Here is a 279,727-nt window from a genome sequence, read left to right as displayed (position 1 = left end):
CTTCTTTGGTGCTGGAGCAGGTGGGACTGAGGCCTAAAGGAGGGATGTCCCTTAAAAGCCAGGCCTGGGGGTGAACGAGGGAGCGGAATGTGCAAACACGGTGTCTTCTCTTCCGTGCCCATCAGGGCGGCTTTTGCTGCTGCAAAGTTTCATGGCGAGTCGTGTGGAAACAGCAAACCGCACACACGCGCAGAGCAAGAAATGCGCTCGGGGTGGCTTTGTGTGTCTAATAGGACCTGCCGGCCTCTAGCTCCGCTCTTGTGCCCTTTGTGAGGTTGGGACTGAACGAATCAACCATGTTTTGCTTGCGCGTGAGAAGAGAAATTCCTTGGCTCAGGTGAGTTTGTGGGTTGAGTTTTTCCAGCTGGGCGTGTGCACTGCTGCTCTGACTTCGGGATGGTTTATTCCCAGAGCTAAATCACTCCTCCAGCCGTAGTTTTTGCCAGCTGGCAGTGTTGCTCTTTAGCCACAGAAAAACAAGCTATAGAGACAAAGAGCTGGAAGCCTCTGCTCTTTGCTCCTTCGTTGCCTGTTGGCCTCAGCTTAAATCAAAGTTAATCTCAGTTTCTGCAGAGCCCTTGGTCAGGGAACGACCAAGCACTGTTGGGTGCTCCTGGAAAATTGCCATAACAGCATCACACCACTAACAGACAGTAAGGTGCGGGGGGGGGAGCCATATGTGGCCCCCCCCCCCCCCCGCATGCTGGGAAGCGGCCCCCAAGGCTCTGGGCTTCCTCCCCCAGTATCAGGGAGCCAGTGCTGACAATCCAGCCCTGTGCCCATCCCACCCACGCCCCCAGCCCACTCCTGCACCCTCCCGCCCACACCCCATGCCTGTTTCCTGGCAGCCCCCTCCCATACACTGAACCTCTCATTTTTTGGAGCTTATGAGCGGGCCACAAAATCTAGTAGCCCAGGCCTCCCAGGCACTGGTGTGCGAGGGGATTGTGGGGGCTGTGCTTTCCGCTTCTCAGTTGGGAGCGACATCAGCAAGGTGTTGGGTTTCTAAAATTTTTTTCACGTCTCACCTTTGTGCGACTGATTTTTCTGTGGGACTCCCAGCCACTCCCCCTGCCCGGCTTTTGCAAGCGACCAGAGGCTCCCAGCGCCAATCGCGGCCCCGCCTCCCAGATGGGAGCCTCTGGCTGCGTGCAGAAGCCAGGCAGGGGAGTGACTCCCGCCCCCGCCCCGCCCGGTTTCTGCTCACAACTAAAGGGAGTGCCTGCTGGGGGCGCGGCCCGAAGGACTCCGGCTGTGGCCAGTGGCTGCTGCCCCTCTCCCCCCCCCGCCAGCTCTGCTCTCCCCCCTTCCTCCCGTCTAGCCCCGTCCCCCTCCCAGCTGGTTCTCTCCCCCCCTGCCCCCGGCCCGCCCACGATCAAGTGTCTCCATTTTTTTGGCGGGATCTACCTGGCAACCCCACCTGTAGGTACCATGTACCCCTGGTGGGGGAAGGAGACTTTGTGTGCTCCCCCAGGCCAATCGGGGGCTGGGGATGGAGGAGCACGTGAAGAGTCTTACACCCCCCCTTCCCTACCCTGCCAGGGGTATGCAATGCCTAGAAGGAACCCCCTGCTGTTTTGAACAGCTGGTGGCTCCCTCTAGGTGCCGCGCACCCATGGCTGGAGGAAGAGGCTTCACACGCTTCCCCACCCCCGGGTCTCAATTGACCTGGGGCCAGGGGTGGGACAGGATGGCCGCAGGCCAGATCAAAGAGCTTGGTGGGCTGGATTCAATCTTACCCAAGCCTGTACTACATGTTGAAGCTCTCCAATCCGGCACTCTCTGGTCCGGCAACATCCGTGGTCTGGCATGATTTATGTGAGCCAGATGTCCACTTATCCTGGGTGTGGCCAAGTTTCCCACGGTCCCATAAAGTTTGTTTACAGCCACCAGTCCTGGCTCTCCGGGTTCTGTGCTGTGATTTAGCTCCAATTCACCCCTAAATGTCTTCTAAGAGCCCAGCGAGCCATGGAAGTGTTGGTCATGCTGCTAGACAATATTGACCGTACGTGGTTCTCTGGTTCAGCACTGGTGAGGTCCTGAGGGTGCCAGATTACAGAGGTTCAACCTGTACCACTATGTGGTTTCTGTTGTTATCACCCTCTTGTCCTGTATCCTCGCTGGTACGTAAGTTTGCTGGGCTTGCTGAGGAATTGCTACATGTGAGCGTGAGCGAGAGTTTCTTAATCTTGGTTTAACAAACTGTTACCTGGAGGAAGCTGTGTTAGTTTCTATAAGCAGCTCCCGCTGCGGCCATGGTGGCGTCTGAAAGCGTGAGCCTCTGGTGAAAACTGATGAGATGCGAACCAGCCTTTGTGGGGGTGACCGGGGCTCCCGTGCCCCTGGACTGTAAATCTGTCCGAGAAAACCCTCCTTGGACAGTTTGCTCCCTGGGGATATTAAACACTCAGCCTGCTACCGAGCCAGCTCCGTGCCCAGCGGAAAGCAGGGAGCAGGTGCGGGGAGTGGATGGCTTAGTGGTCTGTATGGCATTGAGGATAAGAATCGAGGCGGGTCGCTGTGACGTTGGTGTGCTCCGGCAGGCTGGCTTTTCCTTCTGGCCTGGCAGCACTGAGTCCCTGCTGTCCAAACAGGACTTAGTACCCAGAGTGGGAAGCCGCATGAGCCCCATTCCATAGACAGGGGAAGCAATTGGTTCACAGTGACACTGATTTAGTGTCATAGCTCAGGGGAGAACCCAGGAGTCCGGGCTGCCTCAGCCCCCCACTCAATGCATTGGCATAACCCATAGAATTAAAATTCCCTAAGGAGTTTGTGGGGAGGATACTTAATTTGCCCCCCTTCCACAGGAAAGAACCTCCGGCCCATCCACAAGCAGCTGAGCAGTGCAGGTTGGAGACAGTGCTGCCTCAAATCTTTCCCATCCCTGTGTGGAATACATTTATCACTGTGCACTGAGCCATGGGTGAATGTGCACCACCAGTAGATACCGAAACCTAGCTCTGGGTGCTCTGCTAATCAGCTGGGCAGCATTGGACTCTCCCGAACGGCCCCACAAGTGCCCAGCTTACAGGGACCAGGGGTGGGAGCCACGTGTCATGGAGTTCCATGTGCTGGGTGCGGGTTGCCCAGATCTGCTGGGAAAGGCCTTGGTTCCTTCCCGCTGCTTGCTGAGACCAGGCTCCGTGGCAGGAGCACGTGGCAGTGTCTGGAAGGGGAGGGCCCGGCACGCTGCTGCTGTGCCGTCTGCACTATGCGCAGCCGCTATGTATGCTGCCAGGCTGGCTCAGGTAGAGTCACCTGCAGGCTCCAGGGAGCCCGCAACACCCTGCTCCTCTCCTAACCCCCCATGCAGAAGAGAGCCGCCTGTCTCCTTTCTCCCATGCACCGTGTCTGAGCAGCTGACGTGTCAGGGGCCGGAGGGAACCGCCGCGGCCCGGTGCCTTCGGACTGACGCTCCCTTCCCCTTTCCAGAAGTCCCAGTTTGTGCAGTTCGCTGACGTCTTCCCCCTGAAGGAGTTTGGCTACAAGCCGGAGCCGGAGCAGTACCTGCAGGTGGTCGGCTGGATCGAGGTGGTGGCCGGGGCTCTCCTGGCCTTTGGGCCCCAGCTCCTGCAGGAGATCAGCAACTTCGTGCTCACCATCGTCATGATTGGTAGGTGCTGGCCGCCAGGCTCCTGTGGGGAGCTGGCCAGCGGGGCTTGTGCCGGGGAGTTCCCCAGCCCTGCTACCCTCACCTCTCCCCGCCCCTCCTATCAGGGTGCGCTGGCTTGCACTGGGGAAGCCCCCAAATTGATCTTTTTCTCCTCCCCATCCTCCAGAGCGCTCTGGGCAAAGGGTGTGGATTCCCTTTGGAGCGTGTCTGGTGGGCGGTGCCCTCTCCCTCCCCGGGTGCAAGATCTCACACTGTCCCCAGCCCCTGCAAAGTCAGGCTCTGCCTACTTGATTCCTGCTGCATGCCCAAGTGGTGCCCTGGCCTAGATGTGGCCTATTGACCCTGCTGCAAGATGCCCAGTGTCCAGAGCCAGGGACAGTAAAGGTCAGTGAGGTCCCAGAACTTGGCAGGTTGATTGTTCCCTGCTCGAGGCTTCCAGGGGCTTTGCCCAGCTGCAGGAACGGGGGCTCCCACTAAGGCCTGCCTGGCTACTCAGCCTCGATTTTCCATCCCCCGGGGGAGGCTTGAGAGCTGCCCTCCATCATCTTCCCAGTCACGCCTGTCGGCCAGCTCTCAAGCCTCCCCCGGCTCTCGGTGGTTACTAGGGATGTAAGCGTGCGGCTGTTTCAACGAACAGCCGATGAGCACGAGCCTGGCGGTTACCCAAACGGCAATACGGCTGCACGGGACTCCCAGGGAGCCCAGCTGCTGCCCTGCGCTGCTGCCTCTGATACAGAGGCAGCTGCGTGGGGCAGCAGGCAGGAGCTGGTACTTGCAGGGAACTGGCTTAAAAGCTGGCTCCTGGCCTGCACTGGCTCCAGGGAGGCCGTCTGCCACCCCGTGCTGCTGCTTTTGTGTCAGCTGGCTCCCCGGAAGCAGGGTGGCAGGCAGGAGCGTAAGATCCCACTCCACTCTGCCCCGTCTAGCTCAGCCCTGTGGCCAGCACTGAGCGGTTTTACTGCTGCTGCTTTGACCAGGCCAGCGGTTTAAAGCCACGTTTGGATTCCTTTGACCCTTGCTCCATGCCATCCCACTCGGGGGTGGGGTTGGGGCCATCTGCTCTGGGGAAGGGCAGCGGGGGCTTTACGTTCCCTCCGGGGTTCTGGAATCAGCTCCGCCCCCTCTCGCATAAATTAGCACATCCCCTGGGGCTCCTCTAAATTTACCGCCTCCCGTGGGCTGCTCCCCCAGCCCAGAATAGCTGCCCCTTCCTCCCCGCTGCAGGGTGAGCCTAGCAGAGCCGTGGGGCAGGCAGCATCCTATGCAGTGACCCTCCCCCCGCTATTCCGCGGAGGCTGCAGCATCAGGAGCGTTGGCTCTAAGGCCGCCTGGGGAGCCGCCGCCCGCGGAGTCCCCTCTCTCTAGCTGAGCCAGGGATGTTCCAGGGATAATTCAGAGCTCATGCAGTCGGTGATCATAGAATCATAGAATACTAGGACTGGAAGGGACCTCGAGGGGTCATCGAGTCCAGTCCCCTGCCCTCATGGCAGGACCAAATTCTGTCTAGATCATCCCTGATAGACATTTATCTAACCTGCTCTTAAATATCTCCAGAGATGGGGATTCCACAACCTCCCTGGGCAATTTATTCCAGTGTTTCACCACCCTGACAGGCAGGAAGTTTTTCCCTAACGTCCAACCTAAACCTCCCTTGCTGCAGTTTAAGCCCCTTGCTTCTTGTTCTAATGCCTGGTGGCTGCAGGTGTTTGCTGTCGCCAGCTGCCCCAGCGCCGCCCAGCATGGCGGGGGAGGATGTGCCACGAGGGCAGAGCCTGTGAACCTGTGTCCCTCCCTCCCCTGCTGCCCTGCTCCCAGCATCCTTGTCCGTAGGCAGCCGGGGCTGCTTCCCCGAGGGGAGTGTTGAGTGCGGCTGCCCAGGGGGAGTTCCAGTGGTTGGGTGCCCCAGTGGCGCTTGACATGAGAGTGAGACGTGGGGGGGCTAATGGAGAGACCCATGGCGATAAATCCTTGGCCAGGCCCTGTGAAACCTCAGCCTGCCCAGACTGGAGTGGGGCCTGGCCCCTTGGGGTTCAGGGGCTCCAAAATTTTCCACCCCCTGAAGAAAACCCTCTGCGCCCAACCCAGGGAGGTGCCGCCTGCCTGAGACAGTAGCTCCTAGGTATGAACTGCCCCTCTCCATCTCGTAGGGCAGGAGTGGGCAATAATTTTTAATGTGGGGGGGGGGATGACTCCAAGATTTTGGCAAGTGGTCAAGGGCTGCACTTCTATGGGAGGGGGTGTGGGGTCTGGGATGGAGGTTGGGGGAGGAGACCGAGGTGCAGGAGAGGGTGTGGGGTCTAAGAGGGAGTTTGGGTGCAGGAGGGAGTAGGGGCTTGGGGTGCAGGGCTCAGGAGAGGATAAGGATGCAGATGAGGATTCTGGCCTGGGAGAGGAACTCGGGGGGGAGGGCAGAGTCTGGGAGGGAGTTGTGACTTGGGAGAAGAGGGGGAAAGGGGTTCAGAGGATTTTGGTGGTGGTCTGGGGCAGGTAGTTGGGGGGAGAAAGGGGGTGGGGTGCCAGAGGCAGGCTCTGGCTGGGAGGTGCTGACCTAGGTGGCTCCCAGCCAGCAGCCCTGCAGGAACCTGAGGCAGGCAGGCTGCTGCAGTTTGTGGCTTGTGGGCTGCCTGCTCCACGTGGCTCTGCTCCGGGAGGCTTCACATGGTGTCCCTGCCTCCAGCACAATTTCTCAGCTCCTGTTGGCTAGAAACTGGCCAGTGAGAGCGGAGAGATTTTGCTGGGGGCAGAACAGCGCACAGAGCCTCCCGCCTCCCTCCTCAACATCCAGAGCAGAGAGAAGCCAACTGTTTAACGCATGAGCTGCTCTGTGCCAAAGGGTCCTGGCGGGGTAACCCGAGGCTTGGCAGGCTGGATTCAGCCCGCTGGCCGCCTCCTGCCCACCCCATCATAGGGTCTGTTGACTCTGAAGTGTAATGACAACAGTTGGAAGCCATGTGGCCCCCTTGTGGCTCTGAAGTTTCTTCCCCTGACTCTTCCCTGGCATGTTTCTTTCTCTGTCTCCCCCCAGGTGCCATCTACACCCTGCTGGTGCTGAAGGAGCCCTTGGCCATGTGTGCACCGGCCACGGTCTGCCTAGGCCTCCTGCTGCTGCTCAACATCCGAGGAAAGGGAGGCAGGGCCAAGTCCAAGTTTGAGTGACTGGCGCGAAGTGGGGGCGCTGGGGCGACAGAACATGACGTCCTGCCCCAAACAAAGTGGGGCTCGGAGGTGGCTCCCTGCCAATGAACTCGCAGCTTGTACGCCCCGCAAACGCCACAGCTCCTGGCGAGGGACCAGCAGGCCCTGCTGGGGGAACGGGCCCAGGGCTGACTAATCTAGTGGGGAGAGGGAGGGGGGAAGGGGTTGGGGTACCCGCTGCTGCTGTGTGCAGAGCTGCTGCCCGGCTGGAAGCTTGGCTCAGAGGAGGGGAAGTTTCTCCAGGCTTTGAAGACGGTCCCGTCCTGACCCGCCAGCGGGTAACTGGGGTGGGGGGCATGGTGCTGTGACCTCAGCGGGGGAAGCTCTGGGGTCTGCCCCACATGGGGCACAGCAGCGTGAGTTCCCACAAGGATCCCCCTCCTGCATGACAAGGGGAAGGGGAGGGGCCCAAGTTCCCCTGGCCTAGCAAGCCCTTCACCTCTGTCACACTATGTTGGTGGGGAGTCCCCCTGGGAACCGAGCTGAGACCCAGCAAACTCACCTCGCGTCCAGACCGCTCCAGGCTGGATTTGAACCGCGGACCCTAGCGCCGCCCTGGCTCTAATCCCCATCTTGGCCCCGTGGGGCGCGTAGTGGGGATCTCCGCCGCTCTCATTCCGCGGGAGACGCAGGCAGCTTGGGTTGGCGGGGGAACAGCGGAGGTGGATGCAGACTTTGGCTCCTGGCCAGGGGAGTGACACGGACGAATTCCGGGCAGCGGGGACGAAGGAGGAATCTTCCGACCCTGCAACCTCCTGGCTGCTCAGAGCCATGGGAGATGCAGCCTCAGTCTTGGGAGGTGCCGGGAGGCTACGGATCTTGTTGTCTCTGGGTTCTCCGGGGTGGGTATCTTGGGCGCTCTCCTCCTAGACACCTGTGACTCCCGCCCCGGATCCTCCTCCATCCAGGTCAGCCCCAGACCTGCACTCAGGTACATCGGCCATATGTCCTGCCCTCTTCATTCTCCAGGCCTTCTGGGGCAGACCTGCAGGGTCCCCATGCGCTCCCCTCATCCCTGGGCTCCTTCCTTGGGCTGCTAGACTTCCAGTGATTCCCACCTTGCCTTTTTCCTGCTACCCAAACCTGCTTCTCCAATGAGGCCCCATCCTGCGCCCAGCCGAGAGCAGACACGGTGCATTGGGAGCTGGATATGGCACCGGCCTGGGAAGCTCTGCAGGGGCTTGGGGGCTGCCCGCTTGCTCTGTGGCTAAGCATTGCATGGTGGTGTCTGCCCCTTGGAGCTGTCTGGCCAGGCTGCAGGGGAGGAGGTGGTCTGATTCTGCTTGGTGGGGGGCTGCATGGTGCTGATTTTTAAATAAACCCTCTATTTCCACCATGCTGGCTCTTCTCCTGCCCCTCGGGCTCTTCTGCCAATGCATGGGGTCGGCACGATGGACTGCGTCAGCCTCGCCCCTGGGGCACGGGAGAGGTGCTGGCGGTGGGGTGCTGAGACCCACAGCCCATGTGGGCAAGGTGTGTGGATGAGCTGGGTGTCTAGGGAGACTCCCTGAGCATGCCCTGGAGGGGCAGCGGGGTGCCTGCCTGCTGATCTAGCTGTGTCCTGGGCTGGGTGCAGGTGGGGCTGGCAGGAAGGGGGTAGCTAGGCTGAGCTTGCCCATAGGAGGTGGCAGGCATGAAGGGAGCCCAGCGCGTCGTGCCTGGTTGTGCCATCCCCTGCTGCTTTGGGCTGAGATCTGTAACGGACATACCTAGGGGTTCCGTGTGCCTTGACCTAGCCTGGCATCGGCATGAGGGTGTAGTACCCGTCTAGGGGCACATGCCCGTGCTCCAGAGAGACGGTCTAATTGGTAGGCAAAAAACGAGGCAGGACCCTTCTCCATCACCCCGTAAGGGCCCCTGGAAGGCGACTGAGGAGGAACACCGGAACTTCCACCCGTGGCCATGGGCATGGCGGAAGGATTTTTACTGCAACACCCAAACCTTGATCCGTGATGTGAATTCCTGCTCTGTCTCTTCTCCCCCCCGCCCCCGAAGTGTGGGTCTTTCCACCCCCCCATGGTCATTTCTGCTTTTCCCTTGGCTTTTCACATGGGTCAGCAAGATGAGAGCCCCCCCCCCCCAGTTCTGCTCATCTGGAGGAAGCAGGGGGACTTGATTGGGGGCAAAATCTGTATTTCCTCCAGCTGTGTACCCTGCCACTCCTCTCAGGAACATCTGCACTTGACAAAACACTGACTCGAGATTGACCAGAATGCCCCATTTCCTGCCCGGCCTGGAGGGCTGTTTAGCAGCATGAGATTCTCCCCCATCTTTACCTGCTAGAAAGAGACTTGGATCAGGTTGGATTGTTTTGCATCATCCTTCAAGCCCAGTTTCAAAGCGTTTTGCCTTCCAGTCCTTTTGGGGGCATCAGCCCCTAGCCTGTGGTGTCTGCCGTGTTACGTGGCCAAAGTCTCCATCATATACAGCCCCAAAGCCCTTGCAGCCTAGTTCACTTGCAAGTGGGGAGTCCAGACTAGTCTGGACCGGTTATGCCACCCCCCCTTGCTTTGGGATGAGGGGGCATCATTTGCCTTTACTCTGGGCATGCTCAGTGCAGCTGTGTTGGTGTTGGCACCAGCAACTGGGGATGTCCCTGGTTAACGGATTGGAGTGATGTGTTCTGGTTCATTGGTGGGCGGGGGGGGGAAGGGCTGCTCTGGCTTGGCTGGATGTACCACACTGAACAATGGGCTGGGGGTGCCCCAGCCAGGCCCACCTCACTGTGAGTGGGGGTACTCCAGCCTGGCCAGGCATGCTGTACTGTAAGTGGGGGGAGGGTGCCCCAGCCCGGCCAGGCCCACTGCACCATGAATGGGGGTGCCCCAGGCCCGGCCAGGCCCACTGCACCATGAATGGGGGTGCCCCAGGCCCGGCCAGGCCCACTGCACCATGAGTGGGGGTGCCCCAGGCCTGGCTAGGCCCACTGCACCATGAGTGGGGGTGCCCCAGGCCTGGCTAGGCCCACTGCACCATGAATGGGGGTGCCCCAGGCCTGGCTAGGCCCACTGCACCATGAGTGGGGGTGCCCCAGGCCTGGCCAGGCCCACTGCACCATGAGTGGGGGTGCCCCAGGCCTGGCCAGGGCAGCCACCACCCACAGCACACCCAGCCCATGGTGCGGCTGGGCCTGAGCAGCCCCCTGCCTGTGGGATACTGTGTAAGCGGTTAACTGGTGAAACGTAACATGTAACCAGTTAACCTATTAAAGGGGCTGTTCTATCCCTACTAGGGGCACATCCCCATGTGCCAGAGACACGGCAGTTCTATGGATAGCTGGTCCTAGTGGGTCACCAGCAACATTCCCTCTCAATCTTTTCCATCCATGTGCAGAATAAATGTTTCTCTGTGCACTGAGGCATGTGCACCACCGGTAGACACTAAAACCTTGTAATGGGTGCTCTGCTAATCAGCCAGGCGGCATTAGACTCTCTCTTGAGAGGCTGCATGAGCGCCCAGCTTTCAGGGAACACTGGTCGCCAGTGATCAGCTCCAGGCACAGTGGTCTCCTTTGCCCTTTAGCAGGGCAGGGAGGATCTGGCCACGTGGTGGGGTGCAGTGCTGGCCTGCAAAGGGCGACTGCAGTGGGTGCCCGCTGGGCATGGATCACGCAGGCCTTGTGCCTCGAGGGCAATATCTCCTGCCACTCTTACTGCAAGGAGGCACCTACAGAAGATTCTGCTGCAGCAGGGATGGGTTTGGGGGAACCTCCTCCCAAAACCTAGGGCTTTTCTGCTTAGAAAAGAGGAGACTAAGGAGGGATATGAAAGGTCTATAAAATCATGATGTGTGGAAAAAGTGAATAAGGAAAAGTGATTTACTTGTTCTCACAATACAAGAACTAGGGGTCAGCCAATGAAATTAATAGGCAGCAGGTTTAAAACAAAAAAGGAAGTTTTTCTTCCCTCAGCGCACAGTCAACCTGTGGAACTCCTTGCCAAAGGATGTGGTAAAGGCTAGGACTTTAACAGGGTTCAAAAAAGAGCTAGATAGATTCATGGAGGTTAGGTCCATCAATGGCTATTAGCCAGGATGGGTAGGAATGGTGTCCCTAGCCTCTGTTTGTCTGGGAATGGGTGACGGGAGGGATCACGTGAGGATTCCCTGTTGTGTTCCCTCCCTCTGGGGCATCTGGCATTGGCCACTGTCGGCAGACCGGATACTGGGCTAGATGGAGCCTTGGCCTGACCCAGTCTGGCCATTCATATGTTCTAGCCGCTTGCTGCCTGAGCTTGGTCTGGCAGGCAAGGACACTAGTGGGAGCTGTTGAAGTCCCTGGAGCAGGCAACGTGCCCCCCCAGTGTCACTTCACCTGCCCTGACAGCTCCCCGGGCCTGACTGCCAGGGATTCAGGCTGTGACAGGTGGCTGTGGCCCAGGATCCTGACGGGAGGGGGAGGACTGTTCATGTTGCAGCTGCCAGGCTGGGGTGATTCTCACGGAGTCCAGGCCTTTGGGGGACGCCTGAAGCTCAGGGCTCCCTGCTGGCTCCCTGCCAACCTTCATTTGTAACACTCAGCGTTTCCCCCCAGCCTCTGTGGCTCCTGCTTTTACCGGGGCAGGATTCACCTTCCCTGCTCGCCTGGTGTTTGCCGGCTTCCAGCAGGACGGCTCCAGGGGCTGGTGCCCTCGGTGTGGGGCAGAGATGGGCCAGGCTTCCCCACTGTGCCCCAGAGCAGGGCCTTGCTTGGGAGCTGAGAGCCAGGTTCAGCCTCTGGTGAACCAGTTCGCCCCTTGCTGGTGGGCCCAGTTGCCAAGGGCTGCATGGCCTCCACAGCTCCCTGCTTGGCCCTCGGAGGGCAGGGGAGCAGCACGTTGGCAAGTGGATCTGTGCTGCTTGCCTGACTTGGGGGGCAAAGGGCTCAGTCTGATCTGGCAGGGCCCTACTTCCCCCGGCAGGAGCCTTCCCAGCAGCCACCCCTGCTGTTTCCAGCACAGAAGACGAGACCCCCCATGGGGAGCGGAAGATCAGAGAGAAATCAGCCTGCAGGAAGATGGGAGGTGAGGCACAGAGCTACGGAGGAGCAGGCAGCAAGCTGGAGCCTCTGAGATATGGGCCAGGCCAACTGTGGCGGGGCCAGGAGTGAGCTCCGAGCACCCTGCACCCGGAGGTCTGAGATGGCTCAGGCTTAGAGCTTAGATCTGAGCACAACTCAGATGTGCTGGACCAGAGAAGCCTGGACAGAGGCGCTCTCTGGTATTGATCCGACTCCTTCGGGCTTGTCTTTGAGGGCAGGTGCTTTGGCAAGGAAACACACACACTCGCTCGCTCACTCACTCACTAGCACACACGTTCACAGCGCTTCAGACTGAGATTATAGGCCCTGATTCTCCATTGCCCAGCATGGGTGCGGAAAGCAACTCAGAATCGCGGCACTCGCTTTGCACCAGCTGCACGAGGATGGAGAATCAAGTCCAGAGGATTTGCCAGCCACGCTCAGACAGGCAGACGTGTCCACCTAACTTCTGAGACCTCAGAGGAGGAGGAAATCCCTGTAATGCCCCCGATTTGCTGAATTGGATGGATTCCTTCCTGACCCCTACAGCTTACACCATGGAGCCTGGGATTTAATGACTACCATCACCCTACCTTGCAGAGGTACAAAAGATGGGCCAAATCCTCTCCACCTATTGACCATGTGAAATGCCTGCTGGAGTCTGTGGGACTGAGTGTGCTCAAGATTGGGTCTGGGGTTAGTGACCCAGCCTTGGCATTTGCTCGAAGACCTCCTGCAGCAGGGAGTTCCACAGATAGATTAGGCGCTGCATGAGAAAGCACAGGGTTCATCTGTGGTTCACCTTGATGCTCATGTGTCTGAGTTGCCAGCACCACCTCATAGGCCCGCGAACTGCTTGGCAAGTTGCTGCTTGGTCTGGTTTTTGCTGATGATCCAAAGAAATGATTGATTCCCCCATCTCTAGCGTCTGTAAGTGGGGCCAGATGGAGACCACACGACAGTCTGAGGGCCAGAGGTGTTGAAACTAGGGATGCTGGGGGAGCTGCCGCACCCCTGGCTTACAGTGCTGTCCGTCATACCCAGGGTTTACAGTTGGGTTCAGCATCCCCACTATAGACGCTATTCCAGCCCACCAGCTTGGGGCGCCAATTGGCACATCAGAGTCTCTTGCTCTTTGTCTCAGAGAGTGGAGAATTCATGCTTGGGAAAGTCGTGGGCAGGACAACCTCTGAGAACCTTTGCATCCGCCCCTGCCCCACGCACAGGGAGCCTGGTTCTGAGACCGGGCAGGGGGATACAAAAGGGGACACTCTCCACAGGCCTACTGAAGCACTTACTCCGGAATCCCCTGGCCTGGGGGTATTGCAGCCGGATCTCTGATCTCTGGAGAACGGCACCGGCCGATTCCCCAGCTCTGGGCGTTTTGCTCCTGCTGAAAGTCTCCGCGAACCCCAGGCTGAGAGGACAAACCGGTGCTGGGAGCACGGTGCATCAGTGAACAGCGAGGGCTCTTCTTGGTGTGGTTTTGCTTTGATTATTCAGCTGCAAAAAGGATCGGGAAGGAAGGAAGGAAGTCCCTGGGTGCACAGTCTCCCTGTCGCTGCAGAGAGACCCCCAACATCCTCATCACAGACCCCCAGAGCCAGCAGGGACAGGGATCTCCCCCAGCAGGGATTCCATTCTTCCAGCTCCCAGGCTATGTCTAGTCTGCAGGCTTCTTTCGGAAGAAGTTTTTCCAGAAGAGAGCGTCTACCCAGCCAAAGCGCAACGAAAAAGCGATGTGCTTTTTCGAAAGAGAGCGTCCACACTGATTGGACGGGCTCTCGCATTTCCCTTGTGATTACTGAGGATGGAGAGGCCACCCGGGCACCTGTGCTTTTTCCTGGAGGCCTCTTCTTTCGAAAAAACACTCTTCTGCGTCCACGCATGTCTTTTTCCGAAAAAGGCTTCTTCCTCATGGAATGAGGTTTACTGCCGTTGGAAAAACCCCTCTGTCGAAAAAAAGCAATAGCAGTGGGGACATAAGTATTGTTTTCCTGGAAAAACAACTGTTTTTCTGGAAAAACTGTGCAGTGTAGACATACCTCCAGGGAGAGTGGAAGGGACACGTGGAGACTGGACCACTGGTGGAAATGGAGGTCCTATTGAATGGGTGCTGGCCAATACTTTGTCCTGTGTGTTACGCTTCTCCTTATGGCTGCAAAGAAACCCCTGCAAAAGGTGGCTCATACAGGGCTGTGTGCTTGAGTCTGCAGACAGACTGAAACTCCCAAGAGGGGTGTGTGAGCATCGATCTTCATGGCACATTGACTCTGAAGCCTAATGATGACTGTAAACAAACACCAACAGGCTTTCCACCTGCAGCAGGCCCGGTATGGGGTCTAGGCACACATCTGTGTGGCTTTTGGGTGCACACACCCATAGCTGGGAAAGGGCCCACAGGTCCCCAAAGGAAACTATCTAAGAATGTATTTCTTCCTTCCCAGCCAAACATCTCAAAGCACTTTGTTAGCATTAATTAACTAAACTGTGCAGGCCTCATTGCTCAGAGGGGAGGAAACAGAAGCACCCAGAGGGAGAAATGACTCACCAGTGGTCAGGCTGCAAGCCTGGGAACACAACCCCCCTGGTTTCCTGAATCCACAGTCCTGTTCAAGCACAGGCAGATCAAGTGCTGCACGCACACCTCCCGGGAACGTGTGAACCAAACACAGAGCGAGACCTGAGAGGAACAGAAACTCCAGCTTTGATCTCCCTGCCCCGCTCGTTCTGGAGACCTGGCAAGTTGGGAAAACTTTGCCCGCATGGAGCTGTCATGCTCCCCCATCCATTCCCTGAGCTGCCTAACAAGTTGTGAGCTGCTCTGATTCTCTGAATACAAGCTAGTTCTTGCCCTGAGGGCTCTCCCATTGCTTCCCTCTGCAGCAGCCCCGGGAGCCGGGTTCTCCAGGATTCCTGCTCATGTTTCCCTAGGTTCAGAGCCTGCGGCTTCACACCCCTCAGGCCATGATCCCCACTGCCCCCTTCCTGTGGGAAACACGTACTTCAGCTCACGGGATCGCTGGAGGTGTAACTGAGCAGGAGCTGGAAGGGGATACGGCATTGGTGAGACCCACATTGCAGCCAGTTCTGGGCATCACATTTTAAAAAGGCTGCTGAAAAATTGGCAAAGGGGCAGAGAAGAGCCACCAAAGTTATTTGTGGGCTGGGAAAAAATCCCCTGCAGTGAGATATTGAAAGGAGCTGGCGTGGTGACTTGATCGCGGTGCGCCAATAACCGCCCAGGGAGAAAACGCGGGCTCAGGTGGAGCAAGACCAGGTGGTGGGGAGCAACAGCCACATCCCTCTCCCGGGACTCATGTCTATTGCACAGGGAGGGGGGTGCTCGCCGCATGCACCGGCGCTGGAAGCTTTTCCCTAAGTCGTACCCGGAGGGGAGCCGGCTCAGGTGCCCCCTGGAGTGGTGTGCAGGTGCTATACTGGGCACCATCGGCCCCTTCCACCCTCAGCTCCTTCTTGCCGCCAGTAACGGTGCTTGGAACCTGCTTGTCTCAGCGTCCGCTGTCGTGCGCTTCCCTAGTTGGACTTTGGCTTTCCCTGTGAATAGTTTCTATTGTTAGTCACGTTTCCTGTTCCAGCCAACGTTTCCTGTGCTTCCCGGTGGGTACCCCCCCCCCCCCGAGTTTGCAGTACTCCCGTGTGGCCCCTTGGGTGTTTACCACTAGTATGTCGGGGGTAGCTGCCCACCTCGGACGACAAGGGGTGCAGACCCACCCTTACCGGGACGATTGGCAGGTCAAGGGAGACTCCTACTCCAGCGTCTGCCTGCATGTGGATCTTCTGCTCCGCCTCGGCCTCTTGATAAATGCAGGAAAGTCACAGTTAGAGCCAGTTCAATGCATAGAGTTTATAGGAGCAGTGCTGGACTTGCCTGGGTCTGCCTCCCCCATGGACTGAGCCCAGGGCCGGCCCTACCATGAGGCGAACTGAAGCGGCCATCTCAGGTGCCAGACTGTGAGGGAGGGGAGGCGCTACTAGGACCTGGAGTGTAGAAACTTGTGTCTGCTGCGGGCGTGTGTGTGTTCTCTGCTCTAGATGCACAGAGATGGGGGAGGGCTGTGCTGGAGGAAGGAGGGCTCAAGAGACCTTTGAAAGTTTTGGCTCAAGTGAGGGCATCATGGGAGTCGCTCATTTCCCAAGGCGAGCGTTGTCCTGCGGCAGTCTGGGGTGGAGGTCGGGCTGGTTGCACTCCGGCCCTGCCCCAGTCCTAGCCGGTGGTGCTAGCCCCGTGCAGCTGAGCAGAGACATGAGCACTGTGATTTGCATGGTGCATCCTGCCTGAGTGGCTGGCCCGCTGCCAGCAATTTGCCACCTAGGCAAACTAGAAACTTCACCCCTGCAAGAGAAAGGGTGTCAGGGGGCACCTGGATTCTGTTTCGCTGCTGCCTCAGTTTCCCCACTGGTAAATGACACTAGTGCAATGGGGCTCTCGGCAGAGGTGGGGGAGCTGCAAGTGTTAACATCTCCAAGTTCCGACCCCCGCTTTTCCAGCCCCGATCCTGCAGCGAGTGCTCTGTGGTCAGATTCCTGTCCAGGCCCGTGCCGAGCCGAGCGTGCACCCTCAGCTGCCACATTGCTCAGTCAGTCTGGCCCAGAGAGCAGGGAATGAAAGGGCCCATTATCCCTGCAGGGTCACGCTCGGCTGATTCATCGCAGCCGCCACCGTGCTTTCCTGCTGAGCTAAGCACCGTGGGCGGGGGGCCAGGTCAGGGAACCCCGAGCCCCCTTCACCTCCCCACGTGGCCCCCGGGTGCTTTGTGCTCTGGACTCTCTGCCGGAGCTGTTAGGTCCCATTGTTCCCACCTGCACCCCACGCAGCGCGTGTGTGGGGGGGGGGGCTGACATGGGACAAGGCTGAGCCATCTCTGGGAGCCAGGGCTGTCCCCCCACTTACTGCTGGACTCCTGGGGCTTGGGGAAGCCATAGAAGGGCTTTTCCTCTCCGAGTCCCCTTTTACAAACATGCACAGGTGCCAGGCCCTGCCCTGCCTCCAGCTGCCGCCCCGTCCCCTGCCACCCCAGGCAGCTTAACCCTTGACAGAGAGCGCGAGAGCCGGCGCGCAGGGCCTCCTGCAGATCAGATGCGCCACGCCGCCTGGCTGGACTCCTTCAAGCCTCCCTGAGGCCCGGCTCAGACAGCGACGTGCAGCAGGGCTGGGGACGCTGCCGAGCCGCACTCGCAGGGTAAGCCACCCGCTTGGAGCGGCCTTTCCAGCCCAGGAACCTGGGTGTGATGCTCACACCTCTCCCCTCCCCCCTGCAAAGACAGCTCACTGGAGGGAGCAGCAGAACTAGGCAGGAAAGGGTGACTTGCTGGGGTAGGGGCCAGCCAGTTTTCTCCCCTCTTCCAAGAGGAGTGACTGGCCGAGGACTTTAGCAGGGCAGGGAGTGGGAGCTTCCATATCACACCAGGAGGGGGGGACCCAGGTTTTTTCCCCTACTTGGAAAAAAAAGTTGGCTGCCGCTCCCTAGCTGCAGTGGCCTCTACACTAGCCGCGGAGCAGGGGATGGCCTGGAACGACAGAGCCCTGTTATTCTCAGAGATGGGGGAGTCCTGGGACGACCGTGGGTCCCTGATGGACCATGCACCATGGGCTGGGTCTGTCGTTCAGCTGTGACAAACGGGGCTTTGGCTCCGCACCGCAGAAGACAGCGGGGTAGCGCTGTGTAAGAGTGCGCTTTGGCATGTGTATCCTCAGTGCGCTGGAGGTGGGGAAGGATATTTTATCTGTCTTTTAATTGGCCAATCACTTTGCTGCTCTGTGCCTCAGTTTCCCTGTCCATTCAAGAGGGATACTGATTGATCGCCTTTGTAAAGGGTTTTGAGAGCTACTGGTATTGAGCCTAATATAAGAACTTGGCCGCACTGTGAGGATCTAGAATCCCGCGTCAGTGCCACTGCTGCTTAGTAATCCCTTGAAAGAGAAAGCTTCCATGGGCCAAATCTTGTGATGTTCTCAAACTCCCTGCTCTGCCCTGCAGCTTGGGAACCAAGCGGATGTGTGGAACATCGCCTAGCACATGCTATGTTGTCATGAGTTTTAAGAACAGCTTTTCAAGGGCTCTACACCTGCCGGTGCGGCCGGGTTTTCCCCACGGCTGCTGCATCTAGCGTTCCTTCGTCACGCTGATCTGTCCAAATCAGCCTCATCTGGAAGTGCTGAGCTCCCCAAAACCCTGCCCTGAAACCTTGTGAAAATCAGGACCTGGGGCAATGCGCTCTCTAATCGTTTCCATCTGTGTGTGGATTTTTTCATCCATGTGTGGAATAATTGTATGTGCACCAAAGCATGCGTGAATGTGCACCACCCGTAGGAACAAAAGCTATCTGGGGGCACTCTGCTCATCAGCTGAGCGGCATTGAACTCTCTCCTGAATGGCTGCACAAGCAGCCGGCTCACAGGGAACACTGGCCTGGGGGGAGAACCTTCACTGTTGGGAGTGGAAGTTAGGACTTAGAGTCAGGGCCTTGGTGGCTAAATACTGACCCTTAAGGGAGTGGGGGCAATGACTGTGGTGCTGGTTAATGTGCAAGGGTCAAGGCAGCCTGGGGCGACCTTAAGATCCCCTCTCTGTAACACGGCGCGTTTCTGTGGCTGTGCGGAACAGCTCCCCACCGTTGGTTTGAGTCTCTTGAGGAAATCAGTCGTGTTTTGTGGTTGTTTGTCAGCAAAGGCAGCACCTCAGTCTCCTAGCTCCTTGCAAGGTTGTGACACTCGTGCTTGGCAGGCGAGGTGTGTCTGGGTTGAGGCTGCCTCTCTCCTCTCTCCCTGACTTCCACTCTTTACCTGTCCAAGCAGCAGAACAAATCAGACGGGCAGAGTCAGTGGGTAAGAACCAAACCGATTTTCTTGCCGCTCAGTCGCTTGGGGGCTCTTGGCAGCATCTCTGGGGCTTTGCCCTGCCACTTGTGGGTCTGCCAAGGGAAGTGTGTGTGTGGGCGGGGGGGGGGTCTGCATGGCACCCAGCCTGCAGAGCCAGCTCCTGGCTGCCCCATCCCCTTTGGCGGTGGGGGGAGCAGAGCATACCCACCTATTTTGTCCCTGCAAATTCAGAGCCGGCAGATGGAGCAGGGGCTGTGAGCAGCAGCTTCCCACGTTCCTGCCTCAGATGGGCCATGGCTAGCCAGCTTTTCGTGTGCCTGGCCTCCTTGCTGAGACTGCTGACGAGGGGCCCAGCTAGGGTCCGGTGAGCGTGTGCTGTGGGGAGGCAGGAAACCTTTTGGGGGAGGGGGGTCAGGCCGTCCTAGAGCTGTGCCAGCTTGAGGCAGCGTCGCAGGGGCCGTGATTCACCCGCAAGCTTCAGGGTTCGACCCGATTGCCGGCAGGGGTCAGGCAGGAATTCCCACCTCCCTGCTCTGAGCCCTGAACTAGCGGCCTTGGCTGGAGGCTGGCCCCTCTCCGGAGCAGGGCAGTCACTGCTGATCTGTGATGCCCGTTCCTTCCCGGTGGGCGCGTAGCCTGCTGTGCGTTGGTTCCCCGCCCGGGGTGGAGCAGGTGGCTCGCTGCAGTGCAAGGCGAGTGTGCACAGCAGGTGAACCGGCCATTGCCGGGCTGAGAGAGGCCGGGTTTGACCGGGCTGGGGTGGGGCAGCCGCATTTCCTGACAGGAGCTGGGCGGCAGGGACATTCCGACGGGCGCAGACACGCGGCTGTGGCAGGCGGGCTAAGCCCCTGCAGCTGCGCGCTGGAGCCAGGGCAGCATCCCTGAGGAAGCAGCTAAGTCTCGGCCGCGGCCCGGGCGGCAGCTGTGCCTCTGACTCATGGCAGGGGCTGGGTAAATCTCCCAGGAAATCCCTCTCTCCGGCTGCCCGCAGGGGCTGGGGAGATAAAGCCAGGCTAAATCTGGCTTCCTTTGCCTCTGCGCTCGGGTTCTCCTTTGGCCCAGGGAATGGCAGAAGCTGCCACAGTAGCTCTGTGGGCGGCTGGAAATCTCTGCAGGGGACCAAGGGTTCATCGGTTCCTTCCTCCCCAGCCATGCACTGGTGCTGCACGGCCACTGGCACCAGCAGCTGAGCCATGAGGCCTCCACAGGGCAGGGGAAGTACTGACGAGCGGGCGTCTGTCCAGGGAGCCACTGCTGGGCGAGGGCCCTCCATTGGGCCCCGGGGCGGGGGGAGAGGGGAGGAGAGGAATTTGAAAAGGGTGGGGAGGTTAGACTGCATAGAAAGCCCCGGACCTGGCTGCTCATGTCTGGGACACATGACCCTGGTCATTGTCGGTGGACAGGACACTGAGCTAGATGGACCTAGGTCTGACCCCGTCTGGCCGCTCTTAACCACATCCCTGAGCCTGCTCTGACTGAGCAAGGTGCTGCCATGTCGCTTCCTGCACTGGTCCAGGGAAAGGACTGAGGCTGGGGCGTGCCCGAGAGAGAGACCTGCCGGCGTTGGGAAGGAAAAAAAAATCCAGCGCCCATTGCTGCCGCTGGCATCTTCCTCCAAACCTGCTGCAGGTAAAACCTGGCGTTGATTTCCCGTGGGGACTCCAGTGGGGCTGAGGAGGCCTAGATGCAGTGGGGATGGGCACGCTGTAACGGTGACTTGGCAGCCAGGTGTGTGGAGAGAGATGGAGGGATGGCTGGATGGAAGGGAGCGGAGACCGACTATCCCTTCCAACCACGGCTTTCGGGAGCACCGTCGGTCTGCCTTTGGGGGAGCAGCGGGGAGGGGAGAAGGAAGCCCCGGGCTGAGACGTTAACGGCCAACCAGTCTGTCAGGGCTGTGGTTTGAGGTTAGGGTTCTCTGGTGAGTAACCTGGAGCTCGGTGGATGCTGAAGAGCAGTGAGTCATGTAGAGAGTGGCTTACGCGCTGAGGAGGGGCGTGCGGCGTGAGGGCCCGCGCTGCTGTTCTGTGAGCTGGGTCCCAGCTCAGACGCAGGCTCCTCCTCACCTGTCCCTGAATGAGTCGTCTCCGGGGTCCTTTCGAGCGTGGCGCCCTGCTGCCTGTGCCCCTCCAGCCTCACAGGGCCCCCAGGGGCACCAGGCCGGGTAAGTGCTGCCCTTCTCCGGACCCTGCTGCCCTGCAGGCGTGGGAGGCGGGGCGGGAGGGATCAGCGAGTCCCCGGGGAGGCTGGATTGGGGGAGGAGGCAGAGATGCTGCCTGCTGAGTGCGGAGAGATGGCAGGGCCCGTGGGGGGGCAGGAACAACGTGTACGGTGGGGGTACCGAGAGAACCAAACGGGGACCCTGTGAACCACGTCAAGCTCTAGTTCCAGTCCCTGTGCTCACTTGTCCTGGGGGTGGAGGATGGGGCCGGAGGAGAGTCCAGCTCTCTGGTCAGCAGGAAGCAGAAGAGCAGAGCGAGCGTTTTCCTGTCCCCTGGGCGCAGTTCCAAGGGCCTGGCTGGCCCAGGAGTCAGCAATGGGGCTGGACGCCCCCAGCCAGGGCCAGTTCGTGTCTGTGTCCTCCATCGCTGGGCGCTGAGGTCGGCAAGGACGGGTGGGGTCTAACCCCCAGCCCCAAAAGATCATGGCCGACCTCCCTTCGCCTGTTACCATCCCCTGCTTGCGCTGCAGCCAGGGGGAGCAGGAGCCGGGGCTCTGGTTGGGCTGGGAGCTGCAGGCTGGGAAGGGATTTTCTCAGCACTTTGTTCAGAAGAGCATCGGAACGGCCAGACTGGGTCAGCCCAAAGGTCCAGCGAGCCCAGTGTGCCAATCTGACTGGGGGGAGGTGCTGCCTGGCCACGAATACCGTGATCAGTTAGACCCTGAGACCCGCCAGACGGATACCTGGGAAAGAATTCGCTTAGTAACTCAGAGCCAGGTCCCCCGATGGGGGGAGGGGCGGGAAAGGGCAGGGGCATTTCACTGGGGCTCGGAGATTCAAAGGGGCCCAGAGTTCCAGTCACCCATCTGCAGCCTGAGCCCCGGGCCTCTTGGAATTGCCCCCGGAGCGCTGCTCCGTGCGGCTCTGTCCGGCTCCACACCTTCCACCTGAGGCCTCGCCCCTTCTGGGGAGCACGGAGCCGGCTCCCCCGCCCCCTGCCTCAGGGCCCGCTGTGGCTGTCGGCCCCGCTGCTCAGAGCCCTCCCCATGGTGTGGGGCATGGGGGGTGCTGCAGCACCCCCAGACTCCTGGCTGCTGTCCCGCATGCTGGGGACTCTGCTGCCATCCCCACCTGCTGGGGTCCCGGCTGCAGCCCCCACACCAGCTGGCTCTGCTGCCAGCCCCACACCCCAGGGTCCCGGCTGCTGGCCCTGCACACTGCTGCTTTGCTCCTGGCCTCAGCTGGGGGTCAGGGGGTGGGGGAGTGGACAAGGGTGAAGGGGCTGCATTCCGGAACGTCCACTCTTAAAAATGTCCCCAGAACATCAGTCCTCTGATGAAGGTTAGAAACCTTTGCCTCATTTCAAGCCTAAACTTGCTGATGAACAGTTTATATCCATTTGTCCTGGGGTCCAGATGGCACTCAGTTGAAATAACTTCTGTCCCTCCCTGGTATTTATCCCTCTGATGTATTAATAGAGGAATCATAGCTCCCCTTAGCCTTCTTTGGGTTAGGCTAAACAGGCCAAGCTCTTTGAGTCACCTCTCATAGGGTAGCTTTTCATTCCACAGATTGTCCTGCACCTGTTCCAGTCTGAATTCATCTTTCTTAAACATGGGAGACCAGAACTCCATGCAGTATTCCCTGTGAGGTCTCAGCAGTGCCCTGTGTAATGGTGCTAACATTTCCCCATCTCTACTGGAAATACCTTGCCAGATGCACCCCAAAGCTGCGTTAGCCTTTTTTCGGGCCACATCCCATTGATGGCTCAGTCTTCCTGTGATCAAGCAATACATCCAGGTCTCTCTCTGCTTCTATCGCATCCAACTGATACGTTCCCAGCTTAGAGCAAAAATTCTTGCTGTTAGTCCCTAAGGCTGTGTCTTTACCTGGGGGAAGACTTCTGTGATTTATCTTCTGGAGTTCGATTTAGTGGGTCTAGTAAAGGCCTGCTAAATCGAACTCAGAGAGTGCTCCTGTCAGCTGCCCGTGCTCCTGCTCCTGCAAGGAGTACAGGAAGCTCATGGGAGTGTTTGATCCCGTTGGCCTCCTGCAGTGGGGGTGGTGAGAAAAACCTCTAATTAATTAATTAATTAATATAATTAACATAGCTAGAGTTGTATCTTAATTCAACCTTCTCCTTTAGTGTAGACCTGGCTTGAGTGTATGACCTTGCATTATTAAATATCATCCCATTTCTACTACTCTAGTTTACGAGGTCATCCAGATCTTGTATGACATTCTGGTCCTCCTCTGTACCAGCCATACCTCCCAACTTTGTGTCATCTGCAAATTTTGTTAGCATTGATCTACTCCCACCTTTTGTGCCAAAGTCAATAACAGAACTGTTAAATCAACTCGGTTCGAAGACTGGTCTCTGAGGGTACGTCTAAACTACATGCCTCTGTCGGCAGAGGCATGTAAATTTGTTTGTTCAGCAAAGGTAAATGAAGCCGCGATTTAAATGATCGTGGCTTCTTTTACATTTACATGGCTGCCATGCTGAGCCGACCACCAGCTGATCAGCTGTTTGTCGGCTCGCCGCTAGTCTGGACGTTCCCCCTGTCGACATCAAAGCCCTTTGTCGGCAGCCCCGGTAAACCTCATTCCACGAGGAATAACGGGGCTGCCGACAAAGGGCTTTGATGTCGACAGGGGGAACGTCCAGACTAGCGGCGAGCCGACAAACAGCTGATCAGCAGTTTGTCGGCTCAGCGCGGCAGCCATGTAAATGTAAATGAAGCCGAGATCATTTAAATCGCGGCTTCATTTACCTTTGCTGATCTGTCTAATCTACATGCCTCTGCCGACAGAGACATGTAGTCTAGACACAGCCTGAGGCTCTCCATTAGGAACATCTTCCAGCCTGACAATTCACCTTTCCGTACGCCCTGTTGTATTCTCTCTTTAGCCAGTTCCTCATCCACCTTTCAGTTCGCATGTTCCGCTCCCTCTTCGCCAGTTTAACTGATCATTTCTCACATGGAACTGTGTCAAATGCTTTGCTAAAATCCTGGCAGATCTACTGCATTTCCTTTGTCTAAAAAACAGTTATCTCAAAGAAAGAGACAGTATCTTTGTTATCACCTCTGGAGCACAACAGCTACAGAAAATCACTCTAGAATCTCTTTCTATCATGTAGATTACATTTTGCAGTTCAACAAGCTTGGAACAGATCATTTAACTTTAGGAAACGTCCGAACAGCCCTTTCTTAATCACCTGTTAATCACTCTAAATATATACGAGGAAGTGGTTTTGCCCACTGAAGCTCATGATACTGAATATATATTTTGGTTTGTTTCTTAAGGTGCCACAGGACTAATAATTGGTTTTAAAGTTACAGACTAACACGGCTCTCTTCATTGTATTCCTTTATTATATATGGTCATGCCAATTCTCTTTCAGAATATGATCTGAAGAAGTGGGTCTGGCCCACAAAAACTCATCACCTAATAAACTGTCTTGTTAGTCTTTAAAGGGCTACATATTTTTTCCTTTTGTTTTACCAAGGTCAGACTAACACTGCTACCTCTCTATTACTATTCTACGGCTATCCCTCTGAGCCTTGGTCTACACCAGTGGTCCCCAACCTTTCGGGGCTGCCAGGCCAGCGGGGGTGGCATTACACATGCACCAGGCCCCCGGGGCGGGGGCTGCGCATGCGCCAGGTGCGCGGGGCCCGGGGCTCAAGAATGGGTCAGGCCGGCCCTGGTCAGTAGGTGGGTGCATATAAATGCCCCGGCGAGCACCGTGATGGGGACCACTGGTCTACACTTATTTCAAAATAAGTGGAGCGTCCACACTACCAAGCCTATAATTTTGAAATAATGGGTTGGTTATGTAGAAATCTGTACTCCTGCTTTTCTTGGGGAATAAGCTTATTTCAAAATAGTTATTTCGGGCACAGTTATTTCTAATTTAGTTATTTCAAAAGAATTTCCTAGTGTAGACGTGCCCTGAGACTGTAAAGCACTCTGTTTATAAACAGAATCCTGCCTACCTGCCTTTGGGTGCAAGCTAGGAGCCCACAGTAAGCCAGGCTGCCGGCATGAGGTTTGCAGTTTGTGTGTGTGGGGGAGAACACCCCCTCTGAAACCCCAAACTCCACCGATGGCTGTGGCACTGGTGTTTGTTCTCAAACTTTGCTGTGCGTTCAGGGCATAGATGCTAGGTGGATGAGTGGAGGAGTGTGTGTGGGGATGAATGGAAAGAGAGAGAGAGAAGGGATATTTGGGGAGGGATGAATGCAGAGGAGGGTGGCCAGCAGGAGGGCTGTGGAGAGAGATCTCAAGCTTGGCTGCGTCTAGATTGGCATGATTTCCCGGAAATGCTTTTAATGGAAAAGTTTTCCGTTAAAAGCACTTTCGGAACAGAGCGTCTAGATTGGAACGGACGCTTTTCCACAAAAGCACTTTTTGCAGAAAAGCGTCCGTGCCAATCTAGATGCGCTTTTCCGCAAAAAAGCCCCGATCGCCATTTTTGCCATCGGGGCTTTTTTGCGGAAAACAAATCTGAGCTGTCTACACTGGCCCGTTTGTGCAAAAGTTTTGCACAAAAGGGACTTTTGCCTGAACGGGAGCAGAATAGTATTTCTGCAAGAAGCGCTGATTTCTTACAGTAGATCGTCAGTGCTTTTGCGGAAATTCAAGCGGCCAGTGTAGACAGCTGGCAAGTTTTTCCGGAAAAGCGGCTGATTTTCCAGAAAAACTGGCCAGTCTAGACACAGCCAAGGGGTATTTATGGAGCTGGCTGGCTAGATGAACTGAGGGGAGGGATGGATGGGGAGATCGACAGGTGGAGATGTGGGGAGGGATAGATAGAACTTCTCTGGAGTTTGAGGGGGTCAAGCTGGGTTCCCCCTACCCAGCAAGGTGTGCTGGGGCCTGGTTGACAACACAGCTTTTGAAGGCCTCCTAATCAGTGTTCGCTCTTTCTTCGCCCCCAGCTCAGGACTCTGTACCCCCGCCAGGCACACGGCCCGTCCCATCCCGCTAACTCTGCCCCCTCTTGTCTTCCAGCGGGGCCGAGATGAACAACTGGACGGCCGGGCTGGAGACGATGGAGGTGACGGTGGCACCGGTGGGCCCCACCCCTGGGGCGTGTGAGTGGAGCGACCCAGTGCAGTTTGTGCTGGTGCCTCTGGTGTACTGCGTGGTGCTCTGTGTGGGGTTGCCTGGCAACCTGGTGGCCCTGCTGGCCTTCCTGCAGAATGGCCAGGTGAGGAAGGCCATCCGCATCTACCTCATCAACCTCACGCTGGCCGACATCCTCTTCAACCTCACCCTGCCCCTCTGGATCCCCTATTACCTGGCCGGGGGGCACTGGGCCCCCCCTGAGCCTGTCTGCCGCCTGACCGGGGCGGCCTACTACATGGCCACCTACAGTGCCATCGCCTTCATGACCCTCATCAGCTTCAATCGCTACTGCACCGTCCGGGTGGTCAGGCTGGACCTGGCCCTGAACCAGCGCCGCGGGGCCATAGCAGCCTGCCTGGGGGTCTGGCTTCTCTGCTTGGGCTGCGCCATCCCCAGCTTGGCAACTCAGCAGACCCGAGCGGGTTCTCGGGGCACCAAGTGCTTTGAGCAGTACGCGGAGCACAGGTTCTACGCCTACGCCATGGTGGGCTTCTTCGTGGCCTCCTTCCTGGTGGTGCTGGGCGCCTACGCATCCATCATGAGGTCGCTCTCGGCCGCCGCCACCGCCTCCCACGGCAGCCATCGCCGGCTGGCCCGGGCCATGGTGCTGGGCATGCTGCTGGTGTTTGTGGTCTGCGTGGCCCCCTATCACCTCACTCTGGTCCCCTGGGTGACCAGCCAGACACACATCCCTGGCTGCAGCCCACCCTCCTCCCTGGACATCCTGCACACCTTGAGCGTGGCCCTGCTGAGCCTCAACAGCTGCATTGACCCGCTGATCTACTGCTTCTCCATCAAATGCTTCCGGGCTGATCTGTGGCAGTTGGCGTGCAGGGTTGTCCGCTGCCTCCCGCTGCCCCCCTCCCCGCTGGAGAGGACCGTCCCCAACGTCCGGTCCTCCTCCTTCACCTCCTCCTAGAAGGGCTCGTGGCTGAGCTCGGCTCCCTTTCCACAGCATCGCCCGTGGGCGCTGCTCCCCCCTCGCGCCGGCCTCCAGCATCTCGTTGTGAGAGTCTGAACTCGCCTCCAGAGCTCTGCCAGGCAGACGTGTGAAGTCACCTGGGAACTGCCCTGCCCTCGTGTGATGGGAAGGAGACCACCTGCCCCGTGGGAGCTCCCCATGGTAGGAGGCTGGCGGGAGCAATGTCACTGATGAATTTGAGCTCACCTGCCCGGATCCTCTCCAGCCCACCTGGATTCACTTGCTGCCTCCCCCTACCCCCAGGAGACCCCGCAGTGTTTCTCTGGGACATGAACCTACCAGGACTTCTAGTGACCCCATCACAGCATCTCCAGCCTCAGGGCTGGGCTCATGGGGACTTGAACTCTAGCAATAATTAGTGCCTGGCCCTTCTGATGGGCACGTGTCCCGGAGGCCTCCACCAGGCTGGGAGTGGCTAGAAAGGATGCCTGTCTTCGGGCCAGGCCCCCTTTTTAGAATCATAGAATCAGAATACTAGGACTGGAAGGGCCCTCGAGAGGTCATCGAGTCCAGTCCCCTGCCCCCATGGCAGGACCAAATACTGCCTAGACCATCCCTGATAGACATTTATCTAACCTACTCTTAAATATCTCCAGAGATGGGGATTCCACAACCTCCCTGGGCAATTTATTCCAGTGTTTAACCACCCTGACAATTAGGAACTTTTTCCTAACATCCAACCTAAACCTCCCTTGCTGCAGTTTAAGCCCATTGCTTCTTGTCCTATCCTCAGAGGTCAAGATGAACAAGTTTTCTCCCTCCTCCTTATGACACCCTTTTAGATACCTGAAAATGGCTATCGTGTCCCCCCTCAGTCTTCTCTTTTCTAAACTAAACAAACCCAATTCTTTCAGCCTTCCTTCATAGGTCATGTTCTCTAGACCTTTAATCATTCTTGTTGCTCTTCTCTGGACCCTCTCCAATTTCTCCACATCTTTCTTGAAATGCGGTGCCCAGAACTGGACACAATACTCCAATTGGGGCCTAACCAGCGCAGAGTAGAGCGGAAGAATGACTCCTCGTGTCTTGCTCACAACACCCCTGTGAATGCCTCCCAGAATCATGTTTGCTTTCTTTGCAACAGCATCACACTGCTGACTCATATTCAGCCTGTGGTCCACTATAACCCCTAGATCCCTTTCTGCCATACTCCTTCCTAGACAGTTGCTTCCCATTATGTGTGTGTGAAACTGATTGTTCCTTCCTAAGTGGAGCACTTTACATTTGTCTTTATTAAACTTCATCCTGTTTACCTCAGACCATTTCTTTATCATCTGCAAATTTAATAAGCGTACTTCCTATGCCAATATCTAAATCGTTGATGAAGACATTGAACAGAGCCGGTCCCAAAACAGACCCCTGCGGAACCCCACTTGTTATGCCTTTCCAGCAGGATTGTGAACCATTAACAACTACTCTCTGAGTATGGTTATCCAGCCAGTTAGAAGGGACAAGGCTGCTTGGGAGGGGGCCACGTGAATTTGTGCATAAGCTTCATTTTCTCTGCCAAATTCTTCGCCTCGTCTCCTGGCTTGGTGAGGGTGGAACATTGTGCTGCTGCCGGCTCCTGGAAGGGGTGGGTGGCCAGTCTGCTCTCTCCAGGGCCTGCTGACATGGGGTCTGCCATAGTGATGCTGGCCTTTTAAGAGGGACGAGGCCTGTGCACCTGTGTCTGGCCACTTGCTCCTCAATGAGGCTTAAATAGGGTGGAGACCAGGTGAGCGGGAGTCCTAAGAGCTGCCTGGGACAAACAAGGGAAGGAGCAGGTGAGAGCTGGGGGAAGGGGGAGAATCAGATTGCTGCAGGCTCTAGGAGCAGGGGGGACTGCCTAGAAGCAGAGCTCCCTGTAAGCTAGGTGCTTGTGTGGCCACTCAGGAGAGATTCCAATGCCGCCTGCTGATTGGCAGAGCGCCCACAGCTGGGTTGGTTGCTTCTATTGGTGGTGCACATTTGCATAAGCCTTGGTGCACATTAAAAAATTGATTCTGCACATGGGTGGAAAAGATTAGAGGGAACATTGCCTGGAGGCCAGCAGGGGGATGAGAAGGTTCTCAGCAGTGGGGCTGTGAGTAGGCCAAAGAGCCATGGGGCAGTCATGCTCAAATGGCTGGCCAGGCGAGTGAGGCCCTGCAGCAGGGGCGGAAAGGCACTGGGGAGCGAGCGCTTTCAGGAAGGGATCCTGGAAGTGATGTTGCTGTGGAGGGGAGTGGAAAACCAACATGCCCTGGTGGGCTTTACTACGGGAACAGGGAAAAGGTTTCCCCATGAGGGGCCTTGCAGACGAGTGCACGTGTCCATGAATAAATTCTGCTCGAGGTGGCTTCATTTGTAGCAGACAGTGAGAGAGACTGTGCTTTTTTTCGGTGGCTGGGCTGAGGAGAAACTGAGGCAGGTGCCCCTCAGGCAGGCTGCCTTTTTATAGGTCACTATAAGGTTCTCTCCAATGCATCTCTCCCCCCCCCCCCCCCGGCAGCAACAGTCCTGCAGCGAATGCCAGGAGCCCTGTGGGCACTGTTGCATGGTGTCAACTGTGCTGAGTGGGGGGAGCTATCCATGGGGCACCCTCCCCCAGTAATTGGGGTGGGTAGTTCCCTGAACATGACTCCAAACTAACGGGCAGGGACTGATCCCTATGACCGTAGTCATGAGTGGGCAGGGAGCCGTGCGGTTTGCTGCACAGAGGGGGAGACTTTTGTAGCAGCATTGGGGACGGTTACCCAGGGCAGGGCACTGGGAAAGAGCAAAGCCCTCTCTATGTATAATGGCTGCCCCCTCCCCCCCCCCCGGCTGGCCAGCTAACTCCCTGGCTCTGCGGCTGCACCCGTGTGTCTAATAATCACTGGGTGTCTGATCTCTCCACCCCCGACTTTTTTATTCCAGCCTCAGTAGGTGGATGTTAAACATCCTTGTGGCACATCTTGTACCAGCAGGCAGGGCTGCCTTGGAGTCCTCCGTGGGGTTTTCCTTTCCTCCGGTCCTGCCGTATTGCCTGGCTGCTGCCCTCCACCCCAGAGGTGGCCGCTTTTCAGAGCGTGGCTCGTGCACACGGGTGGTGAGGTGCTTTGGGATCCTTCTGGCTGAAAGTGGGCCAGAGCTCACTGCGCGTGTGAACTGGGAGAACCCACGGTGCATGTCTATTTGTCTGGACTATGTCAGGCCCACTGACCAGGGTGTAGTGAGGGAGCAAAACAAGTCCGCTGGGGCTGAATTAGGTGCAATTTGGCCACTACTGTGTTTCAAAGCAAAACGAAAAGCCAGCCCCTCGGTGTGTCTGAGCTGTGTGCATATGCACAATCACACACTCCTACATGGTAAAACCCACCAGGAGCTTCTAATCTGCCCTCCTGTCTAGCATAGGCCCAGGCCTGAATTAATTCCTGGTGTAACTCAAGAAGGTCTTTGAGGGGTGTGCATTCCCAGCACTGGGCCAGGAGGATGGAGAGAGGCTGTTCACAGTAGTGACAGATGGTAGAACAAGGAGCAATGGTCTCAAGTTGTGGTGGGAGAGGTCCAGGTTGGATATTAGGAAAAACTATTTCCCTAGGAGGGTGGTGAAGCACTGGAATGGCTTACCTAGGGAAGTAGTGGAGTCTCCATCCCTAGAGGTGTTTAAGTCTCGGCTTGACAAAGCCCTGGCTGGGTTGATTTAGTTGGAATTGGTCCTGCCTAGAGCAGGGGGCTGGACTTGATGACCTTCTGAGGTCTCTTCCAGTTCTATGATTCTATGATCCTGTGGGCGGAGGAAGTCCCGCCCTCCAGCTGCACTTGGCATGCTCCAAGGTCTGGGGCAGTATAAAAGGGAGCAGCCCAGGTCAGTCTGGGCTGGGTGTAGGAGAGGAAGGATCCACTGGAGGAGCTTTAGAGCAGGGGTTCCCAACCTGGGGTATGTGTACCTCTGGGGGGTACAAGAAGCTTGTCAAGGGGGTATGGGGAATATGTGGTAAATAACTTGATTATCCTAATTGAAATATTCCAAAATAGTAGTGTTAGTGAAAAAAGTTGTGGATTCTAGAGTCTAGAATTTATTTCCTTTCCTATTGAATAGGGGGTATGGGAAGGTTTACTAAAAGCCGAGGGGGGAATGGGGACTGAAAAAGGTTGGAGAACCCTTGCTCTAGAGGGAGGCCAGCCAGAAGCCCAGATGCTAGGAGCCGGAGACCTGGTGGAGCTGCAGGAGGGGACTGGTGCTGTGGAGCCTAATGACCTAGAAACTATGGGGATCACCCCAGTGCTAGAAGTGGTCGGAAGTGATCCAGGGAGGGTGCGTGAGTGGTATCTCCAAAGCGAGTGAGCTCAGCGTGTTGCAATGAGATTCTCTGCTGAGTGACTGGTGGATCATTTCCCCCACTGATAGGGCCCTGAGTTGGGGGTCTGGTGGAGTAGGGTGGGCCTGATCTTTTCCTCCCCCCACCCCCGGCCGAGGCTGCTGCCCCAAACCCCTGTGACTCTAGCCATTAGGATGCACTGCCCTGAACCCTGGGGCTGTGTTATAGACTGTAGCCATTGGGCTGCACTGCCTCAGGATGGGGCGTACTCACCATGTGACAAGATCTTTTAGAAAAATGTCCCATCTGGTTTTCAGAGGTGCCTGGGATGGAAATTCCACCCCAATCCGTGAGTGTAGTTCTGATGGGGAGTTGCCCTCGTTGTGAAAAATGTGTGTTTCCTTCCAGCTTGAATTTGTTCTAGCTTCAGTTCCCAGCCCTTGGACTGGGATGGACATGTGTCTTTGATGTGCCTATGTGCACGTGCGTGTCTTCATGCACATCTGTGCTGTGTGTCACTGGCCAGGTGACGTGTGTTTCTTGCGGTGTGCAATCAAACACCCCCCCCTTCCCCCGCCCCCGTCTCTGTGTCTCTCTCTGCACTTGCATAGGCGCGCGAGTCAGAGCTGTGGTTTTTTTGGCCTAACGGTCACTCCTAGAATCTGTTTCTCCCTGTCTAAATGGGGCTGCGTGTCATGCAAATGTTTTCGCTTCCTCCTTCTCTCCCTCGCTGAGCCACCTTGGCCTAGCCAGGTCCGGATGCACAAACCTGCCCCTGCGCATGAGCCTGTTTACAGACAGCAGCCCTGCCACGCTCTCGGCATGATCACTCCCCCCCCGCCCCCCGTGCACGTTCCCAAGGTCCTACCGCCGGCTGGTGAGGTGGGGCCGTCCAGGTCACCTGGATCCCTGCAGCCGTACCTTGGAACCTGCTTCGCCTGTCCGCTGTGCTCTAGCAATGCCAGGCCCTGCCCCAGGGTGAGTCAGGCCCATGGGGCACTTCAAACATGCCCAGTTGCTTGCTCCCAGCATATCCTTCTCTCTGTGGAGCTCCATGTGTGGCTGGGGGCATTTGCAGATTCCCCTCAAAGGAGAAGCTACTTGCATGGTGACCCCCCTCCCCTCCTGTGGCATGTCTATTTGTCTGGACTATGCCAGGCCCACTGACCAGGGTGTAGTGAGGGAGCAAAACAGGGGAGAGACCCCCCTTGCCAAGGAAGATTGGGGGGGGGGAATTCTCTCTGCCCTGCCTGCTCCTGGGCTGGTACCTCTGACTACTGCTAGGGGGCGTGCTAGTGCAGGCTAGCAGCTGATTGAGTGGTGGTGCAGAGTTGGGGGATGGTATAAAAAGGGGGGCCCTGCCAGTCTCAATTGCCCCACAAGGGGGCAGTTTCTCTGGCTCAGCGGGAACGCGGACAAGCCAAGCTGCTGGGGGAAGAGCAAGAGAAGCCCTCAGGCTGTCACCTCTGGAGCGCTTACCACTGGCTGGGGCAGAGGGTGGGGGGCAGGGAGCAGTGCAGAACCCCCTAGGAAGGGCAGCTTCCCTTGAGGAGGGTCCGATCCCTTCTGCAGCCACCTGTGGCCGTGCCTGCGGCAGGTGCAGCGAGCCGGGCTCTGCCCTGAACTCAGACGCCCCAATGTGGGGCAGCCCCCTGCAGACTGACACCGGCCAGGCTGGTGTTTTCCCTTAAAGCCCCAGCTCCTGGAGGCCCGTGACCGCTCCAGCATTTGCAGGGGCTGGCGGTAGAGAAGCCGGAGAGAAGGCTCAGATGCCAGGAGGCCAAGTGCCCCTCACTGCCTGCGGTGGCTTTAAAACTCCGGCGGCCAGGGGCCTGGTTTCTAACCGCAGGCGGCTGGCAGCCCCGGGGGTAGAGGTGACCTTGAGCCCTGGAGAAGGCAGGCGGGGAGCAGAGAGGGCAGTTATACACCTGTGCGCCCCCAGAGGGCAGCAGCACACCTGCATAGAGAGATCCATTGATCATTAATAAATAACTCTCAGCTAGCCGATGTGGGGCTGCTCGCCTGGGGGCTGGACTCGCTCAGCCAGGGGAGCCTGCCCCGGCTACCATGATCCTCAGCTGCTACCGGCCCCACACCAGCACGGGTGAGTGGCTGCATCAGCCGCATCAGGAGGGGGTGCTGCCTCCTACCTGGCACTCAGGGCTCCTGCAGGCCAGGGTGACTCCCGCACCCATGGCAGCTGCAAAGGCAGAGCCGGGAGTCCCAGCCCAGCCTTGGAACTGGAAGAAATTCAGCGGGATGGCCTAGGCCCAGCGGCTCACAGCAGCAGGACGTCGCCGGCCTCGCTCGGGGATGCTGCTCACGGCTCCAGAGGCTGGGCTGGGGGTCGGCCACAGCTGGTCTCAGCATTCCAGTCACACGGCAGGCTAGATCCGTCCTATCTACAGAGCCTGCGGCCCACCCCCAGTGCTGAGTGACACAGCTGGAGAGCCCAGCCCTGCACCACAGATGGGCAGAGGGAAAGCCGGAGACGGGGACCGGCTCTGGTTGCTGCTGAGACGAGGTGTCCTGACTCTTTATAAGCCTCTGGCTCGAATCGCTCTAACCATGTGATGCCTTGCCTCTCCCACTGCAGGAATAGAACCCAGGGGTCTGATGGGATCCATGGGGCGTGGTGGGGGGCTGCTGATCCTGGACGGGCTCCGTGCAGGGTCTGGCGTGGTGGGGGGCTACTGATCCCAGACAGGATCCGGGCAGGGCCTGGCCAGTGAGGCTCTGATCTTTGCGAGGGATGTTGGACGCTAGCAGTGTGAGATGTGCCAAGGGAGTTTTTAGGGACCAGACCCTCAAAGGCAGGGCTGGGGAACCTTTTATGGGCTGGGGGCCACTGACCCCCAGGAAAATTAGTTGGGGGCCACACACAAGGGAAAAGCAAAAAAACTCCATCCCCACACAACAAACCCTCATGGGCATGGCCCCCGACTGAGAAGGAGAAAAATGCTCCCCATGTTCCTCTCAACCCAGCTAGTAGATTTTGTGTGTTCCTGCCCTGCAGGGGGCTGCGGGAGGAGTGGAGGGCCAGTGCGGGCTCCCCAATGCTGGGGGGGGGGGGAGCCCAAAGCTTCAAGGACTGGATTTAGGCAAGCCAGGGGCCACTTCAGGCCCCTGGACCTTAGGTTCCCCACCCCCGTTCAAAGGTCTGTGGGCACCTCACGTCTATTGAAAAGAAGGGGGGTTGGGCACCTACATACCACTGGGGTCTACGAGCGGGTGTGGTGAGGAGTGTGGCCTTGGGCAGCCTGGGGCTTTGCAGCCATCTGCAGCGAGAGATGCTAGCAGCACGTCTTCTGTGGGCTCGTGCAGCCCCCAGCCACGGCTGCCAGGTGTTGCCGTGACAGACAGACAGACACACAGGATCAGGAGGGTTAGCCAGCATCCTGGGGACTAAGGGGTTAACTATGTCCCTTACCTAAACCAGCTGGCAGGCAGCCCATACGAATGTAGGTAGGAATTCTAACTGGGACAAAGGAATTGTAGGGTTTTGCCTTCCTTTGTCTCTGGGTAGTTTCTCTCCAGCTATTGCAGGGGACAGGCTGTCTCCCTCTAAGAAAATACTCTTCACAGTCTGTAAGTAGGATAAAGTTTAGATAAATCCGTTAGGTTTTATTGATTTATGGTTTAGGAAATAGGACCTCGTGTCTGTGCATTTAAAAAAATGGGTTTTGCTCTGCTTTGTAATTAAATTCCTGGCCCATGGTAAATTTCTCCTCCATTAGTATATTATTTTGTTACTGTTCCATCTAGTCACGATGCTTGCAACAGGAATCTTGTGGTGATAAGTTCTTTCTGTTTTCTTTTTATTAACCTGGGATTGGTTCATTGTTGTGTCCTGGGTTGTACTTTAGGGGTGAGATTTCTAAGTAGTCTCTCCCTGGTTGCTTTATTAATAGTGGGGTGGCGGGGTGGCAGCGGCGTTTTATTCCCAAAATCTATGGTGTTAAGATGTTGGGGGGAAGTTTTATACCAAAGCCTGGTAGATGAGGTTTTGGGGTATTTTTGCTGGCCCCCACTTCTGCATTTATTGCGCCAGAGTGGGGAAGGAGCCATGACAGGGAAGAACCTGCCTAGTGCCGGGAAGTGGAGACGATCTGGGGACGTGAAATTCACCAGGGCTAAGCCTGGCCTGGTGTGTGTTGGCCTGAATAGAGTCTCAGGTGCCTGTCTCCTTGCCCTATCTCGGAACCCGTCAGCCTGCTGGCTCGAGCGACTGCCGCCAGCCAGGACTCATCACTGCAGCTTGTCAAGGGCCCCAAGTGGAGCTTTGTCCTTTGCACGGGGAAGTGGCTGTGACAGGTGGCTGATGAGGCGAGTGGTTTGACTCTCCCGGCGGTGCCAGGCTCGCGGTGCAAGTTAATTGCCAGGCCGGCCAGGGCCCAGCCGGCTGGCTCTGCAGAGGGGTTGCTCCCACAGGCAGGGAGCCGGTCGCAGCGGGGGCTAGGCTCAGCTATTTCCCTGCCCTCCTGCCAGCGGCTGGCACGTGGGGCGCAGCTGCCGATGCCTGCCCCTGGAGCCAGGCCAGGTGCTGAGCGCGCCACGTGCAAGCCGCTGGCGTGCTGCGTGTTCTGTGCTTAATAAGTGTCAGGCAACAGCGGCTTCCCAAGCGGCAGACGCCAGGCAATGCTGGCTGGAGCCAAGGGTTGGGCCGGCAGGTGCAGGACCCCTCCGTCCTGACCCACGGCCCCCTGCTAGGGTACGCAGGACTGCTGTCGCTGGGGCTGAGGGGGCGAGGAGCAGGGCTCCCTCTATCTTCACTGGCCTGGCAGCGGGAAAGGAGCTTGCGGGTGGCAGGGCAGTGCCATACCATCATCTCCTAGAGCTGGAAGGGACCTCGAGAGGGCATCGAGTCCAGCCCCCTGCCCTCACAGCAGGACCAAGCACCATCCCTGGCAGATTTCATCCTCAGGGATTGAACTCACAACCCTGGGTTTAGCAGGCCAGTGCTCAAACGGCTGCGTGAGGAGGAGCTGGCACGTGGACAACCCTGGCCGTTTCTCGGGCCTCCCTAACCCCCCCTCCTGCTGAAGAGCCGTTTGAAATGCAGGGGCTAATGAGCCCATTAGAGTCACCGGGGAGACTTTCTGGGGAGCACCAGCAGTTAGAAGCACCAGCACCAGCGCAGGGATGGCAGGCCAGGCGCATCCTTTGCAAACCGCCCCCATCCCCTGCTGTCTCAGAGCGTGCGTGTGCCCTTTGACCCTGGGGGGTGGGGACTCTCTTGGGAGGGCTTAATTAATTGGTGCTTCGGAATACATTAAACGGCAACGCGAAGGGAAGGAAAAGTGGAGATGCCCGGAGTTTTCTGTCTCTGTGGCTTGTCGCCATTTCACCCCTCTGCTTCTCCATCGGTCATCACCACACCCCCTTCTTCTAGCCGTCCACCCTTAGACAGGGAGGGGTTTGAAGGGCGCATCACTGTTTTTCAAAGGAACTTATCCCCATAGAATCTGGGTCCCTCAGACTTTATGCTCACCCCCTATGAGGGCTCTTATATAGTTAGGAAATTGAGGCACCAAGTGGCTAAGTGACTATGCCAAGGTCACACACTGAGTCGGTGGCAGAGCAGGGCAAAAGATTGCAGCTAGAGAGCTCTTCCCTGTCCAGCTGGCTGCCCCCCATGCAAAGGCCCTAAAGTCAGGGGTGATGTTCATGGCCACAGTGTGAGCACCTGCTCTGAGCTCCTGCTCAGCACAGGCCAGCAACCCTCTGCTTGTGGGTCCTGCCCAAAGCCCAGGACCCATGGGCAGGCTGGACTGTAGCTTCTAGCTGCAGGTGAGCAGAGGGAGGTTTTAATGTGGGCCTCCTTCACTCCTGTTCTTTTGGGTTAGCGTTTTCCCATGGCTGTTTTCCCCCCTCTTGGAAAACAGACCTTACCAACACGCTGTCTCCGATTCCGCCTCTGTATCCGTGGTACCACAGCCTCGCTCCTTCCCCAGAGCTGGCTGCATTTCAGCTACGCTGGGAAGTTGTACCGTGCATCAAGCCTTTTGTAGGACGGCCATATTTCCCTATTCCACATACGGGACACCAAGGTGGCAGGGGGGCTGCTGGTGCTTGGGGCTTTAGCTCAAAAGGGGGGGCTGTGCTTGGGGCTTCAGCCCTGCAGTGGGGGTGGGGAGAAGAAACCACCACTGCTTGGGGTTCTAGACCCACAGCGGAGGAGCCGCTGGCACACGGGGCTCCAGCGGTTGAAGCTCTGAGTGCCGGCGGCTTCCCCCCCCCCCCCACTTTGCTGCAGGGGAAATACGGGACGATGAGTCTGCTTTTCTTCTTTTTTTTTTAAGTTGGGATTCTGGGAACAGACCTTCAATGTGGGACGATCCTGGGAAAAACGGGACGGAAGGGCAGGCTTGCTGTGTCAGACAACGGAGCGTTCACGCTGCCTTAATTAATGAGCATCATGGCTTGTTCACCTGCCCTGTGGAGGATTTCAATCGGGTTAATTTCCATCGGGTATTACCAAAAAAACCCACCAACCCCAAACCCAGCCCCCTTGCTTCTTTTGACTTTTGGACAGAGAGCCAGGGTTATTTTTAATACAGCCGAGGAAGGGGAATAAGAAAAGCCCGGAGCCGTAAATAAAACAAGTCCCTCTTTGCCCAGTAGGCACGCAGAATGACCAATAACCCAGTGATGCCCCAGCTAGCGCTGCATGCGTCAAACCAGCCATCTTCCCAGCTGCCTGCCAAACCCTTTCCTGCTGCAGGCACCGGCTCTCCGAGGCCCCTTCCTCCAGTGTTGGCGCTTCACATGCCCTTTGGCTCAAGGCGGCTGAGGGGCTAATGGCCGGTGGGCTTGTCCTGGGACTGGCGGGAGATCCCTAGCATTGCCAGTTTGGGGCTGGGCCGGTGCCGGTTTATACCCATTTTGCATCTCTAGTATCTGCCCAGGCTCCAGGAATTGATTCAGGAGGGGGGCTCTCTGTGGAGTGCTAATTAATAAGCATCATGACTTATTCCGCCTGCCCCATGGAGGATTTCAATTGGATATTACACAAACAAAACCAAACACAAAACCCAACCAACCAGACAAAAGAAACCCAGCCCCCTCGCTTCGTTAGAATTTTGAATGGCGAGCCAGGAGCCAGAGGAGTGCTAATGCCTGCTAAATATTTCAGCCAGCGCAGAGAAAGGAGCCGGCGGGGGAAGGGGTGACGCGGCTCTGGCCCCTGCCGTGCAGCCGTCGGAAAGGGAGTTTGCACCCAGCCTGGCCGGGGCCTGGAGCTGTGGGAGCGACGTGCAGCAAACAACAGACCTGGGGGCTGTGTGACCTGGCTCCGGAGCCACATCCCGCCTCAGCTTCCCAGGCCAGTGGGGGAAGGATAATTGCCCAGAGCAGCCGTCCGGCAGGACGTCCTCCCAGTCACTGGCGGGAGGCAAAGCCCCAGGGGTGTGCTGGCTCTGAGCAACCCTCTGAGTCCTTGGTTGCTCATCAGAGGGTCTCTGAGCTGGAATCCGGAGGAGAAGGTGGGTCTGGGTCCCCCTACCATCCACTGGGGCCGTGTTCTAGTCAGGGCAGTGGATTTGAAGATCTCCTGGGAGGGGCTTTGACAGCCCGGAAAGGGGAAAACACACGGGCCTGGCCAGACGGGATGCGGGATGGGCCAATGAGTCACGGAAGGGGATGTGGGACCTGGAAGGGGCTGGCACTCAGAGCAGCCAGAAGGAGGCGCCCTAGCACTGAGTGACTCCCGTGATGCTCCCCCTATTATGACTTGGTGACCCCCATGTGGCCAGAGCCCTAGACTGGCCTTGACCTCCCAAGGAAAATGCCAACCCCTGGCAAGATGCTGAATAGCCTTGTGCTGGCCAGGGCAGGGGGCCCTGCTCTGACCTTCCCCCGGCACTGCCCTGCCCGTTCCCCCTGCTCCGAGGGCTGGATGATGGGGTCGGGTTTCCAGGCGGAGCTGAAGGAAGGGGCTCTATAGCCTGCCTCACCTGCGCTTTGCCACTGGGCCGGCCTTCCCTTTGACAGCTGCTGCATCCGTCTGGGGTTCATTCGAGGCAGCCCCGCTGTCAGCTGGCAGGCGGAGCCATGGGGCAAGGGATGGGTGTGACGTAGTCGGGGGTACCTTGCTGGTTGCTATGTTGGGCAGTGGGTTGTGAGTGACCTCTGCTGTCTGTAGCATGGCCCAGCAGGGCAGGGGATGAGTCATTATGCAAAGAGGGTCTCTCAACCTGTCTGACCAGCTGCCCCCCCAGGGAGAGAAACAAAGGAAGGTGGAATGCTGCCCCTGGCTGGGGGACAGGGCTGGAAAAGAGTTTGTTAGTTTCGGTCTGGGAAGCAGGGAAGAAGGAGCTAGGGAGGGGGCTGGGATTGTAGGGCCCAGCCATCCCCCATCTCAAGGGAGGGCACTGAGGCCTTCTAGCCCCAGTTCCTGGAACCAGATCACACCTGTGCTGTGCTGTATCCTGGAGAAGCAATAAACTCCCTCTATTCTACTGGCTGGTGGAGTCTGTTCGTGCCACTACGGGGGTGCAGGAGACGGGAAAACCCTGATGTGCCATCACAATGGGACCTACGGGACGGGCTTTCAGTGGCCAGAGATGAAGATGCCTGTGCCATAACTCCGGGGGAACAAAGACCTCATCTGCCAGCCGGCCAGAGCCTCTTTAATTCAGCAGATTATCAGGACTTGCCCTCTCTCTTGGCCCTGGGGTTGGGCTCCTTGTGTCTGCTAAGGCCCCGCTCTGGTGGGATGTGTGAAAAGCCAGGGCGTGTCCCTGCAGGGCTGCATGCAGCACTAGCCAGCCCCTGCACTGCCTCTCTCAGCTGGGCCTGGTGAAGGCCAGAGCCGGGAGGTCTCCTCCCTTCCCTTTTGAGCCCCTGCCCCGGCCCACGTATCCTGCGAGGGCAACTGCTGGCCTGGTTAGAATCAGGAGAACTAAGAAGTGACCCGCACAGGAAAGGCTGCAAAGCGACGTAGCGCCGATCGCCTCGGATCCTGGCAAGGCCTGTCTGTGGAGGACGTGCTTTACGGAGGACGTATGGAAATTGCCTCTCCTGTGTGCTGTGCTGGGGAGGGGCCTTCCTGGCCCAATGTCAGAGCAGCCCTGGAGCTGCTCTAACTCGTGCTCTGCTCCAAGGGCCCTTGGGAAGCTGAGGATAACCGTAATGCCAGGCAATCCAGCCCCATCCCTACGCCAGAGGCCGGGAGCAGAACTGAGGCACAATCCATCAGCTCGGGAGCCCCAAGGGGTTGCTTGCACCCCACTTCGAGGCCTCTTAATGTTGCCAGGATAAGTGAAATCGGACTGAGAGTGGTTGACTTCCACAGGCCCCTGGTTCTGTGCCAGTGGGAGGGGAGCTGGGGCAGTAGAGCTGGGTGCTTTGGGCAGGTGTTGGGTGCAGACACCCGGAGTGACCTGCCTGTGGAAGTTGCTGGCTGCTGAAAAGTCAAGATTTAGTTTGGTGCCTAAGCGGGAAACGGGCTCTCTGAAAAATCTAGCCCTACGATCCTGGGCCACAGCTGCCCAGGCTGGTGTCAGGACTAGACCCGCAGGGCCAGCGAGCTGCCGGTTTGAGTGTTGCAAATGTGCAAGAAGCCCAGCCAAGTGGCGGGATGAAGGGTTTGTACTTTGCAACGTGGCTCAGCCTGCCCAGGGGGCTGGCTCCGGACCTTTGACCCCTCCATGCTCTGGCCTTTGCACCGTGTCATCTTCTCTGCCCACCCGCTTCCTGCTGACCTCGCGATCGGCTCCATTCCATGGCTCACCCAGCGAGGCGGGGGGTGGCCGCCCCTTGCTCACTCTCCCTGTCGGCCGCATCCAGGGGTTAATGTCGGTCACCTGCGGTGCCCCCCAGTACGCGCCATCAATTGGTAATGAGGTTTGAACACAGCTGCCTGGAAGCAGCTTGCGTAGCTGCCTTGATAGCGTATGAATTTTTAAATGCACAGATTCAAATTGAATTCTAATGCATGTAACTCCTGTAGGACCGGCTTGGAATGTCTCCCTCCAGTCCCCTGCGTGGTTACCACGGCCCCTCCTTGGTAACCGGGACTCCTCCAGCCCCCGATTGGGAAGCGGCAGCGGCGGGAGAGCAGCTGGGGGGTTGTAATCCAGCTCCTGTCCAAAACTTCTTGCCGGAGGACACCAGAACTGCTAACCTCAGGCACTCAAAACCCAGGACTCTCCCCGCTTCCGCCCCAAATCAGGAGAGTTTACAAACCAATCACTTGTTTTGAATTCTTTATAAATTAAAAAGGAACCACGTTTTCCTTTTTACTGTCCCCAGGGGCTGGAAAATGCAAGGTGGGTGTCTCATAGGACCCCATGACTCCAGGAGCTGGGGGGTTTGGAAAAGTGCCAGCTAGCCGGAGACTTACCAAAAATGGCCGGAGTCGGCAATGCTGGGGGTATAATGTAAATCACAAGTCACGTAAAGGTGCAGCCCTGAATGGCAGCGCCAGTTTGGTGCACGGCAAAGCAAACCACCATGTGCTAAATTGTGGTTGGGACACGCCCAGTTCTCCCTTTTGGCCTTCTATCCCTTCCCCACAGCAGAGGCAGGCTTGTGCATCAGGCAGGGGGTGGAGCTGCTCCGGGCCTTTAAGCTTGTCCCTTTGCCTCTGAGCTAAGTGCCCCCTGCAGATTGAGCAGTGCCCACTGGTGGTGCAATGACGAAATGCTGCTCACAACCAAGGACACAGATTTTTGCAGTGTGATCACCCCTCTTCTTTCTCGTGCACTTGGCTCGGCTCACATTTGACTGGCCATCATTAGGGTTCAGAGTTATCCCCTGGCCGAGTCAAAAAAGAGAGGAGTTAATTGTTGTTGCAGGCTGGCATTGCTCTGTTCCAGGCTGTCTGCTCCCTTACCCCTGGGCATAGTTTGAAGGTTCTGAGCTGCTGTCAGCATGTGAGAAAGGGAGCGGATCAGGACCAGCCCTTATGCTGTGATGCATCCGTGCTCCCCCAAAGGCCTAGGGGGGCATTGATACAAGTGAAGGCTGCCCTAGATGATGGCAGGGTGCTACACTGGCTCCCTGAATCCCCCTGTTCCTGCTTCCCATTTATAGCAACGGTGCAGCCCCTCCAGCATGAGAGAGGTGGGCGATGACTTTGCACAGCCGGCTACCATGGGGCAGGCTGCAGGGCAGCAGGAAACCCAGCTCCAGACCATGGGCAAGCTCTTATGCCCAGGGAGGAGAGTGCCAGGGCGACCCGGGCAGCTGGCACCGTGCGGCCAGCGGGCACACCCACATGCCCTGAAGAGGTGGGAGGGTTGGACGTAGCTTTCCTGTTGCCCACGCTCCTTTGCCAAAGCAGCCCCAGGTCTCCGCAGGGACCCGGCTCTGCCAGGCAGCCTGTGTGTAAAGATGTGGCGCAGGTTTAAATAGCAATAAATCCATGTTGCAAGCTGAGGGGTGGTAGCGGGGAGTGCTGCACCCGGGCTAGAGAGGGGAGGGGAAATCTCGCCCCCAGGGGGTCTGTCTCCTGGCAGACTGGGCAGTGAACCTTTCCAATAACCCAAGGGTGGAGTTGGGGTGTGTGCGGGGGCGGGGGGGGGGGGTCATGGGAAGGGGAGAGAAAACAGAGCCAGGGAAGGAAAAGGAGGGCGGGGGAGGCAGCGCGGCCTTGCAGTTAACTTATGGGGCCTGATCTAATGGCAAAACCCCCCTGTCCTGGGGCGTGTAGGGCAGCGATTGCTCCTGGAAGTGCTGCCGGCTGTGCCCCGAGCGGGCCAGCGGACCGAGCCTCCTCCCGGGGACGCGGCAGGTGTGTCTAGGTGGAGGGTGAAAATCGCGTCCGTAGGTGGATGGAAGCAAAGGTCGAGGTCGGTCCGTCCGTCCTTGCAGAGGGCAGGCGCATCACGCAGCCCACAAGGGAGAGGGGAGTCAGGTGCCCGGGGGAGAGGCAGGGCATGGGGGGGGGCACTCCAGCTCCTGCCCGAGAGACGGCTGTGATGCTGCACAGGCTTAGACAGCCTGGGGAAGGGGGGAGCGGGGAGGATTCTTGGCTTCCCCCATTGGCTCACTTAGGCGAATCCCTGCGCCCCCCGTGCCTCAGTTTCCCTGCCTGCACACGCGCGGCTGTCCGCTTTACATCCGCCTCCGTGGCCGGCCATGCGGGGCTCCGCAGCGGCTCATGTTTGCGGCGACGGATGCGGATCCGAACGGGGGGGGGGGGGTCCTAACCGTGCCACGGGCCCTTCGTGAGGGGCGCTGAGCTCCCCGGGCAACGAGCCCAGCTGCCGACACGGGGACGGTCGCTTGGGCCCGGCTCTGCCGCGGGGGGGGGGGGGGGGAAGCCCCCGGAGAGGCTCCCGGCGCTGGCTCGGGTTGCAGCTGGCGGCTTGGCAGGGAGACGAGCCCCCAGCGGGTAAGAAATCCCAGCGCCGCGGAGCTGGGTTTGCTCGGAGCGCCGCGTGGGTGTCTCTCTCCCGGCCTCTGCTGTAAATTACCTGCCGCTGGCCGGTGGTTAAGAATGCGTGGAAATGCGGGGATGCGCTTTCTTAAAAACCAGCTCCAGGCAGCTTGGCCAGCCAGGGGCTCCGGTGCCGAGCTCCCTCCCTTTAGACGGGCTTTGCGTGGGATGCCAGGAAACTCCCCCCTGGTGTGGGCGGACCCTTCCTCACCCTCCGGAGAGCAGGCCCCGCTCAAGCGGAGCTGCCCCACTGCAGGTTAGCTGGAGGGGCTGAGCGTGGGACTTTCAGCAGCCCAGCACACACCGCTGCCCTGGGAGCCAGCCGAGCCACCCTCTTAGCAGCAGTAGTAGGTTGTTACCCTCCCGTCGAGCAGCTTCTAGGTGGGGATGCCACACACCTTTGGCCCCTGTCTGACACCCACACGGCCTGGCTCACACGCGGAGGCACGGAGGAGTAACTCACACCGGGCATCAGAGCCAGAAGCAGAACCCAGGCGTCCTGGCTCACAGCGGCGGCAGCTCTAACCACTAGAGGCCACTGCTTCTCTCCTGTGAGCTTCCTCCGCCTCGTGTCCCAGGTGCTTGCTTGATTCCAGTGCGCCGGGCTTCCCAGGCTGCGGGGAGGGAGGGCCCAGAGGATGGAGAGGCAGGGAGCAGCGCGGAATGGGGGGCGTCTCCTACACGGTGAAGCTCCATCTCCCCTTGCACATAAGGCGCTGAGATTAGCAGGGGCTGGTTAGAGGCCTCTGCTCACAGAGCCTGAGGCGGCCGCTGAAGCTGGCTCTCCTCTCTGCTGCTGTAGAGTCCAGCGGGTCTTTCTCTCCGGCCTCTCTGCCTCTTCCCAAGCAGCCATCTCCCCTCCCTTCTGAAAGCAGGTCTCCTTCCTGAGAAACCTGCCCTACAGCCAGGAGCTAAGTCGCTACTGTGCTACTGCAGAGACCAAGTCAGAGTCTCTCATCCCCCTCCCCCCGTTATTCAGCTGGGGAAACTGAGGCACTGGGCAGGAAGCTGCTTGCCCTACAGCCCGGAGCTAGGTCACTGCTGTGCTACTGCAGAGACTAAGTCAGAGTCTCTCATCCCCCTCCCCCCCGTTATTCAGCTGGGGAAACTGAGGCACTGGGCAGGAAGCTGCTTGCCCTACAGCCCGGAGCAAGGTCACTGATGTGCTACTGCAGAGACTAAAAGTCAGAGTCTCTCATTCCCCCTACCTTATTCAGCTGGGGAAACTGAGGCACTGGGCAGGAAGCTGCTTGCCCTACAGCCGGGAGCTAGGTCACTGCTGTGCTACTGCAGAGACTAAAAGTCAGAGTCTCTCATTTTCCCCACACCCTGTTCGGCTGGGGAAACTGAGGCGCTGGGCAGGAAGCTTTGTGAGAGAGGCCTTGTGATGAGGTGAGCATACCCTGGACAGGAAGGGTTAAAACCCTGCGGGCAGAGGAAGTCATGCCCCTCCACTCGGACTGGGCATGCGCCAAGGGCTGGAGCAGTATAAAAGGGAGCAGCTCAGCTCAGTCTGGCCTGGATGTGGGAGGAGAAGGATCTGCTGCAGGAGCTCCAGAGAGACCCCAGCCAGAGAGCGGGGAGACTGCATTGAGCTGCCAGTGCTGGAGGAACCCCAGGTGGTGCTGTGGAACTACTGACTCTAGCCATTGGGCTGTGCTGTCCTGTATCCAAGGGCTGGTGTTACTGCCCCGGCCTGTAGACCTCAATGCCACAGGGCAACAGACAGAGATCACTGATGACCTGACAGCTGAACAGGCGACATCTACACCCCTTGGTATCTGCACCCCATGGGACGGGGGAGCGCAGGCACCGTGACCGGCCTCTTCATTGCAGCTGAGGCCGTGACCTCTCAGAGCCCAGCTTCTGCAGCAGGATGTTTGGAGCGTGGACCTGGCTCGTGCCCAGATGAGAGCAGGCTCCGGCACTGTTCTCGCAGCCACGAATGCTCCAGCAGGCACAGGCCTGGACTCGGTTCTGGCCAGGCTGGTGGGTCTGTCTCAGCCCGTGTGGCTGTGACCAGCTGCAGAACCGTTCCAGGAATGGCTCCAGCTGCCCAAGCATGGCACGGCGCTGGGAGCCTCGCTGGGCCACAGACTCCCTCCATGGAGAGCCTGGACCTCAGGCCAGGCCAGGCCAGGCCAGTGTTCACCAGGAGCCCAGCAGGTAGGGTTCTGAGCCCCGGCATGCAGCTCTCTGCCCCGGGAAGAGAGGGATGGCTCTTTGCCCAGGAGCTGGGGCAGGGGGAGACTTAGCAACTGGGAGAGGCTAGATTGGGGGGGGGGGAGGAAATGTCTACATTACAGAGGGGTTTTTTTTGCGAAAACGGCTGTTTTTTCAAAAAAAATCTTCAATTACGTCCACTCTGCAATCGTGTTCTTCCGAAAGAAAATCGAGAGAACAGAGGGGGTTTTCCGACATTGGCAATCCTCTTTCTACGAGGAAGAAGCCTTTATCCGCAAGAGCTCTTTTGGGAAAAGGCGTGTGTGGACGGGGAAGAGGGGGATCTTATAAAAGAAGAGGAAAGAGCACAGATGCCCCGGTGTCAACGCTGTTCATAGTAATCACAGCTGACATGTGAGATCGTGTCCATTCAGTGTGGACGCTCTCTTTCAGAAGATTTTTTTGGAAGATTTTCCGGAAAAGCTCCTTCCAAAACAAACCTGCCGTCTTGATGTAGCCAGGGACATGCCCAGAGCAAAGGCAGTTGTGGGGTCCCCTCGCCGAATTCATTTGAACCCCACCAGGGGAGAGACCTGGAGACGGACCTGCAGGAGGCAGCCTTGTCCTGCCCTGCCTGGAGTGATGACCCGATGAGGCCCTAATGGGTCTCTTCCGTTCCGTTGCTAATTTCTGTGATTGTCTCCAGGAGCGAATGTGTCCTAGTGCTGGCCCCGGCTGCCGGGAATTTATCTTCAGCTGACGGGCCACCTCCTCCGTCTCCCAGGATAACGGATGAGGCGCTGGAGCCCTGGGACTGTGCCAGGTGGTAGGTTGCAGTTAGCACAAGAGCTGATGATTTAGGATGAAGTTGGTTCAATTTCCACATGCTCGGGCTGCCGCAGGGGGCGGGTGTGGGCCCAGCAGAGCCTAATAGTGCCCCTGGGAATTTCCTGCCCATCCCCCTGTGCCGAAAGCAGCGAGCAGGGGCTCCAGCGCTTTGCTTTCCCCCTGATGTGCTCTGAGGGTTGTGAGGGAGGATTCCTGCCCTGCCCTGCCCTGCCCTGCCCCAGACTCCAGTGGGCCAGTTCCTTCCCTGCAGAGAGCTGGGCTGGGAGGCCTTGGGCTCCAGGCTCCTGCCCTTCATCTCTGCAGATGTAAATTTCAAGCTTAAGGTAGGTAACCAAGTTTCAGAGGTAGCTGTGGTTAGTCTGGTTCAGCAAAACCAATAAGGAGTCCGGTGGCGCCTTAAAGACCAGGGTGGGCAAAATACAGCCCACAGGCTGGTTTTGGCCCACCAAACCCCTGGGATCCGGCCTACAGGCCAAGCAGCAGCCTCAGGCAGGCTCCCTGCACACCACTCAAAGCAGCTGGCTGTGGGGGCCATGTGCTTCTCTGAACATCATGCTTGTGGGGAAGGGGGGAGGGAGAAGCTTTGCATGCTGCTCCTGCCCCCAGCACAGTCTTGCAGCTCCTATTGGCCGGAAATTGGCCAATGGGAGCTGCCTGGGCCACGTTTGCAGGGCAGGCCGTGTGCAAAGTACCTTCTCCCCGCCCCCAGGTTCACAGCATGCACAGACGTAAGTGGCCCCCAAAGCTTTGAGTGGCGTGTGGGGGCATGGAAGGCATGGTGCCTATCAGAGCCCACCTCTGGCATCCCAACCCTCTCCCTGCCCTTCTGCACCCCTTCCTCACATAACTCAAACCTTCTGCACATCTTTTCCTGCACCCATACCCCTGCCCAGACCCTGCACCCAAATCTGTTTCCTCTCCACCCTAGGTCACAACCCCCTCACAGATTCTAAACCCTCTCGCTCATCCTTCAGGTCAGAATCCTCTCCTTTACCCTTACCCATACCCCTTCCCAGACCTTGCATCACTTCCTGTACTCCAATCCCTCGCCCCAGGTCACAACCCCCTCCTTCACCCAAACTCCCTCCCAGATCCCACACCCCCTTTGGTACCTCGGTTCCCTACCCCAGGCTCCCTTCTGCACCCAACCTATATCCCAGCCCCCCCCATAGAAAAGCGTGGCCCTTGACCACTTACCAAATTCTTGGTGTGGCCTCCCCATCAAAAATGATTGCCCACCCCTGTCACATTACCGAATTGGAGGGAAGCAGCCAGATCGCTGCTGCACCCCTAGGTGGGGGTGCTGGCCCCAGAAATTGGTATGAAAGGGAGCCATGTGGGGTATTGAATGGGAGCTTATTGTTTGTTAATCTTATGTACGCTATTTATGTGAGTATATAATGTCTGTGTGTGTAGATGGGAATCTGTAATCTGTGTGGAAGCTGAATAATTCTCTGAATGTGGTTAAGCATGGCTATGGACAGGCTGAGTAGCAAAGCCCTGTGGAACAATGGCTCTCAATAGGCTATGGACACACCCAAAGAATGGGATTTGTCACCTGAGGGCAGCCAGCAGGGAACATAGAGATTGGCCTCTGACCAGGTGACTTGCTGCATACAAGAAGAGGCCAGGAAGGAGGTATAAAGAGGCCATGTGGTCGATGCCATTTTGTTCTCAGCTCAGCACTTCATCCCAGAGGCAGCATTGCAGGGATTGAAGAGTCCGGAAGACCTGTGGACCCATCCTGATCTTAGGATGTGCAAATAGAACTTTTAAACCAGCAGCTGTAACATCTCTGCTAGAGCCTGCATCGAAGACTGGGAGATTCGGTGCATGTAACGTACTGTACTTTAATAACCTTACTCTCAAGCTTTTCTTTCCTGTAATAATAAACCTTTAGATATAGATTCTAAAGGATTGGCCCAGTGTGATTTGTGGGTAAGGTCCAGAGGGTAAATTGACCAGGGATCTGTGGCTGGTTTCTTGGAACCGGACAGAACTTGTTCGGGGTAGGTGGGATTGGGTGCTAGGACCCCCCACCTGTGTATGAGGCCCGGGGCCATCTGGGGCACGGATATTGCTGGGGTGTCGGAGGGGTTTTGCTCGGGAGGCTTCAGGCAGGTTGCTGAAGCGCTCTGTGGGACTGGTTTGTGGCCTGTGTGGAGAGGTCACCAGTCGGGGGCTGTAAGTAGCCCTGGATTCAAGCAGTTTGCCCTGAGCGGACGCCCTCAGCTGTGCCCAGACATGGCCCGATCCGTCACAACCCCATTAAAGACTAACCATTTTATGATGGCATAAGCTTTTGTGAGTGGCAACTCAATTCAGCAGATGCAAGAAGGGAAAGAAAATGACACCGATCGTAGGAGCACAGAGATGGGAGTGTTCCATCAGAGCTAATTTGGATGTGGCTAAGAAGGGGAGAACACCTAAAGGGGAAAATGACTTATGGTAATGAGCAAGCCATTCCCAGGTTCTGTTCAGAGCCATTCTGAAGAGGGTCAGATTTGCACATGAATTCCCGCTTAGCAATTGCACATTGCAGCCTGGTTTTGAAGGGGTTGTGGGTTTTTTGTTTCTGCTTAAGGATGGCAACTTTCAAGGGTGCCCTGGAAGGCTGAAACATTCTCCCCCTGGGTTTTGCATGTTACCATTCTTGACGTCTGATGTGTCCTTTCATTCTGCCGCACAGACAGTGCGGTTTGCCCGATGGACATGGCAGAGGGGCATTGCTGGCACGTGAGGGCAGATACCACGTTAGTCAATGGGCAGGTGAAGGCGCTTTTGATGGCATGGCTGGTGTGGCTAGGCCCTGTGATGGTGCCACTCGGGTAGATGTGTGGACAGAGTTGGCCGTGGAGCTTGTTGTAAGACTGGTCCCCAGAAGAGTGTGTCTGTTGTGGGGGGGGGGGGGGGGTTGGGTTTCTGAGTCTCTCCAGGCTGCAGTGGCCAGAGCTGGATGGGCTGGAGAGAGGCCAGGCCTAGCACATGAGGAGGAGGGACTGAGGGGAATCAATAGAGAGGGGAATGGGGGGGGGCAGAGTGTGGTGAGTGAAGCCCTTCATGGGCCCCAGCCTGCCCTGCACCCATCGCAGGGTGGAATTGGAGGGGTCCTTACCCAAAAAGGAGTTGCGGGGGGAAGGTCACAAGGGGTGTGTGTGTGTGACTGCACTGCTACCCTTACTTCTGCATTGCTGCTCACACCAGTGCTACCTTCAGAACTGGGCTGCTGGACAGCGGCAGCTGCTGGCGAGGAGCCCAGCTCTGAAGGCTGAGACAGAGCCAGCAGCCGCACAGAAACAAGGGTGCCATGGTACGGTCTGGCCACTCTGACTTTGGTATTGCTGCTGGCTGCCTTCAGAGCTCGGTACCCAGCCCACAGCTGCTGCTCTCTGGCTGCCCAGCTCTGAGGTCTGCACAGAAGTAAGGGTGGCACTGCCATGACCTCCCTGCCAGTCCCTTTTGGGTCAGGCCCCCCAATCTGAGAAACACTGGTCTCCCCCTTGAACTCTGTCCTGCCCAGGGGAAAACCCACATGAGACTAGATGTCCTGCTCTGTGATGTATTTTTCATGCTTGTGCATTTGGGAGGGCCCTAACTATTATCAATGGGTAACAGAGCCCTGAATTGAACCCCGATCTCTTGATCCCAGCCTGGTGACCAAAGACTGATCCCACCCCCAGGGTCTTAGATCCTTTTATGCCTTCAGTGGCCATAGAGGGGAGAGGAACCCTGGGTTAGTGGTTCGGAACTCAGGTCTCCTGCGTTTCAGCTCTGATGCTGGGTTGCATGACCAGGGGCAGGCCCCCCACTTCCCTGAGCTCAGGGGAGGCAGTTGCCAGGGAGGCCCAGCAGTGAAAGGGTTAAGAGGCAGTGACTCTGCCCCCAAGGCAGGGGGATGGGCTTTGACTTGGGGGCTGCCGGTGGGAGGTCTCAGGCCATTCTGTGAATTACGGGCATGATCCAGACCATGGAGCCGCACACGCTGAGCTGGAAGAAAAGCAAATAGGCCAGGACCCTCCTGTGCCGGGAAGCTACCTCAGTTTCGAGCATTCTTCTGATAACCAGCTCGCCCAGTACTTACAAGTGGCCCCAAACCGGGACACATGGCACTCAGGAAGCGACCCTACAATAACAAACCTGCATGCAAAGCAACCTCTGCAATAACACGCCAGCTTGCACAGCCATCACCAGTGACTCTATCGCAAGCCATTGTGCCTAACACGCACGAGTGAGCCTCCACTACGCCACGGTGCGTGGGGGACAGGGCGAAAACCCAAGGCAAAGGCAGCTGGTTAGAGGATTCCGTTTCTGCATGGTTTACGCTAAACGCCAGCAAGTGGAAGGAGAAATGATTTGGACAGTTCCTGGCCGAGCCCCTATTAAAGTCATCATGCCACCACCGGCGAGAGCACGACTTTCCTCCGCTTCCCCGGGGGGGAACAGCGGCTGCACAGCTCGGCCTATTATCACAGCAACAATAGGTCTTCAGTGCTCCGAAAGCAACCCAATAAGACAGCAAAAGCCCAGTCGAAGGGCATGCGCCAATCCGCGTGCGCCTCCTCTCCTGGGCATGCAGGGAGGCGTTCACCAGCTTATTATTTTATTGCACTTCTCACTCGCGTGGGGCCGTAATCACTATTATTAGTGAATTAAGCTGCGGAGGGTGAGGGGTTTGATGTGTGAAGGGCAGAAAGGAATCTCCGGCCTGTGCCGCAGGCTCTGCACTGATCTGGGAGACAGCAGAAGGAATAGTTATTGCCTAGTCCTGTGGCAGGGCCAATTATGTTTCCCGCTCCTGGGCTATTCCCCGCTCGCTTTGTCAAGGGCTAGGAGTTACAGGTGATGCTCAGCAGGCTGCAGATATCTCCCGGGCAAGGTTAGTTATTGCTCCTCTCCGAGCATGAGCCGTGTGACCGAGCAAACCATGCCAGCGTCTCGGGAGCCTGCAGGCTTCAGAGCACATGCCCCTAGGAGGCGAGCTACGGCGGCCTTACGGTGACGATCACCCCTAGACGGAGGGAGGCGCAGACTCCCCAAGCCAGCAGTAAGCCAGGATGGGTCTGGAGCTCCCAGGAGGTAGGTATGACCCTTGAATGGAAGATGATGTCGTGTGATGAAACTTCCAGGAATACGTCCAGGCGAAATTGGCAGCTTTCCCGTGTCATAGCAGTGAGCGCGCACTATGGAGTGTCACCCCAGACAGGGGAGGAGGGTGAGGGGTGAGGGGAGAGCGGAGATAATCTCTCGCCACTGCCTTGGGGTGATGGCTTTGAAATACTTGAATGAGGCCACTGGGTTGGGGAAGTTGGCTCATTGGGGTGGGGGAAGGAGTCACGGGTACCTCTGTGAAATATGTCTCAGACACCATTACATGCATCCTCACACAAGCCCTTGGCCATTTGCACATAGGCCTGTGCACGCACATGCATTTGCACAGTCACACCTACACTAGGGTGCAGTTACACACCCGTGCCTGCACCTTTGCAGACATGTTCCTCCCATGCACTTGTGCCCTGGACAAAGTGGGTGGGGGGTTGCCCACAAAAGCTCCTGCCCAAATAAATCTGAGTCTTTAAAGTGCCCCCAGACTCCTTGTTGTTTTTGTGGACAAGGGTGGGAGCCCTCACACCCCCTCCTGCTGCCTCGTAAGTGCAAATATTCGGGATGTGCCCACGTGGGCACATGTACCCCATAGTGCAAATGTTCACGTGGGCACATGCACTGGTGTACATGTTGGCACATGCACCTCATATGTGCAAATGTTCAGGGATGTGCCCACATGGGCACACGCACACTACTTTCATGGCAGCCCTGTGCAAAGGCTTCTCCCAGCAAAGGGTGCACAGGGAACAGCATGCAGCCACGCAGGCCTCTGTGCACCCACCTGCAGGCAGGGGAAATCTCTTTGTGGGACAGAGTCAGCCTGGGTGGGGTCCTGCTCTGGAAGGAAGGATCTGGCACCTAGCTGGCTCATGGCTGGCCATGCTGGGAGTGGGGGGGGGGGGGGGGGGAGGCAAGGCCTTCTCTGCCTCACCCCACTTACGCACTATTGCCTTTGCTGTGCCCATCACTGCTCCAGGCTGCCCCCTAGAGACTGGCTTCCCGGGCCAGACGCAGGTGAGGGGTGAGATGAGTTTGGAAGCCTCAGCCTTGGTCCTGGCAGAACATCCCCTCCCCCTCCCCCTCCCAGCTGGTGGCATCAGAAGAGCTGGGGGCGGGGAGGCAGGCTGGATGAGCCGGGGTGTCAGGATCGGGGCACCCCCCTACCCCGCCCCTCCTCCCCCAGGGGCCGGGCTTAGCCTGGCGCTGCCCGAGCTCCTTAGCCGGGGCGGGGGGCTGCCCCCGAGCGCGCGCACGGCCCCCCCCGCCCGGCGGCTTCCATTCTCCTAGCGCGCGGCGAGGGGGGGTCCCCCGCCCGGTCCCCCGCCCCTTGGCAGCGGGGCTGGCGAGGAGCCCGCCGGCCGTGGGGCGGCCCCGACATGCAGCGGCTGGAGCCATTTTGCATCTTCCCCGCCTGCCCCCGCGGGGCGGCGCAGCCCGGGCTGCCCCGGGAGGGCCGCTGGCGCGTCTGCCTGGGCTGCGCTCCCCGCCCCCGGTTCCCGGGAATCCACCTCCGCATCTTCCCCGCCGCCGCTCCCTGGGTGTCAGGCGGTAAAGGCGGCCCCGGCGTCTCGCTGCGATTAACCCCCTAGCTCCGCAGTGCGGGGCTGGCGAGGGAACCTCCAGCCTCGCCCCCTCCCCCGCCGGGCTCCGCTCCGGCCGGGGCGCCGGGCTCCAGCGCAGCCTCGCGGGAGGGGAGCCGCGGCGGGCGCGTTCCTCGGGGGGCGCCGCCGCCAGAAGCGAGGCCGCCGGCGGAGCGAGGCTGGCGGGAGGATGTAGCTGCGAGGCGCGGCTCCCCGGCACGGTAAGCGACGCGGGGCCATTGTTGGCTGCGGGTGGGCTGCGGGTGGGGGAGCGGGGGGGGGGGCTTCGTTGCCAGCCGTGGGGGCGGGGATGCAGGTGGGTGGCCAAGATCAACAGTTAGTCGCCGGCTTGGCCAGGGCTCGACCCTCCCGGGGCGCGGGCTGCGGCGGACTTTGCGCTCCGGGGCGCGCCTGGGCCTCGCTCCTGCTGGGGCCCAGGCTGGTGGGGGGGCCCCCCTCCCTCTCGGGGCTACCGGCTCAGCAACCCGGCCGCCGGCTGGGTCGGAGGGGCGAGCGGACCCGGGCTCCTTCTCCGCCTCCTCGCCAAACTTCGCGGCGCGCTGGTTCCGCGGAGCCGGGCCCGGCTGCGGCGGGGTCCAGCAGCAGACGCCCCTGGCAAGCGGGGAAGCTGGAGGGGCAGGATCGTGCCCGCGGAGGGAGGGGGGGGGATAGGACCCCTGCGGGCAGCCCTGCTCTGGCTTTTGCGGGGGGGGGGGGTTACTTGGGTCTCCCCGAGCCGCAGAAACTTGCAGGTCAGGGGTGGGGCTGGGCTCGTTCCGCTGCCTCCTGGGGAGGGACGAGACCCCCCCCCCAGCTTGAAGCCGAGAGCAGGACACGCCTCCCCCCGCCAGTCCCCCGGGGTTGCGGGGCCGGCTGTCCCCGCGCGTTGGGCTGGGCGTGTGGAGGCGGCAGGAATCCAGCTTCTAACACGGGGCCGCTGGAGCCAGCGCGCAGCGCAACCTTGGCCCGCTCCGCTGGGAATTCCCCGGCCACTGTTCCCTGGCTCCCCTGGGGCCCGCTTCTCGCCCTTCGCCGCCCGGGCTTCCTGCCTCTGTGGCCACTTGGCAGCTCCCCCCGGTGACTGCCCGACTCTCGCGGGGGCTGAGGCCCTGGGGGGTTGGCTTGGAGCGAGGGCTGCCCAGCGGTGGGCAAAGCCGGGCCTGGCACCGGTATCCTGCCCCGCAGCTCCAGCCTTGGCAGCAGGCAGGGTGAGAGGCCGTTGTGGAAAACGTGGGTCCGTGCCTCGGTTTCCCCACGTGTCCAACAGGGATGGTGACACGCGCTGCCCCTCCCCACAGTGAGGCTGCGTGGATCCATGTGTGCGGTGCTCTGAGACCTGCCCACCCAGCGAGTCCCAAAGCTGGTCCTCAAAGCAGGAACACGGGGCCCAGAGCTTGTGAGCGGCTGTGCATGGGGCGGGTGCACCGATTGCCCTGGCCAGGCTGCTGTGACGAAGCTGGCAGGGACCCCGTGGGCGTGGGTTTTGTGGGACCAATTCGCTGCTTTGCCTAGCTTTACTGCAGGGCAGGGGGGTTGTTGGAAAGAGCAAAATCTGGGAATCTGCGTTCCTCTGCCGACTTCACTGCTGAGTCACAGCGTGGAGAGCAGAATCGGGCCCAGGCCTCCCAGCTGTTGTTTGAAAGCTCATTCTCCTCCCTAAATCCAACCGTCTCCCCGCCAAGGGGCCTGGTGATGGGCGATAGTGGAGCTCCGTCTTCCATCCCAGCCCCGGTGGAAGGGGGAGTCTTCCTCTGTGGATTTACACTGGAGCAGGATCAGGCCCGAACTGTAGAGCTGGCTAAAAAGGTGCCATGTGGTAACGTCCGCCAGTCTGGGCCATCTGCAGGGTTTGAATCGGGGACCGCTGGCCCTGCAGTGCAGATCTGCTTTAGGGGAGTTACAAGAGTAGCTCCATCAGCGACTAGCAGAAGTAGGGCTGTTACCCCCTAGCAGCCAGGCCCATGGAGAGGGATGGGTTACATGTACACGCCAAAGGCGGGGCATGGAGATTTTGCATAAGGTAAAATCCTATGGATTTGAGTGTGGATTCCTTTAGAATGTGATGTAGTTTATAACGCCAAGCCCCACCAAGGTGTCTCTGGGAGCCCGAGGGAGGCTGGATTCTGCTGGTGTGAATCTGGATTGATTCCGGAATGGTTACTGCTGGGTAAATGAGAGCAAGAGCTTGCTGGTAAAGTGTGGCTTCCTTCAGAATGTGATGATGGGGGTTAGACGTGGCCTCGTGGTGCTGTCTCGTGGCCACCCCACCCCAGACAGCTGCCCGGCCTCTGTTGATGGCTGTCAGGCGGGCTGTGCAGTTCCTCGATGGGAATTCTTGGAGGCAGGGTAGGGGGTTGACAGACATTGCAAAGCGGCTGGGGGAATTTTGCTGGGAGTAACGTGGTTAGCCGGTGATGGGGAGATTTCATTCCCTTGCTGGGCTCCCTCGGAATTAACCTCAGGCTGCGTTGACTTGGCTGTGGATGGCTCTGTTGCGACATCCCCTTTCCACGTGGGACAGCTCCCAAATCCTCTCGAGAACCATGGACTCCGATGGGGAGACTGATGCTCAATGTAACTCTTTGCCGTGTTTTAGGGCAAGGAGACCGTGCTGCCCGGCCGAGATTTGCTGCTGGCAGGTGTGGTGGCTTTTGGAAGCATGGATGTATTCTCAGGGGCTGTATCTGTTCTCGGCGGGTTTATTGCTGCTATCTAATCCCTGAGCACAAGGCTCACGATTGGGGGGAGGAAAATATGGCTGGGTGGATGGTCATTTATAACGCCAAGCCCCACCAAGATGTCCCTGGGAGCCCGAGAGAGGCTGGATTCTGCTGGTGTGAATCTGGATTGATTCCCAGGTGTAAATGAGAGCAGGAGCTTGCTGGTAAAGTGTGGATTCCTTTAGGAAAGAGATGTCACTTCCTGTCTCTCTTGCTCTCCTTCTCATCCCCAGCCCAAGTGCTTGTAAGTGTTCTCCTGGAAACGCTGCCGTGTGTGCTCCCAGCAGCCCGGTGCTGGAGGAGGCTCCCCCGTAGGCGGCTGAGGGATCTCTCGTTTGAGGGAGGCGATCTCGCTGCGAGGAGCCGCACACAATAGCGTGGCCGATGCACTCAGAGGAGGGGTTGGCAGCAGATCAGCCTTTCCGATGCATTTATCACAGCGCCTGCGGTTCCCGTTTCAGCAGGCGTGTAACCACCAGAAATAAACAGCCACCGGCGGATCCACAGAGCAGCTGAATTCCTGAAACGGGCAGCTGGCCCGGGGCGGGCGCTGCCAGAGTTTGTCTCCATGGGGAGAGGTCCAGTTAGACTCTTCAGGCTTTTGCCCCAGCTAGGAGACTTCTGGGCTTTGTGCCCCTGTCCCTGCTCACTCCGTCCTCCCTCCCTCCCCCGTCCTCCCTCGCTTTCACCAGGCAGGGGTGCTGGCTCTGGTCTTGGATTAAGGGATTTGGCATGCGAGAGGGGCTCTGAGCTGAGCCTGGGGCAGGCAGTTGAGGTGCCAGAGGTGCAGGTTTGAGGTGCAGCTCTGGGAGGCCAGGTGGATGCAGGGGTGCTCAGGACTAGGGCAGGGGCTTAGGGTGCAGGAGGGGGTTCATGACTGGGGCAGGGGTTCAGGATGTGGGCTCCCGCAGGGCCCTGCTTCCCTTGGGTGGCTCCTGGGTGGTGGTGACCAGCACTTCCCCTCCTTGCTGGGCTCTTAGAAGACATTGAGGGGTAAATTTGAGCTAAATCACAGTGAGCCACAGCTGGTGGCTGTCGACAAACTTTATGGGACTGCGGGGAAACTTGGCCACACCCAGGATAAGAGGACATGTGAGTAACTCAGATCACCCCGGCCCTGGCCCTGCACCACCCCCGAAAGCAGCCAGCAAACTCCATCCCAAGTCCTGTTGTGTCCCCCCTCGCTCTGTGGAGATAGGATACAGGGTGGGAGAGGAGTCACCTTGACATCAGCACCCCCTCCTCTCCCTTCCCGTCCCTGCCCAGCAAACAGGAGGTTCCCAGGGGGGCAGCTCCAAGGCAAAGGGCAGGAGTTGCACAGCAGTAGAGGAAGGGGCAGCTGAAGTGCAGGCACTGGATAGCCTCTTGGCCAAACCGGTCAGGATCACCTGTCAGAGGATCTGAGATCTACCAGTCGATCCCGATCGACTGGTTGGTGGCCACTGATCTAGACCCTAGGGGGCAGGCGTCCCTTTGGCATGGCAGCAAGGAGGCCTTCATAGACTGTCCAGCTTCAGGAGAAAGAGGGAGTCCCCATAGGGGGGTGATGGAGAATTTTCAGGGCCGAAGATGGGCTCAGGTCTAGCATTAGGGGGCCACGGTTGAGGTGGTGAAACCACCATTGCAGCCTGTTCCCTTGTTGCTGAGAGAGGCCAAGTCCTGGATGGACCAAGGTGAGGCCACCTCAACGTTTCAGGAAGGGGACTGAGAGTCCCAGCTGGAGGCTGAGGTATGAGGTCGAACCTCTCTGGCCTGACACCCTCGGGACCTGACGGGTGCTGAACCAGAGAACTTGCTGAACCACGGGAGGTCAATACTGTCTAGCAGCAGGACCAGCACTTCCCCTGCTTGCTGGGCTCTGAGAAGACATTGAGGGGTGAATTAGAGCTAAATCACAGTGCGCCACAGCTGGTGGCTGTCATCACACTCTATGGGACTGCAGGAGAGCTTGGCCACACCCAGGAGAAGAGGACATCTGAGTAACTCAAATCATGCCGGACCACGGATGTTACCAGACCAGAGAGTGCCGGGCGAGAGGTTCAACCTGTAGTGGGAAGCTTGCCCTGCGGCTGCACCAACTCTGCGGATAATCAAAGGGCTTAAATCACCTCCAATCTTTGGTCAGCACTAAACTCCTAGCTGCACTGCTCTGCAGGTAGCTTAGGCCTGGCAGTGACCCAAGCATGTGGGTTGTTGCCAGGGCTGTGAATGCAAGCGATCCAGTGCACTAGGCTATTCGTTAATATTTGTTGTTGGGAGCGTGGGGGGATATTTTGGGAGTATAAGGTTGGGCTAGAAAAGGAATGTTTTGGGGCTCATGCTGTGAACGAGCATTGGTACCCGTGCTGTGAACATGAGTCTCATACCTCGACATACATCTGTGATGGGAGAGGGTCTTTCTAAGGAACACCCTTCCCCTCTATGCTGCCCACGGGTTTTATCAGGGTCTAGTCTCATTGTGAGGATAGAAGCAGAGAATACCGGATCTAAGGTTGAATTGAAAAGTCCCACTGCTGCTTGTGTGGCTGTGATCAACTGCAGCACAGAGCCACCCTCTTGCCCTACAAAATATAAATTAAACTGCATTTTTGAAAGCTACCCTAAAGTTTAACTGATCTATAGTTTGCACAGTTTTGGATCTGGGGTTCAGCTTTTGCCAGTGCTTGGAGGTGCCTGTGTCTAGAATTTGTATTTGGGCCCATCAAGATTTATTGGGGGGAGATTTGGGCTGGAATATCACTGGCACAGAATCACATTCAGTTTCAAGTACTTCAAGTCCAAATATTCCACTTAGAGCTAAGGTCTATAACGAACTGAACCAACTCCTGGATCTGCACAGCTGGGCAATTTGGATCCATATCCAGGTTTTGCACATGGCCCTTATCTCTCTTACAATAAGCTGAACAAAACATCTGGATCCAGTCTACCCTGATTTTTTTTTGGGGGGGGGGGGAATCTGGAGCCAAATTTTGCTCTTGAACCTTATTGCCACAATAGGCCAAACAAACCAAAGCTTTGGAACTGAACAAAATGAGGGATTTGGACACTGATCCAGATGGTGTGACTTAAGCCCGTCACTGTCCAAGCAACACCAGGATTCCCCTTAAAAGCTCTCAAAGCATCAAACCTAACACAGGGCTAAATATTAGGCCCAAAAAGTTATTACTTCTGCTGTGGCACTGGGAGCATGGAGGTCCCCACTGCAGTCCTAGGTGTTTGTTCCAGGAATCTGGTGATGAATAATTAAAGTTGCATTGCTTAGAAGGATACAGAAAGCTAAGACTACTCCCCCCTATTGCTGCTTTAATTTAAAAAATGCTCACAAGCCATAGCTTGCATTAAGGCCCTACGCCAGTGGTCCCTAACCTTTTGGGGTTGCCGGGCGCATGGGGGTGGGACCACGCCTGCTCCATGCACCCAGTGGTGGGGGCCCCACCTGTGCCACACGGCTGGGGCCGTCACCACACCTGTGCTGCGTGCCCAGGGTGAGGGCCGTGCATGTGCGGTGCCCCTGCAGCCCAAGGCGTAAGATTGGCTTGGGCTGGTCCTGGTCACTCGGCGGGTGCACATAAATGCCCCGGCGGGTGCCATGGCACCCGTGGGCACCGCGTTGGGGACCACTACCCTACGCTCTTTGGGTCAGATCCCCCAGTGGTGTAAATTGGCTTAGCTCCATTGAAATCAAGACTAGTTGGCTGGTTTCTCTTCTTCATAACCTGTCTTGCTAAGGTCTAGAGGTTTCTGCCATCCTATAGAGTGCAACAGGGTTAATCGTCAAACAGTGGGCTGATGTCCTGCAAAAAGGCCATAAAATTGCTCCTTGAAAGGTGGGCTAGGGGGCAGTGTTCCCTGTAAGCTGAGCGCTGGGCTGCTGCCCAGGAGAGATTCACATGCCACCCAGCTGATTGACCGAATGCCCACAGCTGACCACAGCCAGCAGCATTTCTATTGGTGGTGCACATCTGCACATGCCTTGGTGCACAGAACAAAAATTATCCCACACATAGATGGCAACACTTAGAGGGAACGTTGCTAGGGAGCATCCATACAAGTAGAGCAATTCCATTCTGCTATCTGTGCAGCACATAGGAACGAATCTCAAGCGGAACAGTCTTAGCAGGAGTGACTGGGGAAGGTTTTGCCAGTTACACTAGGGAGGTGTATAAATAGTTCACCTTGCTCTCCATTCATTCTGGTGGTGGTTCAAGGAGAACGTGCCCCAGGTGGCGCTCAACGAGCTGCCTGGTGCAGGACACAGTGGCCCCTCAGATGCCGGCATATCAGTCTGTTTCCAGGGTGACGTAATGCCGTTTTAAAAATACCTTTCCTAGGGAAATTACAAATGCCCCATCCCCCACAATGGAAAGGCCCCCAGAGCCAGAGCTATTTCATTGAGCAAAATAAGAATGAAATGTCCATGGGGCTTGAACCGCAGCCCAGCTTAGGGATGGGAGAATTCCTCGTCCAAGTGAGCATGAAATGCCCTGGACCCAGCGGGAGGATCAGGCTTCTGCCCATGTTAATGTATTTCACGGTGAAGGCAATGGGTGGGTTCCATTCCTGGCATCTTGCTGGGCGTGTTTGTAAAGCACTGGGTCTCAGGAAAGCTGGGTTCTGTTCCCGCCCTGCCAGACCCCCTGGGGGCCCCGGGCTGACATGCTTCCCCCTCTGTGCTCATCTCCCTGCCTGTGAATTGTTTCCCCATGCGTGGCGCTCAAGCTGGGTTTCCTCATCTCTTCCTTGACACCCCCACCCTGCAAACAACATGCCCATCCTTGTGCTGCTGCCACCTTGCTACCACCCTGCCTCATTTGGCCTGTGCTTAGCTATGACTGTGTCTCTGCTGCTCCCTGCGGGCTCTCGAGGGGTGCTGGAGTTTGGCTGGGCTGGGGCTCAGGAGATTTGTGTCCTATTCCTGGCTCTGCTACTGACCTGTGACCTGTGGGTAGGTCACTTTCCCTTTCAGTGCCTCAGTTTCCCCTCTCCTCCTCGGTTGGTAAGCTCTCTGAGGCAGGGACTGTCTCACAAGGTGTGTCTGCAGTGCCCAGCACAGAGGGGTCCTGATCTCAGTTGGGGCCCTTATGGCCAGGTGTGCCATTTCAAGAGGGCCAGAGGTTGAGGGGTGGGGGCAGGGGGGACCCAGCTGTGCATACTGGGACACTGCTTGCTTTTCTTCTCCTTGCCAACCGGGAGTGAGAGGAATGCAGACAGGCTGCATGCTTTCCCCTCGCTCCCTGGTAGAGAAATCATAGAACTAGAAGGGGCCTCGAGAGGTCATTGAGTCTAGTTCCCTGCTCTCGCAGCAGGCCCAAGCACCAAGCAGACCAACTGGAAGGGGGAAGAAGAGCAAGCAGTATCCAGATACACGTGGAGGTAGCCTCCCCCACCGCCTTCTCCGTCAGGGCCCCCCTTATCTCTCCTGCCTGGGGCTGCCGGCTTTTGGGCTTAGGGCATATCTACACTGCATGCTAAGTCCAGACTCCGACTCAGGTGTGAGCCCAAGTCCCTGTGCCATCCACACACAAATCAGTCTGATTCGGGTCCGCCACCCCTCAGGAGCCAGGTCCTCTGCCCTGGCGGGGTGGGGGTGGTGGATCGCAGCCCAAGTCTTGCTGCAACACAGGTCCAAGCCCTGGTACTTTGCAGTGTGGATGCAGATCAAGCTGCAGACGGATTCAGGTTTGCACAGGGCAGTAGGGGCATGTTCACAAGGCTCTGAGAGCCAGGTTTACAATGCAGCATGGACACCCCAGTGTGGGCTTTGGCAGCTGTGCCTGTCCTGGGCTTTGGATGCAGCGTAGACACACCCCGAGGCTCTAATAGGTAGCAGTCAACCTGTGGAACTCCTTGCCAGAGGATGTTGTGAAGACCAGGACTTTACCCGAGTTCAAAAAAGAACTCAATAAATCCATGGCGGAGAGGTCTATCAATACTTATTAGCCAGGATGGGCAGGAATGGTGTCCCAAGCCTCTGTCTGTCAGAGGCTGGGAATGGATGACAGGAGAGGGATCACATGAGGATTACCTGTTCTGTTCACTCCCTCTGGAGCATTTGCTATTGGCCACTGTCAGCAGACAGGATATTGGGCTAGATGGACTTTTGGTCTGACTGAGTATGGCCATTCTTATGTTCTACCATAACACAAATAATAAATTGGAGTGACTCTTGCTTCTGCTCCTTCCACTGGAACGAAAAGAAAATCCCTATTAGCTCTGAGCAGTGTGGGGTCTCTGGAACACAGCTGGGTCCTGATGTCATGGAACAGAGGACCGTGGTGTGTGTCTGTCTCTCTAAAACACACACAGTCTCTCTCTCTCTTTCTAATACCAAGGCTGAGAGATTTGACAATAGGGATGAGTCACCTTATTGCAAAGGCCTCCTGGCTGCTGTGCTGAGTGTGCTCAGGGCTTGGCAGTGGAAGAGAGGAATCCTTGCGATCCGCATTCTCAGATCCGCGCAGCTGAAACAGCCTCCCGTCTCCAGCGTGTGGCTTCCTCCCACGGTTTCCTAGGGATTCCTCCGCTGCCGGGGTCCCTCAGGACAGCTCAGGCTGAGCACTAGCAGCCAGTGCTGGGAGCTGAGGCAGGCCTAGGCCCTGTGACAGGGATGGGCTGCTGCCACAAAGCGTTGGCCGCGTGGAACTCGCAGGGAGCCCTGCTTTTTACGAGTCGTGGGGGGAGAGGTGGTGCGCCCCTAGGGCCCAGGCCTTTGCAAGGTGGGCTGGAATGCTGCAGCATCACATCGTCCCCCCCCTAAATCTACACCCCTCCTTGTCCCCTGTGCTCTCCTGCCCGGCTCTCTGGTCACACTGTCTCCCCCGGCTCCCCCCGTTCTCCTGCTTTGCCCTCTCCCATCTTCCCTTCCCGGCCCATGAGCTCTCCCCCAGAGTGCCATGAAATTGACAAGAGAGCACTTGGTTGTCAAAGCTGCTGACTCTGAGCTTGCGGCTCCCCTGGATTGATGCTCTTGCTCAGGCTCTGCCCCCCTCCCCTCCCTTTCTGCTGGGAGCAAGCCAAGAAGATCCCGAGCTCGCCAGGAGCGCGTGAGCACAGGGCATGAAGTCTGTGCTTCCTCCCACCTCCTTTCCCTGCCGCTCCTCTCCTGCCAGCCGCACCAGCCTCCTTTGAAGCAGAGTGCAAGTGACGGATCGTTTCGCTGCAGCTTGGAGTACAGATCGCTGTGCCGGTTAGCCTGACCTGGCGTTCGGAGAGAGAGATAGCGGGGTGGGGGTGGGGATGGGGATGGGGATGGGGGTGACTTAATCATTCCCAGGCCAGTACGGTGTCTGTGTGTGTGCAGGGTCTGATCAAACCACATGGCCCAGCAGGTACGTTGGCTCAGTGGGGTACACGGTGGGAAAGCAAATGCACACTGGATTAAGGAGAATGAATTCATACAATTATTCATGTATATAAGGGCAGGGCAGATCTGTGTCTCCCCCACGACTGCTAGAGGGCAGAGTATCTGTGGATGAACATTGGCATCTATTTAAACTCCCCTAAAACCTTCTATAAATCCTAATTAGATGTGTCACATTTCTCTTCCCACCCCTCAAAGGCTGGAATTGGAATGAGAAATGACGTGGTTTCTAATCCGCCGCAGAATTCCTGTTTCTCTGGGCTTTGTAATTCTCCCCTTTCAGACCTTGCTTACCGCACAAGTACGCTTCATGGCTCCAGAAAATTAATACCCCTGCATCTCTAGCAATAATCCTGGGGAAGCCCTACAATAACAAAGCAGCGGGGGCCAGCCAAGCACTCCTGAGCCGCAGGGAAAGGGCAAAGTGGGAAGGAGAGGCAGAGCTTGGGAGTCTGTTCCTAGCTGTCATTGGCGTCTCTGGGACCTTGGTGAGTTATAGAAGTGGGATATTCAGAGTTGCTGAAGCCAGTGGGAGGAGCCACTGCTCAGAATCAATGTTCGCTCTAATGTGTGTCCCTTCGTGTGCAGAATAAATTTTGTTGTGTGTGCCAAGGCAAGCCCCAAAGTGCACCACCAGTAGAAACACATGCTGCCAGCTGGCGCGCTCTGCTGATCAGTTGGGTGGCATTGGAGTCTCTCGTGGGTGGCTGCCCAAGTGCTCAGCTTACTGGGAATGCTGCTCAGGACCTTTGAAAATCAGGCCACTTGACCTTCTGTGCCTCAGTTGGCCCCTCCTGACAAGGGCGCGAAGGAGACCAGGTGCACCGCGAGGGGCCGCTGATGCCTGTCCGCCTCTCTGAGCAGCTCCACAGAGGGGCTTTGTTCATAGGGTTTGATTTTTATATCGCTCACAGCTGTCGAGTTGCACTTGAAAAGGCATTTGCAGGCAGGTGCCCAGGGTAATCAGACATGCCGGTCGATGCGCAGACCGATACACCGACAAATGACCTCCGTGGCGGGTGGCTTTTTTCCTTGCTAAGAGCACGGAAGGTGCCATTGGGCCCACTGGTGACGGGTGCAGCATGGAAATTCCCACCCAGGAAGTGTGTGGGTGAGGTGACATCGATGCTACTAGTCCTGGTGGCATGGCCCTGTCAGGGCACGGGCAGTCCTGCGCACAGGTTGTGCATGGGGCTGTGTGCTTTAAGGAGGGGGCTGACCCACAGGTGTAATGTGAAAGGATACAGTCCCACGAAAGCCCTCTGCATGGCAAGGAATGTAACTCCGTCGGTGCAAACCCACTTTGGCTAGGCTGCTCCTCAGAGCACTGTCCACTACGGGGTTTGAACCTGGGACCTCTGGATCCCAACACAAGAGATGCTTCTGCCTTAGCTTTGGAATCTGGCCCTGTTAGCCAAAGCCTGCGGCAGCTCATGAACCTCATGGACTGAGGAACTGCAGTTAGATTCCCCTTCGTGGTCCAGCAAGGGCACCCACTTTAGGGTCCTCGGCTGTCCCCTTTCTTGTCCAGACCCCTGTCGCTCTCACTCCTCATCAGGGTCTTTCTCCACGCTGCACAGTTCCCTGCCTGCATTGGCCATGTGGAATAAGAGACCATCCCTGTCCCATGCAGCTTGCAAAACATCTGCCGTTTGATCTCTTTGAAGTCTGGTGAAAAGCATTTGACTGTCTAGGAAGGGGTACGGCAGAAAGGGATCTAGGGGTTATAGTGGACCACAAGCTGAATATGAGTCAGCAGTGTGATGCTGTTGCAAAGAAAGCAAACATGATTCTGGGAGGCATTCACAGGTGTGTTGTGAGCAAGACACGAGGAGTCGTTCTTCCGCTCCACTCTGCACTGGTTAGGCCTCAGTTGGAGTATTGTGTCCAGTTCTGGGCACCACATTTCAAGAAAGATGTGGAGAAATTGGAGAGGGTCCAGAGAAGAGCAACAAGAATGATTAAAGGTCTAGAGAACATGACCTGTGAGGGAAGGCTGAAAGAATTGGGTTTGTTTAGTTTAGAAAAGAGAAGATTGAGGGGGGACATGATAGCAGTTTTCAGGTATCTAAAAGGGTGTCATAAGGAGGAGGGAAAAAACTTGTTTATCTTGGCCTCTGAGGATAGAACAAGAAGCAATGGGCTTAAACTGCAGCAAGGGAGGTTTAGGTTGGACATTAGGAAAAAGTTCCTAATTGTCAGGGTGGTGAAACACTGGAATAAATTGCCCAGGGAGGTTGTGGAATCTCCCTCTGTGGAGATATTTAAGGGTAGGTTAGATAAATGTCTATCAGGGATGGTCTAGATAGTACTTGGTCCTGCCGTGAGGGCAGGGGACTGGACTCAATGACCTCTCGAGGTTCCTTCCAGTCCTAGTATTCTATGATAAGTTACCACCAATGTTCCTGCTAAGATGCCCCCATCTGTGTGGAATACATTTTGTTCTGTACACCAAGGCATGTGCAGATGTGCACCACCAATATAAACATATGCTGCTGGCTATGGTCAGCTGTGGGCACTCTGCCAATCAGGTGGGCAGCATGTGACTCTCTCCTGGGTGGCTGCCCAGGCGCTCAGCTTACAGGGAACATCGTGAAGACCGGCTCTGTTATTTTATTATTTAAATGCATCTCATAATTTTAAAACCAGTCTCATGATTCTTGGAGCACTCCGGGTTGGCAGTATGCTGTGAAGGTACATCAAATAACAGTGTAATACTGGGTGTGTGCATGTGGGCGCATAAGCAAAATTAAAAATGTGGCCACCTGTTGAGTTTCAGCCTACAGCTATTAACTGACTGTTTTAACACCATGACTGTAATGAACTGCTCATTCCCAACCTCTAGGTATTAGCTGACCTAGTCTGGCTCTTCTCATGGGAAGGGTCCTGTATTTACCGTGCAGGGAAACAAGACACAATTAACCCGTGGAACTCACTGCAGCAGGAGATCATGGACTGAACCTATAGGAGATTTGACAGTACTAGTATTATTTGTGTTATGATAACATCCCAGTGTGCCAGGTGCTGCACAAATGTATAACAGAGACAGTCCCTACTGGGAAGACCTTACCATCTGGTATGTGAGTTCAGTTTTATAGCAGAACCGGTTCACAAGGACACACAATATTATTCCCCCCTCTTTTTTTTATTTCAAGGTTAGATTGTTGCCTATGAGTTAGAGTAAGGGGCAGGCCCTCAGGACTCTTGTGTTGTGTTCCTAGTTCTGACAATAGGTGATTTGGGAGAAGGCTGTGCCTCAGTTTCCCCATTGGTACCAAGGGAGAGTTAGGACTGACCCAGCTTGTGAAGGGATTTTGCAGGACCTAATTAACAGTGGTGATAGCCCATGTTGTGGCCATTTGGGCATAAGCAGAAAGTGCAGTTTTTGGCTTGGTTTGACCAGGGAGTACCACTGCCAGGGGAGCGTTCTGTGGGGTTTGTCTCCTTGCTGTATTGCAACATAAGAACGGCCGTACTGGGTCAGACCAAAGGTCCATCTAGCCCAGTTTCTAGTTTTCCAACAGTGGCCAAAGCCAGGTGCCCCCAGAGGGAGTGAACAGAACAGGGAATCCCCAAGTGATCCATCCCGTGTCACCCATTCCCAGCTTCTGACAGGGGCTAGGGACACCATCTCTGCCCATCCTGGCTAATAGCCATTGATAGATCCCTCCTCCATGAATTTATCTATCTCTTTTTTTGAACTTTGTTATAGTCCTGGCCTTCACAACATCCTCTGGCAAGGAGTTCCACAGGTTGACTGTGCGTTGTATGAAGAAATACATTTGGTTTGTTTGAAATCTGCTACCATTTAATTTCATGTGGTGACCACTAGTTCTTGTGTTATGGGAAGGAGTAAAATAACTCTTCTTTATTCACTTTTCCCACACCTGTCATGATTTGATAGACAGCAGCAGCCTGTGCTGACCTTCAAGATATAAATGGGGATCCAAACTCCAGCTCTGTCTAAGGGGCCACTCCAGCCTCCCAGCTTGAGGGTTTGAAATTCAGCTCCAAATCTGAGCTTCTCTGCACTTCAAAGGGCCTGGCAAGGCACCAGCTTGGCTTACATCTGTGGAGGCTTGTAAGCAGGAGCAAGACCCAACCTGCTGTTCAGAGTTAGACGTTCCCAGATAGAGGTTCAAGCTGAGAGATTGGCACTGAACTCGTGAAGATCGGGGCTTTTGGTTGTCACCATGGCTGTTAGTATCACAGTAGTGCTGAAGGGCGCCTGGAATAAGCAGGGCCAAAAACGACAGTGCCTGATGGAGGGGAAACTGAGGCACAGAGAGTGAAATGACTTGCCCAAGGTGTCCCAGAAGCTCAGTGGCAGAGCAGGGAATAGAATCTGCATCTTCTGAGTCCTAGGCAAGTGCTCTACTAGCCTATGCTGCCTCTCCAGCTGAGACATGCTGATGATTTTTTCCCCCCAAATTAAAGCCAGTCTCCTAGAGCAATGATGGGCAAGCTAGGCTAGTGAGTGAGCTGCATGAGTAGCCCCCTTTCATCGCAGTGGGCTGCAAGGCTGTTGTAACTAAGATGATCTGCAAGGAGAGGGTAGTTTTGCTAACTGAGCTTGCATACCTAGAATTTGCAGGGGGTGCCGACCGAACCGTAACAGCGCTTTGCCTGGGATGTAAAGGGTTAAACAGTTACTTGCTAAGCATCAGCCTTACCAGCAGGCTTACTGGGATAACTGGTTAAGCCGCGGTCGAGCTGGAGCAACCCCGTGCCTGTGGTGTGGGCCCGTTCCTGCCTGGATGGGCCCACCATGCTGTGGGCGGCGTGGGCTGCTCCAGCCTGGCTGGGCCCTCCGCCCACGGGGTCCTGCTGAACTGGCTGTAATGTTCATCCAGTTAACTTTTGAACTGGGGTTTTACATCCCTCGCTCTCGCTGTCAATAGTGCGTGCGCTCCGCACGCGCCTGGCCTCGTGCGCTCCGCACGCGCCTGGCCTCGTGCGCTCCGCACGCGCCTGGCCTCGTGCGTGCTGGCTTCAGGCACGTGCCACTTTAGTAATACCAGTAGGGAAAAACCAACCCGGGCGGAAGCCGGCAGGGTCTGGCAACCCTGTGTGTGGGCAACGGTAAATAAAACATCTTCCAGGCCGCACCTAGAACCCCGATGGGCCGTGTGTGGCCTTTGGGCCGCAGGTCGCCCGCCACTGTCCCAGAGCTACTTACATGGCTTATTTGATCTCCAAACTGCTGAGTGCCTGAAGCTCCCCCCAGCCCTCTGTGGAATTGGTGGGGAGCACGTCCCCTGTCCCGGAGGTGCTGAGGATGGGAAGGAGCGCTCTGCCGCCAGGCAGCCAGCTGTGAATAACACCGGACTCCTCTTGCTGCCGCAGAGGCGCTCGCCTCTTAGCAGCTCTGTCTCCCTTGCAGCCAGCCGGCTAAGTGGGCTCCGGTGTGCTTTAATCACAGCACAACAGCCAGCCGTTTCGACCGTGGTTCAGGGAGATTAGCCTGGAACCCTCTGACGGGGCAGCTGCCAATGCGCACGCTGCCCTGCCTCTGGCTGTTAACTAATGCCCAGTCTGCCATGGAAGGGCTGCTGCTGGTGAAGCGGCAGAGCTGAGGTATTAGGGAAATCCAGGGCTATCCTCTTCCGCCTCTGCCCTGGAGGGGCTGGGAACAAAGTGCATAGGGGTGGGGGCTCTGGATTAACCCCCCCTCATCCTGCAGGGGTGTGGTTTGTATCTCTTTCCGATGCCAGGCTTGGCGGCCCAACGCGCTCTCTAATCTTTTCCATCCACGTGCAGAATAATTTTATGGGCACCGAAGCATGTGTGCATGTGCACCACCCGTAGACACACACAGCCTAGTGGTGGGCGCTCTACTAATCAGCTGGGCGGCATTGGAATCTCTCCTGAGTGGCTGCACAGTTGGTGCTTTCAAACCGTGCAGCCCCCTGTACCTGTAATGGTGCGACGCACCCTCACCAGGAGGTGGGAGTAGTGGCTGGTGATCAGCCCGTCTTGTACCGCAGGAGGAGGGGAACCTGCTGGTGATAGCCGAGGTTGGGCTTTGCTTTGGTGGTGCTTTGAGCGATGGCGGGACCTCAGCTTGGAGGAACTCAGGGGCTGGGAATGGGGTAGGAACTCCACCAAAGTCTCTCCCCCCACCCTTGGTTCAGGGAAGGTGATGGCACCTTGGCAGGGGGCCAAGCCTGTAGTTCCAGCTGGGTCCGGAGGAGAAAACGAAGCTCAGGAAGGACGTGCTGAGCTGAGGCTCCAGGAGCGTGAGCTGCAGGAGACCAAGGGCCATGAGCGGGTGTGGTGTGCCTACGTGTGCATCGCTGCCCTCTACTGGCTGGCATCAGAACTGCTCCACTGTGCTTCATGGGCCCTGTACTGCTCAGGGAGTCTCCTTCAGCTCCAGAGGCAGGGGGAGTGCTTTTGGCACCGGAGGAGCTGAGTTCTGGTCTAAGTGCACACGGCTGTTGGCCGTGCTCTGACTCTAGAGCAGGGTAGAAGCCGGGCTGCCAGGGAGGAAGCGGTGCGGCTGAATGGAGCACTGCCTGCTTCTGGCAGCTGAGAGTGGGGTGGACGAAAGCCTTTAGAACCATGGTACCCAGAGCGCAGTCCCTCGGGGTGCCAGCAAGGCAGGTGGGGAGGTGCCCAGGAGGGTGGTGGCACAGAGACCCTGGCCTATTACAAAGCGGGGAGAGCAGCTTTTAACAAAGTGACAGCTGGGTGTCCCCTCTACAAAGGATGTTAAAAGGACTCCTCGGCCCATGGCTGCTCCCTGCAGGCGCCCCGCCTCGTCCACATGTCAGGAGAGGGAGCCCGTGGGGCTGGAGTTGGAACAGTGCCAATGAGCCACTAACCCAATTCCTGGGCGGGGGGACCAGGGAGCCGCAGGGCTCTGCTGTGCTGCAGCCAATTCCACTGTTCCCTTGCAGCACATTTAAAAGATTCAGGCTTGTAAATTACAGCTCCCTGGGAAACTTGGCTGGCGGTGCCGTGTTGGACATGTGTCCGCCCGCCCGTCTGTCTGTCTAACAACACATGTGGGTATAAGAGCTGAGCAGCGTTGTGTAGAGAACTCACCAGAACTGTGAGCGTGTGGGGGGGCGGATTGGCTCTGAGTTTCTCCATGTGGAAGTTACAGCGTGGCTCTATTTGTGAACGGAGCTGTGAAGAGCGAGAGATTTCTCTGCCTGGGAGCGGCTGTTGCTGACTCTTGTCTGCTGGCTCTTGTAGGAGCAGGAGGCTGTGGTATCCTGCAGTGATGGGGCTCCCAAACATTTGGGGTGCTGTGGGTTGCTACTCCAAGCTTCCCCCCTTTAAAAGGGGTGTTGGTATCCCCCCCCCCGGTTCCATGGAACAGGCTGGGTTATAACCCTTGAAAACCATGGATCTCTGTGCATTGTTGCTATTGGGGTCCGGGAGATGCTCCTGCCTACATTTAAAAGATCCCCCCCCCCCCACCAGCCTACAGGGAGGCTCCACAGAGCCTTGAACTCCAAATAATTCCAGGGCACAAATCAAATTTAAAACAGGGCCGGGTGTGAAGGTCAAAGAGCTAAAACAAGGACCTGGATGCGGACACTGAGCAGAGAGCTCGGGGACAGCGGCCGCCGCCCAGTGGAACGCCGCCCGGATGCGCGAGCGGATACAGGAGCAGAAATAGGCCCTACAGTCGCAGGCCCCTCTCTCCGCCAGCCTCTGCTCCTGGTCTTATGTGGCCACAGGCAGGAGAAGGGTGGCGAGGGGCGGCCCTGCGACTTTGCGGGGCCACGGCTGGGGGGGCGCAAGTCAAGAGGTGAGGGGAGAAGTGCAGCCAGACGCTCAGCGGCAGGTTCCGGAGGAGTCGGAAGAGGGGCTGTCACGTGGAGGACTCGCGATAAACGTGCGCCGGGGCCTCCCTCACGCTGCAGAAGGGGCAAATGTCGGGAGCAGGGTGAACCGCACCAAGCACCCGCCCGTGCTCACCGCGCTGTGGGCGATTCTCCAGCTAATATCCCTGGCGGGTGGTGTCACGGCTCACAGGTCGGGCCCGCACTCGGCCCCTCGGGGAGCCCACTCCAGTCCAGCGGCAGTGAGACAGCCCTGGGGGGGTCCCCTCCCTCTGGACCCCCGGGGTCTCCACTCCTAGAGGGAATAGCACAGCCCTGTTCTCTAGCCCAGAGTGACTCAGCCAGCACCAAACAGGAGGGTCTATTGAGCTTTGAACACAGCAAAGGATCCCTCAGGCCTGTAGGCCCAGGCCCTCAGCCCCACACGTCAGTCCCCCTGCAGCTGGGTGAGTCCTGCCTGCTCGGCTCTCTGTCCTGAACAGCCCCACAGTCTCCCAGCAGAGCCTCCAATATCCCCCAGCAACAGCCCCTCCCCAGCCCTCTGTCTTCTCTCTAGGTATCCGGGTCGCCTGGGCCTCTCTCTTCTCCGCCTCCCCTCTCCTCGGTCCAGTGTTCTCCACCCAGTTGCCTGAGGTCCCCCTCTGCAGCCCATTGTCTGTCATCTGCCCGGAACCGGTTGTGTCCTCTGAGCAGGGCCGGGGTCGCCAGGACTCCTGGGCTCCAGTTCTGGGCTGTTCTCTGACAGAACGAACTCCCCCTCCCTTGTCAATGAAACCCGTAACATCCGGGCACTGAGTGCCCCCCTCTGCATGCAGCCCCCCCCCCTTTGAATCCTCAGAACTCCCCAGTTCCTCACAAATGGCACCTCTGGGTGTTGCAAGGCAAGGGAAAGGGCTGTTTTGTGGGGAAGGCACCGGTTTGGGAGCCAGGAGATCTGGGTTCCATGCCCGGTTCTGCCACAGGCACTCTGGATGGCCATGGGCAAATCACTCCATCTCTCTGCCTCATCCTCCTCCCCCCCCCACTATGGTGGGGATAACGTTCCTGTCTGTGCCTGCCGGCTCTGGGCAGATTATAAACTCTGTTTCCGTACAGTGGCCAGCACAAAGGGGACTTGATCTCTGTAGGGGCCTCGAAGTGCTGGTGGGATACGAAGCTAACCCTGTCTGTGCAGCGAGGTCTCCAAAGGGGTCATGGCTTTGCATTTCCAGGTCCAGCTTTTATGTATTTTTCATTGTGGAAGGTGATTGGCCATTCCCAGCTGAGCAAGGGGAAACCCCCATTCGTAAGGCTGCCTTACCAGAGCCCGTTGGTCTTTGTTCTGGGGGAAAAATCCTGCCTCGCTCTGAGCTCACGATCCCAAACTCTGCACTCCAGAGGCACGCTGCCAGGACCCTAGTGCGCCTTCTTGAAAGGGTTGACCGGTGCCACGCGGACACAGAAAGCCGTTGCCCGGAGGCTGTGATCTGGGGCTGTTGGCAATTAAGTGTCTTCACCCCTGGGGACGGGCCGATGAAGTCCCCGGAACAGCCTCGGAGCCTGCACTTGGCTGCTTGTGTCATTGACGGCACAGCCCTGAATTACTTAAGGAGATTTACAGCTCTCGCTGCTAACGGTGCTTCATCGACTCTCCTCCGCTGCGTTATGGAGCGTATGTAAGAGCACCGGGCCCCCGTGGGACAGGCCTGTGGGGTTCGGTGTGGCTGGCTGGGGCGTGATCCGTGCTCTGTGGGGGGCTGGGCACTGGGGTGCCAGGCAGACGTGGCTGTCTTGTGAAGGTCATCGGGAAAGGGCAGTGCAGGATGGGGAAACGGGCTGGAGGAGGAGAGAGGGGTGTGTGTGTGGGGGGGGTGGGGGGAGGCGCTGGGATCTGAGGGGCTTGCTAGAGGCAAGTTGGACAGGGTGGGGTGGAGGGTGGAGGCAGTCCCTATGAATGAGACCGGGGTGAGAGCGGTCCCTGAGGGACAGACATTGCTGGGCTACCATCAGCTGGAGTGGCCTGTGCAGCTGAGCTTGGCACGAGGAGGTAGATGGACAGACAGACAGAGCCTACCCCGGAGGGGGATGGGTGAGCTCTTCCACTAGGCCCCCCTCAGGTCTGTGCTCTATGCTTGCAAGTGTGGGGGGAATTCTGGGTTTCTTTGCCCCCAAATTCAGGGAAGCAACAAAATCTCCCACTTGGTTTTTGGCTGGCTCGGGGCTTGGGGTAGATCAGTGCGAAGAGGGCTCCCGTTCTGACTAGGGAGGTTAAATATTGGTTAATCCAATAGTCGATTAACCTCATGAATTCTTATCGGTTATTCGACTAGTCTATAGTCCCCGGGGGTGCGGCCGGCAGCCAGGGCGCTCTGGCCCCGCTCCCCTCCCCTGCCACTCCGCGCTGCTGCCTCTGTATCCGAGATGGCAGCACAGGGGTGTCAGGTGGAGGCTGGTCTGTGAAGGGAGCCAGTTTAAAAACCAGCTCCTCTTGCAGACCAGCTGCCTGTCGCCCTGCGCTGCTCCCTCTGATGCAGAGACAGCAGCGTGGGGTGGCAGCAGCCCCTGTCTGGGGCGGTCTGAGCTCCCAGACTTGGCATGAGCCAGAGCTGAGCCGCGCTGCCTGGCTCCAATACACTGGACACGCAGAGCGGCAGCAGGGGCAGGTCCTGGACCCGGCACGAGCCAAAACTGAGGCAGGCTGCTGGCCAGCCTGCAAAAAAATGTACTGCCGGGAGGGAAGGGGAAGTGCGTGTGGTCTATAGCATTAACCAGTCCGCTCCACTATCCCATCCCTATTCCCTACCTCGCCTCTTTCTGCTCCGGGCTGGAGGGGACGGTGCCCAGCCAGCCGCTGAGTGGGAGCTGGCGGGGTCCAGGCTGCATATGCAGCCTTGCCCAGTAAATCCTTCAGCCGCTGCCGCTCTCCCCGTCCTCTGAGATGCAGGTGGCTGGCGTGGGTGCAGCTCCGCGATGGAATTGGCGCAGCCCGCGGGTCACCCCCTGTCTTTAGAGGAGCGAGTGGTACTAGATAAGGAGATGGTCTTGTGGTAAAGGCACATGGGCATTTGGGATATCGGGGTCCATTCCTGGCTCTGCTGCTGTGAACTGGGACAAGTCACTTAGCGCACCTTTGTGCCTCAGTTTACCCAATGGTGACAGCCTCCTGGCAGCACTCTTCTTGGGTTTGGCTTCATGTGGCCAAGCCATGCTCCTCGTTCTGGGCTCCATGTGGGGCAAGTGCACGAGCAAGCTGATCTGTAGGCGGTGTGTGCTTACCGGGACCTGTCTGACTGTGCTGGGACCCCTGGCAGCCGAGAGTACAAAAGAGCCACGCAAGAGTCAGTCCAGGTGACGCAGCTAAGCCACGAAGGAGCCGGGGGATGTTAATTCCACCCTCCCTTCTCCGCTGTTCTCCTGCTTTCTCTTTGCCTGGGTTAAATTATTTAGCAGACCCTGCTCTGGCAGGAAGGGCTGCAGGCAGATGTAGGCACGAAAAGAGAATTCAATTTAAAAGGATTCCTCCTCTTCCTCCTCTCTTCTGCACCCCATCCCCGCTGGCCAGGGGCCATGCCAGGTAACCAGGGAATTCGGAGCGTAAGTGCGTTTAATTTGGGGACATTTCCTGTTTCTCAGATTTATCAAGGCTGTTGCCCAGGGCCATGGAAACGTGTACAGCTTGGACTAACGAGCCCCGGGCCATGCTTACCAAATGGGGGACTCTGTCCTGGGAAGCAGTGACCCAGGAAAAGATTTGGGGATCGTGGCGGATAATCAGTGGGATATGAGTTCTCTGCGCGACACTGGAGCGAAAAAGTTGGAATTTAGAAGGCATGTTGTCATCCTGGGTGGCTGGCGGGTGGGAGGGGGGTCCTGCGGAAAGGTTTGTGTTAAGCGGGGTGGGCCCCCGGCCAAAACGTCTGTCAACCACAGCGCTAAGTTTTTCCATCCTCATGTAGAATATATTTAGTTTTGTGCACCCTGCCATGTGCCGCGGGGCTCCACCAGCAGAAACCCACGCTGCCGGCTGTGGGCCCTCTGCTGATCACTGGGTGGCATCAGAATTTCTCCTGGGTGGCTGCCTGAGCACTCCGCTTACAGGGAACGCCGCACCCACGGGTGCTTCCGATGCCCGATTCCTGAAGGCTGTTTGGGGAACTTGCGGGGCGAAGGATTCTAGGCCTCTCTTGGGCAGACAGCTGGGCTAAGTCACGGGCAAGTTGCAGCCTCGCTGACAAGATTGCTAAGTAAAGCACCCTTCTCTTCCCGCCACCCCCACAAACCTCTCTGCACGTGCCGTGCCGATCCGGCCCGCTGTGGTGACCCGGCGTGACTAAGGGCTGAGGCTGCCACCATCTCCCTGCCTGGCGGGTCCCTGTGGGGCAGTGTGGGTTTTATTCCTGCAGATTAAAAGGAAAGGTCTCGGCATTTCTTAACACAATACAGGGTTTTTTTCTCAGTGCTTCCCTGCACTTCATCTCCCCTGGGCTGTGAGAATATTAACATGGGCTGGATTCGCTGGGTTAGGGAAAGCTAGCAGCCTCGGCCGGGGCGTGGGGTTGTGCTGGGTGTTGCTGTGTGATGAGTGTGTATGTGAGCATGGGTACCCATCTCTGTTTCTCTCTGTGCACGCGTGGGCTTGGGTGTGTCTCTGTGGCCGGGAGCATGGGCACCCCCCCTTTCTCTGTATGTGTACACGTGTGCGCGCTGTGCTTGTGCGGGGCGTGTGTGAGTCGGAGTGGGATGGTGTGCGTGGCTGCGTGTGTGCACGTCTGTGGGGGTGTGTGTGTGCATGCTGTGTTTGTGTGCCTCTGTGTGTGTTCATGTGCGTGTCCTCAACTCCGTGTGCCGCGACATTGATCGAGTCGGGGTTGGTCCTGCTTTGGGCAGGGGGCTGGACTCAATGACTCCTGGGGTCTCTTCCAGCCCTGGGATTCTAGAATTCGAAGCCCAGGGATGTGTGACTGTCGCTGCCGTGGTGGGGACATGTGTGACGGGGTGAGTGCTGGCTGTGTGGGGGTGTGATGACACGTGAGTGGCTGTGCCCGCGCTTGTGTGTAGGTGTGACCGTACTGTGAGTGGGTGCGAGCCGGCGTGTGGGTCTGATTCCGTGTGATTAGCTGCTTGTTGAGGAGGGGGCACGTACCTCCGAGAGGCGGGGTGGCGGAGACGCCGGCCGGGGGGGTGGAACAGACATCTCAGCCCGGCGAGGCAGGAGCTGCTCACGGAGCCTGCTCCTTTTTCATCCTGTCTCGTGTTCGGCATTGGGCCCTGCGGGATTCCCCTCCCCCCTCACAGTCCGAGGGCTGTCCGCCCCTTGCCACTGGCCAGTGGATAAATTGGCACTGCCGGCCGCTTGCCGGGCACAGCTGCTCCGCTTCCTGCTCGGCGTGGAAAGCCCAGGGGATGCCACCGGAAGAAAGCGAATTCTCTCTCCTCCCACCCGCCTTCCTGCGCCGAGCGGAGACGATCAACTTTATGGCTCATTGGCACATTCCGAGTGAGTGGAGAGCCGCCGTGCGCTGGCTTAGGAGCGCAGCGTGCAGGCCCGGGCGAGACGCTGGCCGGGTATCGCCGGGGGCACGCAGGGAACTAGGGGGTGGTGGTGGGGTGCTGCACAGCACACCGTGGGCCTCGAGCCTGAGCTGGAAGGGCCACTCCTCCCATGGCCCAGGCTCCCCTCCGCCATCTGGGATTGTCATTTACGACACCTGGCCGATAGGACGTTGACTGATCGGACACAGCTGTGCTGGACTTGCCTGTCCTGGCTGAATCCACCAGCCGGCCGATGGCAGGATTTGGACTTAACCCTTCCATGCCTGGCCCCTGAGAGTGTCGCGCCTCTGTTCTGGCAGGGAGAGATCCGCTTGCAGCAGGGGGGGACCCACCATGCTGTTGCTGGCCAATGCTTGTGTGTCGCCGAGCCAGGGCGAGTCCCCAGCTGGCAGCTCCCAATGGTTGTGTCCTCCCATGAGCATGCATGGTGCGGTGGCACCCCCAGCGCACGTGCCCAGATGCAGCCTGGCATGCCTGGTAAATGCACTGGGTGAACGGGAGAAAGGGGAACCTGTGGCTCACTAAATCCACCGCACATCCCCTTGGCAGGACTCAGAGAAGGCTCCAGATCTGAGGCTAGGACCAAGCTGGCCAGGGAGATGAGGATCAGAGGACAAGGCTGAAGGTGCCTAAAGCATCAGGGAGGGCCTGAGGGGCAGCTGGGAGGTTTCCTGCCAGACTCAGCCCTCCCCCCCACCCCCCAAATAAGCTGCGGGTAGCAGTGTCCTGCCCATGGCACTGGGTGAACAAGTGTGAGCTTGGGTGTGCAAGAGAAGGAAATGGCTTTGGAGAGAAATATGCCCAGACGGGGTGCGTGCGAGGAAATGACCATGGCCAGGCTTTTTTGGGCGTCTGAGTGTGCACCATTGTAAGTGATGGGGGACATCTCTCCTTTGCAGCCCGGTCCATGGTGCACAAGAGTGAGCTGGTGTGTGCACACGTGTGTGTGTGTGTGTGAGCACGTGGGGACCAGGTTGCCCTGGGAACTCGCTCTCACGTGCCGGTCTGCCTGCTGATGCAAAGTCTTTGCAGATCTTCCTCCTTTGCCCATGGCGGCACGGGGCAGATGGGCTGTGTTCATCTCAGCCTCATCACAAGCTTGCGAGGGCTGGATGCCCCCGGCAGGGAGAGGGGGACCTTGTTCTGAAACTCTCTCTCTCTTGTGAAGCTTGATGGAGCCCCTGAATCAGCAAAGCAGGGCCCTCGTGTGACCTATGGGTCAGCACCTGTTCCAGGCCCCCAGGCCACACAGAATGTAGGTCGGTTACAGCAACAGCTGTGGCCCTGGGCCTTTGGCTTAAGCTGTGTGGAGGCTCACGCTGCAGGTCTCCAGGGTCAGCCAGATGGAAGCTGTCACTTGCCGTCTATAGGGCTTAATTCTAGTCTCTTCGGTGCACCCCGCCTCCCGTCATTCACCTGCAGGAATGGATTTGCCCTTCCAAGGCAAGTCAGTATCCTCAGTGCCCCCATTTTGCATCTGGGACACTGAGGCACAGGGATGGAAGCCACTGCCCAAGGTCACCACGCTGCTGGCAGGGCGGGGAATTGAAGGCAGGCGTCCAGAGGACCCGGCTGGTGCCTCAGCCCCAAGGCCACCCCTCCTCGTGTAACACGAGAGGGGACCTGCCCACTGTGCCCTGCTTCCACTGAGAACTAGCCTGGGATTTGAGATCGCGGTGCCTCCTCGCAGCTTCCCTGCCTGGGACTTTCAAGCTAAGCACCGTTTCCCCCGCCCGCCACCTTTGCACCTTCCTGGGCCTGTCTGTGGCATGTGGCGTACGGGCCCTGGGGGCATGGCCAGGGAGTGGGGGTGGAATATGCTCATGCGCATGGGGACGGTGGATTGTGCTTTCTGAGGTCAGCCTCCCCCCTCTCTCCCCGCCTACAGGGGCTGGGAGCAGCCTGAGCGCTGTCCATGGTGCTGAACAGAGAGGCCTGCTTGTTGGTCTGCTGGGTGAGGCAATTTCTCTTCTTGGTCAGTTTCTCCTTGGCTACTGCCAATGAGGTTGAGTCCGATTCAACGCCCACTGCAGTCTGTGCAAGACTGCTCTGGGTTTCGGGCCTCAACTCACGGTGCTCGGCCTTGCTGCTGAGCACCGTCCAACTGTGGCTCGCCAAGCGCTTTGCTCATTAAGCCTCTCCCCCACGGTTCAGATGACGATGCTGATTATCCCCATTTTATAGCTGGATTGACTGAGGTACAAAGTTATCGAGATCTGCTCAAGATTTTGCAGGAATCTCTGTTCTCACCGGAGGGGGGGGGGGTGAACCCCAGGAGACCTGACTCCTCTACTCCAGCCCAGTCTTAGATGTGTTTCCAGAAAGCAGCACCTGCGAGATGGCAGTGAGGACCCCAGGAGCGGAAGGATGCTTAGCTCTGCCCCTCCTCACATGCCCTTTGTGGCTGCAGGGGGTGGCAGGAGAGTCTGTCGCATGGCTTTCAGGGCTGTGAGCAGCACCCCCCGCTCCACCAAATGCCACCTCGCCACCGCGTAAGCCCTTGTAGCTGCTCTAGCTCCAGGCAGGGTTGACAGGGAGGGCAGCTGACCTTTAAAACAGGCTAACATCAAACAGCCTGCCTGCCTGGCCGTATGTACTGATGCGGCCGGCTCAGCTCTGTGCTGTTAATGACCTGATTCGATGGAGCTGACAGGGAGAAGGAGCAGCACAGCGTGACTCACCAGAGAGCGTGAGCCGGGGAAGCGTGCGAGGCAGCGCAGAGACACGGTCAGGAGGAGACGAAATATTGATGGGCAGGTAGAGAAGCCACCAGCCCCTCCGTTGCTTTCCTGGGGCCCGCTACCAGGGCAGCCTCCGCTTACAGCAGAGGAAGGAGGAGGGGTCGGGAGCCTGGCTGAAGAGGTGCAGAGCAGCGGACGGACAAGGGGGCCCGGGTGATGTGGGGCCACAAAGGGTCCTGTTGATGGTCACTTGTCAAGCTTGGGGCTGTCCAGAGAGAGTGTCCAGCGAGAGCCGGGTCCTGCTTGGTCAGTTGGAACCAGGGCTGATGGTGTGGTCCATCTCCACTAGGAGCTGGCACTGAGGTGGCTTTGTCTAGTGCAGATGGGCTTCGAAGGCGGCGAGGGAGGGCAAAGGCCTGAGACGGGAGGCTGGAGGGATGGGTGGTAGAGTTGCCAACCATCCAGCATTGGCCTGGAGTCTCCTGGTGACTGTTGAAAGCCACCCTGCAGCCCTGACTCGGATATTTTACAGAAAGGACCTTACAGCCTATTGAAGGTGGGGGGACCTCTCCCAGAAGAGCTTTGGTCAGGGATGGCAACCCTGATGGGGGCTTTGCTGAGGTGCTAAAAAGCTCAGGGCTCTAAGCTCTCCTTGCCCCGCTCCCAGGGTACGTCTAAACTACATGCCTCCGTCGACGGAGGCATGTAGATTAGCCAGATCGGCAGAGGGAAATGAAGCCGCAATTAAAATAATCGCGGCTTCATTTAAATTTAAATGGCTGCCCCGCTCTCCCCATCAGCTGTTTGTCGGCAGATCGGGGCAGTCTGGACGCGCTGCGCCGACAAAGAAGCCTTTCTTGATCGGCACAGGTATGCCTCGTGAAACCAGGTTTACCTGTGCCGATCAAGAAAGGCTTCTTTGTCGACGCGGCGCATCCAGACTGCCCCGATCTGCCGACAAACAGCTGATTGGCAGAGCGGGGCAGCCATTTAAATTTAAATGAAGCCGCGATTATTTTAATCACGGCTTCATTTCCCTCTGCCGATCTGGCTAATCTACATGCCTCCGTCGATGGAGGCATGTAGTTTAGACGTACCCCCATTGTCCTAGTATTGTTCCCAGGCTCTGGGAGGCTGAGTTGTTGGGAAGCCCCTGGAGGGGGAAAGGGACCGACTCAACATTTGGATCCGGCTTCTGGTTTCCATTTCTCCTACCTGCACTCCACACACTTGTCCCCCCCCCCCCGGGAGCGCTGCATGGACTGCACAGCCTCGTTAGATCTTCGCAGGGCTGCTGGCAATGACATGCCAAGCCCTGCCGGCGAGGCTGCAGGAAAGTGTCTGATTAGGGGGCCACGTGCCTCCTCAGAGTGCAATCAAATATGCTAATGGGATCCTAGGGAGGCTGGCGACAGCTATTAATAGTTGTGTCTGTGGCTGCATGAACTCGAGTCTCTTTCTTGGAAAGGCCATGCTAGGGCGGGGAGGTAGACAGTACGGAGGTGGCTTTGTACATGCCCTGCGTGGATGGACACCAGTGTGGCATGTCCCATTACTGCTGCCTCCCAGTCTCTGCCCTTATGCACATGCGGAGTATAGTTGTAAAAGGGCTAACTCTTTGGAGACCAGTTGGTCTCCAACCTTTTGACTCCCAGATTTCCAGCCGGGAGGGGGGGCACCCCAAGGGGCCAGAGCCATGACTCTAGACCCCTGAATCTGGAAATAGCACTGATGGATAATTCATGGGCATTGCAGCATCTTTCCTTGGGGATGCACTAGCATCATAACAAGGGTCAGCTGCCCTCATGGGAGAAGAATTTCTCAGCCACATGTGGCTGTGTAGCCGGTGAAGGGAGCATGACCCTGTTTTTTGGGCATCTTACAAAAATGGTGGGCATAAAAGTTGAAAAAAATGAAGGACCCCCACCCCCATAAGAGCCAGGTTTTCCAAAATGTAAGCTGAGGAATTTGCATTTAAAATGAAGAGGGGTTAGGGTTCCGAACGGTGCTTATACAATTGCATGCCTGCGTTCTTTGAAAACACAGCCTCGTTATCTGATATTTTCTCTTCTCACCCCCCCCCCACCCCAACTGTAATGATGTAAAATGACCATCAGTTAAAATTCATGCGTCCAGTATCGGCCGACTCTGGTTCAGCATTTAGGCACGTTGGGCCCCTGTGACCCAGAGATGGAAACCGGCCCCCCAGCCAGAGCAAAAAGAACACTCGTGTCTTTAGAACGCCGACCTACCCGGCTGTCATCCGTGGATTTCCGCCTGTTACTCTGCGCTGTGAACGCCTGTGACAGTGAGGAGGGTGGGAACGGAGCCTCGCAGTGCGTCGTTGTGATGGAGCCTGACTACAGCCCTGCTAATGAAGGTCAAAAGCTTAATTCTCCCGTCGCCTTTGGTTTTTTTAATAGGAGTCTTTTAAGCAATTATCACTGCAGAGAAAAAAGGGCGTGTTTGGCTGAAGAGCGATAACCTGGTGACACGTGGATTGCACAGACTTGCCTTCCGTCGCTCTGCTTTGCTGTGCTGCGTGTAGCATGCTCTGATCTGGCAGACCCCGACAATTCATTTGGAAGAGGGGGTCTTAGGGCTGAGGGGTGAGCGTGGCTTCCCTCTGATCTCCCCCAACTCTTCTTTTCTTTTCTTTTCTTTTCTTTTCTTTTCTTTTCTTTTCTTTTCTTTTCTTTTCTTTTCTTTTCTTTTCTTTTCTTTTCTTTTCTTTTCTTCCCTCTCCTCCATCCTCCTGTGCTGTTTTCCTTCTGTCTTGCTCACTGCCTCTCCAATAAAACATCATGCTGGTTACCAGTGAGACAGTTAAACCTCTTCTCCCGCAGGGTTCCTTCTACATTTTTTTCCACCCACGTGTGGAATAAATTTTATGTGCACAGAGGCATGTGCAGGTGTGTACCACACCATTCTGCCAGTTGTGGGCACTCTGCTAATCAGCCGGGTGGCACCTGAATTTCTCCTGGGTGGCTGCCCAAGTGTTCAGGTGACAGGGAACGCTGCTCATCCATGATTGGGCTGGCAGGGAGGGGAAGCATGGAGCCCATAAGGTGCTGGGGTGGCTCTTTAGCGTTTCCTCTCACCCCTTCCACCACAAGGGCTATGGGAGTTCTCCAACAATTGCTCTTTTGCAGCAAGCAATCATAGAATAATAGGACTGGAAGGGACCTCGAGAGGTCATCGAGTCCAGCCCCCCGCCCTCAAGGCAGGACCAAGCTCCGTCTACACCATCCCTGACAGATGTCTATCTAACCTGTTCTTAAATATCTCCAGAGAGGGAGATTCCACCACCTCCCTTGGCAATTTATTCCAATATTTGACCACCCTGACAGTTAAGAATTTTTTCCTAATGTCCAATCTAAACCTCCCCTGCTGCACTTTAAGCCCATTACTCCTTGTCCTGTCCTCAGTAACCAAGAGGAACAAATTTTCTCCTTCCTCCTTGTGACACCCTTTTAGGTATTTGAAAACCGCTATCATGTCCCCCCTTAATCTTCTTTTTTCCAAACTAAACAAGCCCAGTTCATGAAGCCTGGCTTCATAGGTCATGTTCTCTAAACCTTTAATCATTCTCGTCGCTCTTCTCTGTACCCTTTCCAGTTTCTCCACATCTTTCTTGAAATGTGGCACCCAGAACTGGACACAGTACTCCAGCTGAGGCCTAACTGGTGCAGAGTTAGAAGCAATGGCCCAATTCCTGCTCAGGCCTGGGGCTAGCTGTGATTCACCCTAGAGTCTTCTGTGCTGTTTGGCTGCTTTGTTCCTGGGTAAGACACATGAGGAGAGAGGCAGGCCTGGCGCTGACCCTGAGAAAGAGACTAAAGGCCTGGACCAAAGCTCACTGAAATCAACGGAAAGACTGTTGCTGATGGTGGCTCAGGTCCCGTGAGAAGCTCTGAATGCCAACTGCACTATGTCCCCGCTGGAGAAGTTCCCCCAGGGGTCAAGTAGCTAATGTCATCGTCCCTCCAAGTTCTTGCATGAGGAGCCCGTCCCAACCCCCTGGGCAAATGGCTCTCTCAGGATCTGGTTCTCTCTTTGCTAACAAGGGGCCGGATGGGGCCCCCAACTTGCCTGGATCTGGCCCTGAAGCTTGGGGCTCCTCTCCAGCATTGGGTGGCCCCCAACAGATTTTTCTGTGGGACAGCAGCCCCCAACTCCAAAAAGTGGGCCCCCAACGCCTGCTTCCTGGGGGGTCACTTTGTTTTCCCAGCTCGGAGGGCATGTGGTGTGTTTTTTTTTTGTTTTTTTGCTCAATCAACATTTTTCCGTCCCACAGGGTTACAAATTAAAAAAGGTTGAGCATCACTGCTTTAGAGTATGGCACTCAAGAGCTCTGGATCTGAGACAAGAGGTGCTGAAATACCAGCTGCGGGAACGGCTCCATGACAGATGTAGCAGCTTCCATGTCAGGTCCTGCTTCAGCCTTTGCAGGCTGGTGCGTTCTGATTTTTCATTGTGAAACGACTTTTCAAAGTGAAAGGATTTGTTTGGAGAGTCACGACGTCTTTAAGGAGTTATTTTTTTAAAAGGTCAAAATCAGAAGAAAATGTCAATATTAGTAAAGTGGAATGTTCTGATTGGCCTAAAAGAAGGACAAAAAATCAGGGTTTTGTTTTGCAGGGATTTTTTGATTTTTATTCCATTTTAGCACAGAAAACTTTGGAAACTGTGGCATTTGCTCTGAAATGGAAGATCTGGTGCCCAGCCAGCTTATAAACAGAGTCCTTCTGTCGGCAGGTTTCTAGGTTTCACTCATTTTACAAGCACTAAAATTACTTGACTCTCTTTTTTTTTTAAGGTTAGAATAAGGCCGAAGACAACGGTAACTAATTATTCAAACTCTGAAACTGGAATAATTAGCCTAATTACCAGTCTCAGGTGATGTCTTATTCCGTCTGATAACAGACCAAGGAAGGCAAAAATTAATGAACCCATCAGCCTGACTTTTGTAGATTGACCCTGGTTTCATGCAAAGTTTAGGTATATTTAGCATATGTCAGTTCCACTTAAGTTATTCTTTAGGGGTGAAATTCACCAAAAATATTATGCTCCACGTGATCACTCAAAATCATTCAGTGAGGCTAAAATGAAGCCTGTTTTTCTTTGTTGCTAGCTCCTGTGTTTCATAATAGTTTGGATCCAGATTTTTCAAAGGGCTTGTAGTGGTGGTGAGCATGCCTGTGCAAAACCACTGCATCTGTGCATGCAAATGGTGCACACGCAGAAGCAGTTTTGCGCACAGTGCACCATTGGGTGACTAGCACGTGCCGTCATCTGCTTTGGCTTCTATTTAGGGACTCTCACGGTTCAGGGAGAGAGGCTTGCATGTAACAAGGGCACAAATTAGGAGCGTCTCTAAGACAAATGCATCTGTTAAAGCAAAAGGCAAAGGTGCTGTCCAAGGCATGATGGGAATTCGGTGTTCAACTGCTACCCCTTCCCAAGGGCACCTCACTTTTGTGCCTGTGAAAGTCTTCCCCTAGCTTCCCTCGCTGTCTCTGGCACAGAAATCAGGGCTGCTGCTGGAGGATACCGTAGCGATTGTCAAAGGTGGCTCAGGGTTGTAATTGTTAGATGGAAGAGGGAAGTGACTGGAGAGGGGGGAGGGAGGCTGGGAAGGAGGTTTGTGTTAAATAAAACATTGGGGCAGTCGGAGCAGGTGGCAGTCAAGGTGAGGTGCTGGGCCTTTAAGGTTACTATGGCGATGGTGGGGTGCCATGTGCTGAGAAGCCCTTTCCAGCTGGCAGGCGCGGGGGTGCGTTGGCAAGGGGGGGGGGGCTCCCCGGGGAGGCCAGAGCGGAGGGGCGAGGGCAGCGCGGCGAGGACCCCACGCACCACAGGCTGGACAGCTGGCTTGCAGGGAGGGCCCCTTGCCATCTGCCCTGGGGAGCAGGATCAAAACTGGGCGTGGAGCGGGGCCCTTGGCAGGCCCGTGGACAGTACCACTGGGCCCCAGGGCAGAATGGTCAAGGCACAAGCTACAGCCTCACGGACACAGTCTGCCGGCGTTCAGGTGCGGCTGCGCCTGTGCTGGCTGGTGCCCAGCGGGGTGCTGGGCGCGCTCTTCTGGCCCAGCCAGGGCTTCCCATGCCCACCCATAGGGTTGCCAGTGGTCTAACTGGGCAAACCCAAAGACCCTGGCTCCTCCCCTTTTCTGAGGCCCCACCCCCACTTGCTCTGCCCCCTCCCTCCATCGCTCGCTGTCCCTGGCCCTCAGTCACCTGGGGAGGATTGGAGTGCGGGTGGGTGTGCGGTGCGGGCTCTGGGAGGGAGTTTGGGTGTGGGGTGCAGACTCTGGGCTGGGGCAGGGGATAGGATGTTCGGGGGTGCAGGCTGGGACGGGGATTAGGGTGTGGGATGGGGTTAGAGGGTGGGTCTGGGGTGCAGACTCTGGGCTGGGGTTCAGAGTGTGGATGGGTGTGGGGTGCAGACTCTTGGTAGGGAAAGGGCTTGGGGGTGAGTGTGGTGTGCAGGCTCTGCTGGGTGGGGGATTAGGGGGTGGGTGCAGTGTGCAGGCGCTGTGCTGGGCGGGGGGTTAAGGGGTGGGTGCAGTGTGCAGGCGCTGTGCTGGGCAGGGGTGGGGGGGTGCAGGGTGCAGGCGCTGTGCTAGGAGGGTGCAGGCCCTGTGCTAGGAGGGGGCTAGGAGGTGGGTGGGGGTGCAGGCGCTGTGCTAGGAGGGGGCTTAGGGGGTGGGTGCGAGGTGCAGGTGCTGTGCTGGGGGGGGGGGTTTAGGGGGATGTGCCAGGCAGAACAGGTAGGAGAGCAAGTCTCCTAAGGGAAGGGCTGGGTGGCTGGGCTGCATTAGGCTGCGCCCTATGAGGGTCTTGGGGGAAAAGATCCAGGGAGGCTTTCCCGTTCCCCTGCCCCTCTTCGCCCCCCAACATTGATCCACCAGCGCCACTCAGGGCCTGTTGCTTCTCTTCATGCCAGATCCGCTCGCGAGGGTGGGTTGTGAATGTGCCCCTGCTGGCGCCGCGCACTGCGGGTCTGTGTGACCTGGGGCTGGTCCCTCTCTCAACGCACGCCCATGCCCCTGCACAGCCCGTTGGGGTGACGGGGTCTTCACCAGTGGGGGATCCCGGTTGTCGCAGCGACACGGTCAGGCGATATAAAACCCTGGACTTGGTCTGTGCTATCCAGGCTGAGTTTCAGGCCGGCTGCGTGGCCCAGTGGTTAGGGCTTTACACTGGAACTTAGCAGCTCTGGCGCCTCTGCTGCTGTGAGACCACAGGCTAGTTACTTCCCATCTCTGTGTGTCAACGTGCCCTCCCGGAACGTGTCTCTTTAGATGCTGCAAACTGTTCAGGGGAGCAGCTGCCTCTCGTTAGGCGTATGTACAGCACCTAACGCAATGGAGCATCCGGCAGACACACAGATGCTGCAGATAACAAGCCGAGCTCTATGCAGAACGGCTCCTCTGTTTTGCCTCCCCCTTATCAGTTCTCCAGCCACTGTTTTGAAGACTCCTGCTCCTCCAGGCCTTGCCGTAGGGGCTCAGAATTTTAGGGGGAGAGTTCTGGGGTGAGCTCAGGTCGTCTTTGATCTTCCCAAGAAAGCCCATTTGGCTTTGGCCTCATTGTAAATCACTAAGTCCCCGTGTGCCTCCTGCATTTGGCTTGTTTCCATCCTATCCCGATGACACTGGGGGTGAACTGGGCCCGGTCCCCTCCCCTTTGGTTTTTCCTCCCCCCTCCCTTTCCTGGTGTCCCACCGTGAGTAACGTGCCTCCGGGCTCTGTCACTAATTAGGGCGCGTGATGGCGCATCCGGGGCCCCGACCCTGCCCCCAGAAGTGACTCTCCACCACTGTCGCATAGAAGGTTTTATTGGCTCAGAGATACAGCGCAGCAGGGGCGCAAGGTTGACATCCTTAGTCCTCGTGCGGGGGAGGGGCTTCACCCCCTTCCTCAGTCTAAAAACATCCTCCCTTCGCCCAGCCCAGCCCAGACTGACTCAACTCCCAGCAGCTGGTCCCTTAGCCCCCAGGTAGCCACGCCCCTGGCTTTGTTCTGATAGCCTCCACCTAGCCTAGGGGACCATCCCCCGCTGGGCACTGCACACAGACACACACGGTCTCTGCAGACCAGCATAGGGCAGTGGGGGTCACACCCAGCAGGACACATCAACCAGTAAATGCAAAACTAGAGAGGCTCCAGGCCCACAAGAGTGGACAACCCCCCACCCCCACTGTGTCACAGGGCGGCCCAGGCTATGTGGTGCCAGGGTCTGGAGAGCATCTATAGGAGTGGAGCATCCTTTTCTTGTGCTGGGACACTGTCACGGAGGGGAGGCGCTCACTGGAAGGTCCTGCCTCTGCTCACTGTTGCACAAGGATGGAGAGTGGGCTCGGGTTCACTAGGGACTTTGGCACGAGCCGTTTCGGCAGTGCCCAGGAGGCAGAAGCTGGACTGGAGAGGGTCCTGGATTGGAGGGCAGGGACTCTGGAGAGTGACCCTAGATGGCATGGTGGTAGAGCTTTGAAATGAAGGGAAGCTGGTGGTGGTGGTGGTGCTGGTGGTGGGGGGGTGTTGGAGCGATGGCGAGTTACAGGAAGTGTCATCCAGGGTGGGGCTATTTACACTCGGAGAGATTAACAAACACAGTAGCGACGTCTAGACTGGCATTATTTTCCAGAAATGCTTTTGACAGAAAAGTTTTCCGTTAAAAGCATTTGCGGAACAGAGCGTCTAGATTGGCATGGACGCTTTTCCGTAAAAGCACGTTTTGCGGAATAGCATCCGTGCCAATCTAGATGCACTTTTCCGCAAAAAAGCCCCGATCGCCATTTTTGCGATCGGGGCTTTTTTGCGGAAAACAAATCTGAGCTGTCTACACTGGCCCTTTTGCTCAAAAGCTTTGCACAAAAGGGACTTTGGCCCGCATGGGAGAAGCACAGTATTTCCAGAAGAAGCACTGATTTCAGACAGTAGGAAGTCAGTGCTTTTGCGGAAATTCAAGCGGCCAGTGTAGACAGCTGGCAAGTTTTTCCAGAAAAGCAGCTGATTTTCCGGAAAAACTGGCCAGTCTAGACACAGCCAGTCAGTCTTGTGCGGGCCAAGTCGGAGGTGAGCGAGAGGCTGGGGAGAAGGGCAGAGGCTGGGCGTGAGGGGGGGGAGTAGAAGACGAGATGCGATAGGGTCACCAGAGCAGGGGAAGGGGTTAGAGGACGGCAGATGAGAAACTTCTACATCCATGACTGGTGATGTGGCACCGGGCACCAGAAGGGTGTGTCTAAAAGTGTCTCAGTACAAAATAGGAATAACCCCACCATGGAGAACATGATCAATACAGGGGCATTTCTCATGGGTGAGAGTAGAGGGTGAAGCCTTTTGGTAGTAAATAGGCATTATAATCAGGGGCCGCCCGTCCATATAGGCAAACTAGGCGGTCGCCTAGGGCGCCAAGTTAAATGGGGCCCCAAGTTCAAGTTAAATGGTGGCACAATATCGTTGAGGGCTTGGGGGTAGGGGCGCCGATTGCATGGTTTGCCTAGGGCGCCAGTTGCTGGCAGCTAGTCTAGGGCCGCTCCTGAATAACGAACTGGCTGATGCATGTGTGGTGCACAGTGGTGTGGTAGGGGATGGATGGACACACACTGCCCTCTACTGGGTGGAACCTGAACTGCTCCTGTGTGTCAGAGACCTTACACTGCCAGCAGATATTCGCTGTTAGCTTTGATGGTCAGGGTCATTGCTGTTGGAGCTGGACGCTTGCTGTTCTGTCCCTGCTGTTGCTGCGAAGTCCCCAGGGTCCGTGCCGTGGGACAGCGTCGACGGTTGAGGTGGTTGTGGGCGTGTTGGAGAAGTCGCCGCTGGGTGTTTTCATCCTCTAAGAGCTGTCACTCAGAGAGCTCTCCAGGGAACGCCGGGGGTTCCCCCTTTCACTCCTCTGCCAGCTGCTTTGGTGCGGGCCTGTGGGTGTTGGGGGAGGGCCCACCTCTGGCTGTAGCTCTGGAGCCTTGGAGGCTATTTCAGAGGATTTGACATGCACTTTTAATTCTTACTGTTGAAAATATTTCTCCAGGCAGGTTGTTCTCGAGGTGACTGAGGTCAGGGAGGTGTCAGCTGGAAACCACTGCTCTGCCACAGCGCTGGGCTATTTCCATGGGAAAAGTGTACCCTGAACACCCCTCCGGCTGACTGTTCCCTGCACACGCAGCACACTGTTCCACACATGTGCCCGCACGCTCTGTGTACACCCACCTTCCCACCCACCGCAGACACGTGCATGCCACAGGCTGCACTGCTGTTCTCTTGTACCTACAGTCACACATGTGCCATGTCCTGTGTACACGGATCACGGAACACTGCGTTGATGTCCATGTCTGCTTTCCTTCACATGCATTCCCAGGCCACCTGTGTGTGCCCAGCTCGTACGTTCGTTGCGCTGTGTACACATCACATGTGCAAGTCTGGATTGTCATACATATATACCCATGTTGTGTGCGGTGGCTCTTGCTTGCCCACACCCCATGTACGTGCCACACAGACAAGATGTGCAGACATGTATGTGCAGATGCCTGCGCTGTGAGCACATACATACCATACCATAGTGCACACACGTGCACTATCATCTTACACCGGGGTGGGGAACTTTTTGCGGGGTCGGGGGCTACTGACCCATAGAAAAACCAGTCCGGGGCTGTACACAAGTGAGAAGTGGGGGGGGGGAACCCCCTCACTGTGACTCCCATCTGAGAAGGAGAAAGACACTCCCTACATTCCCCTTGCACACCAGAGCGTAGGGTGCCCCAGCCTAGTAGAGTTTGTGTGCTCCCACCCCCAGGAAGGCAGCAGTGGGGCTGGCGCACCAGCATGGTCTTTCCAATGCTGGGGGAGAGTCCTGAGTACGTCAAGGGCCACATCCAGCCCCCGGGCCTGAGGTTCCCCGCCCCTGCCTTACGCACATGCATCTCTCTCACAGTCATGTGTAAATGATGTACATGCACGCACAATCTATGTACTAACATGTACATATCACACGCACGCTTCCTTCCAAGCACATGTTGATAACACACATGTTGTTGCACATGCCTCCTCCCTCATCAGACACTTAGCTACATGTACTGTATCACCCTTCCGCACATGCTCACTGGTGATTCTCCGGCTAGCTGGGTCCACAGGGCCTCATGCAGCAACACTGAGGCAGTAAGACATTATCTGTCATGGGCCAGGCAGGCTTGGCACAGCCCAAGCATTTTAGCGACTTCTCTGAGCTTTTTGACTTTTAATGAAGTAAATCCTATAAAAAGCTGCGTGTGCCCTAAATGCCTAATGCTGCATGAAAGCCTCTCCAGCGAGGGCAAGCTCCCACCTTTTAGTGGAACAACTCTTGTCTCAATATTTAATGGCCTTGCCAGTTTGCTGGTCCCACCTGGGCTACGTTGCTTCGAAAGCCGTGGAGAAGCAGGTAAGAATTTCTCCACACCCCATGTAACTGCAGCCGCACGACACATTGACTTGCGCGGATGGAGAAGTGCTGAGTAGAGCTAGGGTGGGGGGAGGGAGGGCAGGAGAAGGCCGTGGATAAATTTTAATGCATTTGCAATCATTTCCCCCCATTTTTACAGCTTTCCTCAACGGCTTATCAGCCTCCAATCTCATTAAATCAGGCAAATTGAAGCATCTGATATTTTATGGAGATTAAGGCGCATGCATAGACTCTGTAATTATCAGGAAGGCTGTATTTACAATACCTTGTTGCTAGTAAACAAAAATAACTTCGGATCAGAGCGTCAGTGAGGGCCAATCCATCCACCTATAGCGCTCTGGCAAGTGCGGCGAAGGGGATAAGCCGCAGCGACACTCAAACGCGTGCGCACAGGGGAGCGCCGGATGGACACTTGCGTTCCCTGCTCGGCGGATTGGCCTTTAGAAAGCCATAGGGCTGGGGAGATTTCAGGGATGCCGCACAGGTTGGGACGGTTCCATGTTGTGCACCAGTTTGCAGAGGTCAGCTCCAAGGGGTCAGGGGAGAGGCAGGGAGATGGGGACTCTGGGCAGCAAATATTTGACGGGGGTACGGCTGGTCTCAGCATGGCAGGCTGCCTCTTGGCCCAAGCAGAGAGGCAGCCCAGGGAAGCTACTGATCTTAACAGGCAGCGCTCCACCTTCCAGCTCAGTGGGTTTCAGCAGCCCACAGCCAGCTGGGGTTTCACCTGCAACCCCACTCTCTGTCCCCCACCCCCACATGTCTCTCGCACTGGGGCACTGGAGCCCTATGCTTACCTGCTCCTCCCCCTCCCTCCCAGAGATGAACAGCTGATTCTCAGGATTCCAGCTCTGAGAGGGAGGGGGAGTGTGAATCGGGTGATTCGTGGCTCTTCCGAAAGTGCTGGGAAGGAGGGGGAAGGTGTAGGAAGTGTGGGGATCTGGTGCCCTAGTGCATGAGGGGTGTGTGGGAGGGGGCAGCCAGGGGGTCTGTGGGCTGCAGGTTGCCTACCATGGCTCTAACTGTACCTCCTCCCAGCACTTCTGTGTTGGCTTATGGACAGGTGTGTCGCTGGATCAGGGTACCTACATGTCTTCCCTCCCCAGGCTCCCACTGTCCCTGAGGGAATGTGTAGTAGCTCTGAATACCCAAGTTGGGTGCACTGCACATTGGGAGGAAAACAGTGGATGTTAATGATCTTGGCCATTGTGTCTGACCTGTGGCCGAGCTCTCCTCACTGATGAAACCTGCTTTCAGGATCTGCTCTTCCGTGCCTCCCTTTCAGAGCCTTCTGGCCAGATCTTCTGCAGGTGTGAGAGAGGCGGTTCCACTGACGTCATAGGAGTGTTGCTGATTTACACCGGATGAGGCTCGGGCCTCAGTCTCTGTGGATGGAAAGCTGGTGTTTATTCGTGCAAACATTTGAGCAACTATTTCATTTTTCCCACTTTGGTTATTTTTTCACACACTTCAAAGCTCTACCATTCGCTGATGAATGAACTTTGTTTTATTGCTGGTTCACGCCGTTAGAGTGAGTGTATTGCAATAGTAGAGGCCAAATCCGTACACTGATTTACACCAGCTATCTCCGTTCCTGTCAATGAAGCTCTGATTTACATCTGCTGAGGATCAGGCCCTAGATAGTTCATTGACTGATACTTAGGGCCAGATGCTTAGTAGGTGTAAAACAGCATAGCTGCTTTGACCTCAGAGGAATGATGCCAGCTGAATTTGGGTCCTTTGTGTCACTGGCGTGTGTGCTGCACTGTGTAGCCACAGGTAACTCAGAACAATTATTTTAAAATCTTGTTTTGTTTTTAGGTTTTCCGGCTATGAATTTATGAGCCACAGTTTGATTTCCCCCCCCAGCAATTCCTTGCCATTTGCAGCCACGCTTTTGCACTGGCTGCAGAGGCTAGTCCTTGTAGTCAGGTGTCTGATCACCTGCTAATGCTGACAAATCTCTGGTAGTACATGCCACCAGGTGCCAGCAATGCCCCTCTGCCATGGATATTGGCCAGACTGGACAGTCTCTGTGCCAAAGGATAAATGGAAGCAAATCAGACCTCAGATATGGTAACACACAGAAACTGGTAGGGGAACATTTTAACCTGCCTGGGTATTCAATCATGGATTTAAAAGTAGCTATTCTGCTACAAAGGAATCCTATCAGCATATTAGAGAGAGAGACTGGAGTTCATTTGCATGTTTGATGCTGTCTCCCTAGGCTTGATTAAAGATATTAACTGGTTAACACACTACAAAGACATTTTTTCCTGCCTTTGACATTCACATTTCACAGCAATAGCTATGAATGAGACACACCCAGCCTACTTAATTAGCTTCATTAACAAGGGACCTACAAGTGATAGGTAACTGTTTGCTGTTATATACGTTTTGGAGTCTGTATTTCCACTCCAACGCATCTGATGAAGTGGGTTTTACTCATGAAAGCTTATGTTAGTCTCTAAGGTGACACAGGACTGCTTGTTTTTAAATCTCCGAGCTGTTTAGACATTGGAGTTCTCCATTTGTTATTGTGGACACAGCAATGCAAGGAAAAGGATTTATAAATGTACCGAATAACTCCTCCAAAAGTAAAAGCGACGAGGAGTCCTGTGGCACCTTATAGACTAACTGAAGTGGGGCATAAGCTTTCGTGGGCAAAGACCCACTTCGTCAGATGCATCTGACGAAGTGGGTCTTTGCCCACGAAAGCTTATGCTCCTACACTTCAGTTAGTCTATAAGGTGCCACAGGACTCCTCGTCGCTTTTGCAGATTCAGACTAACACGGCTACCCCTCTGATACTCCTCCAAAAGTAGAAGCTGCTCTGGGGATGGAGAGGTAGTGAAGCCTAATGGCTTGAGCTAGACTGGGTCTCAGGAAAACTGGATTCTGTACACAGCTCTGCTGCTGGCTTCCTGGGTGACCTTGGGTGAGTCACCTTCCTGCTCCATGACCCCATCTTTAAAAAAGGGGATGTGACGTAGTGGGGGGGTACCTTGCTGGTTTCTATGCTGGGGCTGTGGGTGACCCCACTGGCTGCTGTCTGTAGCACGGCCCAGCAGGACAGGGGATGAATCACTAGGCAAGGGTCTCTCAACCTGTCTGACCAGCTACCCCCCAGGGAGAGAAACAAAGGAAGGTGGAATGCCGCCCCGGGCTGGGGGGCAGGGCTGGAGGAGAGTTAGTTTTCTGTCTGGGATCATGGAGGAAGCAGCCTAGGCAACAGGCTGGGATTTAGGGGCCCAGGCTCCCCCATCTCAAGGGGGGCTGAGGCATCCTAGGCCTTCCCTGTAACCAGATTACATCTGTGCTGTGCTGTATCCCGGAGAAGCAATAAACTCCCTCTATTCTACTGGCTTGTGGAGTCTGTCCGTGCCATTACGGGGATGCAGGAGACGGGAAAACCCCAACATGCCATCACAGGGGCTAATAAGTCTGACATCCTTTTGTGAAGTGATTTGAGATCTATGGATGACAAGCACTAAAATAAGAGCTGGTGGTGTTCTCAGTAACTGGAAAATCTGGCCCTAACTTCATGTAATACAAATAACAGTAGTAATTACCATCCTCCAGGCTTTTCATCCATCTCCGATCAAAGACATAGCTGTCTCATTATCCTTACTTTCCAGATGGGGAAACTGAGGCAGGGGAGTGATTTGTCCTGGTCACACAAGGAACCGGAGGTAGTGCTGGGACTTGCTTTCTGGTCACCCTCTGCTAGGAGAGCATCCAGCTGCCATGGCCTTTGGGGCGATGGAAATCGAGATGGCCTTGGCAGCACTGCAGACCCTCCGCTGGGGCAGATCAGCGTGGCTGCATTGACTTCAGTGGGGTGACAGCTTTTTACGCCAGCGTGCTGGGCTTGTGCTGCCTCTGTTCGTTCCCTGGCTGGATTCCTGCCACAGCCGCTGTATTCCTGACCCCTCTAGCGTCGGGTATCTTCTTTACCATGGGCAATGAGCTCCATTTGTGCTGGCATTGTCCTCTCCCCGCTAATGGAATCTGCATGCATGACTCAGCTGACACAATGCACCGGCTATTGTGCAGCAGCTGCAGTGCTCAGAATAATGGGCTGCATGTCTTTTCCCGGCTCGAGAAGGAGACCTTTATTATTGCCTCCTTTATCTACCAGCTCCACACGGTGACATGCTAGAGGAAGGGCTCAGTGAGGAGCATTGGAATGCAACTCGCAGCTTCTCCACCCTGGCGGGCAGCTGCCTAGGTCTGGGAAAGGCCCCGTAGGGGTGGATATTGCTCAGTACCGGTTTACTCAGGGCACCAGAAACCATAGAGCTGGCACTAGCTCCCCCTTCTGGCTTGGAAGTGGGAACACAGGCGCCTAGAAAGGGTGGCGAGAGGAATATTTTGCGTGTTTGTGGTACTTCAGCATAGCTGCTTGTGTGTGCGCAAGCCCATTCCTACGTGGCTGCCTGCATAAGAGGATATATAGGCATGGCCACAGATGCACAGGCTACCCTTATACACACACACAAGGCGGCATGGATGCAGTCTCACCCTTGTGCGGGCACACGCACGAGGAATGAGCACAAGAGCAGGCTTGTGTGCATCCTTGCACGGCATTTGGGTCCTAACAACACTTGGCCCTTTTCTGTTGCCCTCGGTCTGAAAGTGATTTGCAAACATCCCTACGCGGAGCGGCCCAGCTCTCCGAAGAAGCAGGGAGATAACGCTCCACAGGTGAGGAGAGAGATGCCCTGTGCACCCCTCCAGGCAGGTTGGCTCCCCCTTCATGTGCGTCTCTGTCATGGGCCCTGGAGGGGAGCCGTGCGTGGCCGTGGTTGATGGCTGTACTTGGAGGGCGGGGGGAGATGGAGCTTTACGTCCGGAGTGGTTGACTTTTACTCCCTTTCTTCTTGTGTGGTTATCTCTGGGAATGGCGCTGATGGTTCCCAGAAGGGAGGGTGCCCAGGTAGGATGGTAAGGTGGTTGGTTGGTGGAGACACTGAAGTAGTACAGCATTAGGGAAGCATGTTGGTGTGACCAGGGCCCCCTGGGGATGGAGTCTGCACACCCACAGCGAGACAGACTCACGAGGCAGACAGACGGCGTGAGCGGTGTGTGTGTGTGGGAGACCTGTGGCACACTGAGGTGAGGCGATTTGCCCAGGAGTCATGCAGTAGAGCAGAGGATAGTCCCAGGCCGTTGCTCTACCCACTAGGACGCACTGCCCCTCAAGCGACATTGCATCGCCCCGTTTAAAGCCGACGGGCCAGACGCCTTGCTAGCGCAGATCAGCCGCACTGATGTCGGTGGAGCTCAGCTGCCGAGAAGTTGCCCCGCTGTATTATTTTGAAGTGATCCCCTTTTCCTGGGCCGTGAGGCTGCAGTTGCAGCAGCTGCTGACTCTCTCTGTAGCCCTCCTTCCCGGGAGCTATTGATCTGAGCATTGGTTCTGAAAGCCGGTGATGGAGAGCAGGGACCTGCCCCTGCTGAGCCCCCCTCCCCACCTCCACCGCTGCCTCTTCCTGCAGCAAGAAGCCAGCGGGGGTGGGGGGACTTGTCTGTGGTTACGGCAAAGAGCAATATCTGGGTGGAGAAAGGAGAGCCAGGAAGAGAAAAGCCGCCAGGCAGCAACTGGCTCTGGATGGGCTCGCTGGGTTGATTTCTCAGCTCTTAGGAGAAGCAGTAAAATGTAAATGACAGGGACTGGCATGCCTTCCCCCGAGCAGCGCCGGCGCTTGCTTTGAGGAGCTGCGTGCGGCTGCCAGCTAACCCTGTGTGTGTGTGTGTGTGGGGGGGGGATCAGAGGGGACCCCTTTGCCAGCATCTCTCCCCTGCTCTTTGGTCTGGCTTTGTGGCTCAGGGCACGTGACTGGAAGGTGGTGGATTGGAAGGGTTTGGGTCTAGGCAGCTGGGCGTGGCAGGCAGAGAACTGCCACTATGGGCCTACAAGAGCCCGAGCAGGAGAGGAAAGGCACGGCCGAGCTTAGGGCACCCATCTGGGACCGGGGTCCGTTCCCGGCTCTGCGGCAGATTCCCTGGGTGACGCTGGATGGACCACTGAGGCGGGCGTGAGACTTCACATCTTGCTCCGCCTTGCTAGGCCGCTCGTGTCCTGAACACGGTCGTTAAGCCGGCCTACTCCCCATGTGGATGGGGCTAGGCCTCTGCGGGGAGAGGCGGATTACTGACATTGAGAGAATCCCCCTTCCCCCGCCGCTGTTGACTTTGCACAACCATGCTTCGGTGGCACAGCCGTGATGCTGTAGCACCCAGGGTGTAGAAGTGGCATGGGTCTTTGTGTGCCTCAGTTTCTCCCCCATCATATGGGGAGGAGAGCAGGGGGCTCTGAGGGTAACTCTGTTGAGGAGCGTGAGAGGCACAGGGACTGCAGGGTTAGGTGCCAGAGAAGCTCCTTGCATAGCTGGTGAGCTCCCTCTTCCATTGAAGTGAGGGGGTTTTTGCCTGAACTGGGTCCACACATATTTCCTCTGCCATCTCCTGCTGTCCCGAACCACACGGCACGATCCAGGCCTCCCATATGGTTAGACTCTGACAGAGGCTGGGGATCTGCATGTGGCTTTTTAATGCGTCTCCTGCAGCTCTTTGCAGCTCACTGTATTGCAACCAATATTCCCTCTCATTTTTTCCCCATCCGTGTGCAGAATAAATTTTGTTCTGTGCACCAAGGCACACGTAGATGTGCACCACCAGTAGAAACACATGTTGCGGGTGCTCTGCTAATCAGCTGGGTGGCATTGGGAGGCCACCCAGGAGAGATTTAAGTGCTCGATTTTCAGGGAACCTTGCTCCCCCATCAAGTGGCATCTGGGGATGGGGGGAGGCTGTGATGGCTCAGTCCTGGCTCTGCGTGTCTCTTGAATACAGTGCTGGGGGTATGTGGGGTGAGCTCTAGGCTGCCCCTGCTCCCTTTCCTCCGGGCTGGACTGCCATGGGGGGTGCGCATGCATTTGTTTTGGAAGTGGTTGGAGGAGAAAAGGCTCCAGCTGGAAGCCACTCAGGTAATGGACTTACAAGGAACCATGCTTTGAAAACGCTGCATCCAGCTCCACAGAGTCTGTCTGTCTAGATTATAGCTCCGGCTGGGAGCGGACGAGCAATCGGATTCACATCCAGGGAGCAGCATGGGGGCCGTTCTTTACCTCGGCCTCTCCATCCGCCTCCTCCTCTCCTCGCCCTGGGAAGCCGAGCAGTAACTCAGTCAATGAGACCACGGTGTGCCCTGCCACTCCCCAGGCCCGAGGCTTGCGCAGGCCGGCTCTGCTGGGCCCAGAGCAGCGCTATGGCAACGCAGCTGCAGCCATGGATTAAGAGGCGAGGGGGGGGGGGAGTGAGGGAGAGGTGTTTTTCCTTGGTGCTGCCTGGGTGCAGTGGGAGGCTATTTTTGTTGGACGCTTGGGGTTGGAAGGGCAGGGTGTGGCTGTGGGCTGGGATAGTGGTGAATAACCGGGGGCGGGGGGAAGGGTTGGGGGCAGGGCAGGATTGGGGGCATCAGTGAAACTCTGTGTGTGTGTGTGTGTGTGTGTGTGTGTGTGTGTGTGTGTGTGTGTGTGTGTGTGTGTGGAGCAGGAGCTAATGTGATGGGTTGGATCGCAGAAATCCCCTTGGGGTTGTCCTCCCCCTCCCCCCCATGTGCTGATCAAGCCACTGTTGCCCACCTTCCTGCCCTGTGGGGCTCCCCACCCCCTGCTTGCTGGGTCAGAAGCTCTGGTCTCCCCCAGCCACGGCACAGCATTGGGATAACCACTCCTCAGCAGAGAGACACAGACTCTGGACCAGCTCGGGGAGGGCTCAGTTAGACGGTTTCAGTCCCCAGGAACCCAACCCCCAAAGGAACCAACCCCCCCAAATAAATCCATCTTACTCCGTGTAAAAGTTTGCACAGAGAAAGCTCATTAGGTCAGCCCCCTTTATCAATGAAAGAGAGAGATGCACAACTTCCCCCCGCCCCCACCCCGGGTAACAATTATTTACACTGGGCTTAAAAATACAAAAGTGTTTTAAGTATAAAAAGTAGGATTGAAGTGGTTGCAAGTGAAAACAGTCAGATCAAAGTAAACTACTCAGGTAAAATAAACAAAATACGGCAGCTACTCCTAATCCACTAACTTGTTTCATGTGAATTTTTATCCTAAACAGTTGTTCTAAACATCTCTCTTCACAAGTTAAACAGTCTCCTACTTGGATCTGCTCCTTCCCTCTGTTCAGTCATAGATATTTCCAACACGCAACTTAGCGGGGGTAAGGGAGGGTGTCCTGGCATCTGGCAACAGCTCCCATTGTTTGCTTTCCCACCTTTATATCCCTTTTGCCTAAGGTGGGAATTCTCAGTTCAAAAGTCCCATCTTGAGTAGAAAAGTACCAGATCCAAAATGGACAGGTGTCCTGGCCACATGTCCTGGCATGACCAACCACAATCCAAGGCTTACAGGACAACCAGAACCATTCACTAATTGTTGACTTGATCACCAAGCCATTAAGTTTCCGGCGCATCATCATCTTCATATTTCTAACTGCACATGCCAGAAAGATGTATGCACAAAAATAGGATATACAGATCCAACAGATTGGAACTTAAAAATCGATAGGTTATATGAGGTATTTTTTCAAAAGTGTCTTTGAGTCGCACATATTCATAAGCCAATTTTTATAAAGCAGAGAGTGGGGGACAGACGCGTGACAACTATGGGCTGGGAGAGCACTGTGTGTGGCTACTACCATGGGAGCTGGGTATGCAGGTCAGGATTAGGGGCATCAGTGAAACACTTTGTGTGTGGGGGGGGAGGGGAGGGGGTATAACTGGGATAGCCAGGGATGGGCTGGTTGAGACTGCTAATCTTGGGGCTGCAATAACAGGCATGCAGGCTGAGGGTCCAGAGCGAGGTGCAGCAGCAGAGACTGTGTTTGCACATAATCATTGCAAGCAACCACCCCAACTGCAATGACACAAATGCAAATTATAGAGGAAGTGGGAAGAGACAGGAGACTCCATGCCATACACTCACGGCGGGGACTGAGACACATCTCTCTGGGTGGGGAAATAGCTCCTTGCCCCTCTCCAGAAAGAGAGAAGAAATTTCCTGTGTGCCTAAGAAAATGAAATCAGGGAAGAGCAGAGAGTGGCTGCTTCTAGGGGGGGAGGGTGGCTGGGAAAAAAAGGGGAGCTGACCCACTCTGAGGCCCCACTCTAATCCTGGGGCAGACAGAGCCTGTGTCAGTTTATGGTTTGATACACGCGGCCAAAGAGGCGAGAGGCTGGCAGGGGCTGTAGAGATGCCAGGCTGAATGGAGCTGGGCGTTTGGCCAGGAGCTGGGATTGTCTTGTATATTGACCTATGCTCAGGCTATGGCAGTCAGATGCTCCCGGCTGCCAGCCAAAGGGCAGGGGTGGCACTGGGGAGCTGGGCACAGCCTGAGAGGGGCACACCTGTTTGGCATGCTTATGACCCAGTGAGTAGCTAATAGTCTGAGTGCTGGGGGTGGGGAGGTAGCAGGGACAGGACAGGATGGAGGTTGTAGCTGGTATCTGATCCCCCTACCTCCACCAGTGTGATATGTTCAGCTGCTTGCCCTTCCCTTGGGGCTTTCCTGGAGGACTGGAGAGGCAGGTGGAGAGGCCCACCCACCCAGTGCATGGAGACAGAGTTGTGGTTGTCCACTGGCAGCACCCTGCAAGCTCTCATGATAGAGACCCATTGGCATGCCCACACGACCCGGTCGGAGCCATTCCTGTGGTGCCAGGCAGGCCTGACTCCCGGAAGCCAGAGGGCTAGAGTCAGGTGCTGTCCAGGGTGCTGATTGGAGACACCTGCTTGGAGCATGGCTCTAGCAGCAGCAAGTGGTTCCTCAGTAGCAAGTTAATCAGAGGATTTCAGAGGCCAGTGGTGGGCTAGTCAGGCCTCCAGGCTTTGGCTGGGCAGTGCTGTCTGGGGCCTACCTTGGCTGCAGGGGTGCAGGCCCTGCCAGGTCCAAGGATCGCTGTCCTGAGCTGATGCTGCCACCTTGGCCATGCAGTTGAGCTTTGCAGCTGGTACCGGGTGGGGGATGCAATGAGCCTTGTGCAAGCAGGGAGCCCCCTGCCTAGAGGGGGGCAGGCTCAGGAGAAAGGCTCTCTGGAGTCCATGCCCTACACTGTAACTGCCTAACAAGGCAGCAGCTGCGTTACAGGGTCGGTTTGCTTTAGCGGCCACGGGGGAGGGAGGGCTCTTTGGAAGCACAGCTTGATTGCATCTTAGCAAGACAGGAACACAGCAAAGGCTGGAACCCAGGGGTCCTAATTCCCAATGCCCTGCTTTAACTGCAAGACCATGCACCCTTCCAAAGCTGGGACTGGAGTCCTGGTGCCAGTCTCCCGCATTACCCACTAGCCCATAGCATTGGCTTTTAAATGATTCGATGCATGCAGGCAAGTTTCCCTAACTGCCCCATGTTCTGCTGTAACATTAAACACCTGGCTATGGTGAGATGCAAAATGGCTCTCGTGTTAAGCCTTTGCACCTGTTTCAGGGCTGTCCTTCCCCTTCAGGGCACCTGGCTGCTGCCCCATCTGAGCTAAGGGCTCTTCCCCCTGTTGTTCATCCTGACATTGATTTTCTCTCTCTCCACTCCCTTACAGCTTCCCAAAGGTAAGCTTCACTGCCCCCTACAGGTCTTTGGAGGGGAACGGGATTCCCTGCTCAGCCATGGGGGTAGTTCCCAGAGGGAGCTTGGAGCACAATGATGAATGAAACCCCATCCCTATAGGAAGAGGCCCCATCCCTGGGCTGCTATCTGCAGCAGAGGCAGCCTGGAATCCTAAAGGAACAAGCAACCTAGTGGCTCTCTGGTTGGAGGCCATGGGGACAGGCATGGGGAGGTGAAGGTGTCTGATGGAGTGGAAGAAGGTCTCTTCCCCCTGGGGCTGCTATGTACATTGGTTTGAATCCATCTCACTTCCTTCTTTTTGCTTCAGTCATTGCTAAACCATGCGTCGGGGAGTGGGGCAAAGTTTCTACCGGGTAAGATCTAGTATCATTTTCTTGGAGCAGGTTGGTTACGCTACCCTTCTGGGACCACACCAGGGAATATTACATATTGGCTGAGATTACAACTCACCGCAGTCCATCACATGGTTCCCAGAAAGCCATTAGACTCAAAAGGGAGATGACTGTCTAGGAAGGGTAATGCGGAACGGGATCTGGAGGTCATAGTGGACCACAAGCTAAATATGAGTCAATGACGTGACACTTGCAAAAAAAAAAGCAAACCTGATTCTGGGGTGCATGAACAGGAGTGTTGTGAGCAAGACACGAGAAGTCATTCTTCCACGCTGTGCTGATTAGGCCTCACTTGGGCTACATCTAGACTGGTATGATTTTCCGCTAATGCTTTTAACGGAAAAGTTTTCCATTAAAAGCATTTGTGGAAAAGAGCATCTAGATTGGCACGGACGCTTTTCCGCAAAAGTACTTTTTGCGGAAAAGTGTCCGTGCCAATCTAGACGCGCTTTTCCACAAAAAAGCCCTGATCACCATTTTCACGATTGGGGCTTTTTTGCGCAAAACAAATCTGAGCTGTCTACACTGGCCCTTTTGCGCAAAAGCTTTGCGCAAAAGGACTTTTGCCTGAACGGGAGCAGCGTAGTATTTCTGCAAGAAGCACTGATTTCAGACAGTAGGAAGTCAGTGTTCTTGCGGAAATTCAAGCGGCCAGTGTAGACAGCTGGCAAGTTTTTCCGCAAAAGAAGGTGCTTTTGCGGAAAAACTTGCCAGTCTAGACATAGCCTTGGAGTATTGTGTCCAGTTCTGGCCACCACATTTCAAGGAAGAGGTGTAGAAATTGGAGAAGGTGCAGAGAAGAGAAACAAAAATGATGAAAGGTCTAGAGAACATGAGCTGTGAGGGAAGACTGAAAGAATTGGGTTTGTTAAGTCTGAAAAGAGAAGACTGAGAAGGGACACGAGAGCAGCTTTTAAGTATCTAAGAGGATGTTACAAGGAGGCAGAAAAATGGTTCTCCTTGGCCTCTGATGACAGGACAAGAAGCAATGGGCTTAAACTGCCGCAAGGGAGGTTTAGGTTGGACATTACGAAAAACTTCCTGTCAGGATGGTTAAGCACTAGAATAAATTGCTAGGGGGGTTGTGGAATCTCCATCTTTGAAGATATGTAAGAGCACCGTCAGGGATGATCGATGGTGCTTGGTTCTGCCGTGAGGGCAGGGGGCTGGATGCGACCTCTCCGCTTCTAGTGTTCTATGATGAACAGACCGCAGGAGAGCCGGACTCACTCCTCTCTAGGTCACAACTACTTTGCACGTGTGATTTCAAGTCCAGCAGAGTGCGCAGCAGGGGGGACCTGACGGTTTCTCCGGCCTGGGCTCTGCAAGCCGGATGCGGCACGTGTGCAGTAAGGTGAGTTGGTCCAGGGCGGCATGTGTCTGCATCAAAACGATGACTGTCCACCTTTTGGTTGATTGGCACTCCGTGCAGCCAATCAGCTCTGTGTGACTCTGGAACGGCAGGGCAAACAGTGGTGCTGGAGGGGCATCAGGAGAAGTGGGGCTGGGGAGGGTAGCCTGAAGTCGGGACATCTGGGAGGACTGGGGGCACCGCTCCCCAGAGCTGTGTGTGGGGATCCCAGGACTGGACTAACAAGAGCAGCTTGCAGAGCTCAGTGCACCAGGGGCCAAGGCCTGGGAATGTGGGTACCTGTGTGGGGGAAGGGTGTGACAGACCCGAGCAGCTACAGCACGCATGGGGGGTAATAATTCATGTGCCCTGGCCTGTTCCCGCTGGGCTGCGGGGGACGAGCCTTGATATAAATATCTCTTTGCTCGGCACACGACCTACTTTCCAGACAATAACGCGAGCCTCCCCCTCCCGCCCTCGTCTTCCTCCTTCCGCCCCCACCTACTCTCCGTGCGGGGTGCCTGCGGCCTGCTCCGGCTCACCGCAGCCTGGCTGCCCAGCTGCAAACCGCAGCCTCATATCTCTCCCTTTCAAGCAGCTGGCGTGGAGCCCGGGGGCACGCTGGTCCTGGGCTCTCCGGCCTCCCGCTCCCGGGCTGCTGTCTGCAGCAGAGGCAGCTTGGAGCAACGCAGCCCCACAAGCCACCTGGCTCTGGCCGGGAGGAGCTGGGCTAGGGTATGCCCAAGGCACGTGCTCTTATCGAGCCTGTGTGGGGGTGGAGCATTCCCAACAGGCTGCTGGTTCTAGTCCTGGGGCAGGCCATGTCTTCCATGGGTCTGGCAGGGAGGGCCCCTGGCCGGTGCGATGGGACTGTGGGTGACCTTTCCCTACCTGCTGTAGATGGGGCAATGCACCTTCCTGGGGCAGAAAAGGCCGAGAGCCTTGAGGGTGGCTGGATCTCCGCTTTGGCAAAGGTGTCTCTAGGGCAGGTGGGAAACCTAATGCCCGGGGGCTGGATGTGGCCGCCAGCTTGCCTGGATCCAGACCCCGAAGTTCAGGGCCCCCATCCACCTCCCCCCCACCTCCTGTGCTGTGGGGTTGGAGCGCACAAAATCAACTAGGCTGGGCCCCCCTAGGCTCTGGTGTGTGAGGCGAATGTGGGGAGGGTCTGTCTTCTCCTCGTCATGGGCCACGCCTGGGAGGCTTCAGGCTTTATTTTATTTTATTTTATTTTTATTTTATTTGTTTTGCTTCTCACTTGTGTGTGGCCCCCGGCTGATTTATCGGGGCCAGCAGCCCCTGACCCATAAAAGGTCCCTGCCCCTGCTCTGGGGCTTCACTTGTCCGGTGGCGGGTGAGGCAGAAGTGACTTTCTCGGGGGGAGGGGCAGCACCATGCTGCCTCACCCATCCATCTGCAGAGCCTGCTGCTGACTGCCCACACGTCTCAGAGGCACGGGGCGCGTGGGGCTGCTGGGCAGCGGGGAGCCATCCCTCTGTCTTCAAACCAGGCGGGGAGAGGTGGGTTCTTCTCTGCAGGAGACACGCTCCTGTGGCCCCGGGGGGCATGGGGAGGGCTGTGCAGCCCGGTGCACTGAAGAGGCTAATGACCGATGGGGAGAAGTTCCTGTTGGGAGAGAAGCGGCGCTCCTCCCGCAGCCAGCACTGGTCTTCGGAGCCAGCTGGCGGCACTTTCCCCCTGGCTCAGCTGTTTGGTCTCTGCTCGGAGCCAGCAGCCGATTTGGACAAATGAGCTGCATAAATAAAACCACCCGGAAAGGCCTGTCTAGGAATGACAGGGGCGGGCCCCTTCCTCCAGGGCTGGCTGGACAGCGAGGGCCACGTGGGAGCCGGCCGGGGAGGGAGAGCCGGCCAAGGGGCGGTGAATGAGGGAGAGATGGCGCGTGTGGTGCTGGACACAGGAGTGGCCTTGCTGGGCTAAGAAGGTGAGAGGAGGCCTTGTGGGTGCTTAGAAAGGGGCAGCCCCCACGGGCAGGGATCAGGAGCTGAGTGATTGGGTGGGGGACATTTCCAAGTGGACTGGACACAGCTGTGGGTTGTTAGCTCCTGTTTGGCCCTGGCTGGACTCTGAGGCTTCATTTACACTGCACTGTAGGTGGATCTTATTTCGAAATAACCCGCTATTCCGGAACGTCCCTGACTCCTCGTGGAATGAGGTTTACAGGGACGGCGGAGTAGCGAAATAGCGGGCTCGCGTTATTGCTGTGAAGACGCGGGATACTCCGGTATCCTGAAATAGCGTTGCAGTGTAGACTTAGCCTTCAGGGGTTTGCTTCATCTCTCAGCACCGAAGGCAACAGCTGCCCGGCTCAAAGAAGCCCACAGCACTGTGTGGAAGAACAAGGAAAATGCAAGTCTCTCGGGGCCTCGCCTCTCCAGGAAAGATGCTCTTGCAAGTTTTCTAGCTCTGCCTTTGAGCCGGGAGCTCAGACAAGTCTGGGCTCCAAGCGGCTGATGGTGGAGCCTAGCTCGGCCACTAAACATTGCCACTTCTTCTGGCCACGTGCATCCCGGGGGCTGGCTGGTGCCACACCAGTGGGGATCTTTGCTTGATGACTTGAGCCTAGAGAACAGCCGAGAACCCAAGCGATTATCCAGGCTTAGGAGCTGCCGGGATCCGTCCTGCCCAATTCCCCAAACCAGAGGGGGGGGCAGTTGTGGGGAGAGAGGGAGCCCCAGGAATATGAGTCTGGTTGCAAGAGGTCACTTGAGACCCATCTCCCTGGATGCTGCTAGCCTTCATCCCCCCCTGAAATCCCCCCCTTCTCCCCTATCATCCACTCCGCTTGCTGCAGCCTCCCCCGCCCTGAGATCGTGATGGTTCTGGGAAAGAAATCCTTTCACGGGCAAGGAGATGAAAACCGAGCAGAGGCGGAAGCAAAATATTTGCTCAAATCTCATTAGGTGGATTCCTGTCCCCGAGACCCAGCCGTGTGCACTCAGTAGCCTCCTGATGTGTAATGAGCGAGAGATGTGTCAGAGGAGAGCCGGGAAGGGGGACCGCCAGCAACAGTTCTGAGCTAGCTCCGCTAATGGTCTTTGTGCCCCCCAAGAAAAAGCGAGGGAGGCTTTTATTGGTGGGGAGCACGGTTTCTATTTAACAAGGATGATGCTTGTCATGGAAACCCAGGGCTGCAGTACTGGGGGGGGGGGGGGAAACTGATCTGAGATGTGGGAGCGGGAGGAAGGCAATACCTACCCCCCCCCCCCCGTTTTAATGGGAACATGGTCTTCTCAGCCCACTCTTCCCCACCGCACCATCCGGCGTTTTGTATTTCAGCCACGAGCTTCAGACGGAGGAGTGTGTGCGAATGGGGCCTCGCGTGCGGCCTCTCGTACCCCGATCCTGCCAGGTGCTGGGCACCCCTCCGAGCCCCCCAGATTGCGGAGGGCACTCGCCTTCTGGCCTGCCCGAGAGAGAGCTAAAATTAAATATTCAATTTGTGTCGTCCCTCTGCAAATCCTATAAACCTCTTTCTCTCTAAGCGGTTGTAGCAAGACTATCACTTGTGTAATCTCCGCCGAGGGCCGCTCCCCCACGCTCTGTGGTTAGTGTTTCTTACCTTGTGTCCCCACCTCCCCGGACCCCTTGTTCCCTGGTTTTGCAACCGCCGTGTGACTGGGAAGAGGTGGGAGTAACAGGCATAGACCCAGGGTGCAGATCCCAGAGGGCTGCCTGGGAGGATCAGGACCTGGAGAGAGACAGGCTCTGCTGCCTCCCCTGCCAGGGCTCGGGCCATCTGATGGCTTCTTAGTGGAATGAGTTTGTTGGGTCTCAGTTTGTTGGGTCCCGGTGCGCTCTCCTAGCGGACAGGGGCTTGCACTAGAGAAAACAACGGCCCCACGAGCCAGCCAGCTTGGCAGGCAGGCCGAGGGCTGAGGTACAGAGAGCAATATAAACCCCAGCACAGTGGAACCTCCCCCTGCTCTCAGAGAGGGGCTGCCCAGGGCAGAGGTGAGGAAGGTGCTGAACTGGGACCTGAGTGCTGAGTTCAAATCCTGATGCTGCCCAGACTCCCTGTGTCACCTTGGCCCCAGTCACTTCCCCTCTTCCATGCTTCATTTCGCCACTGGTAAGACAGGGGTAATGCCCCCCCTTTGGCTTGTAAGCTCTCTGGGACAGCGACTGCCTCTAGCTCCGTGGATGGGCTGTGCCTAGTACAAGGGAGCTGATCTCAAGCAGGGCCTTGTGGTTAGGGTGGCCAGGTGTCCAGTTTGAACCAGACCGTCCGGTAATTGAGATTTCTGTCCTGGAAACCAATTGAGGAAATCCCGGACATAGAAATGTCGGGTATTTTCTAATTAAGTGAGTTTTATTATTAGGAGTCTCCGTACGTAGCTGCGTGCTGCCTGGCTGGGCGACTCGCTCACACTGCGTGAGCATGTCTGCCAGCTCGTACGCAACTACACAGTAGAGAGGAGAGGCCTGGGGGCGGGGCCGGGGTGGAATCTCCGGGGCCAGAGTCACCCATGCGCCCCGCCAGGACCGTCCGCGGGATGGGCAGCACCCCGGCGGTGCAAATAGCACTGGGGTGGACGCTTACTCTGGCCTGTGCCCTTTCCACGGGCCTGCAGGGCTCGGTCTGGCACTGCCTTCGTTAGGATTAAAGGAATAATCCCAGCTGCCTTTAACTGAGATGCGGCCTAGAGCCAGGGCAGCGGTGGACAGGATGGCTAGAAAGGCCGGGGTTTGTGTTCTCTCCATAGAGGTGCTCCTGAGCAGGTTTCCAAAGGCCAGAGCGGTGGAAGAGGTTCCCTCCACTGTGGGAACCTACAAGGCTCTGGCTCCTTCCCTGTTTCAAAGCACCTGAAACTAGAGAGTCATTTGCCTTCCAACTCAGGCCAGGCCAGGCCATTGCTGGGTTCCTGCTAGCGCTCCTCACTGCGCCTTGCCTGGCTATTCCAACAGCAGATACTGGCCTGGAGAAGAGGCTTTGGGAATTGGATTCAACCCTGCAGCCCATCTGGGCTCCGATACCTAGAGCCAAGCAGGCTTCCTATGTTGGCTCCGAGCTACCTGGCTTTGGTAGGCTGGAGGGTGTGTCAGCCTTAGAGAGACAGCTTCATCTCCTCTTATTGACCGGCCTTAGGTATGAGGGCAACATCAGATCCTTGCAAAGCCTCCCTTAATCCCAGTGGGTATGTCTACACTGCCACCCTAGTTCGAACTAGGGTGGCTAATGTAGTCATTCCAACTTGCAAATGAAGCCCAGGATTTAAATATCCCAGGCTTTATTTGCATGTTCCTGGGCGCCGCAATTTTTAAATGCCCCATAGTTCGAACTACCTGCCCGTGGCTACACGTGGCATGGGCTAGGTAGTTCGAATTAAAGCTCCTAATTCGAACTACCGTTACTACTCATTGCAGGAGGATTGGACCAGTGGTCTGTCTAGTGCAATCTCCTGTCCCCGACAGTGGCAAGTCGCAATTGCGCTGCAATGCGCATGGGGAAATTTTCTTCCTGACCCCCAAATGTTTAGTGGTTGGCTGGTGCCTTGAAGCATGAGCATTTATAATCTTTATACAACGGATAGTTCTTCTAACGCTTCCCTGCCCTTTAGCTTAGCAGCTCCTTTCATCGTCTGATATCAGCCTGTCCTCAAGCCCATCACTTGGAAGGCAACTGGGACTCAGCACCGTTTCTGTGGAAGAGCAGTCTAGTTGTTACTGGTTTTGCACAGAAAGCTGCACAGAGGCAGTTGGCACAAATGCAGAAAACCAAGTGCACACACAGCTTCACATAGCCTATGCAAGTCCAGTGGGTGAAAATGCCAGGTACACGCCATCCGCTGTGTTTTAAATGATGCCCCATCCCTGTTTTCTGAGCGCGCCCTGGAGAGGAAATGGCAGGGCAAGATGGGAGAGATGTTTGCATATGTGTGTTTCTGTGCCTGGAGAGATGTTTGCATATGTGTGTGTGTGTGAGGCTGGGCATTGGGTGAAAATATCGGGACTGGCCTGCAGGGTGAATGCGTGTTGGCCTGCAGAGGCACAGTCAATCTGTGGAACTCCTTGCCAGAGGATTTGGTGAAGGCTAGGACTTTATCAGGGTTCATTGATAGATTCATCAATGGCTATTAGCCAGAATGGGTAGGAATGGTGTCCCCAGCCTCTGTTTCTCCAGAGGTGGGTGACAGGAGAGGGATCATGTAAGGATTACCTGTTGTGTCCACTCCCTCGGGGGCGTCTAGCATTGGCCACTGTTGGCAGACAGGATACTGGGCTGGATGGACCATTGGTCTGACCCAGTATGGCCGTTCTTAGGGAAGCTAACGAGAGATGTGCTGGAGGGACGGGAGGGGAGTGAAAATGGACATTCGCGGTACTTGCTTACGCCTCGGTCAGCGAACAGACCCTTCCGACGGGCTCACGGCATGCGCGCAAGGGTCTGCTTGCTTCCCCGCTCCCTCTCCGAACGTGCCACATCCCTGATGTAACCGGCTCTTGAACGCCTTCCTCTCTAAAGAAGACTTTCTGTGCCGGGAGAGATGTTACTTTGCACTTCGGAAACTTCTTCACTGGTTCCCCTGCTGGAGGCAAATGTTTTAATATGGGTAGAAAAGAGAAGGGCAAAAACCAAAGCCCAAGCAACTTAACTTTACAGGGTCCCCTGTGGCGTGGGGCCTTGGGCGGCTGCTCTGCGCGCTGCCCCCTTACGCCAGCCCTGGCTTTTAATCAACTAGCCATGTGGAAAAAGCCTTGCCGTGGGGCAGGGGAGCTGTGAATTTTTTATAGCCTGTTGGGGGGGGGAGGTTCAGAAAGGAAAAGGTGGCGACCCCCCGAATTAGCATATTTGACCCTCCCTGTGGAAAGTCCCAGAGGGGTCGCCATGTTAGTCTGTATCTGCAAAACCAATGAGGAGTCCTGTGGCAGGATACAGACGAATAGATTAATTAAAGTTAGGGCAGGGATGGGCAATAATTTTTGATGGGGGAAGGGGGCACGCCAAGATTTTGGAAAGTGGTCGAGGGCCACGCTCTTCCGTGATTCTAATGGAGGAAGTGCGGGGTCTGGGATGGAGGCTGGGTGCAGAAGGGAGCTTGGGGGTGGGAGGGAGTTTGGGTGAAGGAGGCAGTTGTGACCTGGGGCAGAGGACTGGGGGGCAGGGGTTAAGTGTGTGACCTTGGGCAGGGGATTGGGGTACAGTGCCTGGGAGGGGGCTTAGGTGTAAGAAAGGATCAGAGGGTTTGGCTTATGTGGGATAGGGAAGTAGGAGTGTGTGTGTGTGGGGAGGGGCGGGGGGTCAGAGGGCTGAGGAGAGTGGGGGAGGTGCCAGAAGCAGGCTCTGGCCAGGAGACTTACCTGGGGGGCTCCTGGCCAGCAGCCCAGCAGAGTTCTCAGGGAGCTTTCCTGCCTGCCCCACCCCCACACAGGGTGCAGGGGCCACATGCTTTGGTGACTAAGACTCTGAGGGGAGGGGCAGAGAGTGCTTTGCACGGTGCCTGTTCTTCAAACAGGCAGCTCCCATTGGCCAGAAATTAGCCAATGAGATTGTGCTGGGGGTGGGAGCAGCACATGAAACACCATACCCTCCTCCCCCAGGCTCACAGCTGAGAGAGAGAAACGGTTGCAGCAGCCACTTTTCTGAGCAGTGTGGGGAGGCGGGGGCAAGCAGGGAGTCTGCCTGAGGCTCCCCACTGCGTCCGTGGGCCGGATCCAGTGGCTTGGTGGGCTGGATCTGGCTGCCAGGCCATATTTTGCCCAGCCCTGGGTTAGGGCATAAGCTTTCATCGTCAGGGGTCACCTGATGACATGAACTGGCAGCAGGATTAACACAACCAAAGGAAGTATTTCTTCACCCAGTGCACAGTCAACCTGTGGAACTCATTGCAAGGGGGTTTGTGAAGGCCCAAACTGTAACTCAGTTAAAAAAAACTCTTAGATAAGATCCTGGGGGGTAGGTCTGAGGCCAGATTAAGTTTATGAGGGGCCTAAGGCTATAGCCTCATTATCCCAGTGGTTAATCCAGGCCTGGATAGGCCCATCAATCTCCATTAGCCAACATGGTCAGGGAGCCATGCTGTAGGTGCCCCTCGCTTTTAACTGCCAGAAGCTGGGAATTGGCAACAGGCCAGTTCACTCAATAACCGCCCTGTTCTGTTCATTCCCCCCAAAGCGCCTGGCACTGGCCACTGTCAGAAGACCGGATGCTGGGCTCAATGGACATTTAAGCTGACCCAGGCTGGCCAGTTTTGTGCCTCAGTTTCCCCATTGCTAACATGGGAAGTGATGTTCCGGCCTCCTTTGCAGGCTTCCTTGGCTCATTCGATTTGGTGCAGTTCCCCTCTTCCCAGAGCAGGAGGCATCTTCCCCAGAGGCAGGGATGTCCCTCCGCTTCCCTAAAATCCTGCTGCATGGCATCCCAGCTGGGCGGCATTGCACTGTCCGGTTTCCACCAACCCCCTCCGCAGAGGCAGGGAGGGAGCAGGCACAGCTGGATTCCCAGAGACTTGCGCCGTTCTTGGCTGTGGAGTTCGCTGTTCAGCAAAGTGAAGCCAACGTGAAAAGGCGAACGGGCTTCTTATGTAACCGACGGTGAGGGAGGGGCCGCATGAGCGCCTGCCGGGCGGCTACAGCTGCTGTTCAGTCTGGGATTTCCTCAGGCCTTGTCTACACTGGCGCTTTCTGTTGAGAGAAACCAGCCTTTGAACGGCAAAAACCTCGGCGCGGCCACGTTCCAGTGCCACAAACGTCGCAACGTGTGGCCGTTTTTCGGGATAGAAAACTGCCGCCTCTGCAAGAGACTTTTGTCACCAGGGTGGCGACAGTCACGAGGTCTGAACTGGTAAAGTGTTTTGTCGAGTTTATTTGGACTCCAGCAGGTATCCCACAATTCCCTGCTTAGCCCCTCTGGGCATCAGCTTCACCTCGGCTGCCCTCTACCCGGGTAACGTTTACAGGTAAAATGCTCCCCTCCTACCTGCCAACCCCGCGGAATTTAAATCCATTTCCTGTGTCCCTGGCACGTTGTGTGGTGATCTTCGGGGTGCCTTCAGGAAACAGGGGTAGCAGCTCTAGACTCAAACACTCCCCCCTTGGATCTAAGCACAGAGCCTGGGTGGAAGCAGGTCCTGACTTCCTGAGGTGGCTGCATCCGAGCAAGGCTGTTCAGTACCATCCTTCTGAGCGTGGCAGAGACAGGGTGGCAGAAAGGGGACTGATGCCTTATCCGTTAGGCCGCTGTGGGTCCCACCCCATAGAATCATAGAACCCTAGAGCTGGAAGAGACCTCAGAAGGTCAGCCCCCGGCTCTCGGCAGGACCAATCCCATCTCCTTTGCTTCGTGCGGTTTTGGGCACGATATTCATTTCTCAATTCCCGCCCCCTGGATCCCAGATCCGACTCTCTCTCCTCTTTCTGTACCTGTGCGTGTGAGGGAATGACACGCGGGCACCCCCACCGTGGCTGCCATGTGTCCAGCACACACACGTGTTCGAGCTGATCAGAAAATGGATTTTCCATCCTCTGAAAAATGGCCGAGATTTTGGGGAATGTTTCTTTCCCTAAATCGGGATGCAAAGGGCGTCAGTGTTTGCGAACTGGAACTGTGGGAGGGAAACGGTCACTTCCGGTCAGTTGACATTTTTGATAAATTCAAAAGGTTGGATTTTTGACTGGCCCCGCCTCCAGCACAATCTCGCGGCTCCTATTGGCCAGCAGCATGCGAAGTACCACCCTCTCCTGGGGCTTGCAGTGCTCGGAGAAGCACACGGCTTCTGCAGGCCGCTGCTTTGACTGGCATGTGGGGGCAGGGCAGGGAAGGAGTCTACCTGAGGGATCTGATAGGCTGCTGGCCAGGAGCCACCGAGGTACGTGCCTCCCAGCCAAAGCCTGGACTGGTACCTCATCCCCTTCCTCCCCACTTCTGCTGCTCCTCCTCCTATATCCCTTCTCCTGCCCCATGTAACCCGAACCCCCTGCGCCCGCATTCATACCCCTTCCCAGACCCTGCACCCCAGTCCCCTGTCCCAGGTCACAATCCCTTCCCAGTCCCTGCATTCTCTCCTGCACCCTTCCTCTAGATCAAAATCCTTTCCTGCAGCCATACTCCCTCCCGGACCCCAATGTCTGGCCCTAGGTCACACCCCAAGTCCCTACACCTGTGCCCTAGGTCACAACCCCCTTCCAGAACTTGCACCCCTCCCACACCCCTGCTCCAGGTCAGGATCCTCTCCCATACTCGCTCCCAGACCCCACACCCCAGTCCCCTACCCCGAGCTCCTCTCTGCACCCAACCTCCGTCCCAGACCCCGCACCCCAGTCTCCTACCCCGAGCTCCTTTCTGCTCCCAACCTCTGTCCCAGACCCTGCACCCCAGTCCCCTACCCCGAGCTCCTTTCTGCTCCCAACCTCTGTCCCAGACCCTGCACCCCAGTCCCCTACCCCGAGCTCCTCTCTGCTCCCAACCTCCGTCCCAGACCCCGCACCCCAGTCTCCTACCCCGAGCTCCTTTCTGCTCCCAACCTCTGTCCCAGACCCTGCACCCCAGTCCCCTACCCCGAGCTCCTCTCTGCACCCAACCTCCGTCCCAGACCCCGCACCCCAGTCTCCTACCCCGAGCTCCTTTCTGCACCCAACCTCCGTCCCAGACCCTGCACCCCAGTCCCCTACCCCGAGCTCCTTTCTGCACCCAACCTCCGTCCCAGACCCCGCACCCCAGTCCCCTACCCCGAGCTCCTTTCTGCACCCAACCTCCGTCCCAGACCCTGCACCCCAGTCCCCTACCCCGAGCTCCTTTCTGCACCCAACCTCCGTCCCAGACCCCGCACCCCAGTCTCCTACCCCGAGCTCCTTTCTGCACCCAACCTCCGTCCCAGACCCTGCACCCCAGTCCGCTACCCTGAGCTCCTTTCTGCTCCCAACCTCTGTCCCAGACCCCGCACCTCAGTCCCCTACCCCGAGCTCCTTTCTGCTCCCAACCTCTGTCCCAGACCCCGCACCCCAGTCCCCTACCCCGAGCTCCTTTCTGCACCCAACCTCCGTCCCAGACCCTGTACCCCAGTCCCCTACCCCGAGCTCCTTTCTGCACCCAACCTCCGTCCCAGACCCCGCACCCCAGTCTCCTACCCCGAGCTCCTTTCTGCACCCAACCTCCGTCCCAGACCCTGCACCCCAGTCCGCTACCCTGAGCTCCTTTCTGCTCCCAACCTCTGTCCCAGACCCCGCACCTCAGTCCCCTACCCCGAGCTCCTTTCTGCTCCCAACCTCTGTCCCAGACCCCGCACCCCAGTCCCCTACCCCGAGCTCCTTTCTGCACCCAACCTCCGTCCCAGACCCTGCACCCCAGTCCGCTACTCTGAGCTCCTTTCTGCTCCCAACCTCTGTCCCAGACCCCGCACCCCAGTCCGCTACCCTGAGCTCCTTTCTGCTCCCAACCTCTGTCCCAGACCCCGCACCCCAGTCTCCTACCCCGAGCTCCTTTCTGCTCCCAACCTCTGTCCCAGAGCCCGCACCCCCTCCACAGAAAGGTGCGGCCCTTGACCACTTACCAAAATCTTGGAGTAGCCCCCATCAAAAAGTATTGCCCAGCCCTGACATAGGGTGAAATCTGAGCCCAGCTGGAGTCTGTGGCAAAGCTTCCATGGGCTGCAGTGTCACCTTTGGAGCGTGGCAAAGGGACACCTAGCGCCAAGGGGACTGGGACATGAGCAGGGTCTCTGGGGCCCCGGAGAGGGATTTGGGGGGTACCATGTGGGGTGATGGGAGGGGATTAAGGAAAGGCATGAAGTTTGTTTGGCCGTTGAAGAGGCCCCCCAAGACAGTGGGGGGAGTCCCCGCTGTGGGGGCATTTCAAGGCAGTCTTGGCAACTAGCAGGGGGCTGGGCCGGGAGAGATGGGCGTCTTGGGCATCTTTCTTCCTGGCTACAAGCTGCTCTCATCCCCCATCTATCTTACCTGGCTGCCTCCCCCCCTTACTGCAGCCTTCCCCTACAGCAGGGATGTGCTAGGCCGGGGCCTCACTCTCCAGCAGGCGCAGAAAACTGGGGGTTTGCCTGCGCTGCCGGTTTAGGTGCCGTTGTGGCACAGGCGGGCCTGCCTGCGCTGGGGTGCATTGAGCTGTGCAGGTAACCGGAGACATGAAGCTGCAGCACCGGGGACCCCAGCGTGGGCTGGCTTCCCAAGTTCCTAGCCTGGGTCCCTTGCACCGTATTGGCATGGCTAGCCAGCACTGCCCCATCATTGCTGCTGGCTAGGACACGGGCTGCGATCGAGAGTGATCCTGGCACAGACCTACCCGCAGCAAGGTGCCCAAGATCAGAGCGGGAGCAAGGGCTTGAACCCGGCTCTTCCAAGGGTCCTCTCTGCACAGCGGACACTCAAGCCAGATATAAACTGAGGCTCAGCTACTGCTGCGGACAGGCCCGTTCCCTGGCGCCAAGGTGAACAAACCCTGTTCAGCAAATAGGGCCGGACCAGCAAAGCCCCGCTTAAAACTTCCTCTTCCCTTTTCCCGCTGTCAGCAAGTTCCTCAATGGGATCACAGCTCCGCCTCCCCTGCTGCAGCATGTGCTGCTTCCGGCATCTCCCCCCAGCCCATCTGCTCCTCATCAGCCTGCTAGTGGTGGCCTCTCTGGGGAAAAGAATCTGAGGCTGAATTTTTGAGAGCTCCTTGCCCCTTTGCAGCAGGATCTGTTGAGAAGCAGCAGAGCAGGGATTGTGCTGTTGCAGTTCCCCACTCATTTTCCTCTCCCGAGGGCAGAGTTGTCCTTACACATCTGCAGAATATGCAGCTGTGCGGGGCACCTGAAAATGTGGGGCACCGCTGGGTCTTAAAGTCCACTCACCCGCCTCGTCCTATCCCTGTTCTGCAGCTCTGCTTCCTCCGGAGAGGAGCTAGTTCACTGAAGAGCGGCAAAGCCGGCCAGAGCGATTAGCAGAACCTGGGACAGAGCCGTTCAGGTGGAACTGAAGCCATTTAACAGGCATTTGCCAACCCCAGGTCTGTCCCGTCAGTTTCTGAATTGACTGTGTTAGTCAACGGGACTCGAGTTTCACATTTGCTTTCAAATATTTCATTGGTGTGTTGCTGAAGATCACAGCTCTAAAAAACATCCCCCCTTCTCCCTGGCCCTCCTTTCCCTTTACCGGACTAGTGCGAAGAGCCGACGGGTGTTGGAATATTGAGTTGTTCACCAGCGTTTGCAAATTCAACCCAGCAGTTTAAAAACAAAAAGTCTTGCGCTTTGCATCATGCTCATCGCTTGCAAACTGAGTCAAAATAGAATCCTCTGTGCCCCCCAGCGCGGCTAGTTCCCCCACCCACTCCGTCTCACAAAGAAATCCCCCCCCACGCCCCACATTGCATAGCCTCTCGGACCCGATACAGTCCGCTTTCTCGCTGACCATCGCCCAGTGTCTTTGAGGGATGAAAGGACAAAGAGGTTTGATCCACCTTCTATCCCAGTTCATGCTGGTGGGGAAGCCCGGCTCCCTTCCAGGAACACCCTCCGGTTCTCTTGCCGGCTTGTGGTTTAGACCCAAACGATTCGTGATGAAACAGACACGCTGCTGGCAGGGGTGGAGACGAGATACCGCTCCCGTCTGGCCGTTCCTAAGCAGCGCTGACATCATAAGCCCTTTGATAGGGGCAGGTACATTAACGGAGCACACAAGCCCTTGGAAATGCCGCGCCAAGGGGACCTGACCCCAAGTATTTCCTAGAGAGTTTATTTAAGCACCAAGTTGATTCAGGCTCCCCAGCAGCTGGGAAGCTGGAAAATGCTGAAGGAGCCTGCTGGGGGAACGCCGGGGATCTCTACAACCTTAGGGATTGCGGCTTAAACTCAGCGTCGGCGGCTAGCTCGCAATAGGAGCTTTCGCGTGACACTGGGCTTAAGTCATTACAGCATGTGGCCGGGGAGCTATCTGGCTTCTTAAGCGGACCTCGGCGTGTATGTTTTCATGGTGGAAGCTGAGCTGCAGCCCTGGAGGGTGAGGTCTAAAAGCCGGCATGCGGGGGTAGGGTGGAGATGCTGAGTTTAAAACCCTGCGTCTGCAGAAATCAAAGGATGATTTACCCCGGAGTCCGGCATTTACAGGGTCAGGTCCACATGCTTGAAAACAGCCATGGTGGTGCTGGGCATTTACCGAGCGAAGAAGGTTCACTCAGCCAGAGAGGTAAGTGCCTGTAAGTGGTCGGGGGTGTTGGTTTTTTTCCCGATCAACTGATCAAAATGGAGTGGACGTTTTTATGGATACCTGGAACATTCAGAGTTACAGTCGTCAGGATGAAAAACCCTCCCGGGTTTTGGATGGGCTATAAACTTTCCTGCCCCAGGATATAAACCAGTCTCTAACATATGTGGGTCAGGGAGAAGCTCTCTCTAGGGACAAATTACTCCATAATTGTAGCATTTCTTACATCTGCCACGGAGGCAGCTGGTGCTGGTCACAGTCAGCAGGGTGGACCTCAGGTCTGATCTGTGTGTTCCTAAAGCTAATCTGTAAATATAGTCCTTTGACAAGAATGGGAGGCAGAGTCAACAGGCAGACTGTGAGGAATGTTCCTGCTAATCCGTCCTATCCACGTGCAGATTTTTTCCCATCAATGCGCAGAATAAATTTTGTTCTGTGCACAGAGGCACATGCAAATGTGCACCACCAGTAGAAACAAAAACCCTAGCTTTGCCAATCATTGGAATCTCTCTTGAGTGGCCTCACAAGCACACAGCTGACAGGGAACACTAACTGTGGGCCAGATCCGGGCGACCGCGAAATCTTTTCATTTAATTATTTTCATGATCGTTGTTCATTTTTGTGTTCGTTTCTCTGGAGTCGGGACGTTGACTGAGAAATGTGGACTGTGACAAAAAATAATCGATTACCCCATGCGAGTAGCTAGTGCTTAGCATTTCTGAAGCAATTTCCATTGCAGGATCTCTCAGTCCTTCGCAAAATCCCAGAGGGCACAAACCTGCCAGCAACCAGGAGCAAAGGCAGGTTGGTGAGAATCCCTGCAAGCCAGGCCCACAGGGCGCGGAGGTGCCAACCTTGCCCCTCGCTTCACTTCTGTCTAACACGCTGTGCTGTGAAACGATGAAATTAGACTGATTGTCAGGTGCTCGGGCACTCTCTGGGGGATGAGAAGGGTCAGCAAAGAGAATGGGCCAGACCCCACGGCTGGGGGTACCTGCTGGCCCCCATTCTCCATTTGCAGATCCCTGTAAAGATACACCGGCATTAGAAAAGGTTCAGAGAAGGGCAACTAAAATGATGATGGGTTTGGAACGGGTCCCATATGAGGAGAGATTAAAGAGACTGGGACTTTTCAGCTTGGAAAAGAGGAGACTAAGGGGGGATAGGATAGAGTCATATAAAGGATAGCTCAGTGGTTTGAGCACTGGCCTGCTAAACTCAGGCTTGTGAGTTCAATCCTTGTGGAGGCCATTTAGGGATTTGGGGCAAAAATTCATCAGGGATGGTACTTGGTCCTGCTGAGAAGGCAGGGGACTGGACTTGATGACCTTTCAAGGTCCCTTCCAGTTCTAGGAGATAGGCAATCTCCATTATTTAAAAAAAAAAAAAAATCATGAGTGGTGTGGAGAAAGTGAATAAGGAAAAGTTATTTACTTGTTCCCATAATATAGGAACTAGGGGGCCACCAAATGAAATTAATGGGCAGCAGGTTTAAAACAAATAAAAGGATGTTCTTCTTCACACAGCGCATAGTCAATCTGTGGAACTCCTTGCCTCAGGAGGCTGTGAAAGCTAGAACTATAACAGGGTTTAAAAGAGAACTAGATACATTCATGGAGGTTAGGTCCATCAATGGCTATGAGCCAGGATGGGTAAGGAATGGTGTCCCCAGCCTCTGTTTGTCAGAGGGTGTAGATGGATGGCAAGAGAGAGATGGCTCCATCATTCCCTGTTAGGTTCACTCCCTCTGGGGCACCGGGCATTGGCCACTGTCGGCAGACAGGATACTGGGCTGGGTAGACCTTGGTCTGACCCAGTCTGGCCATTCCTATGTTCTTATGGGGCCGTCATTAGCACCTGGGCAAAGAGAGCGTGAAACGCGACCAAGTCAGAACGGCGCTGACCGAACGGCCCCGGGGGTCCAGACCGGAGTTGGTTTTGGCCGGCGCGGTGCGTGCTGAGTAACGTCTGTTGATCCTGGCCACTGGACTAGGCGCTGTAGGTTTCTCTCTGCCCTGCTCCGCCCCGCCCGCCATTCCCCAGGGAGAGCAGGGAGCCATGTTTCATCCCGGCCTGTCAGGCTCTGAGCGCCGCTAGCGGCTGGCGTGATGGATGCGTCCCCGAGGGCCGGTCGGAGAGGAGATGTTTGTCAGCCGTGCCAGTGGAGCTGACGTGGGGGAAGATCTATGGAAAAGGAAGCGGCGCTGGGATGTCTCCGGAGAGTCGGAGATGCCGCCGGTTCCCACTGCTGCCCAGGGCAGAGGGCTGCGTGGATGCCCCGGTGCTGGGGGCGGGTGACTGAAAAGGGAGCGTCGTCTCCGTGCATGGGGGCAAATGGAGCTACCAGGGCGGAGCATGTGCTGAGCTCAAGGAGGCTTCAGCCCAGAGGATGGGAGGCCCAGGCTCACATGGGGCAAGGGATCCGTGCGAGGGGGCACTTCTGAGTCAGCCAGATGCTGGGGTGCCCTTGATGGAGCCTGGCCGGCTTTGGGCTTTTCCACCTCTGACTTCACTTATTGTGTCAATTGCTGTTGTGCCGAGGGACCCGCCTCCGGCCCTGGTGTGCTAGGCGCTGTACATACGTGGCCACCAAGCCGTGCTCCAGAGAGCAATGGGCTGATGCGAGGCAGGATATGTTGGATTTGGTCACCCAGGCCTGCTCAGAGAGAGGAACTGAGGCTCTGTCTCATTTCCTGTCTCGGCCGGGCCGGTGCTGGAAGCAGCCAAGGGAGGCGCAGCCCCTTGTCATTAGCACCTCTCACGGGGCTACGCTCTGGCTCGGCTCTTGCTGATGCTCAGGGCTGGGGCCAGCTGGCGCTTGGAGGCAGGAGGCTGGTAGCCCCGCTCCTGCCCATGCAAGCGGCCTGTGAGTGCCTCGGGCTGTACAGTACAAGCTCAGACCCACCTCGATTTCCTTCCAGCCCCTGGAGCATCTGCGTGGTCTCCCTGCAGATATGGGACGAGGACCCGGGCTGCAAGGGCGACGTCCCGACCTGACTCGCACCCGCCTCAGCTCCGCAGAGGGGTGGGAGGGTGGGATGCAACCTGGTCCCTCTGCTCCTGCCTCCCTGCCCCTTTCCCACCCCTCAGCCTGCCTCTCCAGGCCTTTGCTTGCACATCAGTCCCCATCTCATACCCCCAGCCTGGCAGCTCTGCCCTGCCCTTCCCCCTCTTGCCCTGGGCAGGCGTGAGACGCTCCCCGGCTGGCCTCTCGCTGCGGCGTGAGCCGAGTCCCCAGGTGCTGCCGAAGGGTCCCTGCAGCAGAGCCGAACGCAGCGCAGGACGATCCGGCCCAGCTGCTTCTGACGGGGAGCTGAGGTGCCCTGAGGTTTTAAGCATCACAAGGTGCATTTGGAGGAGGCCTGGCTGGTGCACGAGGCACCTGCCTCCAGGATCCCTGCCTGGCTTCCCGGCTGAGAACAAAACTCCAGTGACTGCAGCTTTCCGCAGTAGACCTCAGGCAGACTTTGTGCAATGGAAGATAGCAGGCTGGGGGGGAGGGGAGGGGTTATTCACAGAGCTGTGTAGAGACCCAGAATTGGACTAGAGGGGGAATTGGTAGGGCTGGGGGAGGGGCAGAAAGGGGCTGTGGGGCAGGAAGGGGAATTGGTAGGGCTGGGGAGGGGGGGGGGGAGCCAGGGAGAGGGTAGCAGGGGGCTGTGGGGTGGGAGTGAGGGGAATTGGTAGGGTTGTGTGTGGGGTAGCAGGGAGCTATGGGGCAGGAAGGGGAAACGGGTAGGGCTGTGCATGGAGAGGCAGGGAGAGGGTAGCAGGGGGTTGTGGGGCAGGAGTGAGGGGGGAATTGGTAGGGGTGTGTGGGGGAGAGGCAGGGAGGGGGCACAGGGAGCTGGGGGCAGGAGTGAGGGGAATTGGTAGGGATGTGTGTGGGGCAGGAGGGGGCTGTGGGGCGGGAGGGGGAATTGGTAGGGCTGTGGGAGAGGTAGCAGGGGGATGTGGGGCAGAAGTGAGGGGAATTGGTAGGGCTGTGTGTGGGGTGGGAGTAGCTGGGGGGTGGGAAGGAGGAATTGGTAGGGCTGTGTGTGGGGAGGCAGGGAGGGAGTCGCAGGGGGCTGTGGGGCGGAAGTGAGGGGAATTGGTAGGGCTGTGGGGGTAGGGAGGGAGGGGGGCTGTGGGGCGGAAGTGAGGGGAATTGGTAGGGCTGTGTGTGGGGAGGCAGGGAGGGGTAGGGGCTGTGGGGTGGAAGTGAGGGGAATTGGTAGGGCTAGTGTGGGGTAGCAGGGAGGGAGTCAGGGGGCTGTGGGGCAGAAGTGAGGGGAATTGGTAGGGTTGAGTGTGGGGCAGCAGGGGCTGTGGGGCGGGAAGGGGGACTTGGTAGGGCTGTGGGGAGGTAGCAGGGGGATGTGGGGCAGAAGTGAGGGGAATGGTAAGGCTGTGTGTGGGGCAGGAGGGATCTGTGGGGTGGGAAGGGGGAATTGGTAGGGCTGTGGGGAGGTAGCAGGGGGATGTGGGGCAGAAGTGAGGGGAATTGGTAGGGCTGTGTGTGGGGTAGCAGGGAAGGGGTCGCAGGGAGCTGGGGGGTGGGAAGGAGGAATTGGTAGGGCTGTGTGTGGGTAGGCAGGGAGGGAGTCGCAGGGGGCTGTGGGGCGGAAGTGAGGGGAATTGGTAGGGCTGTGGGGAGGTAGCAGGGGGCTGTGGGGCAGAAGTGAGGGGAATTGGTAGGGCTGTGTGTGGGGAGGCAGGGAGGGGGCAGCAGGGGTTGTGGGGCGTGAGGGGGACCAGCAGAGGACTCTTCAGAGGGGTCCATCTCTCATGGTCTTTACAGTGATTCAGGATCTTCCCATGTACAAGGAGGTTGTGAAACGATGTGCTGTGTGGTGGGGGATACAGCGGGGGCTTAGTGAGCATGTGGCTGGAAGTCAGCCCTCGTGGGATTGTCTTTCTGATGCTGCCCCTGCTTCACCTGGTGACCTTGGGTGAATCAAATCCCTGCTCCATGCCTCAGTTTCCCCATTTTTACAAAGGCAGTAATGTTGCCAAACTACCAGTCATGTGCTTTGGGAGCCTCGGGGTGGCCAGAATTAATTCCACCTTCCCATTGCAGGGATGCAAGATGCCGAGGGAAGTGGCTTCTTCCTTCCTTTCTCTTTCAGATTTTCTGCCTCTGGCGGCTCTTTCGTTGTCTTTCCTCCTCGTCTCGGTCCGGCGGATTTCCCCTCGCCCAGTCTGGAGCTGGCAGGTGCCTGGCTGCAAATTGTACATTAGGAAAAACTTCCGACCGATCAGGGTGGTCAAACACTGGAATAAATTGCCCAGGGGGGTTGTGGAATCTCCATCACTGGAGATATTTAAGGGCAGGTTAGACAGACACCTGTATCAGAGCCTGAAGCATGGGGTGGCAGCCACCTCCCCGGTTTGCCTAGATCTGGCCTCAGGGCTTCCCCCCCAGCATTGGGGAGCTTGCACTCCAGCCCCCGCTACCTCCCACGGGTCTGCAGCACATAAAATCTACTAGCCTGGGCCCTGCGAGGCTCTGGTGTGTGAGGGGAATGTGGGGAGGGTCTTTATCCTTCTCAGTCGCAAGCCACATCAGTGAACATGGGTTTTTTTCCCAATTGAGTGCAGCCCCCGACTGATTTTTTTCTGTGGGTCAGTAACCCCCAACCCAGGAAAGGTTTCCCATCCCTTTTCTAGATGGTGCTTGGTCTTGCTGTGAGGGCAGGGGACTGGACTTGCTGGCCTCTCGAGGTCCCTTCCCGTTCTAGGATTCTGTGGAATTCCCAGCTCCATCATCTCTGTACAGCAGCGGAGGTGAGGCTAAAATGAATTTGAATTTGGCTAGTCCTCTGGCTGGCAGCAGGGTCTGTTGTCTTCTTGGCCTGATCTAAGCAGCAGGCAGCTAAGGAGGTGGGAGCAGAAGCGGGTTTGCTTTGGCTGGGGAGAGGGGTTGCGCGTCCGGATGCTGCTGGCAGACTGCACAACGAGTAATCGTACTAGCAATAAGGCCGCGCCCTGCCGTGGTGCAGCCTGTCTCTGCTTGAGTGTTCGGCCAAAAGTTCATTCGTGGCCAGTCCCTGCTTGGATCTCTGGGAAGCCGACCGATCTCCACTGCCTTGGGGGATAGGAACGGAATCAACTGTTGCTCTGCAGCTAAGCCTGGGCTAAGGACCTCACCAAGTTGCCTGGTCCCTCTGGGAAGGGACTGCTTTAAAGCCCGCCCCCCAATCTATTCATGTGAGGCAGCACAAGCCTTTAGGAGATCAGGCTTTTATTCCTGTCTCTGCCACTGACCTTCTGTTGGACCCTGGGCAAATCACTTAGGCTCTTAGGAGTTGAAGAGCTGGACTTCACTCTATCTGTGTCTTACTTTGCCATGTGGACAGCGGCCTGGCTCCCCTTCACAGTGGGGAGTTGGAGAGTCCCCGCATGCAGTTTGCGAAGTGCTCGGCGTTGCGGTGAGGTGGATGGCGAGACTGGAGTCTCAGCTGCATTGGGCCGCCGGCCGGTGCTGAAGAATGTAATTTCCCCCTCCATGACCGAGCTGAGAAATGGGCATGTGTGGTGTTTGGTGTGGGCTGTGTGTGTGGGAGCGTCCGTGGCTCCATGCGTGTGACTGTCGGCATGCGTGTGTGTGTGTCCATGCGCGGCTTGGCCCGGCAGCTGTCGGGGGCCGCCTGGCCAGAGAGCGCCTTTCACACCAGCCTGACAGGCTGGCGGGGCTCATGGGGGCCCATGTCTCTCTCCCATCTCCCCCTCTCTCTGCAGCTGTCTCCAGCCAGCCTGGTGTGACTGCAGTGCGGCGGGGAGAGCGGACAGCTGGGCATGTGTTGGCAGAGGGTCTGGGGGTGACTGGGGGAAGGTGCTTGTTGCCCTGCAGCTGCCGTGGAGGAGAAGGGGCTCAGCACCTTGTAAAGTCAGGCTGGAACAGACCCAAGCCTGATCAGTCTCTAGCAGGGAAAGCAGGGCTCAGTGTGAGCAAACCTAGCTGGGGTTTCTGGGGATCTGCTGACCTAGGGCTGCCTGCAGGCTGGGCTCTGTTCCCCTGCATCCGGGACACCGTCCTGGTTCGTATCCCTGGTTCTCTGGGGCCGGCCCACGACCCAGCTCGGGCAGGACCTGAGAGTGACACAGGTAGCTCTGTGTTGGGGTACCTGGCTGGAAGGGAGGCAGAGGAGGGTTTTTGGGACCCTGAGGAGTGCTCCTATCAAAGTTGAGGTGGGGGAGGCAGGACTGGATCTGAGTCAGTTTGGGGAACCAGTTTTGAGCAAGTGAATTTCAGCATGGAGGAGAGGCCCCTGCCCCGGGAATCTCCACAGGCTGTGGGCACTGTGGTGCCTATGACACACTGCGGAGCCGTGCTAGTGTTTAGGGAGTGGCTCACTAGCTCAGCATGCTGAGAGGCTGGGCCACGCGCCTGCCCACGTACGTCGCGTCTCTGCGGGGGGCGTGCGGCAACTCTTTGTCTGTCCGTGCTGCGTCCATGGGTCTGCCCATCCCTGTAGGGGGCAGGATCTTCCAGGAGCTGTTTAAATGCCCGCTTGGCTGCTGCGTTGCACAACTGGGGTCTGTTTCACACCCACGCTGGGTCAGCAGCCCCACACGCTACTCTGGGGCGCACAGGGGGCTGTGCTCCTCGGCCACTAACACAACCCCTTGGGAAATCCCATGCAGGAACCTGAACTGTGGAGCCATCCCCTGCCTGGCTGGGCAGTCACTAGCCCTGGGCTAAAGAGCTGGGCTGGCCCATTTCCCTTACCCCTGGCTGTATTGGGGGTTTGGAATGGCTCTGTTTCCCCACAGCTGACTGTGCCACCTGACTCCATCCCGGGGGAGTGGAGGGGCCCTGAAGTCTCTTGATCAGTGAAATTCAGGTTGGTGCACCCCCTGCTCTGCGTTGGACCCAACCCGTGAGCAGAAGGGTGTCAGGCACTGAGAGCGCTTTTATTAAAGTCTGGACGAACCCCTTGGACAAACCCCACTGAGACGATCTCCCCCCGACCTGGTGGCGAAATAAATGTCTCCAGGAAAGGGCTGCATGCTCAGGAGAGCTGGGCGCTGGATGCACAGCTGCCGTGCCGGAACTACACCCGGGCGAAGCACTGCGTATCACGGAGCCCCGTTTGTCAGGAGCAAAGAGTTCCCGTGTCCCCCGGGGGACAGTTCGCAATGTGGAAATAGGGGCTGCCACCTTTGGGGAAATAACTTTTCAAATGGCGGGGCTCGAGTCTCGTCCATTGCCCCCGTGTGTAATCCGGAGCAGCTCCTTTGGTGTCAGTGAGCCTGATCTGCTTTGCGTTTACATGGAAGCGTACAGCGGGAGTAATGTCACCGAAGCCCTATCGCTACCTTGGTGTATAAATAGGGCGCAAGCAGGATCAGGCCTGCGGGTTGGCCAGGGATTATTTCATTTGAGCTTTCATCCCTTTGCTGTTGGACATTTTGCGTTGAAGGTTAATATGGGATGTCAGTGAGTCCTTGGCCTTGTACCCGCCCCTCCTCCCCGGTCCAGCCTGGCCTGGGGTGCGTGTGTGAATATCATCCAGAGCGGAGGATGCCCGACCCTTCAGACCACCCGGAACCAGGTGCTTGCATTCCCAGAAAGTTCAGTGACCCACGGGCAGCTGTATTCTCTTAAGCCAGGTGCTGGGGCGACCACTCAGAAGTGACTCAAATGCCGACCCACTGATGAGCAGAGCGTCCCTGGCTTGGTTTTTGTTTTCAACCACATGCGCGTGCTTCGGTACACACAAAAAATTTATTCCGCACATGGCTGGAAAAAATCCGCCCATGGCTGGAAAAGGTCCTCACGCATGCTGATAGGCAGGATCCTCGGCTGGTGTGCGTTAGGGATGTAATAGTGTAGGCGATTAACCGATTAACTGATAAGCAAAAGCATATAGGTTAATGCTATTGACTACACGCATTCCTCTGCCCCTCCCACAGTACAGTTTTTAGCAGGCTGGCCAGCAGCCCAGGTCCAGGCCCTACCCCCACTGTGGCTCTGCATTTAAGGTGTATTAGGAACCAGGCAGGCAGGCAGCCTGGCTCAGTTCTGGCTTGCGCTGGGTCCGGGAACTCAGATTCCCTCCCTCCCCTGGGCAGGGGCGGCTGCCACCTGTACAGCTGCTCTATCAGAGGCAGCAGCGCAGGGTGGCAGGCAGCTGGTCCACTAGGGGAGCTGGTTTCTAAACTGTCTCTCCGCTCTCAGACCAGCTCCCTCCTGGCATCCTGCGATGCTGCCTCTGATAGAGAGGCAGCAGCATCGGGTATCAGGGGGCTCCCCAGGAGTGAGGCTGGAGCGTGCTGGCTGCTGGCCCCGCCCCTGAGGACTAAAGAATAGTCGACTAACCAATAAGAATTCATGAGGTTAATCGACTATTCAATTAATCGATATTTAACATCCCAAGCGTGACTCGGCCCAACGCTCAGGGAAGTCAATGGGGTGACAGCAAAGGATTTGGGCGTCTGTCGTTATTTCGAGCTGTCGGCCTAACTCTGCCCAGGAGTCCTATCTCCACGTCCCCTGCCTCCCTTCCTGCTCATTAGGCCGTGGGCCGTGATTGCTGTTCTCCGGCACGCTTAGCCGGCGGAACAGCTGTTTAGCGCGGCCGTCGGAACGAATCCGTCCCTGGAAAGAACCTGCAACGTGAGGCTCGTCATTCGTCCTGGTAACAGCCATTCGCCTTGCTCCGGCTGGCAGGCAGGCTCCCGGGGAGTAGAGTGTTTGGCTGGCGGCTGAGTCCGCGTGGCCCGGGCATCTGGCTCACACGCCGGCGTCTTCTTTATGAGCTGGGAAACTTAGGAGCGGTTTGGATACTGCGCCGGGGCTTCAGCGGCTGTAGGTTGGTGTCTCCGGGCTGGCTAACACGGAGCTGCTGCCATTTGCCCCGGCTGTGCATCGGGCCCCCACTTGGCCCAGCAGAGTAGGAAATCTCCATCCTTCGCAACCTGCCAGCCAGCCTGGGGGCCGAGTGCCCAGAATTTGCTCCCTGGCAGCCAGTGAGGGCCAAGGCCGGGTGTGATGTAGGGGGGCATCTTGCTGGTCGCTAGGCTTGGGCTGTCCCCTACTCGCCCTGTCTGAGCACAGCCCAGCAAGGGGGCCAGACGCTGCCCTGACGGGTTCTGAGTCGGGGGGAGGGAAAGAGGTTGGAACAAAGGAAGTAGGTGGGGGGAGGAAGAGTTAGTCTGGGGCTGGAAACATGATGGAGACAGCCTAGGGAGGGGGCTTGTAGACTACGGGCTCAGGCACCCGCCTTAAGGGGTCTGGGGCATCCTAGCCCCCCTCCTATTGCCACATCAGGTCTATGCTGTATTCTGGAAAATCAATAAACCCCTCTCTATTCTACTGGCTGCTGGAGACTGTTCTGGGACGACACAGCTGGGGCGGGAGTTCGGACTCAAGTCGAGGGGGTAGAAAGGGCCTGACAGCTGGAGTCCGCATGGAACCGGCTTTATACGGGGCCCCATCCCCAGCGGGTGTGAATCGACATCCCTCCCTTGGAATGAATGGGGCGACACCGATTTACACCCGCCGAGGAGATGGCCCGGCAGCTTCCTTCCTTCCTCGCCGTGATGGGGGTGCGTGGGTGTCACTGGCACAAGACGCTGGCTCAGCCTCTCGACTCAGCGTAATTGTGGCGCCGGGCGCACTGTTTGCAAGTGGCTTTAATGGGGCTGCTAATTAGACCCCGGCCGCCCTCCCTCCCCCTTGCGAGGCCGCCTCAGAGCCCCGAGGAATCCGCGCCTCGCTGGGTTAGCAGACAGCGGCGCTCTGAGACAGCCATGCCCGCCTGGCGTTCGTCCCCGCTCCTGAGGTGTTGCTTTCGCAGGGAAGGGAAAATCCCACCCCAGCAGCGGCCTGTGGGCGAGTTGTTTGGTGTGGAGGGGGCAGTTTGGCCCCCGCCCTGTGTGGGGCTGACATGGCTCATGCTAGCTCGGGGGCGGGGCTCTGTTGCCCCTTGGTGGCTGGTCCGTGGCCCGGGTTGATGGGTCTATGGCGGGTCGGTGGGGGGACACCTCACACCTTTGAGGCTGAGGAGCCGGGGTTCAAGCCCTCCTGGTGGGCTGAAGAGGAAGTGGGTAGCTCTGGGTTGATTCTGCCTGGTGCTGAGATCCCTTGAAGCCAGAGGGTCCTCAGCACCCTGCAGCGTTTGGGCTCTGGGGGCTGGTTTTACTGCCCTGAGTGAGCTCAGCACGGAATATGTCCCACCCTGCCGGCCTCCTGGTGCCACCCAGCTCCCCCGAGGCTCCGGCTTCTGCTACAAACCCGACCCCCGCCCTCATTCATCTGACCGCCTCGGGCCTCTCCTGGGGGCCCAGTCCATGCTGGGGCAGTGGCCCTGGGACACATCTTCTAGTGGGGGTGCTGCAGGCCAGCTGCAGAAACTGGAAAGCAGTGTTCCCCAAACTTGGTACCTCACTCCCCCTACCGCTGGCCAGGGGCCAGGAGCAGAGCCCCAGGAGTCGGGCCAGCAGCCGGGATCCCTCATGCAGGGCCATACTGCACCCGCCCCCCGTCACACCCTTAGTTCCTGTGCCTGTGCGGGCACTTGGGTTTTGACCCACAGCCGGGCAGGGTGTGTTTGGACCGGAGCTGGGTCTATTCAGACTTTCAGTTACAGACATTTGGGGAGATGGGGATTAGAAACGAGCCCTTGGAACCTCAGGACAAAACGAAAAGGCGAAGCCAGCACATCATATTGCGCTACGAGGGTGGAGGGGTTGTGTCAGGGATTGCATGGACACGCATTGAGAGACAGGTCCTGTCCCAAAGACCCCCCAGTCTGCATAGACCAGACACACACACAGTGGGGCATTATGACCCTGTTAGGAAGAGGGGGAACAGAGTGACTAGGGGTATGTCTACACTACCCCGCTAGTTCGAACTAGCGGGGTAATGTATGCATACCGCACTTGCTAATGAAGCCCGGGATTTGAATTTCCCGGGCTTCATTAGCATAAGCGGGGAGCCGCCATTTTTAAATCCCCGCTGCTTCGAACCCCGTGTAGCGCGGCTACACGGGGCTCGAACTAGGTAGTTCGGACTAGGGTCCTATTCCGAACTACCGGTACTCCTCGTGAAACGAGGTGTACCGGTAGTTCGGAATAGGCACCCTAGTCCGAACTACCTAGTTCGAGCCCCGTGTAGCCGCGCTACACGGGGTTCGAAGCAGCGGGGATTTAAAAATGGCGACTCCCCGCTTATGCTAATGAAGCCCGGGAAATTCAAATCCCGGGCTTCATTAGCAAGTGCGGTATGCATACATTACCCCGCTAGTTCGAACTAGCGGGGTAGTGTAGACATACCCTAAGAGAGTTGACCAGGACCCCATTTGGTGGGGGCAGTCGGTGGCGGAGAGTGGAACTGAGCTGAGTCTTGATAACAGGGACCATCCTCCTTCTCAGTGGTGTTGCCCAGCGGCCTGGGAGGGTCTCTCATGCCCACTGAAATGGGCAGCTGGCTGCAGGCCTTTGCTCCAGTTTGTGGCCAGCTGGTGGCATGTTGTGGCTTTGCATGGGGTGTTTCCCGGGATGCCGGCAGCTGTTTTGGAAGCGTTCCTAATGCTGCATTCGCTCTTGGGTGTCTCCCCTTTGGAAGTCTTACCGTTCAATTTCTTTCAGACCAATATTTGCCCGTTTCTGCCTGGCAAATGTTAATTCTCTTTCCCCCTCCTGTGCATCTAATGGAGCTGAAAGTAACAGCAAAGAGCAGGCGTTCTCTGCATCGCTGTCTCTGTGAACTGGAGTTTGCTGGGGATTCAGCTCCCAGCTGCTCCCATTGTTCTAAATGGGGGGCAACGTTGGGGCGGGGGCTGTTTCTCCATTGTTCTTAAGGGGAGATTGGGGTGGGGGAATCTCCATTGTTCTGAATGGGAACTCGGGGGGGAGGATCTCCATTGTTCTGAGTGGGAACTGGAGGGTGGGGGACTCTATTCTGAGTGGGAACTGCTAGGAGCTGAGATTCTTGGTCTCCGATATGTGGGTGTGAATCTGGAGTAGCCACTGGGGAGGTCACTTTCCCCAGCACATTTCACACCGTAACGCCTTTGCCTTGCATGGGGTGACTCCTGATTTACACCAGTGTGAGTGTAGGATCCGCCGTCTTTCCCGTCCTCCCCAGCAGCAGAGTCACCCCCGTGTCCCACTGATCTGTCATCCCTCTTCCCTCCCCTTTACGAGGCTCCCAGGCAGGAACTCCAACACCTCTGCCCAGCTAGCTTCCAGCCTCTGCACTGGCTTTGTATGGTGACTTGACAACTCCCCCTGCCCCCTCCGTGGGGTTTGCTTTTGGGCTTCACCTGTCACGCCCAGTGTGGGACACCCTCAGCCCTGCACCCCCACTGCCTGGAACCCTGTTTTCTTCACTGCCCCTGCTATGCACCGAGAGGAGAGTCCCATGCAGAGATGGGCAGGAGGGGAAGACACCGGAGAGGAGTCCATAATTTACCGCGTGTGCCTGGTGCGCCGCTTCTCCCAATGCGACAGCCCTGGCTTATTGCAGCCATGAATTCTCCGCACCGTATTGACTGTCCAGCACGACCGGGGCCCATCGATTTCCTCTTCTTCGCACCCGCTTCTGTTTGTTACCTAAGCACTAATGGCGATAATATTAGAATATTAGAAGGGCTTCGCTCAGAGGGGAGGCAGAGTACTGAACAGAACAGCTCTGAGTGCTGGGCAGCCAAGAAGGTCTCGGTCTCCTCTAACAGCAGCAGGGAAAAAACTCCCTTTGATTTCAAGGGGAGCAGCATCATGCCCCAGACAGGGATCAGATGATGCTGGAAGGGCATCGGTGCAGTTTATGTAACTTTTTTGTAGCACGGCTGCACCTCCTAGACCCTAGACCTAGACTTCCCAGCCCTGCTCAATGGAGCTTGCCCCCTGCCAGACTCAGTTTCCCTGACTCAGTTTGGCAGCCCCGAGCCGCTGTGATAACCGGGAGGAGCAGCCCCGACTCGGGTGTCCTGACTCTGATGTTTCCAAAGATCATCCAGTGCACAGCGTGGGTCGGACAGGGCCCGGGGCTGTTGCGGGAGCTCACCGAGGCTCATTAGGGGAGGCGGTAGGCTCTCGCTGCCCCCATCTTGAACCAAGTGCCGCACGTGAGCAATGGAAACTCGGCGTCAGGAGCACTTCCAGCAGCAAGAAGACACGGAAACACTCCAGCTCTGGCAGCTCGAGAGCCCCAAGAGCGCCTGTTGCTTTGGCAACTTGCGGGGCTGCGAGTGAAATGTTTGCTGGGCTGTATGCTTGCAAGAGGGAGGGTTGCAGAGCGGTGACGGTGTAACGCTGACAGGCGGAACCGAATCTGGGACCTCTGGAGTGTTGTGCCTGCGCCTCTGCTGCTTGAGCTGTAAGCCAGCGGGCTCATGCATGGAGCTCCGGAGGTCCCCGGTTCAGTTCCGCCTGTTGGCGTTACAAGTAGGGGCTGTAGGGAATGTTTACAAGGAACTGGGATGGTGCAAAACTCTCCTGATTTCACATTTCTGTAAGAACTAGGAATTCAAGACTGGTTTGTTTGCATTCCCCAGCTTTGGAAATGTGCAGAGTCCGCTCAGCGTCCACCCCAGACTTTGCAGCTTGGCCCATTTCTCCTGGGGATCAAACATTGCCTCAAGAAAACCTGGGGTTGAGGTTGCATCGAAACCATACACTCCTCCTGCTGGCTTGCAACAGGCCCGTGAAAGATAAGTGCAAACCTTGCGCCACAGCTGTGCAAAGCTCCGACTGAAACCGTGCAAGTCTTGGGCAAATCTAACACCGAAACCAGGCAAAATTGGCCCCAAACGTTGTAACAAAGCCACTTGGGGTCACCATTGTGCAAAACCTGGTATCAGACCCATGCAACATGTGTGTGCCCTTTGCAGCAAAACTCAGGCAAACCCTGTGCAGACTTTTGACTCAAAGCCCTGCAAACTAGGCTGCACCCAGCAGCTGCACCCGAGTTTCACTTGGAGTTTGCAGTCAGAAACAGAGAGAAGGGGAAACGCAGGGGCTTGGCTGGTCCCGACTGAGCTGAGCTGGGGTAACTGAAGGCAATGGAGCTGTACCAGTTTGCACCAGCTGGGGAGCAGAGCAGAAAGAAAGAGCACAAGAGTCAACATGGCACACAAATAGCAGCTCCTGCCATCTTGCGGAGCTGTGCCAGGGAGGTGTTGGACGAAGGGTGAGCTGCTGCCTTCTCCACGGACGTTCCCGGCCAAGGGGGTGGTGGGTTAATTAACCTGGGCTGGAGTCTGCATTTTGCCTGGGGGAATCAGCAGTGACTTGGAGACTCCGGTCTCCATCCCGCATGGAGCAGCATTGCGGGGCCTGGGCTTCTCTCATCTCTTGCTTCGGAGGGGGCGGCAGGCAGGGACGCTTAGCTCTGGGCACTGAGCCTCTCCTAAGCCCTCTTCTTTTAAAGGCCTCCCCAGGACTGACTGTACCAGGCCTGTTTCGAAAGGCCTGGCCCTCAGGGTGGCGATGGGATGGGCGGTTTGGTGCAGGCTTGTCGGGGAGCATGGGGGCGTGCAGGCAGGGGGTGTAACCGGAGGGGGATTTGTGTGTGGCAGGTGTGGAGTGGAAGAATATGTCTGGGGTTGGGAGTGATGGAGGAGGAGATCTTGGGCTGGGGGTAGGGGCGTGGTGGAGGGGAGCTTGGGTTAGAATCCGGGGTTCCCCCGACTCCTGCACCCCCATCGTGGCACAAACAGACTCCGCCAGCCAGTAGAATAGAGGGAGTTTATTGCTTCTCCAAGGATGCAGCACAGCAGAGATGTCATCTGGTTACAGGGCAGGCCTAGGATGCCTCAGCCCCCCTTGAGCTGGGGGAGACTGGGCCCCTAAATCCCAACCCCCTAGTTTAGGCTGCTTCCTCCATGATTCCAGGCAGAAACTAAAACCCTCTTCCAGCCCTGCCCCCCAGCCAGGTGCTGGTCTCCGCCTTCCTCCCTTTGTCTCTCTCCCTGGGAGGCTGAGCCTGGGTGTCTGAGTTAATCCACATTGGGGAGAGTCAGTGAGAATCTCCCATCCCAGCGCAGGGGGACCCCGGGTCACAGAGCAGACAGCCCCCCCACTGCGCCTCACTGGCCTGCCTTCAGCCAAATGTCGTGGGTAAGTTATGTCGCCTTCTGCCTCAGTTTCCCCATCTGTAACCTGGGGCTGATAAGGCTTACTTGACAGGTGCGTTGTCAAGCCTTGTCCACAGGAGAAAATGGTGCTGATTGATCTAAAGGCTGGGACCTTCACAGAGCAGCACTGGCTTAATTTATGAATGGGATTTTAAGCCACTTTCCTCCTGCAGGCCAAAGCTCAGTGGAGGACCCTGGGGCGTGTTGGTCTCCTCGCTGGCTGTAGCACTGTGAAGGGAGGGAGCGGGGGCGGGGCAGAGGGGTGTTGTGGAAGCAGGGGAGGGGGCAGAGTGGGCGGGTGGGTTGCTAAGGGGGGGGCGGTGAGCACATTACATCTGCATAGGCACAGTCACTCCTGGCAGGTTTACGTGCCCTAACTGGCCGCTGGCCTTACCACCCTAAGGCCGCCTGCGCTGCTGAAACACGGTCAGCCGTCACACCGAGGTCCAACCCTGAGATGTCTGCAACCTTCTCATTCCTCACTGGCTGGGGCGGGGGGCGGGGCGGGGAGACAACAGACCTGGGGACCAGGCCTGCAGTCCTGTCCAGGGGTTCCCCAGCATCAAATGAAGGTGCTACCGTGTGGCTATTGCTGAGGCCGGGCATGGACGCTAGCACAATGAGTTTATTAGCCTAGGCAGGCATGGGGCATGAGGTCTGTATGGGCATGGGAGACCTCCACGGAGGGTCCAGGTGGAAGGATGGATAGAAAGCTGTATATGGGATGGACGGATGAGGGGTGTGCGTTGGGATAGATGGATGGATGGATAGAAGGGTGTGTATGGGGATGGCGGGAGGGATGGATTGAAGGGTGTATATGGGGATGGAGGGATGGATTGAAGGGTGTGTATGGGGATGGAGGGATGGATTGAGGGGTGTGTATGGGGATGGAGGGATGGATTGAGGGGTGTGTATGGGGATGGCGGGAGGGACGGATACAAGGGTGTATATGGGGATGGAGGGATGGATTGAAGGGTGTATATGGGGATGGAGGGATGGATTGAAGGGTGTGTATGGGGATGGAGGGATGGATTGAGGGGTGTGTATGGGGATGGCGGGAGGGACGGATACAAGGGTGTATATGGGGATGGAGGGATGGATTGAAGGGTGTATATGGGGATGGAGGGATGGATTGAAGGGTGTGTATGGGGATGGAGGGATGGATTGAGGGGTGTGAATGGTGATGGATGGAGGGATGGATTGAAGGGTGTGTATGGGGATGGAGGGATGGATTGAAGGGTGTGTATGGGGATGGAGGGATGGATTGAGGGGTGTGTATGGGGATGGAGGGATGGATTGAAGGGTGTGTATGGGGATGGAGGGATGGATTGAGGGGTGTGAATGGTGATGGATGGAGGGATGGATAGAAGGGTGTGTATGGGGATGGAGGGATGGATTGAGGGGTATGAATGGGGATGGAGGGATGGATTGAGGGGTGTGTATGGGGATGGAGGGATGGATTGAGGGGTGTGAATGGGGATGGAGGGATGGATTGAGGGGTGTGTATGGGGATGGAGGGATGGATAGAAGGGTGTCTATGGGGATGGAGGGAGGGCCGGATGGAGGGTGGATCCAAGGGTGTGTCTGGCTACCGGTTGGATGGATGCTGTTGGTAATGAGGCCTATGTGATGCTTACCTGGGATCTGGATGCCTGCTCTATGTAGGCACCGGCATTTTTGTGCATTCCTTCTCAGATCTTCCTAGCTCAGCACCTGTGTATAGCCTTCTAGGCAAGAGCCAGAAGGGTTGGAGCCTCACAAACATCTCATGTTAGCAGCGAACTACCTACAATCCACGCAGGCAAAGTTGTTTCCTTTCTTCTTTGTTGTGGGTTTGCAGCTTGAAGAGCAAAGGGGGCTGATGGCCCTAGTGGTGTGGTATAAAAGGCACCGGCTTGCTAATCTTTGGCCTCAGCTGTTGCCTGGGGAGTGCTTACCGCAGCAAGCTGCAGGCCAAGTCTGTGGGAACATGCTGCCCTCTCCTTAGGGCATGGAAGCTGGTTTTGAGTCTCTGTTGTGCTGGGGGGTTTGAGGTTTCATTGGTGTTGCCCTGCTGCGGGATGGGGCGAGGCTGCCCCTGGAGAGGCAGGGTGCACAGTAGCAAGACCCCTAGTGTCTCCTAAATCTTGCCATCACCAGGGTGTCTTGTGGCCTGGCCTCAGACCTTCTCTTCCTGTGAACCGCCTCCGCCTTGCTGAGAGAAGGGGAGTCCTTTCCGTTGGGGCTACTCCGGCTCTGGTGGAAGGAGTCTGGCTGGTGGTGCTGGAGTTCGCACTGTATCCCCAGAACAAGGCTTGCAAGTGCCAGCGGCAGGGCAGTCACCCCTACTCAGTGTTCCCTCTAATTATTTTACATCAATGTGCAGAATACATTTTGTTGCATGTACCAGGGAAAGTGCAGATGTGCACCACCAATAGAAAAAGATACTGCTGGCTTTGGATGCTGTGCCAATCAGTTGGGCAGCATTGGAATCTCTCCTGGGCATCCCCCCAAGCACTCAGCGTACAGGGAACACTGCTCCTGCTTCAATCCCAGCCTTGTCCCCAGCTCTTTTTGGGAGAGGGGATGGGGGAGTTTGATCTCCAGGCCCACGGGCTTCACAGGGTCCCGTGATAAAAGCTAGGGCTGGATTGCAGCCTTTGTCCTTCCCCTCCCGGCTGAGATGGCCAGTGCGGGAGTCTGGTGACAGCAGCATTGCGATGTGGATGCTAGGGACTGTGAGCTAGGGGAAGGGGGCTGGTTTGGTTTTGTCTGTGTGGGGCAGCCTGCACCGCCCTGCCTTGGCAAGAACTGGTGATGTCTGCCTTGTCCAAAGTGTGGATTTCTGGCCTGTCTCAAGTCTGGTGTGCCAAAGCTCGCAGGCAAGGCCCGAAAGTCAGGAAATGTTTTGTGTAACAATGCAGAGTAAGCAGGGTACGTGAGACCACGTCAGGCACACAGGACAAGCAGCCTTGCCCTGGTACTTGTTTCTGATGAACAAAAAGTACAGCTGCAGCCATGAAACTGTTAATTGCGCACAGAGCAGCAACATCCTGGGTAGCAGGGTCTACCCCAAATAGGGGCATTGGGGCATGTGACGTATCCTACACAACAATCAATTGGTAAATCCGATTAGAACGACCACGTCTCACTTTGCTATAAATTGGGTGTAGTAAGAACAATCGGGGGGAGGGAATGGGCTGGTCTGACCCACATGTTCTGCTCGAGGTAACTAGAAGTGATTAGGCCTTTCACGCCGGCTACGTCAGTGCTGGCGTTCCTAAGGGTGGGAAAAGACGGACCCACGACCTCCTGCCTGGCACTGTAGGTAGCATACAGGTGATGTGTAAGTGAATTAGGCTTCATTATTGTATAGAGTAGATCTTCTAGTAACTGCTTTTGCATTGCTTTGCGCTGTATCATTTGCTTTACAAGGTATCGTATTTCAGGTTTAGATTGTATAGTCGTTGTTCTTAAGGCTTGTCAACTTTAAACAGCTGTATTAACTGCTTAAAGCTTGCAATAAATGAGAAAGTGGTTAAGTAACCCTGAAGTGTCCTGGTTTCCCCTGGATCTAAACTAAATCGAACCACATGACAGTCTGTACAGCCCCTACCACACCCGGATTCTGGTCCATGACAGGGCATCCATAGAATGAATAGGACCGGGAGCGAGTCCCGACAGAGCTGGACATGCCACCCAAGAAGTGAGGGCTCCCTCTTCCATAGATCATCTGGCCTCATTTCTTTCTCCCCTTCTATGGCTTTGGCTTCGGCTTCTTCCTATCTCCCCGGCTCCCTCCTGCCTGAATTTCATGGTGCATGCAGATCTGTGTGCTTATGAGCTAAAGACACTTCAAAGCCCATAATGAGCTCTTCTTTATCTTCCGGAGCCTGTTAGGCTGAGCCGAGCCGTCTTCCCGTTGCCGGTTAGGCTGTACGTGATCAGTGTGTGCGCACGCCTTGATCTCTCTGCTTGTCCTTCTCATGAAGCATTTTCCCTTTGCTGCTACCTGCGCCTTTGTCTGCCTGCCTTTCACTGCCAAGCCCACTTCTTCGTGGACTCGTGAACTTCCCGCTCTGTTCTTTTTTCCCCTTGTGAAGAACGGGGCTGCTCAGACACTCCTGGCGGAGCCTTGCTCAGTTGGGGAATATTCAGCCGCTTCATCAGTCCCAGCCTGGATTCCTCGTTTCGCTCGAACCCGGAATGGTAGGTTGGGGACAGACCCCATCTCCAGGGCCGCTCTGCCGCTGCCTCAAAGGGTGTCACAAGGAGGAGGGAGAAACTTATTCTCCTTAATCTCCTGAGGGTAGGACAAGAAGCAACGGGCTTAAATTGCAGCCCGGGAGGTTTAGGTTGGACATTGGGACACACTTCCTAATTGTCGGGGCGGTTACGCACTGGGATAAGTTGCCTAGGGAGGCTGTGGAATCTCTGGAGATATTTAAGGGCAGGTTGGACAGACACCTGTCAGGGCTGGTGTGGCTGGTGTTTGGGCCTGCTGTGAGGGCAGGGGACTGGACTCGATGTCCTCTTGAGGGCCCTTCCAGTTCTGGTGTCCTGTGATTCGAGGGGGGAAGAAATTTCCTCTTCTGGAGAAGGTTGCAGGTGGCTTTGCCCACAGGGCTTCCCCCTTCCCGCCTGGTGCTGTTATTTTAAGTCCTTATTTTACCTCCACATCACGGCAGCTCTCTCGCCCCTGGGATGGGAGCCCGTCCCATTCTCCAGCAGGAGGCGCTGCATGGGAGACGTTGGGCTCTCTCCACTCATGGCCTGTGAGCAGGCCTCTACCTGCTCCCGCATCTCTGGCCCGTGGAGCGGGGTCTTGAACCTTTCCCTCGCTGCTGTGTCTAGCTGGCTGGGCTTTCCGCTGTTGCTGGAAGGAGGTGCCGAAGGGCCATGGCTGGGTTTGACCCCCATGGTGGCAGGAGGAACAAAAGGCCTCTCCAAACCATGCCGCAAGGAATGGCTGCGTAGCTCTCCCAGGACAGCTGGGGGAGCGGATAAGGGGCAGGCCGTTGGGTGCCTGGCTAGCCGGAGCTGGGGGATCCCATCGTGCTCCTCTTTCTGAGGGGCTGGAGAAGGCCGGTTCCTGTAGAGGACAGGCTGACTGTGCACAACCAGGCTAGGAGAAGCAGCCTCAGGGTTGGCTTTGCCAGGAGGAGGCTGTGGATTGCCTTTGGGGTGCCTCTGCAGGTGGCAGGCCTGGTTGCTGAGCCGTGCGCGGACAGGCGTCCCCTCCATGTCTCGGCTCAGTGTCTAGCCGTCAGCGTGGGGGCTGCCGAGAGAGGACTTCCTCCACGGGCCCCATCCAGCCAGTCCCGCCTAACTGGCATGGACAGTCGCTCCTGGCTGGACAGCGAAGCTAATCCCAACGTGGCCCATTCAGGCCTGGTCCTGCCCTGCCCTGTGCGGCCTGGCCATCACTGGCTGAGGGCCGCTGCTTCCTGCAGATGGGCAAACCGGGTCCTACGTGGCACACAATCCTGGCTGTTCCCATGGCAGCCATGTCCCCCCTCCCCCGGGTGGGGGTGAGGCTGCTGCTGCCCACAGGGCATCAGCCCCTCAAGCAGCCCCAGTCAACTGACCCCCCGGCTCTCTGCCTAGGCAGCCAGAGGAATGCAAGGGCCCATCTGGCCCGGCGTGTAGGCGGCATGTGGACGTCTGTGCCCAGCTGCTTGGAAGGACTGGCTGCCCCCCGGTGTCCCCACCCTTCAGGAGAATCACGCCCCTGGGCGGTTATTTTCGGCGGCCTCTCTCTGCTGAGAGGCCCCTTCGCACGTGGCATCCCAGGAGGGGGCCAGCTTTGGGGGGGGGGCATCACTTTCTCTCCATCCTGTGTCAGAGAACAGCCCCTCTCTTCTCTGACGGCTGGACGCCTGCCAGGCCCTCTCCCCCACAATGTCCCTCCCCCTCCCCCGTCGCCATGTGGCTCTCGGTCTGGAGTCTCGGTTCCGAATCGTCTGCGCGATCAAACCGGTCCGGCCGCATCTTTCTCCCAGGGGCGGCGATCCATCCCACATCCGTGCTGCCTACACAGCTTGCTTCTGAGCCTGGCCTTTGTTGTCTCCCTTCCTTTTCGTATGTGCTCCTGCAGGGTTTTTTCATTCTTAGCCTGTTAATTGGAAAAGGGGGAAAAAAACCCTCAACCAACCAACTAACCAACCAACCAAAAATCCCCCCAAACCACCCCAACCTCCTGTCTGTTGCAACTGCCCCAGCTCCTGTGGGCCAAGTCCTCGGGCTGGTGTAATTCAGCCCTGTGCCCTTGACTTCTGTGGAGTGATGCCCAGTGGCGGATCTGGCCCTGTGGCTGCAATCACTGTGCAATCCCAGGCAGACTCTCTTCCTCGCCACTTGCTAGAGCGGATGTCTCCAAACAGAGCCCGAGAGTCTTTGAGAGCCGGGTGCCCTGTGGATGCGATGCAACTGGGGGCAGCTTGCAGTCTCTGACCTTCCCCAGGCATCATGGGACCCGATGCCTTTCCAGATCCACCCTTGTCAATCTCCTTCGTTCAGGACCTATAGCAGGAAAGCCACCATCGGACACTGCTCTTCTGCCTGGCTCTTGGGCTGACCGGCCCTCTGGGGCGCTCTAGTGACTGGGCGTTCTGTTCATGGGGGATGTGTGGATGCAGTGCTTTGAGATCTTCAGCAGGAAACAGTTTACAAATGCTGATGCTGGTGGCCGAGTGGCTCTGGCTCCGGCTCCCAGAGGCTACTATAGGAGCCAGCAGTGCTCCAGCATGGTGAAACTGATGCCCTAATCATACGCCCCGGGAGGGTAAAGAAGTGTCACCCCTGCGAGGTTGAGAATCAGAAAGTAACATGCCCAAGGTTACACAGTGAATCAGTTGCAGAGCTGGGAACGGACCCCACAAGTGTGGACTCACTGTGCTGTGTCTTAACCAAACATCTCATTGTGTGAGGATTGTGCTGTATTTTCGGCACCACGGAGTGCTGCCCATTAGCTCTGGGGCTAACTTAAAGTGGGAGCTCTGAATTCTGTCTGTCGGGAGATGACTAAGTCTCTGGAGGGTCCCAAAGTGCTTTCCAGCATCTGCAAGGGCAGGTTGCTGATTTTTTAGGTGATGTCAAAGGGTCCTAACTGGCAGAGTGTGCTTGTGTGCGCTTGCACACGCGTGTGCACGCATCGGTCATGACTGAGGATTTGCACGGGTGTGTCCAGGATTCTTTGTCCAGGATCGATTCTTTGTCCAGAGGAAGCACTGGAGCTTTAGGGCCTGATTCTGTTGCTCTGCACCTCCCGTTGTTGCTTGCACCCATGCAGAAGGCTGCTTTTCTGATGGATCGTCCGTTGCTTTGCATTAGTGCAAATGGTGCAGGGGGGATAGTGAATACAGCTGGGTCTGGTGCACTGCTCGAGCATAGTGTGGCACAAGGCCTGAGCAGCAGGGTGGCGGAGGAATCGTGTCCCATAAACAGGTGCCCTGCTCCTAGGTCCTGCCTACTTCTCCATGATGCCCAGGGATTCCTAGAGGCACGAGGGTATCACCAGTGTTTCCTTGCTCAGCTCGAGGAATAATGGCTCAGATGGGGACGTGGGGCGACTCCCATCCCTCCCCTGGCATGTTAATGAGTCAAGAAGACTCTGACAAACGGCTCATTAAGAAGCAGTGCTGCATTGCAGGATTTTTCATCCCACCGCCCGACCGCTGCATCAGCAAAGGCAGCTTCTCTCTCTCCCCAGCCCCGGAGAGGGGATCTGTCAAGGAGCCCAGGACTTGTGCCAAAATCCATCATGTGGGTAATAAACTGCCCCTCGTGTCCCCTGACCCCTCTGCAGAGTCTCCTGGGGGAGAAGGGAGCGAGGGGCAATGGACGGTGTCACAAAGCAGCTCTGGGCTTGCTTCTCCTCCCTGGTAATTCTGCTCCTTCGCTTTCCCTGGCCCAATAGGTTAGAACTGGAGTTGGTCCTGATGGCGGGGGGCTGCTGAGGGGGGGAGGGAGGCTGCAGAGCCAAACTTCACAGCCTGGGTCCAATGCAACGCCAATGCCCCAGCAGTTCAGGGGCAGACGCTTGGCTAGGAATGTAAAGAGCCAGAAAGGCCAATTCGTGTGCCGTGGAGCTGGAGGGCGGCTCTTGGAATTAAGGGCTCAAGAGGAATATGAATAATTCAGACTCTGCCGCCCCACCCACGAGCTGGGTCTGCCCGGGGACGGAATGAGAGATTTGCCCTCCCGGATCCACCGAGCTGCAGGGCTGGGAGTGGAAATGGAGGGACTGCTCTTGCCGCCCCCAGGACGTGGGGAAATGCCCGTGTAGGGCTAGGGCTTGGGAGATCTCTAGCGTAGGCTGGCGGACGTGGGAAGGCTGGAGAGCTGAATTCAGCCTGGGGGAGGAAGGAGGAATAAAGCCTACGTAAGCTAGATCCAAACCCACAGCCCGCTAGTCACTGGCCTGCCCCTTCGAGGGCTGGACACGCTGAAGTTCCCACCGGCCAATCTCCTCCTCAAAGGGATTTTCAGGGGAAGTCGGGGCTGGGGGATGAGATGCCGATATTCATCTCGGAAAGTGTTTTTTTTAATCCCAGCCGTTTCTCGGTGAATGGTGGTAGTGGGAAAATGTGCACCTGTCGATTTTGACTGGGTTCCAAACACTTCCCTCTATTGTGACAAAATCGAAAATGTGCACGGGGAAGACGTCAGGCCTGTTTTTTTTTTTTTTTAAAGCAGACGTGTTTCTTTTGCATTTTTGTTCTTGGCAAAGAGTTTCTCCTCTTGTAGCCAGCCCTGGCTGCTGCCTCCCCCAGCCACCGGGACCCTGGTCTATGCGAGGGACTTATTTCAAAATAACCCTCCTTATTTCGAAATAATAAGCGGAGCGTCCACACGGCCAAGCCTGTTATTTCGAACTAATGAGCTGGCTGTTTCTAAATCTGTCCTCCTGCTTTCCTCGGGGAGTCGCTACTTCGAAATAGCGGGAGCGTGGATGCTCCGTAGCTGCTATTTGGAAATGACTACTTCCCAAAGTCATTCCAAGTAGTGATTCCCCAATGCGTCCTGGGGCTGCGAGTTGAGGTAGCGTGGCCACAATAACAGAGCTTGCCTCGGACTAATTTCAAGGCTCCTCCAAGTGTGGACATGCTATTTAGAATCATAGAATCATAGAATACTAGGACTGGAAGGGCCCTCGAGAGGTCATCGAGTCCAGTCCCCTGCCCTCATGGCAGGACCAAATACTGTCTAGACCATCCCTGATAGACATTTATCTAACCTACTCTTAAATATCTCCAGAGATGGAGATTCTACAACCTCCCTGGGCAATTTATTCCAATGTTTAACCACCCTGACAGGTTGGAATTTTTTCCTAACGTCCAAGCTAAACCTCCCTTGCTGCAGTTTAAGCCCATTGCTTCTTGTTCTATCCTCAGAGACCAAGATGAACAAGTTTTCTCCCTCTTCCTTGTGACACCCTTTTAGATACCTGAAAACGGCTCTCATGTCCCCCTTCAATCTTCTCTTTTCCAAACTAAACAAACCCAATTCTTTCAGCTTTCCTTCATAGCTCATGTTCTCTAGACCTTTAATCATTCTTGTTGCTCTTCTCTGGACCCTCTCCAATTTCTCCACATCTTTCTTGAAATGTGGTGCCCAGAACTGGACAATACTCCAACTGAGGCCTAACCAGCGCAGAGCAGAGCGGAAGAATGACTTCTCGTGTCTCGCTCACAACACACCTGTGAATGCCTCCCAGAATCATGTTTGCTTTTTTTGCATATGAGTCAGCATCACTCTGTTGACTCATATTTAGCTTGTGGTCCACTATGACCCCTAGATCCCTTTCTACCGTACCCCTTCCTAGACAGTCACTTCCCTTTCTGTTTGTGTGAAATTTAATAGAATCAGAGAATCCTAGAGCTGGAAGAGACCAGGAGGTCGTCAAGTCCAGCCCCCTGCCCGAGAGTTATTAAATCGATTTGTCATTATGAAATAGTTTCCTAGGGTAGACATGCCCTAAGAGCCTTCAAGTTGGCCGGGATCAACTCCGTGTCGTTGTGTAGCTTGGGAAGTTACAATCTAGAGAGTTTCCCAGTCTCTTCCATGGGAGAACTTCTTCTGCTCCAGTTTCTCATAGCTCAGTTCCTTGGAACTCATTCACAAGGCAAAGGGAGGACCAACGACCTCCCACTCTGCAGCTTTTGAGCCTGGCTCGCTATGTAAGAGCGTTACGTGTGGCTGGTATAACACCAGGAGGGGGCTACGCCCGGGATACAAACCCAGAACCTTCTGCACTGGGGCACCAACCTCCACCCCATGTACGAGAGCGACTCCAGGAGCACACGCAGCAGGGCTGTTATCCTCTGGGCAGCAGTCCCTAGAGGGCGATGCTGGCAGACGGCTTCTCCCTCGACATGGTTGCCCCATGGAGCTATGGCACGAGAGAGACACGTTTTATGTGCCAGCGGCGGGACGGGGGACCGGGGCAGGCAGAGTATCACCTCGCCCGGCTCAGGCAGTTGTGGAAACAGCGTTAATTAGCAACTTCGATTCTGGGAGGGGGGTGGAATCAGGGTGGGGGGAGTGATGTATCGCCGATCCGGTTGAAGTGCATCCCCCAGCCAGGATATGAGAGGTGAGAGCTCTGTTAATTTGAGGTGGAGAAGCTCTCTGGTGCTTCTGGGCTCCCCATGCATGGGTGAGGGCTAGCGAGGCGGCCCACGTGGGCTGTGCTGGCAGGACTCAGTCGCTTACAAGAGGCTTTCTGGGTAGTCAGGGGGAATGAATAACCAGGCTCTCCTGGGGGGCGTGCCAGTGTCCAAGTGCTGCCGGACAGCACGTTGAGGGGCAGGAGAGTTGGGGGCTAAGGAAGTGGCCGTGGCCTTGCTCCTGGGCACGGTGGGCTTGCTCAGAAGGCGCGGGACTGCGTCTGACAAAGCCTGTGTTGCCAGCCCTGCCGGGCTTGGGGCAGCCTGGTGCTGGGGAGGCAAGGCGCTGGGATGAGATTGGATTCCTGGCTCTGACACTGACTTACAGTGTGTCCTTGGGCATGTCCCCTTCTCTTTGTGCATCTCTTTCCCTTGCCCTCGCAGTCCCTTATCTCTTCTGCCTGGGAGCCCTTCCTGGCAGAGACCTTCTAGCAACACCGCACACGGAAGGGCCCATCTTGTTGGTTCCTCTGACCCGAATATCCCCCTCCCTCTGCAGCCAATGGCCTCTGCCTTGTGGCATCGCATCTCGTGCGCTCTCTCTGTTCCCAGGCCGGCCTCGATCACACTGGCAAGCCCCTTTCCTCTTAGCCGCTCTATCTTTGCTGTGCGCGCCGACGGCTCCTTTGCCACCGCCGCCCCCTTGCACCGCTCCAAAACCGCCCCTGGTTCAGCCGGCCCTTGCAGTCCTCGGCGGAGATTCGTCCTTCATGCCTCACATCTCCTCCCTTATTTATAGCTGCCTTGCCCTCGTTTCTGCCCCCGCGCCCTCTCCTGGGCAGCCGCCCGTCGGGAGCCCTTTCCTTTTTGTTTAGTTCCCAGTCACGGGGGCTGGTTCCCGGCTTACGTCAAATGGATTTGGAAGTGATCTTGGCGCCCTGCTGACTCAGTGCCCCAGTTTTCTTGATCTCTGGTTTTTAGTCTGCGTTGGGTCAGAGTGAATTGGCAAAACCTAGCCGGGCCGCCTGGGGCTAAGTCGATGGGAGCTTGGCCATTGACTTCAATGGCCACCAGAGGCGTTGCCATGGGTCCATTCAGCAGCGATTGTTCCAGAGGACGGTGTAAGGAGCTGACACAGGCAAAGGGGGAATAGCTGACCTCCTCTTAGATCTCATCCTAGTGGCATCTAGAGATTGCCTTTAATGCAGGGCATCAGGCAGAGGGACATAGGAGGCAGGACGTGGAGGCAAGTTTCAGAGGGGTGGCCGTGTTAGTCTGCACTTGCAAAAGCAATGAGGAGTCCTGTGGCACCTGTGGCCGCACATCGGGGTTCCCCCCCAATCCTGCACCCCCATAGCAGCAAGAACAGACTCCGCCAGCCAGTAGACTAGAGAGGGTTTATTGCTTCTCCAAGATACAGCATAGCATAGTTGTGATGTGGTTACAGAAGTCAAGGCCAGGTTGCCTCAGACCCCTCAGTCCATTGCCCCCCCCACCCCCACCCGACCCTCCGTCCTCTGCTTAGGTTGTTCCCTTCATGGTTTCCAGCCAGCAACTGCCCCTTCCCCGAACACTCACTTCCTTGGTTTCCTCACTGCCCTCAACCGGTCTGACCGGTTGGGTCTTTGTCTACGTGACTTAGGCAGCCCAGCTGCTGGGCAGTGCTCACAGGCAGAGGCCAGTAGGGGTCCTCCACAGCCCACAGCCCAAGCACAGCGACCAGCAAGGTACTGACACGACATCCCAACATGTGGGCGAGTCAGTGGGAATCACACCTCACAGCGCAGGGAGGCACCGGGTTACAGAGCAGACAGCACCCCGGCAACCCCCTCTTGCACAGAGCCATTCTGCCGCTTATTTTCAGGAAGAACGACTCTGCGCAAGAGGGGTTTTTTTGCACAAGAAGGAGCAGTGTAGAGAGCGTCTTCTTGCGCAAAAGCCCATGCTGCAAAAATAGCGGCTCATTAGGTATGCAAATGAGGCGTGGCAATATTCATCCTCACGCCTTGTTTGCATAGCTTATTGCACAACAATGCACAGTGTAGATGTAGCCTAACTCTTTTAGGTGCCACAGGACTAGAAGGCACCATCTAGGCCATAGAATCCAGTCCCCTGCTGTTGCAGGCAAACCCCATCTCATATCAGTGTCCCTTGAAAACAGAGCTCCTGGGTGGCCACTCAGCTTATTAGCCGTGTAGTGCCCACAGCCAGCAGTATGTGTTTCTATTAGTGGTGCACATCTGCACATGCCTCAGTGCACATAAAATTTATTCTGCATGTGGAAGGAAAACATTAGTGGGCACATTGCCCATAACCTGTCCCAGGTTTGTTAAATATCCCTTCCAAACGTTTGTTGGCCATAATTCAGAACTTTGACTGTGTCTGTATAAAATTTAGATTTTTTTTTCAGAATCTTGCTGATTTCTCAGGCTTCCTGACATCCCGTGGCAATGAATTCCACAGTCGAGAATGAGCTGTTGTCCTTCAATCTGTTCAGAATTTGCCACCTTCTCGGTGGCATTTAATGCCCTCTGGCTTTTAGAAGGCTGGGAGCAGAGACATTCCTCATTTCCCTCCTCTAGACCTTTAATCAAGTCCTCTCAATCCATTATTGCGACATATGTGCCACCAGACTATAAATATTTAACAAAAATAAGATCTCAGAACATTCCCACCCGGGTATGTGCCTGCGACTGCTTTCCAGCTCCATCTGCCTTCTTAATAAAACTTGGCACTTCACGCATCCAAAGCCCTGTGCAAACGTTAACTCGCTCAGCCTCACAGCGTCCCTTTGAGGGATTTGGAATCCTTTCCATTTTATAGCTGGGGAAACTGAGGCACGGAGCGGGGAAGGGAGTGTTCAGGATGTTTCTAGGAAGTCCCGTGGGACGGCTGTGCTTTGGGAATGAGCCCCTGCGTGAGTTGCAGTGAGCACCCGCGGTAAAGGAGTTAATATGTACAGACTGTGTGAAGTGGGGAGCCTTGAAATCTGACTGGATTTCTACGGAAGGGAAGGATAATCTTGTGGCTGAGTGGGTATGATGACATATTAGGATGCCTGGGTTCTTTTCCTGACTCTGCCCCCCGACATGCAGTTCCACCCCCTTGTGCCTCAGTTTCCCCCTATTTAAAAGGGTGATCATTCATTGCTTAGCTCTTAGGCACAGTGTGGGGTTTATTTGCATTGCATATGGGGGACTTTGGGACCATCTGAGAAAGGAAGGTTCCCCGGTCAGTGATTTAAACAGCGTTGTTCCAGTGGTGAGAGAGGTAAATGAGGCCAGATGTGCATAGAGGATAGGTATAAAATGCCCCTGCAGAAGCTGAAGATGTAGGCAGCACGGCAAAGCAGGTCATTTTGCCCAGCACTTCTGGCTTCCTAGACGCTGCAGGATCTTGGCTTGTCAGCTTCACTGGGAGGCCCGGAGATAGAAATGTCTCCTGGTCCATCAGTGATCGGTTCTGAGTTGGCTCTGGGCCTCGGTGATATTTTTCAGTGATTCAGTAAAATCCCCGCCGCAGCGAAACATCTGTCAGGGAAACGAGGAGGGGGAAAAAAACCCAGCAAGCGGGAATGAGCCACTATGTAGGTCAATGGATCAGGCAATCAGATAACAGCAGGTGTGTGTTTAAAACCTTCAAGGAGCAGCGCTAAGCAAATTTCCAGGCCACTTTATCCTACAGAAGGGAGATGGAGAGGAAAGTGCTTTCTACAAAGCACCCGAGGATCCCTCCTGCGTCCTGCTCCGGGGACATGATGGTGAGGCCAGGCGAATGCAGTGCAGAGGGGGGAAGCCATTGCTTAGCACAGCTCCATGCCCTGCTGTTGAAGCCCCATACTACATGGGGGGGGGGGACTTTTGGGGCCAATGAGCCAAGTTCCAGGATGGGGAGGGGCAAGATCCTCATCTGGACTAACTCAGTGTAGACCCCCCCCCCCCCGCTGATTTACACCCCTTGCATGTCTAAGCACAGCACAGGAGCTGGGACCTCCTAGATTCTCATCCTGGTTCTGCTGACGTTCTGGGTGACCTCGGACAAGTCCCTTTGCCTCCTCATGCCTCAGTTTCCCCATCTCTAAAACTAGAAGACTGCTGGAGGTGAGCTGCTGCACGGAGCATAGGCTGGCTGGAGAAGGGATCTGTGGGGAAAGCCCTCCTCTCTTGAGAGCCAATGGCAAATCTCCCCTGGCTCTAGCTAGATGTTAACCACCCCAGGAAGGGCCAGGCAGGCTGCAGGGAATCGTCCAAGGAGCCCAGGGCTCTTGGGGTGTGTCTAGACTACAGGGTTTTGTCAACAAAACTATACCTGTGTCTACACTACCACCGAGTTCTGTCGACATAATGTCTTTTGTGGACAGAGTTCTGTCGACAGAAGGCGCTATTGCATCTACACTGTCCTTTGCGTCTACACTGACCTGTCGACAAAGCACCTTGCTTTGTCAACAAAACTTCTGTCAACAAAAGCCTGTCGTCTAGACGTACCCTTGCAGGGCTCTTATGTCCCATCCATCCCCTTCTCGCCGCTGGTGGTGCTGGACCAGGGGTGCAGCTGGGGGGTCCCGTTGTCATGCCGGCCCTCAGTTGGCTTTTCAGCCCTTTTCAGCGCTCTGTCCTTGGAAGCGGAGCTCAGGCCCATGGACCATGCACCGAGCAGCCCTGGGATCAGACGGAGCTTGTTTATCAGTTTGTGGAACCTATCCATGATTCCTGCCCCCCCAGGCTCTTCCCGACTGTTTCTGTCCTTCCCCAGGGGATGCCAGAGCAAGAGGCCTCGGGGAGGCGGGGGATGCACGTGGGCGGGATCCAAATATGATTTGGAGAAAGGAGGGTTTTTTGAGAAAAAAAATCAATTTTTTCCTTACCAGCTCTAGCTGAAGGGGCCTGTAGCTGGTAAGAGGATGGGGGGGACGGGACCGCCCCAGCATGCAGGGGGATCAGAGCTTGCCAGTAGGGTACGAGCAGGGAGGATTAAACTGTGAACCCCTCTGCACCCATCCCCATGTCATCTTCAGAGGTCTGCTCCGCTGCAGGTAGGGTTGCCAGATGGTTGAAACAAAAATACCGAACATGCCCCCCCCCCAAAAAAAAACACCTGGTAAAAATTCTGTTGAAGGGGAAAAAAAGGGGGGGGGAGACCAAAGTTGTTGAGAAAAAAAGGACTTCAAGAACTTAAGCCCCCCCCCAAAAAAATTAAAATAAAACAGCATGAAAACAGCATGTCCCCTTTAAGAGTGGATAGGAACAGGGGATAGGAACAGGGGAGCGGATGAACAGGGAAAGCATTGCTTCTCCTAGGTCTTTTGGCCGGCAGCCATTTTGTGCCGGCAGCCTTGGGGAACCAGGTAAGCGTGGGGGCTGGGATCGGGGTGTTGGGAGCCAGGAGCAGGCTCGGGGAGGCCGGGCGCTGAGTGTTTGTAGGGTTGCCAGGTGCCCGGCATTTTTGCCTCCTGGCCGGGGAAAAAGTCAGAAAATACCACACATTTTAGGTGTCCGGTATTCTCTAAATTTTTTTTACCAGACAGGAGCCGAAAATACCGGACTGTCCGGGTGAATACCGCACACCTGGCAACCCTAGTCGGGGGGTGGGTTGGTCTAGGGAACGCTGTGGGGAGGGTGCAGATGTGGAACCCAAAGCTTGTGTATTTAGGCCAAGCCCTACCCATCCTGTCGCTGACCCACGGCTGCTCGCTGGCTGCCGGCCCCTGTGCCCAGCCCGGGGTGCTGGTAGCTTGTGGGCTCCATCATTCCTAGGAGTGAGTCATTGGGGCAGAGGCCCGCCCCTGCCCCACATATGCACCCAATCCCATTGTCCCAGGTCATTAGCAACTCCCCCCCCCGCCCCAGTGCACTGCAGACCCTCTACCCAGCTCCCATCCCCGTGTCCCTTTCCACCAGGCCCCTGCCTTGCCCAGCTGGACGGGAGAGGCCAGGATGGAGGGAGGCCAGTGTCTGTCATGGCCAGTCTCCCAGCCTCATGGGGAGGCCTCTGCCTTGGGGGAGGCAACTGACTCATCTCCATGTTTCCATAGAGGCATCAGGGCAGGCTGGGCGTGGGTGGTTCCATGTGCAGTCCCCAGATAACCTACCCTAGCCGTGTCCCCCGTCGCCCTGGTCTGGCCCAGGCCTCCCAGTCCTCAGACCCGCCTCCCTGGGCATGATGGGCAGTACCAGGGTTTCCATGGGCTCCTCCTCTAGAAGCAATGCAGCCTTAATGCCAGCGGCCCGGCGCTCCTGGCAAATGCCATCCCTGCCTGGGCTGTGGGTGGGGAATCCCAGGACTGGAGATGGAGGTTAGAAGAAGGCATTTGAACATAAGAGCGGCCAGACTGAGTCAGACCAAAGGTCCATCCATCCCAGTGTCCTGTCTGCCCACAGTGGCCAATGCCCGGTGCCCCAGAGGGAATTAACAGGACAGGGAATCATCAAATGAACCCTCCTCTGTCATCCATTCCCAGTTTCTGACAAACAGAGGCTAGGGACCCCATCCCTGCCCATCCTGGCTAATGGCCATTGGTGGACCTATCTTCCATAAATGTATCTCTCTTTTTTGAACCCAGTTAAAGTCCTGGCCTTCACAACATCCCCTGGCAAGGAGTTCCACAGGTAGTCTGTTGTGTGAAGAAATACTTCCTTTGGTTTGTTTAAAACCTGCTACCTATTCATTTCATTTGGTGACTCCTCGGTCTTATGTTATGGGAGCAAGTAAACAGTTTTTCCTTATTCACTTTTTCCACACCAGTCATGATTTTACAGACCTCTCTCATATCCCCCCTTAGTCTCCTCTTTTCTAAGCTGAAAAGTCCCCGTCTTTTTACTCTCTCTTCCTATGGAAGCTGTTCCAAACCCTTCATCATTTTTGTTGCCCTTTCCTGCACTTTTTCCAATGCCAAGAGATCTTCTTTGAGATGAGACCACATCTGTATGTGGTATCTGGAAGGGACCCAAAGGCAAACTGGGTTTTCCAAGCTGGCAGCCCTTGAATTAGGTAGCATTCATACTTGGTAACTTTTTTCGCCAGTGTGGTCCAATGGCTAGCTTAGGAGATTGGGAGACCCGGGTTCTGGTGCTAGATCTCCTATGCTGCTGACTTGCTGTGACTGTGGGCAAGTCCTGTTGCTCCTTGCCTCAGTTTCCCCATCTATTGCATAGGAATATTGCTGTGTGGGGAGTGGTAATGCTTTGAGAGCTCCAGATAGAAGGCAAGTACCAATGCCAAGTGCCAAGCCACAGTGGGAAGTGAATTCATAGACTGTCCTGAATATGGGAAAGAGGGAAAACTCCATGGCCTTAAGGTTCTACTTTTCCTTCCTTTCCCTCTCTCTTCTGTGCTCAGTTTCTTTCTCCTTCTTCATTGCATGTGCCCCTCATGAGGCCGTAAGGCCTATCCCAGAACTGGGGCCTGGATTGTCCTCAGGGATCATAGACTCATAGAACACTAGAAATGGAAGGGACCTCGAGAGGTCGTCAAGTCCAGTCCTCTGTCTTCACAGCAGGGCCAAGCACCATCTAGACCATCCCTGATAGATGTCCAATCTGCTCTTAACTATCTCCAGGGATGGAGATTCCACAACCCCACTAGGCAATTTATTCCAGTGCTTCACCACCTGACAGGCAGGAAGTTTTTCCTAATGTCCAACCTAAACCTCCCTTGCTGCAGTTTAATCATGGCGAACCTTGTCTCTCGTCTCAGTGGCTCTGGCATTTCAAGGTCTCCCAAGTCTTGGCCAGCCTTCCCCGTGTTATCACAGAAGCATGAGGGACAGCCCCTCACTCTCCTGGGAGCTCCCTGGATGGTTTCCTTCACCCACATTAAAAGACTCCGTTCACGGAGGCGAATCCAGGTTTGGGTCATTTCCTTGCTGTGCAGTAAGCGCACAAATCATCGTCCTCAATGAGCTGGAAAATGCGCATCTGTCAGAGGAGGTGCAACTGAATGCCATAGTGCCAGTCCCGGCGTCACTTCGTGTGTCAGTGGGCATGCAGCGGGCAGCTCTGCTTGCAATAGGACACGTTCCCCCAGCCTGGCGGCTGGGCAGTGGAGCTGGTGGTGCATCCCCCAGGATCACGCTCTTTGGAGGAGCCAATAGACCCAGAAGATGCTCAGAGGGGGTGTTAAATGGGCGTGTTTAATGGCCATGGACAAACCGTGCGGTTCGGATTGCCACTGTGCCTGTGACACTTGCTTGCACAATGTACCCTGCCGCAGGTCGGAGGGTGCAAAACAGGTTAGTTGCACCTCTTGTGCTCTGTGTGATGTGTAATTATGCAACGGGGTGGTCTTGCGTTTTTGTAGAGCCTTGTGCAGACACAAACATTTTGCAGCTGCAGCCACAAAAATGAGCTGCGGAGACCCATGGAGAGTCACAGAGTTGCAGGGTTCTAGACACAAAATTTGTGTCTGCATCCATAGCTGCAAGAATGAGCCACAGATGGCTGCACCCATGGATGTGGTTGCAGAAAGCCATGGAAATAAAGCAGATATCTGTGGATTCGCAGGGCTCTATAGTTTTAGGTGCAGCGGGGGGTAGGTGGGCACTCCTCCATGTATGGTTGGAACTCCTGGTTCATCCTGAAGGCCCCTGACCCTGTGTGCTTTGGAGTTCTGAAGTCTCTTTTGCTCTTGCCCATCTCACACCTGCCTTATGCTGAGAGCACATCTGAGACAATCTTCCCACCCAAATTGCTGGGCAGTTGAGGGGAAGGATAGCCCAGTGGTAGGGAGACCTCCCTTGATGACTGAGAGACGTGTGTTCATTGCCTTGTTCTGCCACAGGCTTCCTGTGTAACCTTGGGCATGTCACATAAGCTCTCTGGGGCTTGGCACAACCCCTGTAAGATGGGGGTAATAGAGCTTTCATCTCACACAGGGGTGAGGAAGCAAAACCTCTTAAAGGTTGTGAGAGGCTTAGTTATTACACTACCGGAGGGCTAGATATGAAACCGAATGTTTCCAGAAAGTGGCCATCTCATGCTGGGTGTGTCCATAACCAGGAAGGGTTTGAGCTGCTTTCATTTTGTGGGTGCAACTTTCATTTCCCTGCTCTGAAAACTTGGCCATAAAAGGAAAAATAACCTCAGTCTTCCACTCCAGTGTCCTTAGACTTTCTGCAGTCAGGGGAAACGGGAAACAAACAAACAAAAAAAAGAGACTTGCATGCAAACCAGGACTGGACCTTGATTGGCCAAAGGACCCAGTGATCAAAGGAACCTGCTGGCCCTTCTACCAGCTGGGGTGAAATGCAGTTTGCGATTGACGGTGAAGCGAATCGTTCTGTTGGCAGGTAGAGAAGCGTTATCCGTGTGTGTGTTATGTAACTTCAGTGGCGCCTTTCCTGCGGGGATCTCTGAATGAACAGAGCACGGTCCCACCCTTGGATGTTAGTACCTGCCCAAACACGCCCATCTTTACAGAGGAGCAAAATCGGGGGCCTGGAGGTAAATTGAGGGTCAGTGAGTGATCCTGGCTGGCAGCGAACCCTGTGCTAGGTGGTTGGGTGGCACGTGCCTTATTCTACCCCCCGACTATAACGAAGTGACGTGCTGTAGCAGCGATTTGCAGGAATAGCTAGGGCGGGGGAGGGGGTGGAGAGCCTGGCCCTTTCCCATCTATTGGAAGCAAATTGATTTTGAGAGGCAAATCCCCTACTGATCCACAGCCCACTGAAACCTGTGGGACTCTTTCCATTGACTTCTGTGGCCTGTTGTTTCTTTTAATTCCCCTTCCTCCCCAGTAATACGCTGGTGCAATATTTCCCACATTTGTTTGTAAAGTAATTGCTTACAGGGCCGACAGATTTCTAACTAATTACACGATCCCTTTCCCGTGCGAAAGGACTAATGAAATATCCATGAACTGCTTTCAGCTAATTCACGTTTTAAAGAAAATAATTACACGATATAAAATTATGTGTGAAATTAGGTGATTCTTTACTAAATCCATTTTTTTGACAGAGTAAATTTTACTAATACACAGTCTAATAAAATACCACTGTAATTGGTAATAAATGAAAATATTTGCTTCCTGTAATTCTTTTCAGTTATGACTCATTATTAAAAAAAAGTAAATAGATTAAAAGTGCAGCGAAAATGACCTGGTGGGATTCCATATTCATTTTCTTCTGATGATTGTTCATCAACTTTAGTCCGTTCACAAGTGGAAAGCCTATTTTTCTACCTGCTGCCACTATAGCTTTAACCCAGGGTTGGGAATTGAAGCTGTGAGCTTGTTCTGTCTCTTTTCTCACCAGCCATAACGATCCCACCACGGGAATTCCTTGGCCAAGAGCACTGCTCATTTGCAAGAGGAGAAGGACTCAGGCTTGATCTCCCATAGCTGTGTGTCAAAGGACAGGGCTGTAAAATCTCCCTTTTGTTGCTATGGGAAGCAGAGATGCCTTGAAGATGGGGCAGGGAGCATAGGGTCTGATCCGAAGCAAGTTGAAGGAGCTGGAAAGATTTCGATTGGGCTTGATCCAACCTCCATTGAGGGCATGTTGAGTGAGATGGGACTTTTCTCACAGAGATGTCACTCCAGCAAAATACGTGCTTAAGCTGAACCATGCGACTAGTTCCATTGACTCAAATAGGACAGCTTGCATGCATACAGTTACCTTCCTGGAGGATCGGGGACAAAGTGCTTAGCACCGTTAAGACTCCAGAGATCTGCTGCCGTTTGAAGTCAGTGGAAAGCCTCCCCTTGCCGTCCTTGGGTTTGGAATATAGCTCGCTGCCTCTTGAGCATAACAACGCATCCCATGCACTCCTCCGCCTGACGCCCACATCTATTCAGCTCCCTGAAGGCGGGTTCCAAAGAGGATGGAGAGAGGCTGTTCGGAGTGGTGGCAGATGACAGAACAAGGAGCAATGGTCTCAAGTTACAGCGGGGGAGGTCTAGGTTGGATATTGGGAAAAACTATTTCCCTAGGAGAGTGAGGAAGCACTGAATGGGTTTCCAAGGAAGGTGGTGGAATCTCCTTACTTAAAGGTTTTTAAGTCCCAGCTTGGCAAAGCTCTGGCTGGGATGATTTAGTTGGGATTGGTCCTGCTAGCAGGGGGTTGGACTGGATGACTTCCTGAGCTCTCTTCCAGCCCTACAATTCTATGATCCCTTTCTAGATAATCTGCCCCAAATCCGGAAATAACTTCTTGTGAGGAGATGTGTGCTCTTGGTGAGGAAGCTGAGCGGGTGGCTTCAGGGAGAATGTCTGTGGGGTGGCTGGAGGGTCATGCTGCTTTCAGCACCATGGACAGATCCTCAGGGAAGCCAGGTTTAGGGGAGACCAGGAAGGAAAGGCAGGAGTCCGAGGGCTCTCTCATGCGGAGGTTTGACAGGCTGGTCAGCCCAGAGCACCAAGCGGGACAGAGGCAGCCGAGCAGGGAGGCCGGGCTTCAGTTACGGAAGGTTGAGCCTGGCAGGGCAGCTCAGGCTGACGGAGGGGCCGATGGGCAGTTTGGAGCTTGCGAAATCCCTTTGAGTGGCAGCTGAGCTATGCCTGGGCCTGTGGGGGCTGTCCGGGCCTGCAGGGAGGGGCAGTGGGACCCTCAAAGGGGAGGGGAATGGGGGGACGCGCCTGTCATGCTCTGCTAGGCCCCAGTGCTTGGTGCCACCAACAGGCCGAAGAACTGTGGAAAAGCCCCGACGGTCTGCAGGGGCTGCCCCTCTGTGCAGGCTCATGACTTGGATTCAGACCTTTTGGGGCCCTTGTGGGAGTCCCCTGGAGGGCTCTAAAATGGCCGGTTCCCCCCCCCCCTGCAAGCTGAGCCTAGGGGCTGTTCTCTCCCCCAGCAGACTCAGCAGGAGGCTCTGCGGCCTTGCCCTTCAGTGTCTGTCCCTCCTTCCCCATGAAGACACCTGCCTTGACTCCAAACCCAGCAGCCAGCCCCTGCCAGCTCCCTGCCTGGGAGGCGAGGTGGCTTTTTCTCTTGTGTGTTGGCACCCGTAGGGGTGTGCCCGCCTTTTGCCGTCAGTCACTTGGGGGAGGGAGGGTAGAAATGGCAAAAACATCCAGGATTCAGGTAGCGTTGGCTTCCTCTTCCTGAGGAGAGGGTCCCCACCCCATTCCCTGCACTTCTCCTGGCCTCTCTGCCCTCCTTCCCGCCAGAACAGTGGCCCCTTCTTGCCTGAGGGAAGGATTGTCCTGGAAGCGAGTGACCGAGACGCCTGGGACCATTAGGCCACGAGCAGTCGAGGAGCTGAGGGACAAGTGAGATGCAGCCATTTTTCTTCTCTGCCCTCTTCCCCTCAGGCCACTCAGGAAAGGGGACCGGAGCAGAGGGTCAGGTCAGTGGCCGGAGTGGGGCAGGAGCAGAGGCTGGAAAGGGGCTGGAGCAGAGGGTCAGGACAGTGGCTTTAAAGGGGGCTGGAGCAGAGGGTCAGGAGAGTGGCTTTAAAGGGGGCTGGAGCAGAGGTCCAGGTCAGTGGCCGGAGTGGGGCAAGAGCAGAGGGTCAGGACAGAGGCTGGAACAGAGGGTCAGGACAAGCTCATTGTAAACAATCCGGCCCAACAACAGGGCTGGCAAGTGGCTCATGGGGGATCGTCGTGGTAATGGGCGGTGAAAAATGCAGTTGGACAGACGTGCCAGAGCCTAGCCGAGAAGAGACAGCAGGATGCCTGTTAGGGGCTGTGCGGGGACGTCTGTGAGTGGAGATCACTGGCGGGCGGCGGGGGGTTGTTGAGAAGGGTTGGGAATGAAAAGGCAAATGAGAACACAGATGTGACATAAATCAGTAAAAACACTTGTCGTATCGATCCTTTGTACATGCCTCTTTCCCCTGGCACCCGCCAGCTCTGTACTTTGCCAACATTCGCTCTCAAAGCCTCGCTGCTCGCTCAGGCAGGCCAGGTGTGCACATAAGGGACTCTCTTCCCTGCCACGGAAATGCAGCTGTCTCTGGGGTGGGGCGTGGCCGATGTTTAATGGTGCACTTCAGCGCACGTGGCTTCCTGCGTGACTCGTGGAGAGTCGGCTCTTGTTAGCGCTGCCCTTACTGGGCTCAGCACCTGCGTGCAGTGGGGGGTGATTTGATGCAGTGCTGGCCCATGGCGGGGGTTAGGGCAGGGACTTGGAAGGGGCAGCCGAGAGGAGATCCCCTGAAATCCAGGGCCCTGCCCACTTTGGGGTCTCATTGCCCTGCCCTCGGCGGCCAAGGAGACTCGGGCAGGAGACTCGGCAGGGCTGGAGTCATACTGGAAACGAAAGGTGGGTGCTTTGGAAAATCTCTGGCTTTGGCGCTGGGGTGGGAAAGTGCTGGGGGGCCCGGGCAGCAATGGTGAAAAGACCCCACAGGCCCGATCCAAAGGCGACAGACCCTGCTGCGTTCTGACGGTGGGGCCGGCTTTTTGCTCATCACTGGCCATTGCCGGAAGCTTCTGAGGGAAGGACTCGGGGCCTTTCCCACTCAGAGCAATTGAGAGGGGAGGCCAAGGGGAAGGAGAGACCGAGCTCCCCATGCCCATAATTCACACAGCCCCATGCTGTCTGCCCCTCCCCCCCGCCTGTTAGCCTGTCTTGCCATCCCTGCCTGTGGCCTGGTGCACTGTTGGTGTGGGGGAGGGATAGCTCAGTGGTTTGAGCATTGGCCTGCTAAACCCAGAGTTGTGAGTTCAATCCACGAGATGAGGATTTGGGGCAAAAATTTGTCAGTGATGGTACTTGGTCCTGCTGTGAAGGCAGGGGCCTGGACTCAATGACCTTTCAAGCTCCCTTCCAGTTCTAGGAGATAGGCAATCTCCATTAATTTAAAATTTAATTTTTCCTTCTGCCATCTCCCTCCCTCCCCTCAGAGCGCCGTTCAGCCATTGTGCGTCTTTCCCTCTCCCTCTCTGATGAGCCCCATTCCGCCAGTGAGCGCTAGCTGGGCTTGGCCGTTGGCTGGCGGCAACTCGGAGTTCTCGCCATCTGCTGTGAGCTGGGCTCCTTGCGTGCTTGCCATTCAGCCCAGCCGCCTCCAGATGTGGCAGGAAAGGACAAACTCCCTTTACACCTCACCCCACCCAAGGTATGTCTCCAATACAGCCTGGCACTGTGTTTTCGCTCATCTCACTGAGCCCCGATGGCGTCTCATGGCTGTATTGGTTACTCAGAGACAGGAGAGCATGGGTGTACTGGAGGAAGGGGGAGCTTCGTGGGCCGGGCACAAAGTGGAAGGGATTACTGGGTGTTTGCTGAAGGTGGGCAGGGGAAGAATTTTGTGCATCAGCCATTCAGGGAAGCCCATGGGTAGGGCCACAGCAGGCCCTGAGCCCAGTTTTCCCTGCACTGATCACTTCTCTCCCCTACCTAGGGAAACTGAGGCACAGAACAGGGACGTGACTTGCCCAGAGTTGCACAGGGGAATAGTGGCAAGAACAGAATCCAGGAGTCCTGCCTTCCCAGCGCCCACTCCCAGCAGCAAATTCTCAAGTTCTCTTAGAGTTTCCTTGTTGATTTGTTTTGCTACCTAAGGCCTGGGTCATAAGTTCTCCCCTGAACTCTCTGTTATTTGGCTTGGCTGCCCAGGTCTGATATAGCAGTGCAGAGGCTGGGGCGCCTGGGTTTGGAAAGAATGGCTGGGAGCGAGAGGGTTATGGACAACTGAGAGCAAGACCAGAGCCATGTGGAAACCTTCCCTGGAAGAGACAAGGAGCCAATCGTGGGTTGCTCTTCATTAGGAGAGGGGGCCTGTGATGGTGAGATGCCAGCCCCACAGGTTGGGGTGCCTTTTGGTCAACATGGTCTAGACTCTGGGTTTCTGGGTCACACAGACAGTATCAGAGCCAGGACTCATACTGTGTGCAGATGTGGTCACCTCATGTCCAAAAAGAGCTCTTGGCATTGGGAAAAGTTCAGAAAAGGGCAACAAAAAGGATGAGGGGTTTGGAATGGCTGCCATATGAGGAGAGATTAAAAAAGACTGGGACTTCTCAGCTACGAAAAGAGATGACTAGGGGGGATATGATAGAGGTCTATAAAATTATGACTGGTGTGGAAAAAGTGAATAAAGAAGAGTTATTTACTCCTTCCCATAACACAAGACCTAAGGGTCACCAAATGAAATGAACAGGTAATGGGTTTAAAACGAACAAAAGGAAGTATTTCTTCACACAGTGCACAGTTAACCTATGGAACTCCTTGCCAGAGGATGTTGTGACATCCAAGATTCTAACAAGGTTCAAAAAAGAGCTAGATACATTCATGGTGGGTAGGTCCACCAATGGCCATTAGCCAGGATAGGCAGGGATGGGGTCCCTAGCCTCTGTTTGTCAGAAGCTGGGAATGGGCAACAGGGGAGGGATCACTTAATGGTTACCAGTTTGGTCTGTTCCCGCTGGGGCACCTGGCATTGGCCACTGTGGAAGACGGGACATTGGACTTTGGTCTGACCCTTTCTGGCCGTTCTTATGTAGAAAATTCAGGAGTCCTGGCTCCTGGCACCATGTCTGGACCACACCCCCTGCCACAGCTGAAAATAGAACCCAGGGGTCCTGGCGAGATGGTGCTTTAACATTTTAATCAAAAGTGAATTACAGCTCGGTTGCAATTTAAGGCCGTGTAAGCTAGTTCGGATAAAATATGCCTGGGGCAGGTCTGAAATCAAACCCACAATGTCTCCCTGCTTGTGAGGGAGTCCAGTCTGCTTTGTGCCCGACAGGGGCCTGCACCCCAAACCCACCCCTGGGCTTGGCACCAGCTGGGAACTTCGGTAGAGGGGCCAAGGACTGAATGGGCCGCACAGGGCTGAGTCCCATTGCAGAGGACGTTTGTGCACCTGTCCAGTTTCCAAAGAGAGGTGCTGAATTCCCCCAGCGCCCTGCGTGGCCCGGCTGTTAAACTGCTGTGCAATAAACCTGCCTCTTGCTGTCGCTTGGCCTTAGGCGGCTTCATTGCCTGATGCCTTCAGAGAATTCTTAGGCACCTTATTAGGTGGGCCGCCGGGCAGGTGCCTGCTGCCACCAAGGCACAGATAAGGCAACCAGGAGCCAGCTGTGCTGCAGCCCCAGACCAACTGTTCTCCAGCCCTCCCGCTGGAAGGGCAATACATCTGTAGGAAGCTTCTGCAAGGGAACTTCTGTGGAGAGGCTCTGGCAGAGCCTCGTGGCAGCAGCTTGTCCCTGTTACTCACTTGACTGAATGCCCTGCAAACGGCAATGACAGGCCATGCAGGGAAAACCTGGGTGGTTCTTCTGTAGTTGGGCTTGGCTGCCTGTTGCAAAGGCTTCCCTGCTGCCTGCGTAACAAGGAGAAGCAGGTGTGATGGAACCTGGAGCCTCCAACGCTTGAGTTAAAGGAGTAATTTCATTAGCTGGTAGGAGTAGTAGGTTGTTAACCTCCAATGGAACAGCCATGGTAGGTGATCCATGACACATGCTTTGCCAGCACGTTACACCCATGCAGCAACTGCGTATTTTTGTTACTTTTATTTCCAACCCACATAGACTCTAGGGGGGAAGCAAGAACACGACAACCACGCACAGATGGGACGAGCCGTTGCGATGTGGCAGCTTGGTGGCATATCTAGTCCCCAGCCCAAACCATGATCCCCGCTGTACCCAGGAAGGGAATTGAGGCATGCACCAAACTTTCCAGAGTGCGCATGTGGGCTGGAAATGAGATTTTTTTTCTCTCTAGATTTCTGATCCTTCTGGCTGGACCAGACCTTCCTCCTCAAAGGAGTGTGGAAGCTATACCCCCGTGGTCAGCTCTTCTGGTCCCAAAGAGATGGGGGTGTAAAGGAAAAGTGGCGGAGGCACAAAAGTGAACCCAACTTTTCTGTGAGCGTCAAGAAATGCCTTGATTCCGAGCCCATTGAAATCTTGAAATCTGCTGTTGCTTCCTTATTTGGTGTCCCCTGCCTTTCCCCCCATGGTCGACGTCGCATTGCACACAAGGTGGTCACTACCATCGTGCATGTAGCTAGACAGAGCAATCTATCCATGTGGTTGCTGAAGAGCAGAACAGCCCCCTGCGCAGCACCATAAGGTCTGTGGCCCCACAGGGAAATTAACGTTATCCGCTCTTGGCACAAGAACCATATATTTGCCTGCCCACGTCCCAGTGCCCGTCAGTTACAAATCCCAGTTTGCATTCCGCCTGACCCTCTCCTGTGGGGAAAAGATGCAGCAGTAGCAAAAGTACGCCAGAAACTTTGTGGTGGGGGAATTGCTAATGGGAGCATCTCCTGGCATAAGATGCAATAAAGGCAAGAAGTGAGTTATTTGTAACGGTAATTACACGCTTCCAGTTTATCCTAGCACATAATTGCGTGGGCGTCAGGTTCCCAATGGTGGTAATTACCCTGGTGTTAAATGGCACAATATTAAGAGGTAGTTCGTTCGTTTTCTTTCTTTCTTTCTTTTCTTTACTTTACTTTACTTTACTTTACTTTACTTTACTTTACTGTAACAAATTCCATTCTTATCAACAGCTGAGCAACCAAGACCCTGCTATAGGAACACCCATTTCCAGTCTGTGGATGGGCACGCTTTACCAAGGAGTCATTTCTGCCTGCTCCCCATTCTACCTTCCCACACGGTTCCTGAGCCATACAGGCCTTTGGAAGCCTTGTCCTGGCCTACTGCTGCCTCAGTTTCCCTGTCCCTGCCCCATCTTCTCTCCTGGAGTTTGAAGTTTGGACTTTTTTCCTCAGCTAGCAAGGTTAGAATCGCTCAGCCAAACCCGTCCGTCGCGTCTTCTCGGCCGCCCGCCTGTCTTTGGCAATTGCCAGCTGTTCGCATCCTCCTATACAGCCTCTAGAGAAAGGAGCATTAAGCTGCTTCACCGAGCAACCCGTCACCCTGTAGTGCTCCTGGGTCCAACTCGCCTTTCTTGTGCTCCATTTCTTTCAGGCGGGCTGGGCAGGGGGGTCATTCGCCCCAAGCCCGTGGCACTTCCCTGGCGGCGGGCGGCCTGGGAATCGTTCTTGCTCAGAGATTTGCCCTGAACTGATCCCTGCTGGAGCCAGAGAATTTCTTTTAGGAGACGCTTCCGATGGTGAGTTAAAAGCTGCCAGTGATGGAGCCAGGCCTGGATTACCCAATAGGCAGAATAAGTACGTGCTTAGGGCACCAGCAAAGCAGGGGCACCAAAAAAAAAATGAGATTTTATGGTCTAGTCTTGTTTTTATTTTGAATTACATATGAATTACATAATCTTTTCAGTGCTTAGGGCCTCTTAATCTGGTCCTGGATGGAGCCTTCCCTCCAGTCCCTGGGAAGCTGTTCCAATGGTCACTTACTCACTCAAAATACAGGACTATGTAGCACTTTAAAGACTAACAAGATGGTTTATTAGATGAGTTTAGAAAAAAGGAGGCTGAGGGGGGATATGATAGAGGTCTATAAAATCATGAGTGGTGTGGAGAGGGCAGATAAAGAAAAGTTATTTATTAGTTCCCTAAATAGAAGAACTAGAGGTCACCAAATGAAATTAATGGGTAGCAGGTTTAAAACTAATAAAAGAAAGTTCTTCTTCGCACAGCGCGTAGTCAACCTGTGGAACTCCTTGCCAGAGGAGGCTGTGAAGGCTAGGACCATAATAGAGTTTAAAGAGAAGCTAGATAATTTCCTGGAGGTTAGGTCCATAAAAGGCTATTAGGCAGGGGATAAAATGGTGTCCTTGGCCTCTGTTTGTCAGAGGCTGGAGAGAGATGGCAGGAGACAAATTGCTTGATCATTGTCTCCGGTCCACCCTCTCTGGGGCACCTGGTGCTGGCCACTGTCGGTAGACAGGATACTGGGCTAGAAGGACCTTTGGTCTGACCCAGTACGGCCATTCTTATGTTCTTATGAGCTTTGGTGGGCCAGACCCAAAGCTCATCATCTAATAAACCATCTTGTTAGTCTTTAAAGTGCTACATAGTCCTGTATTTTGTGTCAGCTACACCAGACTAACACGGCGACATTTCTATCATTACTCTCACTCCACTGCATTACCCTTCTGAATGTGTCTAGCTTCACCATCCAGCCATTGGCTCTCGTTAGACTTCAGGCTAGCAGGGAAGTATCCAAGTGCGATGCCCCATGGAAGCTGCTTGCAAACGGGGATCAACCCACCCCTTCGCCTTATCTTTTGGCCACACCGATTTTGTTTCTAACCCTCCTGGCTCTTCTCCGCACCTTCATCAATGGATCAGCATCCTTCCTGCGTCGCGGACGCAGCATCCCTGCTGCAGCTGAGCAACAGGGATGCAATACGACTCCTTAGTCCCCTCTTTATGCATCCCAGAGTGGTGTTCGCCCATTTGGCCACTGGAAACTCATGTTCAGCCCCCTGTGTCCTTTGAGAGTCGCTGCTTCTAGGGTAGGGCCCCGTGTCCTGTATATAGGGCCTGCGTTCTGTCTCCCTATGTGTTGACGTTTATCTTCAGCCACCTCAAAATGCCTATTGTTGTTTGCACCCAGCTTAGCCAGCAATCCGGGTTCTGGGGGTTAGCATGTGTCGGGGCCTCTTGCCCACGTGATTTCTGTGCGGAGGCAGCTTTTCCTGCCACCTCTGAAAAACCTTTCAAGCGAACTGACCTAGATCTGCTCCGGGAGGAGCTGGAAGACAAGGTCACAGGACGGGGGCTGGGTTGAGTCCTGCTCACACCTTGCTCCCCCTGCATGGCCTCAGGGAACCAAATGCAGATGCTGCCTCTCAAGCAGGCTCTCGGCTTGTGACTTGAGCGGGGCCCTGTTCAGAGGCGAGTTAAGAAAATGCTGATTGATCCTCACAGAAGCACTTGGCAGGGGGAGTCAGCGAGGCGTAAGGTGGGAGGAGACCTACAGGCAGCGTGGATAACAGGCAGGCGCTGACAGTCTTCCTGCATTTTGTAGGGTGAAGAACAGAAGCACATAAGAGTGGCCATGTTGGGTCAGATGAAAGGTCCATGTAGCCCAGTACCCTGTCTGCCAACAGTGGCCAATGCCAGGTGCCCCAGAGGGAATAAACACACAAGTAATCCCTCTCCTGTCATTCATTCCTAACTTCTGGCCAACAGAGGTTAGGGACATCATCCCTGCCCATCCTGGCTAACAGCCATTGATGGGCCTAAGCTCCATGAATTTATCTAGCTCTTTTTTAAACCCTTTTATAGTCTTGGACTTCACAACATCCTTTAGCAGGGAGTTCCACAGGTTGACTCTGCATTGCATTAAGAAATACTTCTTTTGGTTTGTTTTAAATCTACCACCTATTAATTCCATTGGGTGACCCCTAGTTCTTGTGCTACGGAAAGGACTGAGTAACTTTTTCTTATATACTTTCTCCACACCAGTCATGATTTTATATACCTCTATCCTATCCCCCCCTTAGTCATCTCTTTTTCAAGCCAACCTTTCTCCAACCCAACCTTGAAACTAACCTCTTCCGAGCTTCAGAAAATCTGGTTTAGCTTCTTCCCTGAGCCTCTGGAATAAATCTGTCCAGCATTCAGTAGCCAAGCTTCATAAAGACCTTCCTTGGGAGGGCAAGAACCAAGCACCCCCCCCCTTTTTTAGGCATCACAACATTGGGGAGGGTAAGTGATCTGCCCAAGTCAACAAATGGGAGCGAAGGGCAGAGCTGGGATTAGAACCTACATCCTTTTGCACTACAGGTTGTGCTGCTCTGCTAACGGCACATGCACAATAAGCAAGGGGAGCTGTCTGTGCCCATGCTGCGTGGGGGAAGGGGTTTCGAAAAGCACCTCCATGTGTGGGCTGGCCCCAATCTCTTGAGGTTCCTTCCGACCCTCCAGTTCTAGGACACAAGCGAAGCGCCGCAGGTCCAGTTGCCTCTGCACAGAGCTCATGCGGGCAAGAGGCCCCAACACACGCCAGCCCCCAGGACCTGGATTGCTGGCTAAGCTGGGTGCAAACAAGCAATAGGCATTTTGCGGTGGCTCAAGATAAACGTCTACACGTAGGGAGACAGAACGCAGGCCCTATATACAGGACAGGGGCCCTATCCTGGAAGCAGCGTCCCTCAAAGGACACAGGGGATCCTGCCACCCCAGGAGGGCTGCTTGTGCTGCTGGGATCCCCTCCTCTCCCTTTTTGTTAGCCCCTGCCCGGGTGGCTCTCCCTGGGAGTCACATCCTTCAGCAGGGCGGCGCCTCTGTCCTAGAGAATCTCAGCGGGGCATCCCCTTGTCCGTCCCTCCCCGATTTGGCTGTGGCTCTCTGCTCCCCGGCAGGACGGGCCCCTCCTGGAGGGCTTACGCCGCTGTCCTGCTGCGTTTCTCCCTCCCAGCTAGGCTGTCTGAATGCTGCTGCTCTCCCTCTCCACCTGGCACAGGCTCCGTATGGCTCCGGCGCCTGTGAGGTGGTGAATGTGGCGGGGCACGGCTGGGCTTGGGAAGCCTGGCTGGAGATGGCTAGGTGGGGAACGGAGGCAGGCAAGATGGTCATTGGAGGCCCAGTGGCTGCGCTGCCAGGGAGGGGAAGTCAGATCCTCCCCTTCTCAGTGCTTGCTTTCTCCCCAGGGCTGGGCTCTGCTCTGAAATGGCCTTGAGTTCCCCTCGGGGAAGGTGCAGCTGATTCTCTGGCTTCGCCCTGGCACGGATCCTTTGCCCCCATGGCAGATTCCCATGCAGGGGGGGAGAGTTGGGAGGGGGAGGCGACTGGCCTGTTCTCTGGGGTCTGTGGGTGCTGTCCCCAAGCAGGGCCCGTCTGAAAGCTGGGGTGGGATGAAACTTGGTTCCAAACCCCAGATATGCACAGCTGCCGGGGCACACCTGCCTCTGCTGGCATCGGGCTGTCCCTGCTACCGCTGTGTCCCTGTCCCCCTCCCCAGCCCTAACCGGGGCACAGCGAGGTAACCCCGGCATCCCAGCCGGTTGCGAAACCTCCGACTCACACTCCAAACGCTCCCGTTAGCCACTGTGGGAGCCAGCTGCAGCAGCCATTCCAGCACCCTCTCGGGGATCGGGGTGGGGGCGGGTTAGGTAGGGAGCTGCCCCCTTGGAGGGCTGTGATGGGGCTGGTTCAGGATTTACCCCTCCCCTGCTGCAGTCCAACATGGGCTCCGGATCTGAGCTGGCTGAGTTTGGAGGCAGCAGGGTAAAGAGCGAGGATCCAGGGTGGGATCCCGGCCACAGCTGCAGGACCGGCCTCCCCCAGAGACGCTCCCCAGCCCCTGCTTAGCCGGTGTCCATGGCGATGGCCCACTCAGTTTCCCAAGTGTGGCGCAAGATGTATGCGCCCGAATGGGCCCCCGCCCTGATCTGGGGGGTTCATGCTGATTCCCATCTTGTCCCTGGCCGGTGGAAATCGAGGCAGCACCCCGCCTGAGTGGAACCCCTCGGAATCACCCCCTGCTTTCCCACGGCCCCCTCCAACCGCGGCAGAGCAGAGGGGCTCCGGCAGCCCCTCCTGCTCCCTCTCCTTCCACAATGCAGGAGGCGCAGGCTGCTCTCCCCCACCCCTGCCCACCGGTGGCCTGGATTCATTACAGGCGAGGTAAATGGTCTTGCTCAAGGCTCCTCTATCCAGCCGCTGGCAGGTCTTTATGAGAAAATTACCGAGCTGCCTCTCCAGCGCTGGGCCTCTCGCTTTGTTTAATTCAGCTAATTCCCTGGTACAAAAGCCCGCGCGGTGCATAATAACAGGGTTGCTCTGCTATTTTGACTTGCTCTCACCGGCACCTTTGCAATATTTAAATCAATTTGCTTGCTTCCTGTAATGCTAGGAGATTATATTCCTGCTTCCCCTGTGGGCTACCTATTGCCCCATCCCCCAGCTCTGCAGGAGGACACAGTAAATCAGTGGCCGGATTCTTCAGTGTGTGTGGGGGAGGCACAGCTTCCTATTCTCGGTGATTATCCAGATTACAGTAGCACCTAGGAACCCCTTGTGTGGAGCTAGGCCCCAGCAAACACGGACTTAAACAAGAGAGCCGTTGCTAAAAGCAGAGAGGAGAGATCTGGTTTGGAGTCCAGCCCCCATTCCCAGCTCTGTTCCTCCGTGAGAGCTTCCCCTCCTATCTCAGTTGGCTTTTCACCCCCGAATTCATCACTGCTCCTCTGCCACACTGGCTATCTACACTGTTCCAAAAGGCCCTGACGTCTTGAGCTCATGGAGAATCTCCATTCGTTGTCAGCAGTACAGGGCTTATGATACACGCGGGAACAATTGTGATTCCATCCCACAGAGGGCAGCAGTTTGTTTTTATGGAAATCTCATGTTTTGTGGCAAACCATGAATACAGGTTCCTCCCCTCCTGGCTAATCCTGAAATTCCAACATTTTTTCGCCCCGGTTCAGTTCTCAGGAAAGGTGCCTGCTTGGTGGATGGATAGTATCCTCACTCGGCTAGTGCTAAAACTGGTGTGAGTCAGTCACTTCCTATGCCCAGGGAAAGTGGCCACGTTGGGACTAGAAGAACCGAGGCGTCTTGGCTTTGAGTTTCTGGCTTTAGCCACTAGGCCATGCTGCTTCACTGCCCCTCCTCCCCGGTTGCTGTCAAGTGGCATCATACCTGTACAGAAGGGACATGAATGGCCCTAGAGGACAGCTCCAGAGATTGGAGCCTTCTTCCTGTTTACAGAGCAGCGCTGCTGAGGCTGGAGGATTTCTTTGTCTCTTTCCGCTGCTTCTCTCTCCATCGCAGCTACCTCCCGCTTCTCCAGCGAGCGAATGCCTGCACGTTTCCCTTCATAATCGAGTCGCAGTTTACTTGCTGCCTCCTGCCTCCTAATTGCTTCTGCAGCATCTGTAGTATCAGGTGAGGGCTGCATTCCTGCCTGTGGGACACTGATCATTAGCAAGGATCCGGGTCCGGATTAGTAGCTTTGTCAGAAGGTGATTCCTATTTTGAATGCAAGTATTCCAGCGCGTTTCCGCCAAGCCCCTGATCTCGGGGATGACTCATTGCAGCTGCTCTTTTACTCCCAAGACACAAATCTCTCCATCCCCAAATTCAAATTCTGAATGGCGGGAGGGTTCTGATCCAAAGCTTAAATGACCTTGTTCTGTGGATCCGGGCCAGACCGTGCCTCTGAGCATAGTTCCCGCTAAGGTGCGCCCCTGAGTGGCCGCGCACAAAAAATTCTTCCCCCGTCCACCTCCTCTGGAGAGCCATGAAGCAGCACTAGTGTGGCAGGCGGCTGCACTGGGGGGCAGGGCCAGCTGGGATGTGTGGTGAGGGAGCCGCTGGGGCAGAGGGTCGGGACCTGCCAAGGCCGTGTGGTGGGGGGTGGTCTGCTCCGGTGGCCGGGGCTACAACGTGGCAGGGGTGGCTGGGGCGGGGGGGCAGCTGGGGCTGAAAACGGGACCTGCTGCATGGTGGCAGGAAGGGCAGGTTTGTCTGCTCCAGCGGCCGAGAATGGGACATTCTGCATGGCCGGGGGGCAGTGTGTGTGCTCCGGCGGCTGGGAATGTGCGTGTGTTAATAAATTAATGGCATGTTAGGATGCATGAGGAGGAGCATTTCCAGGTGATCTAGAGAAGTGATTATTCCCCTTTATTCAGCTCTGGTGAGGCCACATCTGGAGTACTGTGTCCAGTTCTGGGCCCCCATTCCAGAAAGGATGTGGACGCAGTGGAGAGGGTCCAGTGGAGGGTAACCAAAATGATTCGGGGGCTGGAGCACGTGATCGACAAGTAGAGGCTGAGGGATTTGGGCTTCTTTAGTCTGCAGAAGAGCAGAGCGAGGGGGGATTTGAGAGCAGCCTTCAACTTCCTGAAGGGGGGTTCCAAAGAGGATGGAGAGAGGCTGTTCTCAGTGGGGACAGATGACAGAACAAGGAGCAATGGGCTCAAGTTACAGTGGGGGAGGTCTAGGTTGGATATTAGGAAAAACTATTTCCTTAGGAGGGTGGTGAAGCGCTGGGATGGGTTCCCTAGAGAGGGGGTGGAATCTCCATCCCTAGAGGTTTTTAAGTCCGTTCACTCAGCACGTTGATGTCGGGGGAATCTTCCAAGCCTTCCCTTGGAGCCCCCCTTCCCCTCCCGGCGCCCTCCATGGGCAGCGCAGGCATGGGCACGCGAGGAGGCCTGGGCTGGTGACGGAGTCCTCCGACATCCCCCTGGGAGGACAGCAGTCTTTTATTTTCACAGGCAGCAGCCAGGGAGTGTCAGACGGAGCAATTAGGGAGCCTCATTAGAGCAGGAGTTGGATTGGGAGGGAGGGAAGCGGCGCTGAATGACCCAGCCTTGCGGATGGAGGGAAGGCGAGTGGAAAAGCTTATTAGCACCATGTTCCTAGGGTGTTTCATTCCAGCCTGAGGCCTCCTGGGCTGTTTGTGGTCCTGTCCCCCCATTTCCTCCCATGCCTGTTCTGTCGCCCCCTGTCATCGAGAGCCCTCGCTCCCCGTTGCTGGGAGCCAGGGAGATCCCAGGACTGTCATGAGCGTCCATCTCCTGGCATCTAATCCGCTGCCCTCCGGTCATTCTGCCAGGCCCCCTCCTGGCACAGAGCAATTTCTCCTGGCCCCAGAAGGTGGATGTGAGTCTCCTGGCTTGAGAAGTCATGGGAACGGGGGTGTCATTCAAAGAGAAAATTCAGTACTTGGAAGAGCAAGGGGTGAAGCTCTGGCTAGAGATTGGCATAGCCGGGGTACGTGGGCAGATAGCTCCACCCATGCTCCTCACTCCTGACCTGCAGCCCTGCCCGCAAACCTTGCTTTGGGCTCCCCACCTACCGCTCTGCCCATCACCTCAGTCCCACTCCACGTTGGCTGTGGTGGTCGTGGATCTGGGCCGATTTTGCACCAGCTGAGAATCCCTCCGCCTCGATTTTGGCTGCAGATTAGGAATCAGTTTTCTGATCCCATTTGCCCATCCCCAGTGTCAACCTGTGCTTGGTTCAGAACCACAATGTGGCTCTGAATCTCGGCAAACAACTGCTGAACCTCTCTAGTCCGGCACTCTCTGGTCCGGCAACATCCGTGGTCCGGGATCATTTCAGTGAGCTGGATGTTCACTTATTGTGACGGCGCGTCGGGGATCCCCCACCTCCTGCATCCCCATAGTGGCACGAACAGACTCCACCAGCCAGCAGAATAGAGGGAGTTTATTGCTTCTCCAGGATACAGCACAGCACAGATGTGATCTGCTTACAGGGCCAGGCCTAGGATGCCTCAGCCTCCCTTGAGATGGGGGAGACTGGGCCCCTAAATCCCAACCCCCTAGTTTAGGCTGCTTCCTCCATGTTTCCAGACAGAAACTAAAACTCGCTTCCAGCCCTGCCCCCCAGCCAGGTGCTGGTCTCCACCTTCCTCCCTTTGTCTCTCTCCCTGGGAGGCTGAGCCTGGGTGTCTGGGTTAATCCACATTGGGGAGAGTCAGTGAGAATCTCCCATCCCAGAGTGGGGGACCCCGGGTCGCAGAGCAGACAGCCCCCCACTACGCCTCACTTATCATGGGTGTGCCCAAGTTTCCCATGGTCCTGTAAAGTTTGTTGACCGCCACCGGTCCCGGCTCTGTGTTCTGTGCTGTGATTTAGCTCTAATTTACCTCTACATGTCTTCTAAGAGCCCTTCCCTTCATGCTACGCTGTTGACCTGCATCAGAGTCAACTCCTGCCGCAAGTTACCGCAAACAGCGGAGGAAGGTGGCTGCAGCTAAGGGAAGACAGTGGCTTCTCCTCATCCCTTCTCCCTCTCTCCGGGAAGAGCCGCCTCCCTTGCAATTACCTTTGTCTCAAGTACAGTCTACCTTTCTTAACATATGATTTAAAGACAGGTTGCTCTTGGCGCCCTCGCTGACTATGCTAACAAGATTGCTAATGACACCCGTTAATTAGCCAAGCTACGCTGGAGAATAAGTAATTTCCTCATTTAGAGTCATAACAAAGCCAGCCCTCTGACGGGTTCTAATGAGGTAAAAAAATATGCACGCATTCCCCCCCCCCCCCCCGCCCCCCGTGCAGACCCCATTGTGTGTTTGCTGGCATTTGGGAGGCAGGATGTTATGGCGGGACAGAAAGAGATCATGTCAATTCCATGCTGCTCTCCCTGCTTGAGCACTTTCAAGGGAGCGCCTGGAACCAACCAGAGGGGCCGGCAGATAGTCTGCGTTTGCCTCACTTCCCCATTTTTTAGCACTTCCTTCCCTGTTTTCCTTATTGTCCGCTGTTTTAAGCATCTTCCCAGGGCTCTCTCCCTGCTGCTCCCGTTCAGAGCGGGATAGATTTTCAAGCCAGAAGGGAGCTTTATGAGCATGTCGGCTGCCCTCCTGTCTAATCCAAGCCGTGGCACTTCGCCCTGCGCTTCCTGCATCCAGCCCGCTGCGTTGGTGGAGCGAGAGCGTAGCGCTTGATTTAAAAGCTTCAAGTGACGCAAACTCCACTGCCTCCCTCGGGACGTGGGTCCAATGGCTAATTAGCGCTCGGTGTTAGAAACCTCGGTCTTATTTCTCAGCTGGATTTCTCTAGCGTCGGCTTTTGGCCATTGAGTCGCACGCTGCCTTTTGCTGCTTGCTTAAAGAGCCCGCTGCTCTGCAAGATTTCTCGGCCAGGCAGCGGCTCGGAGACCGTGATCACGTCACCTCTTAACCTTCTCTTGGATACACTGAATCGATGGCGCTTCTCCCGGCTCTCGCTGGGAAGGGGGGCAGCTTTCTCGTTGCACTTTTCTGAGCCCTGTCTGATTTATCACTATCCTTTCAGAAGCACGAATGTCTGGCTTCTGAGCCAGCCGAGCTGGAGATGGTCCCAGGGTCTGTGTTTCAACCCTGTTTCAGGCCTCTTTGGCTCCTCAGCTCAGCAGCTTAGAGCAGGTTTACACTAGACCCGGGAGGTCAGGCTAAGGTACGCAACTCCAGCTATGTAACCTATGTAGCTGGAGTCGGCTTACCTTAAGTTGAGCTTGGCGCCGTCTTCACAGAGGGAGTTTGATGGGAGCAAACTCTCCTATCGGCTTCCCTTACTCCCCACGACTGTGGCTGACCGAAGCCACCTTCAGCGTTTGATTTAGAGGGTCTTAACTAGACCCACTAAATTGAACACCAAAAGATCAATCTCTGCAGCAATGAAGACATGGCCTTATAGGCTCATAGGCGGAGCTGGTTCCCTTGAGATTAAAATGACATTAACATTTCACTCCCAGGTTCTGCATATTCACAAGTCAAACGAATGAGCAGGGTTATTGATCAGACTGGACCTGTCCTGATGGCTCCCTGTAGCTTTCAGTCTATGGTTTGCTGCTCTGGGGACAGGGAGCCCTTGAGCCGATAAAGAATGGGATTGTGCAGGATTGAAGGGCCCTGGCACATAGAGCCCTTCGTGGATACAATGTTTGTAACTGCCTCCGCATCCATATCCACAAAAATGAGCTGTGGAGATCCGCATTGACAGCTGCGGATGCGGCTACCCATGGCTATCAAGTGGATATCTGCACACGTTCCGGGTTCTAGATACAATATGGCTACATCTACACTGGCATGAATTTCCGAAAATGCTTTTAACGGAAAAGTTTTCTGTTAAAAGCATTTTTGTAAAAGCACGTCTAGATTAGCAGGATGCTTTTCTGCAAAAGCACTTTTTGCGGAAAAGCGTCCGTGGCTAATCTAGACGCGCTTTTCCGCAAAAAAGCCCCGATCGCCATTTTCGTGATCGGGGCTTTTTTGCAGAAACAGTACTGTGCTGTCTACACTGGCCCTTTTGGGCAAAAGTCTTTCAGAAAAAGACTTTTGCCCGAACGGGAGCAGCATAGTTTTTCCGGAAAAGCACTGATGATTTTACATGAGATCGTCAGTGCTTTTCTGGAAATTCAAGCGGCCAGTGTAGACAGCTGGCAAGTTTTCCCGGAAAATCAGATGATTTTCCGGAAAAACTTGCCAGTGTAGACACAGCCTATTTGTAACCACATCTACACCGATGGCTGAAAAAACGAACTGCAGCTATCCACATCCACACATGTGGATCCCACGGATATCTGCCAATTTGCAGGGCTCTACTGGAAGAGCTGTATGGGGAAGCCAAGGCTGGAATAGCCAGGAGAGTCCCTGGTCTGGGGGAAGGAGCATTGGCAGAGCTGTGGTAGGGAGCTCCGGACTGGAATAACAGGCGGGGTTGTGGATCAGGACTAAAAGTGATCAACAGACCTGTGTGTGGGACTATGCTCACTGCCGGCACACACTGCGTTTCATTTTTATAGCCCCACAAAACAGCCGAGTCAAGACACTTCCAACAACTTTAAAAAGCCATTATAAAAAAAATGTTCTTGTTGCATCTGAATTGCAACCTCCTTTTAGCAGGGGTTGGACTCGATGACCTCTTGAAGTCTCTTCTAACCCTGTGATTCCATGATTTGTCCGACTTGTTCTTTTGGGTGGCACCACACACACTGAACGGTTGAAGAGTTTCTCGGAAAACATCCACTCAATGTGCAGCAGCGGTCGAAAAAGCAAACAGAATGTTAGGAGTCATTCAAAAAGGGATAGCGAATGAGACAGGAAGGCTGTGTCTAGACTGGCAAGTTTTTCCGCAAAAGCAGCTGTTTTGCGGAAAAACTTGCCAGCTGTCTACACTGGCCGCTTGAATTTCCGCAAGAACACTGACGATCTCATGTAAGAAATCAGTGCTTCTTGCGGAAATACTATGCTGCTCCCGTTCGGGCACAAGTCCTTTTGTGCAAAAGGGCCAGTGTAGACAGCTCAGATTTGTTTTGCACAAAAAAGCCTCAATTGCGAAAATGTGCTTTTGCGGAAAAGCGTCCGTGCCAATCTAGATGCTCTTTTCCGCAAATGCTTTTAACGGAAAACTTTTTCGTTAAAAGCATTTGCGGAAAATCATGCCAGTCTAGAGTCTAGACGTAGCCGATAAGAATAAGGGGGGATATGATAGAGGTCTATACAATCATGACTGGTGTGGAGAAAGTAATAAGAAAAAGTTATTTACTTGCTCCTATAACACAAAAACTAGAGCTTACCAAAATAAAATTAATAGGTAGCAGGTTTAAAAGGAACAAAAGGAAGATTTTCTTCACCCATCTCAGTCAACCTGTGGAACTCCTTGCCAGAGGATGTTGTGACATCCAAGATTCTAACAGGGTTCAAAAAAGAGCTAGATACATTCATGGTGGGTAGGTTGATCAACGGTTATTAGCCAGGATGGGCAAGGATGGGGTCCCTAGCCTCTGTTTGTCAAAAGCTGGGAATGGGTGACAGGGGAGGAATCACTTGATGGTTACCAGTTTGGTTAGTTCCCGCTGGGGCACCTGGCATTGACCACTGTGGAAGACAGGACACTGGGCTAGATGGACCTTTGCTCTGACCCATTCTGACCATTCTTAAGTAAGAGTATCTTCATAAGCGATTGACCTTGTCTCCACCTGGCCAGCCCATTCCTGCAGAGGCTGGTGTCTCTCTTTCTGCCCCTTTAAAGAGGTGGTTTAATATTTATTAGTAATTAAACGATGATTTGTGTTCTCTAGGCTCCCACATCCACCAAGCCCTGGGAGATCTGCGAGAGGAACAAGGTGACCTTGTTTCCCGTGTCTCTGAAGAGGGTGTTTTTATTTTTTCATGAGTTGCTAGAAGTAATCATTGCAAAAGGGGGAAGGGGAGAAAAGAAGCAGGAAGGTTGCTAAGTTTGACCAAGCCACTTCCCCTCCCTCGGGTGCTACTGGAAAATATTTCAGAGTGGGGAAAAGTTCCCCTCCCCTTCCCCCGGCAGCTCTTGAGTGAAATACGCAGGATTCGTGAGTGCTGAGAAACGATATGACTTGTCCAAGGAGCTGAGATCTGGAATCCAGTTCAGCGATGGAGCCATCAGACTATATTTCCTCACAGTTTTACTGCTTTGGGAAATTTCTGCCTTCCCTACTACTTTGCTGGCGATATCTAGCCCTGCTACTCAACCTTGCATGGTGCTTCCCTTTGGGGAACTATTGGCTGAGTAGTTTCAAGCTCAGTTGGTACTCGGCTGCGAGGCCTCTGGGCACCACAGGATCATAGAACACTAGAACTGGAAGCGACCTCAAGAAGTCATCAAGTCCAGTCCCCTGCCCTCATGGCAGGACCAAGCACCAGCTACACCATCCCTGACAGGTGCCTATCTAACCTGCTCTTAAATATCTCCAGTGATGGAGATTCCACAACCCCCCTCGGCAATTTATTCCAGTGCATAACCACCCTGACAGGAAGTTTTTCCTAATGTCCAACATAAACCTCCCTTGCTGCAGTTTAAGCCCATTGCTTCTTGTCCTGTCCTCAGAGATCAAGGAGAATAATTTTGCTCCCTCCTTCTTGTAACAACCTTTTAGATACTTGAAAGTTGGTCTTATGTCCCCTCTCAGTCTTCTCTTTTCCAAACTAAACAAGCCCAGTTCTTTAAGTCTTCCCTCATAGGTCATGCTTTCTAGAGCTTTCATCATTTTTGTTGCTCTTCTCTAGACCCTCTCCAATTTCTCCACCTCTTTCTTGAAATGTGGTGCCCAGAACTGGACACAGTACTCCAGCTGAGGCCTAATCCGTGCAGTGTAGAGCAAAAGAATGACTTCTCATGTCTTGCTCACAACATTCCTGTTCATGCCTCCTTGAATGATGTTTGCTTTTTTTCAACAGTGTCACACTGCTGACTCATATTTAGCTTGTGGTCCACTATGACCACTAGATCCCTTTCAACAGGACTGCTTCCTAGACAGTCGCTTCCCACTCTGTATGTGTGAAACTGATTGTTCCTTCCTAAGTGGAGCACTTTGCATTTATCCTTATTGAACTTCATTCTATTTACCTCAGACCATTTCTCTAGTTTGTCCAGATCATTTTTAACGATGACCCTGTCCTTCAATGCAACTCTTCCCAGCTTGGTATCAGTAGAGTCCATTTGAGCATAGAGTCCTAATTTGGTGTAAGGGGGGATGGGATGTAAAAATCAACCTCTCCCAGCTTGTGATCATTAAAGAGCCCCATGGAATGATAAAAGTTAACCTAATCTTATGCCCCACTCATATGCCAAGGGGCATAAGATTAGGTTAACTTTATCATATAATTGCATTCTGCTTCCCTAAATATTCTTCGTAAGGGGTATCCTGCCCCTCAGCTTCTAATGAAGCTTAGCATATAGAGCACTGGATATGTTGAAAACACTAGACCTCTATTAAGCCCTGTGAAGGAGCATTATTTTCCCCAAACTGCAAATGGGGAAACTGAGGCAGGGAGGTGATGCATGTTGCCCAAGTCCAGCGTTAGATTGAGGGCCTGTGGATTTCCAACCCTCCAGCCCACACTGCCTCTCAAGATACTGCGCACGCCTAAATGCCTGTGTGCTATAAGGAGACAGTAGTGCCTAGTGGCTGGAATGCTGGCTTGGGACTCAGACCTGAGTTCTGCCTCTGCTACCGGCCTGTGGGGGCACTTTGCATAACTTACTCCTCCCCATCCCTCAGTTTCCACGTCCGTTCAATGGGGATCATGGTGCTGACCCCCCTTTGCAAAGAACTTTGAGATTTACTGATGGAACTTGATGCATGAAAGCTGGGAGTGATTATTACCAAACAAATGCCATGTTCTGTTTCACAGACTGCTGTGAGTGATCTGAAAAGTGCTTTGGGATCCTCCTGGTTGCGAGTCAGGGTAGAAATGCATACACATGCTGCACCGTTCACCCTACACACTTCACAAGGTGCCCCTGTGGGTCCTGCCTTTTACTCCATCGCCATGCAGCTGCCTCTAGGTTGGAACACGGTCGCTGTTTAACAGTGCTCTACAACATTACTCTTCGATTTAGGACAGGAAATGAAGGAAGTTCCCAAATCCACTTGGAACTGCAAGGAGAATGGCAGGAGGTAGACTATAGCTATTCAGTTTGATCAGGACATGGGGTCAATTGTTAATGTTGACATGGGGCCAAGACCTTGGTTTATATCTCAGCCATGAGATGGCACCTCCAGCAGCACAATGCCTCATGCAACAGGAGGTATCCAAAGCATTGCATCTCCCAGTAGTACTACTACAGGAGCTCATTGCTTTGGGCAGAATACTGGAGTGTTATTTTTAGCAGGAATGCCGGGGCATTGGAATCAGTGTGGCGTCAACATGGCACGGTACCCCCTAGTGACTCATCACCATGTCCTCTTACGCCCTGCCTCTTCCAGGAGGTAGCCTTTGATGTGAATAAAGACATTAACCAGTTAATGCACTACAAAGCCAAATTTCCCCTGCCATTGACCTCCGCATTTGCACATGAAAAGCTATGAATGGGGGGACATGATAGCGGTTTTCAAATATCTAAGAGGGTGTCACAAGGAGGAAGGAGAAAATTTGTTCCTCTTGGTTACTGAGGACAGGACAAGGAGTAATGGGCTTAAAGTGCAGCAGGGGAGGTTTAGATTGGACATTAGGAAAAAATTCCTAACTGTCAGGGTGGTCAAATATTGGAATAAATTGCCAAGGGAGGTGGTGGAATCTCCCTCTCTGGAGATATTTAAGAACAGGTTGGATAGACATCTGTCAGGGATGGTATAGACGGAGCTTGGTCCTGCCTTGAGGGCGGGGGGCTGGACTTGATGACCTCTTGAGGTCCCTTCCAGTCCTATGATTCTATGATTCTATGAATGGAACACATCCAGCCCACTTAATTAGCTTCATTAACACAGGTCCTACAATTGACATGCACTTCTTTTGCTATTATATCTATATCTATATCTATATCTATATCTATATCTATAGCTTGGATTCTGTTATTTTCATTTCAACTCATCTGATGAAGTGGGTCTTGTCCACAAAAGCTCATGATCCTATTTATTTTGGAAAAACTTAAAAAACAATAGTCTTGCGGCAACTTAAAGACCAACAAAACCCGTGGAAGATGGTATCATGAGCTTTCGTGGGTACAACTCACTTCTTCAGATGAAGTTTATTTATTTTGGTTAGTCTCGAAGGCTTTGTCTACACTGCAGAGTTTTGGTGCAAGAAGCTTTCTGCCAAAGAGACCTTCTGCAAAAACTTCTTGTACAAAAGCGCGTCCACACCTCAAAAGCTCATCGCAAAAGCGATGTGCTTTTGTGCAAGAAAGCATCCACACTGCAGGGATGCTCTTGCACAAGAAATCTCTGATGGCCTTTCACAGAATGGCCATCAGAGCACCTGTGCTTTTTCTGATAGACTCTTTTTGCACAAGAAACCCCTGCGGAGTATCCATACTTGCCTTTTTGTGCAAGAGCTGTAGCGCGAAAAGAAGTTATTCCTTGTGGGGAGAAGAATAAGTCTACCAGCAAAAGCCTTCTGTCCTGTCGATTTACTGTATTTTTTTTGCACAAAAACACACTTGCCGGACTCTGTGCTGGTTTTTGCGCCAAAACCTTATAGTGTAGACATAGCCTCAGGTGCCACAGGACTACTTGTTATTTTTAAAGTTACAGACGAACACAGCTACCCCTCTGAGACCTTTTTCTTTCCAAGAGGGTCTCTCGTCCTAGGTCTGGGCTGGCCCAGCCGTGGCAAGCATGGCCGCGTTGGAAACAGCTCAGCTTACTGCAGCATAGCTGTACGCTGCACAAATTGGTCTTTAGTACTTCGCTGATTCTGAGAGACTGAGACAAACAGCTTTCTAATGGTAACCCCTGGGTGTGGTATGGAGCAGCTGTTCCGAGCAGCCGGGAGAACGGAACGCAATGCTTGGCTAACAGCTTAAGGTTAACCCTAACGCTAAAGCCCCAACCAGTGCTGGCTCATGCCAGTCCCTCACAAACATATAAGGAAATAATTTAAAAAAAAAACAATGTGAGCGAAATGGCAGGGTCTCTGCAATCCTGGGGAGACTGTTTAGTTCATGGCTCAGAGCCCACAAGACAGCCTGTTAGAGGAGCCAGGCCGTTTGGCTTGAGCTTCCTGTTGAATAAAATACCCTGGGTACAATTTAACTTTTTTTTTTTTTTGCTCCATTTCTTTCTTCTTATTGTTCGCCTGCCTTGAATGGGGAACTGCAGGCGCTTTGATAAATGGACTGATAGGTTCCTGAGGTTTCAAGGTAGCTTCTATAAATACCTCTGTAACCTCCACTGGAACACGGCAGAAGTGCCATTTGGGCAGCTTGATTGAAGATCTGCAGGTAGAATGAGAATGGAGTGAGATTTCAGAGCACAGCGGGCCCTTTCTCTCTCTCTTCCCCCCTCCCCCCGACTCCTTATTTCAGCCCATTATGAGCCATGTGAGCAGAGCTGGGTGGAAAAATGCGGAACCATTTTCCACCAGTCAGGGCAGTTGGGATTCAAGCAAAACATTTACAATCCACATTTCAGCTAGGAAGAAAACCCTGGGGGCGAGAGGGCGGGTGAAGATATTCCAACACGGCTGAAATGACCTGTTGGACATGTTGGAATGAACTTGAAACAACTTTTCCTTTGGATAGTTTATTTCGGGTTCAGATGTGCTTGATCGTAGCACCTGGGCCAAAACCAAAATCACAGGGCAATGGTTCACTTGACCCAAACCACTTTTCTGTTTTGAAACATTTGTTTTGCAAAGAAATGTTCAGGTTTATTCTGAGGGGGAGTGAAGCCAGATTTTGAATCTCAGAGTCCTTTAGACTACAGGAAAGTCCCTCCTGGGTCAGACTAGCCCAGTGTTCTGTCTTCCAAAGCTTCAGGGGGAATGAACAGACCTGGACAATTTATTGAAAGATTCATCCCACTGTTGTCCTGTTCCAGCTTCTAGCAGTCTGAGGCTTAGGGACAATCAGGCTTGTGTCTCTGACTATATTGACCTATCCTCTGCAAACTTACCTAATTCTTCTTTGAACCCAGTCATACTATTGTGTTCCACAAAATCCCCTAGCAAGGAGTTCCACAGGTTGACTTTGCATTGTGTGAAGAAATGCTTCCTTTGGTTTGTTTTAAGTCTGCTACCTATTCATTGCATTGGGTGATTCATGGTTCATATGTTGTGTGAAGGGGTAAATAACCCTTCCTTATTCGCTTTCTCTCCACCATTCCTGATTTTCTAGTCCTCTATCATATCCCCCTCGATCATCTCTTTTCCAAGCTGAGCAGTCTGTCTTTTTAATTCCTCCTCATATGGGAGCTGGGCCACCCCCCTGATCATTTTGGTTACTTTTCTCTGTCCCTTTCCTAATTCTAATTATTCCTGGTTTTGGTGAACTGGAACAGGTGTCCTGTGCTGACTCTGCCCATGAGCAGAGCTTTGGGCTTGACTCACAGACCTGCCTTACCTGGGACTCCCTTTTCAGCCCCCACCATTCTGCCGCCATTTCAGACTTGATTGGCAGGTGCCGTCGGGTTTTTAGACTCAGAGGGCCCGCTCTTCGGCTGGTGTAGACGGGTGCAGTTCCAGCCAAGTCGGAAGAGCTGGGTTGACCCACGCCAGCTGTCGAGCTGGCGCGTGAATTGTGCTTATTTAGAAAGGCGACGCCACCGGCAGTCCTCCCTAGGGGCGGGTTGCAGGGGCAAAAAGAGGCAGGGCTCCGAAACCTGCCCACACGCGCGTGGGACGGGCGAGGGCTCACATGTCTGTCCTGTCTCCGCAGGGGACCCCGCAGGGAGAACCCGGCAGAATGAGGAAGTTCTGTGCCGGGTTCTGACACCATGAAGGGCTACCATGGGGAGCGCAGCCAATCACAAAGCTCCACAGGGCATCCTTGTCACTGCATCCCGGAGGACTGTGACCAGCCCCTGGATTATATCCGCCACGGCCAGGAATCCAGGCAGTCGTTCCTCCTCAGCCCCAGCGAGTCTTGTTCTTTGGACCACCGCTACTGCCCCTCTCGGAGCCCCGGGATCCCCGCCGAGTGCTCGGGCGGGCCGCTGAGCCTGAGCGAGCCGCTCTCCGCCAGCAGCAGCAGCACCTTCCCCAGGATGCACCACCCGCTGCCGCAGTACGACTCCTGTGACGAGTGCATGGCGGCCACCCACCCCTCCAGCAAGATCAACCGCCTGCCCCCCAACCTGCTGGACCAGTTTGAGAAGCAGCTGCCGCTGCACCATGACGGCTTCCACACGCTGCAGTACCAGCGGGCCAGCACCACGGAGCAGCGCAGCGAAAGCCCCAGCCGCATCCGCCACCTGGTCCACTCCGTCCAGAAGCTCTTCGCCAAGTCTCACTCCCTGGAGGCGCCGGCCAAGCGGGAGTACAACGGCACCAAGGCGGAGGGCCGGGGGGACGGGTACCACCATCACCACCACCACCAGTCCCGGCATGGCAAGCGGAGCAAGAGCAAAGACCGCAAGCTGGACTCCCGGCACCGGCCCAAGATGATGGGCTGGTGGAGCTCTGATGACAACCTGGACAGCGACAGCAGCTACATGGTGTCTGGCCGGCACGCCGTGGACCAGGCCACCCAGTACTGCATGGACGCGCCCAAAAGTGCCTTCAGAGACTTGAGCTTGAAGAGTCTCAAGACCGGGGGGGAGGGCAAGTGCCTGGCCTGTGCCGGCATGTCCATGTCGCTGGACGGCCAGACTCTGAAGAGGAGTGCCTGGCACACCATGACGGTCAGCCAAGCCCGGGAGGCGTATCCCAGCTCGGGAGGCAGCCAGGACAAAGGCTTGGCCCTTCCGGAGGCAAAGGCCAAAGACAGAGGCTACCATTACCTTCAGGTGAGGCGTGCGTTGGGGAGGGGGGAAAGCAGACCGGGGGAGGGACGCTAAAGCCTGCAGGTGTTAATTTTTGGCTCCCACACAGCCTGGCTGCAGTGTCTAGAACTCGGGTGGGGAACCCGTTTTGTGTCGGGGGCCGTTGACCCACAGAAAAATCAGACGGGGGCCGTACTGAAGGACAAAGATGCTCCCCACATTCCCCTCGCACAGCAGAGCCTCGGGCGGGGGGCTGGGCTAGTAGATTTTGTGTGCTCCACCCCTGCAGTGGGGTGGCTGGGGGAGAGGCGCACCAGCACAGGCTCCCCAATGCTGGGGAGGCCCCTGAGCCTTGGGGGCCGGATCCAGGCAAGCCGGGGGCTGCATCCGGCCCCTGGGCCTTAGGTTCCCCACCCCGGTTTAGAAGTCACTAGCTCTGCTCTCGCGCAGAGGGTGACTGTCATCCGCCCTGCGGAGAGCTGGCTGGCTCTCCCTTCTCGCTGGGGCTGGCTGCCATGGGAACGCCTGGGGGAAATACCCCAGTGCAGACAAGTCTCTGGGTGCTCCGTGAGCTCTGTCAGGGGCCTTCACCTCCTCAGCCCACAGGCTCTTCTTCCTGGGCCGGACACTGGGGCCTGAGCTTCGTACAAAGCCCGTTCCTTTCGCCCGGATGCCCCGCTGCCCGTGTCTCTCCTCCCCGTGTACACAACCCCCCGTGTGACTCGCAAACCCCTCTGTGAGCCCGGAGCCGTGGGCTGGCGGCCGGCAGGGCAGGGTCCCCCCAGCCTTAACCCCGGAGCTGTCTCTGTGTGATGTTGCACAGAAGTGTGGTGCCTCCGGGCCCTGGCACCACCCCACAGCCGGGGACAGCCGGGGGCAAGCTCCCCACCCCGAAGCGTGGCAGGAGGGCAGCTGTGCGGAGGGGAGCACAGAGGGGGCTGAGACACAGCACTGGGCTGCGGCTGCAGCAGGGAGAGCGAGGGAACCGTGAGACGCTGGCGCGTCCCTGTGCAGCTGGCACCTGGGACTCGGGGCTGGGAGCCGCAGGTCCAGCGGGCTGCTGCCACCTATGGGCAAAAGCCTGGCCTTGCACGGAGAGCCGGGGCGTGAACAGGGCGGGAGGTGGGGAGAGGCCCAGGGGAAAGTTGGGGTTGTGGGTCCGAAGGGGACGGTCCCTTCTCGCCAGCTCCTTCCCGGGCTGAACTCACTGGGGGGGGGGGGGGGTTCACCTGCTTCCAAGCGACAGAGCCAGCCACGTCCAGAGCCAGACACCCAATGCTGGCCTGAACTATCCGCCCTCCATCCCTATGCAGGGCTGGACCCAAACCTCCCCCGCCCCAGTCCCAGCACACACCACCCCTGCGGTCCACCCTCGCCAACCCCCACACGCCCTGTGCCACCCCCACGCCCGGGCAGCGTTTTGTGCTGGGTGCCAATCCTGCCGCTCGGCCTCGGTTTTGTGGTCGTCCTGCCTGCTCTCCGGAGTCCAGGCCGCCCAGGCCTTGCTTGGATCCACTTGGCTGAGGCTCCGGATTGCCCAGGAGGGGGCTTCCGTCCCGGAAAGGATCCAGGCCAGCCAGCCCTCTCTGCGTCTCCTTGTCGTGCCGGGCAGTCCCCCCTCCTCCCCGTTTCCGCATGTGACCAAGTGGCACAAAGAGAAAACATTCCTGCCCGACTCCTCCCAGTTGCACAGAGAGTGGGGCTCTCCCTGTTCTAGGCTGGAGGGTGTTCCAGGGGCCTCAGATGACCATGGGTCCAGCCAAGCATCCTGTGGTGATGAGATGAGAGGGAGGGCATTGCTAGGTGGCGCCCTGTGCAAATCTTGGCACAGTTTCACCCCTGGACGCCAGGGCCCCATGCAGAGCCTCACACCCGGTAGGGTTTGGTGGGTGCTGCTCGACCCTGGGAAACTGAGGCACGGAGCGGGGAAAAGGACCTGTCCAAAGTCACTCGGGGTGACCTGAGGAAGAGCTCTGGGGAGCTCGAGAGCGTCTCTCTCACCCACAGAAGCTGGGCCAAAGAACGACATTACTTCGCCCCGCACGGCTCGAAGCGTACGGCCCACAGAGAGCCGGCAGCAGGAGCCCCGACTCCTGGTCGGAAGAGCAGGCGTCACGGCGGCCGCTGCAAAGCAAGCGTTTGTCCAGCGAAGTGGCGGTCGCCTCGCTCCCCGGTGAAACGGGGCTGACTTTGGGAAGGTCACTCCCCAGCTGGCTCCCCCCTCCCTCGTCACTTCCAGAGGCATCTTGCCCGCCTCTCCCACTGCCTGCTTGCTTCCGCCCCTCCCCCCACTGAATGATTAGCAGCTATTGATCGGGCCCCGGGGCTGGTGGTGAGGTCTGTCCCAGCAGCTGTCTCAGCTGCACTTGTCCGGGTAGCAGGCGGGGGCAGAGGAAGGATGGGGGAGGGGCAGGAAGGCGGGGGAGGGAGGGCTTGTGCTTCAGGATTCAGGCTATCAGCTGGGGTCCGAAAATGGGACTTCCACTCCTGCCTCTGCCCCAGGCATCCCGTGTGACCTGGCTTAGCCTCTCTGTGCCTCAGTGCTCTTGGTGTGAATGTGATATGGCACCCCCCCCCCCCCCGTCTATTCACCTTGGAGAGCGGGGGCTGTCTCTCACGGTGGGTCCGTACAGCACCCAGCACGCTGGGCCCGGAGCTTGGCGGCCACCGCTAAGCAGTACGGCCGTCCCGGGAGCACCCGGTAATGTGGTGGGAAGCGAGGAGTAGAGTCTCCCGCTGAACCCTGATTTCTGGAAGATAAACGGGGATTGCCCGGGATGGCCTGGCACTAGGGGGACAAGGGTGACCCTCAGTGACTGCAAGCGGCCAGCCACACTGCACCCCCTTGTGCCAGGGGTTCCCAGAGACCCGGTGGGAGGCAGAGAGGGCGACTGGACTTGCTGGCCGAGAGGGCACAGAGGGTCTGAGTTCTCTGCCGCGATTCGTAGCGGTGGGGCCCACGCTCAGCATCACCCACGCGCCCTCACAGAAGCGCCCCACAGGGGCTGTGGGCTAGTGAGTGCTCAGCTTGCCAGCTCCCCGCTGTCCAAGGTGTCCTCCTGAGAGCTGGTCTCTGCCGAACCCCCTCTTCCTCCGGCCAAGTACACCCGCCTGCGCTGGCAGCTGGAGCGGAGGGTTCGGATTGGGGCCTTGCTGCTTTCACAGGACTCCTGGGCCATGGCTGGTTCAGAGAGTTGCCCCCTCAGCTTCCCCAGGGCAGAGCCGGGGCATAGGCAGCGAGGCAGGTCAGTGGGTCTGTCTGTCTCGATATAGTCCCACAGGAATGGGAGAGGGGGCAAAGAGTGGAGCCAGGGTTAGCCCTCTCCCTGCTGTGTGGCATGGATATCCATAGCTCATGCTGTCCTCGGGTTCGTGTGGGGGGACGGGGTCTAAGGGCTGGCTTGGGTCCCAGCTTCTTGCTCCTCCTAGCTTGCCCTCCCTTTCCCTCTCCATGGTGGCAGAATCGGTCCCCGCATGTGATAAATGCATCTACGGTCCTGTCCCACCATCCGTAGGGAAGCGCTGCGCTTCAGGGCTTTGGCCTCAGGCTCTGCTGAGTGATCCCCCAGCCTGCCCCAGTTCCTGAGAGCTGCTCCGCGGCTTCCTGGGTGAGGCAGCGACAGGCAGAGGCGGAGCACCTTGTGTTCTGTGCTGGGGCAGCCCCAAGACCAGGGGGATGGGCTGGCCTGGCCACTTGGTGTATGGAGCCTTGCAGCGGCTACCAGGCGTTACTATGACAGGCTGGCACCAGGACCAGGCCTTGCGCCTTGTATTTCAAAGGCCAGGCTGGCCGGTCAGATAGGGCCCTGGGAGGGTTGTGGGTTCAATTCTTGCAACTGGTCTTATGCTCCCATGGGCCTCCCCGGAGCCGGGCCTGGGCGTGTGCCTTTCAGCCCCTGCTGGTGGAAGGAGAGGGGATTGTAGAGGGAAGGTATAGAGAAGGGACTGGAGGGACTTTGGGGATACGAGTTAAATATCGAGGACAAAAGTTCAAGCCCTTGGTTTCCCATGGCCTGCTGGTGGCATAGCGCCCCCTAGTGCCAGGCTGGGGCGCAGGCGCCGTGCTGCGACTGAGGAAAGCGCCCCCTTTCACCCAGCCAGGGCAACTCTTCCTGCATCTGCCTGAGTCTTCGCTGCAGCAGGGGCTCCGAGCAGAGCCCAGGGTGCTGTGTGCAGTAGCTGTGCGCTTCCCTGCTCCCCTAAATAACCCAGCCTGCTCTCCTCCCACTTCCGCAGGGGTTATAGCCGGCACCACCCACCCACGGATGAACCAGTGGGGGGGGATACTGGGGGTGGGTTGCTCCTGGGAACAGGGCTGCTCTTTGATGACAGTTCCCTGGTGGGGTTGGGGAAGGGCGAGGCCTGGTGTAGGCCCCGAAGGGCATGTCTACCCAGCACGTTTAGCCTGGGCTCTGGCTCTGGTTTCAGCCACATTCCCCCCCCCACCTTCTGTCCACACACAAATCAGTCTGACCCATCCTCAGACCTGCTGGGAGTGAGTCTGAGCCCGAGGCCTGTCGAGACGCCGTTCCGCTGCCATTTCGCAGCCCTGAGTCCGAAGGGCCGTGCAGTGTACTGGGAGACTCGGGCCCCGCAGTGGTAAAAGCTGGTTCACAAGGCCAAGTGGAGGCACCGCGTCCCCAAGCCGGGCCCACAGCCCTGGGTTTGCAATGCCAATGCAGTGTGGACGCACCCTGAGGGGACCTTTGTCGGGCAGGAGAGTTCGACGGAGAGGGAGCCCAGCGGGAGGCTGCGTGTTACTCTTCTCCAGGGCCGCGCGAGGCTGAAGCGGCCCCTTCCTGCTGCTCTGTTCCCCATGGGCTTGGCTCTCCCCTGCTTTCCCACAATGCCTGGTGGCCCAGTGCCTTGAGGCGGGCGACGAGAGGAGAGACGGGCGGCACTAAAAGCATTTGACTTTGTCCACCAACGGCACAAAGTCAGATGATTATTTACAAAAAGGGAGGGATTCTGCCGGCTCCGAAGGCGCTGGGGCCCCCGGCTCCGCACATCCCATCCCTGGCGCTGGGGCTAATCACAGCCACTCAAAGAGCGAGAAGGAGCCGGGGTCCTCGGCTCGCAGAGGGAGCCAGAGCCCAAAAGGCCTGATCAGCGAGTGCTCAGCTCTAATGAGGAGTGGCCTGGAGAGAGGCAGTGTGTGAACATGCATCTTAATGCGTCGCTGGATGTCTGTGGAGCCGCCTCCTCCCCCCAGCTGCTGCCTCCCTCAGAGGCAGCAGCACGGACGGGGGGGGGGGGCAGGTGGGAGCTGGGGGATGCAGGGAAAGCCCTTGCCTCCCCCCCACCCTGTGCTGCTGCCTCTGATACCCCAGCACCAGGTCCCCAGCTGAGGAGATGGTGGGTGAGGACTGAGGGGCACCGGCAGAGCTGTGTGGGAGCCGGGGGCTGTGGGCCAGGTTTGAGGTGCGGCAGCAGAGTGGAAGGGAAACTTGCCTAGCGCCTGCGCAGGCTCCCCCTGGCTGCAGCCGGCTCTATCCACTGCGCGCTGTCAGGCTCCCAGGCTGCTCTGGGCCTGTGGCTCCCGTCCCGTCCCGGGGGCAGAGCATGTGGCAAGCGAGCTGGCTCTGCTCCCAGGTCCCAGGGGCAGGGAGACAGGGCAGAGCCTCTCTGAACCCCAAAGCACCAACCTCACCCATGCACCCCACTCTGCCTGGGCCTGCAGCTGGTCCCGGGAGCTGCTCAGCACTTACAGCTCTGTCTGGGCCTGGGCTACCTCCCGCCTTGGATTCCCATTGCTGCCCATCAGGAGTCCTCACAGGCCCTAGCAGAGCTCCCTGCCTCCCAAAGCGGCCCTGGGCGCCCCAGCTTCAATCCTGCCATCGCCCCCACTCCCTTGAGCACAGATGCCTCTCGGAGAGCCGGCTTCGCCACCCTGGGGCGGAGCAGATGACACTGTCTGAGGCCTTTGGAGCTGAAGGGGGAAATGACTCTGCCCTCAGCTCACAAGTGGCTTTTGGGCCGGATCCAGGAGTCTTCTGTCTGAGGCGCCGGGATGGAAAAACCCGGCCTGCCTGATCGCGTGTCCCGCGCCCTCACGGGGCCAGGCCCGGCGCGTAGCTGAGCCATGCCGCTGTTTGTTTTGCCTCACTTAGCACAGATTGGAAAAATGTAAATGACCTGCCTTCCTAAGGAGCCCATTAGCGCCTGGCCTTCCTGTCCTGAGATGGGCCCCGCTCCAGCTTCAACATGGCCCTTGCTGCGAAGGGGGCAGGAAGGGGGAAGGGGGGCGTGGGCCTGTGCGTGTGGGCCTGTGAGCTCTCTGGGGCCAGATCCTGTCAGGTGCTGGTCCCTTTCTGCTGCCTTTCTGCTGGTCCCTTTCTGCTTCCAGCGGGGTCACCCCACCCTGGTGTCATTCCAAGGGGCAGGAGATACCGTGGGCCAAATCTGGCTCTCAGTCATGCTGGCGTAAATCCACGCTGACCCCTCTGGCCTTAGCAGAGCTGCTCTGGATTGACACCCCGAGTCAGGCTGTGTGCACGACTCCACGCGGTGGCGTGGGAAACGGATGCCCAGGCCAGTCTGTGGGGCCGGGAAAAGCCGCATTCGGCTCTCACGCTGCTGTCAATCAGGGACGTCTCCATGGGTCCCTCCAGTTTCCACCTGGTGTAGGAGGGAGCAGATCTGCTCTCCCAAGATTCAACGGGGCAGTGGGTCTCATTCTTCCAGGCGCCCCCTCCCGCCCTCTGCTCCTCTGGCTGGGGTTCGCCTGCCCCTCGGCCATCTGGGCAGAGCCGGGGGTTCTTGGCTGTGCTGCTGCCTTTCCACCCCGAGAGGAGGCTGCCTCGCCCGTGTGATGGACGGGCAGGACACGGCAGGCGCAAAGTTCCCCCTTCCCACGGGGCCGTGGCGCTGCGCATGGCTGGAGCGGCCCCCTTTCGCGGATGCATCAGCCAGCTGGCATCCAAGCAGCGGAGGCAGCAGAGAGGATGGTGGGAAACCGTGGCGGAGCCGCTGAAATTTCCAGGCCGTAGGCCCGAGCTGATTGGGCTGAGCCACCCAGACAGGAAGGCTCCTGCCGGGGGTTCCCCCCTCTCTGCTGAAGCCCCCAGGGGAAGCTGCCTGGAATCCGTGCTGGCTAGCTCAGCTGTCACTCCCCATCTCTGCACCATCTGCCTGGGGCTGGCGCAAGTCACCGCAGCACCCTGGCTGGCTGGGGAGGGCGGGATGGAGGGATTCCCTGACATGGGCTCGTCCCTGGCCCAGCCTGGGGCTCAGAGGACGAATGGCCACCCTACCCCAGAGTGGCCAGAGAGGCGCCTCTGTGGGTTCGGGTCTCTTGTGCCCTTCCAGCTGCTTTGCTCTTCTGTTCCTGGCTCGGGCCATGCCGCCGCATGCCGGGCACCAGGGGCTGCACCGGCGCTGGGTGGGATCTGGCCCAGTCTCGCCTGCCGGGGGCGCCGTGAGGGGGAGTCCTGGGTATCACAGGGCTAGCTGCAGTCTGTGTCCAAAGGGGCGAGGGTGGGAGCAATGAACAGACTCGGGTGGGCCACGCCCCGGGACAGGGGGCTGTGGGGCACCCCACAGGGAGGCCGTCAGGGTAAGGAGAGGAACAAAGTTCTCTCGTTGAGGACACCGAGCTCACCCTGGCCACCTGGCCTTTGTCTGGGAGCTCGGGGCAGGTTCTGACCCCAGCCAGCAGCCCGAACGTGCAGTCGTCAGCACAGCAAGCTTCTGGTTCTAGCAGCGCTGGTGTCAGTAGAACGGCCCCTTTCGCCTCCCTGGAAAACGGGACGCGAGGAAGGGAGTGAACCAAACGCTACCGACACGGCTCGGGGCAGAGACGGGCTGAATCAAGTCCCGCCAGGCGGCCAGAGGCCCTGGCTTAGGCGCCCAGAGCCAGGATCCAGGCCCATCCTGCTCTGAGCTGCAGGCTGGGGGAAGGGAGGGTTCCTCTTGTGGCAGATTGGTTGCCCCTCCTTGGTGCAGTGTTTGCTGTAACGAGGAGGGGCCCTGTCTGTCACGGCCAGAAGGAGGAGTCTTGTCAAGCTGCTGGACCTGGACTGACTTTGTGGCTCCGTTGGGCTCTCCCCCGGCGTTGCATCTCCCCAGTATCCCCGCCGGACCGTGCAGCTGTCCAGGGGATAGCTGAGTCTGCTCCACGTGGCGGGTGAGTCACGTGGGGAGATGTGGCCCCACCCCCAGATTTCCGCCAGGGTTTCTATGCCCTGCCCGTAACCCTGCTGCACGCCACGCGAGCCTTTCAATTGTGCCCCCCCAACCGTTGGGCACCGTCTCTGCCCCCGCCCCCCCGTTTGCTCCGCTGCCCCGAGCTCCCTGATCCGACTGCCCTCCATGGGGCTCTTCTGGCTCAGGTGCCGCAGGACGAGTGGAGCGCCTACCCCGGGGCGGGGAAGGACGGCGAGATCCCCTGCCGGCGGATGCGGAGCGGCAGCTACATCAAGGCCATGGGGGACGACGACAGCGGCGACTCGGAGGCCAGCACTAAGGTGTCTCCCAAGGGCTTGTCCCGGCGAGATGGCTACCGCCGCTCCTCCAGCGTAGACCAGGCCAGGACCAAGTAAGAGACGGCCTGAGAGCCAGGCCCACTAGGAACCTCCTCTGGGGATGCCGGCTGGGAGAGGGGCAGGAGGCAGGGAGGAGAGAGGATTTTGGAGGATGTGGATTAAGGGCGGAGGAGGGATTAAGGGATTAAGGGGGGAGGGATGCTCAGGGAAGGATGTTGGGAAGGTGGGTACAGGGTGGGGGAGGGATGCTCAGGGAAGGATGTTGGGGAGGTGAGTACAAGGTGGGGGAGGGGTGGTCGGAAGGATGTTGGGGAGGTGAGTACAAGGTGGGGGAGGGGTGGTCGGAAGGATATTGGGGAGGTGGGTACAAGGTGGCGGAGGGGTGGTCAGGGAAGGATATTGGGGAGGTGGGTACAAGGTGGCGGAGGGGTGGTCAGGGAAGGATGTTGGGGAGGTGGGTACAAGGTGGCGGGGGGTGGTCAGGGAAGGATATTGGGGAGGTGGGTACAAGGTGGCGGGGGGTGGTCAGGGAAGGATATTGGGGAGGTGGGTACAAGGTGGCAGGGGGTGGTCAGGGAAGGATATTGGGGAGGTGGGTACAAGGTGGCGGGGGGTGGTCAGGGAAGGATATTGGGGAGGTGGGTACAAGGTGGCGGAGGGGTGGTCAGGGAAGGATGTTGGGGAGGTGGGTACAAGGTGGCGGGGGGTGGTCAGGGAAGGATGTTGGGGAGGTGGGTGCAGGGTGGAATGTTGGGGAAGTGGGTGCAGGTGGGGGAGGGGTTGTTAGGGACGGATGCTGCGGCGGTGGGTGCACGGCAAGGGAAGGGTGGTTGGGGAAAGATATTGGGGAGGTGGGTGCAGGGTGGGGGGAGGGACGGCTGGGGAAGTGGGTGCAGGATGGGGGAGGGGTTGTCAGGGATGGATGTTGGGGAGGTGGGTGCAGAGCAGGGATGCTAAATTGCGGGTAATCAGCTAATTGAGTAGTGGGTGGAATTTCCATAGACTACTTGATTAGTTGATAAGGGGGGAAACTGCAGAGTCGCAGCTGGGTTCTCTCCCGGCCAGTGAGCTCACCCTGCTGCGGCTCTGCCTTTTAAATGTATTAAGAGCCGCCGGGCTCTTTAAAAGGCAGGGGCATAGCGGGGGGATCAGGAATCAGCTGATTCCCCAGCTCGTGCCTGGTCCCCCCTCCCCTACGCCTCTGCTTTTTAAATGCATTAGGAGCCGGGTGGCTCTTCATACATTTAAAAAGCAGACACTCAGCGGGGGGAACTGGGAGTGAGCCGGGAGAGCCGATTCCTGGCTTGCTCCCATCCCCCCGGCTGCGCCTCTGCATTGTCAGGGAAAAATGCTGTCTGCTTTTTTGGCAGCTCTTAATACATTTCAAAAGCAGAGGTGCAGTGTCTGGGACTGAGCTGGGAATCAGCTGATTCCTGACTCTGCCTGATCCCCTTCTCGCCTCTGCTTCCCCGTCCCCCCCGAGACGATGCTGGGGCGGGTTGGCTTTTAAGCCAGCTCCCCAAAGCATCAGCTTCTGCTCCCCATCCCTTGCTGCCTCTCTCTGGCAGTGGCAGCAAGGGGGATGGGAAGCGACTTGTTGAGTCACTACTCATATGCTTATCGGGTAGTTGACTAGTTACATCCCTTGTGCAGTGTGGGGGAGGGGTTGTCAGAGAAGGATGTTGGGGAGATGGGTGCAGAGTGGGGGTATTGGGGACGCATGTTGGAGCGGTGGGTGCAGGGGCTTGGAGAGGTTTTACTTCAGCTTTCGTGAGAGATGGATTCCACCGTGTCTCTGGCAGGGAATTCAGGCTAAAATACACAGTTTATTCTTTTAAATGAAGCCCCACAGAACCAGACCACCATGGATTTCACCAACCCTTCGCCTCCCCTCCCCCCGCAGATTTGCACCTTAAACACCCTTGGGTCAGCTTAGTGAAGGGAGATTTGAATAATGAAACTGATCAGCCTTACACAACTCTACTCGCTTGTTGTGTCTAGTCTTTATCGTGTTCACTTCTGTCGTGCCCAAAGACCCTGGTTGTGACCTGTGCTAGGGGCTGCACATACACGTCCAAGGAGAGAATCCCTGGCCCAAAGATTTTTCCGGCTGGGAGGGAGCACGGGGCCAGGACAGTTTCCAGGAGATTAAACTCTTCCATTTTCTTTGACCTCCACGAATGCTGGCGAGTAGCTTTTGCACTGGGAAACAGTCAGTTTTGCAGGGCCGACACAAACAGGAAATGCAAGTGTCCCGCCTATTTTTAGAGGACCCAGATTTTCAGAAATACTTGTTCCAAACGCCCGTGGGTTTGATGGCGCAGCTCTGGTAAATGTGCCCACACAGATGATATCCAGCTTCCTGGGCATTTGCATGTGCAATTACTGCAGCTGCATTTGCAAATAGGGGTCCAGACCCAGCGCTCGGAGCAGTGGGCACAGACTGGCGCGGGGAGGTTCTGTGTGGGTGCAGCGTGCACATGAGGGGATCCAATTGTAGACACAGGAGTTAGGTGCACAAGTAACCAGGAGTTAAGAGCACAAGTAAAGGGAGTTAGGTGCACAAGTAATGGGAGTTAGTTGCACAAGTAACCAGGAGTTAATAGCACAAGTAAAGGGAGTTAGGTGCACAAGTAACGGGAGTTAGTTGCACAAGTAACCAGGCATTTTTGTGCATCCAGATCTGTGAAACAAATAGTATTGGGGTTCAGAGAAAGTTTGAACTGTCTGACTCTCTAAGGGTTGGATCTTGTCTCTGCAGGGATTTTAGCCACAGTTGTAAACTCCTGGCTAAGAGGGACTTTAAACACAGTTTGCACCAGTGCAGTGGGATTTCACATTGGTGCAATTTGTCACTGTTGCAGGAATGGGGCAGAGGGTGACTGCTTTGAAATTGGGATTAAATGCTAGGCTGTGTCTAGACTGCTTTTGCGGAAAAATTTGCCAGCTGTCTACATTGACCGCTTGAATTTCCGCAAGAACACTGACTTCCTACTGTCTGAAATCAGTGCTTCTTGTGGAAATACTATGCTGCTCCCATTCGGGCAAAAGTCCTTTTGCGCAAAGCTTTTGCGCAAAAGGGCCAGTGTAGACAGCTCAGATTTGTTTTGAGCAAAAAAGCCCCGATCGCGAAAATGGCGATCGGGGCTTTTTTGCGCAAAAGTGCATCTAGATTGGCACGGACGCTTTTCCGCAAAAAGTGCTTTTGCGGAAAAGCGTCCGTGCCAATCTAATGCTCTTTTCTGCAAATGCTTTTAATGGAAAACTTTTCCGTTAAAAGCATTTGCGGAAAATCATGCCAGTCTAGACGTAGCCCTAGAGTGCAAATCACACTGCAGTGTTAAGACGAGGGGTTTGCACTGGTGTAAATCATGCACTGGTGCCAACAGTGTTTGTATTAAGAGTCTGCACTGGTGTCAATTATGCTGGACTGGTACAAACTGTGTTTAAAGATAAAGGTTTGCACCATTGCACTAGGCTGATGTAAATCAGGCCAGCAGTAGGAGTTTGCACTGCTGCATGGGGTTGTGTGAGGGGCTCACACCAGTGGTGGCAGTCCCTGTGTCAGCAAGGCTATAGTGCTCTCAGGTGTTGGCGGCCCAGGTAAGGATGCAACACTTGCCCGGTAACCTGCTCTGTTTCTCCCCATGGCCTTGGCTCACCCTCTTTTTGTCAGCCCCATGCTGCTACCTATGACTCTGAAGCCTGCCCTGCTTATCAACACGTCTCTCTGCTCCGGGGTGGTGTGGAGCACCATGGGTCAGCTGTGCAATCATATGCCCGACACATGGGCCTTGCCTAGCCAGAAGTGGACTGGCTAGGGCTGCCTCCCAGCAAGCTGCTTGGGTCTCAAGCCCGCCAGGGCTCTGAGAAACCCCAGCTGGCTCGGGGGCTGCGTGGGGAGTTTGCAGAGGGGGTGGTGAGCACGTGATGGGTGGGGGTGCGGATGGCAGCAGCCGACGGGAGCCCAGGCACTGAGCTGTTTCCAAATGCTCTGCTTGAATGTGTTGCTTTTGGTCCGAATCCTTTTCCCCCCGCTGTCTCTCATTAGGTTTGCAAGTAGGCACTATTCTGACTCATATATCTGTACCTGTCCCAGCTGCTGCACCCCGTCCAGAATGCACCCTCGGGGACAGGGCTATGGACGCTCCTTCACCACTGGCCAGGTAAGGTGGGGCAGTGCCCGTCGCGGCGCCTGGCTCTCGTGCCCTCAGTCGCTGGAGCTGATACGCTCGGGTGGGGAGAGGGATGGTGTTTGGACCGATTCAGCATCCACCACAGGGCTGGATTTTCGTAAGAGCCCAGCTCCTGAATGAGAGGCTGGTGCGGCTGAGTTGAGGCCTGCCCGTTAGGTGCTGAGTGGAGCCTCCTGGTGTGCGGGGCAGGCCTGGCCGCTCTCCACTGCCTCATGGACACCTGCCCCCAGCCCCACCTTGCACGTGCTAATCTGCAGCATGGGGGCGCTGAGTCTTGGGGGGGTGGCAGAGTCCTCGGCATGCACCACCTAAGCTCTGCCCCTTCACCGCAGTGGCTCTGCTTCCGCAACACCCCCCACCCCCGCGATTCATGCTGCCTGCTCGTCTACAGCCCTGCCTGAGCTGGCCGTGACCCCCCATCAGTGGCAATGCACAATGCTGTCTTCTCAGGGGCTTGACTGGCACCCAAATGCTGGCTGCCATTCTCAGCCCCCTCCTCTCTGCTCCCAGCGTGGGCTGGTTTTCTGCCCCCCCCCTTTGCATGCCTGTTAGCCCCAGAAAATGGCATCCAACTGATGTTCCTGGGGGAGAAGGGTGCAACCGGCACAGTGGCCAGGTAAGCTCCTCCAGGCTGCCCTTCCAAAGTGCTACAATCTAGTCCATCCTGAGGGGATTTTAGCACCCAGGGCCCTTTCACTTGCTGGCTGCTTTGCCAAGCCACGCTCCACATTTGTCACCCGCTGAGGTTTTTTCTCCCACTGATGCACCTCGTAGAAGGCATCACACAAGCGTCAGGTGCTAATCACTGGTGATTTGAGCGGGATTCAAACCAACGACCCAGCAGGGCAAAGGTTCCCCGGCCCCTATTTCCATCTTCCCGGGCCAGCCAGCCCCAAAGAGTAGCCGGTATAGAGATGAAGGGGGCTGTGAGCATTCGGACTTGGCTTGGAGAAGCTTCTGGAAGTTTCTCTGAACCTCTTGGTGGCACCAGGCCTGGCTGGTCACATCTGTGGAAGAGCTTGTCTCTGCCACAGTCCCAGGGCTGCTGCTTCTAGCGCTGCCCGGACCGACTTCACCTCCCCTCGGTCCCGGGTTTGAATTTTGAGTGTTTCCCCAGCAGACGCCAGGGTCTCCCTCAGACAGGACTAGCGCCTGGGTGCAGCGCCAGGGTCTGTCAGGAGCAGAGATAGAGGGGCCTTCCAGGGCCGGGTTAAGGGGAGGTCTAGCCGGTCAACTGCCCGGGGCGCCAACCTATGGGGGGGCACCTGATGGCAGCTGTAAGGGGCGCCGCATGCCCAGCCACCCCTTAGAGCTGCCATCAGGTGCTGCGCGACCCCCAGCCCCGGGCACACGGCGCCTGATGGCAGCTGTAAGGTGCATAGCGCCGGGGGTGGAGCCGCGCATGTGTCGTGCGCCCGCTGCCCGGGGTGCAGGAACGGCTCAAGCTGTCCCTGGGGCCTTCTAGTGGCTGAGTGACCCAGCTTTGACTGGGAGTTGCCTCCCATTCGGTGGGGCACGGCTGGGCAGCGTCAGCACTGAAATCAAGCCCCGTGGGTCAGATGTGCACCAGCAGAGGTAGCTGCCCGGTCGCAGGACTCAAGAGCTGCGGCAGAGGAGAGAGGCCATGGCTGCTGGCAGCTTGGCCAAGGGGCCGGGGGGGCTTCCTCTCTCGGTCGCTGGGCCAAATCCAGCCAGGGGGACGAGGAGAGTTAGCATCCCGGCAGCCTTTGTGCAGTGTGTTTGGTGGGTCTCAGTCGTGTCCCCCGCGGGCAGGTGTGTGCCTCAGGGAAGCCAGCGTGCGCCACACTGACCGGCCATCTCAGCAGAGGCCAGCGACTGCTTGAGGTGTGGAGACTGAGCGCCCGTCTTGCCCCGCCAGAGGGAGCACTGTAGGGGGCAGGGTGTGGGCAGTGGCCGGCTGTGCGTTGCTGAGCCCCGCTGAAGGGTCCCCCGCTGGCTGGAGTCGGAGGGGCTGGGTGAGTGGGGAGGGGCGGATGCAGGGCCAGCCGCTTCAACATCACTCCAGCCCTGGAGCAACCGGCTGGGGCCAGGCCGAGTCGTTCCCTGTAGCCCCTCGGGTGTCTCCGTAGAGCAGTGGTCTCCACCCTTTTTAACCACATGATCACTTTTTCAATGTAAGTGCAAAGTAAGATCTACCTCAAACCCAAATATCCTTGCCCGGTTTCCTTCCCCCACTTCTCTGAGCCCCCACCCCTGCTCCAAGGCCTCACCCTGCTCACTCCACCCCACTTCCTCCCCAAATCCTGAGGGCAGGAGCAGCAGGACAATGGGTGGAGGGGCATCAGCGCTTGAGAGCTTCCTGGCCAAATCAGGAAGGATCTCCTGTCAGAGGCTACTGGTAGATTGCGATCTACTGGTTGGTGACCACTGCCGTAGAGCATGGGTTCCCAAATTGGGGGATGTGCCCCCCTGAGGGGGCATGAAGAAATTCCAGAGGGGGCGTGAGGTGTCCCATTCCCCCCCCACTGTCAATCCTTCCCCCTAAGTTTCTCTGCTATTTTTCAGCCCCGGTCAGTTCTTTTTTTTTTTGCTCAACAAGTTTTGCTGCTATTGGGGGGAGGGGAGCGTGAGGGTTTCTCAAAAATCAGACAGGGGGCGTGATGCCCAAAAGTTTGCGAACCGCTGCCGTAGAGGATGGTGCTGGGGGCGGGGGGCGCTGGACCCTCCCAGAGCTGCCCAGGCCCCTCATCGCCCCTCCCCCCGTCTCCCCAGATCAACGAGGAGCTGAACCACCAGTTTGAGGCGGTCTGCGAGTCCGTCTTCGGCGAGGTGGAGTCCCAGGCTGTGGAGGCCCTGGACCTGCCCGGCTGCTTCCGCATGCGGAGCCACAGCTACCTGCGGGCCATCCAGGCGGGCTGCTCGCAGGACGACGACTGCCTCTCGCTCTTCTCCATGTCTGCCCCGCCCAGGCCAGCCATCACCAGCAGCATCCTGAAGCCCAGCACCTGTGAGTCCCAGGCTCTGCTCCGTGGCGCTGCTCCCAGGGGTCCTTCCTGCCGTACAGGGGTGGTGGGGCCCACATGGACCTCACACTGACCCCTGTCCCTTCCCACAGAGGAAACCCCCTGGGCCATTCTCTCCCCCCTCCCATGGAGGGACCCTCACCAGCCCCTCCCATTCTCACCCCACATAGGGACCCCCTGCTAACCCACAGAGGGTCCCCCTACCTCTCCATAGAGGGAAGTGCCCACCAACTTCCCCCTCCCATAGACGGCACCCAATGCTTCCCCCTGCCCCACTTTGCCACCATCTTTCGGGGATGCCCTCCGAGGGCTGGGCTAAGTAGCCAGTGGGCTCACCTGCCATGGAGCTGTGGGGGCTGCCAGCCCCAGCGCAGCCCTTGGGCAGGCGGGAAACATCAGCCTCACCGAGGCAGCAGCTCACATGGCTGGCGCTGGGGGCGCTAAGAGTGTCCGACTGGGTTGTGCTCCCACCCGCCAAGGCCCCCATCTGTCTGTCAACCCTCCTTCCTCTCTGCATTTGTTTCTGTTTCCCCCTCCTCTCTCCCTGAGCCTGTCTGTTTCTCTCTCCCCTTTTCTGCTGTCAGCCTCAGGGCTTGCCCCACCCTGAACTTCCCTCACTTGAGGGTCGCCTGGTCCCTTTGGCCAAACAGCCGTTCCAAAAGCAAATGAACCTTGCGTGTCCCTCGCCACAAGCTCACAGTTAACTGGCAGTTATATAGGGTGTGTCTAGACTACATGCCTCCGTCGACGGAGGCATGTAGATTAGCCAGATCGGCAGAGGGAAATGAAGCCGCGATTAAAATAATCGCGGCTTCATTTAAATTTAAATGGCTGCCCCGCTCTGCCGATCAGCTGTTTGTCGGCAGATCGAGGCAGTCTGGACGCGCCGCGCCGACAAAGAAGCCTTTCTTGATCGGCACAGGTATGCCTCGTGAAACCAGGTTTACCTGTGCCGATCAAGAAAGGCTTCTTTGTCGGCGCGGCGCGTCCAGACTGCCCCGGTCTGCCGACAAACAGCTGATCGGCAGAGCGGGGCAGCCATTTAAATTTAAATGAAGCCGCGATTATTTTAATCGCGGCTTCATTTCCCTCTGCCGATCTGGCTAATCTACATGCCTCCGTCGACAGAGGCATGTAGTTTAGACGTACCCATAGAGTGTGTAACTTTGGCTGATGTTGCAAGGTAGGGCCAATTCCCAGGCTGGTGTAAACGGGTTCAGTAGAATTGCTTAGCTTCACAGCAGCCAAGGATCTGACTGCTAGGTCTAGCACCCTGTGGGGATGCAGGAGGAAGAGGCGAGACTGGGACTTTTCAGCGTAGAAAATGACGAGACTAAGAGGGGATATGACAGAGGTCTATAAAATCATGACCAGTGCAGACAAAGTGAATAAGGAAAAGTTATAAGAACCGGGGATGGGGGGAGGGGTGTCACCAAATGACATGAATAGGTAGCAAATTTAAAACAAACCAAAGGAAGTATTTTTTCATGCAGTGCACAGTCAACTTGTAGAACTCCTCGCCAGAGGAAGTTGTGCAGACCAGGACTGTAACGGGGTTCAAAAAAGAACTAGATAAATTCATGGAGGTTAGGTCCGTCAATACTTATTACCCGGGACGGGTAGGAATGGTGTCTCTAGCCTCTGTTTGTCTGGAAATGGGTGACAGAAGAAGGATCACTTGATGATTCCCTGTTCTGTTCCCTCCCTCTGGGGCACCTGGCATTGCCACTGTCGGCAGACAGGACACTGGGCTGGATGGACCTTTGGTCTGACCCAGTCTGGCCGTTCTGATGTTCTTAAGTTTGGCCTTCATTCATGTTAGGAAACAAGAATGTGTCTCTCTCTCACGGGGCTTTTTCTCATGTCCCTCTCCCACGACAGCCTTCAGCTACAGAAAAGCGCCGCCTCCTATCCCTGCAGGAATGAAAGCCAAGCCCCTCATCTCGATCACGGCACAGAGCAGCACTGAGTCCACCCATGAAAGCTACCTCCCCAGCGAGGTTGCCCGGAGCCCCTCGTGGTCCAAAGACGCCGCGGCTCGCTGCAACTCCACGGAGAGCTTGGAGAGCTCCAAGGTGACCGCCCTCTCCTTGGATCTGCCACCAGTCCAGCCCAGGGGCTCTTCCAAGCCATCCACACTCATCATCAAGGCCATCCCAGGCAGGGAAGAGCTGAGGAGCTTGGCACGGCAGAGGAAATGGCGCCCGTCCATTGGAGTTCAGGTAGGTGTCGCTCTCCCCTGGCTCCCTGGAGTCTCCAAGAGCTACACTTGGACCCAGATCCATCTGGATCTAGCTGCCAATGCTGCACGGTAGCTCTCTGACTCACAGTTCCCTGCAGGACCCCAACACTGGCCCTTCCAGGCTTGGCAACTGGGGCTTGATACAGGGTCCCAATGCATAGAGCCCTGCGTGGATATAAAATTGGTATCCGCCTCTGCAAAAATGATCCGCATATCTCTGCAGCCATGTCCAGGGATACCTGCAGATATAAAGTGGATAGCCCCAGGTTTGCAGGGTTCTAGACACAACATTTGTATTTGTGACTGCATCTGCAACAGTGAGCTGCGGAAATCCGCACCCACATCTGCAGATACTTGCAGACTGGGAGGGCCCTGCCAATGCATGGTGCCTCGCCTCCCCTTCAGCCATGCCCTCTCTTACGCTCTGTGACTCTGCTCCAAACCAAGGTCTCACCCCCCGACCTGGCTCTGCAGCCGTTGCCAAGATGAGTTGCACGGGGCATCGTGTCGGCATGAAATCATCTTGCCAACAAGCAGTGGCAGCGCCAGGTTTCTTCCTGCCACACCCTGCCCTTGATCAACAATGCAAGGGGACTCCGGTCTCCGTCTTTGTGCTAGATGCTCCTGGAGCTGCCTGGCCGTTGCCTTCATTAGCGCTTTGTTTCTCTGGCTTCCCTACTGCTGCGCTGCTGCATCTGCTGACGGAAATTAAAAAGCATGAGTCTCTTGCGCCCGAGGCGGTGGAGCGATTCTCTCCCAACATGCTCTCCCTCTGATCACCACCGCAGGTGGAGACGATCTCTGATTCCGACACAGAAAGCAGGAGCCAGAGGGAATTCCACTCCATCGGGGTGCAAGTGGAAGAAGACAAAAGGTACGGCTGGTTAAATGCAGCTTTTATCGCTGCATCCCTCCAGGAGCAAGGCTCAGCGCAGCCCCGGCTCTGGCTTCATTGTTTTCACACAATGCCTCCCCCAAACTAAACATTCACAACCTGCCTCTTCTCCGGAGCATCCCAAGAGCTCTGCAGCATCTTCAGCTGACTGCTAAGTACAGCTGTGTTTCCCCGCTAGCTCATAAATCAATGGGCAATGCAGGCGGCAGCTGGCCAAACTTCCCTGTGCAACGTGCCTCCGCCTGGACTTGAGGGCATGCGCGGGCGGGGTAGCTAGGTCAGCCTCTGGCCCATCCAGCTGCTGGGCCTGCCAGCTGTCAAAGAAGCTGCTGCTTGTGATGAGCGGAGAGGTTGTGCTGTGGGCACAACTGCAAAACGGACTGAGGCTTAGCAAATGCACGTCGCACAGGGCAACAAGCAGCTCCCGAGTTGTCACAACCTTGCTAAGAGATTCAGATCCTCACCCAGGAGGCTCTGGTATTCGTTAGCGCCTCCCCTGAGCCGCTCATTGTCTTATCAGCCCGTTTATTACCCTGGGCCCCTGGGTACAGCACCCCTCTCCGCACTGCCTGGGCTTTTCTGCACGCTGGGCAGGCGCCGAGGGATCTGCAGCTGTCTGGCAGGTGTGAGCAGGGCTGGGAAGTGATTCCTCCCGGGTGCCTGCGATCAGCAGCTGCTTTTCTGCCTGCGGTTCTGACCCAGAGCTGGGGTGCAGTTCTGGGCTTTCGAATCTGCCTGTCTCACAGAGGCCCCCAGTTCGGATCCGGAAGCGCAGTTCTGCAGGCTCTGGCTGAGACCAGCGGGGCCCGGGGCTGTGCGAGGCTGGGCCCAAGGCATGGCCGTGGCGGGAGAACAGCTGTGACCCAGCTGTGCAGAGGAAGAGGCTGAGCGGTCAGGTGGAATCGGGTGGAGATGGCCAGAGGTGGAGGCCAAAAAAGCCCTTTATGGGGCCCAGCTCTGACCCAACCCCTGCTCTCAGACAGGCCGGGCTATTCCCTGCCTGTCTCCCCACGGCCGAGTCGCTGAAGGGCATCTGAGGGGAACTCTTCCATGTTCCGTCTCTTTGCTCGACAAGGGCCCTGAGCACGTGTGTGTTCCTCTCCCCGTCCTTCAGCATCTGTCCAGGGCCCGTTCCCATAGCAACAGACGAGCGCAAGCAGGAGAGAAGGCATTGAAATGAGGGAACACGAGGAAGCGGCTCTTTGCGGGTTCTCCCCACGGACCACCGGGAGCTCGGCAGCTTGTGAGCCTCCCAGCCCAGCTTCTGTGGAAAGGGAGGCGGCAGCGCGGCCCCTCGCTCCGCTCCTGCAAGGGGAGGAGGGTCCCGGCTGGGCAGGGTGGGCCGGGGTGGGCTCGGAACGAGGGGTTCCGCTCCAGCTGGGTAGGTTTCCTTAGACCCCCCCCCCCCGCGCCACCTCGTCCACTACTCCCCACCTCCGCTGTCTCCCCCACCCGGAGCTCCTGCCGCTGCCTCTCCTGCTGCGGGATGAATGCCCCATAACCCCTTTCCCGCCCTGTCCCCAGGCGGGCCCGCTTCAAGCGCTCCAACAGCGTGACGGCCGGCGTGCAGGCAGACCTGGAGCTGGAAGGCTTCCCGGGCCTGTCGGTGGCCACAGAGGACAAGGCCCTGCAGTTCGGACGGCCCTTCCAGCGGCACTCCTCGGAGCCGGACTCGTCCAGCCGGCAGTACGCGGTGTACAAGACGGTGCACACGCAGGGCCAGTGGGCCTACCGGGAGGACTACCAGATGCAGTATGACACGGTGGAGGTGCCCCGGCAGGACTCCTGGATCGACCGGGGCTCCCGCAGCCTCCCCGACTCCGGCAGGGCCTCTCCCTGCCACCGGGACGGGGAGTGGTTCATTAAGCTACTGCAGGCCGAGGTGGAGAAGATGGAGGGCTGGTGCCAGCAGATGGAGCGGGAGGCCGAGGACTATGACCTGCCAGAGGAGAGTGAGTCCAGATGGGGCTGTGAGACTGGAAGGAGGATGCACCCAAGAATCCCCCTAGGGTTGGGGTGCTGGAGTCTTGCTCAGCATCACGCAGCCTGGAGTATCCCCACAGGCACTCAGGGAGCGTCTGTGTAACCCAGAGACACAGACCACTGACTGGGGCGAGTGAAGTTGGCTCTGCAGCCTCGGCTGAGAGGCAGCTGGCTTTTCGCTCGTGCAGTAGGGCAGGGGCGGGGAACCTTTTTTGGGCGGGGGGGGGCCGCTGACCCACGGAAGCGTCAGTTGGGGGCTGCACAAATGTGAGAAGCAAAAACCAACCAAACAAAAAACCAACCAAACAAAACCCCATGTTCCCCTCACACACCAGATCCGGGGCGGGGAGCAGGCTAGTAGATCTTGTGGGCCCCCTTGCGCTCTGGGGTGGGGCCAAAAATGAGGAGTTCGGGATGTGAGAGGGGGATGCAGGGAAGCAGGCAAGAGGTGTGGGGCTGGGCAGGCGGGCGGGTGCAGGAGTGGGTTGCGGATTAGTGAGTCTGGGAGGGTGGCAAGGTGCAGGAGCAGGCTGGGGTGGGAGGGATAGAGCAGGAACAGAAGGGGGGTTCAGGATCTGGGCAGGAGGGGGCTGCTAGCTCCCCAATGCTAGGGGGGAGCCCTGAGCCTCAGGGGCTGGATCCAAGCTAGCTGGGGGCCGGATTCAGCCCCCGGGCTGCAGGTTCCCCACACCTGGTACAGTCACAGGCTTTAGCCCCTGAGGTTGCAGGTTTAACCCCACCTGCCGATGACCCAGGTCTGTCGGCTTTACGCCTGTTTACCAGTTACCCAGGGCTGCACAGAGACCCGGACAGGTGTTGTACAGCCCTGAGTACCTGGTGTACAGGCGCTCCCCAAGTCACGAACATCTGCACGTAGAAACAAAAGGTCGCCTGCAGCCAGGGGAGCTGGCAGGAGCCAGAGGTGGTAGTGAGTGGGCTGAAGGACTCCGGAACAGCAAGGGGCCGTCGCGCCAACAAGCGGCTGGAAAGAAGTGGCCCTTTGAAAGAGAAAACGCCGCCTCTCTCCTGCCACTGGCTGCACGGCCACCCCCTGCGCCTCCAGAGTCCTCGGGCCTGTGCTCAGGCCTCCTAGTGAGCGGGGGTTGGGTGCAGCCCGCGGGGGGGGGGGGGGAGGCAGCAAGGAGTTGGGGGTAATAGCAGAAGCCGTCACAGAGTGCGGGAAGAGTGGTGGCAGCCCGGGGATACCCAGGAGTCCCCTTCAGAGTCTCCATCTGCCTTCTCATCCTCAGCATTCACGGTTACATAAAACCCAACATTTCTACGATTTTTCATGGCAAATCTACAGCATTATCGGTTCAGTAGTGGGGAGCCTGGGACCTTAACTGCCATTTCTATCATTGTTTCTGGGGGGAAATGCATTCCGAGTTCCAACCAATCGACTCAGACATGAACTTTTAGAACCGCCCATCCGGACCTACTGTACCCCCTTTGGAACATGACCCAGTGGTTGCACGGGCACTGCACATGGTGCCTTCCAGCTCACGAAGGGTTAAGGGGGTTAGGCTTGGTGGCATATAATACCCTGTCAGGCTTGTGCTGGCTGCATCCCCGGAGCTGGGAGGGGTCTGGGTAATGCAGCTGCAGGTCATTAGTGATCTCCTCACCCCTCGGTTTTTTCTCCGTGTGCCTTCCCAGTTCTGGAGAAGATCCGGAGCGCCGTGGGCAGCACCCAGCTTCTGATGTCCCAGAAGGTCCAACAGTTTTTCCGACTCTGCCAGCAGAACATGGTGAGTACCTCCTCCTTCCTCATGGGTTCCCCGGGGTGTGTCTTGTCTGACGCACATCTGGGCTGGGGCGGCAGCAGGGCCATTGCACCCTGCACAGCTGGAGATGGTTCCATAGTGAGGTGCCACCCAAAGGGTAGGACGCTCACCCCCAACATGCTTAAGGCTGGCTCCCAGGTTCGGTGGGCAATACACGGCTCTTTCTCGTGGTGATTTGGTTATTTCATCGCTAGCAGGACACAACAGCTGCATCAGTATTTCAATGAAACAGTAATAACAATTCCCAGCCTTCTCCCACATCAGGGGCTGCTTCGGGCTCTGGGCGAAAGGCCCAGCCTGGTTCTTACTTCACCTGAAACATTTTGTCCCAGCCCTGCTAAGAGAGACATTTTTAATCCAGTCAGGGCTAGACAGCCCAGCTCCACTCCCCGTCAACTCGAGCAGGGAGGTGAGAGTATATAAGGACCTAATCTGTCTGTCTTCTCCCCCTTCCGAAGGACCCTAATGCATTCCCCATGCCCACCTTTCAAGACCTGGCTGGATTCTGGGACCTCCTTCAGTTGTCCATCGAGGACGTCAGCTTGAAGTTTGCGGAGCTTCAACAGCTCAAGGCCAATGGGTGGAAACTCATTGAGCCCAAGGTAAGGGGATCAGAGCGTGAGTGCTGAGAGGCTGAGAAGGAGTAAGGGCAGCTGGGGTCTCACTCCACAGGACACAAAGGCAGGTTTTGTTGGTCTCTCGCTGAAGGACAAAGACGGCGTATGTCATAATGCCACTGTGTGAATCCAAGGTTCACTCACACCTTGGATACCGTCTCCAGATCTGGACGCCCCATCGCAAAAAGCCCTGGGTGGAACTGGAAAAGGGTCAGAGAAGGGCAACAAAGATGATCAGGGATGTAAAATGGCTTCCTTATGTGGGGAGACCATAGGGCCCTTCCGCTTAGAAAAGAGACAACTAAGTGGGGAGAGGCTAGAGGTCTAAAAAAATCACAAACAGCATGTAAAATGTGAGTAGAGAAGAGTTTGATTCCTTCACACCACACAAAAATCTGAGCTTACCTGATGAAATTAACAGGCAGCAGGTTTTTCACATGATGCACAATTAACCAGTGGAACTCATTGCCAGGGGATGTTGTGACGGTCAAAAGTGTAACTAGATTCAAAAAAGAATTGGGGAAGTTCATGGAGGATCAGTCCATCAATGGCTCTTAGCCAAGATGGTCAGGGATGCAGCCCCATACTTCGGATTCCCCTACACCTCTGACTGCCAGATTCCGGGGTGGATCACTTCTTAGTCGCCCTGTTCTGCACACTCCTCCTTAACCTCTGCTGTGGGCCTCTGTTGGAGACTGGCAGGGTGGACCGTGGTCTGACTAGGTGTGGCAGCTCTTATGTTGTTACACGTGGGGCATTGTTAGCAGGTGCATTCCTGGCTTGGCAGAAGAATAGAGGGTTTGTTGGGGGGAGGGGGCGCAGGTGCAAAATCGGATCTCGTGTGTACAGTAATTCCTCATTTAACACGTGCCCGCTTAACACATTTTCACGCTAGCACAATTTTTTTAGGGAATATTTTTTGAATTACACGACCGTCCCTGGAATAACACGATTTCCCCAGCTGGCCCATTGCCGGTGGCTGCGCGGGGCTTCCCCTGCCTCCCTGCAAAGTGGTGGAGGGTTCGCCGGTCGCTGTGCCGTTCCCCGGTGACCCCTCCTCACCGGTTGCAGTGCGGGTCCTGGCAGACCCGTCACAGGGGCATACTCCCAACCCAATCCCCCTCCCCTCTCCTCCCCTTCCCTTCCCCAGAGCCAAACACCTCCCCTCCCTGCTGTAATCCAGTCCCCTTTCTCCCCCAACCTTATGTCCCGGTCCCAACAGACACCCCCGCTTGAAACGCAACCCCCACCTTTTCCATTATTTTCAATGGGAAAATTGACCCCGCATAACACGTTTTCACTTAACAGGACAATTTTCTGAAACATCTCTCTAGTGGTAAATGAAGAATTACTGTATATCAGCTGTGTTCCCCATAGAAGTCATGCAGAGAAGGAACTGGCTCCCAACCCCCATGGGTAGCAAATGCAAGAGGTCTGGCTGGAGCCTGGGAAGAGCCGAAAGGAGCAGTCTGTCGCAGGGCACCCCGATTCTTGCCCAGCCCCAGGAGAAAGGGGCGTGGTCCTTCTCCTAAGTGTGTGTGTGGCTTACAGAGCGGACACCCTTCTCTCCTTGTCTTGCATATCTCATGCTCCCCTCAGCCCCCTCTTGTGGAGAGATGGGGCAGGCCAGGAAACAAAGGAACCTTGGGCCCTGCTCATCTCAGTAGAGAGTAACCTCTTCTCCCCCTTCCCTGGTTTGTGGGGCCGGGGTGGGGGATGACCCGGCCTGGGCTACGGCTGCAGAGGGACAGAGAGGTGGGAGCCCTGTGATTGTGAGTGTGGCCAGGATCAGTTAGCAAAGCCCGAGCCCTTCTGTCCTGAAACCTTCCTGCAGCTGGAGCCTTTGGGGCCCGACTCTGCTCCGGGTAGGTGGAGAGTGCAAACGTCACACCCCCACCTAGCAGGGGTGTAAAAAGATGTCACACCCCCACCTAGCAGGGGTGTAAACAGACGTCACATCCCCACCTAGCAGGGGCGTAAACAGACGTCACACCCCCACCTAGCAGGGGTGTAAACAGACGTCACACCCCCACCTAGCAGGAGCGTAAACAGACGTCACATCCCCACCTAGTAGGGGCGTAAACAGACGTCACATCCCCACCTAGCAGGGGTGTAAACAGACGTCACACCCCACCTAGCAGGGGCGTAAACAGACGTCACACCCCCACCTAGCAGGGGTGTAAACAGTGGAGATGTAAAAACCCATTTAAAAAGCTGAGCGGTTAAACAACATAATTGTAATCATTTAAGCGGTTAACTGGGCCCACCATGCTGCAGCCAGGGGGCGGCACTCGCCCAGCTGGACCTGCCGCACTGTGCCCACCGTGGCTGGGAGGCTTCACCGTGCCACGGCTGGAGGGCTGCTCCCGCTGGGTCTGCTGCAGCCAGGGTCTTGCTGACCAGGCCGTTGTGGGTGTGGAGTGGCTCCCCTGAGCCTGGCCCTCTGGTTAATCAGTTACCAGGTAAGCATGCCGGTGAGGTTAATGCTTACTGGGTAACTGGTTAAGTGGTCGACCTTTTACATCCCTAGTAAACAGCCATGTAGACAGTGAGTCACCGCCCAGGTGAATAGAGCAGAGAGCCCTGAACCCCCCAGGGACACATGCCCAAGCAGCACCATGCACGTTTACACGGCTATTTGTAGCATTCCGTGTCCCGCTGCCTCCCTGCTGCCGGTGCCTTTCCCTGCAGTGTGCAGCTCCACAGTTAGTGCCTGTGCTGTACCTAGTGTAGATACAGCTGCAAGTGTAGATACAGCCTGAGAGAGCTAAAAGTAGTCTCTCCCTTGGCAGAGCTCAGCCTGAAGCCGCCGTTATGCATATTCCATCCTAGATTGGATACTGTCAGTTTCAGAGGGGAAGAGTCCGGGAGGTGAGAAGTCCATGATCACAGCTGCCTTCTTTTTTCTTTTCTTTTTTTTTCTTCTCCTTAGCTGGTGCTGCTGATTTGCACCAGGGAAAATCAACAGGCCTCTTTAGTGAATGCTTAAAAAAAAAAAAAAGAATCCAAACAAAGTCTTTTTCTCTCCTGTGTTTTTCGTGTACAGCTACGGCATGTCCTCTATTTGATGTTATCTTCAAAGGTACAGATATGCTCCTGGCACGCACACACTGAGCGTAGGACAAACCAAAGCAATTCCGGTCCTCTCACCCCCTTGCAGCGCTGCTATCCGTGACACTGACTCAAACTCTGGTGCAATGTTCCCCCGATCAAACACAATTGCAGGCAGATGCCACATTCCTGGTCCGCAATGTGCAAATGCAGCATGCAAGCAGCACGTATGCAGGCAATGGGCTAGATTCTGTGCTGACTTTCAAGCCCCAGGACTGCACTCCGCCCCTGGGACTGGTGAATTGAATGGGGGTACCAATCAGCACAGAATTTGATCCACTTATTCTGCATAGAGGTAGGTCCACGCCTGGGGATATACGCTCCCAGACACACCCGTTCCTCCCTGGAGGCAGACATATGCATAAAGCGTGGGAGGCTCGCATGTATGCAGGTGCACACGGATGTGCAAGCACACATCTGTTTATAGCGGCACATGTACATCCAGATTCTTGCACTGATGAGAGCGCGTAGGCAGGCTCCCACTCAAAAGTGTGCTCTCTTGCATGGTCTCACCCCCAGACAGCTGTGTATACACTGACAGATGTACACACCTACAGATATGTGCACACAGATGCACAAACACGCACACATGCTTGAATGTGCATGCACAAGTACACACACACACACAAATGTGCACACCCACCGTGCACTCCCTTGCATGGTCTCTCACGCAGTCACACAGCTGTGAATCCCCCCCCCCCGAGGAACACACAGACTCACATGTGCACACGCCTGGCACACGCCTCCTCAGACACACGCCCTCTAACACAAAATGTCCAACACCTCCTGGAAGCCCCTCTAAGCCCCATTCTGTCTGTCTGTCTGAGCAGGAAGAGAAGAAGGTCCCTCCTCCGATACCAAAGAAGCCACCACGCTCCAAAGTGCACCCCGTGAAAGAACGCTCCCTGGACTCCGTCGACCGGCAGAGGCAGGAAGCCCGGAAGAGGCTCCTGGCGGCCAAGAGAGCAGCCTCCTTCCGTCAGAACTCAGCCACCGAGAGTGCAGACAGTATTGAGATCTACATCCCTGAGGCCCAGACCCGGCTGTGAAGGGAGCCCCGGCTTTTCTACCTGTACTGGACAGAGGGAGTGCACAGCTCACTGTGATGGCCAGGGCCTGAGCCGCAGGGGCAGCTCTGGGCCCACTCACAGCTTCTCGACTTTTTATCGTCTCGTGATTCATGGATCCGACGGTGAATGAACGCAAGCTTGGTTCTGTCCTGCCCTCATGCCCCTCCCTGCGGGGCCGGCTCCCCCGGGCCCTGATCCTGCCTGCCCACAAACCCCTTTCCTGGCCTTTCCCCTGGCCCTCTCCCTGAGCCCCCTCTCCGCCCTGAACCCTCTTCTGCCCTCCATCTCCGCTCTTCCGTCTCCTCTTCCTGGCCCTTCTCCCCTGCCCTGCACTCTCCCGTGCCCTCCCTTCCGAGCTCTTCTTACCTTTCTCCCTGCAGCCCCCTCTCCTCTATGACTCCCCCTCTCCTCTCCTCACACCCTCCTCTTCTTCCACTTCCCCCCTTCCACTGGAGAAGGAGGTGGCCCCTCCACACAGCTGATTGCAGGGGGGGTGGAGGCAGGTCCCCCTTATCCTCCCATGTGTCCTCTCCCCATTTCCTCAGATCAATGCAAACAAAGCGTCTTTCAGGGGAAGCGCCGCCGAGCTCCTTCCAGCGGGGGAGCCTGTGCCAAAGCCACCATTCCCAGCAGCCCGGCGGGCCGGCTTCCCTTGCTGGCATGAGGCTTCGGGCCATGGCAGGCACGAGGGGCGGTCTCTCCATGCACCCCAGCCATGGTTCGCTCTCACCCCTGCCTCTGGCCTGGGCACCTCGGGGAATCCAGGGTCATAGACCTCTATACATATATACATATAATCGAAGGAATAAAACAAAAACTACACATGACCACAGCTGTGTTCCTGCTGGTGAGACTGGGATATCAGATCATCAGGAATTCCGTGGCAGCAGCAAAACCAGTCCCTGCTTTCCCTTCATGTACATCGCCAGTAAGAATCTGCTATGATTTCTCTTCTCTCTTCCTTCCTTTCCCTTCCTGCAAGCATGACTCGCGGGACGGCGCGGGGGTGCGCCCGCTAGCCACGGAAGGTCAAAACTTGGTGGGTCACTTTATTTTCCATCCCTCTTCGATTTCTCCACCAGCGGCTGGTCTGACTAGATTATCCTGGGAGTGAAATTCGAGGGTGGTGGGGAGTGGTGGGGGGAACAAGTGTCTTGGGAGAGCTTCGTAATCCTGGTGGGAAGCAGGGTTTGGATTCTGTCTGGCAAGGGCTGGCAGAAGCCGAGGTCGTTGGGGTCGGTTTTGGGTTGAGTTTCCCTCACTGCTTCCTCCCTCCCGCTAAAAGGACAAGCCTGATCTTTCGAGCAACCAGTGCAGAAGGCCAAGTGCAGGGCACTGGTTCTGACCCGTCTGCATCTGGTTGAAAGGTACAGCTGTACCCCGGGGGCCAGGCTGGAGGAGACAGCGGGGAATGACAACCCACCTTGCTGTAGGAGGAAGAGGACTCGCCCCTCCTAGGGTGTTACTGTGCTGGCTCCGTGCATTGTATGTACTATTAAGGAAGGTGAGAAAACCCTTGTAGCAGTTACCCCTGCAGATGGCGATCCGGCCCTAGCTTGGGTGAGGGCGCGTGTAAAGCGCTGGGCTGTCCGAATGTCGCAGGGATGCGGGGGCCAACTGCGGGGTGAAAAGCAGGGCCGGCGTGACTCGCCACCTCTGTTCTGTGCAATGATCGAGTTTCAGGGCTTTCAACCCCAGGGTCACCAACCCCTGGGACGGGGGTCTCAGCTAGGAGGGAGCGGGTTCTGGTATGGAAAATCTGGGGGATGCCTGTGCATGAGCAGCCGCGCCAAAGATCGCACTGCACTCCCCGTGCATTGAAGAGGGAGGTTCGATTCCAGCCAGGCTGTGATGGGGCTGGCCATGCCGGTCCTGGCTGTCCAGCCTGTAAAGAAGCCCTTCCCAGACTGCAAAAGAACGGGAGCAGTAGGCATTCAGGACTGAGCTGCGCCAACCCCAGCGAAGCCCACAGTCATCTTGTCCTCCTCCCCCACCACAAACGCTCCCCAGCTCCTCTCCCTGCCCTGCAGCTCCCAGGGGCCTGCCAGCTTGGCCAAAGCCTCCCTTTATTCCTGCCACCCAGCCCACACTGTCTCCCGGCCCGGGGACTCACCTGGGTTCACAGACGCCAAGCCAGGGCCCCTCCATTGCAGCCCGGTGCCTTACAGAGCAGAGCAGAGAAAGAAAGTCCAGGGGGAAGCATGCAGGGCCAAGACCCAGAGGCCTCACTAGATTCAGCCTGACTAAGGACTGGGGCAGACCAGCATATTAGCCTTCAGTCTCTATCTGGCCTATAGCGCCCAGGGACAGCAGCTCCCGGTCGCCGCGTTCCAGGAATCACCCTCCTTTGTCAGTCTCTGTCGCTCACGCCTGCTGGGAAAGCAAAGCCCTGGCAGGGAAGGAAGGGCAAATGGAAGGTTGCCGTGGTGATGGCGGTGGTGGGGTTTCTGGCTCCTGGCTTGGGGCCTGCCAGTCGTCACCCTGAGCCTCATGCAGCCCGTTACAGCACAGTGAGCGTGGAACGTGGCTGTTCTCATGCGGTGGTGCTCCACCCCTGGTGGAAGAGATGGGCCGGGGGGGGGGGGGGGGGGTGATGGAGGATCAGACTGCTCTGTTCAGACCACGGCAGTGACAGTAACAGCTGCACCGGCTCCTGCCTGCCGGCCTCCCTGCTCTCCTCAGCAGAGGGGGAAACAGAGGCACAGGGAACCCCGTGGCATAACTAAAGCTCCCAGCTCTTCCTCTCAGCAGAGACAGACCCCAGACATGAGTGTGGGTCTGCCCTTCCCCCGGCTGAATTCCTGCTCTCGGAGGTGCGGGTGGGAGGGGCAGATGAGCGATTGCATTACAAGAGCCCCCTCCTCTATGGCAGGAAGGACCTTTCATCCTTCATGATACGGCATGCACAGTGCCCTGTCTGAGCCGTCCTTGGGCAGACACTGCATAGGGCATCCAAAAATCTGGGGCCCCACCGGGACAGCAGGTAAGAGCGGGGCAGCTTCTCCACACCCAGCACGCTGCCATCTCCTTAGGCAGGGACCGTATTCCCAGGGCCGGATGTGCTGGCATGGCACATTCTGTGTGAGGGAGAAGGTACGGTACGGGGGGGTCTCTGTGGGGAACTGTCTGTCTGCGGCCATGAGGCGGGCCAGCTGGCTCAGTATCCTGTGCTGCCACATCCCCCCTCCCCCTGTTGGGCCGCCACAGGGTCTGCTATGTACAGAGCTCGGGGTGTGTCAACAATGCCGGGGAGGGGTTCTTCTGGGGGCCCCAGTTTAACAATACTGTCTGGGGCCCCATAAATCTGAAGGGCTGTGGTCGTGGGGAATGCCCTCAGACTCATGCTCTGTTAGAGGGAGGTGCCCTCTCTTCCCCCTTCTTCCCCCCAAAGCACAGTCGGTTCTATCTGCCCTGAGGCCCGTAAGGCTGGGGAGGAGAGAGTTCTCCCACGCAGCTTGGGGTCCTGCCCTGGGAAAACGGGTAGGCCAGACTCACTGCCCTGTAGGGTCAAGGAAAAAACTCAGTGCTGCCTTCTCACATTGCCCCTCCTTTACAACCGGGGAGCCCCCTGCACTGTGAAACCCTTCCAGGGGGGACCCTCTTTTCTTGCCACCCCATGATTGTACCAGCTCTTGCTCCCTGCCCCCTCAGCCATCTCAGAGAGACCCTGGTTCAGACAGGAACAGGACAGGAAAGATCCCAAGAACAGTGGCTAAAGTGGCCACAAGGGAGGGTGCAGGGACACCTGCCACAACCTAGCTGGCCAGATGGCTAGGAGAAGGAATGTTTTTTATGAGCATACAGGGGGAGCTCCATGGTTTGAGCATTGGCCTGCTAAACCCACGGTTGTGAGCTCAGTTCTTGAGGGGGGCCATTTAGGGATCTGGGACAAATCTGTTAGGGATGGCACTTGGTCCTGCTGTGAGGACTGGACTTGATGACCTCTCAAGATCCCTTCCAGTTCTATGAAATGGCATAACTCCATCTATTATATTATACAGCACCTAGTACTGTGGAGGCCCCCATCCCAGACTGGATCCCTCAGGTGCTCCTGAATAGTCAATTTCAGGCCCGGGGGATGTCCTGCCTGGAGCAAGCTGGGATATCTCCTGGCAGCACTTGGGACAAGTAGGATGTGATGGGAGATTCCATAACCATGCTGGGTTGGGTGGGCAGAGGGAGAAAAGCTTAATTCTACCAAGAACAATGCGCCAGTCACCTGGGGTCTGTATATCCCCCCCTTTGGATGGGATGGGATGGGATCCATTGCACGACCTGGTGCTAAAACCTCCCCTGGCTTCTATTGTACACCTGTCCTGTTGGAAGGGTTTAGAAGAATCATATTATGGCCCCAGATTCCTTGACTAAAAGAGATGTTTAAAGGGGGATTCCAATGAATATATCCTGGAACAGAGACTCATGAAAAAACACCCGCGGCAAGAGACCTGGCCCAGCTGGGAGAGGCAGGAGTGTCCTTGCTCAGCATCCAGTGCTCTGAATGCTGCGGTCACTGTCCTGGCCAGGAAAGCAAGCATCAGCTCGGTTCACCCGTTCTCTGCCTCCGTCCACACTTTAGTTCTTAGCAATGTGCCTGGAAGGGGAAGCCCTTCCACTTGTAAGTTCTGTAAGACAAACAATACTGTACAGTGACCGTGACACGTGGTTTCATTTTTATTGTAACAAACTTAGCCGTATTGTAATAAAGATGATTCTTTGATTACTCGGGGTCTGGCACCATCCTCCTAGCCGGTGCTAGTCTCACCTTTGACCCTTCGTGTCCTGTGTCTCAGTTTCTTGTCTGGGGGAGGGGAGAGCGAGGGCTGGGTTCAGCTCATGATAGCAGGGACCAGCTGCTCTCCTCTGGTGGCTTGTCACGATGCTGGGGAAGATGCAGACCTGACCCGGTGTCTCCTGCATGACTCACTGTGTTGTGAGGCGGCTTGCTAGGTCTGCCAAGAGACTTTATTAGCTTGCTGGGCCCTGCATGTTACCTCGGCTGGGACTAGAAGGGGGCTTCTAACAGCCGCTGCAGGCAGCAGCTTGGCTAGTCGAGCTACAGCGAGTGCCCTTGCCTGAGTCATCCAGGAGCAGCGTCTCGGGGACCCCAGGTCAGGGCTGAGGGGCACTGGTAGAGGTGATGCTTTAGCCCAGCTCACAAGCTGCTGGGCTGGTTTCGAAGGATTGTCTCCCACCACAGGGCTACCCCCTTGGGCAAACCAGCTGGTTGTGTGTGGCCCCGAGGCTCACCCTTGGCAGCAGACACAGCTCCCGGGCCGGTGCAGGAGGGGCTCAGGAACCATTGGCAGTGACAGAGCAAGGTGAAAGGGCAGGGTGCCGTGGCTGGAGATGTCCGTGGCTGGAGTCTAAGAACTGGCCCTGGCGAGAAAGGAGGAAACGCCTCAAGCCATCCAGCAAGGGTGTACCACATCCCGGCTCCAGGCAGGCACAATCCCCCTCTGCCACGGGCCCCACCTGGATAGACAGATTCCCACCTTCCCTCGGGGTGATGCTGGGTTTGGCAGGACGGGGGCCAGTGAGGGATGCCCATTCGGTCCCCAGCAGTACCAAGAGGACCAGCAACCCTGTCAGGGGCCCAGAGCAATGGATCTCCAGGCTTGCAACCTGGCTCTCAGCCCACTGCCTGCTGTTGAATCCCGGCGACCAGGCATTGTATGTGTGTGTGTGGGGGGGAGGCTTTTGACTGCGCCCCACAGTCCAGCTGCGCAGCCGGGTTAGGGCTCACAGAGATTTCTGCAGAGCAAACACGGATCCAAGGCCTCTGTGTGCGCCCTAGGCCGGTGACTCACGGGGTGCTGTGTGTGTGTGTGTGTGTGGGGGGGGGGTACACCCGGGGAGCCCTGCGGGGGGGGGGGCGCACCCCCAATGGGCCAGATCTGGCAGCGATGGAAATTTGGGACCGCAGCACGGCGGGCGCCCTGGGACTTCCCCGCGCTGTCCAGCAGGGGCCGGACTCGGCTCGGCTCGGCTCGGCTCGCCTGGCTCCGGCGCCGGGGCGGACCCGCTCCCGGCCCTGCCTCCGCGGCGCTGCAGCCGCCAATAGGGGAAGGAGGGAGGCAGGGCGCAGCGCGGCCTGGCCCGGAAGCGAGCGGCGGGGAGGTGCCCGCTTGGAGAGGTGAGAGGGGCTGCAGGGATCGGGCCCAGTGGGGCAGGAGGCTGCAGGGATCGGGTCCACTGGGGGTTCTCAGGTTTTGCTGGGCTGGGGCCGCCCCGTGCGCCCCTGGAGCTCCCCACGCGCCCTGCCCCGGGGCGGCAGCGGGCTCCGACTTGCTTTTTGGGGGGGGGGGTCTCTGCTTTGGGACTCTGCCCCAAGGGCCCTGCTCTCCCCCCGGGCGGGGCGGCTGGTCCAGGGGCTGCCTGGGCTCGCCGGGGTGGGTAGAGCCGGGCTCGCTGGGGTGCCGCGGGGCGCAGCGCCACGTCCCGGCCCGGCTGCCAGGGGGCAAAGTCCCGCTGCGTTTGCTCGCCTGCCTGGCGGGGGCTGCCTGGGTTTCCACCCTCCCCACCCCCCGGCTGCGCCTTTGGCCCCGGTCACTGGCGCTCAGGGTGACCCGTGCGCCCTGCTCGGCAAAGGTGGCGCAGCGGGTGGGGAGGGCCTCTGCTCTGGGGCAGCGGGGGGTCAGGCTGAGCTGAGCATGTGGGGGAGCCCGGGGATGGGGAGGGAGCTGTGGGTCAGGCTGCAGGGCAGGGGTGGGCCACGTGGGGTAGTGAGGTTGCGGGAGGGGGGAGGTAGGAAAGTCTGGGGGAGGCTGGACCAGCCCCTATCTGAGCCTCCGCTCCCCCACCGCTTGCTCACCATCCCCTGGGACTCTCACCCCAGTGAACTCCCCTTCCTCCCTGCCACTCGGCCACCCCTTGCCCCCATCCAACCCCCCGTGTAGGGCACAGGTGGGCAGTAATTTTTGATGGGGGGGGGTACCCCGAGATTTCCATGAGTCGTCAAGGGCTGCACTTTCCATGATATTAAGGGAGGAGGTGCAAGGTCTGGGATACAGGCTGGGTGCACAAAGGAACTTGGGGTAGCGGACTGAGGTGCAGGAAGAGGTGTGGGGTCTGGGGAGTGGGTTGGGTGCAGGACAGCAGCCAGAGGGAAGGGTGTAAAAGGGGGTGCAGTGTGGCCAAAGTGCTAGGGCCAGGACGTGCCTCTCTGGAAACCAGCTAATAGGAGCTGCCTGGGCCATGCTTGTGGGCATAGGCAGTTTGTGGAGCCTCCCTCCCCCCCAAAGGTACGCACACTGGCTGTGTTGAGGGAGGCTGCCCAAGCGTCCTGCTAAACCAGCACTACTCAACTTTGGAAGCCCCGGGGGCCACAATGATACAGCACATGCTGATGGCAGCAGCTTAAGTGTGGTTGCATATACATGCAAATATATGCAAATAGCTTTTTTCACACTGAATACAAAGATTAAGGCAAGATGACACAACACACAGGCCCCATTTAAGTCAGTTCTGCTGATATTAATAAAATGCAACATTTACCCGACTTCCACCCATCTGACAGCACTTTTAATGAACAATGACAGTCCAGGAATTCAACTACTAAAACACATCTCAACAGGAGACTGTTATATTGACTCCTTTTTTGTTTTGGCTCCCACCCGTGGGCCGCCTGTTGAGCCCTGCGTAAACCCAGACCACGCTGCGGGCTGCGAAAAGTAGCCCTGTGCTAAGCCACAGGCATCGGCTACCCACAGTATTGTGGCAGGACAGATCTTAATGTTTTTCAGGCTGGATCCGGCATGTGGGCCCTATTTTCCCTGCTCCCAGTTTAGGGGATTCGCTGTAATGTGTGCATGGGGAGCCCAGAGCTGGAATAGGAGGAGGCCTGTCAGGGTGGGTCACTCCCAACCCTGAAAAAGAATTGATTTAAATCAAGTTTCCCATTGATGCTTCTTCACGTATTTCTTAAACAATGGTGCAGATCTGGTCACTAAATCATGTTAATTTATCACTCAGTACAGCATTTTACAACATCTCAGAGGGCATACTTTGTGTGGCTTTTTTAGATCTCTTAATTTGATTAATTTAGGAAATTGTATGGTAGGGTTCGTTACCTGTGTCATGCTGCAGCTGCAGTACATTAAGAATGGTAAGAACTAAATCACACACACAAAGGCTGTGTCTAGATTGGCATGATTTTCCGGAAATACTTTTAACGGAAAAGTTTTCTGTTAAAAGCATTTTCGGAACAGAGCGTCTAGATTGGTACGGACGCTTTTCCGCAAAAGCACTTTTTGCGGAAAAGCGTCCGTGCCAATCTAGACGCGCTTTTCCGCAAAAAAGCCCCGATCGCCATTTTCGCGATCGGGCCTTTTTTGCGGAAAACAAATCTGAGCTGTCTACACTGGCCCTTTTCTGCAAAAGCTTTGCGCAAAAGGGACTTTTGCCTGAACGGGAGCAGAATAGTATTTCCGCAAGAAGCACTGATTTCTTACAGTCAGTGCTTTTGCGGAAATTCAAGCGGCCAGTGTAGACAGCTGGCAAGTTTTTCCGGAAAAGCGGCTGATTTTCCGGAAAAACTGGCCAGTCTAGACACAGCCAAACACAATACTGCTTAGATTTTATTAAATTAAATCTTTAATGCTACATAAATGTTTCACATTTGCTGTTGTCTCCTGAATTGCTGGCTAATAACTGTCCTTACAATCTTTTTTTTAAAAAAAGTTAAATTTTATGAACTCTACCAGACAAGTCCTCAGGACACTAAATGTACTGCGTCCTTAAAACTTCTAAAACAAGCTCTCATCTTCCCCACTGTCATCTTGATCCATAGACTGAAACAGAAATATGAGTTTTCCTGCTTTTGAGTTTTCCCAGTTAATTTCTTAGATTTGTGCAGATAATACCAAAGCGATGACAATATTCTCTCTGTGCCAGCAGAGGAAGCGACTACTGTGAAAAGTTGGCTTAGCAGCTGAAAGAACTCTGTTTCTAGGTACCTGGCTAATTATTCTTACCAATTCAGGGCAATGACTTAGTTCAAAACATCATAATTAAGCATGGACTGATGATGTGGTTTTGCTCCAGCTCTGAAATTTATGATGACAGGCATAACTGAGGAGTGATTTTGAGATGCTCCTGCTGTGGTAGCAACAGCATCTTCAGAAGTTAGGCATCTGCCTTTATATCTGGGTTAAGAATGTTTGGAAGAAAACTAAGTCACTTTGATGCCTGATCCATTTGCTTCTTTATTGCCTGTAGCAGTGCAGTATTTCTTTCCTCGGTGTCTTAAAGCGCCTTCCAAATTTCGACAGCATCAGTCGTGCAGCAGCAATTTCTCTGAAGTTTATTTAACGCTATGGGTAATAGGTTTTAGTATACCGAGCATATTTTCTAAATTCCTCTTTAATCCAGTATGAGATACTTTGGCTGAGAGACTGCCATCGATTTAATCACCGTTTTCTTCACAAAGTTTTATGAGAACAGGCCAATTCTTGGCAAATTGCTCAAAACAATCAAGCACAGAATTCCATGAACATTTTGAGGGAGAATTAGTTTGACTCCTCCTGCTCTCTTCAGTGAAGCTGAAGGAAAATGGTTGCTAACGGAAGTATTTTCTGACTTTAACAGCATTTTCGTACTTAAGTCTTTGGCTAAAAGTTGCATTAAACGGGCACTGCAGCCTTATGTTATTAAGGAGGAGTCTTCCGTTTCTCTTCTAGGTACTTCTCATCTTTCCATGTTTGCAGCTTTGTCAGTGACAAAACTACGCACCTGACAGCTGAGTTCACAGTTTATTAGGGCTTTCACTGCCACATCTTTTAAATAGTCAGTTGTGTGGGCATTTCCTGATGTACCGTATATTCCGGCGTACAAGACGACTTTTGATGTTAAAAAACATCCCCCAAAAATCGGGGGTCGTCTTGTACGCCGGGTATACATCCCAGGCGCGCCTGGGCTGCCCCCCCGCCGGCTTCCCCCGAGGCTTTGCAAAGCTGCTGCGGCTTTGCTTCCGGTGCCTCTGGTCTGCTGGGGACCGTCTCCAGCAGACCAGGGACACCGGGAGCAAAGGAGGCGGAGGGGCGCTGGGGTATAAGATGAAACCCTATCTTTTAATTAAAAAATTAGGGGGTCGTCTTATACGCCCAGTTGCCCTATACGCCGGAAAATACGGTATCTGTTGTTTCTGAAAGAGATGCCACCCCACCATCTGTTGTCACACAGGCCCGTGTCACTGGATCATTGTGTACGTCGCTCCACCCATCAAGGCTTAAACCGGCAAATTTCCCCTCAGTGTTTCTTGCATGCTGTTCAAGTTCCTTCTCATACACCAGGGGTGGGGAACTTAAGGCCGGCCCCTAGCTTGCCTGGATCAAGCCCCCAAGGCTTGGGGACCCCCCAGCATTGGGGAGCCCGTGCTGGCACTCCTTTCCCGCCCCCCCGCCATCCCCCTATGAGGCTGGAGCACACAAAATCTACTAGGCTGGGTCCCCCAACGATTTGGTGTGTGAGGGAAATGTGAGAAATGAATTTTTCCTTCCCAGTCGGGGGCCATGTCAGAGAGGGGTGGGGTTTTTTTTTTTTTTGGCTTCTCACTTGTGTGCGTTCCCCCTGGATGATGTTTTTGTGGGCCAGCAGCCCCCAGCCCAAAAAAGGTTCCCCACTCCTGTTGTAGACTGTATCTGGCAACTTTCCACCAGTGGTTCCTCTACCAGGTGGAGTGTAGCCTGGTTGTAAGTAGGGATGTAAAGGGTTAACCGGTTATCCAGTAAGCATTTGCCTTACCAGCATGCTTAGTGGGGTTACCGGTTAACCAGTGGCCCAGACCAGCCAGCCTCTGCCTGCAGTGCAGTGTGGTAAGCCTGGCCCAGTGTGGCAGACTCAGCCCAGCTTGGTGAAAATGGCGATCGGGGCTTTCTTGCACAAAACCGCATCTAGATTGGCACGGACACTTTTCCGCAAAAAGAGCTCTTTTGGAAAAAGATGTCTGTGGACGGGGAAGTCGGGTTTTTTCCCGAAAGAAGAGGCCTCCAGGAAAAAGCACAGGTGCCCTGGTGGCCACTCCGTCTACAGCAGTGGTTCCCAACGTTTTGGGGCTGCTGGGTGTCTGGGGGCGGGGCCGCTCATGCGCTGCGCGTACGGGGGCGGGGCCGCTCACAGGCCACGTGACTGGGGGCGGGGCCAAGCATGCGCCGCACGCCCGAGGTCAGCACTGGCTGCCCAGGTTCCGCGCAGCCGGGGCCGGCAAGGGCACGCGCGGCGCCCCCAGGGGCGGGGGTCAGGGTCGGCACCGGCACAGGCACACGTGGCGCACCCGGGGCCGGGACCGGTCATGCGCCCGGGGCTGGCACCTGCCGCACGCCTGGGGGCGGGGCCAGCCCAGATTGATCCGCAGGCACACGTAAAGAGCCCGGCGGGCGCCATGGCGCCCGCGGGCACCGGGTTGGGGACCACGGGTCTACAGCAATCAGAACTTAAATGCGACATAGTGTCCAATTAATGTGGACGCTATCTTTCAAAAAAACACATCGCTTTTTGATGCACTTTGGCAGTGTGGACGCTCTCTTTCGGAAGACGTTTTTCCAGAAGATCTCTTCCGGAAAAGCTTCTTCCGAAAGAAGCCTGCAGTCTGGATGTAGTCTCAGTCTTAAGACAATATCTTAACGAGCTCCTCTGCCGTGCTTGGTCCAGGTCCCTCACTGCGTAAGCACAGAATGAAAACAGGCCGATCCAGCATGCCTCTGTCTTTGCACATGTTGCTGTTTAGTCTGCTGAGAAGCAGAAATTGAAAGCCGCAGATTTTCAAGAAGCGAGAGCTGGACAGACTAGACGAGAGCCGTTAATTGATTTTTAGGAGTCTCTAAGTGGAGGTGTGGCATGTTTGTGAGGCGATGTAATTGCAACGGTCATATTTAAACGAGATAGTTAGTATTTTATTGCTGATTTTAAAAGAATCCGATTTAAATTTAAAAAAATCCATGGTTTTGATTTTTTTTTTAAGCATCATTGATTTTTATCCACTCTGGGGCCTGTGGAGCATGCTCAAGGAGTTTGCCTCGTCGGCAGGGCTGTGGCTTCACTGTATAATCCCTGCTACAGTCCAGGGGCTACCCAGCCGCTGACTTGGTTATCCCCTTGGGGGGAGCATCAGGCAAAACATGGAGCAGGCTCCTGCTGGGAGCTGAATGGGGACTTGGTTATCCCCTTGGGGGGAGCATTAGGCAAAACATGGGGCAGGCTCCGGCTGGGAGCTGAATGGGGCAGCGGGTGCTGTTCTTTCTCTTAGGGATTGAGCTCAGCTGGAGCGGGAGACCCAGGAGAGGCCCCCTGTCCCTTGCCTTCCCGCAGGCACCCCAGGATCTGGGAGGGGGGCTGGTAGGGAGGGTCCAGCCCTCTAACTGCTCTGGAATCCTACAGCCTGGTTGCCGGGCTACCCTTGGCGGGGAGTTGACCAGCACCGTCCATGTAACACTGCCTGCCTGGTCCTGTCATGGCCACGTAGGTGGGTGTATGGGGGGGCGGGGGGGGGGCGTGTAGCTGAGATATCTCACCCCATGGGGGCAGGGCGAGGTTGATTTGTTTGGCGCACCAGGTGGAGGCTTTGGGATGGGTGTATTTGGGCGAAGAGGCAAGGTGAAGCGTGTGGTGATTTTGGGGCTCCCCGGGGCGGAGGGAGGCGCAGGATGGGTCACGGGGGGTGGTGGGGATGGTGGTTTGGGATCTTTGAGGAGGTGCGTTTGTGCAGTGGAGGGTGAAGAGGGGCGACTCTCCTTGTGTGGGGGGGGCCAGCAGGGAGGTGGATCCTTGCAACTGTGACACTAATTCTGCCCTCCCCCCCAGAACACGTCTGGCTCTCCCCCGGCGACGCCATGTGGCCCTTGCTCTGGACGACTGTGCGGGCCTACGCCCCTTACGTCACCTTCCCCGTGGCCTTTGTGGTGGGGGCGGTGGGCTACCACCTGGAGTGGTTCATCCGGGGTGACGCCCCGCAGCCGGCCGAGGAGGAGAAGAGCATCTCGGAGCGGCGGGAGGACAGGAAGCTGCAGGAGATTGTGGGAAAGGACCTGACCGAGGTGGTGAGCCTCAAGGAGAAGCTGGAATTCGCCCCCAGAGCCGTGCTGAATAGGAACCGCCCAGAGAAGAGTTAACCAGGCTGCCTGGGCGAGCACTCAATCCGGCAGGCTGCTGGTCAGGACCCTGAATCCTTCAGCTCTTTCCTGCGGACTCTCTCGATTCCTCCGTGTGTTTTTGACCCCCCCCTGCCAGCGTCCGGCTCTTCCTGCGCCTCCAGCCCTGGCGCTCACGGTGGGTACCTTGCGAGGTGGCTTGTTGGAGTTTCCCACCCACTGGAGAGTTGAAGGAGGAGGCCTGGCCAAGGAAGCAGAGCGGGGCCACTTTGGCCATTGCTGCCCGAGTTCCTGGCACCACCAGTCACGTAGCTAGGGAGGGGATGACGCTCCAGGGGCCGCCCGGTTCGTGGAGTGCAGGAGACGGCTCGGCTCCCAGGCGGAATGGGCCCTTGCAGCTCGGCCTGCCCTGTCCCGGATCCCTCTGGGTCTCCCTGGATTCTGCCATTATCCTGTGCATGGAAGCAGCCAATTTTTGTGTCCGGCCTGGTGGCAGAGTGTGCCCAGAGACCAGGAGTGTTGGGGAGAGCGTTCTGGGACACAGCCTGCCTTCCCTCAGCCCGGCTGGGACTGCCCCTCGCTTCTCAGGAACCCCAGATTCACCCTCGCTAGCAGGCGCAGCCCCTCTCCAGCCCTCTTCACGGTGGTCGGCCCCTTGGCGTCAGACTGGCCGCTGGGGTGCAGCGTGAGGGAAGCTGTAATTGCCCAGCAGGCCAGAGACTGGTGGGGGTAGCTGGAAGCCATTTTGTCCTCCTGCCCCAGGAGCCCTGGTGGTCCCCAGGCAGGGAGCTCCGGGCGCGTTGCTGTGACCCTGAGGTTTGGGGAATGAAATGACCTTGCTGTGTGGAATGAAGCCAGATTAAACCAGCCTGAGAACTTGGGGCCTCCGTTTCCTTCTTTCCCTTCCTAGGGTTTGGGCTCCCCAGACCTCCTGGTCGGTGCCAGTCCAGCCCCCTGCCTCACACCCAGCCGCCGAGCGGGACGCTCTATGGAGAGAAGCGCGTGGGTCCCGCGTAGCTCTGACACAGCGGGAGGGGTGGCTGCGTCTCTTCCCCAGCTGGTCTCGTCTCTTCCTGGGAGGGTGAGGAACGCTGCCAGCAAGGCCTCTGGGCCTAAGCCGTGTTTGGGTTTCCTCCCAGAGATGGCCTGGCTGGAGCTGAGGTGAGACTCCCCTTCTCTTGAAGGGCTTGGAAATAAACCGCTGGCTCCTTCTCCCTCCCATCTCCCCATCCTGCTGGGTCCCAGCCACGCCTCCTACACGCGAGCTCCCCTCTGCTCCAAGTCCTGGGTTGGAGGTTGACTGGAGACCCCCCTGAAAGGAGGCCGGTTCGGTGCTCGGTACTTTCTGACAAATTGGTGCCTTTAAGGGACCTCAAGGAAGACTTGCTCCATGATCGGAGCATTCGTCTGGGCCATGAGGGAAGACATGGGTTCAGTTCCTGCTCTGCACCACGCGTCGTAGGTGGGCCCTGGCAAGTCACTTAGTTCTCTTGTGCCTTGATTCCCCTTCTGTAAACTGGGGCTGAGGGCACTGCGGTGGGAGAGGAAACCGTAACGATTGTGAGGGGCTCAGCTCCGGGCCAGATCAGTGCCAGAGAGAGAAACCAGGCACCCACAACCAGCTGCTGCTTGGACACGAACACTCGCAAAGCTTTATCCAGGCCAGGGGTGGGCAATCATTTTTGATTGGGGGCCACTCCCAAGAATTGGGTAAGCGGCCAAGGGCTGCACTTTCCCATGATATTAATGGAGGAGGTGCAGGGTCTGGGAGGGAGGTTGGGTGCAGAAGGGAGCTTGGGGTAGGGGATTGGAGGGTGGGGAGGGGCGGGAGGGGATGGAGTTGGGGTGAAGGAGGTTGTGAGCTGGGACAGGGGATTACCGTGCCTAACTCCCAGTGGTGGTAAGAGGAGTTGGGCACCTGTGATGGACCTGGCCGTGTCTGGGCACAGCTGAGGGCGTCCGCTCAGGGCGAATTGCTCAAATCTGGGGCTCCTTACAGCCCCCAGACTGGTGACCTCTCCAAACAGGCCACAAACCAGTCTCACAGAGCACTTCAGCTTCCTGCCTGAAGCCTCATGAGCAAAACCCCTCCGACACCCCAGCAATATCCGTGCCCCAGATGGCCCCGGGCCTATACACAGGTGGGGGGTCCTAGCACCCAATCCCACCTACCCCGAACAAGTTCTGTCCGGTTCCAAGAAACCAGCCACAAAGCCTGGTCAATTTACCCTCTGGATCTTACCCGCAAATCACGCTGGGCCAATCCTTTAGCATCTAACAACTAAAGGTTTATTATCACAAGAAAGAAAAGCCTGAGAGTCAGGTTGTTAAAGAATAGTACGTTACATGCACCGAATCTCCCAGTCTTCGATGCAGGCTCTAGCAGAGATGTTGCAGCTGCTGGTTTAAAAGTTCTTATTGCGCATCCTAAGATCAGGATGGGTCCACAGGTCTTTCGGGCCCTTCAATCCCTGCAATGCTGCCTCTGGGATGAAGTGCTGAGCTGAAGACAAAATGGCATCCACCACATGGCCTCTTTATACCTCCTTCCTGGCCTCTTCTAGTATGTAGCAGGTCATCTGGACAGAGGCCAATCTCTGTGTTCCCTGCTGGCTGCTCTCAGGTGACAGCCCCCATTATTTAGGTGTGTCTTCGGCCCATTAAGTGCCATTGTCCCACAGGGCCTGGCTAATCCGCCTGTCCATAGCAATGCTTAACCACATTCAGAGAAATATTCATCTTCCACACAGATTACAGATTCCTACCTACACACACAGATATTATACACTCACACAAATAGTTCAATACCCCACCTAGGGGTGCAGCAGCGCTCTGGCTGCTTCTCTCCAATTCGGTAATGTGACAGCACCTCACACCTTTGAGGATCTGGACAGAAGGACCCAGAGTGCCCCTGCCCTGGGAGCAAGGCTGGGGGCAGCAATGGCTTCCGTGCTGCCCGGGGAAGGACGTGAAGTGAAACTGACTCCTTGGGAGCACACCCAGTAAAGGGTTCTGGAGTCTGTAATTTCCTCTCCAGCTGATCTGGTGATGTGGGTTTAACCCACAAAAGCTCATGCTCTAACCTATGTGTTAGTCTCTAAGGTGCCACATTGGTTTTAAAGTTACAGGCTTCCCGGCTCCCCCTCTGGGAGTGTAAATCACAGGGGCTCTGTTTCGCAAAAGCAGAAAACTTGCCAGCTGTCTACACTGGCTGCTTGAATTTCCGCAAGAGCACTGACTTCCTACTGTCTGAAATCAGTGCTTCTTGCGGAAATACTGTGCTGCTCCCGTTTGCGCAAAAGGGCCAGTGTAGACAGCTCAGATTTGTTTTGCGCAAAAAAGCCCTGATCGCAGAAATGGCGATCGGGGCTTTTTTGTGCAACAGCGCGTCTAGATTGGCACGGACGCTTTTCCGCAAAAAGTGACGCTCTTTTCCGCAAATGCTTTTATCGGAAAACTTTTCCATTAAAAGTATTTGCGGAAAATCATGCCAGTCTAGACGTAGCCAGGGAGCCTTCTCCACTCCCACTGTACCCCCAGCTGCCACCGGCTTTCTCCAGCTGTGAGTTTGGCTCAGATATCCCAGGATGAACACAACGGACCTTAGAGAGGGAATAGCCTCTCCACGGGCCTCTAGTAGGACTCTGCCACAGCCTCACCCTACCCCCGCCCCTTGCCCGGTCTGCGCCTCAGTTTCTTCATCTACAAAATGAAAGCAGTGGGATCACAGTTCCTGCCCTGCCAGACACATGCTGGGCTGTAGCTAGCTCTGGTCATTGGAGGCCTGGAATGCCAGAGGCAAAGTAAATCTGAACAATAATTATTTCAGCTGCCACTAATGATGTCAGCGGTTGAAATGCCTTGAATTGCACCTCCTAATTCTGGTACCCTCAATTTGATGCTACCATGGCGGGTCTCTGGGATGCTGAGTGCTTGGGGGCAGGATTGGGCTCTTGTGGAGCTGCTAAAACATTCCTGATTCTTGGGGTCCCCCCCAAAACCTTCTTTCTTGGAGCCCTCCGATGCCGAGGGCAATAAATCCGTTGTCTCCGGCCCACGACTCCCTGATGTCAGCAGCTTGTTCAGCACTTTGGATTGCTCACACCCTATTTCCTCGAGCGCTCCGGGGCTAAAGGTCGCCCTATTTCCCACAGATGTTATGCATGGTAATGGCTGAATTAGCAGCCGGCTTACGCGCTGGCTCCGTGATCCCCTGGCTGACAGCTTAATTAGCAGCCCTTGCCCTTTGTGTTTGTCTCTTGCACTTGCTCCCAAGTCGGGGCTGTAATAATAACCCTCTGCCCTGCCGGCCTTCCAGCCAGGGATCCGTGACCCTTCCCCCGCAGGCACCGAGGAGCCCCCCCGTCCCCCCCCTGCAGTTTACTATTCCCATTTGAACTGACAGGGAAAGGGAGGTTGGCCGAGATCACCCCACAGGTCAGTGCCTGGACCGGGCAGTCAGAAATGTTCCCTCCCCACCGGCTTTCTACGCACGTGGGAATGTTCTCCCAGAGCTGGCCCAGCCTCCACATCCACCCGGTTGGCCCCCTGCTGTGCAAACGCCCTGAGCCCTGGTGCGGCAGGATCCCTGCCACAGGGGATCCTCTAGCCCAGCGGTTTCCAAACGACGGGTCGCGCCCCAGCACTGGGTGCGGAATGTCAGGCGCTGGGGCTTGTTGCTGCAGGGGGGTCAGGTGACCAGTGGGGGGAGGAGGGGGTTAAGGCAGTGACCTGCTTGTCCTGGCACCGCCCCAGAAGTGGCCGGCAACAGGCCTGGTTCCTAGGTTGAGGGGGGAGCACCCAGGGCTCCATGCATTACCCCTGCCTTGAGCACTAGCTTCGCACTCCCATCCACTGGGAACTGGCTGCTTCTGGGGTGCTGCATGGTTTGCGGTGCCAGGAGAGGCAGGAAGCTGCCTTATTCCCCCCGCTGCACCGCGGACCGGGAGTCGCTCGAGGTCAGCCCCTCCTGCCCCACCCCTGACCCTCCCTCAAAGCTGGAGCTTCCTCCTACACCCCAAAACTCTTCTCCTCAGCCCTACCTCACTCCAGTCACAGTCTGGTGGGTTGCGGGCACCAGCGATTGTCTTCAACTGGGTCATGAGAAAAAAAGTTTGAAAAGCCCTGGCCTAGCATGCTGCCTCGCCTCCTTGCTGCCTCCTCCCGGCTGCTGCCCGCTAAGGAAGAGCCTTGGTGGGGACGCCTAGTTTTGCCTTTCTCCAAGGGGAGCCTGTTGCGTCGAACCGCCTGGATGCGCAGGGAGCCGTGCAGCAAGTGGCCGGCACCTGAGGGTGTAAATCAGTGTAGCTGCAGCCCTGGGGGAGAAACGGGCTGATTCGTCCCAGGCGAGGGTCAGGTGCCCTGTTCACATTGCATTTACCTGGCCCTTTGCATCTTTCCTTCTAAACAACCCCCTTATAGTTCCTGCCCATGGGGAGCTAAGTCTCTTCAGTAGGAGACAACCCCCCATGAGATGGTTGGGCTGGAGTCTGGGGGGCACAATCCATTTCCTGAATTTCCAAACCCTCCCTCCCCTCCTCCCCTGCAGGGAGAAGTCTTTAAAACCTGCACAAACCTTTTGGTCTCTCTTCCCAGAGACCAAGTTGCTTTGGTAACGGGATGGAGCCTTGGAAGCTGTCATTTCCCAGTATTGGCGATTTGTTGGCGACAGGATATAGGAGCCTGGAACGACTAGTTTCCTCCATTGTGTTTTAATTGTCCCCCCAAACGTTTGTTTGGAGGTCGCTTAGCTGGTTCTATTGTGTTGCTTCCAGTAGCCTCCTGGTATGCGAGAACAATGCGTTCATCCAGGGAAGTCTTCAAACCCAATCCACGACCACGGCACCTCCCTGCCCCCGTCCCATCCGATGGTCATAACGTTCTCGTATCTCAAGCGTCTTAGATTATTCCGTGGCCAGCAGCCACCCAGCACCCATCTATGCTTTCTGCCCTCCCCCGGAGCGAGGGATTGTAAGCCCCCTTTGACAGCTGGGGAAACTGAGGCACCGAGCTCTGCAGTGACTTTCTCAAGGTCACAGAGGGAGTCTGTGGCAGAGCGGGGGCTTGTTCCTAGGACTCCTGAGTCCCAATTCAGAGTCCTCGTACATCCTGGCTGTGCGCTGCTTGTGACCAATCCCCCTTTGCTTGGGAACAAATGCAGGGACTGGGGCCAGGATTAGTCAGGGTAACATGTTGTATAAACAGGCTTGCTCTGTATTACGTGCTGGCTCTTACACACAAATATTCAAGGAGCAACTCAGCTCCCAGGCTGTTATCATGCAGCTGCATCAATGCAGCCGGGATGCTGTGGCCGTGATGCAAGGGCCCTTTGGAAGGGGATCTGAAAACATTTCCAGCTGCTACAGCTTAGCCCTCGAAGGCCGAAAGCAGCATCTGCGCAAAACAGCCGGGGCAGGAAATTCCCACCCCACACCCTCCGATCGATTCCCGAGGAGGCTGGGGGCTCCCTGGTAGCAGATACAGAACCTCCAGCCTGGTCCATTCAACACCTGTGCGTGCCCGGGAAGCCTATGATTAGGAGGGCCAGAAGCAAAAGTGCCTGGTGTCTGGTGGGCAGAGAGAGGCCTCTGTTCCTACTCAAAGTTGTGGGGCTGGAGTAAAAGCCTGGAGCTGCTGCAGGGGTTATACCGTGGGGTCCTGCAGGCTCAGTTTTGGGACCGATCCTATTGGCTCACTGCAAGGCTACAGGCCTCCTGCAAGACTAGAATGCTCCTCCCCCCCCGCCCAAGCCCACATTCAGGATGCAGCTGAACGTCACCTGACTTGGCACGACAGCGGCGTGTCTCGGTGCCTCGGCATCGGTGCGGCGGTGTTCATGCAAACAGCGGCCCGTAGGTCTCCGCAGTGTGACCGTGCAAAGGTGCAGAGCAGGGGGCTTGGCCAACATGAGAGTACGTTGGCACAGAGAGGAAGAAAGCGGCACTGTGAAATGAAGAGGCTCAGAGGTATGGGGGGGCTGAGGACCCTTGCAGTATTCCCTGTAAGCTGAGCGCTTGGGCGGCCACCCAGGAGAGAGTCCAATGCCACCCAGCTGATTAGCAGAGCACCCTCAGCTGCCAGCATGTGTTTCAACTGGTGGTGCACATCCACACATACCTCGGTGCACACAACAAAATTTATCCTGCACATGGATGGAAAAAAATTGAGGGAACATTGGATCCTTCCTTCCCTTCCAGGCCTAGATAGAAACCCCATGAGTGTGTGTGTGTGTGTGTGTGTGTAGGAGGGGCATTGCTATGCAGCTGCCTGTGTCTAAGTTGTATGGGGCTACACTGTCCAGGGTTCTAGACTCAGGCTTCATTGCTGCCCATTGGCATCAGGACAGACCCTGAAAGGGATTGGAAAGGCCCCTGTGTGTCCCTTTTACCCCCTCACCCCTCTCTTCCCCCGTGCAGGAGGCTGTCGACTGAGTGTGGTGCTGGTGTAAGAGCTTTGCACTAGCCTCCTGCATGTGGGGAGAGTTGGGCTCGGTGTCCCACGGCCCACGGGAGGCTGCATTAGAGCAGCCCTGAGACTGGGCTAAATGACTCAGGGAGCAAGGCAGGGCGAAGGGAGGTGGGTATCCGAGGCAGGGGGAGGCAATGTCTGGCTGGCCCCAGCTCGCTCCTCCCCCCATTCAGCGCGGCTCCCCCGTCTGTCTGGGCTGCACACCCACTGAGGCTGGGGCCGTGCTGCCTGCCCTCCCCGGGCTGGGAAGGTTGGGGCCAGGTACCACCTGGGCTCCAGGGTCAGAAGGGGATGCCCATCACTTGCCACTTACTCGCTGAGGCTGCGGGGGAGGGGGGGCACTCACCCTCCCCATGCTCCTGGGGCTGAGGAAGGTGGGGGTCACCTGTGTGCCACCCCCCATGCTTGGTGTGCACGGGGAAGACTGGGGCCACGTGCCCCCTGCTACGGGGTGGCCTGCCCCGCAGTGGTGGGGGCTTGGCTCCCATGGGGCTCCTGAGTGGAAGGGGCAGGGCGGGGGCTACCCCCCCAGGCCTAGATTCAGCCCCCGCCCATGAGCAGGGCTCTGTATGACTGAGGAGACCAGAAGCACAGGGGTTGTGGCACCCGCTGGCACCCCCAGCCAGCCCCTGCCACCCAGAAAGCATCTGGGCAGGGCCGCGCAGCCAGCCATGGGCCGGCGTGTGGGAACCTCGGCTGGCGCTGCCCCGTCGGGCCCTGAGGCGAGTGCCGAAGCCCCCGGCGCAGCGCCAGGGGCAGGCCATGCAAGCCAAGCAGCCAGTCCCTTGGCTGTCCCCAGGGGAACAGGCTGCGGCTCGGCCTCGTCCTTCACGTGCTGCGCTGGCCTTTTTCCCAGGCTCCCCTTCTGCCCTTTTTCCATGAGCTTGCGGGAATCTAATCTGAGTCCTCCCTTTGGGGCGGCCTCTTCCTGGTGTCCTCCCCACGGCACCGCGCTGCACTCAGCTGAGCCGTCTTTCCCAGGGGCCTGTTTATAGTGTCCCGGGGCCGGGGTGGGGCCAGGCCCTGACCCACTCCCCATGCCCTGCCCGGCCTGTTTGGCTGCCCAGTGGCCAGAGCTCAATTGGGGTAGTTACCCCGGGTGCAGAGAGCAAGGCAGGGGAGAATCAAAGGGGCAGAGAATCACCGGCTGGACCTGTGGGGGGGGAGGGGCTTTGCTTGCAGGGGGATTTTTAAACCGGCTTAGTTAGACCTGTACCCAAAGGCTGTGTCTAGACTGGCATGATTTTCCGGAAATGCTTTTTGCAGAAAAGCGTCCGTGGCCAATCTAGACGCACTTTTCCGCAAAAAAGCCTCGATCGCCATTTTCACAATCAGGGCTTTTTTGCGGAAAACAGTACTGTGCTGTCTACACCGGCCCTTTTGCACAAAAGTCTTTCGGAAAAAGACTTTTGCCCGAACGGGAGCAGCATAGTATTTCCGGAAAAGCACTGACAATCTTACATGAGAGCGTCAGTGCTTTTCCGGAAATTCAAGCGGCCAGTGTAGACAGCTGGCAAGTTTTTCCGGAAAAGCGGCTGCTTTTGCAGAAAAACTTGCCAGTCTAGACACAGCCAAAGCGGCTGTGGTTTCACATACTGGCACTGGGTGAAAGTGAGCAGGTCCTAGTGAACTATCTAATGTCGCACCCGGGACTCTGGCTGGAGGGGGACATGGAGGGAGTTTGCAGCATCCAGTGGCTCATCAATAATGTCTGTAGGGGGCATTTCCTACCAGATTTGGGTGAGGATGAAGGAGGCGGGGAGGGAGTTCCCCATTGTGGCTGTCCCTGCCCACTCCTAGAAATCAGTGGGTTGTGTGTGATGGCCTGCCTGTTGGCCCCCTGTCTATTTATCCAGGGCCAGTGACGCTGCCCTCATGTCTCAGGGGACCGGCTGCTCATTCAGGGTGGGCTTAGTAAAGTGTTAGCAAGCCGGGGAGGGGGCTGCTCACTCGTGAGCACAACCTAGCAAACCATGCCTGGCCGAGTCACTGGCAGGGCGCCCAGGAGGCCTGGCACATGCGCTCTACCCGCTAGGCCGGGGGGTTTCAGCTGGGTCATGAGAAAAAAGTTTAAGACAATTGCTGACGCCTGCGACCTACCAGCACGTGACTGGAGTGTGGGCTCCGGGGTGGGGCTGGGGGGTGTAGGAGGCGGCTCTGGCTTTGCGGGTGTCAGGGCTGGAGGGGCTGACCTCGAACGGCTCCCGGTCAGAGGTGCAGTGGGGGGGGGGGGGGTGGGAGAACAAGGCAGCTTCCTGCCTCTCCTGGTCCCACAAGCCAGGCTGCGCCCCAGAAGCAGCCGGCAGCAGGTTCCCGGCCCATGGGAGTGCGGAGCTAGTGCTCGGGGCAGGGGCAGTGCACGGAGCCTTGTGCCCTCCCCTCCCCACCTAGAAGCCGCCCCTGCTGCCGGCCGCTTCTGGGACACCGCGCTGGCTGCAGCGCCAGGACAGGCGGGGAGCTGCCTTCACCCCCCCCACTGGTCACCTGATCCCCCTGCACCAAGGAGACCTAGTGCCCCACATCCCTCCCCCCCAGTCCTGGGTCACAACCCCTAGGCTGAAATCCGCTGCACTAGCCCACACACCTTCCCTGAGCTGGGCATGAGACCCTGGAGGGCCCTTGCCCCTGGGCTAGTCCACCTGCCCCCTCTGCCCAGAGCCAAGAACAGTGAGTCCTACTTCACAGCCCCCACCCCGGCCCTCCCAGTGCCAGGAAGAGAACCCAGGTTCTCCCACACCCACCGGCCTTACCCAGCGACCAGTACCTCACGCTGGCTGTGGGCTGCCTCCACAGCCCAGTAACCGGTAGCCATCCATCGCAGGTGAGTTGGGACAGGGCAGGTTTCCAGGGGACGCTGGAGGGGGTGCCTACGAGCCCCTGCCCACCAAGGAGAAGCCGGCACCCTGTGCTGGAAGGAGCCGGCGGAAGGGGACTGACAATGTCAGGATACGGGAAGTTGCGGACACTATTGAGAGCCGCTTCCTCCAGCGTTGTGGTTCTCACACATTTGTCAGGCGGGCTGGGCTCTGCTGGGGGGGCCCAGCATTGTCTGGCCTAGCCCCCATGAGCAGCGCCCTATATATAACCCTGCTCTCACGGCAGGGACGGGGTGTGTGTGGGGGATTGTTTGGGGCTCATTGTGCGCCGTTGGCACCAGAGCCGGGTTTGTTATTGCTTGCAGCACAATGGGGGGCCCAGGCTCTTGGGTGCAGGCGGACCAGGGTTTGTGTCCGGAGGGGCCAGTGCTGGCGTCTTGTCAGAGCTCTCACGGCAGCGGCTGTTGTAACCGGGAAAGGAAAAGGCAGGACAAGCTATTCCCCACCTCAAGGGTGCAACGTAGCCAGGACGCCAGACTGTTGGGAATCATTAAAAAGGGATTGCGAATAAGACAGAGAAGATCTTATTGCCTTTGTATAAGTCCATGGGACGCCCACATCTGGGCATTGGGGCTATGTCTAAACTATGGAGTTTTTCCCGGCGATATCTCGGAAAACCCCCGCCGCGTCCAGGGAACGTGTCTGCTCTTCCGCTTTTTTTTTTGCAGAAGAGCAGACATGCTCTTTCGGGGAGCCCTGTATGCCTCGTTTCACAAGGCGTAAGGACTTCTCCAAAAGAGGAGGCTTTTTCACCCTTTGGCCCCATCTCTCTGGGACCAAATGTCAGAAAAGCTTCTCCCAAAAAACCCATTGGCAAAAGATCCGCAAATTGCGGCGTGCAATTTGCATCGCTTTTTCCAATACAAGACTGTAGTGTAGACCTAGCCTGAAAAAGGTTCAGAAATGGGCAACAAAAATGAGGAGGAGTTTAAAACAGCTGCCATATAACGAGAGATTAAAAAGGTTGGGACTTTCCATCTTAGAAAAGAGGAGACTAAGGGGGGGGGGGGGGTGGCTATGATAGCGGTGTGGAGGAAGTGAATAAAGAAACATTATTTACTTTTCCCCATAACATAAGAACTAGGGGGGGTCACCAAATGAAATTAATAGGCAGCAGGTTTAAAACAAACAAAAGGAAGTTTTTCTTCATACAGCGCATAGTCAACCTGTGGAACTCCTTGCCAGAGGATGTTGTGAAGACCAGGACTTTAACAGGGTTCAAAAAAGAACTAGATAAATTCACGGCGGTTAGGTCCATCAATACTTATTAGCCAGGATGCGTAGGGCTGGTGTCCCTAGCCTCTGTTTGTCAGAGGCTGGGAATGGGAGACAGGGGAGGGCTCACTTGATTCCCTGTTGCATTTACTCCCTCTGGGGCACCTGGCATTGGCCACTTTTTTGTTGCCAGATGGACACTGGGCTAGATGGACCTTTGGTTTGACCCAACATGCCTGTACTTATTTTTTATGTTAATGGCACTATGCTCTGGCTGGTCACATGAGCTCTGAAATGTGGCCTAGTGGTTAGAGCAGGGGACTGGGAGCCGGGCTGCCTGGATTTTATTCCCAGCTCTGAGGGGAGAGTAGGGTCTAGTGGGTAGCACAGGTTTGGACTGATGAAGTGCTGGGTACTATGGCTGGCGCTGGGAGGTGCATGTTGACTCAATGCCAGGATGTCCCAGCTGGGTACACGCCATGCAGGCCTGCATGTGCCCAGCCCCCAGCTCTCCTGTGGGGCCACACCACCTGCCCCAGCCCAGCCCTGCAAAGGTTGGAGCAATAGAGGAAGAGGAAATGAGCCACTCAGCCTGTTCCAAAGCCCAGCAGAGCGAGGGGGACAGGAAGCCTCAGCTGACCTGCTGCACCTCCCCTTGGGACAGCAGCCGCTTTGCTTGGCGGGGACCCATCTGCAGGTGTCCCACTAGGCAGCGCTGCCTGTGTGGCCCCAGGGGGCCGAGTTGCTTTCTGCCCAGTGCCCAGCAGGGCCAAGCCTGCGCTAAGCCGAGGGAGCTGGCCACCCTTCCGGTTCCCAGGCTGCTCAGGGGACTTGCCAACCCCTCTCCATGGCACTGGCCTGGACATCCTCTGGCACAGAGCTGGCACAGGGGCCGGGTGCGTGAGGGACTTGTGGAAAGGGGGACCCATTCTCCTTCCAGCTGGCAAGAAAGCAGGCAGTTCAAGCTCCCTCCTCCCGCCCAGCAGCTTTTGGCGTCTTGCTTGGGTCTGTTTCCGGCGAGGGAATCTGATTGGGGAGCGTTTTCTTTTTCTTATAATGGGAAAGTTTAAAAATAGACACACACACACACACGCACACACGCACGCACACACACACACACGCACACACGCTCCTCCCCGGCGCCCAGCCAGCCACTCAGCACTGCCTTCTGGGGGGGGGGGAAGGCTGCGTCACAGGGAGATGCTGCTCTCCATGGCCCCCCTTGGGGGTGGTTCATTTGCCTTCAGCTTCCTCCCCCCCAAGCCGCTCTGGGTGCTGGGGGCAAGGTGGGGAGAATGGCTCATAGGACATGGAGCAAAGCCACTGGGTTACCAGCCTCCCCTCCCGCCACCCCGCCAGGGCTGGTTCTGCTGGGAGGGGAGCAGGGTGTAGGGCAGCAATGGCGTGAGGGGGATGCAGAGTCTGCCAGGTCTACGCCTGACAGGGGCTCCTCCTAGAAGCAATGGTGGGCTGCTGTTATATAGTTGTCATGGTAACTTAGGCAGGACCAGGCACATCCTTCCCCCCGCCCCAGCAATTCCATTCACCCTCCCCCTGGAGCATCCCCCAGGGAATCCATCCCCGACCCACTATAACCAGTCTCCCCCCCAGCCCAACCCCCAACACTATAACCAGGACTTGGCGCAAGCCCAGCAGGCAGGGAATTTCAGCCTGGCCAAGGCACAAGGACTTGCATGGCCCTTCCTCTGCGAGTACAGTGTCCCGTGGGCCGCGGAGGAAGCGCAGCGTCCGCTATTGGCTCCAGCCAGCAAGGCCTGCCGGGGCCGGGGGAGGCAGCTGACTGCATCCTCCCATCTCCCTGCCTCTATAAAGACCAGTCTTTATAGGGGCAGGGAGGCTAGCGCTTCATTGTCTTCACCTGACAAAGGAGGAACGGGACTGAGCGAAAGAGAAAGCGGGACTCCCACAGTGGCACAGGGCGAGAGGTACAGTCTCGCGCACACACACAGACAAAGAAACACACACACACAAAGGTACAGCCACATACTTACACACGGAGAGCGGGAGACATACACATAAAGGAAGAGGTACAGTCTGTCTCTCGATCAGGGGTATATGACTATATGTGTGCAAGAGAGAGAGAATCACATCTAACGGAAAAGATACAGGCTGACACACACAGACAACCGTGTCCGCACACAGACACATAAAGGGTGAGGCATAGTCTCTTTCACACACACACAGAAACAGAGGGAAAGGCATGGTCACACACGGAGCTTGAGAGCCAACCACACACAGTCAAAGAGCAGATCATACACACAGCCTGCAGGCAAAGTATAGTCATATACACAGCCAGAGAGAGACCATCCCTCTCTCTCAGGATCACACACATGCATGTGCGCGTGTGTGCACACACAGACAGGCCCAACTTATCCATTAGGCATAGTGCTTAGGGCCCACAATACTTTTAGGGGCCCACGAAAATGTTTTAATTTCTTTTAAAATCAGAAGAAAAAAAAAAGAACTTTTAGGGTTGAAGAAAATGTTTTAATTTTTTTCTCACATCAGAAAAAAATGAAACTTTTAGGGCCCACACAAATCTATTAGATTTTGCCTAAAACAGAAAAAAAAATGTTGACGTATTTAAAGTTATATCAAAAATCATTTTTAATATTTTTTTTAATGGAGAAAGGGGCCCACGAAGGCCAAAGTGCCTAGGGCCCATGAAAGTCATAATGCGGCCCTGCACACAGAGCTGGAGAGCCACGCTAACACACACAGTGCTGGAGAGACAATCTCACACTCATCTACACACAGCTGGAGAGACAGTCAGACACACACACACATACCGGGAGACGAACAGCCACAGAGCTCTCAAACACTTAAGTCCCAACTCTAGGTTACTTTTCAGATTCCTTCCCCCTTGGCTGCTGAGCTCTGGTCCCTGTCAATAGAGTGCTGTACAATCCCAGCAGCTTTTGCTGTCCCCTCGCCCCGTCAACTCAGGGAAAACAGCCACAGCATGCAGCTGTTAGTCCCAACCAGATCCCCTTTGCATCTATTCCCATGAGGCTGAGCCCCCCTCTTGGTTAAGTACCACATCTGCGTGGAGAACATGCCTGAGTTTCTTTTTTGTGTGATTCAGCCCTTTCCCCTGGTGACCACTTGTCCCAGGGCCTGGGAGTCACTGTCTTTCAACGGCTGCAGTTCCTGGGACGCAGTCTTTCTTATCTGTTTATTTAGCGTCAGAAAATAGCCGCCCGCCTGTGCTGCTGGGAGCGATATTATAATGTGTATGTGTGTGTGTGTGTGTGTGTGTGTGTAGATACACCTATCCCATAGAACTGGAAGGGGTCGTGCAAAGTCATCGAGTCCAGCCCCCTGCCCTCACTGCAGGACCAAGCACCATCCCTGACAGATTTGCCCCCATCCCTAAATGGCCCCCTCAAGGATTGAGCTCACAACTCTGGTTTGAGCAGTTCAAAGCTCAAACCACCAAACTATCCCGCCCAGTGAGCAGCAGCCATAGCAGCCTCCACGTGGGCCCCACTAGCATTTAGCGCACAGGTGTGAGGTGAGGGAGCGGGGGGGAAATCTGGCAGCATTGGAGGGGGCACTTTTATACCCAGGGGCAGCCTGTGAGCCTAGGCAAACTAGGCAGTTGCCTAGGGCGCTGCTGGCCCGGGCGCCCGATGATGACATCACGGCCATTGATGGCCATGCAGGTGGGGGTGCCAATTGCACCTTCCGTCTGGGGCGCCAGCTGCCTCAGCCGGCCTTGGGCTGCTCCTGTTTATACCTGTCATTAGATGTGAGCCCAGAGGCTAGCTGTTGAGACACAGAAGGGTTCCCAGTGGAAAACCCCTTGAGCCGTTGATAGGGATGGCCTGGAGGGGCTTACAGAATTGTATCCGGGTGCCAGAGCTGGGCCCTGGAACCGCCTGGAGAGCGACACCCCCTTCTAGAGCATTTCAGCTCATGCTGCCAGAAGCCTGTGGCTACCGGTTTTCAGTCCTACAGGCCGGGTTCCAACAGCCCTGGGAACGCGCTCAGCCAACGGGACTCTGCCATCAGCGTACAGCGGGGAAGAGGCGGCAGGGCATGCAGGGCTGTCCTCAGTATGTAAGGGGCCCTACGCCGGGCTACTAAACAGGTTCCCTTCTGCCCGTGGGCAGCCTGGAGGGCTGGCGAGTTTATATCTCCAGCCACACACACATGAACTAGTTGTAAAGCAAATTTTAAACTCAGGTCCCGTCAACAAACAGAGTCAATCCAGAAACTGACGGGACAGACCTGGGGTTGGCAAATGCCTGTTAAACAGCTTCAGTGCCCCCCGAATGGCTCTTTCACAGGGTCTGCCACTGTTAAGTTAACTTGATCCTCTCCAGAGGAAGCAGAGCCACAGAACAGGGCCAGGACGAGGCGGGTGGGTGGACATTATGCCCCAGTGATTCCCCACATTTTCCAATGCCCTATGCAGCAGCATAGTCTTCATATCAGTAATGACAGACCTGATAGCAGGGCAGGAGTGGCGCTTACCACGTGCCTGTGCAGGGCCTCCAGCCCCCGCTAACAGTTCGGGCAAGACAGAGCCAGGCTGGGAGAAAGGCGATATCCTTAGCGCCCCTAACGAGCAGAGAGACTAAAGCACTGAACTGGGAATGTCTCTCGCTGCCTTGCTTAATCACACGCCCCCTAAGTGGGAAAGGGGGTTTCACATACTTAAATACATGATGCATGTAGCTCATGAGGCTTTTTGGCATGGGACCATTGAGTCCAAGGTGGACTGTATGAAGTGATGGGGACAGCAGCCCTGCCCATTGAGCGAGCCAGTGAGACATGGGGTGAGTTTCAAGAAAAGTCCCCGGGGTGGGGGGCTTGGTTTCCAGTTCTCACTAAAACCCTTCTTCTCTGTGACTGTTCACATGGCCTACGTCTACACTGGAAGCTTCTTGCGCAAGAACAGCCGTTCTTCCACAGAAACTTGCCAGCTGTCTACACTGCACGAGCGTTCTTCCAGAAGTAAATTTACAGTACAGCGTTGTAAAACTGGGCTTCTTCCGGAAGAGTTATTTCTCTCCCCACGAGGAATACGCCCTCTTGCGCAAGAGCTCTTCCAGAAGAGGCCAGTGTAGACAGGCAACGTGAATTTCTTGTGCAAGAAGCCCCTATGGCCGTTGTCACCAACCAGTAGATCGCGATCTACCGGTAGATCTCGGAGGCTCTAAGAGTAGCTCTTGAGCCCTCTCTGAACTGCGCGCCTGCGCAGTACATTTACATTAGATTTCCTCATTTGAGGAGCAGCTACTCACCGAGCAACAGCACAGGTGAGTAGCTGCGAGGAATGGTGGGAATTTTTTTTAAAGTAGCAGTATAAGGATTGGGGATAGCAAGTGATGGAGAGGAGGAACAGAGAGAGGGCGGGGCTTCAAGGAAGGGGCGGGGCGGTAGATCTTGGCTTGGTCTGTCATTTAAAAAGTGATCTTGGGTGTAAAAAGGTCCGATGGCCATTTTAACCATAGGGCAGTGGTCTCCGAGCTTTCTTGCACAAGAGAGCGTCCACACTGCTGTGGATGCTCTTGTGCAAAAGCACATCTCTGGGGCAAAGTAGATGCTCTCTTGTGGAAGAGTTTTTGCACAAGCACTCTTCCACAAAAGAGTTCTTGTGAAAGAAGCTGCCAGTATAGACGTAGCCTAACTGTATTGTACTAGTGCCTGGAGGCCGCTGCCCCTGGGTGCTGTAGTTTATCACACAATGCAGTTAACCTGTGGAACTCCTTGCCAGAGGATGTTCTGAAGGCCAGGACTTTAACTTCCAAAAAGAGCTAGATAAATTAACGAAGGCTAGGTCCATCAATGGTTATTAGCCAGGATGGGCAAGCCATTGGGCTAGATGAACCTTTGGTCTGATCCAGTGTGGCCATTCTCATGCAGTGCAAACAGGACAATGAGAGTCCCTACACATGAAGAGTGCGTACACACGAAGAGGAGAGATCACAGAGGGCTACAGCAGAGAGGACTCTCCTGCTGCAGCCCTTTTATGCCAGGTAAAAGGGACAGTGCGGTGTAAAAGGGGGCTCAAACCCCAGGGCCAGCCCGTTAAGAAGTCCCCTGCAAGGGCTGGCATGGTGTGTGGCAAGTGGGGCTCTCAGGCAGACTGGTAATGCTGAGACGCTGCTGTAAGTTAGGCAGACTCAAGGGCTGGAGGCATTACCTCCGAGATCACACCAGGCCTCGGACCAGCCAAGGGTGGGGCTGGTATAAAGCCACCCGAGCTCCTCCCTTCCCATGTGCTGCACAGTTGGGGCAACACAGACAGTGCTTTACAGGCCTTGGGATGCAGGTAGCTCAGGCGCATTCATCTGACAGTAGAGATGGGGAAACTGAGGCACGGCATGGCATTGAGTCCCAGACACTTCACTGAAAACACTTGACCATGCTCAGCTCAGTGCCGGGACACTGCCTTTCGCCCAGCTTTTTCTTTTTTTTTTTAAAAAAAAAAGGCTGTGGGTGCCCATCAGCTGGTCCCAGCTGTGTGCTTTGTTTGCTGCTGTGCTGGGGACGTTATCAAGAAGCTGTTTCCTGAGCTCTGAAAAGACGGGGAGGAATGGAGTGGCCCAGCCTGCCCCAGCCTATCACACAAAGGCAGCCGCAGCCCTGCCGCCACCATTGTATTGCAGGAAAAGTGCAACAATCCAGTTTGCAGACTCCAAAGACACAAAAATAACAGGGCAATAGACTCTGTTGCTAGGAAACGGCAGGAGGGCATCAGCCACATGAGCACCCTTGTGCGCCACCAACTCTTTGCGGCTGCGCTGGGGATCCCATCACCTTGCTCTTTTTCTGCGCAGAACACTCTCTGTGATAGCCCAGTTCCGTTACGGGGGCCAAACAGTGACGAGCCGAGGCAGAAGCACAGCTCTCCCTGTGTTGTCTTTTTCATGCCATCCCATCAAGACATAGCCGCTGTCTCTCCGACGGGCTCAAAGCACCTTATTCCACGGAGAAGTAGTATTAGCTCCATTTTACAGATTGGAAAACTGAGAGACTGCCCGGGGCAGATTGTCCCCGAACTGTTCTATGACCATTTGGAAGAGGCAGGAAAGACTCCCTCAGAGCCAGGCTGATTCCTTTGGGAATCCCTCCTAGAAAGCAGCGTTTGCCCCTCACTGGCAGACAATGCCGTGCATTGTGTTGCACGTTTGAGTGTCACACGGCTGTGAAAAACCACCAAAAGCCTGAAGTGCACAGGGATGGTATTCAAACACTTCCCCACCTCCCTGGCCTGGTGGAGTAGGAGAAATAACGTGGCCAGCCAGCCAATGCACAACCCTCTGCTACATGCACAAGGGTGTCGGCCTGAAAGCACTTACTACCAAAGCGCATGCTTACAGTCAAGAGGAGGTGCTATGGCAGGGCCTCCTTAGGATTTTGGGGCCTCTGCGCAGGACTATTAAACTGGTTCCCCTATGCCCAACAGCAGGCTGGGACGATTTTTAACGATACGATTTTATACTCTTCAGCCACAGAGGAGCCACAGAACCGCGATCGGAAGAGGCGGATGGATGGACATTAAGACCCAGCGGTGCCCCACATTTTCAGGAGCCCTGCACAGCTATTCTGCCTGTGAGTGAGGACGGCCCTAAGTATGGGGCTAGGTTGGGGCTCAGGCATTGTTCCCAAGTTGCCGTGTGATGCTGGCATCCTCCCCCATTGCCTCCTGTTTGCCCATTTCCAGTGCAAGCTCCTTGGTGGCCATATGGCACCAAGCACCATGGGGCTCTCCTCTCTCCAGTGCCATGCTCTTCCGGGGCTTACATCCCAACATGGCATCTACATTCTCAGCCCAGGCCCAATGCTGCCATGGTAACACCCAGCTCCACTCATAGAATCCGCAAATGGCAAGGGACCTCGTGAGATCAACAAATCCAGTCCCTGTCCGCATGGCAGGACCAAGCACCATCTAGATCATGGGTTCCCAAACTGGAGGGTGTGAAGAAATTCCAGGAGGGGCCGTGAGGCAACCCAGCCCCCCCCCCCCATCAATTCCCCTCCCTCCTCCTCAAAGTTGTGCTGCTATTTTTGTTTGTTGGCCCTGGTCAGTTCCTTTTTTTTGCTCAACAAGTTTTGATGCTATTGGGTGGAGGGGGGCATGAGGGTTTCTCAAAAATCAAATGGGGTGTGATGCCAAAAAGTTTGGGAACCCGTGATCTAGATCATCCCTGACAGAGGCCTAACTAATCTGCTCTTAAATATCTCCAGTGCTGGAGATTCCACAAACTCCCTGGGAAATTTATTCCAGAGTTTCACCACCCTGACAGAAAGTTTTTCCTAATGTCCAACCTAAACCTCCCTTGCTGCAGTTTAAGCCCATTGCTTCTTTGCCCTGTCCTCTGAGGCCAAGGAGAACAATTTGTCTCCCTCCTCATTGTAACACCCTTTTAAGTACTTGAAAAACGCCATCATGTCCCCTCTCCGTCTTCCCTTTTCCAGACTAAACAAGCCCCATTCTTGACGTCTTCCCTCATAGCTCATGTCTTCTAGCCCTTTCATTATTTCTGTTGCTCATCTCTGGACCCGCTCCAATGTCTCCACATCTTTCCTGAAGTGTGGTGCCCAGAATTGGACACAATACTCCAGCTGAGGCCTAATCAGTGCAGCGCGGAAGAATTTCGCCCTGTGTCTTGCTCACGACACTCCTGTTCATGCCTCCCAGAATCACGTTTACTTTTTTTGCCACTGCGTGACACTGGGGGGCTCCTATTTAGCGTGTGGCCCACTCTGACCCCTCGATCCCTTTCTGCAGGACTCCTTCCTAGAGGCCAGGCGGGCCGTGGCGCTAATGCGTATTTATCTCCCCCTCCAGTCTGTGCTGAGGGGAGTGTGAATGGTTCCTTTCCATTCATCATCCACCCTTATCAGTGGCAACCTTTTATTTGCACAAGGCCTGCCGGCCCGCCTTCCAGGGAAACAGGCCTGTTTGTGTCCCTTCAGACACACGGCCTGAAGCAGGGCCCGGTTGTCTCCTCGGCTCCCGAGCTTGGCCCCTGGAAATGGCTCGCTGTGAAAATTAACTCCTCTCTGTTGTTCTTGGAGGGCAATGAAGGCAGCTTTGCACAGCTGTGCAAGCCCCTGGCCGGCACTTCGTGTCACTGGGCCAGCCGGGGCCAGCCTTGTCATAACATGGAAACAATAGCAGGCCCAGCAGCGCTATTATTCCAGCTCATCTCACAGCCAGAGCCGGCCCTGGGAGGCCCGAGGCCAGGCCCGGGACGGCTGCAGGTTGCAGGCAAGGGGGGCTCATGGCTGTCTTGTTTTTCACCTTGCTGGAACAGTGGGAAAAAGCTGCGGAGCCCCACCTGTGCCAATGAAAATAGTTGCTCCTGGCCAGGAGAGGGAGCAAAAACAGTGAGCAACCCAAATAAATAAATAACTTGCAGACTAAGCACTCAGGCTGCCCCTTGGGGGGGTGTGGAGGCGTCTGCACCGTTACCTTTCACACTGGCATTTCCTCTCCTGTTAGCACACTTGGGCTTTGTGTGTGTGTGTGTGTGTGTGTATATGAGGGGGAGGGGCTGTTGTAATAGCACCTAGCATTACAGACAGGGAAACTGAGGCACAGCCTGGGGATGTTCACTGACAGGCTAGAAATTCTCCCCTGCTCCAGGGCTGAGTCCAGTGGGAATCCCTCCTTAAAAGCATCTCTGTCTCCTCCCGGTCAGAGATGTCTGCAGCGCCGTGTGTGCCGTGCACAATGGCACCTCCCAGCAGCACTGGCATCTCACTCGGGCTTGTGTAACGCTAGGGCAGGGGTGGGGAGCCTTTTCTAGCTCAGGGGGCCACTGACCCACAGAAAAAGTAAGTCGGGGGGGCACACACAAGTGAGAAGTAAAAAAAACCAGACCCTCGCTGACATGGCCCCTGACTGAGAAGGAGAAAGATCCTCCCCACAGTCCCCTCACACACCAGAGCCTAGGCAGGCCCGGGCTACTAGGTTTCGTGTGCTTCAGCACCATAGGGGAGTGGAGGGGGGAGACTGAAGCACCAGTGTGGGTTCCTCAATGTTGAGGGGGAGACCTGAGCCTCGGGGGCCAGATTCAGGCAAGCTGGGGGGGGGGCCACATCCGGCCCCCGGGGCCTTAGGTTTCCCATCCCTGCTCTAGAGATTCCTAGCGAGATTAGTGATAGTGTAGTAGTAGCAGGTGGCAAATTGAGGCCCAGGGAGACTAAGCGATTCAGCCAAGGCCGGGCAGGGAGTTTGTGGCAGAGCAGGCGATCGACCTCAGCTCTCTAAAGCTACAGGCTGGTATCGGAAGCACATGACTAAAAGGGCAAAACCACCAGCGACTCCCCGCCACATTCTTCTGCCGTCACAGCCAATAGTCACTATGTTGTACTCCCGCTGCAGGCACCCGGCACGCCCCAGGTAGATAAGCATTAGCCCTAACAACCAGAAGGGGAAACCGAGGCACAGAGCCTCATTTCAGGTCATGTGGCGCATCTGTGGAAGAAAACCCAGGCTCAGGCACCGATCCCAGGAGTCACAGCTGTTGTAAGGGGTGGGAGGTGAGATTCAGAGAGGAAAGATACAGGGGGTGCGTCTAGACTGGCAAGATTTTGCGCAAAAGTGGCCACTTTTGTGCAAAAACTTGCCAGCCGTCTACACTAGCCACTTGAATTTGCACAAGAGTACTGACTTTGTACTGTACAAAATCAGTGCTTCTTGCACAAATATTATGATGCTCCCGCTCAGGGATAAGTCCTCTTGCGCAAGAGGGCCAGTGTCGACAGGGAAGGAATTTTTTGCGTAAGAAAACCCCGATGCGTAAAATGGCGATCGGGGCTTTCTTGTGCAAAATCACGTCTAGACTGGCCACGGATGCTTTTGCGCAAAAGCACTTGTTGCTCAAAGGCACCCGTGCCAATCTGGATGCTCTTTTGTGGAAATACTTTTAACGGAAAAACTTTTTTAAAACGTTAAAAGCATTTCCGCACAATCATGCCAGTCTAGATGCTGCCAGGGCGCGTAACGGGATTGGGAACCCTCGCAGGAGAGAGTGAAGTGGGAACGAAGAAAGCAGCCTTTGTGATAGAGGATGGGGTCTTGCTCCCCACAGCTGCATTTACTGCCACAGAAGCTCCTAGCCGCTTAGCACAAGGCAAGGAGAGGAAACCGCAGCACAGCAATGTTCAGCAGATCCTACAGCAGCAAAGACAACTGGGTAAAATGGCCCTTTGCTTAGTTACCATGTGCATGTGGGACAGGTCATGCACTGGCCTTGCTTGGGGGAAAAGTGATAGTGTGGTTTTTAAATCCTCCACAACCACACACTTCCTTGAGGTTGGCAAGTTGGAATCTGTTTCCTCCAGGAATGGGGAACTTATGATCACGGGGTTGGCTCTAAACTCTGGCTTGCCTGCATCTGGCCTCCCAAGACTCGGGGCTTCCCCCCCAAGCATCAATGAGCCCCACCCCAGAGCCTAGACCCACAAAAATCTACTAGCCCAGCCTCCCTAGGCTCTTGGTTGTGAGGGGAACACGGGGAGTGTCTTTCTGCTTCTCAGTCAGGGGCCACGTCAGGGTTTTTTTGTGTGGATTTTTCAGTGGGTCAGTGGCCCCCACCCCAAACAAGTTCCCCACCTCTGATTTTACTGTCCCCATCTGGAGAGAGCTGTTGACTACAAATTTCCAAGTCAGAAACAGGGCTGCCCCAGCCACACTGAGGACAGCTGTGTTCGCAGCCACAACACAGAGAGAAGAGACACCGGTTTGCCTCATTCAAGGGGACAAACACAAGTGCCCGATGCCATTCTGACAGGCGTATGGCAGCTGCGGAGTGGTTCCTGCCCTCGCTCTATTTCCTTCCACAGCTGACTGCAGCATTATTGTTCCCATTCGATCACCTGCCGATGAATTCAACCCACAGCTGGAAAGGGGGGAAAAACACCCTGTGTTGCAGTTATTTTTGAAACCCTTTTTACACAGCCATTCGCTAGAGAGAATGGCTTGTCCGGGGGTATTTTAAATCCTGTGGTTACAGCAGCAGAAAACAATACAGGAATTTCAGCTTATCTAGAGCCCATTTCCACCTATTATGTGAGTACAAGCGATTGCATGGCCCAAATCACCCTTTATCACTGTGTCTCTAACAATATGCAATGTACGTTGACGATAGGCAACTTACGAGCGAGGGCAAAACTGGCCTACACCCCAGGTCAGTTCTCTGCCAGAGTGTCCCAGGACAATTGCTACCCAAGAGTTTGCACTATTTGTCACAGTTCCTCTCCCCCACCCCCCAGCTGTGTGAAGCCAGGATAAAGTCACCCTAAAAGTCATCGATTCCAAGGCCAGAAGGGATTACTGTGGTCCCAACCCCCTGTCTAGGCTGGAGAACATCCCCCAAATAGCTTCTAGAGCAGATCTCTTCAGAAAACATCCCATCTTGATTTAAAAATGTATCAGTGATCTAACTCCACCCACACCTTTGCTAAGTTGGTCCAATGGTTCATTACTGTCCGTGTTAAAAATTCACACCTTGTCAGTCTGAATTTGTCTAGTTTCAATTTCAGACCTTGAAGAACGGGCTCCTTAATCTAGCAGAGAGACCTATACCATGATCCAATTTCTCATGCCCTCTCTACGTACTTCTAGACTGTAACAAAGTCATCTCTTAATCTTCTGTTTGTTGAGCTAAAAAGACTCAAAGAACTCTGTCATGTGCCCCATACTTTAGGAAAATTGGCTGATGAATATACACAACTCGAGGACGCTTTATGCAAAACAGGTCATGTAACCTGTCATTCAAAAGCCCATGATCCCCTGAATGTTGATATTCTATTTGTGCATGTATTTTTTGTATGAGTTAGAGATATTAAGTGGGAATCTGTTTTATTAGTCCAGGTATTCTGGCAAGAGTCATTCGTGATACTTTAGGAACGTAATGGCTGGGCAATCAAGACACCAGCCTGTGAATGGTTTTGTTTTTCCTGTAAGCCCAAATTGTGGCTGGTTCTATGAAGACATAAGACCAGGCCACCTGATGCTGGAACCCATTTTAGATCTGGTACTTTTCCACTCAAAGTGAGAAAAGTTTGAACTGAGCACAAAGGGATCCCTTGGGCAAATGGTATATAAAGGTGGGAGACTAAACAATAGAAGCGAGCGGCCAGATGCCTGGATAATGACCCCCTCCCCACCAGCTGCCTGCTGGAAACATCTAAGACTGAACGGGGGGAAGGACTGAGCCCAAACTAGGAGGCTGAACTAGCTTGTGTGAGAGAGAATTAGAACAGCTGTAAGGGCAAGAATTTACACGTAACGAGTTTCTCAGTGTATGAGGATTAACTGGTGCGTTTGGTTTATTTGGGCTTTGTAATTTACTTTGATCTGTGGCTACGTCTACACCACAAAGCTTTGTGCAAAAACCCACAGAGCATCCACATCTCAAGCGCACTTCTGCGCTAGTAAATTGACAGTAAAACGGCACAACAGAGGGCTTTTTGCGGTGTAGGTAAACCTCCTCTACGAACAAAAGTCTTTTGTTTCAGCTAGACCAGACTAACACGGCTGCATCTCTATCACTATTCTCCTTCTACGAGGCATAACTCCTTTTTGTGCTACAGCTGTTGTGCAAATAGGCATGTGTGGGCGCTCCACAGGGGTTTCTTGCACAAATAGTGCCTATCCGAAAAGCACAGGTGCTCTGATGGCCATTTTGCAAATGGCCATCAGAGCTTTCTTGCACAAGAGTGACCATGCAGTGTGGACACGCTCTTGTGCAAAAGCATCACAAAAGCAATGCGCTTGGAGGTGTGGATGTGCTTTTGCGCAAGAACTCTTCTGTAAAAGACTTCATGCGCAAAAACCCTGCGGTGTAGCTGTAGCCCGTGTGATTTCACTTGGCCACCACTTAAATCCTACTTTTTAATAATTAATAAAAATGTTTATTACCAAGCCCAGTCTAAAAAAATGGTCACCTAGGGGAAGCAACCTCTGTGCGCCTCTCTCATCGATAAAGGGGGCAAACTTATAAGCTTTCTCTGTGTCAAACTTTCACCCAGAGTAAGATGGATTTAGTTGGAGGCTTGGCCCTCTTTTGGGGTCTGTCAGCAGCCTTATAGCTGAGCCTTCCCAGAGCTGAGCTGAGCTGGTGTCTGTATTGCTCTGCAGGGGCGCAGTTACCCCAACTCTATGCCTTGGCAGGAGAGACTAGAGCTTCCGACCCAGCAGGTCAGGGTGGTGAGGCACCTCAGAGGGCAGGCTGGCAGGCTGGCAGGCATGATCTGCCCACTAGGGAATACCCCCATGGGGAAAAATCGCTGTGATCCAACCCATTACAAGCTCAAATCACTACATGGCAAGGGTTCTAATCCTTTACTCACCCCCACGGCCTCCGCACCCTTCATTAACCCCGGACACCTGTTCTCCATGCAGTACCCCAGCACGGGCCACCCCAGGGCCAAACCCCGGAGCGAAATAGCCTCTCCTGCTACTTGAGAGTCCCCTGCTTCTAGGTCCCAAGTTTGCCTGGGGCTGTTCTGTCACTGTCAGCCTGGGAGTGGCCTGCCCCCCACCACCGCCAGTTTCTTTTCGCTCCAGAGCTACAGCGCCCCAGCCCCTGTTCTTAGCTGTAGACCTCTGAGCACACACATAGGGCTCAGTTTACCCAGCCACGCAGCTAGCTCTGGCTCCGTGACCTGCCTTCTTCATTAGTTACCACTCTGCTTGAGCCCTGGGACTTTATCAGCGCCACAGTGAAGGGGGCAGATGGATTTCAGCATGACTCAGGCCTGCCTGGAAGGAAGAGCTGAGTAAAGGCTGCGGGGGTTAAGGCAGGGAGCCATTGCTCTGCTACACTCACTGGAAGGAACTGAGCTCACGGCCCATTCTTTAGATTTCTGGTCAGCACCTGGCGTTGAAGGCCAACCCCGGCCATTTCAGACGGTCACATGTGATGTCAGCCTGCAGCCAGCTTGCTACGCTCACCAGAGCCTGGATTGACTCACTGTGTGCGGATCAGAATTCACTCGAAGTGCACCATCGATGGCTAGAGGGGACAAGCTTAGTAGCCCAGCATCACCGAGGTGTGGGGGAGTCTGCACCCCCGCTTCCCTATCTGCAGGCAGATGTAACCCTCAGCCAGCAGGTGGAACAGAAATTTGATTAGGCAACAGGGACGCAGCATGGACAGATAGGGCAGCATAGTAGCCAAAAGAAGTCAGTACAACCCAGCTCTGAGAGGAAGGGGGGGTGTAGAGCCAGGGCCCTGGCCCTCCCCCGGCACCGCAAACCAGATGAGACTAACTCATACAGCCAGCAGCCTGCCCCCCACCCCTTAGCCAGGCTCCTTCCCCAGCCTCCGTCTTGCTTCCCAGGCAAAAGGTGACACCTGGCCACACCTCCGCCCGGCTCAGCTTACAGAGGGCATCGGCCATCGTGTAGGTGTGGGAGGCGAATCCCACCGAAATGCCCATCAGCATCTAGGATGGTGGACTCCAGCCTTTTTAATCACAAGAGCGCTTTTTCAATGTAAGATCTACCTCAACCCCAAAGCCCCTTGCCCCACTTCCTTCCCGCCCCTTCTCTGATGCTCCGCCCCTTCTTCAAGGCCTCACCCTGCTCACTCCATCTCCCTTCCTCCCTCTCTTTCACCAGGCTAGAGCAGGGGGTTGGGGTGCAGGCTCTGGTCATAGGCCAAGGGGTTCACAGTGTGGGAAGGGCTCCGGGCTTAGCCCAGGGTGGGGGATTAGGGTCCAGGAGGGATTTCAGGGTCCAAGCTCTGGGAAGGAGTTCGGGTGCAGGGGGACTCATGTGGGGCAGGAGGAGGTTCAGGGCTGGGCCAGGGGTTCTGGCTGGGCACCATTTAATGGAGATGGCTTCTGGGTGGCAGAGCAGTGGGGTTAAGGCAGGCTTACTCCTGCCCTGGCCCTGTCCTGAAAACAGCTGGCATGGATAGCACTGGCTCCTTGGCACCATGTGCTGCCCTGCATGCACCGGCACTGAGTCCACAGCTTCTACTGGCCACGGTTCCCCATTACTCATCCATGGGAGCTGCCGGAGTGGTGGTGTGGGCAAAGACAGCAATGTAGAGACCCCCTGCTCGGCCTCTCAGGGACATGCCCACCCTTTCCAGGGGCAGCAATTACCACAGGGGTAATTACTCCCGCCATGGCCGGTTCAGCATTTTAGAACTCACTACTCAAAGAATTGAGAGAGATGAAAATTATGAAATGCACAGACCAGTCCAAAACCAAAAATAACCCACTGTACCAGCAGTAAAAGTAGTAACAACCCTCCCCCCACACATACGTGTCAGGCGATGAGAGCAAAGGGCAGTGTGTGTGTGTGTGTGTGAGAGAGAGAGAATGACAGAAACACACAGAATGTGAGTGACAGATTTGCATTGCCAAGATCTCTCCCCTTCTCTCTGTGTGGAGATGGGGTACATGAGTGGGGGAACTTGGTCCTCAGAGCCCTGCCTCTTCTCCCTGCCACACCCTGCACAGCAAGCAGGCGGCTTCCGGGGGGGCAGCTTCAAGGCAGAGGGCAGGAACAGCTTGGCAACAGGCAGAGGGGCAACTAAAGGGCCAGCTCTTGATAGCTGCCTGGCCAAGCCAGTCAGGATCACCTGTCAGAGGCTCCAAGATCTACTGGTAGATCCCAATCTATAGGCTGGTGCTTGCTGATCTAGAAACTGGTGCAGTGCCCAGGGAAACTGAGGCAGAGGGGGTTACGGCAGGACAGTAGAAAAGAGGGACCTTAGAATTTAACCCATAAGCGGGTGCTTATACAAGTTAACGGGATTAGTTAAAATCAGCTAGCTCAGCAGTACAGCCTGCGCCCTGGGATGCAGGCGGGCAAGGACTACCAGCTCCACTTGTAGGAAAGAGCCCACCCTGTGTGTAGCTACCAAGATTTTCAGCAGTTACCATATTAAGCGACACTTAACTTCCCTAGGAGAACACACACGCAACAGAAGAAGGGGAATAAAACCCCTACAGCCCTCACTTCGTCACACCAAAAAGCTGGGAGCCATGACCTGCAGTCCACCATACTAGACGCGCCCCATTAGAGAAAGCACCACACAGAGCAGTAGGTATTTTACATCCAAGTTTTACTCAACAAAACGTTACGTCTTCCCAGAGGAGCAGCTTCCCTTTACGCCGCTCTCGGCTCGGACTTTGTGCGCTGGGGTGAGGCAAGGACACAGAGCCTCGGTTTTGTTCCACTTGCAACGGAAGCCATCAGGACACCACAGTTCGACTGTTTTGTTTCACAGTTTGGGGGATGCAGGCTCAATTCACTGGAGTCTGCTCTCTCACCGTGGACAGCGGCCCACAACACTTCCAGCAGGGGAGGCCACGTGTGCAAAACAAAGTGACTTGGATTCCCCCCTCCCCTCTTTTTGAAATAAAGAAAAAAGTTTGGGGTGTTCATTGAAGTAAAATAGCCAATGACCTAAGCCAGTTCAGAGAGCACCCCGCCACCCAGCTGTACCCCTCCCCATCCTTCACCATCAGACCCCACTGCCGGTTCTGGGGCTTCCTGCGGAAAGCCAGCTCGGAACAGCGTCATTGGCCTGAAGCCCCATCTGTGGGTCTAGGTCTCTGAAGCGGGCAGGTCATTTACCCACAGCCTCCTCGCTCCCTTCCCCCCAGCCTGAGTCTGTGGGCAGCCCCCCAGGCTCACACTCCATAAGCCTAGGGGCTTCATTCCCAGCTGGTCTGAACCCATCCCAAGGGAGCGGCCGGGAAGTGAAGGTTCACATTTAACACTAGCCAACAGCTGACCAGAGCCAGGGAGAAACAGGCAGTTCGGGAGACAGTCGCTTTGTCTACAGCAGGTTAAAATAAAGTTAACCCCTGGAAAGCCGCCTCCCTGAAATGACACCACCTGGAACAGAGAACCAGGGCTGTAGGACCCGGGGAAATCGCCTACACCTGCAAACCCTCTCAACCGGCACAGGGAACCGGGCTTCTAACTGCTGTGGGGCAACTGAAGGCAGGGAGACAGGTGCCAAAATCTGAGGTACAGCCTTGCCTTAGTGCATCAGGGTTTCCTCCCGCCAGCTGGCCTGGAGAAGCTACTGAATCATGCAGCTTTGGGTGGCATGAGCTAGCTGTTGGGATTATTTTGGCAGGGGACTCCCCACCCCACCTCCAAAAAAAGACTTGAGCAGGGCTAGCTGTATTGACTGACTGTCTTGGTTAGCTGCCACTTAAGTGCCTCCCCTCCCCCAAATTAATTCACAGCAAGCTGCCCTGGGGAACTGCCGAACGCTTGCAGACGCTTAAGACCTTGGAGACAAAGAAATTTCTCCCCACTTCCCCCAGGTGATGGAATTATTTGCATAGGCTGGGCCAGATTACCTCCCTGGTTAGGGATTAAAGCTTCTGCCTAGAGAGGTGCAGAGTCCGGGTTACAAAGCCCAGCCCAGGAAAGATGGAAGAAGGGAATGTCCCATGACATCTGCTCCCTTGCTGTTTTATGGCCATCATCCCACATCCCCTGCCCCAAAGGCTCAGTAGCTGGCCCACCCCCATGCAGAGCGCCTTGGATTGGAACACACCCCAGATCCCAGGCGGCTTCCCATTCAGCGGAAGGAGGGATTTTGTCTACACAGTTTAAAAGGACAAAGCAACAGCCCTCCTGGGACTGCAGCCAGAGACAGGTGAGTCTTGGTCCCTCGGCAACATCACTGACAGTCGTTGGCGCTGGCGAATAACTCCCAACCCCCAACCCTTCCCGGAGCCCGAAGTACAGTTCCCCAGCAGAATGGTAAGAATCAGCCTGGCGCTGTAAATGGCAGCCAGCTGGCTACAACGCATCATGTGATTGAACCCAGGTTTGGCATCCTATGGCCTGGCCAGTCTGTGCACACCTGGAAGCACCTCAACAGCAGTCACACTTTAAATACAGACACACAACAGGCAGCAGAGAGCAGGAGGCAGCTGCCAGTTAGCCAAAGTGGGTCTCCATGGAGAGCTTTGTTTTTTTTAAAGTCTCTCTAGCAATCAGGTTACGTGGCCAAGAGGCCCGTGGCACTCCCTTGGTTCTATGGCCTATGGACGCCCCTTCAGCGCTCTCTAGACATACTGCTTCTTGGAGGCAGAGCTGCTGGGCCGGCTGGACTGCCTCTCCTGCACGGGCTGGGTGGCCAGGGCGTAGCCATTTGAGGTGGGTTTGTTCCCATTGCGCAGCGCCAGGTTCTCCTCGGTGTTGAAGTTGGCCCAGTTCTGCTCGCTGGAGAGCTTGTTGTAGGTCAGGTAGGGAGGGGAGTGGCTGTCGCTCAGGGGGAGGTAGTGGCATGTCTTACTGTCTGGGAAGGGGTCCATGTCCCCAGCTGGGCAGGGCGAGGAGGAAGAGGCCTTCCTTAGGCTGCTGAGCAGGTTTTTGCAGCAGAGGTGGAAGAGCTCCAGAAGGTTGAGGCCCAGGGAGATCAGCCCCACCACCATCATGAAGATGATGAAGATCGTCTTCTCCGTGGGGCGGGAGACAAAGCAGTCCACCTTGTGGGGGCAGGGGTCCCTCTCACACACAAAGATGGGCGGCATGAAGAAGCCGTACAGGTACCACTGGCCTAAGAGGAAGCCGGCCTCGAAGATGCTCTTGCAGACCACGCTGATGACATAGGTCCACATCAGGGAGCCACGGATCTTGATGTGCCCGTCCTCCGCCACGCAGATCTTGTCCATCTTCTTCTGCACCGCCGCCAGCGCCTGCTCCGCCTTCACGTCTTTGACCTGCACCGCCCGGAGCTCGCTCTCCCGCTGCTTCAGCTTCTCCTCCCGCTGCGAGAGGTAGATGACGTGGCCCAGGTAGACCAGGGTGGGGGTGCTGACGAAGAGGAACTGCAGCACCCAGTAGCGGATGTGGGAGATGGGGAAGGCTTTGTCGTAACACACGTTGACGCAGCCCGGCTGCTTGGTGTTGCATAGGAAGTCCGACTGCTCGTCCCCCCACACCGACTCCCCGGCCAGCCCCAGGATGAGGATCCGGAAGATGAAGAGCACCGTCAGCCAGATCTTCCCAATCGCCGTCGAGTGCTCCTGGACCTGGTCCAGCAGCTTCTCCAGGAAGCCCCAGTCCCCCATCTTCTAGGGGACTTGTGCTATTGAGGGCAAGGAGAGGACAAGAGTTAAGGCAACCCGACAGCTTAGCCTTGGCGAGCCAGAGGCAGGGAACACACGGGGCTTCCCACCCCTCTGCTCCCGAGGATGCCAGGCACCGGGCTGGGCAGACACCACAGCCTGCCCACCCCCTCCAGCTCGGGTTTCAGAGCTACAACAGCGCTAAGGACACCCACTGGCAGCTGGCACCGGGTGCTAATAGGCGGGTGGGGCTTCAGCGAGGGATGTGAAATCCTGTTTGTTAACTACAACCAGTTAACTGATTAACCAGGGGGGAAGCCCTACCTGCTATGACCCAGCTGGAACACCCCTGCTGGGCTCTGCCAGGCTGGGGAGGGGGGCAGCTTCAGCCCCCTGCTGGTTAACCATAGCCAGTAAGCATCCCCGGTTAGAGCAATACTTACTGGTTAACCAGTCACATCCCTAGACTGTGGAGCACAAGACCTTCTGCTACCAGTGGCAGCTGGGGTGGGAGTTTGTCCAGCTGGCTCAGTCAGCCCATCAGAACACAGGGAGCTGGTTACTTCCTGGGAGGCCTGGCAGGGCCATCTCAGGGGTGGAGGGAGTGAGACTGGAGGGGGGTCCCAGGCCCCACAACCTCCTAGAGACAGCTGTGCTAGGCACAGTTGTACCTAGCACACAGCTGTGTAGGGCACCACAAAAATGTGGTGCCCCAAGTTTCCTGGAGCCCAATGCAGCTGCGTATTTTGCTTATGGGCAGGGGCAGCCTTGACTCTGGGCTAGTTCTCAGCCCTGAAAGCTCACGGGGGGGGGGGGGGGGGGAGGTTGTAGAAGAGATTTCTTCAGGCTCCCATCCCTGCCACCTACCAGGGCTCCAGCAAGATGCCAGCCTTCCAGAGACCCAGCACCCCCCCCCCTTCATCCCACACAGGGAGACCACAAAAACCCAGCAGAGAAAGCTACCCCCCGGCAGCACTAGCCACCCACACGAGGTGGCACCACTTTTGCCTGGTAATGGCCAGGAGCCAGTAACCTTAGTTACCGGACTAGGGAGTCCAGCTGTCCCAAGGGGCCATGGGAAAGCAGCACCGTACCGCTGGGGCTTGCTGCTTTTAGTTAGAGGCACAGGGCGAGTTCAAGGCCAGCTCTCAGCTTCCTGGCCAGTTGCCAGCACTGCCTTCCTTAGTGACCCTGGAATTGAAGGGGTTGGCCCAGCCATGCTTCCCTCCCCCCCCCCGCACCTTGCCACAGCTCCAGCCACCGGGAGCCCAGCAGAAGTCCCATTGGGGCAGGACATGAGCGTTAGTTGTCCCCTGGCTTCTTGTAAGAGCTGGGCAAGTGCCCTAGGGCAGGCGAGTGCCAGGCACCGCACAGGTCAGCTCTCCCCGAGCCAAGGGCACCAGCCAGCCCCTGGATGTAAGAGCACAGGACCAGCCTGAGGGCTGGGCAAACTGGGCTTATACCCAGAGGACCATAGGCAGAGGGTAAGGGGCAACCAGACATGGGCACTGCTATGCAAAGAGGCTGGAAGGTACGGTGTGTGTGTGGGGGGGAAGGGGCACAGTGGGGCAGGGGGGCAGCATGGCAAGACATACTGGAAGGATGGGGCTGGGGGGAAGCACAGGGGTGGGGATGAAGGGGGCACTGTGCAGCAGTTAGGGGCCAAGGGGGCACAGGATGGGGGTGCAGGAGTTGGGGAGCCCATGGGAAATGGGTCATTCTATGCCCACAGGGGTCAGGGGTCAGGGCACCAAAACACAAGTTTGCCCAGGGCCCCATTTCCCCCAAGGAAACCCTGGGCATGGACCAGAACCTCCTGCACCTACAAACCACCCTTGCAGCTAAGCCCCCCACCTCATGTGGGTCCCCCCTTTCCAACAGCCTTAGTCACTTCCGAGAGACCCCAGCCACTGAGGCTCAAGGAGCCCTGGAAACAGTGGAGGGGCTGGGGTAGGAGACCAGGGTGAAAACACTCAAAGGCTCCAGCCTTTTCCCCAGGGGCCCAGCATCTGACAAAGCAGAGACCCACCCCCCAGCTTCCCACTGGCTTACCCTTTGGGGAGCAAAGCTTAGTTACTCCAAACCCAGCTCCACGGGGCCAGACATTGATGTTAACACCCCCCCAGCAGGGCAATGGCCAGACAAGGCATGCAGCCCCAAAGGGGTCAGATTCACTCACCCAATTCCTTCCTGGGGTATCGCTCACCCCCCAGAGCTAAGCCACCCCCTTAAGGGCACTGGCTCACAGCTCCTTCCTCCCACCAGCACCACGCAGCAGGGGCCTGAAGCTCCTTTGTAAGCAACACCTGCCAATTAGCCAATTAAGGCTCAAGGCAGGGAGAGGTGGCTGGGGCCAGGTGCAGTCAGGAAGGGGTTAAGCCAGGGGCTGAGGCATGCACCCCGAAGGTGCAGGCAGTGGGACACAGCCGCCCTTTGCATTCCCCTGGTTCCTCCCTGCAGCCCCTGTCCCTAAGCCCAGCAGGCTCACAGCAGATCGGCTGCCCTGGGGGCTAACCCTGGGGGCTTGCTCAGAGGAGGGACCCAGCAGCCAGCTGGAGTCTGGTAGTTACTCACCTAAGCCAGGCACAGCTGTGCCCCTCCGGCTGGGACCCGGCTCTGCCCCTCCGGCTGGGACCAGGGGCTTAGAACGTGTGGCTCTTTCCACACAGGCGGCTGCTCCCACCAGATCCCTGGAACTATTAGTGCCAAGGAGGAAACGGACCCTGGATAGAGTTAGACAGGGGGGTGGGGGAGGAGCTGCAGGAAACTGGGGGCTGGCAAAAATAATAGCCCGGCTGCAGAGCCTGCCTTTAAAGGGGCAGCTGCTCTGGCAGGTGTGTGAGGCTGGGGTGTGTGGGTGGGAGGGGGGGGGGTGGATAGGGGACTTGATTCCTTTCCTGGCTGCAGAGTCGGGGGAACTCAGAGATATTGGGGAAGAGCCCAGCGCCGGGAGGGGGGAGTAGCCTCTGGAATGTGGGGAGAGCGGCCTTGTCACAGACAGGGACGGGGAGCCTGGAAATAGGAAATGGAGGAAAACAAGCCAGACAGGGCTGAAATAATAATAATAATCCGGCCGGGTCAGAGCTTCCCCCGCTGAGCCAAAAGCAACAAGGGGAAGGGCTGCTGGGAAGATCCCTGGCAAGGGGACTAGCGGTGAGAGTCCACCGGTAACCAGGCCTCTGTGGGGGCATCGTCCCTGGGGAAAGCTCCGTCTGACAGACCGTCTAGGGGCATGATTCTTGCTTGGGGTGCTACACGTCCTGGGATCAAATCCCCGAGAAGCCCTGTGCTGTTAGGACAAGAAGCAACGGGCTTCAATTGCAGCAAGGGAGGTTTAGGTTGGACATTAGGAAAAACTTCCTCACTGGCAGGGTGGTGGAACTCTGGAATAAATTGCTAAGGGGATTGTGGAATCTCCATCCCTGGAGATACGGAAGAGCAGGTTAGACAGACACCTGTCGGGGATGGTCCAGGTGGAGCTTGGTCCTGCCGCGAGGGCCAGGGACTGGACTCGATGACCTCGCGAGGTCCCTTCCGGTTCTAGTGGTCTGTGCTGAGGCTGGCGGCCAGGGTTGGAGGGTCCCACGCCCCGCTAGGCTGATCCTGTCAGAAGGGCAAAGCCCTGAGCTCGCTAGGTGTGCTGGTTAAAACAGGTTAGTTAAAACTGGGTTGATAACGACGGCTCGCCCTAAAAGGAGGTTTCCCTAATGGAGGCAGGACTATTCCCTTGGCTACACTCGGAATTCCTCTCACATGTCGGCACGCCGCACTCCCTGCACCTGGGTAAACGTGGGGGGCTGCCAAGCTCCGAATCTCGCTCCCCGGCCACAGCCTGGCTTCCACACCCCTTTGGTGCCAGTGCAGGGTGGGGGGTTGGGTGGCTGTTCCCCCCTCCCCCCCCAATGCCATCACACTGGTACCAGCCCTAGTTCTGTGGCCAGCTGGGCCCGACTAAAAGTGCTTCCAGGAATGTCTTCCCTTTCACCTCTGGGCTGCTGCATTCCTAATTGAGCAGGCTAACGAGAGAGCAGCACCACCCTTTGGACAGACCGAGAAAGGCGCCCGCAGGAGAAATCACAGGGCACAGGATTCTGCAGGGCAATGCAAACCCTCCCCCCTTCTACCCCAGTTTATTCTCATCCACCCAAATAAGCCACCGTCCCTCCCCCCTTGCCTCATTCTCTGCCCAAACAGCGGGGATACCTTAGGGCTGCTCTTTTTCCAAGCCTGGTCCCTAAATTCCACCTTCCGGCTACTAGATAAAAGCGGCCTTATGCCCAGAGATAGGGGGAGGCCACAGCTCGTGGGCAGCAGGGAAAGCAGGGTTCAGCCATGCCAGGTGCCCCGCCAGAACTCCCCAACGTCGACCCAGCCCCCTTGCCTCGAAATAAGCTACGTAATTTTCCCTATGCACATTTCAAGGTTATTTCAAACTAAAGCGCCTCTCCGACGAGTCCCTGAATATTCGTGGAACGAGGGCTACAGGGACGCAGGAACAGCACTCCCGTTATTTTGAAATCTATTTTGAAATAACGGGCGCGTTTAAAGATGCGGAATTGCTATTTCGGGACACTTCCGGTATCCTGAAATAGCCCCGCTGTCTAGACGCTGGGAGGAAAGACACTGAGTTCTCAGGCCGGTCTCCAGGGTATGGCCCCAAGCAGCTGTCTGAAAGGGGAGTGGTTTTCAGCCATTTAGGTTCAAAGCATCTCTTTATACCATGTAAGGTCCTTGGCCAGCCCCCGTTGTCTCTGAGTACCTTGCAGGCTGTAATGTGTTTATCCTCACAACGCCCCTGTGAGGAAAGGAAGTGCTGTGATCCCTATTGTATGAATGGGGAAACCGAGGCACAAAGTGACCCAAGATCATTCAGGGAGTCTGTGGCAGTGAAGGGAAATACACCCAGGCCAACACCCTAACCACTGGACCATCCTTCCTCCCTCCCCCACAAGATATAGCTTTATTTCCATTTCCAATAGCACCTGTGTCCCATAAGAATGGAACATAAGAACGGCCACACTGGGTCAGACCAAAGGTCCATCCAGCCCAATGTCCTGTCTTTTGAACATGGCCAAAGCCATGTGCCCCAGAGGGAGTGAACAGAACAGGGAATCATCAAGAGATCTCTTTCCTGTTGCCTATTCCTAGCCAACAAACAGAGGCGAGGGACGCCATTTCTATCTTTTTTGAGCCCTATTAAAGTCCTGATCTTCACAACATCCTCTGGCAAGGAGTTCCACAGGTTGATTGTGCACTGTGTGAATAAATATTTCCTTTTTATTTGTTTTAAACCCGCTACCAATTCATTTCATTTGGTGACCCCCTGGTTCTTATTACGTTATGGGTCCCAATATATTTTAGATTCCTTAGATGCTTTTGAAAATGTCCCCCAGGATCTCTCTGGACCTCAGTTTCCCTCTGTACAGTGGGTGTGCCTGCCTCCCTGGGGTGCTTTGGGAGAATAAATACCTGCAGAGATTAGGAGGTATTCGGCTACATGGGGCAATGTCATGTAGCTATTAGGCAGGCTACTTGTCGGGTTTTAAGCTGGACAATCCCGCTCTTCTAGGTTTCTCCCCCATCTGGTACTGAGACAAACCCAGCTGTGGTTTTGTCCCGTATCCCAAGAGGAAGGAGGCAGCGAGGTCATGCCAGCAGGGCATCCTTCATCAGCTTGGCCCCTGGGTGGCGCTAGAATGACGAAGGAATCCCCCAAACCACTGGAACTTCTGATCTTCTGGTTAAAGAGAGGAACTATTAGACATACAGCCCCCCTCCCTCTCATAAAGAAACCTTTCACTCAGTTAAAGGCACACGCTGATCTAACAGGATGAGCTTAATTAAACACTCCGGGGCCACAGCGGGCCGTCAGATTTCTAAGCCTAACTCCCGCACTGGAGTCACCGGAGATTGCTGCTGAAATACCCCGGGGGCACATCTAAGGACTGATGGGTTCTTTGAAAGGCACGATGATGGATATTCCGAACACGGCCAGGAGCCCTCCAAGAGGAGCTTCCCACGAGTCGGGCAGTGGGGAGGGGGGGGGTTGATTCCGAAGCTGTGCTGAGCGAGGAATGGCTTGATGTCACCTTCCCGCCGCGGGACGGAACGCCACGTGGGCCTGGGGATCGGAACGTGGCCTCGATCAAGCCAAGCGACGAAGCACGGAGTTAATCATCTTTGCCTGCTTCGGTCCCATTGGGATCCAAGGCACCTGCGTTCGGCGGGTGCTGAGTGCTTGTGACCGCCCCGGACGATGTGTTTAATGTATGGGGGGCGGGGGGAGGGGGGTTGCTTGCACGCCAGGGAGCTGTTCTTGGGTCACAGATGATTGTATTGCTCTCCACTCAGTCTCTTTGGCAGGGGGCTCTTCCAGGTGTCATACAATAGACACCAACAGCTGGATCGCCCTCCCTCATCCGTTTATCCTCAGCCACTGCTCAGACCCCTCCCTTTACCTGGGCTGGGCCAGGATGGGGCAGGAGTTGGGGTCATGCACTCAATGACAACCCTCCGGCACATCCTGTCAACTCAAGGCGACAGGTTAATATCAAATGGCCGCAAGCGGCATTCACCCCCGGGGAAGGGGCGTATCCTCCAGTGGGGAGGGGCAGCGTGAAGGGTGGGGGAGGACTCAGAGCACGGTCGCTAATAACGGGACTCAGTAACAAGTCAGAGTGTTTCTGGTTGCCCCACGATGCGCCAGGCCCTGTAAAAACACAAAGGCAGGGCCGGTGTGGTCCCTTTAGCTGAGATACCTTCATTTCCTCGCTCCGGGTCCCTCCTTATTCAAAGGGCTCCAGTTAGTAGCTGCTGGGCCTGAGTCTCTGCCCCTTGTTTACCTGGGGCCCACGCCCGCTGGGGTGTTAATGCAGTTCCACCCAGCTGGAAGTGGTTACTGCTGTCCCTGAAGCAAATGGGGTCGGCTGATTTACATCCCTGCCAAGGATCGGGCCCATGGAAGTCAAAGCAGTTGCTCCCGATTTGCACTGGTGTCAACTCAGGGTCAGGTGTGGGAGTCCTTAGCTGCTCCAGTGTGGGACTATAAAACGCCTCCCCTCCAGCCGGGCTGGCAGCTCGTCGCTGGTCTGTTTTCTGCCCTGAACGTCTGAGCCGTCCGCGAGTTGCTGTGTCTCCAGCAGTTGGCATCCCCTTCACTCTGCCCTTTGGCCTGGTGCCTGGCAATCTTCTCAGAGCAGGCCTGGCCTTTTCTGGGGGGGGGGGGGCTCATTGGTGTGTGACTGGGATTAGGCAAAGCCTTGTCTTTGTAGACATGCCCGGAAGCCTTAGCATTCCTCAGCAGTGAAAATCCTCCCAGGTCAAATGAGGGGCAAAGGAACCAAAGCAAAGAGGATCCTGGGTCACTTCGTGCCTCAGTTTCCCCATCTATGCAATAGGGATAACAGGATGAGGATTCTGACCTGCATCGGGGATGAGGCTGCTGCCTACCTTTCCCTCCGAGCTGGAGGTCTCTGGGGGGGGCCTCTCTTGTCCACCCGCCAGAATGACTGAGCCATGACAGCACCGGTAAGGTCATTTCTCGGTTTGCTAGTGGTGTCAGAGTCTCCCAAAAGCGAGGGGGGAAGGAATGACGGACCCGGGTGTGGCTTGAAGCAGGGAATTTTCCTGTGGCTGCAATCCAAGGAATCCGGGATTTCTTGAACTGGAGCCAAAGCCCATGAGCGTTTTCCCATGGACCTTGGGGGCTTTGGATCATCCCGAGAGAAGGGATCGGTGCGGCTGGGGAGGGAGGAATTTCTGAATGGCTGGTCCACGTGGGAACCCCGGCTCTGCTGAGCAGCCGGACGTGTCTCCCGCTCCCGAACCCCAGACGTTGGCGCAGCGTTGGCTCCTGGCAGCCGGGCAGGGGTGGGGCCACGGAAGAGTTGCCAGGAAACCCTCTTGGGAGATGGGGCCCAGCCAGCTGAGTGGAGCACGAAGCCCCAGCGGGCGCGAGAGTGGACAGGCCCTTTCCGCAGAGCCGGGGCTGTGTAAGAACAGACTCAATGGAAACCACCCCTGGGTGCTGCAATGATCCGTGAGTAACTGATGCCGAACCCGCCTTGATTTCCAGGGCAGTAGAGCCTGGCACTAGTGACTTAACGTTCAATGACGTGGGGCAGGCTGCGTCGTGGGCAGGGCACGTCCCGGCGACAGGCCCACGTGGATGCACTGCCAGCGCGGCGCCTCGGTGGGCCGGGGCAAGGCCAAGCCCTCAGCACCGTTTCATGGGTCGGGCCCAACTCTGCTTAGAAGCAGAGAATCCCAGGGCTGGAAGAGACCTCAGGAGTCATCGAGTCCAGCCCTTGCCCAAAGCAGGACCAACCCCAACTCTACCATCCCAGCCAGGGCTCTGTCCAGCCGGCACTTAAAAACCTCCAGGGATGGAGATTCCACCCCCTCCCTAGGGAACCGGTCCCAGGGCTTCCCCACCCGCCTAGGGAAAGAGTTTTTTCTAATCTCCAACCTAGCCCTCCCCCAGTGTAACTTGAGACCAATGTTCCTCATTCTGCCATGTGTCACTACTGAGAACAGCCTCTCTCCATCCTCTTTGGAACCTTCCTTCAGGAAGCAGAAGGCTGTTCTCAAATCCACCTCTCCCTCCCGTAGTCTAAACAAGCCCAAATCCCTCAACCTCTTGGTTGGGTTGAGCCAGTCCCTTAAAGCCGAACAGGTGAAGTCTGTGGCATGGGCTCATCCACCCATCCATCCATCCTCCTCTGCCCATCCCCGTCTCTCCCAATCGCTCTGTTTTCTACCTGCCTTCTCTCATCCACCCATCCATCCATCCATCCATGCATCCATCCATCCATCCTCCTCTGCCCATCCCCGTCTCTCCCAGTCGCTCTGTTTTCTACCTGCCTTCTCTCAGCCACCCATCTCGGGACTAACCTGCAGCAAGAGAGTTTTCCTTTCGCCAAGCCGGAGGCGCCCCTCTCCCTTCTCCGGCTTTGGTAGCCATGCTCCATCACGGTGCCTCTAACCACCCCATGACCTCAGTCGCCCTGACTCCCTTCAAGCGGCAAGGGAATAATGGGGTATTGTGCTGCTCCTCCCTTTGGTCTCCGTTTCGTTCCTGGGGCGCTGTGTGTTTAGCTGGGGTGACCAGACGTCCCATTTTGGCTGGGACAGTCCCTTGTTTCGGCCCTGCCTGGGCCACCTGACTTCTTTATAATTGACAAAACTGGGCATTTATGCCGCTTTTGCCAGCTGGTCATCAGTTGGCAACAGCAAACTGGCCCCCTGCTCAGCTGTGCCCAAACAGTCGGGGTGAGATCCCTAGCAGGGCACGGTGGAACATGCGGGATGGGGGAGGAGGTGAGTGGCTTGGGGCAGCGTCTTGGGTTAGCCAACTTGCTCTGCCGGCAGGTGGGAGGGGTCTCGGCAGCCCAATGTGCAGGCGGGTGCCGTGTGGCCTCGGGTGGTGGTGGGGGCGTGGCAGACCAACCCCATGTGCAGGGGGAAGGGGCTTGCAGGGGGTCGCAGGTAGATGATTGGAGATTGGGGGGTGCTTAGGGTCTGGTGGGGAGGGGAACTTCAGCCCAGCCACAGACGGGAGGCAGGGAAGGCTTGGGTCCGCTGGGGTAGGGGTCCCATTTTCCCTTTGAGAAGTTATGGTCACCCCATGTTTAGTAAACTTAAACCCAGGCCAACATCCATGGGCAATCTGAAGCAGGAACAGGATGGTCCAGTGGCTGGGACCTCAGCAGACCTTGGTTCTATTCTTGACTCTGCCACTGCCCTATTGGGCAATCTTGGGCAAGTCACTTTCCCTCTCTGTGCCTCAGTTTCCTATTTCTCCCTTTGTCTATATAGACTGCAAGGTCTTTGGGGCAGGGACTTTTTGAATGGTGTGAATGTACAGCACCTCGCACCCTAAGTCCTAAACAGGGGAGCAACGTACCTGAAATAAGAGACAGTGGTCCCCTGTTGAAATCAGCACGCAGTCTCAGCGGGGGCCAGTGCTGCACTGTAAGCATCCCTCAGAGAAAACAGGCATGTACGTATAAACAAATGTAACGTTTATTTGGCCATTCAATCACTGGTTAATTATGCAAATAAAATGATCATTTGGCCCCCCAAGGATAGAACACGCATCCCCCAGCCCAAGGTATGAAGCAGTCCAGCTGTACAATGAAAAATACCAATCTCGCTGCTGTGAAGCGTTTTTCAGGGTGCCCCAGCCAATAGGAGTGGGGGGGGAGGGGACATTCACCAAAAGAAAACGAAAGAACTTGGCTTGGTTTGACATCAAATTCGATGGGACGGCTCCTCCGCTGGTGGAAACGGGCTATGCCAGGCCCTGTCTACAACCTCCCCCGCCAGCCAACCCCAGCTGAGGGCCAGGGCTGCTACGCGGCACGGCTCCAACCTTTGCTGGCTGCCAAGTAGCCGGGCTGCCGTGCAGCACAGCGCCAGCCTGCCCCGACCTCTGGACTGCCATATGACACGGCCCCAAGCCCTCCAGGGCAGCTGGGGAGTGTAGACAGTTTTGGGAAAGCAATGCCTTCCCTTGCCTACACTACCTACCATCCTTGCTCACACCCATAGGGTGTAGCCATCGAACTGCCACTCAGCTCTGGCGCTATAGCAAGAGAGGCGTTTTTCCCGGACGCGTCGTTAATCCATCCTTGGAGGCTCTGTCCACACGGCCAGCTGAGTGACACCACGTTTGTTATTCACGGGGGCTTACCCCGCCCCCCCGCCACTCGACGAAAAACATTTTGCCATGGCAAGCGGCAGCGTAAACGGCTCGTTGTTGGCAGGAGCACTCTCCTGTCCTTCATGCAAACCCTGCTCATGGAACGGGGTGCAGACACACGGGGTTTGAACTGCCTGACTTCGAACGACAGGGCCGTGGCACTAAAAGCCCTTGCAGCGCAGACACAGCCTGAGCACTGGCGGAGGTAAGCATCCTTCCATCGACTCAGCCACGTCCACACCAGGGGTTAGGCCGTGTGTTCGGAGCCCTGAGAAACACAGCTAGAGTGATTGGCATGTTGGCCAGAGGCTAGACACGAGCCATGCTGATGCTGACCACCCTCCCAGTGCCGACGCAGCTGTGGGCGTCTGTTGGCAGAGCTACCATTCAGGGAGGTGGGGATCTTCTCCGGGCAGAAAAAGCTCTTCCCGTTGGAGTAAGCTGTATCTCCTCTCGAGGGCAATGTGGCCATCGCTGGACAGGCTCGGTAGTCTAGAAACACCCCGCGACGGGCTACATGGAGTTCATTTTCAGGTGGGCCAATGGGGCAGTCATTAATATCAGGGGCTCGATTAGTCGTTATCCTCCTGCGGGCTGCTGCACGGGGGGTGCAAAGTGCAGATCAGAGGAGCAGCTCTGCTTGCACAGGGGTAATCAGCTGACCCAAAAGGCTGCATGCTCATGCAGTCATTCCCGTGGGTATAAAATCCCGGGCAACAGGGGTTTGGGTGATATGCAGGGCAGCATTAGCATGGGTGAGAGGCATCACTGGTTGTAAACGCTAACACGGGAGGCCTGCTTCTCATTTACCTGCAGGCCATTTCTTTGGCTCCGGGTGTATAAAGGGACCAGGCAGTTGGAGTGGTTGGTGTGTGTCAGGCTGCTCAGCAAAAGAGAAATAAATCTGAGCACTTCGAAGCAGACAGCATCTCGGGAGCTCTTTCAGGCCAGGTCTATGCTGGGGGAGAAATGTCATGTAAGAGCCGCCATTTCAGCTACGTGACTAGCATAGCTAGAGTTGACCAAATCGAATTTCTGCAGCAGCCCCACTGTGGGAGGTTGATGGGAGAAAGTTTCTCGTCGACTTCCCTTATTCCTCCTGACCCTGAGGAGTATTGGAGTCAATGAGGGCGCCATCAGCAGTTGGTTTAGCTGGTCCTTATTAGACCAGCTAAATCAAACCCTCGAAAAATCGATCTCTGGAGCGACAATCTCTGGGTAAGTATAGACAAGACCTTAGTCTTCTCACTGCAGAGAAATGTCTTCCTGGATTTCTAAAGGAGATGTGTAGCCACAAGGGCACAATAGTACGAGCAAACACACCGACTGCCTTCCATGCAGATCCTTCCAGGACAACATTGGTCCATACATTGGTCCATATTTACTGATATTGACCAATCAGTAAATATCAGCCTGGCAAGCGATAGAACTGAAGTTCCCAACAGAAACCAATGTTTGCTGGCCTGCATTTGTGCCAGCAGAATCTAAGACACCTGTTACATTCCCTAAATAAAGTTATTTTTTTGGGAGGTCAAAATGATTTTTTCTTTCAAAACTTAAGTGAAATTATGTAAAAATAATGTCAGGTAAAAATATATATCTACACAAAAAACAATATCAAAACAGAAAGTCTGGAAAAGATCATTAGGAAACCTCTCATTCAACCAGATCTGAAATTCTTTCTGGAGCCTCGGTTCATGAACATTTGCATGATTTGGACACTTTGTCCTGATTTGGGATGGGAACTTTTTTTTTTTAAATCTCAAAATTTCTTGTGGGAAGGGAGAACCTTTTCCACCCAACACTACCACTTGTTAACAAATGCAAACAAGTGCATAATTCTAGAGCAGTGGTCCCCAATGTGGTGCCCGCAGGCGCCATGGTACCTGCCAGGGCATTTATGTGTGCCCGCCGAAACGTCTGGGCTGGCCCCGCCCCCGGCGCATGGCACATGCATGGTGCTAGCCCTGGGCACGTGGCGCATGGCAGCCGCTACCCCGGGCGCATGGTACATGCGTGGTGCCGGCCCCGGGTGCAGGGTGCGTGAGTGGTCCCTACCTCCAGCGTGCGGCACATGTGCGGTGCCAGCCCTGGGCGCATGGGCAGCCCTGCCCCCAGGCGCACGGCGCATGAGAGGCCCCATCCCTGGAAGTGTAGCACGTGAGTGGCCCCATCCCCGGGCGCCCGGCAGCCACGAAAGATTGGGGACCACTGCTAGAGTTTGCTCGGTCAAGGTCTGGATATTTTCACCACCCTGGAGGTGCACCTGCTCAAAACACTCGGTTAGTCAGAGACATCTTGACAAAATTATTTAAAATAAATCCAAAGAACAAGGAACCTCCTGCAAATATACGCACACTCAGATCCTCACCTCTTATGCCCTGTCCTAGTCAGCTATGCAACCTCAGTTACGTGGCAGCATGGTCTGTATTTTCAGTCATGGTCTACAATAAATTCACTTGGATAGAGATCTCTCTGGTGTAGTTTGATTGACACCTCCATTGAATTTGCCTGGTGTTACCCCACGGATGAATTTTTCACATTTCAATTTGAATTTTACTCCCTGACGCCATTTTCAACCAGGAACGAGAGGACTCAGTAGGTCTGAGCCATCAGCGACTTGAGAACACAGGTTTACCGATTTAGGACAAAGCGTGAACGTTAGAACAGAAAACAACTTAAGTCAAAGGTACAAGGCCAGAGCCTCAGCTGGTAGGAACCGACCTAGCTCCATTTATGTCATCAGAAGGTCTGGCCCAGAACGGGTCCCAAACCTACAAATTCACCGGGCTCTCTGGCTGCTCCTTGAAACGCTGCCACGGTTACACTCGCCATCCAGTTCCGAGAGGAGAAGCTGCCGTGGAGACACTGTTATAGCTACTGTGTTTGCTGCTCTCTCTAGCGAGTGCCTTAACTCAGGGCCTTTTGCTCTCCGATGTTTTACTGACTAAACTCTCCCAGGAAAGTTTCATGCACTCACTAGGCCCCCAATGTACAATAAGGGGGCTTCTTTGCTGCCTGGTCTGAGACCTTTTGGAGAGAGGTTGACGTTTCTGAGGAAGATGCAAACTAGAGATGTTAACGGGTAAGTGGTTATCCAGGGCATATCTAAACTACATGGCTCCGTCGACGGAGCCATGTAGATTTGTTTGTTCGGCAAAGGGAAATGAAGCTGCGATTTAAATAATCGCGGCTTCATTTAAATTTAAATGGCTGCCGCGCTGAGCCGACAAACAGCTGATCAGCTGTTTGTCGGCTCAACGCGCTAGTGTGGATGCTCCTGCACCGACACGAAAACCCTTTATCGACCTCCCCGGTAAACCTCATCCTACGAGGCATAATGGGGAGGTCGATAAAGGGCTTCCATGTCGGTGCGGGAGCGTCCAGACTAGCACGCTGAGCCGATAAACAGCTGATCAGCTGTTTGTCGGCTCAGCGCAGCAGCCATTTAAATTTAAATGAAGCCGCGATTATTTAAATCGCCGCTTCATTTCCCTTTGCCGATCAGCCTAAGCTACATGGCTCCGTCAATGGAGCCACGTAGTTTAGACACCCCCCAGTGAGCATCACTCTCAATGGGAATGCTAACTGGGCACTGGTTTACTGGTATCTGGGGAGCAGCCCGCTCCCTCCCCCACGTGCAGACCACTGCGGGCAGACGGCTGCTCCAGTCTTGCTGGCAGCCCCTCATGGGGCAGGAAACAACTGGGCTGGAGCAGTCCCTTCCTGCTGTGGTGGTGAGGGGCCAGGGGATGGGCTGCGCCAGCCTCCCTGCCCCCATTTAATCCGTTAACATTTAACTCGTTACCTAACAAAATGGGATTTGACTCCCCTACCGCAATACACGGACTCTCCCAAGAGTCACACCCGCAGGCCCACTCGGAGCCTATGGCTTTGTTCCCACAGAACTGCTAGACTCCGTGGACTTCCTTCTTTGGTAAGGTCACGGTTCAGGGGCGAGGCAGGGATCTGATCCCTGCTTCAGTCTCCGAGTGAAGCCCCTTCCTTCAACGACCTGGTGAATTAACCCTCCGCAGAGGTACTGGGCCCAAGCCCCCCCCTACTCAATGTATTGGAGTCCAGGAAGGGAGCTGGGCTTTGGGGTGTGCCAGTATCAGTGGGGGGAAGAGAACAGCAGGCAAATATTGTCCTTGGCAACTTTACATTAGTCATTTCTCCTCAGGCTTAAAAGCCAGCCCTTGCCTCCCTTCCCTAGGGCCTGTCCGAGCATGTACGAGGGAAGCTCCAACCTACAGGATCACACAGAGCGGCTTGATGGCCTGCAAATAATGAAAAGCGCACCCTCCTCGGCCGGGCAAACCACCCAACCTGTGCCCTGCATGTAAACTCACAGCCAGGGCCTCGTCCTTTCTGCCTGGCCCCAACAAAATGGCGGCCACAGCCCATAGTCTCATAAACATCCCCACATGTCGGCCACACAGAACAGGAAGAGCCCCCTCTGTTGAAGATGGGCCTCCTCGCCCTGGATTTTCCAGAGCCATCGAGTTCCCATTGAAATACTCCGGTAATACTTGTGGCATAGCAGGCAGCCATCTTGGAAGCCAACTGTCTCTGGCCAACGTGCGGGCTCTTCCCGCCCCCGCCATGCCCTTTCAGATCAAAGTCAAGTTTGGGGCAGAGGCCCGGAGAGCCTCCAATGTCTTGTTCTTGGCCTTGGCCTCTTGCTGCTCCAGCTTGATGTGGCACCGGCAGGTGGAAGCCTTGCTGTAGCTGATTGCGTGCTTGGTGGCGTTCTTCTTCCACTTTTGCAGGCTCCGGGCGGCCTGCTTGAAGAGGAGGTAGAAGATCTCGCAGACGGTGAGGACGATGCAGATGGCGGAGGCCCCCACCATGAAGTAGGTGAAAACCTTTTTCTCGGTGGGCCGGGCAATGTAGCAGTCCACGATGTTGGGGCAGGGGTCCAGGTTGGCACACTTGACCAGGCGTGGCAGGTCAAAGCTGTCCCACATCTTGTGGAGGAGATAGAGGAAGGTGATCTCGATGGTCAGCTTGAAGAAGAGGCTCAGCAGGTAGGTCCACCACAGCCCGCCGTGTTTCTTGCCCGTGTTGCTATAGAGCTTGGGGCAATTCTCGCCGTTCTTCTCCCGGTTCTTCCGCTCCCGTTCGTCCCGGTAGGCCACGTGCATGATCACCAGCAGGGAGGGGCAGGTGACGAAGATGAGCTGCAGGGCCCAGAGGCGGATGTGAGAGACGGGGAAGTAGTGGTCATAGCAAACGTTGGTGCAGCCGGGCTGCTTGGTGTTGCAGTCAAAGTCCTTCTGCTCATCCCCCCACACGCGCTCTGCTGCCACCACGTAGACCAGCACCCGGAAGACGAAGACCACGGAGAGCCAGATGCGCCCAAAGGCCGTGGAGTACTTGTTCACCCCGCTCAGCAGGCCCTGTAACGTCTTCCAGTCCATGGCGTCGGGGGAGAGCCAGACTCACCTGAGTCAGAGAAAGGCAAGAGAAATAGCAGGTGAAGGGAACGCAACAGGAAGCATGAGATGGCCAACTCCAGTTTTGCTCAGTGATTTTCTTTGTTTTGAAAGAACTCACCTTTCGCCACCTTTCGCCTCATGCCAGGGTGCCCTGTCCTTGGAGCAAACACACTGGTGGGGGTGGGGGGGGGGATGCTTTTTAAGAAAGGATCTGTAACTTCAATCCTTTTGAGCGAGAAAGAGCCCAGCAAGAGGGCAAAGACTATGAAGAGCTGAGCTCTGGCTGGGGGAAATTCGTCACTCTGCAGATGGACTCCTCCCTCCCCCAAGTTTCGTGGCTCAGGCTCCAGCCCCTGTTCCCCACAACAACTGACCCAGACTCTGAGACCTGCTGTCATGGGATTGGCGGGATTCTTTTTTTGTGCAATGTAGACATATCCCAAAGTCCTTGGGGCAGAACACTGGCCGGGAGCGGGATTTAGCAGGCCGAGTCATTGTGATAACCTCTGAGCAGAGCCCTACTCGTATGCGGAATACGCAGCTGCGTGGGGCACCTGAAAATCTGGGGCACCGCTGGCTCTGAACGTCCACCCACCACCTCTTCCTATCCGTGGGCTGTGGCTTTGCTTCCTCCAGAGGGGATCTAGTTAACTGAACAGTGGCAAAGCCGGCCACAGCTATGAGCAGAACCTGTGAAAGAACCGTGCGGGTGGTAACGAAGCCATTTCACAGGCATTTACCAGCCCCCAGGTCTGTCCTGCCACTTCCTGAGTTTACTGTGTTCGTCGCCAGGACCCCAGCTTAAAATTTGCTTTAAAAATATTTCATGTGTGTCACTAAGGATTATAAAATTACATCCCTAAAAGAAATCCCCTTCCCCCCATTTGTCATGGGGCAGAGGGTCACCAGTTTAATAGTGCTGTGTCGGGCCCCATACATCCTAAGGGCGGCCCTGTTTCTGAGCAGGGGTGAATTGCACCTGCTGTGAGTGTAGTTTGTCCCAGAGCTCTAGTGACCGAGAACCAGGGACCAGGAGCTCACCCAGAATAGCCCTCGTGTGCCTGCCCCACCCCAGAACTGCTTCCAGCAGGGCTCTTTGGGGACGCTGGGAATCTGTCCACATGCTCCATCCAGGGAGCTGGAATAAGGATGCGGCATTGCCGAGGGCCGTTGGTAGAACCCTGTGCGGACACCCAATCGGCATCCGCCTCCGCAAAAACGATCCGTGGAGATCCCCATTCTCCCCCGGGAATGCAGATGCCTGTGGCTCTAGAGTGGATTTCCGCACATTTGTAGGGTTCTAGATACAAAATCTGTGTCTGCATCAGTACCCACAAAAATAAAGCACGGATCCCTGCACCCACATCCGCAGACGTGGCTCCCCACGGGAATAAAGCAGATGTCCGCCGATTTGCAGGGCTCTCCCCCCTGGCTCAAACACAGAGGAAGGGCCTTGTACCCGCTCCTATTGGCTCACAGGTTTTACTAGGCCGGAGGAAAACAGAGCACAGATCTGGCACCCCGCATATCTCTTCCTTCTCCTTTCCTTCGTCCCATTCAGAGCCAGGTCCCTAGTGACTAAGGCTGGGGTTTCCAAAGGGATTTAGGCCTCCAATTCTTATTGGAAGTCAACAGGATTGGGGCATCTAATTCCTTAGGCCGTTTTGCACATCTCAGCCACTGAAGACAGCCTAGCGACGAGAGTAACAAGAGCCACGTGAGAGCAAAGGGGAGCTGTCCCGCTGAATCCAGGCTCAATCTAGGTCATCTGGTGGCATTCATTGGTGGGGTGCTGAAAGTTCTCGTGTAGCCCACTGAGTCACCACTGATTTGGGAAGTGACTCATCTGTTTTGCTCCTCGCATGGACCAAGGGTTGTTAGTCAAAGAGGCTGACTGGGCAAGGCACCTCCCCGCAACCCAAAACCCTGGACAATTAGACGCCTGAGTCCGCGTTCGTTAACACCGGTGTACATCTTTGCTGCAGTCGGCTGGGAAAAGCAGGGGGAGGATCAGGCCCTGAGACGCAGACGCAGGGCAGAACTCCTAGGTTGTGTCTAAACTACATGGCTCCATCGATGGAGCCATGTAGATGAGGGTTGCAGGCAAAGGGAAATGAAGCCGCGATTTAAATAATTGCGGCTTCATTTAAATTGACATGGTTGCTGCGCTGAGCTGACATGAAAGCCCTTTATCGACCTCCTCGTTATGCCTCGTAGAATGAGGTTTACCGGGGAGGTCGATAAAGGGCTTTCATGTCGGCAGGGTAGCATCTAGTCTAGCGCGCTGAGCCGACAAACAGCTGATCAGCTGTTTGTCGGCTCAGCGCAGCAGCCATGTAAGTTTAAATGAAGCTGCGATTATTTAAATCGCGGCTTCATTTCCCTTTGCCAGACAAACAAATCTACATGGCTCCGTCGATGGAGCCATGTAGTTTAGACGTACTCCTAGGTTTGAATGCACTGAACGCTGTTGTGGATTTCAGCAAAAGAAATGCAAAGAGCCAAAGGTAGGCTTGGGGAAGGGGGGCGGCTTGAGGCATATTCCCCCTCCCCACCATATAAGTTGTGCAGGGTCAGCCTTCTTCTTATCCCAGTGAGAGAACAAAGCAGGCATCACAGGAAACTGATGGCCAGAAACCCAAAATATTTTGAAGGTTGGGTATGACACAGCTAATTTATCTACTAGGCCTTTTACTCTTATCAGTTAACAGTGGAAGGTGTCTTTGAGGGGGCAGGGCCCAGAACACCCCCTTCTGTTGCAGGCCCCACCTCACCTCTTCCCACACCTGCTCAGCCTCCACCCCTTCTCCCAAGCCCTGCCTCTTCCTGCCCCTGCTCTTCCCCCTTCCATCCCCATGGTGTCCCTTCCACAAAGCCCCCTTCCCTGGGCAATGTGATTTTACTGGGGGTGGGGGAGAGGCTGAAGCTGGTGTTGGGCCCTGTGACAGCGCGGTGAGGTTTTCCCATCTCCTGCACCCCTGTAATGGCACGGACAGACTCCACCAGCCAGTAGAATAGAGGGAGTTTATTGCTTCTCCGGGATACAGCACAGCACAGATGTAATCTGGTTCCAGGGCAGGCCTAGGATGCCTCAGCCCCCCTTGAGATGGGGGAGACTGGACCCCTAAATTCCAGCCCCTTTCCCTAGGCTGTCTCCTCCATGCTCCCAGACAGAAACTAACTCCTTCACTTCCAGCCCTGCCCCCAGCCAGGGCTCAACTCCCCTTCTTCCCATTGTTCTGCTCCCTGGGAGATACCTGTCTGACGAGTTTCGAAGCCCCCTTGCATAATGACTCATCCCTTGCCCTGCTGGGCCGTGCCACAGCCAGTGGAGGTCACTCATAACCCACTGCCCAGCATAGCCACCAGCAAGGTACCCCCCACTGTGTCACAGGTCCCTTCCCCACTCACCACGGCAGGAAGAGGCGAAACCCATCCCCCACCCACGCGGCTTCCTCGAGCCCAGCTCCTAGTCTCACCGCTTTTCTTCAGAAGGTTTGATGAAAGGAACAGAAAATGGCCAGTTCAAAATCTAAAGCAAAATGAACTGTTTTGATCGGAAATGGTACAGAATAGTTTCCTTTCCATTCATTTCGTCACCAAAAAGCGTGGCGCGAAACGAAAGATTTTCATTTTCTTGGGGGGTGGGGTTTTTTTGGACAGAAAAATCCCCTTTTTTGACTGTCCTGGTGCAAGTATCTCCTAGTAGTTGTGAGCATGATGGGATCTTTAACTGGTCGGATCCTTAACTGGCCCAAACATCCGCGGTGACTCAGAGCAAAAGTGCCATAGCTGGATGGCCAATGGAACTTCCTAGGTGAAGGAACTGGGTTGGTTTAGTTTGGAAAAGAGAAGACTGAGAGGGGACATGAGAGCAGCTTTCAAGGACCTAAAAGGGTGTTACAAGGAGAAAAATTGTTCTTCTTGACCCCTCTGAGGCTAGAAGAAGAAGCAATAGGCTTAAATCGCAGCAAGGGAGGTTTAGGTTGGGCATAAGGAAAAGCTTCTTACTGTCAGGGTGATTAAACTAGAATAAATTGCCTAGGGGGGTTGTGGAATCTCCAGCACTGGGGATATTTAAGAACAGGTTGGATTGACATCGATCAGGGATGCTCTAGACGGTGCTTGGTCCTGCCATGAGGGCAGGGGACTGGACTTCATGACCTCTTGAGGGCCCTTCCAGTTCTAATGGTCTACGGTTCTATATTGTACTGAGCACCGACTTATCCCATTCCTGCCTCCTTGCTCCAAGCTACCCCAGGTAGCACTGGCTGAAGTCTAGAATGCGTAACCCTGCAGACGTATGCTCTTAATGCTCCAGTTGGCTTTGCTTGGAGAAAACAAGAGGGTTATTACAGCCGAGTGCCTGTGTGATTAGATGTTTGCTTAGGGCACTTCCTTTCCAGTGAGCAAAACAACATTTGTGCCCTGCTGTTAATCTGGGTTGGGAGACAAAACACATCATTAGCCAAGTTACAGTTGCAGATGAATCGCAGCGTGGGTTGCTGTCCGGCTGAACACTAACGTAATTGTCTGGCAAGGATCGCTCTTATGGGAATGGGCACAAGGAGCAGGGTGGCTTCTCCTTCCTCTGGTAGCTGCCCGATAGCTAATCGGGGGGGCTGATGCTCTGCAGTTCAGTCATTCCAAACACCTGGTATTGGCGACTCTTGGCAGACAGGACACTGGGCTAGATGGACCATTGGTCTGACCCAGTCTGGACGTTCATAGGATCAGACCAATGGTCCATCCAGCCCAGTATCCTGTCTGCCAAGAGTAGCCAATGCCCGGTGCCCCAGAGGGAGTGAACAGAGCCAGTCATCACCAGGTGATCCCTCCCTTGCTAAACCTAGGCTGGGGACACCATCCTTACCCATCCTGGCTCATACGTATTGATGGACCTAACTGCCATGAATTTATCTAGTTCTTTTTTGAACCCTGTTAAAGTCCTGGTCTTTACAACATCCTCTGGCAAGGAGTTCCACAGGTTGACTGTGCGCTGTGTGAAGAAATGACACAATGCCCCCTTCAGGCCTAAACCAGTGCTTTGTCCTGGGACTGAGTGGAAATTGCATCTGCTCCATATTACTAGCCAGCATTGACTATGGCTGTATTCCTGGGGATTGCTCTGTAGCTTCTCTTTTCCGCAAGAGGTTCAGCACCGTTGTCTCACCTAGGAGGACCTTTCCTTGTAATCTACAACCCTTCCCCTATAGTACTGCTAGTTATCAATGGTTCACAGTCATGCTGGAAGGACATAACAAAGGGGGGTTCCACAGGGGGCTGTTTTGGGACCGGTTCTGTTCACTATCTTCATTAACGATTTTGATGACGACATAGAGAGGACGCTTATTAAGTTTGCTGATGATACCAAGCTGGGAGGGGTTGCAAGTGCTTTGGAGGGTTGGGTCAGAATTCAAAATGATCTGGACAAACTGGAGAAATGGTCTGAGGTAAACAGGATGAAGTCCAATAAGGACAAAGGCAAAATGCTCCACTTAGGGAGGACCAATCCTTTCACACATACAAAATGGGACGTGATGGCCTAAGATGGGGAGTCCTGTGGCACCTTATAGACAGGACTGGCCTTACTGTGAGGTAAACTGAGGCAGCCGCCTCAGGTGCCAGACTGAGGGGGGAGGGGCATGCCACGAGGACCCAGAGAGTAGAAAATTGTGTCTCCTGCTGGTGCCTATGTAGGTAGCAGAGCAGAACCATGAGAGGAGTAGAACAGGAAGGAGGCAGAATTGAGACCTTTCAAAGTTTTGGCCCAAGTGAGGGGGCGTCATTTGAGCTCCCCGCCTCAGGTGCCAAAATGTTGTGGGCCGGCCCTGCTTATAGACTCACCGATTTATTGGAGCATAAGCTTTCGTGGGCAAAGACCCACTTGGTCCGATGCATCTGTCGTTAGTCTACAAGGTGCCACAGGACTCCTTGTTGCTTTTGCAGATTGCCCATCACAGCGCTGCCCCGGTTCAGCCGGCCCAGCCCGCACATTCTAGGCACGGAAGCGCACTGAGCAAAACTACCCCGTCCCGGGAGACCGTCTTGGTGACGAGAAACTTGTGGCCCACTGAGATGAAGGAGGCCTCTCATGCAGCCTCCTCGCTCGCCTAGGTTGCCCCTCACTGGCGTAGCATGAGCTCCAGGAAACGGGGCTCTGTGCTCCCCTACCAACTTTGGAACAGCCTGCCCCTTGCAGTCCATGTCGGGTTTTCCCTGCATGCCGGCTGAGGATGCCTTATTAGCCAGTCCAGTTAGTTTCAGATGGCTGGCCAGCCCCAGAGCTACGTCCCTTCCTTTGAAATTGAATTTCCCTGTCATCTGGGTCACACCAAACAGGTAGGGCAGGTTACCTTGTAGCCTTAACCCTGCATGTCCTGCCTTCTGGGGACTCCAGCGAGAGGTTTCGGAACAACAATTTTGCAGGTGGTTTAGTTCTCACTGAGACGGCAACTCAGGAGAGCTGGGTTCTATTCCTGGCTCTGCCATTGGCCTGCTGGGTGACTGGGGGCAAGTCGCTTCCCTGCTCTGTGCCTCAGTTTCTCCATCTGGTAAAATGGAGATAATGACATTGTCTGTGAAGCACTTTGAGATCTGTTGCTAATTTATTTTATAAAGAGCTGGGTGGTGATGTTGCATTCTCAGCTGCACTTGCTGGATAGAAATTCCCTGCATAAAATGTGTGCTGTCCCAATCTGCATGATGATTTTGTGATCATTTTTGCAATTTTGACTCGTGAGTTGGAGTCTGTTGTGCTTTGTATTTCTTCAAGACAAGTGCCAGCCGGATTTTGATGGCAGAGCCTTCTTTCTACTGATTGTGATGGAAAAGGTGGAAAGAAATACAGCTGCACTGTCAAAATCCCGTGTTGATGTTATGTAATGGGAAGATAGCAAAGTGACCTTTTCTGGTGTAAATGGGTGCATCTAGACTGGCAAGAATTTGTGCAAAAGCATTTGCTTTTGCGCAAAAACTTGCCAGCTGTCTACACTGGCCACTTGAATTTGCGCAAGAACACTGACTTTGTAATGTACAAAATCAATGCTTCTTGTGCAAATACTTTCATGCTCCCCATCAGGAAAAAAGAATTGTGCAAGAATACTTGTGCAACAGGGCCAGTGTAGACAGGGAAGAACTGTTTTGTGCAAAAAAGCCCCGATGGCTAAAATGGCGATCAGGGCTTTCTTGTGCAAAATCGTGTCTAGACTGGCCACGGATGATTTTGCGCAAAAGCATCCGTGCCAATCTAGACACGCTTTTGCGGAAATACTTTTAACGGAAAAACTTTTCCATTAAAAGTATTTCCGCAAAATCATGCCAGTCTAGACACAGCCTATGTGTCTCCCTTGTGTGGCGAGTCAGTAAAAAAACCAATGCACCACTGGGGGATGTAAGTGGTGGATAGGCCTTTTACTGGCTCTCTCGACTGAGGCGAATTTCACCCTTTGAAAATACAGGTTGAACCTTTCTAGTCTGGCACTCTCTGGTCTGGCACTATCCAAGGTCCCGCACGATGTTAGTGAGCCAGATGTTCACTTATCAGGTGTGCGGCCAAGTTTCCCGTGGTCCTATAAAGTTTGTTTACAGCCATCAGTCCTGGTTCTCCGTGCTCTGTGCTGTGATTTAGTGCTAAGAGCCCAGCGTGCAGTGGGAGTGCTGGTCATGCTGCTAGACATGATTGACCCCCTGTGGTTTGGCAACTTCTCTGCTTTGGCACAGATCAGGTCACACGGGTGCCAGATGAGAGAGGTTCAACCTGCAGCAGCTAGCAAATAATCACAAAGTAGGCCGTGCGCACAATAGAGCATGGACCTGAGAATGCTCGCCGCAGACCTTTTGCATTTCACTCTGAATTTCCCAGGAGGGGTTTGTGAAATTTGCCTTGCTTTGTTCAAATTGCAGGGCCCTCCTTGAGCCAACCTGCCTCCAGCTGTCCTGAAAAATGGAGCAATTTTAGAGCAGGCACCTCTCCACTTTGCAAATTTCACCTGGAGAACTATTTTTTAATACTGAAACCTGCAAAGGGGCCAATTCTCAAAGTCTTTCCCTGCAACACTGGCCTTTTTGCAAACACGTCCATGTTTCCCGGCTCTGGAATGGGCTGGACTAAAACTTCAAAAAACTACCATTGCCCGAGAGTCATGGGAAAATGCGCCATGTTTTTCAGATGCTGCTAACCCAAACAGAGATAACTCACAGCATCCATCCTTCACTGTCCCTCCTGGGGCAGCAGAAAGTTCAGTAACCAACAGTCCTGATTATCTTTAAAACGTCTGATGACTGGAGGTTTGCGCTAATCAAGTGGAAAGAACATACCCATGGTGATGAAAGGCATCGAGTGTTCCCTGAACTGGACAAGCAGGTTCTGGACAACATGAAGCATATTTTATAGAAGACACAAAAGCCTTGATCAAACGATTCCCATTGACTTCAATGGGCTTTGGGTCAGAGCCAAAAAAATGAACAATGCATCTGAGCCACTGTAAAGGAAGCTGAGCATGAGAGTTGGCGGAATGGCAGAAGGGCTGATGCACAAATATCGGTACGGATTCATACTGGCTCCACGTTTGATTCTTCGAGCCAAATTATTTGGTATTTGAGAGACTCCATTTATTTGTGAAACTCTCCACAAATCCCAAATTCATGAGTTCTGGCAAGAATATTTATTGGCCTGGGAAAGTAAACTGGAAATTCGCTATTTATTTATGTTGGGAAGCACCTGGCTCCGTAGGGCTGGACACAGAACGATTCTTGTCTTTGAAAGGCCTCAGTCTTCCAGAGGTGGACTTGGGTCCTGCAGGTGCTAAGTCCCAGACTTAACGTCAAGCACCACACCAGCAAAGCCACTGAAATCAATGGGACTATGTAACGGCCTAAGCTGGTTTCCAATGAGGCAACGGGAAGGACACCATGTGACTTAGGAGACCAATCACACACCACGCATGACAAAGAGCAAAGAGTCAAAGAGAATGATTTGCCCATGGGCTCTAAACCCGGGTGGCCAATAAGTTCTGTAGCAGTAGCAGCTGGACTGGCTACTTCTATAGCCAACTAGCCACACTCAACTGGCCAAATAGCCACACGTAGCTAGCGTGTTGGACACCACAGCTCTAAACAATTCATCCAAGCTCGTTAGTGCAGGCTCACCCCTTCCCTGGAGGCAGGGTGGGGGTAGGGGGGTCCTATCTCACAGTGAGAACTAGGGACCCGCCTGCATGAAGGCTGGGCCCTTAGGGTATGTCTAGACTACAGGCTTACGTCGACATAAGCTTTGTCGACATAGAGGGTCTAGACTACATCCAGTTCTGTCGACAAAGCAAGCCGCTTTGTCAACATAACAGTGTGGACGCAAAGGACAGTGTAGATGCAATAATGCCTTCTATCGACAGAACTCTGTTGACAAAAGGCGTTATTCCTCATAGAATGAGGTTTACATACATCGACAAAACTGCTGAGTTTTGTCGACGTTATGTCGACATAACTCAAAGGCAGTGTGGACACAGGTATAGTTTTGTCAACAAAGTCCACTTTTGTCGACAAAACCCTGTAGTCTAGACACACCCTAAATGTGTAACTAATATGAGTAGCTTCCTAGGTAATGCCCCATCTGTATCCCTAACATGACAAAGCCCATTTTCCTGCATAGCGGCGTGGTGTCTCGTGGTTTCACACCAAAGAAGAAAGGCACATGGGTACAGCTGGCTTCTAAGGAACCGTCTCGACCAGCGACAGGCCAACATCCAAGGCTAAATAGAAACACTGCTACCCTGGGTATGTCTAAACTACATCCCTCTGTCGCCAGAGGGATGTAAATTAGACATACCGAAATTGCTAATGAAGCGGGGATTTAAATATCCCGAGCTTCATTAGAATAAAAATGGCCGTCGCTTTTTGTGGATGCAACAATTTGCCGGCAAAAAGCGGCAGTCTAGATGGGGATCGGTCAACAAGGAAAGCCTTTTCCGACCGATCCTGTAAACCTTGTTGCATGAGGCATAAGGGATTGGTCGGAAAAGGCTTTCCTTGTCAACCAATCCCCGTCTAGACTGCCGCTTTTTGCCGGCAAATCGCTGCGTCGACAAAAAGCAGTGGCCATTTTTATT

The 279,727-nt window shown here is 56.0% G+C and overlaps 6 protein-coding genes across 10 annotated transcripts in view; 4 read left to right on the top strand and 2 right to left on the bottom strand.

Annotated features, from left to right (window-relative positions):
• Positions 1-8,147, top strand: part of TMEM35B (transmembrane protein 35B) — a 10,207-nt gene extending 2,060 nt beyond the window's left edge. Inside the window, exons 2-3 of the mRNA XM_075908515.2 lie at positions 3,436-3,616; positions 6,642-8,147. Coding sequence (XP_075764630.1) covers positions 3,436-3,616; positions 6,642-6,772 — 312 coding nt within the window. The 3' untranslated portion in view covers positions 6,773-8,147. The remainder of the gene's footprint in view (positions 1-3,435; positions 3,617-6,641) is intronic.
• A 17,276-nt stretch (positions 8,148-25,423) lies between these two features.
• On the top strand, positions 25,424-28,184 carry LOC142819871 (platelet-activating factor receptor-like). Its single transcript, XM_089773496.1, has one exon. The coding sequence runs from the start codon at positions 25,842-25,844 to the stop codon at positions 26,865-26,867; it is 1,026 nt and encodes a 341-aa protein (XP_089629622.1). The 5' UTR covers positions 25,424-25,841; the 3' UTR covers positions 26,868-28,184.
• A 24,860-nt stretch (positions 28,185-53,044) lies between these two features.
• Positions 53,045-213,554, top strand: DLGAP3 (DLG associated protein 3). 2 transcript variants are annotated; one of them, XM_075909188.2, is made up of 11 exons: positions 53,045-53,496; positions 180,377-181,445; positions 189,752-189,957; positions 193,956-194,070; positions 196,834-197,068; positions 198,966-199,306; positions 200,115-200,200; positions 201,746-202,173; positions 203,861-203,952; positions 204,447-204,590; positions 208,547-213,554. In XM_075909188.2, exons 2-11 carry the CDS (start codon positions 180,435-180,437, stop codon positions 208,763-208,765), a joined length of 2,877 nt encoding a protein of 958 aa, XP_075765303.2. In that variant the 5' UTR covers positions 53,045-53,496; positions 180,377-180,434; the 3' UTR covers positions 208,766-213,554. The 2 variants fall into 2 exon arrangements, with proteins under 2 accessions (XP_075765303.2, XP_075765305.2); XM_075909190.2 differs by having other exon boundaries at positions 53,048-53,496; positions 194,004-194,070.
• A 1,255-nt stretch (positions 213,555-214,809) lies between these two features.
• On the top strand, positions 214,810-222,749 carry SMIM12 (small integral membrane protein 12). 3 transcript variants are annotated; one of them, XM_075909192.2, is made up of 3 exons: positions 214,870-214,919; positions 221,090-221,206; positions 221,582-222,749. In XM_075909192.2, the coding sequence occupies exon 3, from the start codon at positions 221,611-221,613 to the stop codon at positions 221,887-221,889; it is 279 nt and encodes a 92-aa protein (XP_075765307.1). In that variant the 5' UTR covers positions 214,870-214,919; positions 221,090-221,206; positions 221,582-221,610; the 3' UTR covers positions 221,890-222,749. The 3 variants fall into 3 exon arrangements, with proteins under 3 accessions (XP_075765306.1, XP_075765307.1, XP_075765308.1); XM_075909191.2 differs by lacking the exon at positions 221,090-221,206 and having other exon boundaries at positions 214,810-214,919; XM_075909193.2 differs by lacking the exons at positions 214,870-214,919; positions 221,090-221,206 and adding an exon at positions 221,220-221,243.
• Positions 222,750-250,484: 27,735 nt separating this feature from the next.
• GJA4 (gap junction protein alpha 4) lies at positions 250,485-256,194 on the bottom strand. 2 transcript variants are annotated; one of them, XM_075908664.2, is made up of 2 exons: positions 256,053-256,194; positions 250,485-253,498 (listed from the first exon to the last, which is right to left on the bottom strand). In XM_075908664.2, the coding sequence occupies exon 2, from the start codon at positions 253,479-253,481 to the stop codon at positions 252,474-252,476; it is 1,008 nt and encodes a 335-aa protein (XP_075764779.1). In that variant the 5' UTR covers positions 253,482-253,498; positions 256,053-256,194; the 3' UTR covers positions 250,485-252,473. The 2 variants fall into 2 exon arrangements, with proteins under 2 accessions (XP_075764779.1, XP_075764778.1); XM_075908663.2 differs by lacking the exon at positions 256,053-256,194 and adding an exon at positions 255,658-255,811.
• An 11,933-nt stretch (positions 256,195-268,127) lies between these two features.
• The window catches only part of GJB3 (gap junction protein beta 3), a 13,247-nt gene continuing 1,647 nt past the window's right edge, over positions 268,128-279,727 (bottom strand). The window contains exon 2 of the mRNA XM_006125966.5: positions 268,128-269,628. Coding sequence (XP_006126028.2) covers positions 268,794-269,603 — 810 coding nt within the window. The 5' untranslated portion in view covers positions 269,604-269,628 and the 3' untranslated portion in view covers positions 268,128-268,793. The remainder of the gene's footprint in view (positions 269,629-279,727) is intronic.

Source organism: Pelodiscus sinensis, chromosome 26, assembly GCF_052426305.1.
Source record: "Pelodiscus sinensis isolate ZL-2025 chromosome 26, ASM5242630v1, whole genome shotgun sequence".
Taxonomy (NCBI): domain Eukaryota; kingdom Metazoa; phylum Chordata; order Testudines; family Trionychidae; genus Pelodiscus; species Pelodiscus sinensis.
This window is presented reverse-complemented; position numbering and strand designations above follow the sequence as displayed.

Bases quoted from the DNA above. Each gene is read 5' to 3' on its own strand.
- LOC142819871 (XM_089773496.1), top strand. From the start codon at position 25,842: ATGAACAACTGGACGGCCGGGCTGGAGACGATGGAGGTGACGGTGGCA.
- DLGAP3 (XM_075909188.2), top strand. From the start codon at position 180,435: ATGAAGGGCTACCATGGGGAGCGCAGCCAATCACAAAGCTCCACAGGG. The intron at 194,071-196,833 runs GTAAGGTGGGGC...CCGTCTCCCCAG, and splicing joins GCTCCTTCACCACTGGCCAG to ATCAACGAGGAGCTGAACCA. The intron at 199,307-200,114 runs GTAGGTGTCGCT...TCACCACCGCAG, and splicing joins GCCCGTCCATTGGAGTTCAG to GTGGAGACGATCTCTGATTC.
- SMIM12 (XM_075909191.2), top strand. From the start codon at position 221,611: ATGTGGCCCTTGCTCTGGACGACTGTGCGGGCCTACGCCCCTTACGTC.
- GJA4 (XM_075908664.2), bottom strand. From the start codon at position 253,481: ATGGGGGACTGGGGCTTCCTGGAGAAGCTGCTGGACCAGGTCCAGGAG.